This window comes from Leuresthes tenuis, unplaced genomic scaffold (assembly GCF_036924035.1).
Source record: "Leuresthes tenuis unplaced genomic scaffold, fLeuTen1.0.hap1 SCAF_19, whole genome shotgun sequence".
Lineage (NCBI taxonomy): Eukaryota > Metazoa > Chordata > Actinopteri > Atheriniformes > Atherinopsidae > Leuresthes > Leuresthes tenuis.
This window is the reverse complement of record NW_027325373.1, coordinates 897,798-1,167,861: the sequence shown is the minus strand read 5'-3', so window position 1 is coordinate 1,167,861 and position 270,064 is coordinate 897,798. Positions and strand designations below refer to the sequence as shown.

The window sequence follows — 270,064 nt, the reverse complement described above, 5'->3', positions numbered from 1 at the left end:
ACCAAAGCAGAAAAAAGCAGAAAAAAAGACAATATAAATATGCATGAAGGCTTTTTTTTCTAAGGATGTGTTTTGAGAAGGTATTTAAAAGAGTTTCAGTGCATCTAATCGTATGTTATTGGTCCTGCAGGTTTTAGATGTTTTCCTGCTCCAACACACCTGATTCAGATGAAACGGACCTCTTCAAAGATTGTTAAGTTCTGCACAAACCTGCTGATGATGCGTTGATCTGAATCAGGTGTGTTAGAGCAGGAAAACATCTAAAACCTGCAGGAAACATCTAAAACCTGCAGGAAAACATCTAAAACCTGCAGGGAAACATCTAAAACCTGCAGGAAAACATCTAAAACCTGCAGGAAAACATCTAAAACCTGCAGGAAAACATCTAAAACCTGCAGGAAAACATCTAAAACCCGCAGGAAAACATCTAAAACCTGCAGGAAAACATCTAAAACCTGCAGGAAAACATCTAAAACCTGCAGGAAAACATCTAAAACCTGCAGGAAAACATCTAAAACCTGCAGGAAAACATCTAAAACCTGCAGGAAAACATCTAAAACCTGCAGGAAAACATCTAAAACCTGCAGGAAAACATCTAAAACCTGCAGGAAAACATCTAAAACCTGCAGGGAAACGTCTAAAACCTGCAGGGAAACATCTAAAACCTGCAGGAAAACATCTAAAACCTGCAGGGAAACGTCTAAAACCTGCAGGAAAATATCTAAAACCTGCAGGAAAACATCTAAAACCTGCAGGAAAACATCTAAAACCTGCAGGAAAACATCTAAAACCTGCAGGAAAACGTCTAAAACCTGCAGCGAAACGTCTAAAACCTGCAGGGAAACATCTAAAACCTGCAGGGAAACATCTAAAACCTGCAGGAAAACATCTAAACCCTGCAGGAAAACATCTAAAACCTGCAGGAAAACATCTAAAACCTGCAGGAAAACATCTAAAACCTGCAGGGAAACGTCTAAAACCTGCAGGGAAACATCTAAAACCTGCAGGAAAACATCTAAAACCTGCAGGGAAACGTCTAAAACCTGCAGGAAAATATCTAAAACCTGCAGGAAAACATCTAAAACCTGCAGGAAAACATCTAAAACCTGCAGGGAAACGTCTAAAACCTGCAGGGAAACATCTAAAACCTGCAGGAAAACATCTAAAACCTGCAGGGAAACGTCTAAAACCTGCAGGAAAATATCTAAAACCTGCAGGGAAACATCTAAAACCTGCAGGAAAACATCTAAACCCTGCAGGAAAACATCTAAAACCTGCAGGAAAACATCTAAAACCTGCAGGAAAACATCTAAAACCTGCAGGAAAACATCTAAAACCTGCAGGAAAACGTCTAAAACCTGCAGGGAAACGTCTAAAACCTGCAGGGAAACATCTAAAACCTGCAGGGAAACATCTAAAACCTGCAGGAAAACATCTAAAACCTGCAGGAAAACATCTAAAACCTGCAGGACAGTGGCCCCCGGGGACCGACTTTGGACATCCTGCCTCAGGCTATTTAGACACCTGGAACGCTGTTCTTAACATTTAGTAATAAAATTAAAAAATTAAAAAAGGACAGGAGCAGGGAGGATCTGTTTGAAAACTATTTGCCACAAAATGCAGAGAAACTTTGTCCCTGCTTCCTCTTTAGCTGCACTGCTCTGGATTCATGATGCTTTTCTCACAAATAATCTGAAGAAATGGTAAAAATCTATGTTCCAGACTGGAAGGGAAAGAGGATCAGAGTCTCTCCACCCTCTGGATCCCTCTGGATCCCTCTGGATCCCTCTGGATCCCTCTCTCTCTTCAGGAGTTCGTTCTAACTCCAGACACCATGAATTAGGCTCCATGTAGCTTGAAAGTTATCAGATTTGCTGTTTATTCTGGTATTAACTTGGTGCTGCAGCGTATGCACGATCATTACTGTTAACTTTTGGATTTCTTTTCTTTTAATTCCGGTTTTTATAACTAAGATTAAAAGAACTAAAAGCAAATGTTGTGCATGTGATTGCACTTGAGGTACAAAAGGCACGTAGCAGTGAGCCTGAGCTGTTTCAGTCTGAGGGGTAAGTAAGAAACACTTGTGGTTCTTAGACAAACATGGCTGATTACCCACAGGAATGGGATTTCAAAGGCCTGAGCTGAGACCATTACAGAAGCAATTAAAGTGGGATGTGCTGGAGGCCTACATGGGCTTTAGATGCACTCCAGTGTTGCAGCCTAATGAGGCCTAATCTGGTGAGCTGGTCTAATTAAAAGGGAGGGAACTTTTTCCTGTGGACACCAGGCAACCAGCAGTTTGTGCTTTCCTCAGCCGACAGTCGCAGGAAAACTTAAAGGCATTGTTTTAACCACAGAACCGTTCACGGTCCAATCAAATTACAATATCTAAGTCTCTGAACTCTGGCTTTTTGGAACGATATACGCCCTGAATTCGCTCTATTTCCATTTGTACATCTGTTCTAGAAGCTGTGAGACGATCCTGGCACTGATTTTACTGATCTCTCACTTCTGTTCCACGCTGCATGTGTCATTAAACTGAATTACAGGCTGAGTGAAGGATGAGTAAAGGCACACATGAGCAGCCAGCTGCAACGCCTCAAATTAACCGGCCTGCAGAACTCAGCGGCTCCCTCTCGCAGGGTTAGTCCAATTAGCTTCACATTCGCAGTAACAATGAGGCTTTTAATGCTAGCTTTTCAAAGTTCTCTTTCATAATAGCTGAGGGCAAACGCATTCCTCTGCTTTCTCACTCGACTGTAAAACTGTTGCACAGTAGCTTTGACTCATTCCAAGTCACACTTACCTGTTGTTGTGTAGAAATACAGTTTTTCTCATTTTATAGGCAGAAGAATCCTTCCCTGCTGTGGTGGTAACTCATTGATAAACCTTTATACTGATTATTCCTGTCATTAATCGACTCATTGTTCTGTCCCAGAGATTATAAAGAGGTGGTTTTGTGCTGTGAATGATTAGTTTACCTTTTAAATAAAGGTTGTCACTTTAAATCCAACGGTTTTGGCTGTTTTCTGTGCTGTGTTCAGCTGAGGGTTAGCTGCTCTCCTTAAGGACTGTTTAAGCTAGCTAAATGCTGTTTGAAATGTTTTTGTGGGTTTTTATTGCTCAGAAATGTGTTTTTTTTCCATTACATTTAGCTTACAATGGAAGAGAAATTAGCCCTAAACTGATCTGTTAAAAGGTGAATCTGTTACAGGCCAAACAAAGTGCTTAAAAGACAATGAATTTCTCAAAAAAATTACTTTTTTTGTGCTTCGATTCAGTTTATTTTAAGTCTGAGACATTTTACAACATTTGTTTAAATCAGATCCTTCTCCTCACTAGCTTGCCTCACATTTTGCGAAGTCAACCCATGATGGAGTCTCCTTTTCCACACATCCAACAACTTACAAGCGGCAGTCTCAGCCAAATCTTTAAGCAGCTGCACAGGCTCAGCTGGCAGGATCTGCACCTTTTATGGACCTTTCACAGTACAGCGTTAAAAAATATCAGCAATACTGGCTTTTGCTGCAACATCACAGGCATGTGTGCAGAACTGAGCACCTTCAGGGGTTTTATTTGGGTGGAGCAGGCTTATTAGGGCTCCACAATCACTGCTCTCTGGTTACACAGCCTGTCAGCTTTCCCCAGACCACAGTCTTGCAGTAAGGTGACCACTTGTCTCAAATCAGGACCTGATTACCAAGAAATACGTCTCAGCAGCTGGAGAAACTCTTCATTATTCAATCATTAGCTCACAATGTTAGGTTTCATCTTTTAAAGGATAAACATTGGCTTCAGATGAGTTAATCTGCATCTCAGGGTTGACCTTGTGCACTTATACGGGGAAATGATGTGGCAGAGTGTATAAATACTGTTTAACTGACACTGGAGAGGTAGCTGAGAGACAAAAGGAGCTCTGAGAGGCAGCAGGAAAACACCGAGTCCCATTGTGCACTTATAAGACCAGGTTGGGATCAGAATAATGAAACCTCTGAGCCTCGGTCCTGCGCTGACTTCACACTCATCAGCTGTGTCAGAGAATTTAAATCGATGAATCCACCAATCTGTAAGATCCAACCCACGACCAACACTAGGACAGCCTCCAGAAATACAGCACTGAGCAGTTCCACAGCAAAGTTTCACCACATCTTTTCCAGCCAGTGTCAAACGGTTCCACAGGAGTCGCACCTCGAGTTTACTCTGCCACCCAGCCAGCTGGCACAGCCTACAGTAAAAAGAAGGAAGTACAAAGTAAAGAAGGAACGCTGATTTAATCTGCAGATTTCCTTTTTTCCGGTCCACTGCACATGAAATAACTCCAGAGAGTCATTACCACAGCATTTCTCCACATAGCTGGATGTCAGCTGTTGCTCAGGAGAATGAGCAGCTGTCTTCAAACTGAAAGATCGGTGGTTCGACTCCCGGCTTCCCTGGACCACGTGTCCTTGAGCAAGACCCCACATTGCCTCCCAATGCTCCCATCGATGTGTGAATGTGAGAGAGACGAACAGATCGTAGCCTGCGAAACGCTGTATTAAAGTGCTTTGAGGGGTTAAATCGACCAGAAAAGCTCTTTAAAAGTAGAGAAAATGGTCGTTTTGCTTTGAAAAGGATGGCACCCAACCCCCAGTATCACGGCCACTTGCTCACTCTTTTACTATCTAGAGACGTGCTGATGCATTTCAAACAGCTCTTATGTGCAGCAGCTGTCCTTTATAATTACTCAGAGTTATTTATTCCATAAACTGGTTTAATTCCCGATCAGGACACGCCTCCAGCAACAATCCCAGTGAGCGGGGATCGATGGACGCTGGACCGATGGTCCCAACATCTAAGCTGCAGAAGAAACATCTTCTGAGGTCCGGATTCAATCTGCTGTCTGAGAGAAGCTGGAGCCAGGAGGACAGGTCAAGGAAAGAGCATCAGAGGGCAGGTTTACGCCCAGGAACGACCCGATGTAGGCGGTGCAAAGAGGCCTCAAACAGGCTGTACGGTGCAGGCAGGTGGGGGGGGGGGGACCGTGCAGGAACAGTTTAAACTGGAAGTTCCACAGTCAAAGTGGGAGAAACTGTTTATGCAGAAACGAATAAACCCAAATCGTACCTTTTATCCTCTTCTTGCTTTTTTCCAGGTTGCTAATTGGTTCTTGAATTCATCAAGTTAATAAGAAAGATGCAGATGAGGTTTGATTGGTTTGAGGGTGATATGGAATTTGCACCCCCCCCCCCCCACCTTGCTTATCAAGATATGGAGATAATTGCAATTAAACTAATTTGCATGCATTAATTAATTTGTCACATGCTTTTCAACATCACAGACATGGATTAAATAACTGATCTCTTATCAGCACAGACAGGCAGAGGATTTCAAACCATTCAAGCCAACTGATAGCTGACAGTCTTCTTTGAACCTGAGCAGATGTGGCTGAATTTTACACACCTGGATTTAAACACTTACAGTTTTACGGCCAACAGTTACAGTGGAGCAGCATGAGTAAAGCACAGAGGACCAGGCTCTGCTGCAGAGGACAACATCCAGACATGCTTTGATAAACTCAGGACTCATTTACATCTTTTTCAGCCTTTGGCTATGCTGTGTAAACTAATGACAACACGCCCTCAGGGAAAGTGTGATGCTCCATCTGGACTCTCCCTGTTTTACTTTGAAACGCTTACCTCAGTTTGTTTTCTGCCCTTTTGCTTTGTCCATTATCAGTCTGATGAGTTCCACCACAGAAAACTCTGCAAGCCTGCAGCTTTTTGCCTTAAAATTTCATCTTAAGCTAACAAACACGGGGCGGATGTGTCTCTGATTGATGACACGTTTTAAACATATTCACAAATGCAAATGCGACATTTCAGACCTTTCTTACAGGCACCACTGAATGAATAGCAGGCAACACTTTTGCTTTTTGATTCAATCATCTCCTGAACTGTCCTACAAATAAAAGGGATGAATTTCATACAGAATATATTCATATATATATTATATATTTATTTATGTGTGTATTATATATATCCAAATCTCCAGCAAATTATATGAAAAAAAGATGAATAAATAAGAAAAACAAGAAAAAGAATACAGGTACATCATGAGCTCATCTATGCTGCATTTACTTTCACACAGGAATGTATCTTAAAACCTGTCCAATCCCGGCAGACTTCAGGAAGACATCCAGATAACCTGAAATGATCAGAAAAATTCCCAATCCGAGCAGAGAAAATGATGGGATCTGAAAAGGCAGAGAACAGGAGCAGGAAAAGCACAGAATGCCACATCCCACCCAACAATAAAAGCTGTTTCTTACCTCTCAGCTGCTCTTCTCCTCTGGCAGAAAAGGGTTATTAAGGACCTTCAGTCTCTTTGTTTTCTCACAGCTAATGAGGGGTTTGTGTAACAAAGAGACATAAAGGGACTATTGTGCACTCATTGTTGCTTTAGCTCGGCATTCTGCATTTATATTATTTATTTAATATCCTAAACAAAGGGACATCCTCCCATGAAATGCACCGTCACGTTTTCACGGACAGTAATAATCCAGCCATTTTCTACAGCTGATGGGGCTCCAGGTCACAGGGGCGAGAGTCTAAGTAGCAACCTCCCTTTCCCCAGCCACCTCCTCCACCTCCTCCAGCTCCTCCAGGGGGTCCGGAGTCTGCCCCAAGGCCTCCTCCTGGTGGGACACGTCCGAAACACGTCCGAAACACGTCCGAAACACGTCCCAGTGGATGGATGGCAGCTCGGAAGGCATCCTGACCACATGCCCAACCTTTAAACTGGCTCCTTTTGATGCAGCAGAGTGGACTTTGAGCCCCTGATCCTCTCCCTGAGGGTCAGCCCAGCCACCCTCAGGAAGAGTCTGCATTTGGGATCTGATTCTTTCTGTCACTGCCCACAGCTCCTGGCCGTAGGTGGGGGTTGGAACCCAGATAATGCAAAATGTGGCTCATGTAAAGCCTAAATCTGCCCTGTGCAGACGTTCTGATAACTGTTCAGAAAGTCCACAAGCCTACTTTTATCCCTAACTGTCCAACATTACGCTTCTATCAAGTGTTCCATCCAATCAAATCGGGTCACTGTGCGGCAGTAAAATGAGATGTTTACAAAGATAACATAAGAAAGAGTGTGAGGTCTGTAAATGTCTGCAGCACGAAGCTATACCCCTGATATCAGCGCATTTTTGCTCAGATTAATTGTAAAGTGGGAATTTGAATTAGACTTGTTTTGGTGGGTTATGGAGGGGGATGGGATAGTAATTCCATCCAATCAGAGTACTTTGAATAATTAAACTGATCAACTTAATTAGCTCAATTAAGTTGATTTGACCACAGAACATTGCCATATGGTGCAAGGAAACAAAAGAGGGGGGAAACTAATTAAAAGAAAAATAATGAGGATTTTAATTAACTGGTTCCCCAGACGTCAGCAAGCAGGGATGTGGAGTTGTAATTAAAAAGTCCTGTAGTGCTGGCAACATTCTCTCCAACCCTGCTTTAATAACGACAAGGGCTCCATCCATCTAATTAAACCTGTAAATGAATTTGCAACATTAAGGGTCCCTGCTTGAGCTTTACCCCACACCTCCCACAGCAAACCCTCTGGATGATTCTTATAATTCTGTCATAAAGGAAAGGAAAAGAGGGAATGTGTTCGAGTCTGGCTCAGACAGCGACCTTTAGAGGAGGCAGTAGCGATCAGAAACCTGGATACTGGCTAAGCTTCCAGCCTCGAGTCCGAGAGATCAGGAAAAAGATCACATGTGTATATATGGTCTAAGTATCTGGAATTTAGAGGGTTAGAAGCGCTGCTACTCAGATGCACTGGATTCATTCATCAGGAAGTGTTACCACCTTTATAGGTGGATGATAGTTAAAGGACCATTTCACAACAAACTACCAGGACAAACAAGCTGAATGTCAGCTAATCTTCACAGAAACTGATGTTTCAGAAACTTAACTCAAGGTCAAATTGTGCAAAATACAGGAGAATTTGAAAAAGCTTCTACATCTCACCTCTGCAGGCTGAGTTTAGATTGTTTAGTGAAGAAGTGGGTGGAGTTCAGCCTATTTATAGTCATTCCTCTGAAGTCTTTTCTCCCTCCGTCACCCCAGAAAGGCCCCTTCGTGTTTTCAGAATGTTTTGCAAATCCAACACTGATTTGTCTCATTTAAAGACATGCTGAGCCTTTGCTATGGCTGCAGTGAGCTGCCTCCTGTTAGCTTTAACTGGCTCATAAAGCTGGATTTACAGGACGTGAACAGAAGCTCTCTGGTAAACAGTGGACGCTGCAGAGGTAGAAGAGGTTAGCATGTTGTTGTTGAGCGGCCTCTGAACGAAGCATGCAACACGTCTCACTTGTTCTGCCAAAGAGAGAAGCTGAAAAAGCAAAAGCCCACAAACAGCCCTCACACATGCACATGGCAGCTGTTAGCATGGTGCACAGTTAGCAGCCGTTAGCAGCCCCCACACATGCACATGGCAGCTGTTAGCATGGTGCACAGTTAGCAGCCGTTAGCAGCCCCCACACATGCACATGGGAGCTGTTAGCATGGTGCACAGTTAGCAGCCGTTAGCAGCCCCCACACATGCACATGGCAGCTGTTAGCATGGTGCACAGTTAGCAGCCGTTAGCAGCCCCCACACATGCACATGGCAGCTGTTAGCATGGTGCACAGTTAGCTTGCAGTTAGCTGCAAGTTCGTTTCCAGCCCAAAGAAGCTGAAAGACTCAACTTGTTAGTCTGTTTCACTCACATCGTCCAGCTGAGAAAAGGTCAATAAATCAAATCAAACCTCAAAGGTCCCTCATGAAGCTAGAACTGCTTATTTTTCATCAACGATAGAAACAGAACAATCTTTTCAGCGCTGTAGCCAGACTGAGCTCTGCTGAGCCACGAGTTCCTGTCATTAACTCGTGTTTCTCTCTCTCAGCAGGTATCTCTGGCCTGGTGTTACGCTGCTTGTTGTCCCCTCTTTCCTGTCCTCTCAGCAGGTGTCTCTGGCCTGGTGTTACGCTGCTTGTTGTCCCCTCTTTCCTGTCCTCTCAGCCCCAGCTGGTCCAGGCAGATGGACCCTTCCTGGTTCTGGTTCTGATGGAGGTTTCTTCCTGTTTAAAGGGAGTTTTTTCTCTCCACAGTCGCCTCGTGCAGCTCAGGACGGGGACTGGATCAGAAAGTTTCAGGGCAATCTGTTGGTTTCCTTAGCTGGGAAATAGATTTTGAATTGGCTCAATATGAATGAATTGGACCAATTTTGAATTTGATTGATTGGATTTGATTGAATTATGATTACAGTGAATTGGACTCTAACTGGTTTGAACTGGACTGCATCATTGAAGAACCTTGAGATGACATTTGCTGTGATTTGGTGCTACATAAATAAACTGAATGGTCCTTTAAACCTTTAAAACATTTAGTGCATCATGAGATAGCCGAGATCGGTGCCGAGCCGACTCACAAGGACCCAAGACCAGACGAAGCAGAACACTGGACAGAGTTTATTTACAGGTGCTGGAAACCAGAGGGAGGATCCGGGTGGACGTGGAACTCTGAGAGGGCAGGGAGGATCCGATTAAAGGATTCATCCAGACTAAGGTAATGATCGGTTCTTCCTGGGTCCAGGTGGGAGTCCAGGAGGAGGGTGCTGGCTGTGCTGCAGTGGTTCTGAGTCTGCGGCGGGGCGAACAGGCAGGTGGGGGAAACAGGAAGGTGGGGGAAACAGGAAGGTGTCAGGAGCCCAACAGCGAAGGCTAAGTCCTTAGCACTGAGTCCAGGGTGAGGAGAACCAGCGCTGAAGAGGACGAGTTAAGTAGCTAAAGCTCAACGGACCTCAGGACTCGATTACCGCTGCTGAAGTGAGAGCATCTGCAGGCTGGCTGCTCCTGCAGCTCCTTCAGAAAGAGTCCTGATGGGGACTCTCTGAAAGCTGGCTGCTCCTGCAGCTCCTTCGGAAAGAGTCCTGATGGGGACTCTCTGAAGGCTGGCTGCTCCTGCAGCTCCTTCAGAAAGAGTCCTGATGGGGACTCTCTGAAGGCTGGCTGCTCCTGCAGCTCCTTCGGAAAGAGTCCTGATGGGGACTCTCTGAAGGCTGGCTGCTCCTGCAGCTCCTTCGGAAAGAGTCCTGATGGGGACTCTCTGCAGGCTGGCTGCTCCTGCAGCTCCTTCAGAAAGAGTCCTGATGGGGACTCTCTGCAGGCTGGCTGCTCCTGCAGCTCCTTCAGAAAGAGTCCTGATGGGGACTCTCTGAAAGCTGGCTGCTCCTGCAGCTCCTTCGGAAAGAGTCCTGATGGGGACTCTCTGAAGGCTGGCTGCTCCTGCAGCTCCTTCAGAAAGAGTCCTGATGGGGACTCTCTGAAGGCTGGCTGCTCCTGCAGCTCCTTCAGAAAGAGTCCTGATGGGGACTCTCTGAAGGCTGGCTGCTCCTGCAGCTCCTTCAGAAAGAGTCCTGATGGGGACTCTCTGAAGGCTGGCTGCTCCTGCAGCTCCTTCAGAAAGAGTCCTGATGGGGACTCTCTGCAGGCTGGTTGCTCCTGCAGCTCCTTCAGAAAGAGTCCTGATGGGGACTCTCTGAAGGCTGGCTGCTCCTGCAGCTCCTTCAGAAAGAGTCCTGATGGGGACTCTCTGAAGGCTGGCTGCTCCTGCAGCTCCTTCAGAAAGAGTCCTGATGGGGACTCTCTGCAGGCTGGCTGCTCCTGCAGCTCCTTCAGAAAGAGTCCTGATGGGGACTCTCTGAAGGCTGGCTGCTCCTGCAGCTCCTTCGGAAAGAGTCCTGATGGGGACTCTCTGCAGGCTGGCTGCTCCTGCAGCTCCTTCGGAAAGAGTCCTGATGGGGACTCTCTGCAGGCTGGCTGCTCCTGCAGCTCCTTCAGAAAGAGTCCTGATGGGGACTCTCTGAAGGCTGGCTGCTCCTGCAGCTCCTTCAGAAAGAGTCCTGATGGGGACTCTCTGAAGGCTGGCTGCTCCTGCAGCTCCTTCAGAAAGAGTCCTGATGGGGACTCTCTGCAGGCTGGCTGCTCCTGCAGCTCCTTCAGAGAGTCCTGATGGGGACTCTCTGAAGGCTGGCTGCTCCTGCAGCTCCTTCGGAAAGAGTCCTGATGGGGACTCTCTGAAGGCTGGCTGCTCCTTCAGAAAGAGTCCTGATGGGGACTCTCTGAAGGCTGGCTGCTCCTGCAGCTCCTTCAGAAAGAGTCCTGATGGGGACTCTCTGAAGGCTGGCTGCTCCTGCAGCTCCTTCAGAAAGAGTCCTGATGGGGACTCTCTGCAGGCTGGCTGCTCCTGCAGCTCCTTCAGAAAGAGTCCTGATGGGGACTCTCTGCAGGCTGGCTGCTCCTGCAGCTCCTTCAGAGAGTCCTGATGGGGACTCTCTGAAGGCTGGCTGCTCCTGCAGCTCCTTCAGAAAGAGTCCTGATGGGGACTCTCTGAAGGCTGGCTGCTCCTGCAGCTCCTTCAGAAAGAGTCCTGATGGGGACTCTCTGAAGGCTGGCTGCTCCTGCAGCTCCTTCGGAAAGAGTCCTGATGGGGACTCTCTGAAGGCTGGCTGCTCCTGCAGCTCCTTCAGAAAGAGTCCTGATGGGGACTCTCTGAAGGCTGGCTGCTCCTTCAGAAAGAGTCCTGATGGGGACTTTCTGAAGGCTGGCTGCTCCTGCAGCTCCTTCAGAAAGAGTCCTGATGGGGACTCTCTGAAGGCTGGTTGCTCCTGCAGCTCCTTCAGAAAGAGTCCTGATGGGGACTCTCTGCAGGCTGGCTGCTCCTGCTGCTCCTTCAGAAAGAGTCCTGATGGGGACTCTCTGAAGGCTGGCTGCTCCTGCAGCTCCTTCAGAAAGAGTCCTGATGGGGACTCTCTGAAGGCTGGCTGCTCCTGCAGCTCCTTCAGAAAGAGTCCTGATGGGGACTCTCTGCAGGCTGGCTGCTCCTGCAGCTCCTTCAGAGAGTCCTGATGGGGACTCTCTGAAGGCTGGCTGCTCCTGCAGCTCCTTCAGAAAGAGTCCTGATGGGGACTCTCTGAAGGCTGGCTGCTCCTGCAGCTCCTTCAGAAAGAGTCCTGATGGGGACTCTCTGAAGGCTGGCTGCTCCTGCAGCTCCTTCAGAAAGAGTCCTGATGGGGACTCTCTGAAGGCTGGCTGCTCCTGCAGCTCCTTCAGAAAGAGTCCTGATGGGGACTCTCTGAAGGCTGGCTGCTCCTGCAGCTCCTTCAGAAAGAGTCCTGATGGGGACTCTCTGAAGGCTGGCTGCTCCTGCAGCTCCTTCGGAAAGAGTCCTGATGGGGACTCTCTGAAGGCTGGCTGCTCCTGCAGCTCCTTCAGAAAGAGTCCTGATGGGGACTCTCTGAAGGCTGGCTGCTCCTTCAAAAAGAGTCCTGATGGGGACTCTCTGAAGGCTGGCTGCTCCTGCAGCTCCTTCAGAGAGTCCTGATGGGGACTCTCTGAAGGCTGGCTGCTCCTGCAGCTCCTTCAGAAAGAGTCCTGATGGGGACTCTCTGAAGGCTGGCTGCTCCTGCAGCTCCTTCAGAAAGAGTCCTGATGGGGACTCTCTGAAGGCTGGTTGCTCCTGCAGCTCCTTCAGAAAGAGTCCTGATGGGGACTCTCTGCAGGCTGGCTGCTCCTTCAGAAAGAGTCCTGATGGGGACTCTCTGAAAGCTGGTTGCTCCTGCAGCTCCTTCAGAGAGTCCTGATGGGGACTCTCTGCAGGCTGGCTGCTCCTGCTGCTCCTTCAGAAAGAGTCCTGATGGGGACTCTCTGCAGGCTGGCTGCTCCTGCTGCTCCTTCAGAAAGAGTCCTGATGGGGACTCTCTGAAGGCTGGCTGCTCCTGCAGCTCCTTCAGAAAGAGTCCTGATGGGGACTCTCTGAAGGCTGGCTGCTCCTGCAGCTCCTTCAGAAAGAGTCCTGATGGGGACTCTCTGCAGGCTGGCTGCTCCTGCAGCTCCTTCAGAAAGAGTCCTGATGGGGACTCTCTGAAGGCTGGCTGCTCCTTCAGAAAGAGTCCTGATGGGGACTCTCTGCAGGCTGGCTGCTCCTGCAGCTCCTTCAGAAAGAGTCCTGATGGGGACTCTCTGAAGGCTGGCTGCTCCTGCAGCTCCTTCAGAAAGAGTCCTGATGGGGACTCTCTGCAGGCTGGCTGCTCCTGCAGCTCCTTCAGAAAGAGTCCTGATGGGGACTCTCTGAAGGCTGGCTGCTCCTTCAGAAAGAGTCCTGATGGGGACTCTCTGCAGGCTGGCTGCTCCTGCAGCTCCTTCGGAAAGAGTCCTGATGGGGACTCTCTGAAGGCTGGCTGCTCCTTCAGAAAGAGTCCTGATGGGGACTCTCTGCAGGCTGGCTGCTCCTGCAGCTCCTTCAGAAAGAGTCCTGATGGGGACTCTCTGCAGGCTGGCTGCTCCTGCAGCTCCTTCAGAAAGAGTCCTGATGGGGACTCTCTGAAGGCTGGCTGCTCCTTCAGAAAGAGTCCTGATGGGGACTCTCTGCAGGCTGGCTGCTCCTGCAGCTCCTTCAGAAAGAGTCCTGATGGGGACTCTCTGCAGGCTGGCTGCTCCTGCAGCTCCTTCAGAAAGAGTCCTGATGGGGACTCTCTGAAGGCTGGCTGCTCCTGCAGCTCCTTCAGAAAGAGTCCTGATGGGGACTCTCTGCAGGCTGGCTGCTCCTGCAGCTCCTTCAGAAAGAGTCCTGATGGGGACTCTCTGAAGGCTGGCTGCTCCTGCAGCTCCTTCAGAGAGTCCTGATGGGGACTCTCTGCAGGCTGGCTGCTCCTTCAGAAAGAGTCCTGATGGGGACTGACGAGGAACAGCTGTGACTGACTCCGCCCCAGACTTCCTGAAAACCTGCTCAGGCTCACCTGAGGCCCAGAAACCACAACAACAGCACAGCCGAACATGCTCAGGACTCACAGAGGTCCTGGACTCTTGGTTCCCTTTGGTAACACCTGTGGCACTGGATAGTGTAGTGGTGAGATTGCATGTGGGTGACCTGAGTTCAAATCCCCTGCATGAAAGGTATTACCTCCAGTAGGGGTCCTTAGGCAAGACCCTACCTGCCTACCTGTAAGTTGCTTTGGATAAAAGTGTCTGCTAAATGCATAAACCCGTGTCCCAACTCTCTGGATTGTCCTGTTGGTATCAGGAATATTCTTCCAACAACCGACTTATAAACTTTACGCTGTTTTTCTACCGATGTTTTATTTAATTTAGTTGTTTAGTTGGAGTTTTCATCTTAGCTGTTAATTCAGGAAACAGGCTTTAATCGGACAGAAAGTAGAGAAGTTGGTCTCAAACATGGTCAACATTAGCTTCAGCTGAAAAAGGGAAACTATGACATGTTGCCCAACGTATAGCTGCACCCACATGACTCATTTAACTCTTTTCTACAGCCTGAGATGATGAAAACAAGCTGGAACACGATATATATGTCATGAGTCAGCTGCTAGCATCACCTGTGTCTCCATCAGTCTTCATTGTTTTACTCGGTTCAGGACGCTATGCGTCATGGTCTCTTCCCTCGTTGGATCGGCAGAGCGAGATGCCAAGCTGGTCCTCGGCAGGCCCACCAGGACTACAGGCTTTCATTAGCACTCTGTAATTAGGAACAGATGCAGTTTGCAGCTCGACTCTCACACTGACTCACACTGGAGAGCGTGCACACATGGAGGCTCGTTGACACAAACTGTATTTCAATCACAGACACAAATCTGTGCCCCGTTTCGTGTAAACGGCACACTTTACCCTCACCTGAAACCTTTTCCATTCGAAGTGTTTTTGGCTCCTTTACATCAGTAAAAACACTTTATTCAGACATGCATTCAGCAGAGTTTCTAATTACCCCGAAGGAAACCACGGGAGGAGCAGGCCGAACATTTTATGGAGCATTAATGCAATTTCATCACCGTGAAAAACCCAGATTAACAGTTATTTCTGGAAAGTTATTCAATTCAATTCAGTTGTATTTATAGAGCGCCAAATTATAACAAATGTCATCTCAAGGCACCTAAATAATATCGTCCAATTCAGGCCAATTCATTTCATTGTAATGAATAAAGTGATAAAAGACCGAAAAGCAAAGCCAAGACAAAATGTTTTAATTAAAGTTGGTGTTGCATCTGTCAGCCTGGAATTCATTTTTCCTGCCATAAAGCTCAGATAAAGTTTAGATAAAGCATAAAGTTTAGATATATATTTTTTTTAAAGTTATTTTACTTGTTGAAAAATGCTTTTTTTTGCTCATGTTTGTAAGTTTTGAGATGAAATTCAAAGGAAAACAGGGAAAATCTTTGTTTGAGGCTCTTTAACACAATTAAATCATGAAAAGTTTAGGATCTTTTCCAGAAATGCTTCAAAGCAACTGCCTTTATCAGATGTTTCTTAGAGCCTCGTCACTCTTTCATAACTGATTTGTTAAGTTAAAATCTGCCCTCTGACTCAGCAGATCTGAAACTTCTGCTTTTACTGATGAAAATTCACCGTTTCGGAGCAGAATGAAGGTCAGATTGGAGAAATAGCTGTTCGTAAAATGTGAGAGTGCTAAATTTATCCTGCGGCTGCTGTTCTCCTTATCTGATCCATTTCAAAGTCACGTGATACATGCCCAGGGCGTCACATGACCTCATGTCCCATTAATGAGCTGGAATGCTCCCGATCACATGTACTTCCTGTCGAAAAATGTGCAAAAAATGCATTTCGGAGTCTAGAAACCAGTCTCCTCCTCCGAGGTTTATAAGATGACTGAGGAGAAGAGAAGACATGTGAATATAAAACTCATACTTGTATTGTTCAGAGCTGCTGAGGTCCTCTGGGCAGCAACCAGGCAGCGGGGGTCATACATATGTTATTGGTGTAATTCTGGGAATCCACTGATGGGACAACACAACATGTGGGGAGAAAAGTTTCATTAAGCTCTTTGAGAGCCCTAAAATGAAGCCTAAAAACACTACGGTTACTGTTCTTTCTCTGTTATCATCTGCAGAAGCGGAATAAAAGCACGTTCCCTCTTTTGTTCATCAACAGAATTCATTCTTCTTTTTTTCCAGGGGGCCAACATACCTGCAACCCTATACTTCTGTCCTTCTGCTCACCCCTCAGCCTTCATTACGTTCCCGGTTTCCCTCAAATGTCCCGATCGTCCATATACAATATCACTTATATCTGTAATTGCCTCATTAAATTGACACACAAGTCAGGACCGAGGCTGGAGCGCGCGCCCTAATTAGACACCTAAACATGAAGCCAAGGGCGTTTTATAGCGGGGCACTTTGGGGAATGTTTTAATGAGGACATAGTGCTGAGAATAGCTTTACAGTCATTTGTTGACGCAAGAACTGCACCTGGTGGCCAGCACCCCCCAACCTCATGTGCTCTCACAGTGCAGCTCTCCTTATCAGGACTTACTTCCATTCATTGTGGATAACCCGTAAATGTGAGCGATTCCTGCTCAGCCGTAATCTTCACCCATTCACACCTTACGGTAACACAACCCTGAACCACAGAAAGGAGCTTTGGCCTCATTAAAACGAGGCTTTGGGCGATTTCTGGTCCCAACAAGCTCAGTGTTTACGCCAGAAAGGGCCCCAAAGAAGCACCAAAAAGGAGTTCACACTGCGACACGCTGGCCTAAAGAATGGTTTAGAGCATAGGTGTCAAACTCTGGCCCGCAGTGTAATTATATTTGGCCCGCGAGGCAATTTCAAATTAATATTAGAGCTGATCCGCCAGTATTATACGGCGGCAGCGCATTCACCGCTTATACTACAAATCCCATAATGCTTTGCTGTTGTTTGGCGCGTCAATTAGGACAGAGGCAGAAATTAAATTTTTATTTTAATTTAATTTAATATGCCATTGATATGTTTTTATTATGATTATTGTTATTATTATTGTTGTTGTTATTGTTATTGTTGTTGTTATTATTATTATTATTATTATTGTTATTATTATTAATTTCACACCCCTGGACTTTAAAGTTCAGTATTCATTGTTAAATCAAAACTTGTTGGGTTCCATATTAAAAAGTTCATTTGTTCAACCTTGGCCCGCGGCTTTGTTCAATTTAACATCTTGGCCCACTGTGTATTTGAGTCTGACCCCCCTGTTTTAGAGGGTGAAACGTCATGAAAACCTGCCCCATCTCCATAGAACTTCTTGCCTTGGACACCGGCTCCATTGATCTCTGATATGTCTCCCGATGCAGTCTGTGGCGGATAATAAGACAGATCTCTGCCTCTCTGAGGAGATCATTATTTCCATTCCTCTCTTTGGCACTGACCACCTTCGTCTTTATCTGCTTGGGTGTCTCTCAGAGAGAGTCTCGGCTCGGGAAACCTCAGAGACACGTTCAGAGCTGAGCACAGGGCACAAAAGGCCCATTCATGGGAGCAAAACAGGAAACAGCCATGCATCATGCTTCCTCATGGAACATGTTTTCATTCCGCTCCACAGCAGCTTTAAGACTTCAGAAATCTTGCTTCACTCATGCAGCACAGTTACTGTTGGCTGGACTTTAACATGGACACATATTTCAATCATAAAGACATAAATGCAGAATCAGACTTAGCCCTAAAGCTGATTTCTGCAGGTAACAGCTGTAAATCCTCTGAAGTTCAAGGACACCTCAGTGACACCGAGAATAATTACTTTACACACAACCTTCGAATTCTGCTCATCTAAAGCGATACAAGCTGACCGGACTCTTAATTCATAACTAAAGCCATTAGAATCAAGGAACCTGCAGAATCCACAGAGACGTGTTTCAAATTACACTCGGATAAGGCTGCCATCTGTTGAGTAAATAAACTTCTTCACTGGGTGTGAGGTAATGCAATTTAATTTGATGTAATGTGATAGTCATCTGTAGGAAATTGCTTGTGAGCATCAAAAGCCACAGAGGCATTATAAGAGAAAGCAGCTGGGTGACCAGCTGACTCTGAATCTCAGGAAGAAGGCTCAGTTTCTGCAATGTCTTTTAGGTCTTTACCCGTCAGCAGGGTGTGAAACACTGAGATCAAGCTATTCTTCTGTTGTCTGTGCTAACAGTTCAGGAAAAACAGGTTTGAAAATCAGTTGACTTTATCCTTCTTACTGTAAATGCAGTGAGATTAGATGTAAGGATGATTAATGGCCTGCGGTTTGCACTCATACAGCACCTGTTTAACCCCGTCTGGGCTCTGCAAAGTGCTCTTTGTTCTACACAAGAAGACAATAACAATTACAACTGGCCCCGAAACAACTAACCAGTTATTTAATGTTCACTTAATGAACTGCTGTAAGCTGAATTAAAAGAATTCTTTAGTTTTACGGGCTGCACAGGGAGGGATGGTAAACATGTCAGCCGGGGTTTGCTGGTCTCCTGCTGCAGTCCAGAAACATGCACCTCAGGTTTATTTAAGGTGACTTTAAGGTGGCTGCAGGAGCGAGTGAGAGTGTGAACGGCTGTTCTTCTCTGTGATAGATCAGCAGCGTGTCCAGGTGTACCGTCTCACCTGACGGCAGCTGGGAGGGGCCCAGCCCCACCAGGAGGGGCTCCAGCCCCAGCAGGAGGGGCCCAGCCCCACCAGGAGGGGCTCCAGCCCCACCAGTAGGGACCCCAGCCCCACCAGGAGGGGCCCAGCCCCACCAGTAGGGACCCCAGCCCCACCAGGAGGGGCCCAGCCCCACCAGGAGGGACCCAGCCCCACCAGGAGGGGCCCAGCCCCAACAGGAGGGGCTCCAGCCCCACCAGGAGGGGCTCCAGCCCCACCAGGAGGGACCCAGCCCCAACAGGAGGGACCCAGCCCCACCAGGAGGGGCCCAGCCCCACCAGGAGGGACCCAGCCCCACCAGGAGGGGCTCAGCCCCACCAGGAGGGGCTCAGCCCCAACAGGAGGGGCTCCAGCCCCACCAGGAGGGGCTCCAGCCCCACCAGGAGGGGCCCCAGCCCCAACAGGAGGGGCTCCAGCCCCACCAGGAGGGGCCCCAGCCCCAACAGGAGGGGCCCAGCCCCACCAGGATGGGCCCAGCCCCACCAGGAGGAGCTCCAGCCCCACCAGGAGGGGCCCCAGCCCCACCAGGAGGGGCTCCAGCCCCACCAGGAGGGAATCCAGCCCCACCAGGAGGGGCTCCAGCCCCACCAGGAGGGGCTCCAGCCCCACCAGGAGGGGCTCCAGCCCCACCAGGAGGGGCCCAGCCCCACCAGGGCCCTGAAAAGAACGAAGAGAGCATGGAAACTGGATGAAGGAAGCTCTGCTCTGAGTGTTATTCTGTGCTATTAGGATAGATGTTTCACGGCGGGTTCGCTGTGGTGTGGCTGGGCGTGAAGGCAGGACCCGTAGCTGGAAAACCAAACGCTTTAAACCGAAAAACTAACAACACAGAACATGAAGCATGACTAGAACTAAACTGTGGAAATGAACCCCGACGTGAGAACAATGCCGGTGAGGATCTGGCAAAGTGCAGCTGGGGGGGAGCACAGATGAAGTGAGGGAACTGATGATCAAGATGGGAAACATGGCAAAAAAAACTATTAAACTATTAAACTATTACTACTAATATAAACCTAAAGCATTAAAACTATAATCAGGACAGAAAAAAGTCATAAAAACACCCAAAAACGTGAGAAGATGACAACAGACAAGACAAACTATTCTCTTTACTTTCTTCCCAATCTTATTTTTGTCTAATTCTAACAAAAGATTACAGTAATAATAATAATTATTACATTATATTATCAACAATAACAGTGACTCTGAACCGACTGCAGCTCTCTTTATTCTTTTATTCATCCAAGCGCACCACATGGCATCCCATAACCACCAGCTACTCTCAGTCATGTGCAGGAGAACTGGAAATAAACCCTGGAAATAAACTTTGCTCTTTCTGAAGACAATATTGATGCAATAAGATCCCACAGCATCTATAGCTGCTGCTCTTCAGTAAAGTAGGCCTGCAGAAGCTGTTTAATCTTTGCATTTCCTCATTAAATCCGCTGATTTCAGTGTTTAAACTGTGGACATTATCTCTCAAACTTGGGTTTTGTTTCAGGTTTATTTTTACTCAATAGTTTTCTTTTTCGTCGTTCGGTTCATTCAAGTTTCGGTGCAATCTGTTGGTTTCCTTAGCTCGGATATTATTTTTGAATTGGCTCCATATGAATTAATTGGATTATGATTACAATGAATTGAATTCCAATTGGCTTGAATTGGACTATATTATATTATATTATTTAAGTTCCTTGAGATGACATTTGTTGTAATCTGGCGCTTTATAAATAAAGTTGAATTGAATTGAATTGAATTGAATTGAAGTCGTCTGTCTTTGTTTTCACGGCTGCACTTCATCCCTAAATCACTTTAGCTTCCAGGTTCCCTCAGTTCAGTGCAAACTCCTCACCTTCAGCACCACTGATGAGTCGTTCATTCAGGTTTTCCACAGCTTTGCTTTGTTTTTTTCCACAGTTTAGATTTATTGTTATCCGGCCTTTTGTTCTTTAATTTAATAAATCAAGTTTTCCTTTGAACTCTGCATCTGGGTCCCACGCACAACACAAGCAAATGTTCTGTTTATGTTTCTGTATTTAGCAGAAGCTTTTATCCAAAGCGACTTACAAATGTTCTGATTTCATGTCTCGGTTCATAGTTAGCTTCAGTTTTAGGTGCATGTGTGCATAAATGTCTTCAGATGCATCCAGATCTTTATCTAAGTTACACTTCTGCACAAATGTGATATATTGGACACCAACCAGAATTTCCACATGATTACCGGTTGAAAACATGTAGTTTTAGGCCGTATAAATATCACTTTTCAACCATTTAAAATCCAGTTTCTTCATCAATATATTCTAAAAGACAAATTGTGAGTTCTTCATCGTTTACTCGGCTATTGTTTGACATTTATAAATGTATATCTGTTCTGATAGAGCGAACACAAAGATGTAAATGCTGTAAAGGCTGTAAAGGCTGTATGGTGCCAACAAAGAAGGCTTAAGAGCATTATGTAGTAGTGGTGGTTTAACACAGCCGTATAAAGTAAGATGCTTAGTGCTGTAATGTGCTTGCAGAAGTACTCGGATCCTCAGATCTATTCAAAAGGAAGATGATTCCCCAGAATCAGATAAAGAGATGAAACATATAAAACTGTTTCCCCTTACTGCCAGAGAAGTGGTGGCTAAATCAAATTAAAAACAAACTCACCACATCTTTCCTACTGAGCACATCAGTCAGTCCCTCCACTGACTTCAGTCTGTTTCCATAAATCTTTGAGTGATTTGGCTTCGCTCCCAAGAAACAGCCGTCCAGAGATGATGATTCCAAACCCGGTAAATGATAATAAAGTGCTAACTCACACTGACATCAGCTGTCTTTCTCAGACAGAGGAGCCAGAAACAGGTCAGAGAAATGGGGGACGGCAGATCTGATGGCTGCTAAATTAGAGGTCTATCGTGCAGGAAGCTAACGGCTTCTCCACCCACTGAACCAGAAGGAAGCCCTTAAGATGAAGGATGAAGCTCTTTCCCTTACCTGTGAGTGATGGACACCCACAAAGATAAGGTGTTTACCTCTCCAACAAGCAAGTGTTGGAATGGAAACAAGAGATTTTGTTTGGGCAACAACTGGTCTTTTCCCTGATGGGGAATAATGTGCTCATTGAATGTTAAAAAGCATCTCCACATCTTGGCTAAAAGGTCTAAAGACACATTGAATAAAAGGGCAGTTGCCCTGTTGGCAGGCGCCGCTGGCTACAAAGAGGACACTCTTTACTGACTTGGCTGATAGAAATCTGCACTGACATTTCTCTTTCCTTTCTATCTAAAAGAGCCCAGGACTGACATTAGCTAAATGTTTCAAAGGCCCCAGTCAAATTGCTCTTTTTGATATGCAGTCAGGCCAGCCCTCTTGGGCCCCTTGGCATGGGGAATCATATAAAAAGAAAAGATTACAAGGAGTATCTAAGACTGGGACAATTTTCCACAAAGCAGGGAAGACCATTTAAATATAGATGGACTAACATTCCTGTCAATGCAGGAATATTCCGGCTATGATGCTTAAAACTTCCACTGAAATTAGAATATATCAACACTGCCCAGTCTCATATTAAAGGGTCCCATCAAAGAAGGCTGCTCAGTATTCTTACATTTGCTGCTCGGAAAAATATATTGCTTAGATGGATTGATAATGCTCCACCTACAATTAGGGGATGGCACAAAGTTGTATTTGATTTACTACCAATGGAATACCTAAATTCAAATGTAAGATGGATGATTTTGGTAGGATTTGGACCCCTTTCTTTAAATATGCAGGTAAAAGACTCACAACCATTGTACTAAAAGGGATGTTAGATGGCATAAGGCTGGACATTAATTTACTCATTTGTTTTTAATCTATTCATTTTATTAAAGAAAAGAAAAGAAAAAGAGAAAAAAAGTAGCCTTTTCTCTCTAAATTAAGTTATTTTCTTTATTCTTCTTCTTTCTTTGCTCATTTGTATTTGCTGCATCGCTGTCAATGGTAACTGGACTGAGCGTTTCCTTATGTATTTGTGTGATGGTGTATATATCTGTATGTATATATACTTTGTTCCCACATCCTCACAGTTTATTTATATAGGGAGATGGGTTTTTTTGGGTTTTTTTGTATTGTACTGTGTATAACACACAAGTAGTCAGATATTTGTTTTTGTGGCCATGTTGTTCTGTTGTTTGTAGTCTGTGTTCATGTCAGAAAAAGTAATAAAAATATTATATAGAAAAAAATATATATATATATATATCAACACAAAAACCTGTCTCACTGCTTCATTTCTGTGGGAGAAACTCGGCTCCATTCAAAAAGTGGAAGATTTTAGGTCTCAAAGTCGTTAAATAAATAAAAAGTTACTATTTTATGGCACAGTAACCTTTGGTAGATGAAACCAGGTACAAACGAGTCAAGGCGAGAGAAAAGAAGCACTCAACACCTACCCCATGGTTGGTTTTAATGTTGTGGCTGATGACCGGACATCAAAGGTTTATTGTGCAGATTTACTGTAAAACTTTAGTTGCAAATATTAAAAGTTCTGAGATCTGAAGAGAAAAATCCGAATCAGTTCATCCCTGATTGTGCAGGAACTGTCACTTAATGCAGACCTTAGAGCTGCTTGAGCCTTTGAGCCCAGAGGAGTGAGCCAGCTGTTTGCTGAAGGCCCATTCCAGGTCTGAGCTGCTATTTCTGACCCGACAGAACCAGTAACCTACCCCATGACTTCCACTCTCTTTTGTCAGGTTACTCCATGCTGCTATCTGCTGGTTAAAAGAATCAAACCGATTCAGCCTGCTCACCCTGAAAAGCAGCATCTGCACACTGCTTTTTATCTTAATATTAATCACTTTAACATGTTTATTTGACTTCATAAGCTGTTAAATAGCTTATTTCTCCTGCAGAGGCTGTGAAATGTTAGTGTTGTGTACCAGAGATTTGTAGTAAGTGGGCCATAAATTATGCCTGATAACAATACCACCCTTTGGAAATACATATGCTCTACAGGCCACTTTAAAAGCAGATGCTTAATCATTTATGGCACAAAATAGAAATTCTTCTCAGCAACAGGCAGGTTTTCTGGGTCTAATCTGGAAGACTGGAGGTAGAAAGCATTTTAATTGCATTTAATGTAACCTGATGGACTCGTGTCAATGCCTCATTTTTTAAGACTGCAGGCAGCAATAGCTGCAACACTCAGCCCCGTCTGAACCAGAGACCTGGTGATACAACATCCCATCCCTGTCAACTAAATCCGACCAGCGCCGCCGGGGAAAGCCATTTACGCTCCTCACAGCTGGAAGTTGTCTGTGTTCCCAGAGGACTGAGGCGTCCTGAATAACGGGGTAAGCCTGCTGAAGAGCATGAATGTCAGGGGTGGTTGCACCGCATCTGCCTGCAGAGAAGTGCCAGGAACCAGAGCTCCTCAGACCTGCTTATCTGCTGGGTGTTGACGGGATTGAGCATCAACATTTGCATTGCTTCTTCCCCATCGATGTCAAGTGACTCAGTGGATTGTTGTCCGTGGAAACAATGCATCTATGACCCAACGAGTACTCCCTGACTTTTTCAGTCACAGCCCTCCTAAGGCCTAAAAGATTGAGCATGTTCCGCTCAGGGGACCTCAAACCTCGACTGGCGTAGGCTACAGGCCTCACCTGACCTCTTTGCTCCTGAGAGAGTGCTGCACCTGAGCCCCGAGGCTTGCCTCCACCTCCAGAATGAAGGGGAAAATCTGCATATGCAAGCACGAGTGCTGCGGTAAAAGATACCCCGCTCTGCTGTCATTGGTCAAAGAGTTAGAATTAGAGTCCAATTCCCTGTAATCATGATTCAATCAAAGTCCAAATCCCCGTCCTGAGCTGCACGAGGCGACTGTGGAGAGAAAAAACTCCCTTTAACAGGAAGAAACCTCCATCAGAACCAGAACCAGGAAGGGTCCATCTGCCTGGACCAGCTGGGGCTGAGAGGACAGGAAAGAGGGGACAACAAGCAGCGTAACACCAGGCCAGAGACACCTGCTGAGAGAGAGAAACACAAGTTAATGACAGCAATGATGTCATATGGACATGGAGGGAGGAGAGGTGCATCATGGGAGCTCCCCCAGCAGGCTGGGCCTATAGCAGCAGAACTATGGGATGTTTCAGGCTCACCTGAGCCATCCCTAACTATAAGCTTCATCAGAAAGGAAAGTTTCAGCCTGATCTTAAAGGTAGAGAGGGTGTCTGCTTCCTGAAGCCAAACTGGCAGCTGGTTCCACAGAGAGGGGCCTGATAACTGAAGGCTCTGCCTCCCATTCTGCTTTTAGGGGCCTGATAACTGAAGGCTCTGCCTCCCATTCTGCTTTTAGGGGCCTGATAACTGAAGGCTCTGCCTCCCATTCTGCTTTTAGGGGCCTGATAACTGAAGGCTCTGCCTCCCATTCTGCTTTTAGGGGCCTGATAACTGAAGGCTCTGCCTCCCATTCTGCTTTTAGGGGCCTGATAACTGAAGGCTCTGCCTCCCATTCTGCTTTTAGGGGCCTGATAACTGAAGGCTCTGCCTCCCATTCTGCTTTTAGAAACTCTGGGAACCACAAGGAAACCTGCAGCCTGAGAGCAAAGTGCTCTGTTGGGGAAATATCCAACTGTGAGATCTTTAAGATGTGATGGAGCTCGGTCATTAAGAGCTTTATATGTGAGGAGAAGAATCTTAAATTCTATTCTGAATCTAACAGGGAGCCAATGAAGAGAAGCAAAAACTGGAGAAACATGATCTCTGCTGTCAGATCTCAGCAGAACTCTGGCTGCAGGGTTTTGGATCAGCTGGAGGCTTTTCAGAGAATATGTGGGACAGAACAATAATAAGGAATTACAGTAGTTCAGTCCTGAAGGAACAGATGCATGGAGCAGTTTCTCTGCTCTGAGACAGGATGGTCCTGATTTTAATGATATTACGAAGGTGAAAGAAGGCAGAAACCTGTTTTATATGATCCGGTTCTTTATCAGTTCCCAGAGTCAGAACCAGACCTGGAGAAGCTGCATTCAGCTTCTATGCTCCACATGTCTGGAACAAACTCCCAGAAAGCCTCAGATCAGCTGAAACACTCAGTATTTAAGTCCAGGTTGAAGAAACATCTATTTTCAGCTGCTTTTGAATAAGCTTGAGTTTCAAAACGGAATCATATTTTAACTCCTGATTTTATCTTTCATATATATAATTTTTTCTGATGTTATCTATTGTTCTTATTTCTTTCTTTTGTTTAAATTTTAAATCCTGCTTTTTATTTCTTCTGTTTTAATGTCTCTGTGAAGCACTTTGAATCACCTTCTCGTTGAATTGTTCTATAAAATAAACTCGCCTTCACTCAGACTAAGTCCATATTTACCCTCTCAGAGTAGATCTTAAGGACAGAACTGCTGTATTGTTAAAGGCAGACGATCATTTTTGTAACTGCAGTAGAGATTAAAGTATTGCAGACTGCTTTCACCTTCATCTGTGGTGTTTTTCATTCTTGCTTAAATTGTGAGTATGAAAGGAATCAGTCTCAGTTTGTAGAAATGAAAGCTGATAAACTGGATGTGTTGGCTGGGCTACAGGGCTGGGGTGTGAGTTTCATGGTTGTCCAGGTGCGCCACAAGCACTCCGTCCTGTGGTCTCGAACATGGAAAGAGATTCAGGCGGCTCATTAGCGCTGCAGTGTGGGGAGACACTTTCTCCCTCACAACACCAGTTCCTCGGAGCGATGCAACACACAGAGAACTCCTGACAGCCCCTGTGTGTGTGCTCTTTGATTGATGGCAAGTATTCCAAATGTTTTTTCTTCCAAATCAGTGGGAGTTTAAGCGCCTTCTGCATGTTAATACCAAACAAAACATTAGCATCAGAGAGGTCCCACCGCTAACTGATTTCATCACTCATCTCTCCATGAGCCACATGACTCCGGGACACACGGGGGAGAAGAAGGCAGCGGGAATCAAAGCAGACGCCATTAGAGACTCACATAATAAGTCTGATAGAAAATATCTGTTTAAATGTTCCTTTAAATTATACGTTTAATTTCTGAGAAAACACCTTTTGTAGATCTTTACCTCGTCATGGCAACGAGATCTAAATCATCAGAGCAAAACTGTCTCTGTCACACACAGAAAACGCTATAATTGGGGTGGCGTATTTGTGTGGGCCGGCTTCAGTGTCTGTTCTTATCTGACTGTATCTAACCCTTCTGTTGCAGAGCACTGAAACCATCTGGTTTTCCTCAGACAAAAATGCAGGAATAAATACAGAAACCAGATCCGGTCTGGATCCAGATCCAGTTCTGAAGAGCTCCTGCAGATCGAGTGCTCATCAGAAAAAGCAGTCTTACTCTTCAGTCCTGATGGTTTAGGTTGCTGGAATGAGACTTGGTGGTAAACAGGCTATGTCCAGCATCCAGTGGCACCATGCTGGGTAAATGTTGGCATCAGAGGGCGGACGCCATCTTCTCTGGTGACGGCCTCAGAACCAAGTCATTTTAAAGCAAAACACCTCTTCTTTGCTGATGAATAATGATGAATATCAACTCATTTCCTGAGCTTGTGTATTTTTCCCTTATGGTAAAGTGCAGTTGCCTCTCAGCAGGGTTCCAGGTTCGATTCCCGGCTGGTTCTGTCTGTGTGGAGCTGCATGTTCTCCCCGTGTATGTAGGGTTCTCTCTGGGTTCTCCGGCTTCCTCCACCGTCCTAAAACATGCTGTCAGGTTACCTGGAGACTCTAAACTGTCCTCAGGAGTGAGTCTGCCTGGGTCTCTGTGATGGACTGCCCACCTGTTCAGGTGCACCCCGCCTCTCGTCCAATGACCGCTGGGATAGGCTCCAGCCCTCTGCGACCTGTGTGGGATGAAGCTGATAGAGAAAATGGATGATTAAGTGCACATTTTTAAGCTCTTATAAAAGTATAGATCACCTTTAGAGGAGATGAGACGCCTGCCTCCACAGTTATGGAGTAAAACTCCGGCTTTGCCGTTTATAATTCCCCAATTTCTTCTGAATTTTATCCCCCAAAATCTAAGAATTTTATCCAAACAAAAGAAAAAGATTTGATAGAACCCCCACATAAATAATAATCTGGAACTTTGGAAGTCTTGGTGTTAAAAACTCTCATCTGACAAAGAAGAGCAGCCTCTCAGACCTTGGCGCTGCCATCAACTCCCCACAGCTCTTTTAGGAGCTACAGAAAAGCTGCCACCGAAATCCGCCTCGGGAGAGAGGCAGAGGGATGGAGTGCCACTAATGGCTTGATGTGGCCCCCTGACTGTGTTCATATCAGAACAACCCAAGCTCATCCTCTCCCTACTGGGCAGCTAATGCAATTACAACCCCGGATCTGCAGGGGGCTCTCTCAATCTCTAGCTCCACCTTGGCCCGCTGCTCTCTTTACAGCAGTGTGTGTTGCAGGGAAAGTGGGGGTGTGCACGTGAGTGTGTGTGTGAAGGAAGAGGTGGAAGCTGAGACGAGTAGGTCTCATGCACAAAATGTACGGTTAATCAATCATCGTAGCGCCTTAATGACACCCTGCTGCTTCCCTAATGTCTTCTGGCAGCGGCAGCCTGCAGCTGGCACAGAGCTCATGCAGGCATGCATATGGCCGCCTCAGCTGAGTGACAGGACCCCTTTCCTGTGTGCTGCCCTGCACGTTAGATGCCATCAGCCACACACAGCAGCCGCTGGCTGGCGCTGAAATTATGTTGTTGGGGAAAAAGAAAGAAAGAGGAAGCAGAAGAGTATCCGGAGGCCGCATCTGGAAAAGTGCAACATGGATAATTCAGGAAAGACAGGCTGGAAAAGCCTGTTTTAATGAAGCAAAGTTAACATTTAAAAGAGCTGAAAAAGCCCTCATATGTCAGAAGATAATCAAGTAAACTCAAGCAAATAAAGCTTGTTTTAACATTTTGGGTTCTGGCATTTAGTCCTGCAGCTGCAGGGGTTACCAACATTCAGTGGGAAGCAGTCTGTACTTCTTCTGATTCTCCACTTTGAGCCTTTTCAACTCAAATTAAAGTCAAACTCCTGCAGAACGAGGTCTGAAATAGAAATAATCTCTTGGTTAGAGATGTGGCCTTGATGGTGGCATCTTCTCTCTGAAATGCCTTTGTGGAGCTTTGCAGTGATGATAGCTTGGTGCACGTCACCTAACTAGTACACTAACTAGTACACTAACTAGTCCCTGCATTCATCTTTAGTCGGTTTGATTATTCTAACAGCATCTTTAAAAAGTCAGTCAGACACCTGCAGCTCATCCAGAACTCAGCTGCTGGAGTCCTACTGAGACCAAAGAAGTGGAGCACATCAGTCCAGCTGTGAGGTCTTTCCACCGGCTGCCGGTCCATCAGAGGATAGACTTTAAAGTTCTGATGCCGGTCCATCAGAGGATAGACTTTAAAGTTCTGATGCCGGTCCATCAGAGGATAGACCTTGAAGTTCTGATGCTGGTCCATCAGAGGATAGACTTTAAAGTTCTGCTGCCGGTCCATCAGAGGATAGACTTTAAAGTTCTGATGCTGGTCCATCAGAGGATAGACTTTAAAGTTCTGATGCTGCTCCATCAGAGGATAGACTTTAAAGTTCTGATGCCGGTCCATCAGAGGATAGACTTTAAAGTTCTGATGCTGCTCCATCAGAGGATAGACTTTAAAGTTCTGATGCTGCTCCATCAGAGGATAGACTTTAAAGTTCTGATGCCGGTCCACCAGAGGATAGACTTTAAAGTTCTGATGCTGGTCCATCAGAGGATAGACTTTAAGGTTCTGATGCCGGTCCATCAGAGGATAGACTTTAAAGTTCTGATGCTGCTCCATCAGAGGATAGACTTTAAAGTTCTGATGCTGGTCCATCAGAGGATAGACTTTAAAGTTCTTATGCTGGTCCATAAAGCTCTGAATGGTCCAAAATGCATCAGTGACCTCCTGACCCACTATGAACCTCCCAGACCCCTCATGTCATCTGGATCCGGTTCTTTATCAGTTCCCAGAGTCAGAACCAGACCTGGAGAAGCTGCATTCAGCTTCTATGCTCCACATGTCTGGAACAAACTCCCAGAAAGCCTCAGATCAGCTGAAACTCTCAGGATTTAAGTCCAGGTTGAAGAAACATCTATTTTCAGCTGCATTTGAAGAAGCTTCAGTTTCAAAACATATTTTAACTCCTGATTTAATCTATTGTTCTTGTTTCTTTCTTTTGTTTAAATTTTAAATCCTGCTTTTTCTTTCTTCTGTTTTAATGTCTCTGTACAGCACTTTGAATCACCTTCTTGTTGAATTGTGCCGTACAAATAAACTTGCCCTGTCTTTTCTAGAACTTTGGATTATGACCTGGGTCTTTTGAGAATTTACACCAAAATCTGGACATACATATGTTTTAATTTGACTTTTTTTCCTAGAGTTCTGTCTATAGAAGATTTCAGAAGAAGAGCTTAATTTGAAAGCAAATTGACCCTTTTCTTCACTTTAGAAAGTTGGGCTGCTTTCTTTTCATCTATTTTCAGCTGCTTTTGAATAAGCTTGAGTTTCAAAACGGAATCATATTTTATCTCCTGATTTAATCTATTGTTCTTCTTTCTTTCTTTTGTTTAAATTTTAAATCCTGCTTTTTATTTCTTCTGTTTTAATGTCTCTGTGAAGCACTTTGTCGTTGAATTGTTCTATAAATAAAGACTAATAAACTGGCCTTGATCTTTGCAGCTTTCTCCACAAACAAAGCCTGAATTCTCCACTTTTCTTTTCAGTAACACGAAAAAGACTTTTTTCTCATCTCATCTTCTCCTTCTTTCCCTTTGTTTTTATCACCTTGTTTCATTGTGTGAATGAATAAACTAAATCCAGTATGTTTGAGCTCCCGTCTGAAACTCATCTGCCCACAGAACATGTATCCATGTATCCTAACGTGCATCTTTCTGTCCACCTTAAATGAAATGTGCTCTTTGCTTCGTACATAACAGGTAAAGGAGGTGACTTTAGGAGCAGAGGATGCTGTGTTACTCACACACTACAGTGTTTAAAGCTAACATCTGACTGCACCGCAGAGCTGTTAGCCCTGAGATGGACTGGCAGTTTGAGCCGGAGTTTGAGCTTCTGCAGCCTGGAGAATGACGTTAAATCATTACAGAGTCTCACTTTTACGTTAACTTGAACAAATCATCAACTTTGAGCAGCTGCGGTTGTAATCTGACTTTTAAAAAAGTAACGTTTCTGGTGCCACATGACAGATAAAGATGCCATGTTTGTGAATCCAGCTGAAGACGCTGACAGCAGGACTGCAGGGAAGGGATTCGTCTGTTTAGTTTTAACGACCTCCACAGAGCACAATCGCACCAAATACTGAACAAGCTCTCAGGAGGATGGCCCTTTTCAGGCTGAGGTGACATTTAAACCAATCTAACGTGACATTTGCCCCACACAAAGCAGAGTGCTGCCACACCGGTCAGAAAGACGCCCCTAATAACTCTTTGTATCAGTTCGCTGTGGCCCAAAGCTGGCACCGTTTGCTGGTATTTTACCTCATTAATGCAGAGCATCAGCAGCTCTGTGGCGAAAGGCGGGGAGGCCATTTGCATGCAGGTGGCTGCAGTGTTCAGAGGCCCATCTGTGCACTGGAATGCTTTCTAATTTATGTTAGTTGTTGTTGTCATCCTTGTCAGCAGACTCTCTCCTGCTCAGCAGAAGTGACAGCGGAGGAGCTCTGGAACTAAAATAGCAATTCATCATCTGAGAAAGGCTCCAGTTTGACACACCGCAGGCTTGTGTTGGACTGAGAAGTGCTGCAGTGAAAACTAAATGCACGTAAATATGCACATGAATAAATCCCACGTGAACCGGTTGGAAAGATTTTTCCACAGATCTTTGTGAACTACAAGAACTGAGGTTAAAACTCAAATTATGTCCTTTAAAGCGGTTTTATTCTGATATAACCTGAATTTCACAGAACATAAAGTACTCAGCTGCACTGTAGGGGGATGATGTAGGTCCATAAATGTCCTAAAAACTGTCCCATAAACTGGTCATAAACAGCAGTTGTTATTTTTATTATTGTTATTTTTATTCAGTTAAAGAGAGGACAGGTTAAATGGGATGATCGGAGGTGCTTTCTAACATTTGTTAGTTCAATTATTTGAGTGTAAAGATCTGTTTTTTTACTGTGTTAAAACTGTTTTAATGTAAATCACTTTGTGTTATATTTTGTATGAAAGGCGCCTTATAAATAAATAAATTGAATTGAATTGAACTGAAATTAATTTAAATTAAATCAATTAGATTAATTTGAATTGAACTGAAATGAATTAAATTGAATTGAATTGCATTAAATTAAATTGAACTGAATTTAAATTAAATTGAATTGAAATTAATTGAAATTAATTAAATTGAATTGAATTGGATTTAAATTCAATTAACTGAATTAAATTGAATTGAATGAAATTGAACTGAATTAAATTAAATTGAATTGAATTGAATTTAAGTGGATATAATGCTGTTTGGTGACATGTGAAATATTTTACAAACAAATGTTACTGGATGCATCAAACCCAGAGCTTGAAAGAAAAGGTTGATTGTTAGATATGTTGATGGGTTTTCATATCCCAGTCTTTAAATCATCTTTTTGTGAGATTTTGCTGATAATCTAATAATCGCAGGGGGGAGATAATCTCCTGTAAATTATTATGTTACAAATGTTTGACACAAACCAGAAAAAACAGTCTCATCACATTGAAGGTTTCCCTCCAGCAGTTATTAATGTCGTTAAATTGTTTTATATTTATAGAATCTGCCATGAAAAAAGGTTCTCGTGGTCTTAAAATAGCTTGGATCTGCTCCCTCCCTCGGTGAACAGGGACCTAACTCCGCTCCCTCCCTCGGTGAACAGGGACGTAACTCCGCTCCCTCCCTCGGTGAACAGGGACGTAACTCCGCTCCCTCCCTCGGTGAACGGGGACGTAACTCCGCTCCCTCCCTCGGTGAACAGGGACGTAACTCCGCTCCCTCCCTCCCTCGGTGAACAGGGACGTAACTCTGCTCCCTCCCTCCCTCGGTGAACAGGGACGTAACTCTGCTCCCTCCCTCGGTGAACAGGGGCGTAACTCCGCTCCCTCCCTCGGTGAACAGGGGCCTAACTCTGCTCCCTCCCTCCCTCGGTGAACAGGGGCCTAACTCTGCTCCCTCCCTCGGTGAACAGGGACGTAACTCTTCTCCCTCCCTCCCTCGGTGAACAGGGGCGTAACTCTGCTCCCTCCCTCCCTCGGTGAACAGGGACGTAACTCCGCTCCCTCCCTCGGTGAACAGGGACGTAACTCCGCTCCCTCCCTCCCTCGGTGAACAGGGGCGTAACTCCGCTCCCTCCCTCGGTGAACAGGGGCCTAACTCCGCTCCCTCCCTCGGTGAACAGGGGCCTAACTTTGCTCCCTCCCTCGGTGAACAGGGACGTAACTCTGCTCCCTCCCTCCCTCGGTGAACAGGGACGTAACTCCGCTCCCTCCCTCGGTGAACAGGGACGTAACTCCGCTCCCTCCCTCGGTGAACAGGGGCCTAACTCCGCTCCCTCCCTCGGTGAACAGGGACGTAACTCCGCTCCCTCCCTCGGTGAACAGGGGCCTAACTTTGCTCCCTCCCTCGGTGAACAGGGACGTAACTCCGCTCCCTCCCTCGGTGAACAGGGACGTAACTCCGCTCCCTCCCTCGGTGAACAGGGGCCTAACTCCGCTCCCTCCCTCGGTGAACAGGGACGTAACTCTGCTCCCTCCCTCGGTGAACAGGGACGTAACTCTGCTCCCTCCCTCCCTCGGTGAACAGGGGCCTAACTCCGCTCCCTCCCTCGGTGAACAGGGACGTAACTCCGCTCCCTCCCTCGGTGAACAGGGACGTAACTCCGCTCCCTCCCTCGGTGAACAGGGACGTAACTCCGCTCCCTCCCTCGGTGAACAGGGGCCTAACTCCGCTCCCTCCCTCGGTGAACAGGGACGTAACTCTGCTCCCTCCCTCGGTGAACAGGGACGTAACTCTGCTCCCTCCCTCCCTCGGTGAACAGGGGCCTAACTCTGCTCCCTCCCTCCCTCGGTGAACAGGGGCCTAACTCTGCTCCCTCCCTCGGTGAACAGGGACGTAACTCTTCTCCCTCCCTCCCTCGGTGAACAGGGACGTAACTCCGCTCCCTCCCTCCCTCGGTGAACAGGGACGTAACTCCGCTCCCTCCCTCGGTGAACAGGGACGTAACTCTGCTCCCTCCCTCCCTCGGTGAACAGGGACGTAACTCCGCTCCCTCCCTCGGTGAACAGGGACGTAACTCTGCTCCCTCCCTCGGTGAACAGGGACGTAACTCTGCTCCCTCCCTCCCTCGGTGAACAGGGGCCTAACTCTGCTCCCTCCCTCCCTCGGTGAACAGGGGCCTAACTCCGCTCCCTCCCTCGGTGAACAGGGGCCTAACTCCGCTCCCTCCCTCGGTGAACAGGGACGTAACTCTGCTCCCTCCCTCGGTGAACAGGGACGTAACTCTGCTCCCTCCCTCGGTGAACAGGGACGTAACTCTGCTCCCTCCCTCCCTCGGTGAACAGGGGCCTAACTCTGCTCCCTCCCTCCCTCGGTGAACAGGGGCCTAACTCTGCTCCCTCCCTCGGTGAACAGGGACGTAACTCTTCTCCCTCCCTCCCTCGGTGAACAGGGACGTAACTCCGCTCCCTCCCTCGGTGAACAGGGACGTAACTCCGCTCCCTCCCTCGGTGAACAGGGGCCTAACTCCGCTCCCTCCCTCGGTGAACAGGGGCCTAACTCCGCTCCCTCCCTCCCTCGGTGAACAGGGACGTAACTCTGCTCCCTCCCTCCCTCGGTGAACAGGGGCCTAACTCTGCTCCCTCCCTCGGTGAACAGGGACGTAACTCTTCTCCCTCCCTCCCTCGGTGAACAGGGACGTAACTCCGCTCCCTCCCTCGGTGAACAGGGACGTAACTCCGCTCCCTCCCTCGGTGAACAGGGGCCTAACTCTGCTCCCTCCCTCCCTCGGTGAACAGGGACGTAACTCCGCTCCCTCCCTCCCTCGGTGAACAGGGACGTAACTCCGCTCCCTCCCTCGGTGAACAGGGACGTAACTCCGCTCCCTCCCTCGGTGAACAGGGGCCTAACTCCGCTCCCTCCCTCGGTGAACAGGGGCCTAACTCTGCTCCCTCCCTCGGTGAACAGGGACGTAACTCCGCTCCCTCCCTCGGTGAACAGGGGCCTAACTCCGCTCCCTCCCTCGGTGAACAGGGGCCTAACTTTGCTCCCTCCCTCGGTGAACAGGGACGTAACTCCGCTCCCTCCCTCGGTGAACAGGGGCCTAACTCTGCTCCCTCCCTCAGTGAACAGGGACGTAACTCCGCTCCCTCCCTCGGTGAACAGGGACGTAACTCCGCTCCCTCCCTCGGTGAACAGGGGCCTAACTCTGCTCCCTCCCTCGGTGAACAGGGACGTAACTCCGCTCCCTCCCTCCCTCGGTGAACAGGGGCCTAACTCTGCTCCCTCCCTCGGTGAACAGGGACGTAACTCCGCTCCCTCCCTCGGTGAACAGGGACGTAACTCCGCTCCCTCCCTCGGTGAACAGGGGCGTAACTCCCCTCCCTCCCTCGGTGAACAGGGACGTAACTCCGCTCCCTCCCTCGGTGAACAGGGGCGTAACTCCCCTCCCTCCCTCGGTGAACAGGGACGTAACTCCGCTCCCTCCCTCGGTGAACAGGGACGTAACTCCGCTCCCTCCCTCCCTCGGTGAACAGGGACGTAACTCTGCTCCCTCCCTCGGTGAACAGGGACGTAACTCCGCTCCCTCCCTCGGTGAACAGGGACGTAACTCCGCTCCCTCCCTCGGTGAACAGGGACGTAACTCCGCTCCCTCCCTCGGTGAACAGGGACGTAACTCCGCTCCCTCCCTCGGTGAACAGGGACGTAACTCCGCTCCCTCCCTCGGTGAACAGGGACGTAACTCCGCTCCCTCCCTCGGTGAACAGGGGCGTAACTCTGCTCCCTCCCTCGGTGAACAGGGACGTAACTCCGCTCCCTCCCTCCCTCGGTGAACAGGGACGTAACTCCGCTCCCTCCCTCGGTGAACAGGGGCGTAACTCCGCTCCCTCCCTCGGTGAACAGGGACGTAACTCCGCTCCCTCCCTCCCTCGGTGAACAGGGACGTAACTCCGCTCCCTCCCTCCCTCGGTGAACAGGGACGTAACTCCGCTCCCTCCCTCGGTGAACAGGGACGTAACTCTGCTCCCTCCCTCCCTCGGTGAACAGGGGCGTAACTCTGCTCCCTCCCTCCCTCGGTGAACAGGGACGTAACTCCGCTCCCTCCCTCCCTCGGTGAACAGGGGCCTAACTCTGCTCCCTCCCTCCCTCGGTGAACAGGGACGTAACTCCGCTCCCTCCCTCGGTGAACAGGGACGTAACTCTGCTCCCTCCCTCCCTCGGTGAACAGGGGCGTAACTCTGCTCCCTCCCTCCCTCGGTGAACAGGGGCGTAACTCCGCTCCCTCCCTCCCTCGGTGAACAGGGACGTAACTCCGCTCCCTCCCTCCCTCGGTGAACAGGGACGTAACTCCGCTCCCTCCCTCCCTCGGTGAACAGGGGCGTAACTCCGCTCCCTCCCTCCCTCGGTGAACAGGGACGTAACTCTGCTCCCTCCCTCCCTCGGTGAACAGGGACGTAACTCCGCTCCCTCCCTCCCTCGGTGAACAGGGGCCTAACTCTGCTCCCTCCCTCCCTCGGTGAACAGGGACGTAACTCCGCTCCCTCCCTCAGTGAACAGGGGCGTAACTCCGCTCCCTCCCTCCCTCGGTGAACAGGGACGTAACTCTGCTCCCTCCCTCCCTCGGTGAACAGGGACGTAACTCCGCTCCCTCCCTCAGTGAACAGGGACGTAACTCCGCTCCCTCCCTCCCTCGGTGAACAGGGACGTAACTCCGCTCCCTCCCTCGGTGAACAGGGACGTAACTCCGCTCCCTCCCTCGGTGAACAGGGACGTAACTCTTCTCCCTCCCTCCCTCGGTGAACAGGGACGTAACTCCGCTCCCTCCCTCCCTCGGTGAACAGGGACGTAACTCCGCTCCCTCCCTCGGTGAACAGGGACGTAACTCTTCTCCCTCCCTCCCTCGGTGAACAGGGACGTAACTCCGCCCCCTCCCTCGGTGAACAGGGACGTAACTCCGCTCCCTCCCTCCCTCGGTGAACAGGGACGTAACTCCGCTCCCTCCCTCCCTCGGTGAACAGGGACGTAACTCTGCTCCCTCCCTCCCTCGGTGAACAGGGACGTAACTCCGCTCCCTCCCTCCCTCGGTGAACAGGGACGTAACTCTGCTCCCTCCCTCCCTCGGTGAACAGGGACGTAACTCCGCTCCCTCCCTCCCTCGGTGAACAGGGACGTAACTCCGCTCCCTCCCTCGGTGAACAGGGACGTAACTCTTCTCCCTCCCTCCCTCGGTGAACAGGGACGTAACTCCGCTCCCTCCCTCCCTCGGTGAACAGGGACGTAACTCCGCTCCCTCCCTCGGTGAACAGGGACGTAACTCTTCTCCCTCCCTCCCTCGGTGAACAGGGACGTAACTCCGCTCCCTCCCTCCCTCGGTGAACAGGGACGTAACTCCGCTCCCTCCCTCCCTCGGTGAACAGGGACGTAACTCTGCTCCCTCCCTCGGTGAACAGGGACGTAACTCTGCTCCCTCCCTCCCTCGGTGAACAGGGACGTAACTCTTCTCCCTCCCTCCCTCGGTGAACAGGGGCGTAACTCTGCTCCCTCCCTCGGTGAACAGGGACGTAACTCCGCTCCCTCCCTCCCTCGGTGAACAGGGACATAACTCCGCTCCCTCCCTCCCTCGGTGAACAGGGACGTAACTCTGCTCCCTCCCTCCCTCGGTGAACAGGGACATAACTCCGCTCCCTCCCTCCCTCGGTGAACAGGGACGTAACTCCGCTCCCTCCCTCCCTCGGTGAACAGGGACGTAACTCCGCTCCCTCCCTCGGTGAACAGGGGCGTAACTCTTCTCCCTCCCTCCCTCGGTGAACAGGGGCGTAACTCTGCTCCCTCCCTCGGTGAACAGGGACGTAACTCCGCTCCCTCCCTCCCTCGGTGAACAGGGACGTAACTCCGCTCCCTCCCTCCCTCGGTGAACAGGGACGTAACTCTGCTCCCTCCCTCCCTCGGTGAACAGGGACATAACTCCGCTCCCTCCCTCCCTCGGTGAACAGGGACGTAACTCCGCTCCCTCCCTCCCTCGGTGAACAGGGGCGTAACTCTTCTCCCTCCCTCCCTCGGTGAACAGGGACGTAACTCCGCTCCCTCCCTCCCTCGGTGAACAGGGACGTAACTCCGCTCCCTCCCTCCCTCGGTGAACAGGGACGTAACTCTGCTCCCTCCCTCCCTCGGTGAACAGGGACGTAACTCTGCTCCCTCCCTCCCTCGGTGAACAGGGACGTAACTCCGCTCCCTCCCTCCCTCGGTGAACAGGGACGTAACTCCGCTCCCTCCCTCCCTCGGTGAACAGGGACGTAACTCTGCTCCCTCCCTCGGTGAACAGGGGCGTAACTCCGCTCCCTCCCTCCCTCGGTGAACAGGGGCGTAACTCTGCTCCCTCCCTCCCTCGGTGAACAGGGACGTAACTCTGCTCCCTCCCTCGGTGAACAGGGACGTAACTCCGCTCCCTCCCTCCCTCGGTGAACAGGGACGTAACTCCGCTCCCTCCCTCCCTCGGTGAACAGGGACGTAACTCCGCTCCCTCCCTCCCTCGGTGAACAGGGACGTAACTCCGCTCCCTCCCTCCCTCGGTGAACAGGGACGTAACTCCGCTCCCTCCCTCCCTCGGTGAACAGGGACGTAACTCCGCTCCCTCCCTCCCTCGGTGAACAGGGACGTAACTCCGCTCCCTCCCTCCCTCGGTGAACAGGGACGTAACTCTGCTCCCTCCCTCCCTCGGTGAACAGGGACGTAACTCCGCTCCCTCCCTCCCTCGGTGAACAGGGACGTAACTCCGCTCCCTCCCTCCCTCGGTGAACAGGGACGTAACTCCGCTCCCTCCCTCCCTCGGTGAACAGGGACGTAACTCCGCTCCCTCCCTCCCTCGGTGAACAGGGACGTAACTCCGCTCCCTCCCTCCCTCGGTGAACAGGGGCGTAACTCCGCTCCCTCCCTCGGTGAACAGGGACGTAACTCCGCTCCCTCCCTCGGTGAACAGGGGCGTAACTCTGCTCCCTCCCTCGGTGAACAGGGACGTAACTCCGCCCCCTCCCTCGGTGAACAGGGACGTAACTCTGCTCCCTCCCTCCCTCGGTGAACAGGGACGTAACTCTGCTCCCTCCCTCGGTGAACAGGGGCGTAACTCTGCTCCCTCCCTCCCTCGGTGAACAGGGACGTAACTCCGCTCCCTCCCTCGGTGAACAGGGGCGTAACTCTGCTCCCTCCCTCCCTCGGTGAACAGGGACGTAACTCCGCTCCCTCCCTCGGTGAACAGGGGCGTAACTCTGCTCCCTCCCTCCCTCGGTGAACAGGGGCGTAACTCTGCTCCCTCCCTCGGTGAACAGGGGCGTAACTCTGCTCCCTCCCTCGGTGAACAGGGACGTAACTCCGCTCCCTCCCTCGGTGAACAGGGGCGTAACTCTGCTCCCTCCCTCGGTGAACAGGGGCGTAACTCTGCTCCCTCCCTCGGTGAACAGGGACGTAACTCTGCTCCCTCCCTCCCTCGGTGAACAGGGACGTAACTCCGCTCCCTCCCTCGGTGAACAGGGGCGTAACTCTGCTCCCTCCCTCCCTCGGTGAACAGGGACGTAACTCCGCTCCCTCCCTCGGTGAACAGGGGCGTAACTCTGCTCCCTCCCTCCCTCGGTGAACAGGGACGTAACTCTGCTCCCTCCCTCGGTGAACAGGGACGTAACTCCGCTCCCTCCCTCCCTCGGTGAACAGGGACGTAACTCCGCTCCCTCCCTCCCTCGGTGAACAGGGACGTAACTCCGCTCCCTCCCTCCCTCGGTGAACAGGGACGTAACTCCGCTCCCTCCCTCCCTCAGTGAACAGGGACGTAACTCTGCTCCCTCCCTCCCTCGGTGAACAGGGACGTAACTCCGCTCCCTCCCTCAGTGAACAGGGACGTAACTCCGCTCCCTCCCTCCCTCGGTGAACAGGGACGTAACTCCGCTCCCTCCCTCGGTGAACAGGGACGTAACTCCGCTCCCTCCCTCGGTGAACAGGGGCGTAACTCTGCTCCCTCCCTCCCTCGGTGAACAGGGACGTAACTCCGCTCCCTCCCTCGGTGAACAGGGGCGTAACTCTGCTCCCTCCCTCCCTCGGTGAACAGGGACGTAACTCTGCTCCCTCCCTCCCTCGGTGAACAGGGACGTAACTCTGCTCCCTCCCTCGGTGAACAGGGGCGTAACTCTGCTCCCTCCCTCCCTCGGTGAACAGGGACGTAACTCCGCTCCCTCCCTCGGTGAACAGGGGCGTAACTCTGCTCCCTCCCTCCCTCGGTGAACAGGGGCGTAACTCTGCTCCCTCCCTCGGTGAACAGGGACGTAACTCCGCTCCCTCCCTCGGTGAACAGGGGCGTAACTCTGCTCCCTCCCTCCCTCGGTGAACAGGGACGTAACTCTGCTCCCTCCCTCGGTGAACAGGGACTGTCGGGATACGAGGCTTCTGCACTCACATCAGGGCACTAAGACATGAAGTTTCTACTGCTGGGTACCGATGTTTAAGGTCAGCCAGGCTGAACACCAGCAGCTTCTGCTCAGCAGCGTGGCCTGGCCTGGTCCCTGTGGCTAACAGCTAGCTACCTCAGGCTCAGCCCTCACAGCGCAAACATATCAGTTGTACAACCTCACCCCACAAAGAGTCTGGCCTGTTTCCTTCCATGTTGAATATCCCAACAGTCAGGTCTGGCCTTTCTGAGACTCAAAGTGGTGCTTTATGCAGCTGCCACAGCAAAGAAGGAGCATTTTGCTCATCATATGTTGAAACATCAAATACACCTCATGGACCATTTTATCAGGTTAGAAAAAAGGGACTTTAGAATTTATTGTCTTGTTTCCATGTTTTTCAGATGTTCCATGACTCTTAATACCTGCTGTAAGGCTCAGTTAACCACAACCAGTCTTTAGCAATAGAAATAAAGCACATTTTTCTACCAAAACTGCCAAAAAAGCAGTGCCATCATACAGGTGAGACGCTTCTCTGCTGGGATACTGTTACAGTAGTTTAAAAACTAAGATGTGGATTTCAGGTTTCAGTTGAGCTCAATAACACAAACATTAAACAGAAAGTGTTATGCAAGAACATCATTTGCTACATGAATTATCCAGGAATAGCGATAACCTGCTCAAATGTCTTTTCTAACAGCTACAGTTTACAGGTGCGCGTAGTTTCAGTTCGGTTAGGCCTAATCTGATGCTGTATACATGGATTAATCTTGCTCTCATGTACATTCCGCTGTTTTGTTGTGTTGAGCCATGTGAGGGAGGGTGCTGCCACCCAGTGGACAGATGGCAGCAGTGCAGCGTGCAGCTCACATGTCCAGTGGAGCGGCTGCGGTCCGCATCACAGGAAGCATGTTGGAGATGTGAGAGAAACTGATACAGTCACAAATAAAAGAACTGTAAACGCTTTATATATGATATATTGTGGAATATGTGCATCTGTTTCCTTATCTGTGGGAAGACCCCGTCCTGCTGCTTCTCCACTTAAAATCTGGTTTTGGTCATTGAACGAATAATGTTTGAGTTGCTGATGATCTGCGATGGAGGAGCAAGTGTCTCTTCACCATCTTGGATAAAATTAGCCTCTTTGAATGGGACTTTAATTCGTCTAATTATCTTAATAAAGCTGTGATAACGCGTCTCGTCTCTGTAGAAAGAGATAAAGTGACGACCAGCAGTCGCAGGAGAAGCCAGATGAAAGTAAAGGCTGGGCATCAATTAAACCTGCAGTTAGGGTTTAATCGTTCCTCCAGGCTGACTTACCGCCCTCATGCTGCGTTTTACCCACAGCTCTCCATCCTCCTTTCTTCTTTCACGTTTAAGGAAATCAACACCGTGTCAGATGAGCTCGGGTAAAGAACCATTTTATTGTGTGATGCTTATAGGTTTGCAAACAGAAACCTGGAGAACTTTTTAAATAAGCTGTTATAAAAAGGCAAACTACACAACCTGAATGTACAAAAACACAACAGCTACCAGCCTGAAAACGTGGCACCAGACCAGCGTTTTCCCAGTCGGACGCCGTAGAAAACGCTTCGAATAACTGAACATCAGTCATATCCAAACCGGGCCGCCGGCTTCGGTCCAAACTCAGACTGAAACTGAACCTCAGAGCCCGGCAGGGAACCTCAGAGCCCGGCAGGGAACCTCAGAGCCCGGCAGGGAACCTCAGAGCCCGGCAGGGAACCTCGGAGCCCGGCAGGGAACCTCGGAGCCCGGCAGGGAACCTCAGAGCCCGGCAGGGAACAAAGTTCTGTTGCAGCAACAGACTTCGGTCAGAACACCCGGTCAAACTCGGTCTGGCTGGTGGTGGCCGGGTTTCGGTTCTGATTGGGCGGCTGCTGGGGCATGTGGCCTCTCCGTCTGGGCGGGGCCAGATACTCAAACATGGAGGTGTTGTGGGTGGACAGCATGTTCTTCAGGTCCGACGGCATGGGGTCGGACCAGAAGAAGTCGTGGTTGAGCGCGTCGTCGCTGTCTATGCGCTGCGCCGGGTCCAGAACCAGAAGTCTGTCGATGAGGTCCAGAGCGTACGGGTCTTTCACGTAGGCCTTCAGGCGGTCCTTCACCTTCCTCTTCTGGCCTTTGGGCAGCTCCATCTTCTGGTACAGCTCGTATTTCTTGTCCACGCCGGGCCAAACCTGCCAGAAGGGGAAAGCCGGGTTAGACCGAGCCCGGGTGTTAGACCGAGCCCGGGTGTTAGACCGAGCCCGGGTGTCAGACCGAGCCCCCGGGTGTCAGACCGAGCCCCCGGGTGTTAGACTGAGCCCGGGTGTTAGACTGAGCCCGGGTGTTAGACTGAGCCCGGGTGTTAGACTGAGCCCGGGTGTTAGACTGAGCCCGGGTGTTAGACTGAGCCCGGTTTAGACTGAGCCCGGGTGTTAGACCGAGCCCGGGTGTTAGACCGAGCCCGGGGTCAGACCGAGCCCGGGGGTCAGACCGAGCCCGGGGGTCAGACCGAGCCCGGGGGTCAGACTGAGCCCGGGTGTTAGACTGAGCCCGGGTGTTAGACTGAGCCCGGGTGTCAGACTGAGCCCGGGTGTTAGACTGAGCCCGGGTGTTAGACTGAGCCCGGGTGTCAGACTGAGCCCGGGTGTTAGACTGAGCCCCCGGGGGTTAGACTGAGCCCGGGTGTCAGACTGAGCCCGGGTGTTAGACTGAGCCCGGGTGTTAGACTGAGCCCGGGTGTCAGACTGAGCCCGGGTGTTAGACTGAGCCCCCGGGGGTTAGACTGAGCTGGGTCAGGTCCATGCAGCTGGACAGTGAAGCAGAACTGACCTCCGCAGTGATGGAGCCGCACAGCTGACTGATCAGAGTGAGCTGGTGCTGCTCCGTGTTGCCCTGCATGATGGGGCTCCGGGTCCACATCTCTGCCATGATGCAGCCCGCCCCCCACAGGTCTATGGGGGGGCCATAGTCTCGCTCACCTGCAGACAACAAGAACCGGAAAGATGTTTCAGAACAAAGGGTTTTGGATGCGTCCAACAGAACCATCAGTTGGTGCCGATAAACTTCATTCTGATGGAGATGGAGCTCAGTTTAAAGTAGCATTCATTTAATGCATATTCAACAGGTTCAGGGTCAGAACCAATGACCCGTTTCAACCATTCAGTGAAAGTGGGTTTCATTTATGGAACAGTTTCATCGGACCGCTGTGAACTATTCGTCATTTTATTGGTTTGATGTTATGAAACAAAACGTTTCAGGCGGCATGAAAACAAGGAAAAACAAACATCAGCTGTTATGAGCCGCGGCGCCACAGCGGCTCACGGTCCAGAAAACACGGTTTATGTACAGGGCGGCTTTAACCCGACAGAACTTAACCACGCCTAAGACTCGAGGCGGTTACATGCAGCCACAGCTCCTCTAACAACGCTGTGGAGACGCCTCGCTTCTGGAGATCTTACGTGGAAATGCAGCCAAATTCAGAGGATTCTGTGGTTAATGCAGCCAAATTCAGAGGATTCTGTGGTTAATGCAGCCAAATTCAGAGGATTCTGTGGTTAATGCAGCTAAATTTAAAGGTAGGAATCATACAACTACTATCCAGTCCCCATCTCTACCCCTTCTCTTAACTCTCTGGTTATTCCCCCCCCTTCGTACCCACTCCTACGTTTTAAGCCCAGCTCTCACCCAGCAGCAGTTCTGGAGGTCTGTACCAGAGCGTCACCACACGGTTGGTGTAGCGGTTCCCCTGGCTGTTTTTAGCCAAGCTGAAGGCTCGAGCCAAGCCAAAGTCTGCCAGTTTCAGGACTCCGTCTCTGGTGATGAGCACGTTGGCTGCCTTCATGTCCCTGTGAAGAATCTGAGAAAACAGCGTTCTTTTTTTAAAATCACACCAAATTCAGCTGAGATTCTAACTTCAGCTGTGATAAAACCGCCCAAAGGACCGTTTCAGATGGATTAAAGAGCTGTCAGCAGCTCACCTTGTTCCTGTGGATGTAGTACAGCCCATTGAGCAGCATCTGCATGACCTTCTTGATCTCTGCCAGCGTGAACTTCACATTAGCGTTGCTCAGCAGCCCGGCCAGGTCGTGCTCACAGAAGTCGAACACCAGGTAGATGCTGCCCTTATATCTGTTGAACTGAGTAGCTTAAAGACAGATTAGATTTTTAATTAAAGTCCCGTTAAAAAGCCTGAAGAAGCAGGAAGGAACTCCACCAACCTTTGGTTCTGCAGATCTCGATCAGATTGACCACGTTCTCGTGTTTGAGCAGCTGAAGGATCTTGATCTCTCTCAGAGCTGTGATCGGGAACTGAAACAGGAAAAGAGAAATCAGGCTGAAACAGAGTTTAATTTGGTTAAAACCACGGCACTCTGGGCTTTAATCACATCTCCTCAGAGGAGGAGTTTCAGGACGAGTCAGAGCTGATCAGCACCATCATTTCCTCAGGAAAAGAGATTTCTCCAGTGGAGAAACATCCAGACGAGTGAAGCCGACAGCCGAGTCAGAACAGAAGCTAAGCGATAGATTCAATGACGTGGGAAAGTGTGGGGAAAGGGAGTTCTGATCCAACCCATGCAGCCACTCAACTCAGTCGAGGTCTTATTTCCACATCTCTGCAGCTGCAGTCTTCATATTTTCAGCATATGAGGCTATAAAATTAACTTTTCTGCTTTCTTACCCCTTCTTTCTCATTTTCCATCAGAACTTTCTTCAGTGCGACTTTCTTGCCCGTCTGCCTGTGCTTTGCCTTGAACACCTCCCTGGAAAAACAGGTAGATGAGCACATCTCCTCGTTTACAGCTTGATTTTTAACATTTACAGGAGAAAGCAAACCATGGTGGTTATTCTCAGTATCTGAGCTTAATTCCAGGCCAAACGTTTAGTTTGAATTCTCCCTGGAAAGGTGTGAGAGGAACACACAGCAGCACCCTGCGATGAGTTAAAGGAGCCAAAGACGAAGGAAACAGTTTCCTGAGTTTGCTCCATTTAACACCAACTTGGAAATAAGTTTTATAAACTTCATGCCATAATGTTGCAGCCTGATAAAATGTTAAATAAACTTCTCTCCATCAGCGCTGTAACGTGCACGCTGTGCCGGGCCTTTGGGTTTATATGACTTATATATATATATATATGACTTATACTGTGTTTGCTGACAGAGATCTTAGCTGTTAGCACTGAACTACTGAAGCAGAATCATGTGAATGCAGACAGACGGGTGGAGAATACAAAGGAGTTGAGTGAAGGAGAAAAGAGAAAATAAGGTTGCTGCATTGATTCAGGTGTTATTTTCACCCCATTCTGCCCGAGCGAATGCATCTAAACTGAAGTCACAGAGACTTTGTTTCAGCTGGCAGAGAAGCAGCTGATTTTTCAACATGTCGAGCTGCACAAAGAGCTGTGGACTGCAGTGTGGAAGCAGGTCCGTCTCTATCAGATCTCCATCTAAACCCAAGCAGGTGTCCATGCTCCAGATGTTAAAACTACATCATAAATGCCTCAGAAGCAGCTGGAAACTGTGTTTTATTCAGCTAATAAATGATCTGTATATCTGTCTGATCTGATGAAAGATTGTTGCTTCAGATCCAAACAGCATTAAAGCACTTTTTTCCTTATTCCTTCACTTTGAAAGGCTCAACATTTTGCTGCTCTTTGCTTCCACAGCTCGGGCTGGAAAGCTGAGCACTGCCCGCCTCGTGGCTTTTATTGTGGAGGAAAACTTCAGCCTGGCTCGGCACGGTTTAATAACCAGGAATGTTTCCGTGGAGGACGGTTGGTAAGAGAGACAAAGGTTCGGAGATATTCTGCTGAAGGCCGATTTACTCCTCTGCATCAAGTAGTGCCGCATGTGCGCTTTACTGCCACCAAGCGGTGTGGCGGTGCAACTACAGACGGTGCTGCCAGGTTTATGATAATTATCGTATTTGTAGGATAAATATCAGATCGTATTTTTTTATTTCCCATGTGACAAGTTTCAATCCAACCGTGCGTTTCGATGTGAGCCACGGTGACGTGCACGCGGGACATTTAGCGTGACGCAACTGTGTGTCTGCAGATGAATGCATTCAGTACTGATGCTAAGGTGTGAGCCTGTTCAACACCAGACTATAGCACCAATAGATGCTTATTTAGGTCATGACGATCATTTTATGTCTCTGATAGATAATACTCCATTTCAACACTGATCAGTACACAAAGTAGAACTACTTTAGATGCTCATGAAGCCTGGAGGGAGGGACGAAAAAGCAGAAAATGGCCTCAATGGGAAAATAAGTTGGTTTAAAAGCGAACATTTAACAATCCTTAAGAAAACTCCCCATGTCGAAGACCTTACTACAACTTTTAGCGAAACCTTCTCCTTCTATTATCCTTTTAGTTGGCTTTAAAAGCAGGTTTCTGGCCTCATGTCTCCATCTCTGACTAGCAGCTAGCACAGTTAGCTTCTCCATTCACAGTCCAGTCCAGTCACACTCAATAAAATGTTTGTGAGCTACTTACCCAAAGGTTCCCTGTCCTATCTTGGCCATTTTTTCATATTTGGAAAATTCGTCACAGAAAGGAAACTCAACCCCATCGTAGTACTTCGACATTATGGCGGCCTCCCGGTCGGGCCTGGACAAAATTATTGGACATTTTATAACATTTACAGCCAAACAGAGAGCCGCAGTGACACGTGCCGAAATAACTGAAGCTTCTACAATATACAGCAGTGAAATTATTTAGGAAGTAAGTGGCTATATTCTTACTTTTCAGCCCCCCCGGCGTTGCTTGTTTTGTCTCGTTGCATCGCTGCAGAACTCCGACTGCTTATGATGCGTTCAGGTGCAACTCAGACACCAGAGCTTCACATTGAAATCACCTCAACGTCAATACGTAAAAACTACGTCATCTAAAGATATCACACTGACGTTTTTCCACATAATTGAAAGCAAATAGCAATTTAAATATAAGCGAACACAAACGCAATAAAATTGACGTTTTTATCTGTAGTAACATACTTTTTATTTATTTATTTGTACTTTAAATAGATTTATTGTGAAGGCAACAACATGGAGTGAGTTTAGTGAGAGTGACACCTGGCGACTCGGAGGAGTAATGCAATATTTAAAATTGGAAGAATATTAGCTGTCAAACCCATACAGTCACAGAGCGTTGATACCAATTTAATAACCTTATATATAGCCTATATATATATATATATATATATATATATATATATTATATATATATAAGAACCAAGTTTAACCAAGTTTAAGAACCAAGTTTATTGCCAAGTAGGTTTGGCCTTGTTGATAAGGCTTGTAGCTTATATATATATATATATAAGGTTATATATATGTATATATACATCAGGACCTAAACCTCACGCTACAACAACAGTTTCTTCCCATCCGCTACTACCCTTATCAACAAGGTTTGTTCTCGAACAAGTAGGTTAACAACATGTTGTTTCTTCTTGTTCTAGAACAAACCGACTTGTTAGGTTTGGCCTTGTTGATAAGGCTAGTAGCGGATGGGAAGAAACTGTTGTTGTAGCGCGAGGTTTAGGTCCTGATGGACCGCAGCCTCCTGCCAGAGGGCAGACTTTGTGACTGGGCTGGGCTGGGAGGGATCAGCCACAATCTGAGGCTGGGGTGGGCTGGGAGGGATCTCCAGGACTCTGAGGCTGGGGTGGGAGGGATCTCCAGGACTCTGAGGCTGGGCTGGGAGGGATCTCCAGGACTCTGAGGCTGGGCTGGGAGGGATCTCCAGGACTCTGAGGTGTGCAGGTCCCGGACAGCTGGAAGGTTTCAGTCACTCAGCTTTTCTTCAGCCCGAATGACACGCTGCAGTCTGCCCTACCTCTAACAGAGATATATGTGTTAAATATATCGAATAACAGCACTGAAAACAATCCTAAAAGGAGCGGTAAGGGGGCGTGTCCCTACGTCATCACGCAGATGAAAAGAACGCGCCATATTTGGCAGCAGCTTCCTGTGAAACCCAGAGAGTCCTCATGATGGTGTGCTTGTTGCGCGTGCTGCTGCACGGATCCGGATTTTCCGCGTTGCTCAGAGAGCGGGACCCGGCGTGCAAGTTGGCGGGTCTGACAGCCAGATACCACAGCACCGAGACGGCCCCCCAGCTGCCCGGGATGGAGTATCAGGTACCGTGAGGCTCTCACGCGTCTTCTCACGGGCTGCTAATGAGCTAGCTGCCCAGCAGAGACCTGCGTTACTTTCACAAGTTTTTAAAGACAACTTGCGGGAAAGTGCATGCTTGGAGTATGGATAGAAAGATGGCTGACAGCAGAGCCCTAACTGTGTTGGTTTATGACTGATCGCCAGCTGTGGAAGGAGCAGTTAGCTGCTCCGGGGCTGAACTTTGGGAAGTTCCTGCATGAACGGAGCTTTCTGGGGTCTTACTGTACAGACACGTGGTGTCGCCTTCCTCTGGCACGCTGTTGTTGTAGTTTAATCTCCACAATTTGTGAGAAAATCCCACGTGCTACGAGTGTTCTTGTGATTTGATTTCATGAACCACAGACTGTGGCTTCATCGCACGCGCTGCGGCTCATGCAGGTGAAGAAAAGGCTGAGAACTGAGCCAAAGCCGGGTTTTCAGAAATGCTTTTTATTCTACAGAACTGCAGCTCCAGCAGGGGTTCATTTACTTTAAAAACTTGTTTCTTTAGGTCCAAACGCAGAGCAGAGCAGCTCAGATCAGTGGATCTTTACACAGGAACAGTTCTTTGTGTCTATGATGAGGTTTAAAGTATTTAACGGGTTCAGAACATAAGCAAAAATGCAGGAAAATGCTTTTTATTCACAGCCTCAGGAGCAGCGAGCTGCCGGGGTCTCCCGTGACTTCCCTCCGCCTTCCTCCCATAATCCAATAACTTGCACATTAGGTTAGCTCTAATTGACCCTCTGAATCAGTGTGAGCGTGCACGGTTGTTTGTTGGCTCTGGGATGGACCGGGTCAGGGGGTCCCAGGCCCGAGTCATCCGGGGTACACCTTCAGTATCCTGCAGTATGAACAGTTACACCCCCGACGGTGCACGTTACTCGCGTGGATGTGTAAATAAAAGCAGTTAAAAGTAAATCCTGCACGGGCCGAAGTGGACTCTTTGTTTATGTTATCTTTATGCATTTAGCTTTTATCCAAAGTGACTTACAGGTAGGCATGTAGGGGAAGGGGGTCTTGCCTAAGGACCCCTACTGGAGTCATGCTGGGGATTTGAACTCAGGTCTCTCTACACTGTCCAGTCCAGTCTTTGCAGCATTTTAACAGCGAGTTGGTGGGTTCATGTGCCTGATGTCCGGCTCAGATCCTGCGGCTCAGATCCTGCGGCTCAGATCCTGCGGCTCAGATCCTGCGGCTCAGATCCTGCAGCACAGATCCTGCAGCACAGATCCTGCAGCTCAGATCCTGCAGCTCAGATCCTGCAGCTCAGATCCTGCAGCTCAGATCCTGCAGCTCAGATCCTGCAGCTCAGATCCCCACAGACGTGGCTCATACAAACACATCAGAGCTGCTTCAAGGCAGCGCTGAATGGAGGAATAATGTAAGGGACTTTTGGACACACCTCCCTCCAGCAGGGATCGATGCGCCTTCTTGTACTTCTGAAGCTCAGTGACATGGCAGATTGAACTGGAGCTGGAGGCGAACCAGTGCCTGTCAGAGCAGAACGCACTGCTGCAGCTCCCATCTGTGTGAATGACCCAGCAGAAGCAGGTTAACCAGGACGTCTTCCGTGTTGCTGCCAGTAGAAACGACGCCAGCTGGAAGTAGCTCTTCTGTTCGGCTCATTTTCTAAAAGGCTCCTTTGCAGGTCGTTCCTGATGGTTCTGATTCTTCTTCTGAGGCTCCTGTTGAGCCGTGTCACACACGATGTGGTCGGGTGGAGCATGCAGGGGGCTGGGGGGTCGTGAAGCCCTGTTCCAGACAACATAAATCACAATCTGTTCTCTGCTAATGGCTGTATGAGCGTGTTTATTACTGTGTTATACCCATCTTTCTCTGCTGACTCCTCCAAACTAAAAGCCTGAACCCGTGAAGTCGTGTTTCTCGTCTGTGTTGGCGCTGATAAGCAGCTGATCCATCCCTCTGAGGGGGTCCTAATGGACCATAAAGCCTGGAAAACCACAGCCTGAACCACACTGAACCGATGAGACGCTGCCGTTTTGTTTTTCTCTTCAATGGACTCAGATTCCTGATCATTACTCTGCCAGATAAGTTCAGAACTGATCACAAAGAAATTCTGTCTCTATTCTTTTAACACGTGAGGAAAATCTGGATGAAGCATCAGAAAAACCAACTGGATGGTTGGAGTGAGGGGGGTGAAAGCTGATGATGCTGAACGTTCACAGCCCCCCCCCCCTGGGCTGGGGTCAGAGGTGTGTCTGTAATCAGAGACGCAGCGCTCTCTCATTAGGGTTTAGCTTCCTGTATCAGCTGTTTCTGGATGTTTCTGCACTTTCTTTATCTTTGATGTTGAATGGTCTCAGATTGGTGTGATTTTCTTACTGCATGTGACCCCCCCCCCCCCCCCCCCCCGATGCTGTAAATCTGCTCAGGATGACAGCTGTCTGTGGCTCACTGCTGTCTGCGGCTCACTGCTGTCTGCGGCTCACTGCTGTCTGCGGCTCACTGCTGTCTGCGGCTCACTGCTGTCTGCGGCTCACTGCTGTCTGCGGCTCACTGCTGTCTGCGGCTCACTGCTGTCTGCGGCTCACTGCTGTCTGTGGCTCACTGCTGTCTGTGGCTCACTGCTGTCTGCGGCTCACTGCTGTCTGCGGCTCACTGCTGTCTGCGGCTCACTGCTGTCTGTGGCTCACTGCTGTCTGCGGCTCACTGCTGTCTGCGGCTCACTGCTGTCTGTGGCTCACTGCTGTCTGCGGCTCACTGCTGTCTGTGGCTCACTGCTGTCTGCGGCTCACTGCTGTCTGTGGCTCACTGCTGTCTGCGGCTCACTGCTGTCTGTGGCTCACTGCTGTCTGTGGCTCACTGCTGTCTGTGGCTCACTGCTGTCTGTGGCTCACAGCTGTCTGCGGCTCACTGCTGTCTGCGGCTCACTGCTGTCTGCGGCTCACTGCTGTCTGTGGCTCACTGCTGTCTGTGGCTCACTGCTGTCTGCGGCTCACTGCTGTCTGTGGCTCACTGCTGTCTGTGGCTCACTGCTGTCTGTGGCTCACTGCTGTCTGCGGCTCACTGCTGTCTGTGGCTCACTGCTGTCTGTGGCTCACTGCTGTCTGCGGCTCACTGCTGTCTGCGGCTCACTGCTGTCTGTGGCTCACTGCTGTCTGTGGCTCACTGCTGTCTGTGGCTCACAGCTGTCTGTGGCTCACTGCTGTCTGTGGCTCACTGCTGTCTGTGGCTCACTGCTGTCTGTGGCTCACAGCTGTCTGTGGCTCACTGCTGTCTGTGGCTCACTGCTGTCTGTGGCTCACTGCTGTCTGTGGCTCGGAGTCGGAGGCCCATGCAGCCTGCTCTGGTCGCTGCTCTCACTGCTCTCTGAGGCTAACTCTACCCCTGACTCGTGTTTGAAAGGAGCAGATCTTTGTTGATCAGGGTTTTAACCCGGCTGATGTCTTCTTTTTTTCCCAGGATGCCGTTTGCACCCTTAACACGCTGCAGACCAACGCCAGCGCTCTGCTGCAGGTCCTTCAGGAGAGGAGCCAGCCTCAGCTGCAGCTGCAGGCCATGAGAGGCTTCCTGGAGCGAGCCGGCCTCACGGTGAGTTGATCGGGACAACCTGGTGTTCCAGAACAGGAGCATCTTCATTAGTTCTCTGACTCTGGGTGTGATTTGGCTTTTAAAGGTGAACGATCTGGATCACCTGAACATCATTCATGTGACTGGAACAAAGGGCAAGGTGAGCCTGCCTTCTGGTTTCTGTTCTGTTGTATTCAGCTGCTGTTATGCAACCTGAGAGCAGGAGGCCACACAAACAAGCTTCCAAGCATGTGTCCATTAACCCGGGAAACCCCAGCTGTTGTGACATCTGTTCAGAGACGTGTTTGTTTTTGGCTTTCAGGGATCAACATGTGCCTTCACCGAGCAGATTCTGAGAAGTTATGGCTTCCGAACGGGATTTTACAGGTGAAGCTACCCGTCCTAGTGTCTCTACAGAAGAATGAAGCACATCACTGCAGCGATATCCAAAAATACGACTCCTTTTCCTTCCAAAACCTACAGAATCATTTTCATTGCTGCTGTGATGCTGCTTGTTCTGTCTCCAACACACTGATAATGTGCTATTTTGAAAGAGAAAACCTCCAAATCAAAGAATATAACCAGGAGAGGCGCATCGAGGAGCTGAAGCCTCTGCACAGGGGCACTAATAACTATCATTACCGATAGTTTTTACTGCCATCTGCAGCTGTAAAGTGCTGAAAGGCAGTTTGACTTTATCAGTGCTGGCTGAAACTGCCGGTGCTTATCTTATTTCAGTCCTCTGTGGCCCAGTGCAGCTGCCTGTGGAAGAGTTTGTGCTGGTCATTCTCTCATGTCAACACTACTGATGAACCTAAAGTTAAAGAACTCAGATAACGCAGAAACACCGGAGTAAACTCTTCTGTTTCCCTCGTGGTTGCAGCTCTCCACATTTGGTACAAGTCAGGGAGAGGATCCGAGTCAACGGACAGCCCATTGGAAAAGACCTCTTCACTAAATACTTCTGGCAGATCTATGGCCGGCTCGATGAAACGAAGGTAGGTCATGTGACAAAGTGAGAAACTGTTACCCCTGCTGCTTATTCAGTTCAAAGACGTTCCATCGGGTTCAAATCTGGAAACAAGCTGCATTTAGAAGTAGAATAGTGATGAAGCCAGTGGAAAACACTGAAGGTTTCCTGCAGAATACCATTAGTGATGGAGAAAGGTTGTGATGTACACTGGAGGAGAAGTTTAAAATGACTCGCTGTGGGAAAGCAGCTGTTTTACTCATCATAGTAAAACAAAAGCACCACTTTGGCCACTTTTATTCAGGCTGGTTGAGTCCATGAAGAGCAGGCTGCGCTGTTTCCAAGCAAAGAATCCAAAATGTAAAAGCTGTTTCTTTTTTACCCGCTGCAGCGCGCGGTTCTCTAACCGAAGTACCCGGCGCAGCGCGCGGTCCTCTAACCGAAGTACCCGGCGCAGCGCGCGGTCCTCTAACCGAAGTACCCGGCGCAGCGCGCTGTTCTCTAACCGAAGTACGCGGCGCAGCGCGCTGTTCTCTAACCAAAGTAGCCCCGGCGCAGCGCGCGGTCCTCTAACCGAAGTACCCGGCGCAGCGCGCTGTTCTCTAACCAAAGTAGCCCCGGCTTGGCAGCTGCTCTCTTGTTTTAGACAGAGCATCAAAGACCAGAGTTCTGCTGTGAACCTTTTCTTCTCCAGTCTTTGGTGCATTGAAAATGATTATAAAACATTAAAATTTAAGAAAGAATTGGTTGTACTTTCCAACAAAATCACCCTGATCCTTCTGGAATGGTTCATTCTTTCCAAATAGAGCTCTTTAGATGGTGCCATCGCACACATGGCAGCATCTTTCCCTCGGTAACGTGCAGCTGTAGTACCAGCATAAAGCTGTGGGTTAACACGTGTCCTTCGATTTTACACCAACGTGATTCAGTCTTCTGTCTGAACTCCTCAGGATGCCCACGGAGGGACAATGCCAGCATACTTCCGTTTCCTCACCATCTTAGCCTTCCACATCTTTCTTCAGGAAAAGGTGGGTTAGCAGCCTGAGAGCAGCCATGTTTTCAGATGGTGCTGAAGGCGAAACTGTAGCCTTTACGCTTCTTAAAACGTTGCAGAAACTCAAACTCTTATTGTGAAAGTCATCACCTGAACGTCTCCTGTCTCTGGTCAGGTGGATTTAGCTGTAATTGAAGTTGGTATTGGTGGAGCTTACGACTGCACCAACATTATAAGGTGAGGTTCTGTCTGCCTGTTGGTTTTAGATCGATGTCAGAAAGAGTTGAATAAGATTCTACGGTATCTTTAGCTCAGAAGCAGATTGTAAAATGGCCTGATTACTTTGCAGTTGTACTAAAGTGCTGTTTTAAAGTTTAAAGTGTGGCTTCAGTGTTTGATTGACACATCTCTCTGTGAACAGGAGGCCGTGGGTGTGCGGCATCTCCTCTCTGGGCATTGACCACACTCAGATTCTGGGAGACACAATCGAAAAGATCGCCTGGCAGAAAGGAGGCATTTTCAAGGTGTGTTTGGCAGGTAACGCCAGGAAAGTGTCAGTGAGTTCAACTGCAAACGATAAGAATGTTGTTTATATATCTCTACAGAAAGAAACTTTCCTTTTCTCTCTGGCTTTGTTGCTTTGTTGGCCTGTGGAGCTGAAAGTCTTGTTGTTCTTGACCTTTTCTCCCTCTGATGGTGTGCTTTTGCAGCCTGGGGTTCCTGCCTTTACAGTCAGGCAGCCAGAAGAAGCCATGGCTGTGCTCCGGGACCGAGCCAAAGAGATCGCAGTAAGTTCCCCTTTCAGTCAGATCAGCCCGTGAAAGGGAAGTCGGCTCTTTGTGATGCAGTCTGACCTGTTGTTCCAGTGTCCTCTGTGGGTGTGTCCAGAGCTGGAGGACTATCAGCTGGACTCTGGACCTGTGCGTCTCGGCCTGGCGGGACAGCACCAGCGCTTTAATGCTTCCCTGGCCCTCCAGCTCAGCCACACTTGGCTGCAGAAAAGATGTGTGCCAGGTGAGGCTGTTTGTCAGGAAAAAGACTGGAAATCTCTTATAATTTAGCTGCCTGAACCTGTGTAAAGATGAAATCTAGCACCAAATAAACACGACATAAATCAGAACTATGTACGGCTTCAGGTTATAACACACAAAGTCCTTGTCTTTATGACACCAGCAGGAGGAGTTTGATAAATCCCACCAGATGCTAAAGCTCATGCAGTGTTGCACATTCTGTGTGTGGACAGCATTTTAAACTGTCTCACCTTTGGAAACAATCTGTCTGCCTTCAGGAGATAAAAGCGTTCCTTCCAGCAGCCTGGAGAGCAGCAGTTTACCTCAGGCAGCTGCCTTCAAGCCCAGCCCCATCATGGTGAAAGGTGAGTCCTGCAGCCAGCCTTCACCACTCATCACCAACTGTTCAGAGGAAGTTTAACCAGAAGGTACAGGACCTGCTGCTGGCTGGGGGAGGCGTGCCTGATTGGTTGTCTGTTTGGTGTCAGGGCTGGCAGCCACCGAGTGGCCCGGCAGGAATCAGACGCTGAGACACGGCGCCGTCACCTACTTCCTGGATGGAGCTCACACCATGAGGAGCATGCTGGCCTGTGTGAACTGGTTCAGGGATACTGCAGCCCAGCATGAGGGGAATGCCAGGTATGCTCTGATTAAACGTTAAGCTCATATAAGGCTTTAGTTGAGCAGTATTAAATGTCACTGACGCAAAGAAAATGCAAAGAAGGGAAAGGGAAAAAACGATTATTGTGTTCGTCCAACCAAAACTGTCTGAAATTGAGCTTCTCAAACCCTTAGTAACGGGCTCAGGTAACACAGCCGGGGATCCACCATCCGACTGTCAAACTGCTGCTCTGCTCTAATAAAATCAGGATTTTATAACCGCAGCATCAGAGAAAAGCACCGAGGCAGTAAATAAGACATGAGCGGATTCCCACAGCCAAAGTCAGACTGAATGTTATCAGGAAATCAGCTGCTTTCTCATACATGGGAACTGCTCTGATTTAACCAAGTTGAGCTGCAACCAGAGAGAAAACAAAAAGAAATATCCTCACTGGGTGCAGAAGTCAGCTGGAGTCTCTCATTTCTCTCATCTGAAAGTCTTCTTCACTTTGAACTACTTGTTTCATCATTAAAGTTCTACTTTGTTTCAATTTTATATCTATTTCACTTTGGGATGAAAGAAGTGTCATTCAGTTTAAGATGTGAAATTACTTCATCGCTCATTCCTTTTACAATTCAAACGTGTCCCTGTGTGACCTTGTTTGTCCCTGTGTGACCTTGTTTGTCCCTGTGTGACCTTGTTTGTCCCTGTGTGACCTTGTGTGATCCTTTGTGACCCTGTGTGACCCTGTTTGACCTTGTTTGTCCCTGTGTGACCTTGTGTGACCCTGTTTGACCTTGTTTGACCCTGTTTGACCTTGTTTGTCCCTGTGTGACCTTGTTTGACCCTGTGTGACCTTGTTTGTCCCTGTGTGACCTTGTTTGTCCCTGTGTGACCTTGTTTGTCCCTGTGTGACCTTGTTTGTCCCTGTGTGACCTTGTTTGTCCCTGTGTGACCTTGTTTGTCCCTGTGTGACCTTGTGTGATCCTTTGTGACTCTGTTTGACCTTGTTTGACCCTGTTTGACCTTGTTTGTCCCTGTGTGACATTGTGTGATCCTTTGTGACTCTGTTTGACCCTGTGTGACCTTGTTTGTCCCTGTGTGACCTTGTTTGACCTTGTTTGTCCCTGTGTGACCTTGTGTGATCCTTTGTGACTCTGTTTGACCTTGTTTGACCCTGTTTGACCTTGTTTGTCCCTGTGTGACCTTGTGTGATCCTGTGACCTTGTGTGACCCTGTTTGACCTTGTTTGTCCCTGTGTGACCCTGTTTGTCCCTGTGTGACCCTGTGTGACCTTGTGTGACCCTGTGTGACCTTGTGTGATCCTTTGTGACTCTGTTTGACCTTGTTTGTCCCTGTGTGACCTTGTTTGACCCTGTTTGTCCCTGTGTGACCTTGTGTGATCCTTTGTGACCTTGTTTGTCCCTGTGTGACCCTGTTTGTCCCTGTGTGACATTGTGTGATCCTTTGTGACTCTGTTTGACCTTGTTTGACCCTGTGACCTTGTGTGATCCTGTGACCTTGTGTGACCCTGTTTGACCTTGTTTGTCCCTGTGTGACATTGTGTGATCCTTTGTGACTCTGTTTGACCTTGTTTGACCCTGTGACCTTGTGTGATCCTGTGACCTTGTGTGACCCTGTGTGACCTTGTGTGATCCTTTGTGACTGTTTGACCCTGTTTGACCTTGTTTGTCCCTGTGTGACCTTGTGTGATCCTTTGTGACTGTTTGACCTTGTTTGTCCCTGTGTGACCCTGTTTGTCCCTGTGTGACCTTGTGTGATCCTGTGACCTTGTGTGATCCTGTGACCTTGTGTGACTGTTTGACCTTGTTTGACCCTGTTTGACCTTGTGTGACCCTGTTTGTCCCTGTGTGACCTTGTGTGATCCTTTGTGACTGTTTGACCCTGTTTGACCTTGTTTGACCCTGTGACCTTGTGTGATCCTGTGACCTTGTTTGACCCTGTGTGACCTTGTGTGACCCTGTTTGACCTTGTTTGTCCCTGTGTGACCTTGTGTGATCCTTTGTGACTGTTTGACCCTGTTTGACCTTGTTCTGCAGTGGTCCTGTGGCCAGAGTGCTGCTGTTTAATGCCACAGGAGAGAGGGATTCTGCTGCCATGCTCAAACTGCTGCTGGTGAGTACAGCTTCTGTGTGAAAGGAGCACATTTCTCTGCTTGTTAAGTAGCTCAAACCTTTTCTGCTCTTATTTCCAATCAGCCGTGCCATTTTGACTTTGCTGTGTTCTGCCCAAACATCACCGAAGCCATCGCCTCCTGTAACGCAGGTGAGATTTACAAACTGCTTCTGCATCCTTTCTTAGAGTTTCTGACTTCTACCCAAAAGGATAAAAAAAGCTGCTTAGATTTGAGGCCGTCTTTGACCCTTAAAGGAGTCGATCAGCAAAACACGTGGAAACTCGGGTAAAACGCAACAAAGGGAAATCTGTAGTGAAATCTCTCTAACTGTACTTTCGGCCTGCTGAACATCATATTTCTATATTTGGGCTCCAGTTGGGTCAGCAGCAGCAGCTAAAGCAGCAGCTAAAGAAGCAGCAGCAGCTAAAGCAGCAGCTAAAGAAGCAGCAGCAGCTAAAGCAGCAGCAGTTAAAGCAACAGCAGCAGCTAAAGAAGCAGCAGCAGCTAAAGCAGCAGCAGTTAAAGCAACAGCAGCAGCTAAAGAAGCAGCAGCAGCTAAAGCAGCAGCTAAAGAAGCAGCAGCAGCTAAAGCAGCAGCAGTTAAAGCAACAGCAGCAGCTAAAGCAGCAACAGCTAAAGCATCAGAAGCAGCAGCAGCAGCTAAAGCATCAGAAGCAGCTAAAGCAGCAGCAGCTAAAGCAACAGCAGCAGCTAAAGCAGCAGCAGCTAAAGCATCAGAAGCAGCAGCAGCAGCTAAAGCAACAGCTAAAGCATCAGAAGCAGCAGCAGCAGCTAAAGTAGCAGCTAAAGCATCAGAAGCAGCAGCAGCTAAAGAAGCAGCAGCAGCTAAAGCAACAGCAGCAGCTAAAGCAGCTAAAGCAGCAGCAGCTAAAGCATCAGAAGCAGCAGCAGCTAAAGCAGCAGCTAAAGCAGCAGCAGCTAAAGCATCAGAAGCAGCAGCAGCTAAAGCAACAGCTAAAGCAACAGCAGCAGCTAAAGCATCAGAAGCAGCAGCAGCTAAAGCATCAGAAGCAGCAGCAGCTAAAGCATCAGAAGCAGCAGCAGCTAAAGCATCAGAAGCAGCAGCAGCTAAAGCATCAGAAGCAGCAGCAGCTAAAGCATCAGAAGCAGCAGCAGCAGCTAAAGCATCAGAAGCAGCAGCTAAAGCAGCAACAGCTAAAGAAGCAGCAGCAGCTAAAGCAACAGCAGCAGCTAAAGCAGCTAAAGCAGCAGCTAAAGCATCAGAAGCAGCAGCAGCAGCTAAAGCAACAGCTAAAGCATCAGAAGCAGCAGCAGCAGCTAAAGTAGCAGCTAAAGCATCAGAAGCAGCAGCAGCTAAAGAAGCAGCAGCAGCTAAAGCAACAGCAGCAGCTAAAGCAGCTAAAGCAGCAGCTAAAGCAGCAGCAGCTAAAGCATCAGAAGCAGCAGCAGCTAAAGCAGCAGCTAAAGCAGCAGCAGCTAAAGCATCAGAAGCAGCAGCAGCTAAAGCAACAGCTAAAGCAACAGCAGCAGCTAAAGCATCAGAAGCAGCAGCAGCTAAAGCATCAGAAGCAGCAGCAGCTAAAGCATCAGAAGCAGCAGCAGCTAAAGCATCAGAAGCAGCAGCAGCTAAAGCATCAGAAGCAGCAGCAGCTAAAGCATCAGAAGCAGCAGCAGCTAAAGCATCAGAAGCAGCAGCAGCAGCTAAAGCATCAGAAGCAGCAGCTAAAGCAGCAACAGCTAAAGAAGCAGCAGCAGCTAAAGCAACAGCAGCAGCTAAAGCAGCTAAAGCAGCAGCTAAAGCATCAGAAGCAGCAGCAGCAGCAGCTAAAGCATCAGAAGCAGCAGCAGCAGCTAAAGCAGCAACAGCTAAAGAAGCAGCAGCAGCTAAAGCAACAGCAGCAGCTAAAGCAGCTAAAGCAGCAGCTAAAGCATCAGAAGCAGCAGCAGCAGCTAAAGAAGCAGCAGCAGCTAAAGCAGCTAAAGCAGCAGCTAAAGCATCAGAAGCAGCAGCAGCTAAAGCAGCAGCTAAAGAAGCAGCAGCAGCTAAAGCATCATCAGCAGCAGCTAAAGCAGCAGCAGCAGGTGTTGATGTGAGCTGCTTCATGGGGTTCGAGTTGCTTGAGGCAGCCGTGGATAAAGTCTTTGCTCCTGGGCTCGGCTGCATGTTACAGAAAAATTTTTGCCTTTAATCAAAATGAGCAGAAGTAGAGCCGGTGCTTCCAGTTTGAGGACGCTACCGTTGAGTTTCCCCGGCTCGGCGCCATTTAACCGTCTTGTTGTGTTTGGCAGCGAGACAGCATCAGCACGGTGTGATCCAGCCAATCAGCTTCATCTCCACTGGTTCATCCTCCAGCATTTAGCTCAGGATTTAGCAGCCTTTTCAAGTCAAACGGGGTCTTGTTGACCTGTTCCTTGCATTAAATGACCCAGTTGTTTGGGCCTTGCACCATGAAGACAGCTCCTAAAATATTCTGAACTATTTCTTCTTCCCTTGTCTCTTCTCAGACCAGCAGAACTTCAACGTGTCGGTTGAGGACATGCTGACTCGTTGCTTGGACAATGAGAAAAGCTGGCGCCTCCATAACAGTCACGGGGATAACAGAGAGCTGCTCATCGAAGAGCGCCTGCTGCCGGCCTCTGAAAAGAAGGCCGACACTTTGGTCTTCCCCTGCATCCTCAGCGCCCTTCAGTGGATCAGCCAGGGCAGAGATGCTGTGCTGGCAGACTCAGCCCAGAGAGTCCAGCCGGTCACACCCAGCATTACGGCCAAAGCTGCGTCACTCTGTCAGGCAGCTGAGATCCACGTCCTCGTCACTGGAAGCCTCCATCTGGTGGGAGGCGTTCTCAAACATCTGGATCCAGCCTCCTCCAAGTAGACCATGTGCATAGAGGGAGTTCTGGCCTTTGAATGGATCTGTGTGGATGCTTTGCGGTGGGAAAAGGTCGTTTACGGTTTGTGGCGTTCTCTTTGTGGACGGTGAGGTCCACAGAGCTCCAGCTGGATGGGATCAGCTGCTCCCACAGCTGTGGTGCTGCTGGGAGTTTCACCATTGTGTGGTTAACACTAAGAACTGGCGAGTTTGGGCCAAAGCAGCTCCGGCTTCACCAGAACCTCACAGAGGAGGAGCTCGTGTCTTTGGTCTCGCCTGAACCCAGGCGGTGCGTTCATGAACATCGCAGTGTGGGCTTAGAGGAGCCATTCCTCCCCTGGAGGAGGTCTTTCCACCTGCTTTTAACTCTTTCTGTTTCAAACGTCTGTTTTTGATTGATTGTTTTTTTTAATGGAACCCATTTTCAGACTCTGCTGTTCCTGTTGTAGACGTTTAAATATTCTAACATGATAAAAGCATCAGATGCAGTTTAAATTGGTAAAGATTAACATTGATTTAGACGTTTCTATCCAGTTTTAATTTAAAAATTAACTGCACTTATTTTAATATTCATGTGGGCCGATTGCAAAATAAAATGCACTTAAATGAAACTTGTAAGGAATAAAGATTACATTTGTTCACGTCTGTAAAGAATGAAATAACATGAATAAACCGTCTCTAATCTTCTTGTTCGTTAACATAAATTCATACCAGCGGATCACAGTTCTTTATGAGGGAAAATTGAACATATTTCTTTAGAAAAAGGAGGTTTGTGGTTCTGGAACGCAGTGAAAACACCTGATTTCATTAAATCATCCATCTGTTTCCATCACTGCAGGCAGCACAGTGACGAGTTTCACTTCCTCGCTGTTCAGACCCAGAACCAATGAGTTATTTTAACCTGGAGTCGAATCTTACGTGCAGTGATTATCAGTAACGGGAAGTTTTCTGAGCTCAGTTAACTGCAGAAGGCACATTTTCAGCTTTAAATGGAGTATTTCTGTAGCAGGTTATTAATATGCACTTCAGAAAATGATGGATTAACCTCCAGTTGTTCAGGGATTAGATTTAAGCAGCTGTTTTTAATGAAATTTATACTTTACGTCGTACTTTATGCTGGCAGATGATGCCTATGATTACTTTAATAAATAATGTAAACGAGCCATTTTCCTGCAGCTGGCATTATTTGAATTAATCTGTGTCAAATCATGTGAGAAAGCAGGTAAAACCTTAATGTTTCCCCCCATAACCTCATTCCATCCATGAAATGCCAGGTATACATGTCATAAAGCGCATTTCTTTATTCTAAAAATGACTTTCTACAGCCCTAAAGTTTAGCCCTGTTAGCTTATTTATGGCTGAAATTCTGTAAACAATAAAAAACAGAATTAATGACGTTCAAATCGAAGATTATTCCATGTATTACTTAATAAGTACCGCCTTTTATTTGTAATGAATCTGTTGGGAGGAGTTTTAACCAGAACCCAACACCTGGATCCAGAATCATTCAAGTAAACACAACCGTGTGAATTAATCCGGTTCTGACCTTTGAACTAATGTATTAATACACCTTATATTAATGTGAAGAAACCAGCTGTCTGTACAGATGAGGATTGTAACAACGCTAAAAAATAAATATAAATATAGTGAGATAAGATAATCTTCACAGGTTCATAAAGTTTAAAGTTGCCATATTGTAAGTTCAGTCAGATAAAAAGTCATGATAAACTACAGCGTGACTTCATTTTTTAATCATAATTCAATTAAAACTGAAAAATCTCATCTGAACGAACTTTAATTCGCCAAAGCAACAAGAAGAAATAAAACGTATTTATAGTTTTCGGAGTGCGCAGCTTGTCCGGCTCCTTGGTTATTTCAGCCAATAGGAACAGAGCTTGTTGAACGACTACAGCACCCTGAGCCAATGGGGCTTCCGTAGGCGGCCTCCTCGCCCGGCTAACGTAAGCGTTGCTACTCGGAAGAAGAAGCCGATTCTGGAAGCCATTACGCTGCGCACATCAATTGAGTAAATCCTACTATTTTTGCGTACTATACGCACAATTACCTCTCAGAGCAGGTTTCCGTAATTATGGCCTCAGCCGTCAAAAAGAGAAAAATGAATTTTTCGGAGAGAGAGGTGGAAATTATTGTCGAAGAAATTGAGAAACAAAAGCACACACTGGTTAACCACTTCAATGCTGGAGTCACCCACATGACAAAGAATAACGCGTGGGTGGACATTCTGAAAAAGGTGAACGCTGTCACCACCTGCCCCAGAGAGCTGCCCGAGGTGAAGAAGAAGTGGTCCGACATGAAGACGGAGGTCCGGCGGAAGGTGGCGCAGGCGCGGGCTGCCATCGAGGGGACGGCCACAGACTGCACTCCAGTTCCCGTCATCCTCACTGCCATGCAGCAGAGGATCTGCAACCTCCTGGGGGAGGCCACCATCATCAGCCTGCCTGCAGGAGACTCGGATGCTGAGATCACGTTACCCGTCACGGTCAACGCTGCCGCCACCGTCACGCTCACAGAGGGTAAGAGGGCGGAGGCGTGCGCCCGGGGCGTGCACCGGGGCGCGCATTTACAGGGCGCAAAGTCCACGTGCGGGATTTTATCCGAGTCTGTCTCTGGGAACAGCAGCACCTGTGAGAGAGCAGCTGTCCGGGGAAAGAGGGCTGCTCACCTCCAGGGTGGAGTAGGGTGGAGTAGGTGATCATCAGGGAGAGTTACACCTCCAGGGTGGAGTAGGTGATCATCAGGGAGAGTTACACCTCCAGGGTGGAGTAGGGTGGAGTAGGTGATCATCAGGGAGAGTTACACCTCCAGGGTGGAGTAGGGTGGAGTAGGTGATCATCAGGGAGAGTTACACCTCCAGGGTGGAGTAGGTGATCATCAGGGAGAGTTACACCTCCAGGGTGGAGTAGGGTGGAGTAGGTGATCATCAGGGAGAGTTACACCTCCAGGGTGGAGTAGGGTGGAGTAGGTGGTCATCAGGGAGAGTTACACCTCCAGGGTGGAGTAGATGATCATCAGGGAGAGTTACACCTCCAGGGTGGAGTAGGGTGGAGTAGGTGGTCATCAGGGAGAGTTACACCTCCAGGGTGGAGTAGGGTGGAGTAGGTGGTCATCAGGGAGAGTTACACCTCCAGGGTGGAGTAGATGATCATCAGGGAGAGTTACACCTCCAGGGTGGAGTAGGGTGGAGTAGGTGATCATCAGGGAGAGTTACACCTCCAGGGTGGAGTAGGGTGGAGTAGGAGATCATCAGGGAGAGTTACACCTCCAGGGTGGAGTAGGAGATCATCAGGGAGAGTTACACCTCCAGGGTGGAGTAGGGTGGAGTAGGTGGTCATCAGGGAGAGTTACACCTCCAGGGTGGAGTAGGGTGGAGTAGGAGATCATCAGGGAGAGTTACACCTCCAGGGTGGAGTAGGAGATCATCAGGGAGAGTTACACCTCCAGGGTGGAGTAGGAGATCATCAGGGAGAGTTACACCTCCAGGGTGGAGTAGGGTGGAGTAGGAGATCATCAGGGAGAGTTACACCTCCAGGGTGGAGTAGGAGATCATCAGGGAGAGTTACACCACCTGTCATGGCCTCTTCATATCTTGGCTGCAGATACAGTAAAATTAGGAGCTCGTAGGACTGAAAAAGGTAAAGCCTTATTCCTCAGAAGCTCTGTCTTACACAAACTGTGTTTGCTGTGCAGCTCTTCCGGCTGGTCCAGGGACAGTCTGTGACGACACAAAGCCACTGAACGGTAAGTTGTTTTAAAAGTTAATATTCACACATTAAAGGCTCAGCACACTGATCCCAGTCAGCTTCTGAGCTGCAGAGCATCCTGAAAGAGTCAGTTAAACATGTTTTTCACGCAGCTACACTAAAACCATGTTTGTGTGTCGCCTGAAAAAGGCAGAAATAAAGTTTTACACAGTTTTTAACAGCTGTTAAGCAATGAGAGGCAGGATAACCACCGTGTCTGGAAGTGGCTTTGAACAGAAGACACCAGCTGCTGCTGCTGCTGTGTTTCCACCAAACACCCGTTTTATGGCTAAAGGAAGGCATGATCTGCCCTGTGTCCCTGAAATAAGAAACAAAAGATGGCAGCAGCCGTATGTTGTGTGCACTGCTCAGCATTAATTAAACCATGAAGTGTTTTCTAGCCTCCCTCAGTCCTTCTTCTCCGATTCTTGGCCTTGAACAGGCTGTTTTTATCCTTCCATCCATTAAACCACTTTCTTTAATGGATGTTTTTAGTGTCTCTCAAACATAATAAGATATCCTGAGAGCCGGCTAAATCTGCGATGTGTCACCATCGGAGCACCTTCTCCTTTCTGTCCTGTTTCCAGCTGAAACAACATACCACACCCTCGAAGATGGAGGCGTGGTGGAGTACTGCACCACTGTGAGCGACTCCACCCCCACGATGGTGGCTGCTGTTGAGGCTCCGGTGGAGATGCTGGCCTCGTCCTCAGCTTCCTCGCCACTGCCTCCAAGTCAGGCCAAACCTCAGGAGCTGAAGAGCCGCATCGCCCTGAACTCCGCCCGCCTGCTGCAGGAGCAGAGAGTCACAAACGTCCACATCCGGCAGATCGCCCAGCACCTGGAGGGCCAGAACGAGCTGCTGCAGACGATGCGGCGTTCCCAGGAGGCTCAGGCGCTGGCCCAGGAGCGGCAGGCCCAGGCCCTGGAAGGCACTCAGGCTGCGCTGCTCGCTTTGGTTCAGATGATGAGGCCCGCCCTCAAAGACTTGAGGAAATTCTTGCAGAGCGGGACTGATGCTAACCTCAGTAGCTCAGCTGCAGGGTCGACAGCTGATGGAGCAGGAACAGAAGAGCAGAGCAGACCCAAAACACCTCCACCTCCTCCTCCACAGCGAGCTGAGGAGACTCAATAGACTGTTTAGAGTGAGAGAGAGAGAGAGTGAGAGAGAGTGAGAGAGTGTGTGAGAGAGGGAGAGTGAGAGAGAGAGTGTGTGAGACAGAGAGAGAGAGAGTGAGTGTGTGATAGAAAGTGAGAGAGTGAGAGTAAACGAGTGTGAGAGAGAGTGAGAGAGAGAGAGTGAGAGAGAGTGAGAGAGAGAGAGAGAGAGTGTGTGAGAGAGAGAGAGTGAGAGAGTGTGTGAGAGAGTGAGTGTGAGAGTGAGAGAGAGTGAGAGAGAGTGAGAGTGTGTGAGAGAGTGTGAGAGAGAGAGAGAGAGAGTGAGAGAGTGTGAGTGAGAGTGAGAGAGTGTGAGTGAGAGTGAGAGAGTGTGAGAGAGAGAGTGTGAGAGTGAGAGAGAGAGTGAGAGAGTGTGTGAGAGAGTGTGAGAGAGTGAGAGTGTGAGAGAGAGAGAGAGCGTGAGAGAGTGTGTGAGAGAGTGAGAGAGAGAGAGTGTGAGAGAGAGTGTGAGAGTGAGAGAGTGTGAGTGAGAGTGTGTGAGAGAGAGAGAGTGTGAGTGAGAGTGAGAGAGTGTGAGAGAGAGAGTGTGAGAGTGAGAGAGAGAGTGAGAGAGTGTGTGAGAGAGTGTGAGAGAGAGAGTGTGAGAGTGAGAGAGAGAGTGAGAGAGAGTGTGAGAGAGTGAGAGTGTGAGAGAGAGAGAGAGAGAGCGTGAGAGAGTGTGTGAGAGAGTGAGAGAGAGAGAGAGAGAGTGAGAGAGAGAGAGAGTGTGAGAGTGAGAGTGTGTGAGAGAGAGTGTGAGAGTGAGAGAGTGTGAGTGAGAGTGAGAGAGTGTGAGAGTGAGAGAGTGTGAGAGAGTGTGAGAGAGAGTGTGAGAGTGAGAGAGTGTGAGAGAGTGAGAGTGTGAGAGAGAGAGAGAGAGAGCGTGAGAGAGTGTGTGAGAGAGTGAGAGTGAGAGAGAGAGAGTGTGAGAGAGAGTGTGAGAGTGAGAGAGTGTGAGTGAGAGTGTGTGAGAGAGAGTGTGTGAGAGAGAGAGAGTGTGAGAGTGAGAGTGTGTGAGAGAGAGTGAGAGAGAGTGAGAGTGTGTGAGAGAGTGTGAGAGAGAGTGTGAGAGAGAGTGTGAGAGTGTGTGAGAGAGTGTGAGAGAGAGTGTGAGAGTGAGAGAGAGATTGAGAGAGTGTGTGAGAGAGTGTGAGAGTGAGAGAGGGTGAGAGAGAGTGTGAGAGGGTGAGAGAGAGGGTGAGAGGGTGAGAGAGAGTGTGAGTGTGTGATAGAAAGTGAGAGAGTGAGAGAGTGTTACAGAAGCAATGAAAACTTTAAATTTTTTATCAGCTGCCAGTGAGCTCGTCTGAAAACATTGTTTTTGATTTTTTTAGCCATCTTCAGCTCATCCTGAAGGAAAAATAATCAGACTTGCTTTTCAAATCAGTGTCACTCGAGTCTTTTGTGAAAAGTTCTGTTTTTACAGTCTGCGGTGCTGGTGTGGCCCACGGTGGTCAAAGCGTGGAAGAAAGTCTCATTCAGGGTCATTAAGTTGGCTTCTAATAAAGTTTATATTACACAGGTGTTTAAAAAGGAAGGAAGCCTCCAAAGCTTTTATTTTTCTACTGTAAGATAACAGGAACTCACCCAGAAAAACTCCAGTCACTGCGTTTCCCCTTTCATCTTATTTATAGGAATATTAATATTATTTATAGGAATATTAATATTATTTATAGGAATATTAATATTATTTATAGGAATATTAATATTATTTATAGTGTTAAAACAGCTCGTGATTTCCAGTTAACTCAATGCAAGTCAGCCAAATGTCACAAACTGAGATTTTTATTTAATTTTAATTTATTTATTCAGTGGTGACAAGAGTCGAAATAGTTGGTTAGAAATATTAAGACAAAAGACTTTTCTTTTTATTGCTTCTGTCTGTTATTAATTACATTTCCATTAACTTTATTTCAATGCCAATTCATTATTCAAATGTTCCTTCAGTGCTGCTTAAAACTTTGGGTTTTGTTAAAAATCCTGAAGAAGAACCCAGAGGATGTGCACGGTTCCAGAAGTAAGTGCACGCTGCTTCAGAGCGGCTTCACTTTGACTCGGATACGACTTCAAGCTCAAAGTCTGCAGCTCGTTACAGTTTTATAAAGTCACGTTATGTCGGATTCAGGCCAGAAATACTTTTATTTTGGTCCAACTCTGTGAAGAAGAAGGAAACAAGTTGAATAACTTTTGTGTTATTTTTGTTTTAGAAATGAGCTCCTTTCCTTTTTCTTGGTTTCATTCATTACTGATGAATAAAGACATTAAGGAGGAGACGAGGTAAGATGATACAAAATAAACCAAATAATAATAATAATAATAATAATAACTGGATGCTTTACTTTGAACATGTGACTAAAATAAAATAAAACCGTTAAAGGAAAAACAAACAAAGAAGTATGAAGCAGCTTATTAAAGCTTATTAAATCTTCTTCTCTATTAGGAAACAATCATTACTTCCTGTTTAAATTTGTCTCCTACATTTTTCTACATATATGGACCCAGTAACTCCCAAAATATTGTTCCAAATACACATGCACGTACGTGCACGTATTTACAATCCCACAGCCACTGTTGAACTCATGTCTGACTGAGTCTCACGGCTGCTTTGCCTGCTTAATATCACTGAGTCACACGATCATTTATTGATTTTATAAGGTGCTAAAACGTCCCTCCTGACTCTGAAATGTCATGAAAAAGAAACATCATCAACACAGAAGCATCAGCTGAGGAGGTAGATGCTCATAAATCACCTGAGAGGGAGTTCATTACAGCTTCTAAACGTCTTCATCAGTCAGACATTAAAGGAGCATGTGCGAGCCGAGGGGGCGGAGCTTCAGTGACCCCGCCCCAAAACGATCACGTGGTTGAAGTGAAACCGGAAGGGGCTGTTTTTCTGATGACATCACGCTTCAGTTCACCTTCCTGATAATTAGACTCGCAGCCAATTAAAAAAGAAAGCTAAAATCCAGTCAAACTTCTTTATAAAATGAGTTCCTGAAAGCTAAAATCCAGTCAAACTTCTTTATTAAACGAGTTCCTGAAAGCTAAAATCCAGTCAAACTTCTTTATAAAAAGCTAAAATCAGAACGATGCGTTTGTTTTGTTGTCAACAGGAGGCACAAAGTTAAGAGATGGTCCAGAATAAAGTAGAACATGGTCTCAGATAGATATGCTTAAAGAATAACTCGCAGTGTTAGATCAGAACAGAACAGATCTTTATTCTCACCGTGTTCTTTTAATGAATTTAAAGCTCTGTGCTTCCTCCCTGTTCAACCTTTCAGTCCAGCCTCCTTCTCATTGGTCCGTCCTGCTTCTGAGGCGTCATCCGTACCTTTGACCATAAACTTCCACCCGGGAGCAGACGTGGTCTGGTGAAGTTCTTCAGGGTGAGAGGATGTTGTGGGGGGGTTGCTGCTCAGGAACTTCAGTATCGATGCAAACAGAAAACTTCCTTTGCTTGGATTTAGTTACGGAAGCTTCAACAGCTGAGCTTAAAGCCACAAAAAGCATTCTTACATCTTTGTTTTTATCTTATTTATGCTACAAAGAGATCATTTCCCCTCTGGGGATTAATACAGTACCTTCCTCCCTGCTTTGGTTCCCGTCCCTGGAGCATCATCATCCTCAGTGGGATTCCTTCCCTGCCTCCTCAGCCCCCCCGCTGACTCAGGACCAAACACCAGTACAAAAGCAGCTACATTATTTGATCAGAAAAGTACACGAAGTGTAGGTTTAAATATGAATGTGTGGAGCTCAGTTATTCCAGCTGTTATCATCACAACATTTATTTAAAAAAACAACAGTTTTACAGAACTTCTACACATCAGATCTGTTGCTGTGAGTCCTTCACATTTTCATCTGTGCCCATAGAAAATAACACCAAGAAAGAAACATTACATCATCTTAATCCAGCTGCTAATCTTTTTTCCAGCTTCATGTCATTACCAATCACTGGATAATCACCAAACTAAATAAAAGTGAACATCTACCATGCTGAAGGCTTCTTCCTCGGTCCACACAAAGCAGCCAGTTATATCCAGTCAGTGCAGGTTAAAAAAGTCTGAATTTATCCCCCCGCAGCATCCCGTCTGTTAACAACAAGGCTGCTGAGTCTGATGCCTTCTGACCGTCTGAAGTGACGGAGAAACAGAGACGGAACATCAGTGAAAGATCTCCTGAAAGCACGAACTGGAGTTCACTGAATCAGTGCATAAGCTACAGTGCCGCTCAGATTGTTAGCCCTCCTGAAACTGAAGCACAGAATGTAGAACATGTGAAAAAGAAAGCAGGTCGGGTTCTGTTCAGAGCCTTTATGGACAGAGTTTCTGTGGGAGAGAAGGAGGCTTTCCAGCTTTGCTTTCACCTCATGGAGATGAGGCCTCAGGCAGCACCTCCAGCTCTAAGGCCATGGTCCTCAGAAAGGTACAAAAACACGGTGTTTTGCTCTTTAGTGGCAGGAGAACAGAGCAGGAGATTGACAGGTGTGACGTGGACTCGTCTTTTAGCGAAGGCAAATCTTTCATATTTCCTACATTCCAGCCGGACTTAGTGTCATACGTGGTGAGTAATGACTGAAAGAACGAGATAAGCTCCTCCAAAGGGTGTCTGTGCTAAACTTCAGGCTTCAGGTGAGTAGCTCAGGTGTCCAGGGGAGGTACCTGGGGAGGCTTTTCTTCATCATATGGATCCAGCTCGTCAGGATGTTGTCTGTCTGGCAAAGAGATTATTTACAAATGGAAATATATTTTAGGTGTAGCCGGGGGGAGGAGGCCGTCTGGTTCTGGAACCTCAGGGTTACAGCTCTGCTTTCTGCAGATGATGTGGTTCTGTTGACCTTCAGCTGCTCTGGAGCGGTTCACAGCTCATCCGGGTCGAGACGAGTCTCTGCCTCAGCTGGAGCAGTTTCAGCATCTCTGGACCTGGTTCTGAACCTCCGGGTCGGGCTGAGTCTCTGCCTCAGCTGGAGCAGTTTCAGCATCTCTGGACCTGGTTCTGAACCTCTGGGTCGGGCTGAGTCTCTGCCTCAGCTGGAGCAGTTTCAGCATCTCTGGTTCTGGTTCTGACCCTCCGGGTCGGGCTGAGTCTCTGCCTCAGCTGGAGCAGTTTCAGCATCTCTGGACCTGGTTCTGAACCTCCGGGTCGGGCTGAGTCTCTGCCTCAGCTGGAGCAGTTTCAGCATCTCTGGACCTGGTTCTGAACCTCTGGGTCGGGCTGAGTCTCTGCCTCAGCTGGAGCAGTTTCAGCATCTCTGGACCTGGTTCTGAACCTCCGGGTCGGGCTGAGTCTCTGCCTCAGCTGGAGCAGTTTCAGCATCTCTGGACCTGGTTCTGAACCTCTGGGTCGGGCTGAGTCTCTGCCTCAGCTGGAGCAGTTTCAGCATCTCTGGACCTGGTTCTGAACCTCCGGGTCGGGCTGAGTCTCTGCCTCAGCTGGAGCAGTTTCAGCATCTCTGGACCTGGTTCTGAACCTCCGGGTCGGGCTGAGTCTCTGCCTCAGCTGGAGCAGTTTCAGCATCTCTGGACCTGGTTCTGAACCTCCGGGTCGGGCTGAGTCTCTGCCTCAGCTGGAGCAGTTTCAGCATCTCTGGACCTGGTTCTGAACCTCCGGGTCGGGATGAGTCTCTGCCTCAGCTGGAGCAGTTTCAGCATCTCTGGACCTGGTTCTGAACCTCCGGGTCGGGATGAGTCTCTGCCTCAGCTGGAGCAGTTTCAGCATCTCTGGACCTGGTTCTGAACCTCTGGGTCGGGATGAGTCTCTGCCGATGAGGGCGCTGCTCCGGTCCGTTTGGTGAAGCTGAGCCGGAAGGAGAAGCTTTCAGGTTCCTGCTCCATCTTTGTTCCAACCCTCACCTGAGCTCACAGATCTGGGTTCTGACCCAAAGAAGGAGGTCCTGGATACAAGCGGCTGAAATGAGTTTCCCTCAGAGGGGGGCGGGGCTCAGCCTTAGAGATAGGGGGAGGGGCTACATCATCCAGTGGGAGGGGCTCCAACATCTGGGGGAGGAGCTCCAACATCAGGAAGGAGGAGCTCCATCATCCAGGGGAGGAGCTTCACCATCCGGAGGGAGGAGCTCCACCATCAGGGGGCGGGGCTCGGCCTCAGATATAGGGGGAGGAGCTCCACCATCCGGGGGAGGAGCTCCATCATCAAGGGGAGGAGCTTCACCATCCGGAGGGAGGAGCTCCACCATCAGGGGGCGGGGCTCGGCCTCAGATATAGGGGGAGGAGCTCCAACATCTGGGGGAGGAGCTCCACCATCCAGAGGGAGGAGCTCCATCATCAGGGGGGAGTAGAGCCGCTGCTCCTCCACATAGAAAGGACTCAGCTGAGGTGGTTCCTCTGGTTAGGATGCCTCCTGGGAGGAGGCCCCGGGTCAGAACCAGAAGTCTCTGGAGGGATTATACATCCCATCAGGCCTGGGATCCCCCTGGAGGAGCTGGAGAGGGATGTCTGGGTTCACCTGCTGGACCTGAAGGTTCTTGCTTCCCCAGAAAGCTTTATTTTGGGTTGGAAACTTTGGAAATTTTAGTTAAATACTCCTAATTTTTTCAGAATTTGTTCACTGCTTTTATTTCTCAGGATGTTCTAAATTCTGTGCTTAAAATTCATGGATGTTACAAAGTCTGACCAGGACTAAAGTACTAATTCCTCGGAGCAGTTCTCTCCTTTCAGAAACCACAGCTGGTAACCTTCTGTGGTCTGTGACTGTATTGCGTAACAAGAACACTTGGCTAATGACTGCATTAAAAAGAAAGCATGCGGTTGGATCATTCCCCGTTTATTCGTGTTGTGAGAGTGGTGTGAGCAGCTGTAAGCTGCTTTTATCACAGGTCCTGCTCGTGCATCTGCTGCTGCATCTTCTGAAGCATCTGCTGCATCCTCCTCAGCTGCAGAGGAAAGACCAGAGAGAAGGGAATGAGAGCAGGAGGGCAGCCAGCTGACAGAATAACACATTCAGGCCATCAGCACTGCATCGCCTGCTGGGATGGACTATTCAGAGTCAGCCTCTCACCTCTTCATCCTTCATTTTGATGAGCTTCTCCGTCTCCACGTCCGGTGTGGACAGCGGCAGGATGGGGACGGGACTCTCCACCCGCTTGTCTGCATTCATCTTACTGTAAGAGGAGAACCGCCATGAAGGATGAGAAGAGTCCAGCAGTGTCTCCAGATTATCCTCCAACATGCACACGCCGCATTCTTTCAGCAGTTTACACACATTTAGTTTCCCAGCATGTGAGAACACACATATTCAATAACTTTTTACATCCTGTCCTGCTTCTTCTGTGCTCTACATTTCTGCTCATTTGAACTCTTTCCATTTCCCCTCGCTGTCAGACTCTGTTTTCAGACCAGTCAGTCTTTAAAACTTCCCTCCTGCTTCCCATTTCCACCTCTTCCTGACACCAGAGGAGCCTCATCAGAGCTTTCTGCCTCCACCTACAGCTGCTCATCCACCACCTGTGTCTCCACCTGTTCTCTCCCCTTCATGCCACCGCTCCACTGAGATCAGGCATCTGAGTCTAATCCTGGGTGGATGGAAGTATATCCCAGCTGCCACCAGGTGCTGATCGCCATAAAAAATGACATTTTTTAGGCAGAAATTGACATAAATTTGCCTTTTTGTGTCCGAACTTTGACTTCGTAAATCAAACATTGAACTTACACTCAGTAGTTTATCCAAATTATGAGCAAATAAAAAGTTTAAACCATCTTCATTTAGTCAAAAGCTGACAGATGATAGACTGAAGTCACATCTTTTATCACCACTAACCTTCAGTGGCAACAACGAGGCTCACCTGGTCATGGTCTGGATGCACTGAGCCCTGTAGTTCTCGTAGTGGCAGTCGTTGGTGATGTCCTTCAGGTCGTGCATGTGGGTTCTGATCAGCATGTTCCTGAGCTTCACAAAGTCGCAGTGGGACGAGTTCTCCACTGCACACAGGAAGAGATGAAGCATGAGAGGCCTGGCACTGAGAGCTGGGCCGCTGCAGAGTCCAGGGAAGAGTCTTACCCTCCACAACGCCCCACGGGTAGAGCCGGCCTCTCACCCTCTGACCCCGAACCTCCACCACCGTGTTGCCGCCAATTACTGCAAACGGGATGCTGTCCTGTAACACCCAGAAAATACGCTCAGCACGCCCACATTTATGTTTCTGTATTTATCAGACGCTTTTCCCAAAGCGACTTACAAATGAAGATATAACAGCTTTATAAAAAGCTAACAATAAGCTAACAATAAGCTAACAATAAGCTAACAATAAGCTACATAGAAGGAACCCAGGAGTCCGACTCTGTCAGAGGGGACAGAGTAGAGATAGGGTGCAGGCATAGAAGGAAGTGCAGAAAGACTTTATTATTCACGTTTTAGCAGTTATTTGGTTAATTTAAGTGCAGATGTTGTCACAAAGGCGCATCATCAACCACATCATTGTGAAATGTTGGTTGACAAATCCATTTTTAGACAAAATGTGACCTTTTCTTGTAGAATTTTGGCTAATTTTCGGGTCCTACTTCCACCGAGGATTTTCTTTTGGGTGCCAGGATTCTCAATATTGACCTTAAAGTCAGAGTAAAACTGAAATAACTGCAGAACAATGTGTTATGAACTATTCGGTCAAGCATAGAGTTTATATTTCTGTATTCAGCAGACGCTTTTATCCAAAGCGACCTACAAATGAAGATATAACAGCTTTATAAAAAGCTAACAATAAGCTAACAATAAGCTAACAATAAGCTAACAATAAGCTCCATAGAAGGAACCCAGGAGTCCGACTCTGTCAGAGGGGACAGAGTAGAGATAGGGTGCAGGCATAGAAGGAAGTGCAGAAAGATAAAGTGCAGAGATAGAGGGGGGAGGGAAGTACAAGGTAAGTGCTGGGATAGGAGATGCTCTCTGAAGAGCTGGGTTTTCAGGAGCTTCCTGAAGATAGACAGGGACGCCCAGGGACATTTATAGAAAATACATCACATCTATTGGTTTCTTTTAAAAAACACCTCTTTAAAAAGGAGAACAAAAAGTGTAAATGTTCATTTTCACGCTGCGCCAAAACATAAAAACTGGAGTTAATGTTTCAAACCTTCAGCTCTTTATCCTGCCGCTTGAACTCCTCGTCTTCATCCGAGTCGCAGTCAGGGAACTGGTATATTTTTATCCCGTACTTATCGATCTCGTCCCTCACCTGGAGATAAAACACATGAGAAACACACCAACGCTGCATCAGTCCGCCCACAGAGAGCTGAAAGTCAACAGGAAGTTACAGCTGGTGAAAGCTTTAAAACGGACTGAGGAGGAACGTATGATTCATCCACCACCACTGAAGATGCATTCAAAGCTTCTGCATGTTCTGTTTCTCTTCTAAAGCAACCAAACTGTTCTGTACCACAGCGACAGACCGCTACTGTCTGTTAGAACCGAGGACAAATGAAGTGGGTCCAGAAAGTAAACCATGTCAGATGAATAGTGAGAGTGAAGGTCCATGCTGTGTAACGGTGGAGAAGAGGGATGCAACGAGCCGCTTTCTTCACCTCCGATACGATATCTGAGGTTTAGACTTTAGACTTTAGACTCGGCCGATACAGAAAAACGAGCAGAATCATGGTAACAAACAGTGAGTTTCATCATGTGGAAAAGACTCGGATCATCCTTTTGTGCAAGGCAACGACAGACTTGACTTAAACATTTCTTTCATACTTTTTTAAAACAAATAAAATGTACTGAATTACTCATTTATTTAATAATTGTCTCCAGTAAAACCATAAAAATATAACAGTTCAAAATCCAATGTAAAACAAAATAAATATGAAATAATAAAGGAGCTGAAATAGCTTCTCTAGCTTGGTAAAAACTAAAAAGTTTAACACGATTTTTCACCACTTGGATGAATGCCAGTCCAGTTAGAGAACATTTCATCAGGCTTAAATCTCACACATACTGACACTCAGTGACAGATTTCTCAAGCTCAGGCTTAAGCATCCCTGAGCAAAGCAAAGTGTTTGGCATCAACGGTATTCAGATGACAATTCTGCTGGAAAAGGGAAAAAATAAATCAATAAATTAAAAAAGTCAGCTGATATGGATGGGCCCATTGTCACCGATACCTGGTGCAGAATAATACTGTTCAGATTCTAAAAGATTCCCAAACTCAACAGAAACCAACATGTTTCATTACTGATGATGAAGGAAAACAACCAGCAGTCAGAAGAGCTGCTGAGCAGGAATTCTCTCTTATTCAAGTCCAAATATTCTGATCTTACCCGCTCTTTGAGCTTCTTTATCTCAAGTGGAGTGAGGCAGTCAGCTTTAGCGATGAGAGGAACCACATTAACCTTATCCTGCATGGCCTTCATGAACTCCACATCAATCGGACGAAGCCTGCAGGAGGACATGCACCTCACTGAGTAACTCAACACACCAAAGTGCAAAGATGTCACGGGTATTTAGAACGGTGTGTTACCCTTGTCCAAACGGGGAGATGAAGTAGAGACAGCAGTGCACTCTGTTGTCCTGGATGTTCTTCCTGTTCAGTCCGCTCTCGTCTCTGAAATAATGTTCAAACTGCAGGTCGATGTAGTCTGTGACCGGCCTCCAGCTGCAAAGCACAAGCACCCAAATTTCACTATAAACCAACCTCTTTAGGGACGTGTCAGCCTCAGCGAAGAGCACGACATAACTTTCTGTAAACGTGACCAAGACGATGGTTAGGTTAGAATAATCACTGGAAACTGGGGAAAACATTACCCCAGAAGTGATGTCATGTTGCTCTGAGCAGACAACCGTGTGCCTGGCAGTATTTAACGGTACACATGCATTACTACGAGTTACGCTGTGCACATCTCTGTCTGCTCCATCTGCTGCTAACTTACAGCTAACTGCTAACTTACTGCTAACTTACAGCTAACTGCTAACTTACTGCTAACTTACAGCTAACTGCTAACTTACTGCTAACTTACAGCTAACTGCTAACTTACTGCTAACTTACAGCTAACTGCTAACTCACAGCTAACTACTAACTTACAGCTAACTCACTGCTAACTTACAGCTAACTACTAACTTACAGCTAACTTACAGCTAACTGCTAACTCACAGCTAACTACTAACTTACAGCTAACTCACTGCTAACTTACAGCTAACTACTAACTTACAGCTAACTTACAGCTAACTGCTAACTCACAGCTAACTGCTAACTTACTGCTAACTTACAGCTAACTGCTAACTCACAGCTAACTACTAACTTACAGCTAACTCACTGCTAACTTACAGCTAACTACTAACTTACAGCTAACTGCTAACTTACAGCTAACTGCTAACTTACAGCTAACTGCTGACTTACCGCTAACTGCTAACTTACAGCTAACTGCTAACTCACAGCTAACTACTAACTTACAGCTAACTGCTAACTCACTGCTAACTCACTGCTAACTTACAACTAACTGCTAACTCACTGCTAACTCACTGCTAACTGCTAACTTACAGCTAACTGCTAACTCACTGCTAACTTACAGCTAACTGATAACTTACAGCTAACTGCTAACTCACAGTTAACTGCTAACTTACAGTTAACTGCTAACTTACAGCTAACTGCTAACTCACTGCCAGCTTACAGCTAACTGCTAACTCACAGCTACATGCTAACTTACAGCTAGCTGCTAACCTGTTTCCCTCTGGGATCAGTAACTATCTGTATCTACATACAGAGCTGTAGTGTTTCTGACTGCAGGAACAGCTTCATTCTGTCTGTGTTTCTGCATTAAATCACACAGCAGCTGTCCAGATGTTGATGAGGTGACGCAGGTAAACAGCACAGGTAACTCTCCACAGCAGCATGGCAGCGTGTCCTCAGCCAATGTTCTGACCAAAGCCTGTTTCGTACACCTCAATAAGACCTCAAACATATATGATAAATCACCTCTAACAGTACTTTCACCTCATAAAAATCCTCCTCTTCTGATGTCACATTAAACCTTCCGGTGTTTTCTGTAGCCTTTAACCGAACACTTTTAACGGGTTCTGACCCTAACCCCAGGGTTCTGACCCTAACCCCAGGGTTCTGACCCTAACCCCAGGGTTCTGACCCTAACCCCAGGGTTCTGACCCTAACCCCAGGGTTAAAGCTGCCCCCTCAGAGCAGATCTCACCACTCGCTGTTGTTGACAGCGTCTCCAAACCCCGGCGTGTCCACGATGGTCAGTTTCAGCTTCACGCCCTTCTCCTCGATGTCCACGGTGCGCTTTGTGATCTCCACCGTCTGCTTGATGCGTTCTGCAGGGGGAGGACGCACAGATTAGACACCTGACACAGTCTGAGCTGTGAGCAAACACCTGGAGGCCTGTGATTGGTCGGTGCCTCACCCTCAGCGTTCAGCAGCTTTCTCTCTTTGTACAGGTCGGTGAGAAAGAGGCTGTTCACCAGCGTGGATTTACCCAGGCCGGACTCACCTGCAACACCCACAGAGACACATTATTTTTGTTCCCGTGCACATCCACGACCAGCCGACCCGTCCCACATGTACAGCAGGGGCAGAAAATGGAGGGATTTCATCACGTGTTGCCGTGACAACAGGCTCCCACATGACCAACACACACAGATCAGACTCACCTGCCACCATGAGCGTGAAGTCGAAGCCCTTTTTCACAGACTTCCTGTGCAGCTGGTTGGGCAGCGTGGCAAAACCGACGTATTCTTTGTCCTGCAAACGATCCACAAACAACAGCCGCTTACTATTCTGCAGCGTTCAGGGGCAGCTCTGTTTGTAGGACATTCCCATGATGCCCTACATGCCCTGAGGCGGGAGGCGGGGGGCACAGCCTGAGGGTCTCAAAGTGTTCACCATACAGGGAGGAAGGCCTGCATGTGCACTACAGCAGGGGGGGGGGGGGGGGATAAATACTTCAGAAGAGGACGATAAAAAATGGAGGAGATAGAAGGAAGCAAACTTTTTAGGCCAAATCCAACGTGGCGTGCATTATCTGAGCCTCCAAGATGACATTTTGTTCCCGGATGCATTTGCAAGTCCCGCCCACACACAGATCCAGACTGCTGGGTGTCAGCTGCTCCGAGTCAGCCTCAAGCTTCAGATGGAAGCCAAAAAATACGAGACAGCTCGTAGGATTTTAGGATTTTAGGAAACTAAAACAGAACATAAAGAATGGGGAGCCACTGCTGTCCATCATCCATTTATCCATCCATCCATCCATCATCCATCCATCCATCTATCCATCATCCATCCATCCATCCATTAATCCATCCATCATCCATCATCCATCATCCATCCATCCATCCATCCATCCATCATCCATCCATTAATCCATCCATCCATCCATCTATCCATCCATCCATCATCCATCCATCCATCCATCCATCATCCATCCATCCATCAATCATCCATCCATCCATCATCCATCCATCAATCATCCATCCATCCATCATCCATCCATCCATCCATCATCCATCCATCATCCATCCATTAATCAATCCATCATCCATCCATCCATCATCCATCCATCATCCATCCATCCATCCATCATCCATCCATCCATCAATCATCCATCCATCCATCCATCCATCCATCCATCATCCATCCATTAATCAATCCATCATCCAGCCATCCATCATCCATCCATCATCCATCCATTAATCAATCCATCATCCATCCATCCATCATCCATCATCTGTTCATCCATCTATCCATCCATCCATCCATCCATTCATCCTAACCCATAATAGTAATAATAGAGTAATGGTGGTTTCTTCCTTATTATTTCTTCTTATTTATAATACGATAAAAATAGTTTTTTAATCGTTGTCTCAGAGGTTCTTTTTGTGGTTAAAGTGCTGAAAAAACACTGCAGTTTAGGGATAAATCCATCCGTGCATCTGTGTAAAAGAAGTTAACATTTACCATCACTGTTGTTTCGTTTTTTTTAGCTCATCCCCTGAACTACTCATGATTTAAAACACCTAAATCCTGATGATTGAAATGATAAAGTTTATGTCTTCTTCCAGGATTAATTGTGTGCTTTAAACTAAGTGCTTTGAGCTGGTTTTAAAACACTTCTGTGATGCAGATTCTGGGGCCTGAAACTGTCCGATAGCATCCGGGGGCTGAGATACCGCAGCTCACCACTTTGGTTTCCAGCCCTGTTTTACTCTTGACCTTTTTGTGGGCTTTTAATGGCGTCTTTGTGGCCTCTTCGTGTGACTGTACATGTGCAGGGTTCACCTGAGATTTGTTTTATGACAGTGGTGTTACATCCCACAACTGTAGAGGGAACCAAAGAGGAAAAATATCTGAATTTTCCAGTGTTGGTTCCATCCATACCAGTTCCTCACGGCTTTTACACGAACGTAAATGATGCGTTTACGTGCACGAATCCATAATCCATGCGTCTTTTCTGTAGATTGTCAGACTGATGGACTGATAGCTGCAGCCCTGGTACAGTCTATGCTGAATAAGCATCGCATTTAAGCCGAATGTAAGACCAATGCATCACAGTTAAATGTGAGCAGGGCTTCCACGCGCGGATATTCCACTCCTGCTGGTATAAACCGCACAGCACCCGCACAGATGTGCTGTGATCCTCATCATGTGGAGATCAGTGTTTCCACGAGCGGCGGACAGCACAAAGGCTGGGCTCGCGCAGGCGTCACGCAGCTTTTTACATCCAAGTCATGCACAGAAGCTGATGCGCGTCTTACCTCCGCATCCTCTGAGCCATCATGAATTCCAGGAGACATCAGGGGCGGAGAACGGAAACATCCGGCCGTGTCCAGGAGAACCGGAGGAAAATATCACAGCAAGAGAAAATGATGCGCGTGTGTGCACGCTCACTGACAAAAGCTTCATTTACCACCAGCTGCAGCGCGCGGGAGCTTACCTGAGCGGGGCGCGCGGCTCCGGTACCTGCTGGCGGACGTCATCTTGGACAGAGTTGCTGGAAGCAGCGTCCAGGCTGAACGGACGGGGCGGGTCTGAGGGCGATGATGTGTCCGTCACAGCAGCGCGAGGGAGAGGATGCTTCCCACGGGAGCTCTGCACGCGCACAAATGAACCAGAATCACGAGAAATCCGGCACATCTGTAAGTGTGTTGTGTTGTCCCGCGTGCAGGCTGACACCGCTGGCTGTGAACGTTTTATTATTGTGTGGAGAAACTGGGTGCAGTTCACGTGACCCTCCAGGCGGTGGCAGTGCAGCTCCGCAGTCACACAAAGATACAAAGAGCACAGAGCGGTGGGATGGCATTTAAACCAGCAATAAATGCATAAATATACACTTAAACAAGTAGGAATAGATCAAGTTTATGGATAAACACCTTTAATGAAACTGATAAAACCACATGAACCCTGTGAGACTCAACATAAAATGTCTGATGGTGCAGTGACATAAACTGGATCTGTAACCTGCAAACAAACCTGTTTCAAAAACAGTTTTCACCCTTAATATGCACTCGACCCAAAACAGCCCAAAGCAAAGGGCAGTGGAGGCGGCTGGAGCTCAGCAAGCAGCCATCCTTCAATCAGAGCCCCCCCCCCGAAGAGTCTAAATGACTGAGATACTGAAGCCCGCAAAATTAAGAACCACAAACACACACATAACAGCTAAAAAGTGTCAGAAAGACATCGTAAGTGTAAAAAATTATGACAAAGTGCCAAAAATAAACACAGATACAAACACAGTGACCATGAAGAGAGATAAAAGAAGCCCAGACTGACACTAAAAACACAAAAATACCACAAAGCTACAAGATGACCACAAATACATAGAAAATGACCAGCAAGAGACCATTAAAACAACTTAAAGTGCCATAAATGCACACAAAGAATCCACTCAAAATGACCACAAAATCCATGACATTCTGACAAAATCACACACAAAACACACAAGCTAACACAAAAGTGATCTTAGTGACACAAAACAGAGCATAAGTTCAACAAAATCACCACAAAAATCATAAAATGGCTACAAATACATGTAAAAAACACCCGAAAGGAACAAAATGACCCCAAAGACACGGGAAAAATCATAAAATGGCTACAAATACATGTAAAAAACACCCGAAAGGAACAAAATGACCCCAAAGACACGGGAAAAATCATAAAATGGCTACAAATACATGTAAAAAACACCCGAAAGGAACAAAATGACCCCAAAGACACGGGAAAAATCATAAAATGGCTACAAATACATGTAAAAAACACCCGAAAGGAACAAAATGACCCCAAAGACATGAGAAAAATCATAAAATGGCTACAAATACATGTAAAAAACACCCAAAAGGAACAAAATGACCCCAAAGACACGGGAAAAATCATAAAATGGCTACAAATACATGAAAAAAACACCCGAACGGAACAAAATGACCCCAAAGACACGGGAAAAATCATAAAATGGCTACAAATACATGTAAAAAACACCCAAAAGTAACAAAATGACCCCAAAGACATGAGAAAAATCATAAAATGGCTACAAATACATGTAAAAAACACCCAAAAGTAACAAAATGACCCCAAAGACACGGGAAAAATCATAAAATGGCCACAAATACATGTAAAAAACACCCAAAAGGAACAAAATGACCAAAAATAACATCACTAAACCCCTGAATAACCACACAGCACAGCTGAAATACAACCACAGCTGTGAGAGTTTCTGCTCAGCCAATGTTTAAGGTGTTTTTTAACTGATTTTACTCAAAGGTCACATCCTTCAATGACCTCAACTGCTTTCTGGGAGTCAGTTTTCTTGTTTAAGGCGCTTCAACGGTAGCGTTTAATAGCTCTGTGTGGAGAGGATCTTACCTGATGAGAACAAATATTTAATTGTCATCCGCCGGATGTAAAGATTAAGGCTGCTCTTGTTCATTTAAGCGTCACACAGACACACACATGTCCGAATATAAACATCCCGGCAGGAACTCCAGTGTTTTAAGACAAATATCCAACAACAATGAAGTATTGTGTGGCTGAATGTATATAAGTGGCCTGTTAGCGACCTCACATGCTGGTTTCAGACCTTTAATCACAAGATTCTGCAGAAAGACTCTAAAGCAGAGACGGTGAGCGAGAAAAACAACGGACAACGGCGCACCTGAAGGAGGCGGAGTCACAGGGAAACACAGATGGTCTGGATTCACCTCTGTCTGACCCAGAGGTTTTTATATCGTATTGTTCAAAAGTCTTAAGTCACCCCTCGTTACTTTATATCAGAACAGAAAACAGGAAATAGGTTCACTGACCTGATTAGGACTGACCTCCTTTATTCTCCAACTCAGCCTGAACCCTCTGAGACAAGCTTTCTGTCATTTCTTTAAGGAGTCTTCAGGAATAGTTCTCCAGGCTTCTTGAAGGACATCCCAAAGCTCTTCTTTGGATGTGGGCTGCCTTTTGTTCCGTTCTCTGTCAGATGATCCCACACTGCTTCAATAATGTTGAGGTCCGGGCTCTGGGGAGGATTCATCCCTCCATAAGACCTGTTGCCACTGATTTTCAGTCCACTTCTTGTGTCATTTGGCACAGCTCAGCCTTTTCTCCCTGTTTCCCTTCCTTAAGAACGGCTTCTTGACAGCCACCCTTCCATGGAGACCATTTCTGATGAGGCTTGGGCCAACAGTAGATGGATCAGCTGAAGGTCCAGATGCATCTCTCAGGTCCTGTCAGGTCACAGCTGGATTTTTTCCTCTTTCTTAAGGACATCACTTTCAGATCCTGTTCATCTGCTGGAGATAGTTTTTTAGGCCTGACACTTCTTCTTTTGTCCTCCACTTGTCCAGTTTCCTCAAATGTTTTAAGGACACACTGCACACCATGCTGAGATATGCCAAGTTTTCAGCTAATAGCTCTTTGGGAATCACCTTGTTGCTGCAGAAATCCTATTTTCTGTCTGTCAAACTGTGTTTTCTTTGCTGTTTTTCATAGATGCAGCTAAAGAAATGGGAACAAATCATGTGTCTTTGTGACAAAGTGCCTAAAGATCCAGTTTAAAATGGCTTCTTTGCTAAGTTGTCTGTTCTGTGTCGACACAACACTGGTTCATCCCTTGAGTTAGGAGCCTTTTTTCTGCCTGAATGGGTCAAAGGTCAGAGTTAAGTGGCTGAACAAAGAAAAAACACTGAAAATGTTCAGGAACAAGGACTGAAGATGAGAAAAAAAGCAAAAAATGTCCAAAAAAAATTCTGAGAGAGCTTCAGAAAGCTGCAGAACTATTGATCAGGACACTTAAAGACACTTAAAGATTACAGGAAAGTCTGGCTGCTTGGAGGGAAACAGAAAGATCAGGAGTTCTACACAATATTTGCCTTTTTAAAAGTCTCTTTTGCTCCGTGTTTAGGATTTTGAAAGGTTAGGTTGAGGCTTACAATCATTATCTGGAGATCAAGGTTCCCTCTTCTCTGCTACGTCTCAGCTCTCTTTTATTTTTATTTTATCTGCAGGTGCTTTCAGAAAAAGAACAACATTCAAGCTTCAGAGGGCGCTTCAGCCTGTTTGGCTGCTGCAGATCCAGAAGACTATCGGCAGCGTTAAGGACTGGATCTGATCCAGGCCGCCATGGAGGTCAAGGAGTGGAGGAGGGTCATGTGACCTTTATAGCTGACTGGACACCAGATGCTGTGCCATGTTCTGGAGCATCTGTGGGGGTTTCACCATGCATGCTGGGAGGTAAGCATGGTCTGTACCAGGAGTTCGTGGCAGACTGAGCCTGATTTTTCTGATGTAAACTGTAAAGATTTGGCTGGAATCACAGTTTAGCTGAAGGATATCTCAACCATCAGGCTGCAGAAGGATCTGTGAATTCAAAGGTTCAAAGCTGCAGAACAGTCCAGCTGCTGGGTAAAGAGGATAACCAGCTGGGGCCCAAAGCAGCAACAACAGCAGCAGGTGGAGGACGTCAGAGCAGAGGGGGGGGTGCACCTGGGATGCCAGGTGACACCGACGAGCCCCCCGGAGACGCTGTGGGCCTCAGTCGTTTCTGCTCAGGGACAAGCTGAGGCTGAAACTGTGGGGTCGAAGGATGGGTACAGCTGGGTTAGCAGTGATATGAGGAGATAAGATGAGGGGGCATCTGGTTAGGATGCCCCCTGGACGCCTCCCTGGGGAGGTGTTCTGGGCCCGTCCCACTGGGAGGAGACCCGGGGGAGACCCAGGACACGTTGGAGAGACTATGGCCTGGGAACGCCTCGGGGTCCCCCCGGAGGAGCTGGAGGAAGTGGCCGGGGACAGGGAGGCCTGGGTTCCTCTGCTCAAGCTGCTGCCCCCGCGACCCCCGGATAAGCGGCAGATGATGGATGGATGGATGAGGAGATAAGCAAAGAGAAGGGGTCCCAGCATCGTGCCTTGGGGTACTCCCATGGACAGGTGATGCCTTTAAAAAAGAACAAATGTGTTCTGTGCCTGAGATGCATTTGGAAAGTTCAGATTGAAGGATGAAGCAGTTCCATCCTTCAGTATTTTAAACAGTGTTTGCTGAGGATTTGTTGGGGTTTTTATAAGCGTTAACTCTGTATGTGTGTTTGTGCTGGGGAGGCATGTATGTGACCATGTGGGAACACTGGTGTATGTGACCGTTTCCTCCCCACACCGTGACCTCAGCTGGGAAGCAAGCTAACTCAGGAAGGCCGGAGCACAGCGCTGTACAATGGCCCATCACATGTGCTTTCTGTTGATTTGTCGCTTCAGTTGAACACTAAATCTAACAGAAGGAAGTGCTTATTGTTCTGAGGGAGCATTTTCTCCTTCTCAATGGCAGAGGGACAATGGACTCAGAGGATTATTTGTTCTTCGTGAAAGATGCAGGAATACCGAGCAAACAAACCGAGCTCAGAGTTACAGTTGGTGTGCCCTGCCTCCCCCCCCCCCACAGAGCAGGAAATATCTGGGTCACAATTCCAGGAGTAAACACCCAGAGATGATAACGGCTAATTTTTCATCTTAAAGATTAGAAGAGAAGTCGGGGAGCAGGAACAGACAAGGAGCAAGGACAGGGAATCAGTGTGGCGGCTGTGTTATCTCTGACTGTGCTCCACAGAGACAGGAAATGGGGCTGTTACACACAGGAAATGAGCCGATGGCCCTGATAAGGCGGGAAAATGGCTCCGGAAATCAAAACAAGTCCTCTTAGATACGGCTGTGGGGCAGCAGAGAGGAGGAGAAACGTCTCCACCGGCAGATCCACATGTTGCTGTGGCCTGAACACTCGCTGATCCTCAGATAAACACACGGAGGAGGGGGGGTTATCCTCAGATAAACACACGGAGGAGGGGGGGTTATCCTCAGATAAACACACGGAGGAGGGGGGTTATTTCTTTGTACCGGGACAAAATGGCCTCTTCAACCTCCGCCACAGAGCAGCAAAACTGCTGTGTTTTATTTGTTTTGCATGTTTGTTTTTGCTAAAGGAAGGTTCCTGTCCCTGGGATCCTTCTGTGATCCTTCTGTGATCCTGTGATCCTTCTGTGATCCTTCTGGGATCCACCTGTGATCCTTCTGTGATCCTCCTGTGATCCTCCTGTGATCCTCCTGTGATCCTCCTGTGATCCTTCTGTGATCCTTCTGTGATCCTCCTGTGATCCTTCTGTGATCCTGTGATCCTTCTGTGATCCTTCTGTGATCCTTCTGTGATCCTGTGATCCTTCTGTGATCCTTCTGTGATCCTTCTGTGATCCTTCTGTGATCCTTCTGTGATCCTCCTGTGATCCTTCTGTGATCCTTCTGTGATCACGTTGGCCTCGGAGGCTGGTTCCTGTGTCTTTGTGATCCTTCTGTGATCCTTCTGTGATCCTTTTGTGATCCTTCTGTGATCCTTCTGTGATCACGTTGGCCTCGGAGGCTGGTTCCTGTGATCCTTCTGTGATCCTCCTGTGATCCTCCTGTGATCCTTCTGTGATCACGTTGGCCTCGGAGGCCGGTTCCTGTGTCTTTGTGATCCTTCTGTGATCCTTCTGTGATCCTTTTGTGATCCTTTTGTGATCCTTCTGTGATCCTGTGATCCTTCTGTGATCACGTTGGCCTCGGAGGCTGGTTCCTGTGCCCCTGTGATCCTTCTGTGATCCTGTGATCCTTCTGTGATCCTGTGATCCTTCTGTGATCCTGTGATCCTCCTGTGATCCTTCTGTGATCCTGTGATCCTTCTGTGATCCTTCTGTGATCACATTGGCCTCGGAGGCTGGTTCCTGTGCCCCTGTGATCCTTCTGTGATCCTGTGATCCTGTGATCCTTCTGTGATCCTGTGATCCTGTGATCCTTCTGTGATCCTTCTGTGATCTTTCTGTGATCACGTTGGCCTCGGAGGCCGGTTCCTGTGTCTTTGTGATCCTTCTGTGATCCTTCTGTGATCCTTTTGTGATCCTTTTGTGATCCTTCTGTGATCCTGTGATCCTTCTGTGATCCTTCTGTGATCCTTTTGTGATCCTTTTGTGATCCTTCTGTGATCCTGTGATCCTTTTGTGATCCTTCTGTGATCCTGTGATCCTGTGATCCTTCTGTGATCCTTCTGTGATCCTTCTGTGATCCTGTGATCCTTCTGTGATCCTCCTGTGATCCTTCTGTGATCCTTCTGTGATCCTTCTGTGATCCTTCTGTGATCCTTTTGTGATCCTTTTGTGATCCTTCTGTGATCCTCCTGTGATCCTTCTGTGATCCTTCTGTGATCCTTCTGTGATCCTCCTGTGATCCTTCTGGGATCCTTCTGTGATCCTTCTGTGATCCTTCTGTGATCACGTTGGCAGGGGAACCCATCTAAAAGATAACAAACGAGACGACTTATAAAACTAAATCTACACAAATAAAGAAGACATCTTTGAAAACTTGAGCAAGAAATTCAAGACTTCTTCAAACATTCTGAGGCCTTTTTCTTGGGGATTTTTCCAGGAGTTGCTCTTGCCTTGAAAAACATGAACTTTGGATCCAGTTTGTTAGTTTTAACAAAATATGACTAAAGTCAAAAGAAATCAAAGCTGACTGTCAGAAACAGGAAGTAAGCCATCATCTCCTCTTCCTGCAGCTGCAGAGACATCAGCTGTGGTCCAGCTGCATCTACACAGTTTCATCAGAACCTAAGAACACTTTCCCTGATTTAAAAGGTCTGCTCAGAGGTCCTGAGCCTCACTCTTTATTCTGATTCCTCTCTGAGCACAAAGAGGTCTCAGATTCTGGATCTGCCTCAGAAACCATGCAGCCGTCTGTATCACGCCGAGGTCCCACTGTTCCTGGTTCTTTTAGATCTCCTTTCTTTTCTTTATTGACGTTTTCTGGATTTTTTTATTAACCGATTTGCTCTGCATTACTTGTATTTGTTCGTGGGCATTTTTTTAAGGAATTTTGTTAAATGGTGACTCTTTGTGCTAATTTTCTGTCTGTTTTGTAACTTTCTCTGGTTTTTTTTGCATATTATATTAGTGTTTCTTGTGTTTTCCGTCACATTGTGACTGCTCCCCTGTATTTGTTTAAAGCTCCTCTCCTCGGCACTTTGGACCCCCGACACATTAATCCTTCAACAGGATGAGCTCTGATCTGTTGGGACGTCCCTCACTCATGGGGGAAGACCACGTCAGCGATATTCTTTAATGTTTCCTTTCATTTGTGAATATGTTTTCTGTCACTCAGATCCAGGTTAGACTGTAACAGGATGAAAGTTCACGTCTGCAGCCTGGAAACACGACACCCTGGCTTCTCGGAGCTGGGATGGGATTTTCACAACAATCTGCTGTTCAATGGAAGTTGCTTGAAATTAAAATACAATTGGTGTTTTCTGCAGAAAGCTCTGGCCTCATAATGAAAATGAAAACAGGAGCTGAATTCACACAGGATGACGGAGCTGTGGAGGCACTCTGGGCTGAATGAATGTGTCACATCCAGCTTTTGTTAAAACAGGTGGAATTAGTCACCAGAGGAAGAGTAACCACAGTAAACACGAAGTTTAAACTCGAAACAGAAGCTCCAATCAGAGCAGGTTAATCTGAGTCTGAGTCACCGGCTCGTTAAAGCAGTCATGCTCAGTGACTAATGAATTCACTTTGCTGTATTTATGCTCTCTCTGGGGATTTGTGCGACAGCTCATTATGACTCTTTGTCATCATTAGAGTCGAGTGACCTTTTATATTCGTATTAGTTTAGTGTAGAAACAAAATACAGACTTTTCCAACCGTTTCACCTTTTAAAAGCTGCTCCTCAGCTCCAGTTGTGTCGGTTTCAGTCCTGCAGCCTTCACTGATGTGAAAAAGAAAGCACACCCTCTTCCACTTCTAAGGGATTATGATTTAAAGTCCTCACCGGCTCTTAAAAAGGGGAACAACAGGTCGTTATTTCTGACCTCACAGCTGTGGAGCCGTTTTAGTCACCAAAAATAGTCTGGCGCAACACAACAGGAGCAAATTTGAGCTAAAGTGTAAATATTTGTCCTGATGTGGAGGATTAATGGATGTGGAGCGCTGGAAATACTCCAGCCTGGATGCCTGGAGTCGCCGTTTTGCTGATAGTGTGATAGCAGGCGTACGGTGGCCCTTTCACATCGAGGACAGAGGTGGCAGGTGTCGCTCCGACCAGGACGTCAGCATGCTGACAAACAACATTCCTTCAGAGGAACACAATCAGCTCTGCGCCTGGAAAGCTCATCACTCGGCTGCACGCACACGCTCAAACGCACGCTGCACATGAAGCAGAACATGTCGTGATGTCACGTAGTAGGTGAGTGGGTCATGAGCGCCGGGTTCCTGTCGGCCCAGAAACACCAGAGAATGAGAGCTAATCAAAGCCGAGACGCTGGAGGCTGCCAGCAGACGGAGAGCGGTGATTGAAACATTATGATTGTGTGTTTTTGTGTGTGCAGCTCCTCAAAAAGCCAGATGCTTCCTCTCCTCTTTCTGAGGCTGAAGGTTCTGAATGTTTACAGCCACAGAGAAATGTTCCCTCCTGCTCGCTCGCTGCTGAGATGTGTTGAGATCAGTTTGTACTGATCTATGTTTCTGTGTTTTTTTCTTTGCACGACGGACTTTTAACTTCACTTTTAGGGGTTTTCTGAACTCTTCCTGAGCCCAAGCGGTGTCTAAAGATATTTTCCTCTTTGCGTTCACAGACTTCTCTGAATCATTTCATGATTTTATGAACAGCAGATGATTAAATACACGAATTCTGTGTGAATTTTACATTCATGGCGTCTTTTTTTCATCGTCCTGAGCTTTTTTCTGTGAAAAAACATGTTTCTGAAACATTTCTCTGTGCTGGTTTGGATGCTGAGCTGCTGGAAGGACTTCTGGTCATTTTTTTTTTACATCTAACCCCAACCTATTGATCATTATGATTCGTAACCACGGCAACAGGAAAGTTGTTAACCTGTTGGCGCAGCTAACTGAGCTTTCCAAAGTAAAAGCCCAAGTAATGCCTGCAACAAGACCTCAAATCAAGATGAGTTGAAGAGGAGACGTCTGTGATGCAGAGCAGGAACAAAATAAAGGAAAAGGAGGAAGTTTAAAGCATTTCTTCCTTTAATCATCAGGGGAAATGTGAGATCTCTGGTGGATAAAATGGACGAGCTCGGAGCCCTGATGAGGACACAGCAGGAATATCAGGCAGAGACCTGGCTGCAGGAACAACTCTAACAGCTCTCTGCTCAGCTTTAAGACTATCCGGGCAGACAGAGACTGCAGACAGAGCGCTAACAGTAAAGGAGGAGGATCACAGAGCTGGTTAACAACAGATGGTGGAATCCTGGACCTGGCTGCAGGAACAGCTCTAACAGCTCTCTGCTCAGCTTTAAGACTATCCGGGCAGACAGAGACTGCAGACAGAGCGCTAACAGTAAAGGAGGAGGATCACAGAGCTGGTTAACAACAGATGGTGGAATCCTGGACCTGGCTGCAGGAACAACTCTAACAGCTCTCTGCTCAGCTTTAAGACTATCCGGGCAGACATTTGTTATCTGCAGCAACAGCTGATCTTTAATAATAATAATTAATACTGCAGGGATATAATTTACCTTCAGAGGTTAATAAATTATTATTGAATTTAAAAATTTTGCCAACTGGCACAGTTTACAAAGCAAATCAAAGCATTTTATAAAAAACGAGGACAAAAGTCTGCAGAGCGTTGATCATCAGCACGTCAGATCTGAACACTCAGCTGGATGCTAACAGCTAGCACAACAACAACAGCACAAGATTAATTCAGTGTAGTCAAAGGTATTTACAGCAGCTATCCAATAATAATCACTCTGTGATGATAAATACCAATTGGACTGTATTTCACTGGAAAAGAACAAAGTTAAAGAAATACTTCCTGTGCTATGAAGAACCAAGAAAACTCACTTTTTCTTATTAAATGCATCAGTCAGGAGGAAGCTAACCGGATTCTAATGGAAATTGTTTAAATGTAGAATGAAAAATGAATTAAACATGTTAAAAAGTGTGCCAGAGTGACCCAACCTCACCCACAGCACTGACACTCAATCAGTTGTGAAGATTCATTTGTTCACTTTTATCCTCTGAGGTTACGGTACATGAACGCTGTGACACCAGTAAATCCTCCCTCCTCCATTCGTTAACATCCATCCTTTTACGCTGAAGGTGTTTCAGATACTGCAACAGAGGAACTTGCTCCTTGGAGTCCATTAATTCCAGTTCCAGCTCGCAGGTAAACAGGAAAAGCTAATTCTCTGACAGATGGGTTTTACAGCAGCCTGTAGGTGGAACTGTGGAGATTCAGCATTAAGGGCCGACGCTGGAGTATAAATCAGCCTGTAGACGAAGACTTTGAGGCTGAAAAATTGCATGATGTTGCCAAAGTTTCAAGGTGTAAAAATCCACCAAAGAACTGAATTGTTGTATTTGCCAAAAAGTTATTCTTCTACGTCTCTTCCCCGCCTGCCTCTGCAAACCCAGAGCAGTCTGGCTGCAGGAAGCTCTCAGGGAATCACTCACTTTCTTCATTTTAAAAGACTTTAAAAGTCACAGATGTTCAGCAGCTGCATCGAGGACCTAACTCCTCTCTGCAGGCAGACAGGTGAAAGAATTCAATTTACTCTGATGTACAACGAAACCTGACCTGCTGAGGCAAGATGCAGAAAACAGAAACCCAGAGCAGTGGAAACAGGGAAACTGACACACAGCAGAGAACAAAGGTGACAATCTGGCAAGAAACCATTGTTTCTGAGGACTGAAGCGATGCAGAAGTGTTAACTGGAAGCCGTGAGATGCAGAAAAGGCAGAACTGTTCGTGCACATTGTTTTCCCCACATCTCCAAAGTCTCGTGGTTCTCCTGTGCCAGAATCCACCAAATCCTTCTCTTCACTTGTTTCTGTGAGCTGCCTTTGGGGCCGTTTGGACTGACGTGTTCGCTGCTGAGTGGCGTTCGCCGTCTTCAGCTGTGTTTGCTGCCAGCTGACGTGGCAGCAGCGGGTCGGAGGGCCGAGATGCAGCAGCGGTAGGATGTCCTGTCTCTTATCACTTCCCTTCGCCTCCATTGTTCTCCGAGGCACCGGGAATGTCATCGTCCTCCTTTTCCACATCAACTCGTTTTATTATCCACATTGAAATGTCACCTGCTGCTGAGGCCTTGACTTTTGATATAAAACTGTGCTTTTGTTGTGCGTTTGTCCGGTACCAATATTTGGCCCGCGGGCCAGTGGTCTGGATCAGACGAGTCTTTAATGTTAGCGGCTCATCCTGAGAACATTTCGGCTCTGTACCATCCTGTGTTAACAATGGAGCAGCTGGATGGGGGGAGAGTTATGGTGGAACACGAATCAGCTTCCATGCACTGAAAGGAATCTTCTGTGGAAACCACACAAAGTATTCTGTTAATTAGGGAAATAAAACAGACATTAAGGACAGAAATTAAGTCATCTATAAATGTAAAAGAGTTACATCATCCATAAAAAGTCTAACCTTGTGTGTGAAAAACTAAGTGAACCCACTGCTTCCACAGAAACTAAGAGGGTAAGAAGCAGCCAGCAGCTGCTGATCAATGCTCTGATTAACTGATCAATGCTCTGATTAACTGATCCTCAGTCAGTGTGAGCAGCTCTATAAAAGCAGGAGTTCTGTCAGTTTAACACGATGCCAAGGAGGAAAGACATCAGCAATGATCTGAGAGAAGCAGCTGCTGCTGCCCATCAGTCTGGGAAGGGTTATAAGGCCATTTCCAGACTATCTGGAGTCCATCATTCTACAGAGAGAAAGATTATTCACAAGTGGAAAACATTCAGGACAGCTGTCAATCTTCCCAGGAGTGGACGTCCCAGCAAGTTCACCCCAAGGTGAAGAAGCCCAGAGCTACATCTCAGACTCTACAGGCCTCAGTTAGCATGTTAAAGGTTAAAGGTCACCCCAAGGTGAAGAAGCCCAGAGCTACATCTCAGACTCTACAGGCCTCAGTTAGCATGCTAAATGTTAAAGTTCACCCCAAGGTGAAGAAGCCCAGAGCTACATCTCAGACTCTACAGGCCTCAGTTAGCATGCTAAAGGTTAAAGTTCACCCCAAGGTGAAGAAGCCCAGAGCTACATCTCAGACTCTACAGGCCTCAGTTAGCATGTTAAAGGTTAAAGGTCACCCCAAGGTGAAGAAGCCCAGAGCTACATCTCAGACTCTACAGGCCTCAGTTAGCATGCTAAATGTTAAAGTTCACCCCAAGGTGAAGAAGCCCAGAGCTACATCTCAGACTCTACAGGCCTCAGTTAGCACGCTAAAGGTTAAAGGTCACCCCAAGGTGAAGAAGCCCAGAGCTACATCTCAGACTCTACAGGCCTCAGTTAGCATGTTAAAGGTTAAAGGTCACCCCAAGGTGAAGAAGCCCAGAGCTACATCTCAGACTCTACAGGCCTCAGTTAGCATGTTAAAGGTTAAAGGTCACCCCAAGGTGAAAAAGCCCAGAGCTACATCTCAGACTCTACAGGCCTCAGTTAGCATGCTAAAGGTTAAAGGTCACCCCAAGGTGAAAAAGCCCAGAGCTACATCTCAGACTCTACAGGCCTCAGTTAGCATGCTAAAGGTTAAAGGTCATGACAGCACAGTTAGAAAAAGGCTGAACAAGGATGTCTTGTTTGGAAGGGCTGCAGGAGAAAGCCTCTTCTCTCTAAAAAGAACATGGCAGCACAGCTTAGGTTTGCAAAGCTGCATCTGAACAAAGCTCAAGACTTCTGGAACAATGTCCTTTGGACAGACCAGAGCAAAGTGGAGATGTTTGGTCAAGATCAGCGCGTAGAGAGCTTTATGGAGTGGGTTTCCATGGTAACTGCATCCAAGCCATACAAAGCGTTGGATGCAGCGGCGTAAAGCTGCCGCCACTGGACTCCAGAACAGTGGAGACGTGTTCTCTGGAGTGACCAATCAGGCTTCTCCATCTGCCAACCTGATGGAGGAGTCTGGGTTTGGCGGTTGCCAGGGGAACGGTTCTTGTCTGACTGCATCGTGCCGAGTGTAAAGTTTGGTGGAGGGGGGATTATGGTGTGGGGCTGTTCTTCAGGAGCTGGGCTTGGCCCCTTAGTTCCAGTGAAAGGAACTCTGAATGCTTCAGATACCAAGAGATTTTGGACCATTTCATGCTCCCAACTCTGTGGAAACAGTTTGGGGGATGGACCCTTCCTGCTCCAACATGGCTGCACAAAGCAAAGTCCATAAAGACCTGGATGAGCCAGTTTGGTGAGGAAGAACCTGACCTCAGCCTGATGGAACACCGTTGGGATGAATTAGAGCAGAGACTGAGAGCCAGACTTGTGGAATAATGCTCAAAAACTCCCATAAACACTCCTAAAGCTCCTAAAGATGAAGCTGTTATAGCTTTAAAGGGAGGGGCGACATCATATTAAACCCTCTGGATTAAGAACGGGATGTAAAGCAGATACTTTTGGACATATAGTGCATATCTGGGTTAATAGGTGCAAAAAGCTGAATAATGTCTGAAATTATCTGAATTATCTTGGGCACCACGGCTCCTTCTCCACCCACTTTGTCTTATCTGCCATGGAGTCCAGAAGGGTGAGTCAACAACCCCTCCCCCACCTCCTCCCCCTTTGATGCCTCTGTTATGATTCAAACTGTGAGTCTAAATAAGGCAGAACCAGCAACTCGGACTAAAACACGGAGATTGTATGATTACAGTAGGTGTGGTCCAGCTCCCATCAGCACGCATCCCTGCAGTAAACACATGTGCTCACGTGGCATCGCTGACTTCCACATCCAGGAGGCTATTTTCAGACCGACTTTCCTTTAAGAAGCTGATAAAGGTCCACGTTTGGCTGCGATTTCATGTAGAAACAGAAGAAAGAACTGAATTAAACATTGAGTATTTATCAGAAAACTAACCAGCTGTTGGTTAAACTTCACTTCAAAGTTACTTTTTTATTGGCTCAGTATGAATTGGACTCATTTATATTCTAACTGATTAGTTTTTACTCGACTATATTTAGATGAATTGGACCGAAGTGGCCTGAGGTTTGATTCTGAGTGAAATTTATTCTAAAAGGAGTGAAGAACCAATCAGGAAGAGAAGGAGGAGGAGAAGAACTGGGAGAAAAATAAAGAGAATAAAAAGAAAATGATTAAAAAGGAAGGAGGAGGAGAGAAAGAATAAAAAGAGGAGAAGAAGAAAGATGTGAAGAAAAACAAAAAGATGATGGATGAGGAGAAAAAAGGGAAATTAAAGGAGAAGCAGAAAGATGTGAAGAAGAAGAAGTGAAGAAAAACAAAAAGATGATGAAGGACGAGGAGAAAAAAGGGAAATTAAAGGAGAAGCAGAAAGAGGAGAAGAAGAAGAAGAAGAAGAAGAAGTGCGACAGACGGAGAGAAGAAGATCCGATCAGAAAGAAAAGAAGGAGGAGAAGAACTGGGAGAAAAATAAAGAGAATAAAAAGAAAATGATTAAAAGGGGAAGCAGGAGGAGAGAAAGAATAAAAAGAGGAGAAGAAGAAAGATGTGAAGAAAAACAAAAAGATGATGAAGGACGAGGAGAAAAAAGGGAAATTAAAGGAGAAGCAGAAAGAGGAGAAGAAGAAGTGCGACAGACGGAGAGAGAGAAGATCCGATCAGAAAGAAAAGAAGGAGGAGAAGAACTGGGAGAAAAATAAAGAGAATAAAAAGAAAATGATTAAAAAGGGGAAGGGGGAGGAGAGAAAGAATAAAAAGAGGAGAAGAAGAAAGATGTGAAGAAAAACAAAAAGATGATGATGGATGAGGAGAAAAAAGGGAAATTAAAGGAGAAGCAGAAAGAGGAGAAGAAGAAGAAGTGCGACAGACAGAGAGAAGAAGATCCGATCAGAAAGATGAACTCTGATGACTGACTGCTGGTTTCTTTTCTCTTCTCCTTCAGGAACGAACAGTTTGTCCTCAGTCCCTCGTTCCTGAATCTTACAGCAGCTTCCCTTTCAGCCACAGCTGGATGGAGCTGAATGATCAGCTGCTCTGGACTGTGTGATGGAGGCTCTGCTGCCGATGTGGACAAAACGGCAAGAATGAAAGAGTCTGTCAGAGGAACTGAGGTCTCCCCGGCCTCAGCACATCCTGAGCTTCTGACTAAGGATAAGGAGGGAAAATAAGGAGGGGAATACAGATCCCACTAAGGTTTTTGGGCTCCAGTCGATAAAAACTGTTGCTGTGATGCTAATTCTTTCATTTAATTCAACTTCTGGGCTTTAACTTCAAGCTTTGAGTCATTAAAGAGAAAATTATGTTCATTTGTGGTCTTTAGTTCCATAAAAAGTTAGATGAAGTACATTTATCTCCAGAACATAGTGTCAGAACCCACGAATATAAACCAGGAGCAGCTGTATCCAACTGTAGGGAACCCTGACCGTGTTTTTATAAACCGAACCTCTTCAGTTCCAAAACTCGTCTGAAACCACAACCATGGGAGTGCAGAATGTGTCCTGAGCAGACTGAAGAGCCACCGTCAGACCTTCTGAGCTCCACACAAGCAGCAGGTGTCAGAAACACCGAGTAAATCTGGGTAAATGTCTGAGTGAATCTGAGTGAATCTGAGTGAATGTGGGTAAATGTGAGTAAATCTGGGTAAATGTGCTGCTGAAGTTCTGTCTGAGACAGAAAACTTTGGTCGTGTTCTGACTAAAAAACTCAAACTTCCAAGTCTGACTGAAATGCAGAAATAGAAAGAAAAAGAGTCAGAAAAAGCTAAATTGTTTGATTTTGTTCACCTTAACTGATCAACTCCAACTTTTTGCTCTTTGGACCAACATATATATATATATATACATATATATATATATATATATACATATATATCCAGTCTGGATGAGGAAGTTTACTGATCAACTTAACTCCCTATTAAATAAACTTTACTGCAGTTATTCAGGATTCAGTTCCCCAGAAGTTCTTCTTCTGCTGATGCCCACATTACCTGAGAGGGACAGGGTTAACACATGGGGGGGGGGGGGGGGGGGGGGGGGGGCAGGTGCAGCAGGTTCCTTTTCACCAGGTAAAACCCAGAAAACTCTTGAGATGAGAAACAAAAGCAGCGTTTCTGCTTCGCGGCTCTGAATGACAGGAAGCCTCCACTCATGCTGCTCTCTGCTCCAAACGGTAAACACTCTCTCACACCAGTGCGCAGCGCGTGCATGCGCCCGCGCACTGGCGCGTGCGAGGTGCTGCCGCCCCTCTTTGGCTGACACAAAGACGCACTGGCTGCTGATTGGCCCAAAGTTGGCCGGTTTGGGCTCTGATAAACGCGGAGCCCGCACGGAGCGCACCCACTCTGAGCTGAGAGCAGAAAGCAGCGCGAGGACCCCTCACCTGTCACAGAAGGAGTCAGAGCACTGAGAAGGAGCCATGCTTGCTGCGTGTCTGGAGTTCCTGGGCCTGGCGCTGTGCGTCACGGGCTCGCTGCTGGTGATGGTGGCCTGCGGGCTGCCCATGTGGAAGGTCACCGCCTTCATCGACTCCAACATCGTGGTGGCTCAGACCATGTGGGACGGCCTGTGGATGTCGTGCGTGGTGCAGAGCACCGGCCAGATGCAGTGCAAAATCCACGACTCCGTCCTGGCGCTGACGCAGGACCTGCAGACTGCCCGCGCGCTCACGATCGTCTCCGCCGTGCTGGGGGTGGTGGCGCTGACGGTGACGGTGGCCGGCGCGCAGTGCACCAACTGCCTCAAGGACGAGGCGGTGAAGGCGAAGGTGGTGCACGCCGGGGGGGTGATCTACATCATCAGCGGGCTGTTCGTGCTGGTTCCGCTCTGCTGGATGGCCAACAACATCATCGTGGACTTCCACAACCCGCAGGTGCCTTCGTCCAAGAAGCGGGAGATCGGGGCGGCGATCTACATCGGCTGGGCCGCCACCGCGCTGCTGCTGTTCGGCGGGACCCTGCTGTGCTGCTCCTTCTCCCAGGGGGCCAGAAGCTCGTACCCCATCAAATACGCACCAACCAAGACGATCACAGCCAACGGGGAGTTCGACAAGAAGCACTACGTATAAACGGAGGCTCCGGTTCCACTCGGGTACATTTGGATTTGGATTTCAGGCGCCAACATCTCCAGAGACGCTGCGCCTCTGCGCGTCGGTGCTTCCATCACAGGCACGCGCTGTCAAAAATGTGCAAGTGTCACTGAACTAAGTGTAAATTTGAGCTTTTTTAAGCTCCTAAAGGGGTTTAATCCGGTTTTACGCACCGCAGGAGCCAATTCGATTAGAAATAATCTGTTAACAGAGGCTGAGATTTGTAACAAGAGTTCTTTCATCGTGTTTTTGTTCAGGCTTCGTTGTAAATAGTGTTTTGGACTCATTCTGATGCCTGTTCCCATGCACGTGAACGTGCACTCCGGCTGTGGTCAGAGGAGGAATTTGCATTTGAATGCATGTACAGTGTTTTGTTCTTCCTGTCATTTTATACAGACTTTTTTTAATCTAATAAAGAAAGAAAAAACAACTTTAATCTGTCTGTCCTTGTTTTTTATACCATGAGAAAAGTTCATAAACCTGTTGTGACGATAATCTGACACTTTACAAAAGAAAGAATGGCCTCAGAAGCTTGTGTGGTCAGAAATATGAAGAAATAAAACTATAATTCATGAGTTTCAGGGCAGATGAACAGAGAGAAAATCTGCAAACTCATCTTAATTCCATCAAATTAAACACGTTTCCATAAATTTATGCTGAATGACTTTTCCACAGAGCAGTCTGCTGTCATTAAAAGGTTTAAGTGTCAGTTTGCTGCTGATACAAAGGTTCTTTTACTGGGTTTAAACGGTATTTACGCCTGGAACTGGTGCAGAAATCTGTCTGTCAGAGGCTTCCATTCAACACTCTGCCCCTTTCAGTTCAAAACTCATCGGCAAAGTCATTTTAACCCGTTTGTGCACAGCTCCAGTCGTATTTAAGGGAAACAACGTATACTTGTCTTGTTCAGTTACCACCTCTGGAAACTCTGTTCATGTGTCGTCCCACGATGGTGGAATGACCTACCGAGCGCTACCAGAACAGGGGCGTCCCTGTCTATCTTCAAGAAGCTCCTGAAAACCCAGCTCTTCAGAGAGCATCTCCTATCCCAGCACTTACCTTGTACTTCCCTCCCCCCTCTGTCTCTGCACTTTATCTTTCTGCACTTCCTTCTATGCCTGCACCCTATCTCTACTCTGTCCCCTCTGACAGAGTCGGACTCCTGGGTTCCTTCTATGGAGCTTATTGTTAGCTTTTTATAAAGCTGTTATATCTTCATTTGTAAGTCTGTTTGGATAAAAGCGTCTGATAAATACAGAAACATGAACGTGGTGCTTATTAAATCGTCATCAGACTGCATGTATCTGTGGTTAATTTGAGAGTTATTTGAAGGACCGGTTTAGATTAGCCCAGGCAATGAGAGTAAAGAGTAACTTAATTCTACAAAAGGCAGTAAAAGTGTGGAAGACAAGGAAAGCTGTGATTCGGGGCGGTAAAATCGACCTCACCATTTGAGTCAAGCCTTTTCTATCATTTCAGAGTTTTGGCTCATGGAAAACCTGCAGCCACTGACCAGTTGGCTTCTTTTGGGATGGTGGGAAACAACAAAAAACCTTCAGAGAGCATCTCCTGCACTTCCTTCTATGCCTGCACCCTATCTCTACTCTGTCCCCTCTGACAGAGTCGGACTCCTGGGTTCCTTCTATGGAGCTTATTGTTAGCTTTTTATAAAGCTGTTATATCTTCATTTGTAAGTCGCTTTGGATAAAAACGTCTGCTGAATACAGAAATATAAACTCTATGCTTGACCGAATAGTTCATAACACATTGTTCTGCAGTTATTTCAGTTTTACTCTGACTTTAAGGTCAATATTGAGAATCCTGGCACCTAAAAGAAAATCCTCGGTGCAAGTAGGACCCGAAAATTAGCCAAAATTCTACAAGAAAAGGTCACATTTTGTCTAAAAATGGATTTGTCAACCAACATTTCACAATGATGTGGTTGATGATGCGCCTTTGTGACAACATCTGCACTTAAATTAACCAAATAACTGCTAAAACGTGAATAATAAAGTCTTTCTGCACTTCCTTCTATGCCTGCACCCTATCTCTACTCTGTCCCCTCTGACAGAGTCGGACTCCTGGGTTCCTTCTATGTAGCTTATTGTTAGCTTATTGTTAGCTTATTGTTAGCTTATTGTTAGCTTTTTATAAAGCTGTTATATCTTCATTTGTAAGTTGCTTTGGATAAAAGCGTCTGATAAATACAGAAACAGAAACTGCAGCTGTGAGCTGGAACACCACTTAAGGCAGAGAAATCGATCAAATTTGAATCTAAATCTACGTTTTGACGTCCAACAATGAAACAGCGTTTAAATCAGCTCCTGCAACACAAAGCTGAAGGAAGGCTCCCTACTGACCACCTGCCTGCAGCAGCCAATCACAGCTGTCCTGTGTCCCTGGGGAAGTTTGGGCGCCATGAGGGCAGATCTGCAGGAGCAGAACCCAAAGAAACAGATGATCTGCAGGAGCAGAACCCAAAGAAACAGATGATCTGCAGGAGCAGAACCCAAAGAAACAGATGATCTGCAGGAGCAGAACCCAAAGAAACAGATGATCTGCAGGAGCAGAACCCAAAGAAACAGATGATCTGCAGGAGCAGAACCCAAAGAAACACATGATCTGCAGGAGCAGAACCCAAAGAAACAGATGATCTGCAGGAGCAGAACCCAAAGAAACAGATGATCTGCAGGAGCAGAACCCAAAGAAACAGATGATCTGCAGGAGCAGAACCCAAAGAATCAGATGATCTGCAGGAGCAGAACCCAAAGAATCAGACGATCTGCAGGAGCAGAACCCAAAGAAACGGACGATCTGCAGGAGCAGAACCCAAAGAAACAGACGATCTGCAGGAGCAGAACCCAAAGAAACAGATGATCTGCAGGAGCAGAACCCAAAGAAACAGACGATCTGCAGGAGCAGAACCCAAAGAAACAGACGATCTGCAGGAGCAGAACCCAAAGAAACAGACGATCTGCAGGAGCAGAACCCAAAGAAACAGACGATCTGCAGGGGCAGAACCCAAAGAAACAGATGATCTGCAGGAGCAGAACCCAAAGAATCGGATTATCCGCAGGAGCAGAACCCAAAGAAACAGATGATCTGCAGGAGCAGAACCCAAAGAAACAGATGATCTGCAGGAGCAGAACCCAGAGAAACAGATGATCTGCAGGAGCAGAACCCAAAGAAACAGATGATCTGCAGGAGCAGAACCCAAAGAAACAGATGATATGCAGGAGCAGAACCCAAAGAAACAGATGATCCGCAGGAGCAGAACCCAAAGAAACAGATGATCCGCAGGAGCAGAACCCAAAGAATCAGATGATCCGCAGGAGCAGAACCCAAAGAAACAGATGATCTGCAGGAGCAGAACCCAAAGAAACAGACGATCTGCAGGAGCAGAACCCAAAGAAACAGATGATCTGCAGGAGCAGAACCCAAAGAAACAGAGGATCTGCAGGAGCAGAACCCAAAGAAACAGATGATCCGCAGGAGCAGAACCCAAAGAAACAGATGATCCGCAGGAGCAGAACCCAAAGAAACAGACGATCCGCAGGAGCAGAACCCAAAGAAACAGACGATCCGCAGGAGCAGAACCCAAAGAAACAGACGATCCGCAGGAGCAGAACCCAAAGAAACAGACGATCCCCAGGAGCAGAACCCAAAGAAACAGACGATCTGCAGGAGCAGAACCCAAAGAATCAGATGATCTGCAGGAGCAGAACCCAAAGAAACAGATGATCTGCAGGAGCAGAACCCAAAGAATCAGATGATCTGCAGGAGCAGAACCCAAAGAAACAGATGATCTGCAGGAGCAGAACCCAAAGAATCAGATGATCTGCAGGAGCAGAACCCAAAGAAACAGATGATCTGCAGGAGCAGAACCCAAAGAAACAGATGATCTGCAGGAGCAGAACCCAAAGAAACAGACGATCCGCAGGAGCAGAACCCAAAGAAACAGATGATCTGCAGGAGCAGAACCCAAAGAAACAGACGATCTGCAGGAGCAGAACCCAAAGAAACAGATGATCTGCAGGAGCAGAACCCAAAGAAACAGATGATCTGCAGGAGCAGAACCCAAAGAAACAGATGATCTGCAGGAGCAGAACCCAAAGAAACAGATGATCTGCAGGAGCAGAACCCAAAGAAACAGATGATCTGCAGGAGCAGAACCCAAAGAAACAGATGATCTGCAGGAGCAGAACCCAAAGAAACAGATGATCTGCAGGAGCAGAACCCAAAGAAACAGATGATCTGCAGGAGCAGAACCCAAAGAAACAGATGATCCGCAGGAGCAGAACCCAAAGAAACAGATGATCTGCAGGAGCAGAACCCAAAGAAACAGATGATCTGCAGGAGCAGAACCCAAAGAAACAGATGATCCGCAGGAGCAGAACCCAAAGAAACAGATGATCCGCAGGAGCAGAACCCAAAGAAACAGATGATCTGCAGGAGCAGAACCCAAAGAAACAGATGATCCGCAGGAGCAGAACCCAAAGAAACAGATGATCTGCAGGAGCAGAACCCAAAGAAACAGATGATCTGCAGGAGCAGAACCCAAAGAAACAGATGATCTGCAGGAGCAGAACCCAAAGAAACAGATGATCTGCAGGAGCAGAACCCAAAGAAACAGATGATCTGCAGGAGCAGAACCCAAAGAATCAGATGATCCAACATCAACCAGCACCGACTGATTCCTGCAGGTTTGAATCATTTCAACACAAAGTGAAGAGAAAGCAGAGCCCTGTGGGCTCATTCTAAGTTCTGTTGCTTCTTATTTCCATTTTGCTTCTCAGAGAGGTTCTAATGTGAGGATCTGCAGGACTGTGGCAGTTTGGATGAAAGTGGAATTCAAACCTAATATCTATATAACATCAGTGAATAATCCTGTTCTAATCATGCAGCCTTAACTGAACCTTCATGTGAACCGTGCACACGCACAGCCGAACACGAGTGGTGAGCCTCAGCCCCGCTGCAGGGCAAACTCAGTCCTGGGAGGGTGCAGAACAAAAGGTTATAGGGTTCACAAACTTCTTTAGCGCCGCTTTAAGGACACTAAGGTTCACAAACTTCTTTAGCTTTAAGGACACTAAGGTTCACAAACTTCTTTAGCTTTAAGGACACTAAGGTTCACAAACTTCTTTAGCTTTAAGGACACTAAGGTTCACAAACTTCTTTAGCTTTAAGGACACTAAGGTTCACAAACTTCTTTAGCTTTAAGGACACTAAGGTTCACAAACTTCTTTAGCTTTAAGGACACTAAGGTTCACAAACTTCTTTAGCTTTAAGGACACTAAGGTTCACAAACTTCTTTAGCATCGCTTTAAGGATACTAAGGTTCACAAACTTCTTTAGCGTCGCTTTAAGGACACTAAGGTTCACAAACTTCTTTAGCTTTAAGGACACTAAGGTTCACAAACTTCTTTAGCTTTAAGGACACTAAGATTCACAAACTTCTTTAGCTTTAAGGACACTAAGATTCACAAACTTCTTTAGCTTTAAGGACACTAAGGTTCACAAACTTCTTTAGCTTTAAGGACACTAAGATTCACAAACTTCTTTAGCTTTAAGGACACTAAGGTTCACAAACTTCTTTAGCTTTAAGGACACTAAGGTTCACAAACTTCTTTAGCTTTAAGGACACTAAGGTTCACAAACTTCTTTAGCTTTAAGGACACTAAGGTTCACAAACTTCTTTGGCTTTAAGGACACTAAGGTTCACAAACTTCTTTAGCTTTAAGGACACTAAGGTTCACAAACTTCTTTAGCTTTAAGGACACTAAGGTTCACAAACTTCTTTAGCTTTAAGGACACTAAGGTTCACAAACTTCTTTAGCTTTAAGGACACTAAGGTGCACAAACTTCTTTAGCTTTAAGGACACTAAGGTTCACAAACTTCTTTAGCTTTAGGGACACTAAGGTTCACAAACTTCTTTAGCTTTAAGGACACTAAGGTTCACAAACTTCTTTAGCTTTAAGGACACTAAGGTTCACAAACTTCTTTAGCTTTAAGGACACTTTGCTGTCAGACTCCAGCCTTCTTCACCTTTCACTCACAGATTAAACCGATGAACTTCCAGGCAGTAAAGGAAAGGAGGATCTGGTTGATGATGTCATCGTGGTAGAAAAAGTCGATGATGTCACACATCTGCCGCCATCGCTCAGCTGGTCGTCTGAGCTCCAAACAAACAGGAAGTGACGTCAACACGTGACGTTTAATTCAGCAGGTTTTCGGTTTTAGGTGAAAATTAAATGAAGCTTTAGACTTTAGTTAAATCAGCAGAGAAGCAGATGAGTGTCGCTGAGTGACCTGATAAAATATAAAGTGAAACAAAGCGAATTAAAACCAGCACCGGGCGGGTTCCAGGATGCTGTTTGAAACTGATGCAGAAACCTTCAGGGACAGGTTAAGATGGATGAAACGTACTGAGACTGAAGTTTACAGTGAAACGCTTGCAGTAAAACGAAGGAAATAAATAAGCTCCATAAAGTGCGGTGAAAATAATCAGGTCCTGGTTTCACACACAGCTTCAGACAATGCAGCGACTATCTGCAGATCAGCACAATCAGCAGCTCCAGCGGCAGGAAGTTTGGCCCAGATCTGGACCGGCCGCGCAATCAGCTCTCACGCGGATTAACGGGGAGGAAGCGCGTGCACGTGAGGCGGCGAGGGCGGGCGCGCTGAAGAGGATCTCCAGCGAGAAAGAGCGGCTTTTTGTTTGGGACAAAGACTGGAAATAATTTAAGAAGTTAAGAAGTTCCCCTTCTGATTCATTCAAAGTGTTATGAAGCTAGAAATGAGCCGGATTCCACCAAAGATCCTCCCGAATCGGACACAAAGTCGTGTAATTCTGCTTTTATTATCTTTATCACAATAAATTACATTAAATATGTACAAGTTGTTGAGGCACAGGAGGAGAGGAGCAAAACGCCTCTGAGAAAGTCTCATAATTAACCAAAAGTGATCAAGCTTCCATTCCCAGCCGTGACCTAGTAAAACTGCAGCCATGAACATACTGATGAGCCCAGTGGGACCACGGTGCCGTGATCACACCGCGCGACAGACAAAAGTGGGTCAGCACGCATCAAGGCACTCTGCCGCCCCCTGGCGGCCGGAGCTGCGGACGGCCGCGCAAACGGGACGGAAAAGGGTTTCCTCCTCCAGATGCAGCAGATTGTGAGGATGTAGCGTCATTAAAGGCTTATTCCACATGAAACATGAAACAGGGAAGCTGCTCAGCTGAGTTAAGCCCAAAGAGGGGCCAGCAGGGGTCCCAGCAGGGGTCCCTACAGGCCCACCCAAGTTACAGCAGCTGATTTGTCTTTAAATCAAATTATGTTTCTTAATGTTTGACAATTTTATCTGAATATTAAAAGCTGGTCTCTTAGCTTATTTACACCTGTTTTTTTTTTTTTTAAATGGAACTTGTGGATATAAGTCAGGGTTTTTCTTTTTTAAGCCACTGAACTCTGATCCATTAAAGCATAAAAAAGGCTCCTAACTCAAAGGATATGACCTGAGAAAAGATGCCTTTATGCTAAATGTGGGTGAACTGGCCCTTTAAACTCACTGAGAACCCAAAACACTCTTAAAGTGGAACTTTTGGACGGTTACTGATGAAATCCAGAAGGAAAAGTAGCTGTTCATCCATTTCCAGCCGGCTGGACAGACTGGAGACGGACTTCTGTGTGTTCTGCTCAGAATAAACCAGAATATTTCAGATCTGAGGCATCATTAAAGGGAGGTTTACTTTGTCATGCAGTTCGTGGGCTGACTGTGAACCTTAAGTGATGGTTTAACAGCAAACCACCACCTCCATCTCTGCTCCACGCTGATATGTGATGAGCCGCAGCACAGCGGTCATCCCTCCCTCACCTGTCGGGTCCAGTGTTTTTTACATGAAGCTCGTCTCTGTTAACCTGCAAGTTGCACTTTAAGGAGGTGAAGTTCTCAGTTCTGTAGCTCAGAGTCCAGCAGATGCGACAGAAAATGCTCTGATCTGATATAAATTAGCATGAAAGCGATGGCTGAGGAGTCTGTGCCGCCTGGTTTGATGTCTGGAAGTAAATGTTCAGGCTGCGCAGTCACAGGCTACAGCTGGTACTCCTTCAGTATCTGGCCGGCGATCACCAGCCTCTGGATCTCGCTGGTGCCCTCGTAGATCTCCGTGATGCGAGCGTCGCGGTAGTGCCTCTCCGCCGGCATGTCCGTCACAAAGCCCATCCCCCCCAGGATCTGGATGGACTGATTTAAAACACAGGAGGAAATGTAAGGACTTCCCACGGTTTGGGTCCATCTAGCTCTGATTTTCTGGTTCGTTACCTGATGAGCGCAGAAAGTGGCGGCCTCAGACGCCGCCAGTTTGGCCATGGCTGCTTCCTGCGGGGACAAAAGAGCCGAGTTGGACTTCTGCTTCCTTCAGAACACGCTAAGCTTAAATCAGAGGTACCTTAGTGAAGGCTTTCTTTGAATCTCGGAGAAGGGCAGCCTTCCAGGTGAGCAGGCGAGCGCTCTCTATGGCCACCGCCATGTCGGCCAACTTGAACTGGAGCCGTGAAGAAGAGACAAGAGACTGAGAAACGATCCGATTCCAGCCTCCAGGAATGAGAGGTTTCACGCTTTTCTGCGACTTTGAGACCAAACCAAGTCGGTGTTTCTCACCTGGAACTGAACTTCCTTCAGTTTTTACCCGATTATTAGCTTTACTTAATGAGACGAGCTCATTATTTATTCCTTATATGTCAAACTAACTTTGTTTAAAAGAATTTATCAGACCTGCTGATGAAGCTGCAGAACATTCGTCTGTGAGGTGAAACTTCAACCACATTTAAAGGGGAACTCCGGTGTTTTTAAACCTTATTTCTGGCATGAAATACGTTCATCTGCTCACTGAGAACAGTTTGGTGAAAGTCGGCGTCCTTCAGAAGATATTTAGATAACTGGAGATCCATATAACGGAGTGAACGGGGCTTAGAGGATGCAGCCTCTAAATAAGGCATTATCTGTCTTTATTTCACCAATACTTTAAGAAGAATGAATGAATGAACGTGTGCTATAGCTCTGTTAGCTCATAGCTCTGTTAGCTCATAGCTGCTGTTAGCTCATAGCTCTGTTAGCTCATAGCTCTGTTAGCTCATAGCTGCTGTTATGTGGCTACTTGCAGCTATAGGAGAGCTAACGGAGGGATTTCTACACAGGCACTCTACTGGGACCACTTCATCCACACGCCCCCCTGCAGCACAGCTTATTCACTCCGGTAAGAACGTCCATCTTACTCAAAATCTGATAAATATCCTGCCATGTTGCACAAAACTATCAGCAGCAAACTCTGTGTGAAGTTAGCCGACTGTCACAGAGCACGGAGTGAATAAACTGTGCTGCAGGGGGGCGTGTGGATGAAGTGGTCCCAGTAGAGTGCCTGTGTAGAAATCCCTCCGTTAGCTCTCCTATGATTAGCTGAAAAAATGTTTCATAACTGATGTGCTTTTATGTTTGGTTTCAGAAAACCGAGGAACAGCATCATGTTTGAGCGAGCTAGCACCGTGCCGAGCTTACAGTTAGCACACCTGGTTAGCCAGTTAGCTAGCTGCTGTCTGAATACAGTTTAGATTTAAACCGAAACATGTTTCGTCCTCATAATATCAGCAAAACTTAATAAACTTTATGCAGTTTTGGGCTCAAATGTGTGGCTTCAATGCGTGTGGATGAAGTGGTCCCAGTAGAGTGCCTGTGTAGAAATCCCTCCGTTAGCTCTCCTATAGCTGCAAGTAGCCACATAACAGCAGCTATGAGCTAACAGAGCTATAGCACACGTTCATTCCTTCATTCTCCTTAAAGTATTGGTGAAATAAAGACAGATAATGCCTTATTTAGAGGCTGCATCCTCTAAGCCCCGTTCACTCCGTTATATGGATCTCCAGTTATCTAAATATCTTCAGAAGGACGCCGACTTTCACCAAACTGTTCTCAGTGAGCAGATGAACGTATTTCATGCCAGAAATAAGGTTTAAAAACACCGGAGTTCCCCTTTAAGACGTAAATCAGGTGCACGAATCAGCCTGATGGCAACATAACGGCACGAAGAAGCAGAAGAAGAAGAGCTCAGCTGGTCAGGACCACAGCCTGACTTGCAGGGTTCTCTGGTGTCTGCACAGCTGCATATTATGGGCTGCCGAGTGTCCTTACCTGGAGACAGAACTTCTGCCTGCTAAAGATCCGGCACCTGGTTTAGTTCTGGTCCGTTACCTGTATGGCCTGCAGCTTGCCGATGGGCGCTCCGAACGCCGTGCGCTTTTGTGCGTAGTCGGCGGCGCAGTCCAGGGACGCCTGAGCGATGCCGAGAGCCTGAGCCGCGATGCCGATACGTCCGCTGTCCAGCGTTTGCTGTGAGAAACGGACGATTATCAGCCTGAGTTCTGGCAGGAGATGGTTCAGATACTTTAACCTCAGCGGGTCGCGTTGTTCGGCCAATCAGAAAGTAACCGATGAGGTTTATTTAAGAAGCTAAAGCAACAAAACAGCTGGGGGGGGGGGGCTGGTTTCATCATTTCACTGATTGAATCTGTGTTCTGACCCAGTCTACCGTCTACCACCACAGAAGAAGAGCAACTTACACCTGCTTAAAAACGCCTTAAAATCACAGCAGCGGAGGAGCTGAATGCAGCACACGTGCTCGCTAAAGTGCACGTGTGCTGCAGAATGTCGCTAAAGTGCACGTGTGCTGCAGAATGTCGCTAAAGTGCACGTGTGCTGCAGAATGTCGCTAAAGTGCACGTGTGCAGCAGAATGAATGACCTTAATGACTCCTCTCAGCTCCAAGTGGGAAACGACTGAATTACAGAAGTGAAAGAATCAAAGAATCTGACCAAGAGACAATAAAATAAAAACAAAAAAGACAATAAAATAAAAATAAAATACAAGAGACAATAAAATAAAAACAAAAAAGACAATAAAATAAAACACAAGAGACAATAAAATAAAAATAAAAAAGACAAAATAAAAACAAAAAAGACAATAAAATGAAAATAAAATAAAAACAAAAAAGACAATAAAATAAAAATAAAATACAAGAGACAATAAAATAAAAACAAAAAAGACAATAAAATAAAACACAAGAGACAATAAAATAAAAATAAAAAAGACAAAATAAAAACAAAAAAGACAATAAAATGAAAATAAAATAAAAACAAAAAAGACAATAAAATAAAAACACAAGAGACAATAAAATAAAAACAAAAAAGACAAAATAAAAATAAAATAAAAACAAAAAAGACAATAAAAATAAAACACAAGAGACAATAAAACTCATTTAAACCTGTGTTGACAGACGCCTTGAAGTCATATAATATAATAATATATAAGAGCTCATATCGAGCTTTCTTTCTCCTCTTTGTGGTTTTTGTGGATCTTAAACATCTGCAGAGACATTAAGTTTAAGGTTGATACTGATTCTGTCCCAAAGAACCTTCCTGAAACGGGTTTAAAGGACAGAACCACGATCTGTGTCCCTCAGTGCCGTTAATCAGCTGATCAGCTGGGTTTATAAGGTGGGGGGGGTCGACCCAAACCGTTCCAACAGAACACGGCCGGCTCATTCTGACACATCTGATGGAAAGCATGTGGAGTGAAAGCTTTTCCGTACCATGGCGATCTTGAACCCGGCGCCGCGGGGGCCCAGCATGTTGTCCAGCGGAACCCGGCAGTCCTCCAGGATGAGGTTAGCAGTGGACGAGGCTCTGATACCCAGCTTGTCCTCCTTCTTCCCCAGGGACAGCCCAGGCTGGGGCATTGGCACCAGGAAGGCGCTGATGCCCTGCAGACATGGAGGCAAAAACAGGTGAGCCCAGTGAACCAATCCCTCACCTTCTATGGCTGAACGCCGCCGCCGCCGCCTGCCTTGTGCTTCAGCTTCTTGTCTGTGGTGGCGAACACGATGGTGGCCGAGGCGTCCCAGCTGTTGGTGATCCAAGCTTTGGTCCCATTCAGCACCCAGTGGTCCCCCTCCTGGCGAGCCACCGTGGAGGCAGCGCCGGCATCGCTGCCGTTACCTGGAATTCAAATCAAATCAGTTCAGTAAGAAGCAGAAGAAAGATTCAAATAAACGCTGCAGCTGATCCTGCAAATCAGCAAATGGTTCTGGACCAGAACAGCTGCAGTCTCTGCCTCAGCTGGAGCAGTTTCTGCATCTCTGGACCTGGTTCTGATCCTGAGTCTCTGCCTCAGCTGGAGCAGTTTCTGCATCTCTGGACCTGGTTCTGACCCTCCGGGTCGGGCTGAGTCTCTGCCTCAGCTGGAGCAGTTTCTGCATCTCTGGACCTGGACCTGAACTGAGGATGAACCCGGTTTCCTTTCAGGACAGAAGCTGATCTGGAAATAAAATCAGCTGCATCGTGTCACCACAGGGGGGCGCTGTGGGCTGCATCGTGTCACCACAGGGGGGCGCTGTGGGCTGCATCGTGTCACCACAGGGGGGCGCTGTGGGCTGCATCGTGTCACCACAGGGGGGCGCTGTGGGCTGCATCGCAGCTGCTTGTAATTCAGCAGAAGAAGCAGACGTTCAAACAGGAAAAACAACAACTTCTGTGGTGGTCCTCCCCGAGAGGAACTGCAGAGAGCTTCTCTTCAGGAATAATTTAATCTCTGAGAATCTCTGAGACATCGCAGCTCATCGGTCGCTCAGTTTATCGGTTCAAACCTGTTTCCATCCACCCAAACTGAGCGTGAAAGCCTTTCTGCACACGAGTGGAACGTTTCCTGTTTCCATTTGAATCCTTTTAACGTTTCTTCTGACTCTAAGGCTCTGAACTCGAGTTAAAAACAGCAGCCGTTGAACCGTTTCAGCTCCTCACAGCTTTTCCAATCAAAGACGAGGAGTAAAACCGAGTAAAAAAGAGCAAACAAACACAAACTAAAGCATCTTCAGTCTAAAATCTAAGATCAGAGAACAGAACGGGATCAGCTAAAATAAGCTCATTAAACCTGTGTTCAGCCTGAAAGCTCCTCCATAAACTGCTCCATAAACTGCTCCATAAACTCAGCATCAGAGACAGACGGACGGATCAGAACACAGTAAAATATGAAGGATTCAGATCAAATACCAGTTCAAAGCGGGCGGTAAAGGGGGCGGAGTCAGCTACCTGGCTCGCTGAGGGCGAAGCAGCCCACCTTCTCCCCGGTGGTGAACGGCGGGATCCACTGCTGCTTCTGCTCTTCTGTGCCGAACTTCAGGATGGGTCCGATGTAGAGAGACTGCAGCACAGAACCGGCCGTTAGCACTTAGCTGTCACCACAGCGGACTCGGGATAAATCTGTACCCACGTTGTTGACGGACACCACCACGCCGGTGCTGGCGCAGCCTCGGCTGATCTCCTCCACCGCCACGCTGTAAGCCAGGTAGTCCATCCCCGCTCCACTCAGCTCCTCCGGCACCTCCATGGCCATCACCCCCATCGCCCCCAGCTCCTGGATCTGGGCAGGATTTACAGCAAGGCTGTTTAAATCAGCCGACTTTAAGGCACCGAAGCAACACATAAATCTGTTTATCAATTAGTTTCAACCTTTATTTACAGATAAAAGGAGGAAAAATATGTTTAGTGATGAAGGTGAGGTCTGCAGACAGCAGAGCGTCAGCTTTAAAGTGAGAAAAAGCTGCAGAAAGCAAACAGGAGGAGAAGATGAGCTCGTCTTTAAGAGGAGGATTAAACCTGGATTTATTTCCACTGAACTCTGGATGAGTTAACAACAAAAAACACTTTTTATAAAACCCAAGTACAGTAAAAACTTAGTTTGAGCCTTTATTTAACTAAATAAATAAATGATTTACAGCTTCTTTGTTTTTATAAAACTGAACCAGATCCAGAACCAGAGGCAGAACCACTCAGTGAAAGCTGCTCCAGACTCATGTTTCCATCCTTCAGCTTCCTTTAATGACTCTTTTTAACGCTTTGAACTGAGTTTCTCACAGGAATCTGAGTCCATTCCTGCTGAATCCCAGATTCCAGCTGCTCAGCAGTCCCTGGTTGTCTGGTTCTCCTCTTCATGATGCTCCAACATCTGCAGCAGGAGCCAGATGTGGACTGCAGGCAGGCAGCCCAGCTCACACACTCTGTGTGTCTGAAGCTGCTGGAAGTCCTGCAGAATGAGGTCTGGCATCGTCCTGCTGAAATAACCACGGACCTCCCGGGAAAAGACGGCACCTTGATGGCAGCATCTGTCTCTCCAGAACTCCAACATCCAGCTGTGCATCAGTGGTACCTTCACCCAGATGAAGCCCTCCATGCCATGGACTCTGCTGCAGCCCCAGACCATCACAGACGCTGCTTTAAACCTTCCTCTGAGAACAGCTGGATGCTCTTTCTCAGCAGTTTTTCCCAGAAGCAGCTGAAACATGGACTCATCTGCCCACAGAACACCTGTCCACTGTCTTTCTGTCCCTCTGAGATGAGCTGGAGTCCAGAGAACTGGGCCGTGGTTCTGCTCAGAGCTGATATATGGCTTCCTCCTGGTGTGATGCAGCTTCAGCTCACATTTCTGGATGCAGCCGTGGACTGTGTTGAGTGGAAATGCTTTTCCCAGCTCCTCCTGAGCCCATGTGGCTGTATGGATCATGGTGGCCTGACGGTTTCTCCTGCAGTGCTGCCTGAGGGCTCCGAGCTCATCCAGCAGGGCTTTCTGTCCTTGGCCTTTCCACACTGAGACTTCCCCAGACTCCCTAAATCTGTTCCCAATATTCTGCTCTGTAGATGCTGAAAGACCAAAGTTCTTTCCAGTCTGACTCTGAGGAATATTTCCTGAACTTATTGATGATTCTCTGATGGAGTTTGGCCCAAAGCGGTGAGCCACGACCCATCCTTGTTGGAGAGGCTGAACCTTTGGTGGAAGCTGCTTTTATACCCAATCCTGACACCCTCACCTGTCAGCAGGTAACCTGCTGCTTGGAGAAGCTCCAGAAGCTGTTGCTGTAGATTCTATAAACTTTCTGTCTTTCTTTGGCTCCAGAACAACTTTCACTGAGTGTTGCTGCAGCAGATTTGTTGGATTTGTCTGCTTTTTTGTATTAAATAAAGGTTGAAACTCATTTGAAATCTAGTTTATATCATTTAGTTTCCAAACTACTCGATTCCACTTAGTTTGACAGTTATTTAAATTAAATTTGCTTCATTATTCGAGTGATTTTCCTCATAATGTTTAACTTTCTTTAATAAGTTTTATTTAGGCAGCATCAACATTTCCAAAAACTAACAGAAGAAAAGATAGAAACGGACACGGAGGAGTCCTCAGGTTACCTGTTTGGCCGGGTACGAATGCTCTTTGTCCAGCTTGGCGGCGACGGGGCTCAGCTCTCTGTCGGCGTAGTCTCTGCAGGTCTGCCTCAGGATCTGATGAGTCTCTGGTAGCTCCGCCAGCTGAGAGAGAGTCCGGCAGCCGCCGAGACACGCGCCCAGAGCTGGAGGGAAAAGATCGACAACCCAGGCCGAATCGGTCAGTTTTTCTCTCCACAGTCGCTCAGGGCGGGAGATCGGATCAGAGAGGAGGGCAGTCTGTTGGTTTCCTTTATCTAATTAGCTCTGAATGAACTGGACGCTTCATAAATCAGACTGAATTTAATGTCTTTCAATTAATAACGAAGCTCAGACTCATTAAACCACATCCAGCACGTCTCTTTGTGTTAAACGGATCAAAATAACCTGCAACTTGTGCTGATTGGAACACAGAAGAGATGAAAACACTCATTTCTTATGGAGCTGCGTGAAATATCACGTTCATTTCTGCTTATTGAACAAATCCAGCACTGAGACGCAGCTTTAAGAACACCAGCAGCGAGCCACAAGTGACACACGATGTTATCACAGATGGAATGATTCCCACAGCTCACAGTGAGAGCTAATCTGTCCTGATGGGGTCCTGATCCACAAACTCCTCTCACATCCGAGCCAAACTGGGCCACAGCAGCAACACATTTCAGCGTTTTGTGCAGAATAAGTGAGGGTCCGGACGGCCCCAGAGTAAAACAGGGTGAAAATGTGTCACAGGAAAACACCGTGAGGTGGCATCTTCACAGGGAGTTAACAACCATTTCATAAAAAGCTAACAAAAAAAGCATTTCTCATAATTTTTACCCGAAAAAACGACTGTTTTTCTTTTTAAAATCAATGGAAAGGTTGATAAAGCAACTGAAACAAGTTACCTGCTGTAAAAAGAGGCCACTTTGCTTCTTAAAAAGGTGTTTTTGTTCATCTGAAACTTTAAAAGATGAAGAAAACCAAAAGAATCTTATTATTTCTACAGTGATCAGTACTTGAACGCAGCACCTAGCCTTACGTTATTTAGGTAAAAGGTCATCCTCACCATCAGTCACCTTCATCCTAACATTAAATCCTCCATAAAACAGTTCCAGCTGTTCCACTCACACCTCTGCTTTATTTCTCTGTTACCAAGTCAGCAGCTGATACAGTTATTGATCATATTACGTCAGTTTTAACCTTAATTAGCCGAGAAGCTAACTGTAAACACATTCAACCAACTCCTTCTTGCGTAACTTAACCACTGAGGGAAAACTCCTTGAGTTTACCTGCTTAATTATCTATTCAGGACTCAAACATGACAATGAGATGATTTAGTTTAACCAAAGTATGCAGCTGTTATGTATTAAGCTAAGCTACCGGTAACTAATTACGAAGTTGCTTCAGCACGCAGCTAATATGACACTAACACCGTTTGCTCCTTGTAAGTAAAGTTATTAATAATGAAATGTGACCCATTTGTCTTTATTATCTTAAAGTTCTCACCTTTTCTTGCTTTAAAAAGCGCAGACATGCTTCCTTCTTCTCTGCGCTGTCCTCCTGTTAACAGTTTATGAAACGCACAGTTGCCTTTACGTGCCGCCGTAATGTTACGCAGTGAAAGCACTGCGTTTAGCGTCCTATTGAACAAAACACTGTCATTACGATTAAACTCATGACACTGAAATAATACATCATCTGGAACTTAAAATTAAAATTTCTCGTGTTATTTTGTTTCACCTGCTTTTCTGTCAGCTCTTCTGTCAGACGATTCAAAGTAGTTTAATAATTCCGAGCGCACATAAAGTGGCATTCAAGGCATCATATGTGTCACGTGTTTCAATGCTGCATTCAAGATACTTTGGAAGTTGGAATTTTTTCTTGAAACTACATCTTTCCACGACAATGACCAAATTACTTTATAGTTTCCTTTATTTTCAGAGCAAACAACATTCAGTAGTAAAATAAATCATTCGACAGTTAATACAAATCACAAAATACGCTAAACGTACTTTGTCTGATGTTTTACAAGCTAAACATGAAAAAAAGAAAGATTTAGTGCTTTTTGTGTAAGCTAGTTGCATTCACATGGAAATTAATGAAATACAAAAGTCGGGGATAAGAAACTCTCTGTAGATACTAACCTGGAAATCCGAGTCCTCACGGCGTTGTTGGTGATTTCTCCACAGCTGATGGTAGAAGTTGTGGATTCCCTTTGAGCTTGAATGCAGCATAACTGTGTCGTGTCAGACTCACTTTTACACTTATTTTGTCCCTTAACGATGTTTTTAAGCATTAATCAAATGTATTCTTTATGTTCTTGTTCATTATCAGATTGAGTTGACAACACTTTTTATTTCATTTACTTGGATTCTATCTGTGTGTAAATCTGCTCACGGTTTCATTCGCATTTGGATTTATTTTTCTCGTGTTAAATGTTTTAATGCGATAACATCAAATGTCTTGTTCGGTATGTCCACATTAATGCTACTAATCACCTCATAATATTGTTCTTTCTATTGTAGAAAAAGAAGGTGACTTTTGTTTTTATTGGAAAAGCCTTAATTTATTCATTTATTTATTAATATACTGGGATAAATGTAATTAATTCAGGACAATTGTCGCCTTTCATTGGTATCATTAATCAATTTTATACTCATGATTGCACATTTGCAAATGAATAAAGCTCTGTTTTTACTGTCTGTCATTCTCTACATTTATATTTCATTACAACTGTTATTAAGTTTTAAACAAAAGCAGAAAGTAAGTGAATCGGCTGCTCATATTACAACCTTAAGATTTTTTACCTTTTCCTTCCTCTTTTACTGACTGTAAAAGTATCAGTCATTTTTAAATCACTACATTTCTTTCCTTTCATGTAGAGACTGTTGTTTGATTTTGAGATTTGAGAAAACAAAACACTCCTTAAGATTGAAAAAAAAGGTACATTACTTTGTAATATTTAAAAAACTGCTTTAAGAAAAGCTGCTAAAAGAACATTTCAGTTAAAAAACAGCTTAAAATGGCGGCTAGAGTCCATAAATTGCTACACGAATATCATGTTACTTTTCTGCAGATGAATAAAAGGGATCCAGTCAGGAGGGTTCAGGTTTTTCAGGTTTATTTTTAGCACCATAAAAAGTCACTTAAAGTTGTCCAGTGTCGTTGCTCTCATGCTGTCTTTCCTTCGGGATGGAGCCATGATGGTGGAGATTCAGGAAAGGACTGGAGAACTGGAGAAAGGGGTGGTGTGGCGAGATTAAAAGCTGAGAGGGCTGCTTGGCTACAGCAGCACCCGGCGGCCTGCAGGTGGCGTTCACTTGCTGGCGGAGGTGAAGGTGAAGCAGCCTCTCTGGTGGAACTGCATGTCCCTGATACGGCGCATGGACTGGATCTGGGGCTGGAAGGCGCTGAAGTCGTTGTAGTGTCTGTAGTCACCGCACTCAAACAGGTACTGGTAGCCTCTGTATCCGGGGTACTGGTAACCCACCCACCTGAGGGGATGCAGAGAGTCAGCTGTCACCAGAGATATCAAACACAGGCTCACAGCTGGACCTGGAGTTTAGTTCAGTTCTGACAGCCTCACAGCTGAACCTGGGGTTTAGTTCAGGTCTGACAGTCTCACAGCTGAACCTGGGGTTTAGTTCAGGTCTGACAGCCTCACAGCTGAACCTGGGGTTTAGTTCAGGTCTGACAGCCTCACAGCTGAACCTGGGGTTTAGTTCAGGTCTGACAGCCTCACAGCTGAACCTGGGGTTTAGTTCAGGTCTGACAGCCTCACAGCTGAACCTGGAGTTTAGCTCAGTCTGTTGCAGTCCCTATAAACCTCACTGTTGTGTTTATCTGACATTCAGCAGCTCGAATGCTGTTCAGACGGGTGAATTTAGGGGGTTCTCAGACACGATAAAGGCCTTGTATGAGACTCTGGAAGTCTGGATATATTTTACAAGTCCTTCACAAGGTTCTAGTTGACTTTTAGAGGGTCTTGAAGAGATATAGAGTGTTATTTATGAGATTCTGCAGGATCAAAAGGAAGCTGTATGGAATCATGGAAGGATTCAGGTGATTGAATTCAAACTCCCAGTGTTTAGAAAAATGTATGTGAAGTCCTTTCTGGAGGACATTAGGGGCTGTGGGGCAGCTTCCTGGTGTCCCTCTGAGAATAGACTGCATCTCAGAAGGCTCCAGGAGTCATTATTAGCAGCCTTTACCAGACAGGATCTCACAGGGACTCAGGTCTGTTGTTTAAAAAGTTCTAAGCAGGGATAGAAGATGGAGTTTGTAGGCTCCACCTGCAAGGTTCTGGTGAGCCTTTGGATATGTTAGGGATCCTCTATGTGAATGAAAACCACCGACATCATCCCAGCATCAAGTGTGGGAAATATATTTAGGAAGAGTCCACTAAGGACTAAGAGTGGAAAAGTCTCAAAGAAGGAACTCATCTGCAGGTAAAATAGCTTTTTCTTAAGCTAATCTATGATATATTCCATCCAGAGCCTTCACAGAGGCATTTTTCAGCCTGAAAATACTGATCATCTGCTGAATGAAATCATTTGAAACCTCCTCAGCTGAAGTGAATAAATGTGTCCACTCACGATCCTCCGGGCACCCTCACGCTGCCCACTCTGTCACAGAAGCCATGCGCCCAGAGGGTGGGCACATCATCCTCCTGGATCTCCATCTTGTTGCCCTTGAAGTCGGAGAGCTCAAACAGGCAGATCTTGTGCTCCATGCTGTCCTAAAGGGAGCAAACAGCAAAGAAGGAGTCAGCCTCTGAGTGGAAGAAGCACACGGATGTTTGCTGCCTGCCTGCCTGGTCTGGGTCAGTTCTGTTCTGGTTCTGGTTCAGGATGCCTCCAATACTGAGGACTCCATCTTTGAAACCCTCTGCTGTATGTAGTAATGAATACTAGCTTTAAATTCTTACAATAATACAAGTGTTCAGAGTCAAAGGAACTATCCAGAAAGGATCTAAATAAGAGTAAAAGCAGAACTTTTAGTCCTGCCAATGTTTTTGCTTAATATGGTTAATAATAAGCGTACAGTTTTTAACTTTTCTGCTAATTTTGACCTCCAAAATGTGAGAATTTGCTGTTTTATTTGAATTTCAGACTATTGGTCAGTCAAAAGTAGACTAATGGAAATGGAAATTGGCCCCATTTAGATGCCATTTGGTCAGAATTTCAGCTGTTCTCAACATTTCTGTTGAACATTTCTGTTGAACATTTCTTTTTAACATTTCTCTTTAACATTTCTTTTTAACATTTCTGTTTAACATCAGTTGGACAGAGAGCTGGTACCATGCGGATGGGCCTGAGAGACATGAGGCAGTCGCTGCGGTAGGAGTTGCTCCAGGTATCCCAGCGAGGATACTCTCCCTTCTCCAGGATGAACATCTCCCCACGGAAGTTACTCTGCTCAAAGGCAACAAAGCTGGAGGAGGGGGTCCACCAGGCACAGGGGGGGCACAGAGGAGGGGAAAGCAGTGAAATATATCCGTGAATAAGGACAGTATGAAGAGTTCGTGGCTGCTTAAATCAGGTGTGTGTGTCCACTTACGGGCCGTGCTCCACAATGATACTACGCACTCTATCCATGCCACGGTCACAGATGTTCATACACTCATTCATGACCTCGATCATCCTGCCCTGGAAGTTCTCCTGGTCGAACAGCATGATCTGCAAAGAAGGTGCAGGTATTACAGCATCTCAAGAACAAGACCTTTTAGGGCCTCTCATGCTGCTTTACTGCATCACATGCATTAAAGTTAGGTCAGATTTACATGAATAACACAGAGACTGTTCTGATTTTGAGATTTGAGAAAACAAAACACTCCTTAAGATTGAAAAAAAGGTACATTACTTTGTAATATTTAAAAGACTGCTTTAAGAAAAGCTGCTAAAAGAACATTTCAGTTAAAAAAACAGCTTAAAATGGCGGTTAGAGTCCATAAATTCATGTTACTTTTCTGCAGATGAATAAAAGGGATCCAGTCAGGAGGGTTCAGGTTTTTCATCACATGCATTAAAGTTAGGTCAGATTTACCTGAATAACACATGATGAAGGTGGTGGGATTTAGTGGAAAGGTCTTTCTACCATATTTCAGATCATCACACTTCATTTGAAAGGTTAATAACTTTGCAAATGAAAGTTTTACTTATAAATCACATTATTGTCTGAAAACTAAAACACATTATGATTGACTTTTAGTACATTAAGTTATTTCACTTTTCTGTTTGTATCAGTAACATAATGACTGAAAACTTTAACATTAATGACTTTAATTGATTAAACTTAGCTTTAGCACATTAAGTTGAATATTATCTTAATTCCTTGCTGTTTATAATCCACCTCTCCTGAGTCTGATTTAAAATACTCATAAAGGACCTAAACCCTAACTTTTTAGCTTGATAACACGTGTGAGACTCTTTGTAATTTCTGTGAACCAACCTTCCAGATGGAGTAAAGTGACCAAGTGTTTCTGCTGATGTGTAACCCTGCTGCAGTGACTCACTCTGTAGGATCCCATGCCAGGGTCGCCGCTCTTGGTGGCCTTGCTGGTGGCAGCCGGGGCTGGGGCACCCTTGTCCTTGGCATCAGTGCCCTGGCTGGAGGCGGACTTGGCGGTCTGAGACATGGTGAGGGGCTTCAGAAAAGTCTGGGTGAGAGATGCAAGAAGACAAGGGGATGAACAGAAATAGAGGTGCAAATGGAAATAACATGTTAAAGAGGAGAGCTGAAGTAGAAATGGAGGCTGAGGCGAGATGTTAACATTATCAGAGGGGTTAGGGTCGGCTTTTTGGGATTTAAAAAGAACAAAAATCAAGTTTGCGGTTTATGTGGGAGGCTCATTTGGGTGCTGAACTTCTGTTTGGGCCTTTCCCAAAGCTGAGGGGGCTTTGGCGGGGTGTGCAGGGCAGGGAGTGGGCCCCGGCTCTGGATGTGCCGCTCTGATTCTCGTGCATGTCTGAGTCTGTGTGTCCTTACCTGCGTTAGTACAGCTTGCAGTACCGTGTGAGGGAGGCTGGCTTGTGCTGGTCTCTTCAGTGCTCGACCCAGGCTTTTATACTCTGGCAAAGGCCAAACGTAGAGGCTCACAGCACAATAGAAAGGCTCTCGTCATCACAGTTGGCCTGCACCAAAGCCACCGGGTCATCGCATAGCCTGGAAACGCTGCTGGCCCCTCTGGGCCTGCCTGTAAGCATTTCAGTGTCAAAGAAAAACACTGAGCCAGGCAGTTTTACCGTGTGTTGTGCAGCAAGGCCTGTAAGCTATAGTTGCATGCAGACATGCAAAGGAATGCAAAGGTTCAGAGGACACAAAGAGCTAATCCACTCTATCACCTACACAGTGACACGAAATGCAACATATCGCATAGTATAAGACCTGAGAACAAAAACAAGACATTTTAAATCTTCATTTCTTCAACTGGAAAGCCACAACCAGAGCAAAGTTACAGAAAAGGGGAAATTAATACACATGTTGAACACACACACAGTACATTTAGTGTAATCATGTCTACTCTCAACAGCAGAAATAAAGCACATCATGAGCAGCATTTAAAACTATATTTAGCACTTTGATTTGTGGACATTTAAGTTGCTTAGATCTTAAAAAACAAAAAGGTTTATGATTAACTCAGCTGACTCTGAGGAATATGAATTAAATACATGAACACTTAAGTAACAGACACTGAAAGACACCTTTACTTAATTTAATATCTGTTACATTCATCTGTTTGGCTAGTACAAAAAATTAAGTGACCATTTTTGAAGATTTCTAAGAATGTCACACACTAAAAAGACCATCGAGGTACCACTTTGACTGAAATTAATGTTCCTGATTGAATTTGAAAATGTTTTCCTGAGTCTGGTTTGAGAAGAGGCTAATGTTAGAAAATGTTACATTACATTAATTTAGCAGATTTTACTTAAAAGTAAGCACTTTGGGTTTCAGTATGTTGCCAAGTAATACTTGAACATATCTGGTGAAGAAGTTGGGGGTTGAGCCGGTAACCTTCCAACTGAGGGATGACCATTTCTTCATACTACAACTACAAAAAGTCAATGTTTCCCAACACCCTGTTTTAAAAAGCATTGGGGAACAATTCAAATGATCAACTTAAATCAAATGTAGAATTCAATAACAAATAACTTTTGTCACAACAGGCATTATATGACTGATAGCTTATGCCTGCCAAAGAGCCATTAATGTTAGCTAACATTATGTTAGCTAACGTAATGTTAGCTAACATAATGTTAACGTTAGCTATAATAATGTTAGCTCATGTTAGCTAACATAATGTTAGCTAAACTATCAAATTTGTAACTATTTGCAAACTATCAAAATCTGCTGGGGGCAGATATAAAAAGGCATTATATTTCAACATGATGTACTCCTTTGCTGAGTTCCTCTAAAGTCTTTGTCACAACTTATACTTTGATTTGCATGACCTCCAAAAAGCAGCTAATGTTTGCTAACATTAGCAGAAGATAACTTTGCATCAGTGGGTTTAAGATGATGCACTCCTGAATGGAAGAAAGAGGAGATTTTTGAGGGGCTAAACAAAAACGTAAATTTGTTGATATTCATAAAATGCATTATTAAAGTTTTTACACTGAAGGGTTTTGTCACAACGGTCAATAATTGGTCTGGTATCACTTATAAATAGTAGCTAATGATAACAATTTTTTGCTAACACTAGTAAATGACCATAGTGAATCAGTGTAAGTGACAGACTTCATAATGACTGAAATGTTATTACACTAAACGGTCATTCTGGTTCTATAAAACCAGCAAACATTGATCCTTAATTCAGTCTGAACTTAATTATTATTCGCCATATTTAACCAGTTAGTATAACCCCTGTTTGATAATGAAACAGCTACTGCTAATAGGCAATTTTATTGGTCATCTGACTGGAAGATTGATACCAGGACTCCTATCTTAGTCACTTTTCATGCAAATAAACTATTTATAACAGAATAAAAATCAAATACTATAATTACAGTTTTATAATTCCAACATCAGATGGCTACCTTAAGTAAAACTAATTTATAATCATTCATAAGAATGACTGCTAAACTGGTAAATTCTCATTGTATGATGGTGATAAATCTGGAATTATGTCAGATGGATTACATCTGGATTATGTCACCTCCACTGTGATGCAGGATTAAAATGTGTTTGATATACGCAGATTAGGTGAGAACTAATCCTGCTGTCTAATCTGTATGGCTCCCGTTGTTTTCTGTGATAAAACCCAGACGAGGTGCCAAACCTCAGCGTTGGAAGATGTCTGGCATCAAATAATAGAATGTGTAATTTTGCATTTAAATCTTAATTCAAGTTATTGTCAATTTTTTAAAGATTAATTTCTTATGCTTTAGATTAGACAACATTAACTTTACTACTTTTGGTTCCTGAGACCGTTGCTCACTGCAGGTTTAATCAGTGGGACTCAAACACAAAGAAACACATGTTGAGGGCTATTTTTGGCAGTAGATTGATCCATGTTTGGTGATAGTGAGTAACTGATGGGGCATATGGACTGAGCTGTTTATTTTAGTGAAGGCAAAACCACGGAAACAACGTGGCACAATCATGCATTTCTGTTGTTTCTGGACAACAACGAGTGATTTACGATGAAGGGATTTTCACTTTAGATGTTTTCCTTTCAGCCATGTTTACATTTCTCAACACCACAGATTATTCTGTCACCATATTAACCACATATTGATCGATCATCCTCATGGTGCACACTGAGAGGGAAGATGCTGATGTTTAATTCTCTACACTGAACCTTTACACTCTCAAAGGCAGGAATCTGTTCACTTTTGACCATCACTGGTTATCTTTACAGTTCCTCTCTCTCCTCCTCGCTGATATGACGTAACTCAATCTGGACTTTGCTGTGAACAGTATTGACATGAGGAACCTGATTGATTTTCCCTACCTACTGACCTTTGGAATAAATTGGCTGTTGAAGTGTCCCAACATTCACCAGACAGAGACGGTTTCACCTCAGACTTGATCTCTGCTCTTTTTTGGTTTCTATCATCCTCCTGATTCAACACATCCATCTTCTACAGGGGGCTGGAGCTTATCCCAGCGGTCCTGATTCAACAAATTAAGTAAAAAAGAATCACATCTATCTTCCCAAAAGGACTTTTTTTGGCTTTTTGGCTTTTATTTGAAAAGAAAGCATGCTTTAAACGTGTTTAGATAATTCAAAGTGCTGAAATGAATCTCGAAGTGGCTGAAATTCCTTTGGTCTCACGGGAAATAGAGCTGTTGTTCAGGAATTCGAGTTGCCCATAAAAGTACCTCCTGTTTACAAGTGGTTGATTATGTAAGAAGACACACAAACACACACATGCAGGACTGCCAGCTACTGGTGGAAACCACAGGCAGGACTTTTGTCTGAACCTGTTTTACGGGTTCAGGACTTTTATTCTTCCTTTAATATGAGGAAATTATGTGTGAGTAACAAAGAACTACAGCTGGAGCTCCTTTCTTGAACTATCAAATCTAAGGAATCAGGGACAGTGTTTGCTGAACATTTTCTGTCACTTTATGGCAAAACCAGAGAATTGATTGAATGATAAAATGAGGGACTCTGCAGGGAACCTGGGTGAACCGGGTGGTAAAACAAACATCTCTTCTTCTTCTTCTTGTGTCTTCGTCCTCAGTGTTTTCTCAGCTCTCGCCACATCTTGTCTCTCTTATATTCCATGTCCACTGCCTGAGGTGATAATGTGGCGTCTGCATTTCTGCCTCTCCACAGATTAACCACGCTTTTGTCGGGGGGGACAAAAAAAGGCCCCTCCCTGCTGCTGAGCCGGGGCTTTCAGCATGGCCTCTTGCCAGGGGAGGCTTTAAAAGGGTGGGGGCGCGTGGCTCCTCTCACTCTCACGGCAGGACAACCCAAGGGCATCAAAGCAAGGTGAGTCCCTGTCCCTCGCCCAGCCAGCACCAGCCAGGGCAGCGCAGCCAGGGCTCAGCAGCCCCCCGATACTCACACATCCACATTCAGCCCCCTCCCCCACACAAACACAGGAGCCGCCCGGGCTCTGGGGCCCAAAGGCCGTCGCCGCACCCAGTGGGTGAGATAAAACCTGGTGATGGCAGCAGCAGCAGAGAGGAAATGGGTAGAAAATGAGATAAAGAGACAGAAAGGGTGGGACAAAGAGCCAAAAAGGAGCCTCCATGAAGCTTCTTCAGCCCTCATGAATACATTCAGGCTGATTCCAGTATCCTGGCTATTATGCTGTAGCTTTTCAGCACTTTAACACACACTGTTGCTGTAAAACAGGCCAATCAACACGGCCTTTTCTCTGCACAGAAAGTGAGAGCCAGTCTCCTCTTTTGCTGATTTCAGGTTTCATCTGTAGATGTTTTGTCATCCAAACTTTGCTGTTTGACTGATAATCCAAAGTCCTGTTTCAGTGACCTGCTCACCTGCTCCAGACTCTAACTCCTGTTCTTTACCTCCTCCTTCCAGACAAGATGACTCACCACTGCACCAAGTTCTCCGGGCACTGGAAGGTGAGTCTGAAGCTTCCTGCACCACCTGTAAAAGATGAGATGTAGTGGTTTGGGTGGGGTTCTGCCTCCACCTGCGTGCAGCAGCTGCTTCATTGTGTCTTGCTTTCCCGGACAGATCATTGTCTACGACGAGGAGTGCTTCCAGGGCCGCCACCATGAGTTCACCTCTGAGTGCTGCAACGTGATGGAGTTTGGCTTTGAGAGCGTGCGCTCCCTCAGGGTGGAGAGCGGAGCGTGAGTACATCTGCACAATGCAGCCATGCAGGAACACACAGAGAGCCAGAGTAACACTTCTTTCCCTGCTTTACCCCAGCTGGGTGGGCTTTGAGCACGCCTCCTACCAGGGACAGCAGTTCATCCTGGAGAGGGGAGAGTACCCCCAGTGTGATGCTTTTGGAGGGAGCAACGCCTATCACATTGAGAGAATGACCTCCTTCAGACCCATTTCCTGTGCTGTGAGTTCCCCTCGCCTGTTTGCTTCAGGAAAAGCCAGTATTGTCTGTAGATCTTGACGTGAACTCGTCCAACCAGAGGAACAGCTTAAATGTATATTTTGTTCTATTGTTCACCCCCTGCAGAACCACAGAGAGTGTCGTATGACAATCTTTGAGCGTGAGAACTTCATGGGCCGTAAGGGTGAGCTCAGCGACGACTATCCCTCCCTCCAGGCCATGGGCTGGTGCAACAATGAAGTTGGCTCTCTCAGGATCCAGGCTGGAGCGTGAGTGTCCCCAGCTGATTTCCTTCCACTTTTCTATTTCCAATCCACCTCCTTTTTTCTGCTCAACAAGCCTGCTCAGACTTTCACAACAGCAGACCTCTTGCAACATTTCTTCTGCACTTCCTCCTCTCTCCACAGATTTGTCTGCTACCAGTACCCTGGTTATCGTGGCTACCAGTATATCATGGAGTGTGATCGTCACTGTGGGGAGTACAAACACTTCAGGGAGTTTGGCTCCCACTGCCAGACCCCTCAGATCCAGTCCATCCGCCGTATTCAGCAGTAACAGCTTACACCAGACCTCTCTCTCCAATATGACCCTTCACCTCTGACCCCGCTGCCACCCAGTGCTGAATAAACTGTTTTTCTTAAACCTTACTGACTTCCACCACCGTATCTGCTTATCTGAGGTACATGTTCCACATGACGCTTTTTAAAAATGACAATTTCTACTTCACAAGTCACGTGATGGTGTACAGAGGTTACCATGGCAATAAAGGCTGAGCTGAAAACATGTGACGGAGAACCGAGTCCATAGTTTATTGCACATTTCAACTTTTTCATTTGCATTATTCAGTGAAGAAACTGGTGAAGCAAATATATCAAATATGTTCTGGTTCCAGCCTCTAAAATGTGAAAATCTGCTGCTTAAAATCTGTTTTAGACTTTTGAGCCAAAGATCAAGATCTCAGAAAATAAATGACACCAATTTTTAGACCAAACGAGCAAACAAATAGAATAAAAATCTAAAAATAAATTGATTGCTAGTTGCAGCTTTATTTGAATCACCTGTGAATCCAAAAGCCTATTAAAAAACAGACATTTTGGCTTTTAATTAGTAAACTTGAACCCTGAGTCTCATCAGAGAGAAATTATCTATTGATTTATAAATCTATTGATTCTGAATGTGTTCGTTTACGGTTTACCACCATTAACTTGGTCCTGGGGCGCTTAAAGTCCACCGAAAGCAAAATAACTTTACGCATGATATTTATTTTCTACATACGATTAAATACGATGACTACGATGAAAAAAACCCATTATAGATTGAATAATGTGCAGAAAACAAGGTAAAATCCTCTAAGACCAGAGACAGTCTGAATATGTTGCATTAGCTGCAGATAATGAAATAAAATATAAATAAAATAACTCAAATTGACCTTTTATGACAGAACTTTTGTTCGTTCGAATACATTTGCTGACAAAGGACTTTTTGCAGTTATCTTTACTTATTTATGTGATGCTCCAAAGTGACTTAGAAGTGAGGATCAACAATGAATCATCAGAGCAGGAAGTAAGACAAAGTGGATTTAAACATGAAGGTTAAAGACGAGTCACTCCACATATAATCTGACCTCAGCCCCGCTGAGCATTGATGGCAGAAGCCAAAAATACTTGAGCTGCTCTTGGGAACTTCATGTTTCTTCCCACATTTCCAGGAAAACAGGAAATAGTTGCAGTTATTTATTCAAACATGAACATAAACCCAGAATCTGAGGCAGAAGCAGAGTTTTTATCAGTTCTCAGCAGCTTTAAAGTGAATCTCTGGTCTGAGCTCCTTTATTCTCCAACACAGCCTGAACCCTCTGAGACCAGCTTTCTGTCATTTCTTTAAGGAGTCTTCAGGAATAGTTCTCCAGGCTTCTTGAAGGACATCCCAAAGCTCTTCTTTGGATGTGGGCTGCCTTTTGTTCCGTTCTCTGTCAGATGATCCCACACTGCTTCAATAATGTTGAGGTCCGGGCTCTGGGGAGGATTCATCCCTCCATAAGACCTGTTGCCACTGATTTTCAGTCCACTTCTTGTGTCATTTGGCACAGCTCAGCCTTTTCTCCCTGTTTCCCTTCCTTAAGAACGGCTTCTTGACAGCCACCCTTCCATGGAGACCATTTCTGATGAGGCTTGGGCCAACAGTAGATGGATCAGCTGAAGGTCCAGATGCATCTCTCAGGTCCTGTCAGGTCACAGCTGGATTTTTTCCTCTTTCTTAAGGACATCACTTTCAGATCCTGTTCATCTGCTGGAGATAGTTTTTTAGGCCTGACACTTCTTCTTTTGTCCTCCACTTGTCCAGTTTCCTCAAATGTTTTAAGGACACACTGCACACCATGCTGAGATATGCCAAGTTTTCAGCTAATAGCTCTTTGGGAATCACCTTGTTGCTGCAGAAATCCTATTTTCTGTCTGTCAAACTGTGTTTTCTTTGCTGTTTTTCATAGATGCAGCTAAAGAAATGGGAACAAATGATGTGTCTTTGTGACAAAGTGCCTAAAGATCCAGTTTAAAATGGCTTCTTTGCTAAGTTGTCTGTTCTGTGTCGACACAACACTGGTTCATCCCTTGAGTTAGGAGCCTTTTTTCTGCCTGAAGGGTTCAAAGGTCAGAGTTAAGCAGCTGAACAAAGAAAAAACACTGAAAATGCTCAGGAACAAGGACTGAAGATGAGGTAAAAAGCAGAAAAACCGTGAAAGAGCTTCAGAAAGCTGCAGAACTGCTGATCAGGACACTTTAAAGGTTACAGGAAGTCTGGCTGCTTGAAGGGAAACGGAGAGAAATGAGGGCTGCATGAGGACTTTTGCACAGAACATTCCCACCTACAGGCCAACATAAGGCCTCTCTGTTGCAGTAATACAGGAGCATTACCAGGGCTGGCCAGAGAATGGCACTGCGTTTCCACCAGAACATATTTTTCGTTCCTTTGGGGCATCCTGGCAGAAAATGTAGTGTTGTAATATTAATTGTTGGAAGCTGCTGCAGCAGCTTCGTGACTATTCTGGTTTAATGGGAAAAACAAGGCACAGTTGGAGCAGAAGAGGGAGTAAACATGATGCATTGAGGGTGTCATCCCATCCAAATAGACTTAAATGTCTCCTTTTATTCCACAGACTGGTCGCTGCTGCTCTCACTTAATCATGTGAAAATGGTTCTAATCTGCTCTGGAAATCCCATTTTTCGTATATTTTACATATGGCTACGTTAAATACAGCGCTGTCAGGGTGTTTTTGACCATATCCATCTGAAACACAAACCATTTCCTCTCTTAAATATTAGGAAATGAGAGGCTGCGGTCCGGCTCCGGCCCAGACCGAGCCGCTCCGTGTTTTCCACGCCTCTCCCCGCCGCAGTGGGAGGAAGTCGAGCCACAGAGCAGCAAAAATACAGAAAAATACACCGAGGAGGGACTCCAACCAAACATGTGCCACATTTCTGCTGCAAAACAAACTGCTTAACCAAAAGGAGCGGACAGGATCGACTGGCATACGGCCAGAGGAGAGCAGGACACTTGCTCTGAACTGTCCGAGTTCGGGCTCCCCAGGCGCGGATAGGCTGTGAGGCAGGAGCCGCTCGGGGCTGGCGCGGAGCTCGACGACCTGCTCGGTTTCTCCCGGTTTTGCCCCGTATTTCCACCCCTGTGTGAGACCACCATCGGCCCATAGGCGTGTTTGGTGTTTTACTCCCTTTAGTGTGGTCTAAATCGCGGTCTCCCCGCAGTTGAGCGCTAACCGCAGTTTGCTGCGAGGAGGGAAAAGTTGCCGTTGAACGGGCGAGCTCGCGCTGGTCAAACGCTCGCCCTCCCTCCCCCTTCTCCTCCATAAGCGTCACCGTCAGCCCACAGTCAGGAGCTCGGTGCGGGGTCTGCGGATCAGAAGGGTCCCCCTCAAGCTCGGGATACCTCAGCGACCAGCTATGGATTATATTCGCCGCTTTTGCTGATATTTCTAACCGACTGGACTGTCGAAGACTGTTTTCTCGGAAACGCAACAAGACTTCCCCAAATTGAGACGCCAGCTTCACGCAGCCGTTAGCTCGGACCAAATCGCTGCATGGACTCGAACCAGCGTCCCTGCTAATCTGCCAGTTGGTGATCGTGTTTACGATTGGCATTAAGGGTGTTTCGGATGTATCCGTTGAGCTGAAACGAACACATCCTCGTGTGGACACTGGCTGGATTATTCGTTAGTTAGCCTACTAGCTAGCAGGTTGCATTTTGCTAGCTAGCGTGGTAGCTAACTAGCGGGCGAACCCGAATATCGATACAACCAGCGGGCTGCAGCGAGTTAGCTCTCAGGCGCGTGGATTTGGCTTCTGATTAGTTAATCGCACCGTGTTGCATGGACTGGATTTGGTGCTAAACCTCTCGTGGTGTTTATCTACGTCTTTTCCGGTGGCGTTTTTAGTGTGATTGATGCGCCGACACGGAACGCTTGAGCCTGAACAGGAAGCCAGCCAGAAAGGACAAAACAAACAGCGGCGGTGTGTGGATTTTACGGAATTCATGTCATGAGTCCGGCCTCATCTTTAACCTGAACTTGCAACGGTTTTTATCTGTGCCAATACCCGCTCGAGAGATTTGCATATTTTTGGTGCACCAGCCCCGAGAGTAAGGGCGGAGAATCGGATGAAATAAGCCCAGCTCGTCCAGGAGTGTGTTCTGCTAATGATCCATTTTCCACTTGTTGTTTAAGGCGAGGACAACGAGCTACACGTGCCTAAAGCTGCTGCTGCTGAGGCCACAAGAAGCCAGTCGCATCTCTTTTCTGCCTCCATTTGACTAAAATTAGAACATTTTTTCGGCTCCTCGGTGTTTACATTTGAAGGAAAATCCCCCTGGAGCTCATGCCGAAGCCCAACTGGAGACAAACTCATCGTTTGGACACATTTCCAGCAGGGAAGTCCCCGGGGACCTGTAGGATTTGACAGCTTTCCTGCATTTTGTCCATTTGAGACAAATCACAGCACTGTAAAGCGAGCAAGAACTGGCCTGAAAACGAGATCTCGTCGTTATTTTTTGGCTTTATTTCCCACCTTTCTCCCCACATCCATCACACCCGCCGGAAGCCTGCAGTTAGGCTCTAAATGGGATTACAGGGACTCTGATCTGTCGGGTTCACAGTATTTTGCTCGAGCAGCCTGTTACCCAATGCTGTCCCTCATGAATTTCCCTTTTTATGTCTCAGTGATGGTGGTTTGAGGCGAGGTGAGCAGCCGCAGACAACGACACGATCCCGGTCAGCTGCGACGCACCTCGGCCTTGATGTTGGTCTCATCTGCCGGAGGACACCGTTTTTAAACCCCCTTCAAATAAAAGCCACCCCCCAGCTCGATTATTTTATTGATTTGGTCGTCCCAGGGTCGGAAGATGGCGGACCTCGAAGCAGTACTCGCCGATGTCAGTTATCTGATGGCGATGGAGAAGAGCAAATCTACTCCAGCGGCCCGGGCGAGTAAGAAAATCATCCTTCCGGAGCCCAGGTAAGCGTGAGTGTGGGGCACGGCTCTGCTGTTTGTTTCTGTCACATGCACGGCTCTGGTGTGCATGCAGCGCGGCCATATAGGGAGATGGAGGCTGCTTCCTCTCAAAGCTTTGCTACACAAATGACTGGAGGTGCACGCGCGTACGCACGCACGCAGCAACTCCTGCACTGAACGAAAAGCGGATTTTCATGCGTGTTGCACCTGTTCTGGAGGTGAGGCTGCAGCAGGGCCTGTTAGGAGGATGCAACGCAACCATTTAATGTCACACAGCTCGTTTTCTGCGTCCTGTGCTGCAGTTACAGGCTGCTGATGCAGCTGCCCCCCCCCCAGCATTAGTAGGCCACCAAACGGACCGGAGTGAAATGATACTTGTGCCCCCCCCTCCAGTGATCTGCACAGCTTTTGTCCCTGCTGCTGAGGCTCCAGGCTGCCTCTGTTCAGGCCCGGTTTAGACGTGTCGTGCAGCTCCATTGAACAGGATGTGGTCGCAGTTTGGTTGTTTAGACGGTTGCTTCTCATGATGTCTGACGGCGCCAGTAAGGAGTGAACAGCAGCCGTGGTCCTCAGCAGAAACTGCTGCTGGCTCAGGTCAGATCTGTCCGATCTGACGGCTCATCACACAGTTTTTCCAACAGAAATGAGCCCATTGAAGGTTATCGTGTTGGAACTAATTGAATATGCTGCCCAGATAAAATCTGACTGGGTTTTAAAGTCATTGCTGTGCCTGGACCTTGTTTATCTCCTCAAACGGAGGCTTCTCTGGGTTTTAATGAGGTCCAGCAGCTCAGCAGCTGAGGGCAGCTCATTATTTCCTCATCTGTCAGTATTTCCTGATATCGCTTCAAGTGCCTTTTTATTGTTTTATTACTGATCCATATTTGACGTTTAATGCACTTTAATTCATTGCCAACAGTTGCTGATGCTTTGTGAGCTCATAAATGTGCCCCCCCACCCCACCCCCCCAGACGGCTCTTGGTTTCGGTTCATGTCAGTTTGGTATTAAAATGAAGGAAACCAAAATAATAAAATGAGAGTTGAAGCTTTCAGCAGCAAAGTCATGACGCTGAAATCAAACCGAACACATTTGCAGTTGCAGGGTCAGGGTCAGGGTTAGGCCCCCCCCACCCTGACCCTGACCCTGACCCTGACCCGCCCTCATGCAGCTTCATCATTTGGAAAGTTTGACCAACCTTTTCCCACGTTGTAACGCCTCCTTCTGCCAACACTTAAAGCCGTTCTGACTCTCAGGAAACCAGGTGATGCAGAGTTCCAGCTGTTATGTTGTCTGACCCAGAATACTGATGGGTCTGACCACAGCGCACGTTTCCACCGTGTGACGGTCCATCCCAGACGCCTCCGAGCCCAGAGAAGTGGACGAGGTTAACATCAGGCTTCTTTCCTGCACAGTAAAGCTTGTGAATGGAACTCTGTATTGTGGTGCTGGACAAAGGTTTCCACAGTAATCCCTTGTCCATGTGCTGCTATCAGCTGCTGATGAAGGACGGTTCTTGATGCAGCGTCTGAGGGGTCAGAGGTCACGGTGTCCAGCTTAGGCTCGCTCCCTCGTCCTTTACACTGAAACTCCTCCAGATTCCCTGAATGCTTTAATGATATTCTGCTCTGTAGAGGCAGAAATATGCAGATCCCTTCCAGTCTTTCTCTGAGGAACATGGTTTTAACACAAACTGGAGCTCCTCTGAACATCTTTGCTGCTCAGACTGTCATGGAGGCTGAAATGATATGGCTAATTTAGCTTTTTAGCTTGTTACGAGACCTAATGTTCCTTGGCCCAACTTTTTTTGGGTTGTGTTGCAGCCTGAAATAAAAAATATGGATATATATATTAAAGTAAATGAATTGGATGAGAGAAAACATGAAATCTGTTGTGTTCTGCAGTGGAATGGAGGTCGAAACAAATGTAAGAATCACTTAGCTTTTCTTCGGTTTGGACAAACATGGGAGGTGGAGTTTACAGTTTAACGGGTAAACTCCACCAATGAAAGAGCAGAAACATGGAAACTTTTTAAGCAAACCTGAGGGGCAACATGAAGCTTCTGGTTCGTCTCTGATTTTCAGAAGGTCCCGTTCACTGATGTCGGCGTAAATGCTGAAGTGTGACGAGTCTGAGGGCTCGAAGCTTCAACATGTCTCAGGGGAAAGTGGGAATGTGCAGCTCAGAGGACTCAGTTTGCTGAGTGGATCCGGAGGCCATCTTTCCCCCGACCGTCGGTCCTCAGGGAGGTTGCTGAGTTTCACCCCTGATTGGTGTAAAATGTTCTTCTTCAGCTGATGTAGTTCAGTTCACTCCAACCGGCTCGGTGGGCTCGTTAGCCCATTGTCCAGCAGAGAGCCGGTAACCAGGGAGATCACCTGCTGCCGTGTGAGGGGAAAGTGGAGGCCACACGCAGAAAAGAAATGAGCAAGCTTTTGTGGTGCTGGAAATGAGCTCCATTATTTTTCACACCGTGGTGAAGCTGCACAGATGAAAGCATCAGCTAATGGATTTCTAACAGCAGCTGTTGAGAACATCAGAGCAAGACGCACATTAAAAGGAAAACATGTCACTCAGGTCATTATTCCAATAATGTGGCCGTTATAACGGTTGCTGTTTTATTGTTTCTCCGGCGCGGCGTCGCCTCTCAGCGCTTCAGAGGAATCGCTCTGACTGTAAAGGATCTGAGAGGACGACCACACGAGGAGCGAGGCGGTGCGTGGACCCTAAAACACGGCTGTGGAGAGCTGCACGCTTCAGCGGGAGCTGTGTGGCGTGCATGGCTGACTCGTGGCGTTTTGGACATAGCGTGGCGCTGCCACATTCTCGGCGGGCCGAGGCCAAAGTCCTCTGGCAGCGAGGTGAGACTTTGACAGCAACACTGGAGGCAGTTAGGATGGGAGGCGTGGGGGAGGGTGAGAGGACCAGAGGGATGCTTCACAGCGTGGACCCGAGGCTTCAGAGAACCGGCCGGCTGTGTCCGGTTCTGTTGAGATGAAACGAACGGTTCTGTTGAGATGAAACGAACGGTTCTGTTGAAATGAAACGAACGGTTCTGTTGAGATTAAACGAAGCCGGTTCTGTTGAAATGAAACGAAGCCGGTTCTGTTGAGATGAAACGAACGGTTCTGTTGAGATGAAACGAAGCCGGTTCTGTTGAAATGAAACGAACGGTTCTGTTGAAATGAAACGAACGGTTCTGTTGAGATGAAACGAACGGTTCTGTTGAGATGAAACGAACGGTTCTGTTGAGATGAAACGAAGCCGGTTCTGTTGAGATGAAACGAACGGTTCTGTTGAGATGAAACGAAGCCGGTTCTGTTGAAATGAAACGAACGGTTCTGTTGAGATGAAACGAACGGTTCTGTTGAGATGAAACGAACGGTTCTGTTGAGATGAAACGAACGGTTCTGTTGAAATGAAGCGAACGGTTCTGTTGAAATGAAGCGAACGGTTCTGTTGAGATGAAACGAACGGTTCTGTTGAGATGAAACGAACGGTTCTGTTGAAATGAAGCGAACGGTTCTGTTGAGATGAAACGAACGGTTCTGTTGAGATGAAACGAACGGTTCTGTTGAGATGAAACGAACGGTTCTGTTGAAATGAAACGAACGGTTCTGTTGAGATGAAACGAAGCCGGTTCTGTTGAAATGAAACGAACGGTTCTGTTGAGATGAAACGAAGCCGGTTCTGTTGAAATGAAACGAACGGTTCTGTTGAAATGAAACGAAGCCGGTTCTGTTGAAATGAAACGAACGGTTCTGTTGAAATGAAACGAACGGTTCTGTTGAGATGAAACGAAGCCGGTTTAATCCAACGTGGACCGAGGAAAGAATTAAAATAAAGCAAATGTTTCATGTTTTTCTCATTCAAACCATCAGAAAGCTGAAATATGCAAGAAGTAAGAATAGAAAGGGAAGCAGCAGCCGGGCAGGAAGTGCAAACCAGCTGATCCCATCCGGTTCGGACCGGATGGGATCATCTGGACGGGCCTTTTTGGGCCGACACAGATTTCAGGGTCGTGGCTAAACATTAGTTTATTGGTGGCTGAGAATGTGAACGCTGATGGATCAGTGGGGATTTAGTTTGTCCCCATCAGAACCAGACTTTGGGTTTGTGACGGCTGCACAGCTAAATAGTCGGCGCCATATGAGAGCTGGGGGGGGGGGGGGGCAAAAGTCAGCACAAGCTGCAGGCAAAGCTACATGCACAGGAAGTGCAATGAGCTTGTACCAAGGCAGCTTCATCAGGGGGGGGGGGGGCACAGTGTAGTTTACATCCTTTAGATGTTAAGATGTATTCCTGTAGATTTACAAGTAATTTAGTTATTTTGCTAATTCTTTGTTTGAGTGATTATTAAATGAACTGTTAGGTTCTGTTTCTTTATTTGTTAGTATGTGTTTCCCCCCCTTTTGTGTTCAAACTTGGTCTGATCAGCCAGTATTTAAGTTCTCCTTTGTTTCCTGTTTGGGAGCTCAGTTTGGTTTCTGTGTTAAGTTACTTGTCATTTGAACAGTTGGTTTGAAGTTATGACTTTACTTTGTTTTGTTCATTTGACCTCTTTTAAGGGCCCTGATGTTCTGTTCTGTGGGTAAATAAAACCCGTTTCCTTTTGAATTTATCTGCTTCCTCGTGCTTGACCAGCTCGGTCCCTCGCAGGGTTTTCAGTGAACATCTTTGTCCCGGTGGGTTCACTGCGCTGATCGGTGGCAGGAGGTCCAACACTTGAAGGTGTTTCACCAGACTTCGCCCTGATTTAAACTAGGACGAGACAGGAAATGTGTTCTTTCACTGCAGGGGTTTCTGAGACATCTGTCCAGGTCGTGTCGGGGCTCGGCCTTGTTCTTATGCTCCTTTTCTGGGTTTCCCGCCTCAGTTTCCTCTCACATCGCCTCTGCTGCTCTGACTGACCTAAGATCTGATCTGAACCTGGTGATTTGAGATGAGTTCAGTGTAAATCCTGTAAGATGGGTCAGTAACGCCGGTATCTGACCGGCTCTACAGGCAGCGGAGTCTTTGTTTTTAGCTTTAGCTCAGACCTTTGTTTCCTCTTCCTTGCACAAAGATTAAATTCAGTCTTATTGATACAGCAGAAGTCATCTTGGGCCACTTTCCAGAGAAAGCAGACCCGTCCAGTCCAGTAGAACTAATACTACGCTGCCAGGCCACAGTCTAATACTCTGTTGGACCACCTTTAGCTTTGATTACAGCCCCCCGAGATGCAGAGTCTGCCCCAGAGCTGCTGCTGGGGTTAACATCTGGACTCTGATCGATGTGACGTTAGGAGAACATCTTCAGACGGCAGAACCTGGTCATTCAGCGTGTTCAGGTGGACCTCAGAACGTTGTGATCGTAGAGTCTTAGTGAAGTGGAAGCTGGAACATCATGAGCTGCCACACCGAAGGCATTTTTCTGTGGCATAAGAATCCAGATGAATAAATCCTCTGGTGTTCATGAGCTCTTCTCTGGTGAAAGAGCTCCGGGAACCATCCAAAAAAACAGAGTTAAAACAGAACAGCGTGCACCAACACACCGAGGCAGCCACCATCTTGGATTAAATCCCCGGGTAAGATGTACCCATGACCACCAAAGCCAAGTAAACTGGTCTGATAAAGGTTCAGCTCGTTTAAAGGGGAACTCCGGTGTTTTTAAACCTTATTTCTGGCATGAAATACGTTCATCTGCTCACTGAGAACAGTTTGGTGAAAGTCGGCGTCCTTCAGAAGATATTTAGATAACTGGAGATCCATATAACGGAGTGAACGGGGCTTAGAGGATGCAGCCTCTAAATAAGGCATTATCTGTCTTTATTTCACCAATACTTTAAGAAGAATGAATGAATGAACGTGTGCTATAGCTCTGTTAGCTCATAGCTGCTGTTAGCTCATAGCTCTGTTAGCTCATAGCTCTGTTAGCTCATAGCTCTGTTAGCTCATAGCTGCTGTTAGCTCATAGCTGCTGTTAGCTCATAGCTGCTGTTAGCTCAAAGCTGCTGTTAGCTCATAGCTGCTGTTAGCTCATAGCTCTGTTAGCTCATAGCTCTGTTAGCTCATAGCTGCTGTTATGTGGCTACTTGCAGCTATAGGAGAGCTAACGGAGGGATTTCTACACAGGCACTCTACTGGGACCACTTCATCCACACGCCCCCCTGCAGCACAGCTCATTCACTCCAGTAAGAACGTCCATCTTACTCAAAATCTGATAAATATCCTGCCATGTTGCACAAAACTATCAGCAGCAAACTCTGTGTGAAGTTAGCCGACTGTCACAGAGCACGGAGTGAATAAGCTGTGCTGCAGGGGGGCGTGTGGATGAAGTGGTCCCAGTAGAGTGCCTGTGTAGAAATCCCTCCGTTAGCTCTACTATAGCTGCAAGTAGCCACATAACAGCAGCTATGAGCTAACAGAGCTATGAGCTAACAGAGCTATGAGCTAACAGCAGCTATGAGCTAACAGAGCTATGAGCTAACAGAGCTATAGCACACGTTCATTCATTCATTCTTCTTAAAGTATTGGTGAAATAAAGACAGATAATGCCTTATTTAGAGACTGCATCCTCTAAGCCCCGTTCTCTCCGTTATATGGATCTCCAGTTATCTAAATATCTTCCTGTTCTCAGTGAGCAGATGAACGTATTTCATGCCAGAAATAAGGTTTAAAAACACCGGAGTTCCCCTTTAAATGTTCAGCTTCTTTACAACAAAACAAAGTGCTGTTGGACGCACCCATTACATCAGTGTGTCAGACCCGACCTGTTTTCCCAGCATGCTCTGCTCTTATGAAGGCATGACACACTGGTAAAGCACTCAGAGTATTGTTGTGCTCTCTCTGAACATTAACACACACTTTCCCAGGCAGCATGCCTTTGTTGTGCTTCCCGGCGCCCTCCTCTAACACCTGCTTACCGCTCAAACCCGTCTGTTCATACCTTTGTGGCTGTTTCCTGCTGCTTTTCTGAGTGAGTTGCTGCTAGTTTGGGTGTGATGAGGATTTGGAAATGGCTTCATGAAACCACCATGTCGCTGGAAGCCTCTGAGCTGCCTTTAATGATATTTGCCTCCTCATTGTGACCTGGACTGGTCAGACATTCCCGTGCAGTGTCTAATTTTTCAGTAAATTAGGATTATTTCCAATGGTGCTGCTGGTGTGTGATTGGCACGGGGCTGGAATCACTCTGGGAGTAAGACGGCATTGTTTTCCTGTAGAGCCTCAGCTTCTGGCACATTCAGAGCTTGAACAATTACAAACTGACACTAAAACTAATTGAAAATCATTTCCGCCCCTCAGTGAATTAATATGAAATGACTGCTGGCCTGAAAATGGCTCCATTGGTTATTCATTTGGTTTCGGTCTCTGGCTCTGATCACACCCACTGGATGCGGTCAGACTCCAACCACGAGCCAGGAAACGGGATTAAAATGGTTTTTAATGCTAGGAAACGGTCATTAGAAGCTTTAACTGTTGTTTAGCGCTGCTTGGGTCGTGCTTTCGGTGTCGGTTCCCCTACCTGAGGTCGGGTGGCGTAGCCAACAGGTTCAGGAGGGAAACCCAGACTCCAGCTCCTCCTGGGGACCCCGGGGCGCTCCCAGGCTGGAGGGGGGGGCACAGTGAGTTCTGGCTCTGGCCCGGGGCTCCTACAGTTGGTCGTAGATGTTGTAAATCTGTGATAAAGCTATGAAAGAGTCTGAATTAGGCAGGAGGCGGGCCTGAAGTGTGGTGTTGCATCAGCAGAGTTCCACAGTCCTGTTAAATATTTACTCTGCGTAAAGAATGCCAAGAATAAAAAGCTCTACTGCTGCAGCTCCTCACGTCAGACGGGTCTAAGAGCCTGTCACACCTGGAGATAGCATCGGTGCTGCTGTACGTCAGCGTGAAATGGATCCAACTGTTCAGGTGTGCATGCTAACAGGTAGCAGGGCGAGGGGGGGGTCTGCCACCGTCAGGGTGCTGCTCGGTCACCGCAGAGGTCACCGCAGAGGTCACCGCTGAGGTCACCGCTGAGGTCACCGCTGAGGTCACCGCCGAGGTCTACGTGTTTAATGCTGCAGCAGGTGACACGGCAGCAGAAAGCTGCCATAAAGCGCACGTGAGCACGAGTTTTTACCATAAAACAAGGCTTCATCATGTCTTTGTTTCCTGGAAGATCTTTGGACCGCTGCCACAGATGTCTTTAACAGCCTCTGCCAACATGTGCACGTTCTCGTGCACGAGGACGTGCACGTTCTCGTGCACAAAGCACTGTAACAAACACGCAGGGCAACAGCCTTAAAGTGGGGGGGGGGGGGTGGTTTTCATCATCACCAGGTTTCAGGGCCTGATATTTGAATCCCAGCAGCAGCAGCGCTGTGGTTCCGGTCCAAACCCAGCAGCAGCAGCGCTGTGGTTCCGGTCCAAACCCAGCAGAAGCAGCGCTGCGGTTACGGTCCAATCCCAGCAGCAGCAGCGCTGCGGTTCCGGTCCAATCCCAGCAGCAGCAGAGCTGTGGTTCCGGTCCAAACCCAGCAGAAGCAGCGCTGTGGTTCCGGTCCAAACCTGCCGCTGCCCCCTGCCTCGGTGCCGCCTCCCTCCTCCGGATCCGTCCTCCAACAACAGCAGAACATCTGTCAGTTCTGCTCCTTCAGGGTCAAAGCTGCAGAGTTCATGTTCAAAGGCTCCACATCTGCAGCTGAGCAGCGAACATCTGGACCGTCTCTGTATTTCTGTCCATTTTCCCTGAAATCTGAGGAAACTGTAGAAATCCTGATTATTGTAACACAGAACCTGATGTGGAGCTTTTAAATGAACAGAAATGTTTTATTTACAACTAAAAATGGATCCAAAAAGCCCAAAACGACCCTCACACACACGCCTGTGAGAAAGGTTTCCCCGCCTTAAGTTGAGCGTTTGAACCTGACCCCCCCACCGATATCCTCTGATATATTATATTATTCATATTTCATCCTACAGTTGGTTAAACTGAGCATGTAAACGGCCAAAGAGGCTGAAGGAGAATTTAAAGCTGTTCTTTAAGCCCTCCGGGTGGGAAACATTCAGCCTGGCTGCCATTATTATTATTATTATTATTATTATTGTTAGTATTAGTATTATTATTATTATTATTATTATTATTATTATTATTAACAACAACTTAAAGGCTGCTGCTCTCAACGTTGGAAAAATCCCCAAAAAAAAAGCCTCTGATTGAGCTTTAGATAAAATTATTGATCCGTTTTTATGAAGGAATCTCTGATATTTCAGTGGTGAGACGCACTCTTTGCTACTTTAACGCTCTTTTCCCCATTTTCCACGCTCTTTTCCCAGTTTCCACGCTCTTTTCCCCATTTTCCACGCTCTTTTCCCCAGTTTCCACGCTGTGGCGGCGTCTCTTCTCACCTCCCGTTGGGGCGTCTGTGTTGACCTCGGGTGTCAGACGGCGGGTGCGGCCGCTGTCACGCCACTCTGCACTTCCTGTCCTGAAGCATCACCTTCACGGTGGCTCTCAGAGAGCGGGGGCGGCTCTTAACGCAGTGAATAAATCCCGGCTCTGCTCTTCTGGTCCCAGCCCACCCCTCGTCACTCATCGCAGGCCCCCGTAGATGCCTTATTTCTGGCTGAGCGCCGGCAGCCTCTGTGCCACTCAAACTGCAGCGTCGCAGCAGGAGCCTCCTTGTTTTCCTCTCCGCTGCGGTCGTCTGCTCCCGTAAGCTACAGTTAAAGCGTAGAGCGGGTTACAACCGAGGTTTGCTCTGGTGGAGAACTATCAAACGTCCCATTGAGGCCCGCCTGTGTTCTTAAGGTGGTGTTGGAGGGAAAATGAGGTTTTCTTTGTCTGAAAGGCACATAAAATTCCCCTTTTTGCTGGCAGTGTTCTGCCATGACTACGTCTTTGTAATGCATCTGGGCCGCGACCCGCGACCTTCTGAGCGCCGGCGCCGACCCTCTGGACCCGGCTGTGGTGCAGAGCGTTGAGGTATCATGCAGATAATCAGCTGCCAGTGATCCAGTGCCTACTTCCCTGGTTCTTGTTTCTGAAGTGATGCATTTCACTGCACTGGACCCAGCGCCGGCTTCCTGTCGAAGTTGGACTCTGGCTCCCCGTGAGAGTCAGGCGGAGCAGCCTCAGCCCCAGCTGGATTGGATCAGCTCTGCTGTCGGGTCCAATCTGTCTCTGCTGCTTTGCTCTGCCTGGCTCAGACAGAACCATCCCGAGGGTCGTTACTCGCCGGTTTACTTGGGGACAGGAGTCCTGGGATGTGGGCTGGTGTCGGGTCGGAGGTGGCAGCAGAACCACCTCCTGAATATTTCTTTCCACTGATAACTGTGTGTTTGCAGCAGGCAGGACATCGCTGCTCATTGATCTGAGCTCCATGCACAGCCAGGACATTTCAGCTGAGTTTAAGGTCAGAACACCACAGATGGTTCTGTCTGAAACAGCTTCAGCTCCTCGGGTCGTCTGCTCCAGGACCAAAGCTCCTGTTATTGTACTCTAATATAAAGCCTCCTGATTGGTGCCCAGAACCTTGGTCTTTTTCTTCTTTGGGCTCTTCGGTGGAGGGGAAATGTTGTCCGAAGCTGAGCTGTGAAAGAAAGAAAACCCGCAGAGGTGAAAGCTACTGATGGCGTGTTGATAGGCCTCCGGGGGGGTGGCAGCTAATTGATTCATTCTCCCTGCTCTGGCTCTCATTAACACCTGTTCCCAGGGTGGCGTGTATCCCTCCAGGCAGCCTCTCCACGGGGGACAGGTGGCAGGGAGAGTCCCAAAGCTGGGGCAGGATCTCGGGTGGAAGCTGGAGGAGGACGGCCCGGCTGTGATGATGCATGCTAATCCTCTTCTTCTTCTCCCCTCTGTTGCAGCATTCGCAGTGTGATGCAGAAGTACCTGGAGGAGAGAGATGAGCTGACGTTTGACAAAATATTCAACCAGAAAATTGGTGAGTGTCAGCGTTTTTCTTCCACTCGCTCAGAGGAAGCGGAGGCAACATTTTAGATGCTTTTAGAGAAGAGTTCACAGGAGAACTGACTCCTCAGAGCTGCTGAGGGTCTTTGTAACAAAAATACCATAGAAGAAGAAGCTTTCTGGGCTTCAGCCACATTTCAGTCTGTTTTTATCCACTGCTGATGTTGCTTTAATGTAGGTTCCATTTCTCAGAAGTCATGTGATCTCTCTGTTTTCTGCTGAGCTGTTGCCTTTACAGGTGGATAAAATCAAGCTTTTCTTCCTCCTCCAGGTCATTAAATCTAGTTTTGCTTTGGCTGGGCTTCCCATCACAATCAAAGAATGTCAAAAGTTCTGTTTGCTCCCAGCCAGAGGACAAAGAATCACAATTCAGTGAAGTTAAAGTTAAGCTGCCGGTCAGCAGCGGCAGAATGGCCTTTAAGTGTGGGAACATAAATGCACGAGTGTAAGATGCAAATGAGGCCAGTTTAACAGCAGCAACACAGTGTTTTAATGCTGAGGAGATTCTAGATGGATCACAATCTTTTAATTCTAAGCTTTAACAGGTTCAAAAAGATCAATAAAAACATCAGCTGTCAGACGGAAAGCAGTCGGTGGTGTGAGGAGGACGAGGAGGGCTGCGATACACTAATCGTACGATATGATGCACGGCATTCAGCCAACGATTCCATACGATTTTATACGTTTTAATGCTCATTATTTTCTGAAAGATTCTAAAGGGACAGAGTGATTTGACAGGAATCGTTGCTGATTGGACGGTGGTCCGACCTTTGAACCGGAAGGACAACAGCGGCAGAAAAAAATCGATGCTCGTGGCTGAAAAAGCGATACTTTATCGGGAAACAAATTATCGATATATATATCGCGGTATCAATAAAATCGCTCAGCCCTAATTGTTTCCACAGGAGAATTGTTTTCCATCACCTATGGAACCTGATGACCCAGTATCAGTATCAGTGGTTATTTGTCTCACTGTTAAGCTAACTGAGCAAAGCTTAACAATTAGTGCAAAGTTCCCGTCTCAAGCGAGAGTGAACCGGCTGCGCTGCAGCAGCCGCCGTTAGCATGAAGGCTGCGCAGAGTGAACCGGCTGAGCTGCAGCTGCAGCCGTTAGCATGAAGGCTGCGCAGAGTGAACCGGCTGCGCTGCAGCAGCCGCCGTTAGCATGAAGGCTGCGCAGAGTGAACCGGCTGAGCTGCAGCTGCAGCCGTTAGCATGAAGGCTGCTCAGAGTGAACCGGCTGAGCTGCAGCTGCCGCCGTTAGCATGAAGGCTGCGCAGAGTGAACCGGTTGAGCTGCAGCTGCCGCCGTTAGCATGAAGGCTGCTCAGAGTGAACCGGCTGAGCTGCAGCTGCCGCCGTTAGCATGAAGGCTGCGCAGAGTGAACCGGCTGAGCTGCAGCTGCCGCCGTTAGCATGAAGGCTGCTCAGAGTGAACCGGCTGAGCTGCCGCTGTTAGCATGAAGGCTGCGCAGAGTGAACCGGTTGAGCTGCAGCTGCCGCCGTTAGCATGAAGGCTGCTCAGAGTGAACCGGCTGAGCTGCAGCTGCCGCCGTTAGCATGAAGGCTGCGCAGAGTGAACCGGCTGCTTAAAGCTGATTAGTTGTGTTTGTTACAGAAGCATCGGGCATTTTGAATCATTCACAGGGATTAAGATCCCGAATAGAACGCTTCCTGCTACGAGTTTCTCTGTTTTTAACTTCTGTCTCAGCAGATTTGTTCATTATTTGTAAAACTTTATCTTTTCTTTATCCATGAGAGAAACGGCTCAGTGATCAGATCAGAGTGATGACATCATCTGACCGATAATCTAAGTATTCTCTGCTTGTTTGACTCTACTTTGTACCACTTTTCGCTGCTCTCTCTGTGCACGTCAGCCTCAGCACATGCTCAGTGTGTCTTTGTCCAGGAGTTAGACCGAGCCCGCCGGCTTGGTGAGAGGCAGCTCTAAGTCGAGTGTTTGCTGCAGCGGCTCAGTGCACAGCCTCATGTTTCCTGCTTCCTCCACCTCTGCGGGTGGAGGCAGCTCCTCCGAGTGTTCCCATTCTGAGCTGACAGCGCTGTGGCGTACCAGGGGAGCATGCCGCCCTGCAGGCTTCTGCTCGCTTTACTTACTCTTCTCTGGTCTCAGCCTCCCCCGTGTGAATAGACAGCGTTAATTGTTGCTGCCTCCTCTTTGTCTTCAGCTCTCCTCTGAATCGCTGCTCTCTTTATTTCTCTGTTTTGTTCACTTCTGCCTGCTCCTACTTCCCTGTGTGCAGATGCTTGGTAAACGCCTTTCAGGACCCTTTGAGAACAATTGGCAATAGGTCCCGGGCGCCCCTGGGGTCCCGTGGCGCCCTGGAGGTCCTGTGGCGCCCCAGGGGTCCCGGACACTTACAGAAGTTCTGGTTTTGAGCTTCAACAGGACAGAGATACCTGCATGAATTCGGCAGGTGGTTTTAATGTTGTGGCTCAGCCTTTGACATCAAAGAGATCCAAATCTAAGTGACCCGCGTAGTTCTGGTTCAGACGTAATAAGCATTGACAGATTTTTCTTTAGATTGAGTCACAGGAAGTGGCTGCTGCAATAAATCTGACTCGACTGTCTGCACACATTTTAAAAAGGGTTGAGTTTTCCTCTTTTGGACCAGCTTGAACCAGGTTCTGGTGCTGCTGATGGTGCCGTTGGGTCTGAGGTGAAACCTTTTGGTTGTCCGTGTAAAGCTTGGAGTCCCATCACATGTCAGAAGGTAAGAAGCCTCTGAAGGTTTGTTCTCGGCTGTTTTTCGGCGCCGTCGGACCGTCTTCCTGTTGATCTCTTCAAAGCTTCAGGTGCACCACGGGTCAGCGCACCTGCCTCGAGTCGCACGCTTTGCATCTCATTTCTCTGCCTGTGATGAGTGACAGGAAAACCACGAGTCATGTGAGCCTCGGTCTGGTTCAGTCTGGTTGAGTCGGGGAGATGCAGCGGAGCCTCCACCTCGCTGCTCCGTCATTAACGGCTCAGTCAGAGCCCAAGCTTTGGCAGCTATTTGGAGCCTTCGGCTGCAGACATTTGAATGGCAAATGTGCGGCTTTGCTGGAGTCTGTGATGAAAGATAGCTGTTCATACGCATTCAAACGGGGCCTGAGTGCGGCGGTGTGCACGTGGTGGCGGTGTGCACGTGGCTCCGCTGCAGACTTTCACTTCAGCCTCTGAAGTGTCACAAATCATCAGAGACTTCCTGTAACCATAGAGACGCCCCCTCAGACACACGGCGTGTTTGCATGCCTGGCATCTCCACAGCGGGATACTGCAGGACAAAAAGCATACACCCCGACTCACTAAATCCTAACATTTCACTGACCGACACGCCCTCCAACTCCTCGGGAACGCCGCCTGTTGGGCCACGTTCAGCCTTATCCTGGCACACGGCGGTTTGACTCGTGCTGCCGAGGCTCGGCTTCATCAGCGGCTGGGAGCTGCTTTTAATGGACATCTGTGGCTGAACTGTGAGTTTGATTTCTATCACTTGTATCAGGACTCGTCCTTGAGCTGGAAGATTCTCGCAGACTGCCATGGCAACCGCGGTCAGGAGGAAGACGGCGGCGCTGCTGGAACGTTTGTCCTCGACTCAGTCGGAGCACGTTTGTGCATCAAAGGACTCAAACTGTTTTTAAAAGGTCACATCGTGCTTTTGGGTTTTCCCCCGTGCTCATTGTGTTTTTTGAGTTAAAAGTTCACACCAGAGGAAGTTAGCAGCTTCCAAAGCAAACATCCAGTGGCAGGTTTCTTTTTGTGTGCACGTCATTCATCATGCAGCCGTGCGTTCCTTCAGCTGTGAGCTCTCCTTTCAGTGCTCCCAGCATCCATAGCTGTGATATTAGCTTGTTTATGGCTCTCATCTTTTGGGGAATGTGGGTGATGCTCCCAAACCCTCTGGAGCCAGAGGTTAGCTGAGTCCGAACCTTCTGGAGCCAGAGGTTAGCTGAGTCCAAACCCTCTGGAGCCAGAGGTTAGCTGAGTCCGAACCCTCTGGAGCCAGAGGTTAGCTGAGTCCAAACCCTCTGGAGCCAGAGGTTAGCTGAGTCCAAACCCTCTGGAGCCAGAGGTTAGCTGAGTCCAAACCCTCTGGAGCCAGAGGTTAGCTGAGTCCAAACCTTCTAGAGCCAGAGGTTAGCTGAGTCCAAGCCTTCTGGAGCCAGAGGTTAGCTGAGTCCAACCCCTCTGAGTCCAAACCTTCTGGAGCCAGAGGTTAGCTGAGTCCAAACCCTCTGGAGCCAGAGGTTAGCTGAGTCCAAACCCTCTGGAGCCAGAGGTTAGCTGAGTCCAAACCTTCTAGAGCCAGAGGTTAGCTGAGTCCAAGCCTTCTGGAGCCAGAGGTTAGCTGAGTCCAAACCCTCTGGAGCCAGAGGTTAGCTGAGTCCAACCCCTCTGAGTCCAAACCTTCTGGAGCCAGAGGTTAGCTGAGTCCAACCCCTCTGGAGCCAGAGGTTAGCTGAGTCCAACCCCTCTGGAGCCAGAGGTTAGCTGAGTCCAACCCCTCTGGAGCCAGAGGTTAGCTGAGTCCAACCCCTCTGGAGCCAGAGGTTAGCTGAGTCCAACCCCTCTAGAGCCAGAGGTTAGCTGAGTCCAAGCCTTCTGGAGCCAGAGGTTAGCTGAGTCCAAACCTTCTGGAGCCAGAGGTTAGCTGAGTCCAAACCTTCTGGAGCCAGAGGTTAGCTGAGTCCAAACCCTCTGGAGCCAGAGGTTAGCTGAGTCCAACCCCTCTGAGTCCAAACCTTCTGGAGCCAGAGGTTAGCTGAGTCCAACCCCTCTGGAGCCAGAGGTTAGCTGAGTCCAACCCCTCTGGAGCCAGAGGTTAGCTGAGTCCAACCCCTCTGGAGCCAGAGGTTAGCTGAGTCCAACCCCTCTGGAGCCAGAGGTTAGCTGAGTCCAACCCCTCTGGAGCCAGAGGTTAGCTGAGTCCAACCCCTCTGGAGCCAGAGGTTAGCTGAGTCCAACCCCTCTGGAGCCAGAGGTTAGCTGAGTCCAACCCCTCTGGAGCCAGAGGTTAGCTGAGTCCGAACCTTCTGGAGCCAGAGGTTAGCTGAGTCCAACCCCTCTGGAGCCAGAGGTTAGCTGAGTCCGAACCTTCTGGAGCCAGAGGTTAGCTGAGTCCGAACCTTCTGGAGCCAGAGGTTAGCTGAGTCCGAACCTTCTGGAGCCAGAGGTTAGCTGAGTCCGAACCTTCTGGAGCCAGAGGTTAGCTGAGTCCAAACCCTCTGGAGCCAGAGGTTAGCTGAGTCCAACCCCTCTGAGTCCAAACCTTCTGGAGCCAGAGGTTAGCTGAGTCCAACCCCTCTGGAGCCAGAGGTTAGCTGAGTCCAACCCCTCTGGAGCCAGAGGTTAGCTGAGTCCAACCCCTCTGGAGCCAGAGGTTAGCTGAGTCCAACCCCTCTGGAGCCAGAGGTTAGCTGAGTCCAACCCCTCTGGAGCCAGAGGTTAGCTGAGTCCGAACCTTCTGGAGCCAGAGGTTAGCTGAGTCCAACCCCTCTGGAGCCAGAGGAGGAGAGGGCCGGGAGGAGAGGGCCGGGAGGAGAGGGCCGGGAGGAGAGGAGAGGGCCGGGAGGGAGGAGAGGGCCGGGAGGAGAGGAGAGGGCCGGGAGGAGAGGGCCGGGAGGAGAGGAGAGGGCCGGGAGGAGACCACCCGCTGCCATCCTAAAGTGAATCGGGGCTAAAGTGAAACCACAAACTCAGGCCCAGGCAGGATGATCATTACGTAAGGGACAGTCTGCCTGGCTAAATATAGCAGCCGCACTGACCACTGCTTCATCTTCAATGTGCTCATGGGTTCATAAATTTGGTTTTGTGCAGAATCGATTCCTGGCAGAGCTTCATCAGTGAGCTGTGTTCCAGCTTCACAGCTGTTATCCACCTCTGATGCTGTGGCTCTGCTGAGCCCGAGCAGCGCAACCTTCCAGCTCCTTTTGCTTTCACCGCTTCCCTCGTCTCGGAGCCTTCATCGGCCCAGTTCCAGGCCTTCATCGGCCCAGTTCCAGGCCTTCATCGGCCCAGTTCCAGGCCTTCATCGGCCCAGTTCCAGGCCTTCATCGGCCCAGTTCCAGGCGTGTCAGGCCCTCATCGGCCCAGTTGGAGGCGTGTCAGGCCCTCATCGGCCCAGTTGGAGGCGTGTCAGGCGTTCATCGGCCCAGTTCCAGGCCTTCATCGGCCCAGTTGGAGGCGTGTCAGGCCTTCATCGGCCCAGTTCCAGGCCTTCATCGGCCCAGTTCCAGGCCTTCATCGGCCCAGTTGGAGGCGTTTCAGCCGTTCATCGGCCCAGTTGGAGGCGTGTCAGGCCTTCATCGGCCCAGTTGGAGGCGTGTCAGGCCTTCATCGGCCCAGTTGGAGGCGTGTCAGGCCTTCATCGGCCCAGTTGGAGGCGTGTCAGGCCTTCATCGGCCCAGTTGGAGGCGTGTCGGCGGCCTTGTGGCGTCTCAGATCTGCAGAGACGTGAGCTTCCGTGTCAGCTGACTTTTGAGCACCAAAGAGCCAACATGCCTCCTTTAACTGGCTGTGAAATCCAGGCTCAGACAGAGAGAATAACTGAAATGAGCTGTCTGAAGGCTCCTCGGAGGCGGTCGAACTGAAATGTGCTGTAGAATAATAATCTGTTGTATGTCGCTGTCAGACAGCAGCAGGATTATTTCTGATATTAACGCAGAAATAAAACCGAGTTCTTCATTGATTGCATCATCTTTCCATTCTTCACTCGCTCCTTCTTCTCCTTTTCTCTCACTCCTGCCTCGGTGTTCTCCCTCTCCATCTGTCAGACTCCTGGAATGGATGATGGAGAGTTGAGCGTTGCCTAGCAACTGTTCCGGTTGCCCCGGCAACCGCGGCAGAACTGCCGCATTTTGCTTGTCAGGGGGGAGAAGCGAAATTGATTAAAGGAGGAATAAAGGGGATGATGAAGATCGGAGAGGTGGCGGCGAGGTTTAAAGGAGAACAATGAGAGTCCCAGAAGGCAGCGCTCTGTTCGATGGAGCGTGGCGCCGGCGCCAAACGCCACACTTTCCATCCGTCATCATTCACACGACAGTTGTTATCGCAGGATCTGATGGCAGCCTGTCGGAGCCGCTGAGCGAGCAGCGCGACACGATGTCCAGTCAACAAGAACATAAACGGCCGACATTTACCTTTAACGGCAGAGTCGGCCGGTACCCTTTAAAGCTGAAGGGACTCTAATGTTCAGGCTGGTTTCTGCTCCAGCTTGGAGGCGAGCAGACACACAAAAGGGCAGCAAACGCGTTTATTTCCCTCTCAGCTGGAGCTGAGGGGCGTTTGCTTTAATAAGATGACCCAAAAACAGCCGAGTCCCGGGTCGGGGTCACTTCAGTGAGCATCAGTCACCCAGAACGAGCGTAAAGTCTCCCATCAGAGAAGCAGGGCTCATTAAAAGCTGGCCCCAGGTTCCCATCCTGTTCCACTGAAACCACACGTTTTGAATGAAAGAGGCTCTGTTTCCGGCTGCTCTGCCTCCAAAACACACCGAGGCTGCCTTTTCATTCCTGTAACCTCAGAGGAAGGTGTCGGCTGGGGGTCTGTGGGCGCTCGGTCTGGGCTTCAGTCGCTGAATGATGCTGCCCCAACATGCAGCTGCTTCTGCCCCAACATGCAGCTGCTTCTGCCCCAACATGCAGCTGATGCTGCCCCAACATGCAGCTGATTCTGCCCCAACATGCAGCTGCTTCTGCCCCAACATGCAGCTGCTTCTGCCCCAACATGCAGCTGATGCTGCCCCAACATGCAGCTGCTTCTGCCCCAACATGCAGCTGATTCTGCCCCAACATGCAGCTGCTTCTGCCCCAACATGCAGCTGATTCTGCCCCAACATGCAGCTGATTCTGCCCCAACATGCAGCTGCTTCTGCCCCAACATGCAGCTGATTCTGCCCCAACATGCAGCTGATTCTGCCCCAACATGCAGCTGCTTCTGCCCCAACATGCAGCTGATTCTGCCCCAACATGCAGCTGCTTCTGCCCCAACATGCAGCTGCTTCTGCCCCAACATGCAGCTGCTTCTGCCCCAACATGCAGCTGATTCTGCCCCAACATGCAGCTGATTCTGCCCCAACATGCAGCTGATTCTGCCCCAACATGCAGCTGATTCTGCCCCAACATGCAGCTGATTCTGCCCCAACATGCAGCTGATTCTGCCCCAACATGCAGCTGATGCTGCCCCAACATGCAGCTGCTTCTGCCCCAACATGCAGCTGCTTCTGCCCCAACATGCAGCTGATTCTGCCCCAACATGCAGCTGATGCTGCCCCAACATGCAGCTGCTTCTGCCCCAACATGCAGCTGATTCTGCCCCAACATGCAGCTGCTGCTGCCCCAACATGCAGCTGCTGCTGCCCCAACATGCAGCTGATTCTGCCCCAACATGCAGCTGATTCTGCCCCAACATGCAGCTGATTCTGCCCCAACATGCAGCTGATTCTGCCCCAACATGCAGCTGATTCTGCCCCAACATGCAGCTGCTTCTGCCCCAACATGCAGCTGATTCTGCCCCAACATGCAGCTGCTTCTGCCCCAACATGCAGCTGCTTCTGCCCCAACATGCAGCTGCTTCTGCCCCAACATGCAGCTGATGCTGCCCCAACATGCAGCTGATTCTGCCCCAACATGCAGCTGATGCTGCCCCAACATGCAGCTGATGCTGCCCCAACATGCAGCTGCTTCTGCCCCAACATGCAGCTGATTCTGCCCCAACATGCAGCTGATTCTGCCCCAACATGCAGCTGCTGCTGCCCCAACATGCAGCTGCTGCTGCCCCAACATGCAGCTGCTGCTGCCCCAACATGCAGCTGCTGCTGCCCCAACATGCAGCTGCTTCTGCCCCAACATGCAGCTGCTTCTGCCCCAACATGCAGCTGCTTCTGCCCCAACATGCAGCTGATTCTGCCCCAACATGCAGCTGATTCTGCCCCAACATGCAGCTGATTCTGCCCCAACATGCAGCTGCTTCTGCCCCAACATGCAGCTGATTCTGCCCCAACATGCAGCTGATTCTGCCCCAACATGCAGCTGATGCTGCCCCAACATTCAGCTGATTCCGCCCCAACATGCAGCTGATTCCGCCCCAACATGCAGCTGCTTCTGCCCCAACATGCAGCTGCTTCTGCCCCAACATGCAGCTGATTCTGCCCCAACATGCAGCTGATTCTGCCCCAACATGCAGCTGATTCTGCCCCAACATGCAGCTGATTCTGCCCCAACATGCAGCTGATTCTGCCCCAACATGCAGCTGATTCTGCCCCAACATGCAGCTGCTTCTGCCCCAACATGCAGCTGATTCTGCTCCAACATGCAGCTGCTTCTGCCCCAACATGCAGCTGCTTCTGCCCCAACATGCAGCTGCTTCTGCCCCAACATGCAGCTGATTCTGCCCCAACATGCAGCTGATTCTGCCCCAACATGCAGCTGCTGCTGCCCCAACATGCAGCTGCTGCTGCCCCAACATGCAGCTGCTTCTGCCCCAACATGCAGCTGATTCTGCCCCAACATGCAGCTGCTTCTGCCCCAACATGCAGCTGATTCTGCCCCAACATGCAGCTGATTCTGCCCCAACATGCAGCTGCTTCTGCCCCAACATGCAGCTGCTGCTGCCCCAACATGCAGCTGATGCTGCCCCAACATGCAGCTGATTCTGCCCCAACATGCAGCTGCTTCTGCCCCAACATGCAGCTGATTCTGCCCCAACATGCAGCTGATTCTGCCCCAACATGCAGCTGATTCTGCCCCAACATGCAGCTGATTCTGCCCCAACATGCAGCTGCTGCTGCCCCAACATGCAGCTGCTGCTGCCCCAACATGCAGCTGCTTCTGCCCCAACATGCAGCTGATTCTGCCCCAACATGCAGCTGATTCTGCCCCAACATGCAGCTGATTCTGCCCCAACATGCAGCTGATTCTGCCCCAACATGCAGCTGCTGCTGCCCCAACATGCAGCTGCTGCTGCCCCAACATGCAGCTGCTGCTGCCCCAACATGCAGCTGATTCTGCCCCAACATGCAGCTGATTCCGCCCCAACATGCAGCTGCTTCTGCCCCAACATGCAGCTGCTGCTGCCCCAACATGCAGCTGATTCTGCCCCAACATGCAGCTGATTCTGCCCCAACATGCAGCTGCTGCTGCCCCAACATGCAGCTGATTCTGCCCCAACATGCAGCTGCTTCTGCCCCAACATGCAGCTGATTCTGCCCCAACATGCAGCTGATTCTGCCCCAACATGCAGCTGATTCTGCCCCAACATGCAGCTGCTTCTGCCCCAACATGCAGCTGATTCTGCCCCAACATGCAGCTGCTGCTGCCCCAACATGCAGCTGATTCTGCCCCAACATGCAGCTGATTCTGCCCCAACGTGCAGCTGATTCTGCCCCAACATGCAGCTGATTCTGCCCCAACATGCAGCTGCTTCTGCCCCAACATGCAGCTGATTCTGCCCCAACATGCAGCTGCTTCTGCCCCAACATGCAGCTGATTCTGCCCCAACATGCAGCTGATTCTGCCCCAACATGCAGCTGATTCTGCCCCAACATGCAGCTGATTCTGCCCCAACATGCAGCTGATTCTGCCCCAACATGCAGCTGATTCTGCCCCAACATGCAGCTGATTCTGCCCCAACATGCAGCTGATTCTGCCCCAACATGCAGCTGATTCTGCCCCAACATGCAGCTGCTTCTGCCCCAACATGCAGCTGATTCTGCCCCAACATGCAGCTGATTCTGCCCCAACATGCAGCTGCTTCTGCCCCAACATGCAGCTGATTCTGCCCCAACATGCAGCTGATTCTGCCCCAACATGCAGCTGATTCTGCCCCAACATGCAGCTGATTCTGCCCCAACATGCAGCTGCTTCTGCCCCAACATGCAGCTGATTCTGCCCCAACATGCAGCTGATTCTGCCCCAACATGCAGCTGCTTCTGCCCCAACATGCAGCTGCTTCTGCCCCAACATGCAGCTGCTTCTGCCCCAACATGCAGCTGATTCTGCCCCAACATGCAGCTGATTCTGCCCCAACATGCAGCTGCTTCTGCCCCAACATGCAGCTGCTTCTGCCCCAACATGCAGCTGATTCTGCCCCAACATGCAGCTGCTTCTGCCCCAACATGCAGCTGATTCTGCCCCAACATGCAGCTGCTTCTGCCCCAACATGCAGCTGCTTCTGCCCCAACATGCAGCTGCTTCTGCCCCAACATGCAGCTGCTTCTGCCCCAACATGCAGCTGCTTCTGCCCCAACATGCAGCTGCTTCTGCCCCAACATGCAGCTGCTTCTGCCCCAACATGCAGCTGCTTCTGCCCCAACATGCAGCTGCTTCTGCCCCAACATGCAGCTGATTCTGCCCCAACATGCAGCTGATTCTGCCCCAACATGCAGCTGCTTCTGCCCCAACATGCAGCTGCTTCTGCCCCAACATGCAGCTGCTTCTGCCCCAACATGCAGCTGATTCTGCCCCAACATGCAGCTGATTCTGCCCCAACATGCAGCTGCTTCTGCCCCAACATGCAGCTGCTTCTGCCCCAACATGCAGCTGCTTCTGCCCCAACATGCAGCTGCTTCTGCCCCAACATGCAGCTGATTCTGCCCCAACATGCAGCTGATTCTGCCCCAACATGCAGCTGATTCTGCCCCAACATGCAGCTGATTCTGCCCCAACATGCAGCTGATTCTGCCCCAACATGCAGCTGATTCTGCCCCAACATGCAGCTGCTTCTGCCCCAACATGCAGCTGATTCTGCTCCAACATGCAGCTGCTTCTGCCCCAACATGCAGCTGCTTCTGCCCCAACATGCAGCTGCTTCTGCCCCAACATGCAGCTGATTCTGCCCCAACATGCAGCTGATTCTGCCCCAACATGCAGCTGCTGCTGCCCCAACATGCAGCTGCTGCTGCCCCAACATGCAGCTGCTTCTGCCCCAACATGCAGCTGATTCTGCCCCAACATGCAGCTGCTTCTGCCCCAACATGCAGCTGATTCTGCCCCAACATGCAGCTGATTCTGCCCCAACATGCAGCTGCTTCTGCCCCAACATGCAGCTGCTGCTGCCCCAACATGCAGCTGATGCTGCCCCAACATGCAGCTGATTCTGCCCCAACATGCAGCTGCTTCTGCCCCAACATGCAGCTGATTCTGCCCCAACATGCAGCTGATTCTGCCCCAACATGCAGCTGATTCTGCCCCAACATGCAGCTGATTCTGCCCCAACATGCAGCTGCTGCTGCCCCAACATGCAGCTGCTGCTGCCCCAACATGCAGCTGCTTCTGCCCCAACATGCAGCTGATTCTGCCCCAACATGCAGCTGATTCTGCCCCAACATGCAGCTGATTCTGCCCCAACATGCAGCTGATTCTGCCCCAACATGCAGCTGCTGCTGCCCCAACATGCAGCTGCTGCTGCCCCAACATGCAGCTGCTGCTGCCCCAACATGCAGCTGATTCTGCCCCAACATGCAGCTGATTCCGCCCCAACATGCAGCTGCTTCTGCCCCAACATGCAGCTGCTGCTGCCCCAACATGCAGCTGATTCTGCCCCAACATGCAGCTGATTCTGCCCCAACATGCAGCTGCTGCTGCCCCAACATGCAGCTGATTCTGCCCCAACATGCAGCTGCTTCTGCCCCAACATGCAGCTGATTCTGCCCCAACATGCAGCTGATTCTGCCCCAACATGCAGCTGATTCTGCCCCAACATGCAGCTGCTTCTGCCCCAACATGCAGCTGATTCTGCCCCAACATGCAGCTGCTGCTGCCCCAACATGCAGCTGATTCTGCCCCAACATGCAGCTGATTCTGCCCCAACGTGCAGCTGATTCTGCCCCAACATGCAGCTGATTCTGCCCCAACATGCAGCTGCTTCTGCCCCAACATGCAGCTGATTCTGCCCCAACATGCAGCTGCTTCTGCCCCAACATGCAGCTGATTCTGCCCCAACATGCAGCTGATTCTGCCCCAACATGCAGCTGATTCTGCCCCAACATGCAGCTGATTCTGCCCCAACATGCAGCTGATTCTGCCCCAACATGCAGCTGATTCTGCCCCAACATGCAGCTGATTCTGCCCCAACATGCAGCTGATTCTGCCCCAACATGCAGCTGATTCTGCCCCAACATGCAGCTGCTTCTGCCCCAACATGCAGCTGATTCTGCCCCAACATGCAGCTGATTCTGCCCCAACATGCAGCTGCTTCTGCCCCAACATGCAGCTGCTTCTGCCCCAACATGCAGCTGATTCTGCCCCAACATGCAGCTGATTCTGCCCCAACATGCAGCTGCTTCTGCCCCAACATGCAGCTGCTTCTGCCCCAACATGCAGCTGCTTCTGCCCCAACATGCAGCTGATTCTGCCCCAACATGCAGCTGATTCTGCCCCAACATGCAGCTGCTTCTGCCCCAACATGCAGCTGCTTCTGCCCCAACATGCAGCTGATTCTGCCCCAACATGCAGCTGCTTCTGCCCCAACATGCAGCTGCTTCTGCCCCAACATGCAGCTGATTCTGCCCCAACACTCGTGTCCTGTCCCATCCCTGCTCTTCTTCTTGGCTGCTGCCAGCTTTTTCCTTCCACTGCCACAGATTTCAGGGAAATAAGCTGGACTCTAAGTGAGTAAAGGGGTTTCATCCTGAACTCTCTGCATCTGTCCGTGTGACAGACTTCTCATAAACTGTGACATCATGTCTGATGGAAGCAGTTTTTATCCTTTCTGGTGCATCTCGGTCTGATTTGGCTCTACTTTGTAAGATTTCTGCAGCCAGATTTGCTTCTTTCTTTGAATTCCACAAAGTTTGCAGTTGTTTGGCTTCGGGTTTGTTTCAGTGCTCCTGAAGTTCCCACGGCTCTGATTCTGCTGCTGTCCGCTGAGGCGCCTCAGTGTTCCCCGGTGTTGGAACGCACTGCTGCCCCCGGTTCCCCCTCTGGTTCCTCCCCCCTCTGGTTCTTCCTCTGGTTCTTCCTCTGGTTCTTCCTCTGTTTCCCCCCCTGGTTCCTCCCCCCTCTGGTTCCTCCCCCCTCTGGTTCCTCCTCTGGTTCCTCTCTGGTTCCTCCTCTGGTTCCTCTCTGGTTCCTCCTCTGGTTCCTCTCTGGTTCCTCCCCCCTCTGGTTCCTCTCTGGTTCCCCCCCGTGTGTCTTTGTGTTTCTAACCTGTGTGTTTGAACTGTTTCACGGTGCTTTTTGCTTCATTATCTGAAATCTGAGCACTTGTGGCAGGTTAAATGTTGCAGCATCTGTTTGGGGCCACCTCTGTTTGGGGCCACCTCTGTTTGGGGCCACCTCTGTTTGGGGCCACCTCTGTTTGGGGCCACCTCTGTTTGGGGCCACCTCTGTTTGGGGCCCAGAAGATGTGATGGAGCTGTTTTAACATGCTGATGTGGCCCAGAGACGCCGTCCATACGCTCTGATTCTTTATGGCCCCTCCCCTGTATCCAGTTAGCCAATTAGGTCGTAAAGCTGGTGTATGAATCCTGCAGTCTGCTGAGTGAGCAGGGCCCCGTGTCCCCTTCAGGGAGTCGCTGTAAATTAAAGCGTCGGAGCTCTTCCCAGTTGATCTAGGCTGCCTGAATCTGAGCAAACAGCCCCAGCCGCTCCAGGACGACACATCCGCTTCTTCATTTGTTTAAGTGTCTCTCTCTGTGTGTGTGTGTGTGTGTGTGTGTGTGTGTGTGTGTGTGTGTGTGTGTGTGTGTGTGTGTGTGTGTGTGTGTGTGTGTGTGTGTGTGTGTGTGTGTGTGTGTGTGTGTGTGTGTGTGTGTGTGTGTGTGTGTGTGTGTGTGTGTGTGTGTGTGTGTGTGCGTGCGTGCGTGCGTGCGTGCGCGCGCGTGCGCGCGTGTGCGTGTACATAAAGCTCAATGTGCTGCTTACTGTCTCAGATGGATTTATAGCTAAAGAATTAGCATTAGCTGGTGTGTTCAAGCTTTAGCTTTAGCTTCTGTGGTGAAAGTAACCAGTCAGTGATGCTCAGACCTTTGTCTAAATGTAAAGGAAATGAAACCTCGGACTGGCTGTGAAGAAGAGCCGACGTATCAGAGGCTTTTCTGTGGAGTTATCCGTCTCCTGGTGATTGATGATGGTATTTATCCAGATGCATCAGCTGGCTTTAATCTGCCCAGCCTGTAATCTATGGAGCTGTGGACACAGCATGCAGGAGATAAATGGAGGACGGTTGATTTCAGCGCTTTATCTTTCATCTCAACACTTGTTGGCCGTGTTTTTTCTCTGGAGGCACAAACAGCTGATGGACCGTTTGAGAAGCAGCTTTGGTTTGTCAGAATGACCTCAGACAAGCTGTTTCTGGCTGTTTGGGGCCGTTTCTGGCTGTTTTTGACAGTTTCTGGCTGTTTTTGACAGTTTGTGACAGTTTCAAGCTGTTTCTGACTTTTTCTGACAGTTTCTGGCTGTTTTTTTTTTTACTGTTTCTGGCTGTTTGTGACCGTTTGTGGGTGTTTTTTGACTGTTTCTGACAGTTTCTGGCTGTTTCTGGTTGTTTTTTGACAGTTTCTGGCTGTTTGTGACTGTTTCTGGCTGTTTTTTTGACAGTTTTTGACAGTTTCTGGCTGTTTTTTTGACAGTTTTTGACTGTTTCTGGCTGTTTGTGACTGTTTCTGGCTGTTTTTTGGACAGTTTTTGACAGTTTCTGGCTGTTTTTTTGACAGTTTCTGGCTGTTTGACAGTTTCTGGCTGTTTTTTGACAGTTTTTCACTGTTTCTGGCTGTTTTTTGGACAGTTTTTGACAGTTTCTGGCTGTTTCTGACAGTTTCTGGCTGTTTTTTGACAGTTTTTCACTGTTTCTGGCTGTTTTTTGGACAGTTTTTGACTGTTTCTGGCTGTTTGTGACTGTTTCTGGCTGTTTGTTTGACAGTTTTTGACTGTTTCTGACATTTTTTGACTGTTTCTGACAGTTTGTGACAGTTTCTGGCTGTTTGTGACTGTTTCTGGCTGTTTTTTGGACAGTTTTTGACTGTTTCTGACAGTTTGTGACAGTTTCTGGCTGTTTGTGACTGTTTCTGGCTGTTTTTTGGACAGTTTTTGACTGTTTCTGGCTGTGATTGGTTGGTTGCAGATGACGGTTGCAGCAGCAGTGAACGGCTGATTCTACTCCACACATTAAGTGTTGAAGCTGCAGTTTGAACCACTGCACCACAGGAAGTGTTCAAACTGCGTAGTTTAGCATCAGTTTTATTTTTAAACCGTCTTCGATGTCTGACGTGCACCAAAGCGCTCGCACACAGTCATGTGACCCCTGACCCCAACTCAGCTGAGCAGCAGGTCCTTCTCCCTGTTTCTCACTCCAAATCTTTTGCTTCCAACGGTCTTTGAACCCCTCACGGGCTCGGATGCCGGCGCCGCTCTGTGACGTTGATGGTTTGGTTCAGACCAACATGATCTGTGAAATCTGTCGCTGTGCATGAGACGGTTATTCAAAGATCCCATATGGAAGAGTTTGCTTGTTTTTAGGCGTGTTTCGCTGTCTCAGGGAAGCTTGTTCAGGGCCAGAAGTGCGTAAATAACAGCAGTGAACCTCCACCAGCCATCTTAAGGTGGTTTCCTCATCAAAGTGTCAGCCGTGTCTTTATGGAACCATAAAACATTCCTCCAGCCGAGACTGGCTCACACATCCTAATCAGTGAGCCGGCAGGCTGGAGAATACTTAACATTGTTTGCTAATCCTGCAGCTGAATGAATGCGTGTTGTATCCTGCAGCTCAGCCGGAGAGGTGCTGGCTCTGCTGCCCGGAAAGGTCAGCGCATGTATAATGCAGCACAGGCAAGTCATCCCCTGACTCACATGAGCCTTCAATAAGAAACCTGCTTTTTCTGTCCCATAAATTGAGTTGAAGCTAAATAAAGCTGTTGTGCCACCTCAGAATGAGCAGCAGCCAACTTTCAGTGAGCTGTTTGAAGCGTGTCGCTCCTGAAGGTGGGCCGGTTTGTTCTGTGGGGGGCGCTGCTCCTTCAGCTCACTGTGAGCCCTGATGGCGTGAATAAGGCGCCGGTGGAAACCTTCACTTCCTGAAGGTAACGCTGCCGTGGGGGGGCATGAGAAAGCAGCAGGTAATGAGTCTGAAGGGGAGTTAAGGAGCTTTAAATGCTGCGCTGTGGTTCTGTCAGAGGGGGGGATGATAGATGGGAGTTATTTCCTTCACCGGGTTCACATGGTTGTGCTGCTCAGCAGATGAATGCCACACGTTCTCTGGAGGAAATTACACGTCTTCCCAAACTTACGGCACTAAACTGGCAGCCTGAACCCTCTGAGACCAGCTTTCTGTCATTTCTTTAAGGAGTCTTCAGGAATAGTTCTCCAGGCTTCTTGAAGGACATCCCAAAGCTCTTCTTTGGATGTGGGCTGCCTTTTGTTCCGTTCTCTGTCAGATGATCCCACACTGCTTCAATAATGTTGAGCTCCGGGCTCTGGGGAGGATTCATCCCTCCATAAGACCTGTTGCCACTGATTTTCAGTCCACTTCTTGTGTCATTTGGCACAGCTCAGCCTTTTCTCCCTGTTTCCCTTCCTTAAGAACGGCTTCTTGACAGCCACCCTTCCATGGAGACCATTTCTGATGAGGCTTGGGCCAACAGTAGATGGATCAGCTGAAGGTCCAGATGCATCTCTCAGGTCCTGTCAGGTCACAGCTGGATTTTTTCCTCTTTCTTAAGGACATCACTTTCAGATCCTGTTCATCTGCTGGAGATAGTTTTTTAGGCCTGACACTTCTTCTTTTGTCCTCCACTTGTCCAGTTTCCTCAAATGTTTTAAGGACACACTGCACACCATGCTGAGATATGCCAAGTTTTCAGCTAATAGCTCTTTGGGAATCACCTTGTTGCTGCAGAAATCCTATTTTCTGTCTGTCAAACTGTGTTTTCTTTGCTGTTTTTCATAGATGCAGCTAAAGAAATGGGAACAAATGATGTGTCTTTGTGACAGGCTGCTGGTAACAAAGAGCCTAAAGATCCAGTTTAAAATGGCTTCTTTGCTAAGTTGTCTGTTCTGTGTCGACACAACACTGGTTCATCCCTTGAGTTAGGAGCCTTTTTTCTGCCTGAAGGGTTCAAAGGTCAGAGTTCAGTGGCTGAACAAAGAAAAAACACTGAAAAAGCTCAGGAACAAGGACTGAAGATGAGGGAAAAAGCAGAAAAACTGTGAAAGAGCTTCAGAAAGCTGCAGAACTGCTGATCAGGACACTTTAAAGGTTACAGGAAGAAATGAGGCTGATCAATACTTCTGCACAGGACTGAATAACCTCACACTTAACCTTCACTTCCTTCACTGAGCCGTGTGCCGTGTCCTCCTGTGATGAGTCATGTTGGATCCTCTGAAGGTGTCCCTGGGTCACACCAGGAGGAGGCCAATGATGGTTTGTCTTCTAGCCTCCTTTTAGCTTTCCTGTGCTGTGTGAGGGGAGCTGCTCTTAGTTCCTGTTGCTCAGTGAAATACCGTCGAAGCTGCCTTCTTGTGACGAGACGTCTCTCAGTAACACATCACCTGTGTTTTAGGGAAAAGAAGTCGGCAGGTAGCTGCTCCTTCTGCTCATGTTTGGGACCGGAGGCCCGAGCTTTCTCCACCCCTGACCTCTCTTATCTGAGCTGAAGTTTGGGGTAATCTGGTGGGGCGAGGTCCCCTCTGCAGCTCTTTGGATGATTAAGAGATGGATCAAACTTCCTGCTCCTCAGCAGCTGTACGGCCATCTTTCTGGAGCCCCACTTCTCATGTAAATTTAAGCCGTGGTGGCCTTTTTTGGAGCCATATTTGGACAAAATGGTGGCGCTAAATGGTCCCGCTGATGAGAGCCTGGGGACGGTGGGATGGACCGATCAGGCGTCCGCCGAACGGACCGATCAGGTGTCCGCCGGACGGACCGATCAGGCGTCCGCCGGTTGGACCGATCAGGCGTCCGCCGGTTGGACCGATCAGGCGTCCGCCGGTTGGACCGATCAGGCGTCCGCCGGTTGGACCGATCAGGCGTCCGCCGGTCGGACCGATCAGGCGTCCGCCGGACGGACCGATCAGGCGTCCGCCGGTTGGACCGATCAGGCGTCCGCCGGTTGGACCGATCAGGCGTCCGCCGGTTGGACCGATCAGGCGTCCGCCGGTTGGACCGATCAGGCGTCCGCAGGATGGACCGATCAGGCGTCCGCAGGATGGACCGATCAGGCGTCCGCAGGATGGACCGATCAGGTGTCCGCCGGTTGGACAGATCAGGCGTCCGCCGGTTGGACCGATCAGACGTCCGCCGGTTGGACCGATCAGGCGTCCGCAGGATGGACCGATCAGGCGTCCGCCGGTTGGACCGATCAGGCGTCCGCAGGATGGACCGATCAGGTGTCCGCCGGTTGGACAGATCAGGCGTCCGCCGGTTGGACCGATCAGGCGTCCGCCGGTTGGACCGATCAGGCGTCCGCCGGTTGGACCGATCAGGCGTCCGTTAAACAGTCCTCTGTGTTCCTGCCGGCTGAAGCCAGGTTTCTCAGGTGTGTGTTGGAGGTGTTTCTCATGGATTGCAGGCTAATACAATCTAGAAATCCTTATCGGAGTTATAGATCTCTGAATTTGAAGGTTACTCAAATGGCAGACGCTATAAAAGCATTTATTACCGGACGCAGGATGTTCAGCTGGTGTCACATGACAGTCGGCTGTTCCAGTGGGCGTGTTTGAGTAAAACCTGCGTGTTTGTCTGAGTTTCAGCCCATCTGCTCCCACAGATGAGCTTTTTCTTGGTGCTGTGATCATTTCTTTCTGACATATTAAGGTCACAGCTGAGGATAAACAGGCAGAACTGCTTCTGCAGCCGGTCTCTGACTGATCGTCCTTCTCTGAGGGAGCTGCTCACATGTTGTCTCCTTTCTGTGAGGTTTGAACTCTCTGAATGTGACCCGTGGAGTTTGCGAATCTGCAGCAGCTGCTGGCAGACGAGCTGCACGAGTTTAGTTTAGTTTAGTTTAGTTTAGTTTAGTTTAGTTTAGTTTAGTTTAGTTTAAATGTCGGCCGCTCGGGGAGAACCTGAAAGACACGGCAGCGTTGGTTTCCTGTAGACCTTCGGTTCTGTGCCAACTATTTAACTTTATTTAATGCTATTTAACTCTATTTAACTTTATTTAACACTATTTAACTGTCTAACTGTAACACTATTTAACTCCTTTTAACTCTTTTTTTTTAAACTCTTTTTAATTTTATTTAACTCTATTGAACTCTATTGAACTCATTTAAGACCATTCAACACCATTTAACTTTATTTAACTCATTTAAGACCATTCAACACCATTTAACTCCATTTAACTCCATTTAAGACCATTCAACACCATTTAACTTATTTTATTTTATTTAACTCTTTTTAACACCATTTAACTTTAACACTAACTTTATTTAACACTATTTAACTTTATTTAACACTATTTAACTTTATATAACACTGTTTAACTTTATTTAACTCCATTTAAGACCATTTAACTTTATTTAACTCCATTTAACTTTATTTAACTCCATTTAACTTTATTTAACTCCATTTAACTCCATTTAACTTTATTTAACTCCATTTAAGACCATTTAACTCCATTTAAGACCATTTAACTCCATTTAACTTTATTTAACTCCATTTAAGACCATTTAACTCCATTTAACTTTATTTAACTCCATTTAACTTTATTTAACTCCATTTAACTTTATTTAACTCCATTTAACTTTATTTAACTCCATTTAAGACCATTTAACTCCATTTAAGACCATTTAACTATTTTTTTACTTTATTTAACCCTTTTTAACACATTTAACTTGATTAAACTCTATTTAACTCTATTTAACTTGATTTAACTTGATTTAACTCCATTTAAGACCATTTAACTATTTTTTTACTTTATTTAACCCTTTTTAACACATTTAACTTTATTTAACACTGTTTAACTTGATTAAACTTTATTGAACTCTATTTAACGTGTGTTTTAAGCCTTTTGTAATCACAGTTACAGATTGGTGAACTTGAAGGCTCCTGAAATGACAAACTGAGTAAAAGCATTTATTAGAGCAGGATGTTTGTGTGGCAGCCCTTTTATCCCCTGTCTGAGACAACAAAAGCTGCATCTGAGTAAAACCTGTGGGTGTTTGTTCAGTGGCGGTCCCGTTAAAAGGACTTCCACGCTCCTCTGACACATTAAGAGCGCGACTCGTGGTCGCTGCCCTCCAGCAGAGCTGCTGCAGCTGATGACAGGAGGACACCAGTGGAACAGAGCAGTGCTCATCAGTCAACTCTGTGGAGCAGAACCACCGAAAACCTGCTGCTTCTGGTCCCTCAGAAGGGACAGCTTCGTGATGAATAACTGTGAACACGGAGCAGATCTCTGGTATTTTTAGGTGGTTCAGGTGATCTCGCTAATGAGCCAAAGCTCTGAGGAACTCGTGTCTGATGTGAGCTAAAGATCCGTGTGTGTGAGTGAATTCTGGGGAAGAGGCCATTTGTTGAATTAGCCGGGCAGTGTTGAAGTGTTCAGAGATTAAGGTTAATCCTTGATTCTCGGTTATGTAAGCACCGCCGCTTTTCCCCTCTCTAATGCCCGTCTCGCACGTTTCGTCCTTGCCTTTGAAAACCTGTTTGCTGGGAGAAGGAGGAGGAAGATGAAGAGTTTGAGGAGGGGGGTGGGGTGTCAGCAGCACCCTTTCTGCAAACAAGGATGGCCTGTTTATTTGGCCGAGCCTCGGTGGCAGCGCCGCAGCAGAGGGGAAATGATGCATCACGCCTGGAACAGAGATAAAACGCAGGGGAAGAAGTGAAAATGGATGATAGCAGGCGTGAAACCCAAAGCAAATGCCTTCTGGTCCCAGCATGTCTCCCACTGAATCAGTGAGGGTTAGAAATTAGAACAAAAACACCTTTTCCTTCGTGTTGATGCTCATTTTCAGGCCTCAGATATGCACATGAGAACCGGGCCTTTATTCCAAGGCTTTCTTTCTTTACTTCTCACTGTTTTCTGCTTTAAAGGCTCCGAACATCCGAGCCTGAGGCCTCAGACTGTCACCATGCTTTCACTCAATAATGATCTACACGAGGGTCCTGACTGAGTCGGGGTCAAAGGTCACACTGAGACCCAACAAACCAGCACAGAACTGTTCTGTGGACACTTTCCGGGTTTTTTCCTCCTCCTGTCTTAGTTTTACTCCCAAAGTCGCAGCTCGAGGCTAAAAGAGCTCAAAGATGAGCTAAAATTCAACCAAATAAGAGATTAATTTTTACATTTACTTTCACTTTTATGTGATTCCAGACAGAATGAAGCCAAAACATCCCATAAAGTCAGTGAACCTTTTCCCACTTTGTTTCCTTCTGCCAACACTTAAAGCCGTTCTGACTCTGAGGAAACCAGGTGATGCAGAGTTCCAGCTGTTATTTTGTCCCATTCCTCCTTAAACAGGTCTTAAGGTGTGCAGCAGTGCGGGGGGGTGGTTGTTTGTGTTGATTTTCAGCCTTTACTCATTCTGTCAACCCCATAAACAGACTAAACTGATCAGTTTTACATGTTATAACATTCCCAAAAGGCTTAAAATAACTTTTACAGCCACAAATTGGAAAAACTTGGGATAGTTTTCTACAAAAGCAGATGAAGAAAACAGTTATTTTGATGTTTTCTCTTACTTTTACTTCCTGTCAGACAGTCTGAACTCAACATATTTCCTGTTCAGCTTCATTTAATCTGTGAACAAACATCATTTCTACACCTCAGACCTGCAGCATCCCATAAAGTCAGTGAACCTTTTCCCACTTTGTTTCCTTCTGCCAACACTTAAAGCCGTTCTGACTCTGAGGAAACCAGGTGATGCAGAGTTCCAGCTGTTATTTTGTCCCATTCCTCCTTAAACAGGTCTTAAGGTGTGCAGCAGTGCGGGGGGGTGGTTGTATGTGTTGATTTTCAGCCTTTACTCATTCTGTCAACCCCATAAACAGACTAAACTGATCAGTTTTACATGTTATAACATTCCTAAAAGGCTTAAAATAACTTTTACAGCCACAAATTGGAAAAACTTGGGATAGTTTTCTACAAAAGCAGATGAAGAAAACAGTTATTTTGATGTTTTCTCTTACTTTTACTTCCTGTCAGACAGTCTGAACTCAACAGATTTCCTGTTCAGCTTCATTTAATCTGGTAACAAACATCATTTTTACACCTCAGACCTGCAGCATCCCATAAAGTCAGTGAACCTTTTCCCACTTTGTGTCCTTCTGCCAACACTTAAAGCCGTTCTGACTCTGAGGAAACCAGGTGATGCAGAGTTCCAGCTGTTATTTTGTCCCATTCCTCCTTAAACAGGTCTTAAGGTGTGCAGCAGTGCGGGGGGGTGGTTGTATGTGTTGATTTTCAGCCTTTACTCATTCTGTCAACCCCATAAACAGACTAAACTGACCAGTTTTACATGTTATAACATTCCTAAAAGGCTTAAAATAACTTTTACAGCCACAAATTGGAAAAACTTGGGATAGTTTTCTACAAAAGCAGATGAAGAAAACAGTTATTTTGATGTTTTCTCTTACTTTTACTTCCTGTCAGACAGTCTGAACTCAACAGATTTCCTGTTCAGCTTCATTTAATCTGGTAACAAACATCATTTTTACACCTCAGACCTGCAGCATCCCATAAAGTCAGTGAACCTTTTCCCACTTTGTGTCCTTCTGCCAACACTTAAAGCCGTTCTGACTCTGAGGAAACCAGGTGATGCAGAGTTCCAGCTGTTATTTTGTCCCATTCTTCCTTAAACAGGTCTTCAGGTGTGCAGCAGTGCGGGGGGGTGGTTGTTTCTCTGCTGGGGACAGGTCAGGACTGCAGGCAGCCAGTCCAGCACCCGTACCTCTTCTTCCTCAGCCAGGCCTTTGGAATGTGGCAGAATGTGGTTTTCCATGGTCTGCTTGAACAATGCTGGGACGTCCCAGGAAAAGATGTGGCCTTGAAGGCAGCATATGTTGCTGTAAAATCTCAGGGAGCTTTTCTGCATTAATGCTGCCGTCACAGAAGTGGAAATGAGCTTTGCCCCCTGATCCAACCCCATACCATCACAGAGCCTGGCTGCAGGGACTGGCTGCTGACAGCAGGCTGGATGCTGCTTTTGCTCTTTGCTCCATTTCTTCCAGCAAAGATGTGGAATACTGATGGGTCTGACCACAGCACACGTTTCCACCGTGTGACGGTCCATCCCAGACGCCTCCGAGCCCAGAGAAGTGGACGAGGTTAACATCAGGCTTCTTTCCTGCACAGTAAAGCTTGTGAATGGAACTCTGTATTGTGGTGCTTGACAAAGGTTTCCACAGTAATCCCTTGTCCATGTGCTTCTATCAGCTGCTGATGAATGACGGTTCTTGATGCAGCGTCTGAGGGGTCAGAGGTCACGGGGTCCAGCTTAGGCTTGCTCCCTCGTCCTTTACACTGAAACTCCTCCAGATTCCCTGAATGCTTTAATGATATTCTGCTCTGTAGAGGCAGAAATATGCAGATCCCTCCCAGTCTTTCTCTGAGGGACATTGTTTTAAACAAACTGGAGCTCCTCTGAACATCTCTGCTGCTTCAGGAGCAGATCATGATGTTGACGTCATCCCTCCAAAGTAATGTGATCTATTTTTTATTTTTGTCTCGTTATTAGCGCAGATCCAGAGCAACTAAACGAGTTGCTTCACGAGCCAACAACTGAGCTGTTTGTTTCCTTCCTGTTGCACACAAAGTGAAACTGTCTTTCAGGACTTTGGGAAGATTAGAGAGACTTCCAGACTCATGCAGTCAATCCTGTTAGCCTTCTAATTTTACTAATACCTGACTGTAATCTGGTGACAGCATGAGTCCAACAAGCCTTGGTCTCCGCAGCCTCTCAGCTGCACCTCTTCCCTCCTCGATGTGCATCTTTTTGATCGTTCAGGGCGAGCCTTGAAGCCGCTGACATGATGATGATGAAGTGGTGTTCTAGCAGGCAGGGGACGGCCATGATCCCCGGCCAGGCCTCCCGGGGAGCACCACAGTCGGCCCAACATCTCATCTGCCTTTCCTCACCATTGTTCACACATAGCCCGTAGCCACGGAGGCGATTGCCATGGCAACAGTGGGTCTCGTCTCTGTCGGCAACGTGGATTCGTTTTTGTTTCCCCTCCTCCTCACTGTGGATGTGACGGCCCCCGGTGACATAGCCATCTATTGTCGGTGTGTTTGAGAGTCATTTTCAGCCAAATCGGCCCCGTTTTCTGTCACTTTGACCTTTGTGTTTGTGTGAGAAGAATTAGCAGCTCCAATAAGGATAAAACGGCCTCCCTTCGAGGCTCAGGCAGGAGCTGGAGCTCTGTTGTCTCTGGGTGTGTGTTGGAGGCAGCAGGCCGTAATCGAATCATCCGTCTCACACAGCTTCTTCTATTAAAACCCTTTTCATACTCTGAGGAGTACAGCCGAGGTGCTGTTTCGGGTCTGAACTTCCTCTGAAGTCCAGCTTTGAGATGTTTGACTTGACAGCAGGCTGATGGTTGGTCAGGTTCATGTTGTGCTGCCGGATACTTTCTGGAGTTTTCTTTGTTTTCTGGTCCTTCACGATGAGTTTTGCTGCTACAGGCTGAATTACAGTGTAATAAACTCATGTTGCAGGTAGTTTAACCGTTTAACCTTTCCTAATCAATGGGAATTGAATATTTTTCAGATCATTGTACTTAAAAGCACTTTATTGAACATGGAATATTGAATATCTGCAGCCTTAACCAAACGATCAGCTCGTCTTGACTCTTGTGGCTGGTTTCCTTCTGACTTCTCTTCCTCAGCAGGAAGCAGGAGCTAAACAAAGCCGGCGGTCCTTCCGTGGTTGGTCTGAACACTTCTGATTGGTTCCAGCGTGGCGGTCGAGCTGCAGGATGACAGTTTTAGTGTGACGTTGTTCCTCCGGTCTGTCCATGCCACTTAGTTTAGCCACGCCCCCTCTTTCCCTGGTCAATTTCTCCTCGTTGTTGACAATTTGTCGACTTAAAACCACCAGAATCTCGTTTAGCAGCGTGTGGACAAACCGTGACGGCTTCCCTTTCCAGAAGAAGCTGATCAGTGTTCGCACGAGTGGCTGTAAACTAACGAGCTGCAGGTGAAAAATAAAGGGCTTCGTGATGCGTTTAAGGGCTCTTACACACCAAAGCATTGCCAAGAACCAGCTGCAGGTGAAAAATAAAGGGCTTCGTGATGCGTTTAAGGGCTCTTACACACCAAAGCATTGCCAAGAACCAGCTGCAGGTGAAAAATAAAGGGCTTCGTGATGCGTTTAAGGGCTCTTACACACCAAAGCATTGCCAAGAACCAGCTGCAGGTGAAAAATAAAGGGCTTCGTGATGCGTTTAAGGGCTCTTACACGCCAAAGCATCACCAAGAACCAGCTGCAGGAGAAAAATAAAGGGCTTTGTGATGCGTTTAAGGGCTCTTACACATCAAAGTATCACCAAGAACCAGCTGCAGGTGAAAAATAAAGGGCTCTGTGATGCGTTTAAGGGCTCTTACACACCAAAGTATCACCAAGAACCAGCTGCAAGTGAAAAATAAAGGGCTTCGTGATGCGTTTAAGGGCTCTTACACGCCAAAGCATTGCCAAGAACCAGCTGCAGGTGAAAAATAAAGGGCTTCGTGATGCGTTTAAGGGCTCTTAGACACCAAAGTATCACCAAGAACCAGCTGCAAGTGAAAAATAAAGGGCTTCGTGATGCGTTTAAGGGCTCTTACACGCCAAAGTATCACCAAGAACCAGCTGCAAGTGAAAAATAAAGGGCTTCGTGATGCGTTTAAGGGCTCTTACACGCCAAAGCATTGCCAAGAACCAGCTGCAGGTGAAAAATAAAGGGCTTCGTGATGCGTTTAAGGGCTCTTAGACACCAAAGTATCACCAAGAACCAGCTGCAGGTGAAAAATAAAGGGCTTCGTGATGCGTTTAAGGGCTCTTAGACACCAAAGCATCACCAAGAACCAGCAGCTGGAAAAGGTTTGGATCCATATGCTCGGACGCTACTTAAAAATGACGAGTCGGCGGGAAAATGTGGACTATCAGGGTTTAAAGTTGCAATAACTGTCAGTACGCATCACTGTGATGATGGTTGAGTGACAGCTGCGCACCTCAACGCGTCGCAGTGCAGATTAAGCCTCTGACGCAGATTATCTGACGCTATCAGATCAAAACTGTGGCCGATAGCTGTTGAATTGTTTTCCTAACCAACAACAAACAGCTGAGGGCGTTTGGACGTCTGAGGCTCTGGGTTTTCAGGATCAAATCAGATTAAAGTGTGGACGGTGCTCCTGGATTTGAGATAATCTTCACAGGAACACGAATGCCTGAACTGGCGGGTCTGGTTTGGTGGGGAAGCTTTTTCTGTTTGGATCAGGGTGACCCAGAGCTGGAAGAAAAGTCTTCCCTGAACTGTTGTTTCAGTGTTACACCAACAGACCGGCTGCTGCTGCCATGACGACAAAACAACAGTTTGATCAGCGGCGTCAGTAAAAATCAGCCGTCTGCTTTGGTTTTCCTCACAGTTGGTGTTCTTTGTTTTTTTACAGGCTTCCTGCTGTTCAAGGACTTCTGTTTGAATGAGATCGACGAGGCCGTGCCGCAGCTCAAGTTCTACGAGGAAGTAAGTGTGCGTGTGGGATTAGATCATGTAATAGGCGAGAGATTAGTCCCGTAATCCCGCTCCTTCAGATTTAGCTCGCCCAGAGAGTGCTTTGTGTTGCTTCAGCTCAGCTTCTGTTTCAGATTAAAGACTACGAGAAGCTGGACTCTGAGGAGGAGAGGTTGAGCCGCAGCCGGCAGATTTACGACGTCTACATCATGAAGGAGCTGCTGTCCTGTTCACATGTGAGACCTCAGATCCATCCTCACATGCACAACACACACCTGCTGCTTCCAAAGCTTCACTCTGAGGATGACTTCCAGTCGCTGCTGTCTGTTTAGATGCAGATTTCTTCTATTTGAGGGCTTTTCTTGTGTTTTTCCAGCACTCTGTTACTTCCTCCTCCCCTTTACGTCAGTATAACTCAGTGTTTGTGAACTCAGCGGGTGGAACACAGTGATCCAGGCCAGGTTTCCAGGGTTGCTGCTTTCGATTCACCTTCAGACGAATGGAAACGGGAACATTTTAAAATAACCCCCCCCCTCATGAGGTAGAAGAAGATTTGGTGCACATCAGGGCGAATGGAAACAACGTTTCTGTTCCTTCCCTGATGGGATAAAATATCCCAGATTTTCCCAGAGATGGAAGCTGATTTCTTTGTTTTCCTCTCATGGTCGTCCACCACAGCTGTTGTTTTCCCCCCTTTAAGGTTAGCTTCCTGTTCAGAGTCCAGAGAACAGTTTGGTGAAAGTCGGCGTCCTTCAGAAGATATTTAGATAACTGGAGATCCATATAACGGAGTGAACGGGGCTTAGAGGATGCAGCCTCTAAATAAGGCATTATCTGTCTTTATTTCACCAATACTTTAAGAAGAATGAATGAATGAACGTGTGCTATAGCTCTGTTAGCTCATAGCTGCTGTTAGCTCATAGCTGCTGTTAGCTCATAGCTCTGTTAGCTCATAGCTGCTGTTAGCTCATAGCTCTGTTAGCTCATAGCTGCTGTTATGTGGCTACTTGCAGCTATAGGAGAGCTAACGGAGGGATTTCTACACAGGCACTCTACTGGGACCACTTCATCCACACGCCCCCCTGCAGCACAGTTTATTCACTCTGTGCTCTGTGACAGTCGGCTAACTTCACACGGAGTTTGCTGCTGATAGTTTTGTGCAACATGGCAGGATATTTATCAGATTTTGAGTAAGATGGACGTTCTTACTGGAGTGAATAAACTGTGCTGCAGGGGGGCGTGTGGATGAAGTGGGCCCAGTAGAGTGCCTGTGTAGAAATCCCTCCGTTAGCTCTCCTATAGCTGCAAGTAGCCACATAACAGCAGCTATGAGCTAACAGAGCTATAGCACACGTTCATTCATTCATTCTTCTTAAAGTATTGGTGAAATAAAGACAGATAATGCCTTATTTAGAGGCTGCATCCTCTAAGCCCCGTTCTCTCCGTTATATGGATCTCCAGTTATCTAAATATCTTCTGAAGGACGCCGACTTTCACCAAACTGTTCTCGGTGAGCAGATGAACGTATTTCATGCCAGAAACAAGGTGTAAAAACACCGGAGTTCCCCTTTAAGTTCATTGACTTTGAGGCCGCCCGTGCACCCAGAGACGAGGTTAAAGTCCGGAGGTGTGGGCTGAGACCAGGAGTCACGGGACGATGACCTCACGCCCAGCCGTCCTGTAACCAGGAGTTTGTTTGTCCGGTGGATGGCGAGGCCCACTGGGGTGGTTTGACTGTGGGGAGGCGTGCCGTTCTGCAGCTGCCCCCAACAAATTACCCCAGAGATGTTGGCCTCTTTGTGGGCCTGGAGCCCCAGGGTGGCGTGCAGGTGGCTGGAGTCAGGAGCCCAGAGACCGTTCACCGCCGCCGCACCTTTATTACTTTTCTTAAGCAGACGCTTTAATCCAAAACGACATCGAGTCTCACCCAAAGCTCCACCTCCTGAGCTCCAGCTGCCTCTTTCAGTACAGGCACATTGGACACAAGCAGCTGTGCAGCCGGACACCTCACTGTTTCTAGGATGGAGCAGCTACGATGTTCTCTAAAGAATCCTTCCATCCTGGCTGTGTGTTGGACCACCACCTCTGCTCCAGTCAGCTGTTCCATCCCAAACTATCTGGAACCAGGATCTCCACCTGTTGTTTCTGCTGTAAAGTTGCTGCCGTCTAAAGGGAGGAAGTTATTAGAGCAGCCGCCCACACACTCACAGATATTAGCTCAGTTCTCAGCAGCATCCCCGCACAGAAAAAGCAGAAGTGAGCAACAAACTGGTTGAGCTGCAGCTTTAATGACCTTTCATTTTATTTCCTCCTCTTTCTCGCAGCCATTTTCCAAGAAGGCAGTGGACCACGTGCAGAGCCACCTGGCAAAGAAGCAGGTTCCCCCAACTCTGTTCCAGGTAAAAGCCCCCAGGAGAGTTTGTGTTGAACAGCAGAGAAATTCACTCACATCATTTCTATACTGTGGCGGGTTTTTCCTTTTAAAAATAGAAATATACCCCAAATCTAAAGAATGATGCAGTTGAACGAGTTCAGACACGAAAGTGGACAACCCGCCTCGATGATGACTGATGTCACATGTTTCAGGGTGTTAACTCCACGCAGAATGCATGAAACACAAAGCCTGACTTTTACCTGCCTGCCATGAAGCACCTTTCAAGGCCCGGATGGGATCTGCTGCACAGCAGCTTGTTTGCATTGAAAGTCTGAGCTGTTAAACAGCAACTTTGGAGTCTGAGGATGTCCAAACGTCCTCACAGATAAGATGGCTGCACAAAATGTTTTCATAGCTGGTTACAAACGAGATGAGGCTGCGTTTACGTGATATTCACTCCAGCAAATACCTGAACCCCAACAACATGGATTTGAGTGTTCAGCTTATCTAATGAAGGAGTAGGTTTGCTTATGGTGCACGTGTTGGACGTCGAAGCTCATGGGTACGGCTTCATCTCGGGATAAGTCTAATTGCTGGGCAGAGCACCCTTTTATGAATAACTTTTAGGTACTTTGCATTAAACATAAAGATGGGAATAACACCTGGAAGCTAGAAATGACAGAATAAAACACTCGGAAACCTAGAAATGACAGAATAAAACACCTGGAAACCTAGAAATGACAGAATAAAACACCCGGAAACCTAGAAATGACAGAATAAAACACCCGGAAACCTAGAAATGACAGAATAAAACACCCGGAAGCTAGAAATGACAGAATAAAACACCCGGAAGCTAGAAATGACAGAATAAAACACCTGGAAGCTAGAAATGACAGAATAAAACACCTGGAAGCTAGAAATGACAGAATAAAACACCCGGAAACCTAGAAATGACAGAATAAAACACCTGGAAGCTAGAAATGACAGAATAAAACACCTGGAAGCTAGGAATGACAGAATAAAACACCCGGAAACCTAGAAATGACAGAATAAAACACCTGGAAGCTAGAAATGACAGAATAAAACACCTGGAAGCTAGGAATGACAGAATAAAACACCCGGAAACCTAGAAATGACAGAATAAAACACCCGGAAGCTAGAAATGACAGAATAAAACACCCGGAAGCTAGAAATGACAGAATACAACACCCGGAAACCTAGAAATGACAGAATAAAACACCCGGAAATCTAGAAATGACAGAATACAACACCCGGAAGCTAGAAATGACAGAATAAAACACCCGGAAGCTAGAAATGACAGAATAAAACACCTGGAATCTAGAAATGACAGAATAAAACACCTGGAAGCTAGAAATGACAGAATAAAACACCTGGAAGCTAGAAATGACAGAATAAAACACCTGGAAGCTAGAAATGACAGAATAAAACACCTGGAAGCTAGAAATGACAGAATAAAACACCTGGAAGCTAGAAATGACAGAATAAAACACCCGGAAACCTAGAAATGACAGAATAAAACACCCGGAAACCTAGAAATGACAGAATAAAACACCCGGAAACCTAGAAATGACAGAATAAAACACTCAGAAACCTAGAAATGACAGAATAAAACACCTGGAAGCTAGAAATGACAGAATAAAACACTCGGAAACCTAGAAATGACAGAATAAAACACCCGGAAACCTAGAAATGACAGAATAAAACACTCGGAAACCTAGAAATGACAGAATAAAACACCCGGAAGCTAGAAATGACAGAATAAAACACCCGGAAGCTAGAAATGACAGAAGAAAACACCCGGAAGCTAGAAATGATAGAATAAAACACCCGGAAGCTAGAAACGGCAGAATAAATCACCCGGAAGCTAGAAATGACAGAATAAAACACCTGGAAGCTAGAAATGACAGAAGAAAACACTCGGAAACCTAGAAATGGCAGAATAAAACACCCGGAAGCTAGAAATGAAAGAATAAAACACCCGGAAGCTAGAAATGAAAGAATAAAACACCCGGAAGCTAGAAATGAAAGAATAAAACACCCGGAAGCTAGAAATGACAGAATAAAACACCCGGAAGCTAGAAATGAAAGAATAAAACACCCGGAAGCTAGAAATGACAGAATAAAACACCCGGAATGAAGAAATGACAGAATAAAACACCCGGAAGCTAGAAATGAAACAATAAAACACCCGGAAGCTAGATTTGACAGAATAAAACACCCGGAAGCTAGAAATGAAAGAATAAAACACCCAGAAGCTAGAAATGGCAGAATAAAACACCCGGAAGCTAGAAACGGCAGAATAAAACACCCGGAAGCTAGATTTGACAGAATAAAACACCCGGAAGCTAGAAACGGCAGAATAAAACACCCGGAAGCTAGAAATGACAGAATAAAACACCCGGAAGCTAGATTTGACAGAATAAAACACCCGGAAGCCAGAAATGACAGAATAAAACACCCGGAGGCTAGATTTGACAGAATAAAACACCCGGAAGCTAGAAACGGCAGAATAAAACACCCGGAAGCTAGAAACGACAGAATAAAACACCCGGAAGCTAGATTTGACAGAATAAAACACCCGGAAGCCAGAAATGACAGAATAAAACACCCGGAGGCTAGATTTGACAGAATAAAACACCCGGAAGCTAGAAATGATAGAATAAAACACCCGGAAGCTATAAATGGCAGAATAAAACACCCGGAGGCTAGAAATGGCAGAATAAAACACCCGGAGGCTAGAAATGGCAGAATAAAACACCCGGAGGCTAGAAATGACAAAATAAAACACCCGGAAGCTAGAAATGGCAGAATAAAACACCCGGAGGCTAGAAATGACAAAATAAAACACCCGGAAGCTAGAAATGAAACAATAAAACACCCGGAAGCTAGAAATGACAGAATAAAACACCCGGAAGCTAGAAATGACAGAATAAAACACCCGGAAGCTAGAAATGGAAAAGTGTGAGACTCTATGAACCCTTCAGGCAGAAAAAAGGCTCCTAACTCAAGGGATGAACCAGTGTTGTGTCGACACAGAACAGACAACTTAGCAAAGAAGCCATTTTAAACTGGATCTTTAGGCACTTTGTTACCAGCAGCCTGTCACAAAGACACATCATTTGTTCCCATTTCTTTAGCTGCATCTATGAAAAACAGCAAAGAAAACACAGTTTGACAGACAGAAAATAGGATTTCTGCAGCAACAAGGTGATTCCCAAAGAGCTATTAGCTGAAAACTTGGCATATCTCAGCATGGTGTGCAGTGTGTCCTTAAAACATTTGAGGAAACTGGACAAGTGGAGGACAAAAGAAGAAGTGTCAGGCCTAAAAAACTATCTCCAGCAGATGAACAGGATCTGAAAGTGATGTCCTTAGGAAAGAGGAGGCAGATTCGAGCTGGCAGATTCTCCTCAGAGGGAGTCTCTTCTGTCGCTCTGACCTCTGAGACCAAAACAATCACATGTGTTTTCATCCAGCTGCTTCATTCCTGAAACGCTGTCATGTGATTAGTTGAAAATAGCTTTCTGATGTGTTTAGCTGTCATTGAAACGTCTCTGATCACCAGAATGTCTCATTTCCGTGTGTTCCAGAGTTTATTAAACGGTAAAAGAATGACTTTTAGTGGTGAATTCTTTTCAAACTGACGGTTATCGAACATCAGCGGTCAGAAGGCCACCCAGAAGAACAAAATGCAGAGCGACGGGGACAAAAGCTCTCTTCAGCTCACTAAATCTAATCAACAGTTTCCTTTTTTGGACGACAGCACGGCTCCTGTTCTGGTTATAAAATGATCCCGAGTGAACCTGCCAGAGTCTGGCTTTGAAAGGCACTTTCAGGGTGTTTCGGGGGCTCCGTGAACCCTGGAGTCGCAGTGGGTCTTCAGTTCATGCACATTGATAAACCTTGTTCCTGCTGTTTGTGCCTCTGCAGCCGTACATCGTGGAGATCTGCGACAGCCTGAGAGGGAAGATCTTCCAGAAGTTCATCGAGAGGTGAGGCGGTACAGATGGAAGCAGAGTTCCGGCGTCTGGTGGCTTCATGAACTCACATTTTACCCTCTTTCTCTTTCACTCAGTGACAAATTTACCCGTTTTTGCCAGTGGAAGAACGTGGAACTAAACATCCACGTGAGTACAAGCTTCTGAGGTTGATGTCGCACCTTTGACCCGCGGCGGGTGTTTAAAGCACTGCAGGTGCTGGGATGGAGAGCTATCGTTCCTTTAGTGTTTCAGGGGTTTAAGCAGGAGTAGAGGCTGCATTTCTTGGCATTTTAATCACCTAAAACGCACCAAATCATCACTGTCTTTTTCATTCATTTACATCTTTGTTACTGACGTTAAACGAGGCTTTTCACGGGTAAATAACCCGCCACCGCAGGTGTGTTCAAACTGCTACCTGATATTAGAAAGAAGGCGGGTTTAATGTGGAATGGTCCTTTTCAGCGGGTCATCGTTGGATTTCTGCTTTAAAAACTCAAAGACTCGCACCAAAGTGTGTGTTCAGGTTTCAGAGGCTTGTTTTGCAGCTAATGGGGGGAAATATCTGCTTCTGTTTGTGCAGCTGATGGTGTTTTAAGAATAAAAAAGGCTGAATCTCTCATCACAGTAACTTTTTCAGATAAAAGCGCCTGCGGTCGGGGAAAATATGGAGTTTATTTCCGGCTCTTGATAAGTCGGAGCCGGTGGGAAATATTCTTGTTCCTGCCTGTTGGCTTTAAGGAATTTCTATTCATGGAAGTGTTTTTCATGGTGTTGATCGGCGCAGTCAAAGTGTGTTTAATCAGTCCTGCAGTCGTCAGGGTCTTTGTTGGCTCCCGCTGAGGATGCCGTGGTCGGGCACAGCTCAGATTTTATTCACAGAAAAACACTGTTACTGACCATGAAGTGGGATAATTATCTGACTTATGTTTAGATTAGACCAGTGAGGAGGTGGGAGATGACCACAGCCTGAGCTTTCTGGAGCAAAGCGACCCTTAAAGGTCAGATGGAGGGCTGTGAAGTCTTATTGGTCGATACTTTCTGGGTCGATTTATTTATTTCCCTGTTAATTTCCTACAGTCTGTGGTTAACTTCATCAGGAGGTGTTTAATGGGGGTGTTTTCAGAGCTCCTGTTCCACAGGTAACAGCCTGAACACCCCCCTTTTTTCACTGTTTTGGTTTAGCCCGACCCGCTGGGGACAGGTGGCTATTCAGCATCTGGGGGTTTCTGAACATTTATTTTTATTTTGAGCGTTTCATTTACAGCGAGTAAATTCTTCTGTGTCAAAGACTTCAGCAGAATTTTACCAGAATAGATGGCGGGAATTTGCATTTGCAAACAGTTTGCATATCACAGCTCCACTAAAACATGGCGAATCATCTAAAAACGGTAACATTTCAATATTATAGGCTTTTAATATCAATGAACATATTTCAATATTTTTGTCTAATAGTCGTTGATTCGGGTCGGGTAAATAATTATAACTGCAGGCACAACCGCAACAACACCAGCAACCTTTATTCGATGCTCGGCTTTATTTCGTCTGCACTTGATCTGGAATGTTTGATAAAGATCATTTTCCCTGAATTTAGTGTTTAATCGCCTTCTTGTCAGTATATTTTCGGTAATCATGGGCTGCAGAACGCTGTCAGAGCCGCCAGTCGCCCCCCCCCCCCAAAATTAGTGAATTTTTAGTCTAAATTTCAGGGTTTCAGTCGACCAAGAATTTCTTTGCTTGGTCACAGCCAAAGTTAGTTGGTCATCAATCATGACACCGAAGTTTCCAGCAGCCTTTGATGGAGCAAGAGATGGGGATCCAGTTTGGATAGAATAGGCTTTATTGTCATTGTACGGGGGGGTACAACGAAATTTGAGGGTTACTGTGCACAACAAACAAAGCCCGAAACATTATTTAGTAAAAACAATAAAGAATAGAGACCGTGTGACGGGTTAGATGCTGTTGTGTCTGGTTGGTTTGGCTGGGAAGACCAGCAGTTCAGTTTTTGGGAGGTTTAGTTGGAGGTGATGGGCTTTCATCCATGTTGATATGTCAGAGAGACAGTCTGAGATTCATGCTGAGACCGTGTGGTCGTCAGGTGGGAATGACAGATGGAGCTGGGTATCATCAGCATAGCAGTGGTCTGAGAAGCCATGTGATGGGATGATCTGGCCCAGTGAGGTGGTGTATATGGCAAAGAGAAGAGGTCCCAGTACTGAGCCTTGGGGGACTCCTGTGGTGAGGTGGTGCGCTGCAGAAGTCTCAGGAATTAGAGAAGAAACAATGAACTAGAAAACTTTTAACTACAAAAAACAACTGGAAGTTAATTCGATGACCAGCAGCAGGCCGAGCCGTGCACACGTCTCCACTCCAGACTGGAAGCCCCTCCTACAAAACAAACCATTTATACGCAAAACATTCACATCGATCTGAAATCCCCATGTAGCCTAACTGGTACACCCCCTCCTTCATGCAGGTGAGGCGAGAAAACAATACATGTGGTGACCACCGGTTAGTCACGCTAATGCTAACGCTAATGCTAACGCTAAAGCTAATGCTAACCACGGCACCTGAAACAGCACAGCAGAAGCTGTTCAATAAGCCAGAAGGAAAAGTCCAATAGAACTGTATCCCCAGAGCTGAGGGGAACACGATGGCATCGTTACAGGATTGTTCACCTGGAAGGTGGGTCGGACCAGTTCTGACCAGCCGTAGCTCGTTTTACAGCAGCTCGTTTTAGCTGAAATATCCAAAAAATGTGTTTAGTAAACCTTACTTTTGGATTAAAAATGACAACAGGAAGCAAAGGGAAGCGCACACAGCTGATTCCTGCTTTTATGAGACGCACATGCTCTGTAACCTGCTGTAAATCTGCTGTAAATCTGCTGTAAATCTGCTGTAAATGTGCTGTAAATGTGCTGTAAATGTGCTGTAAATGTGCTGTAAATGTGCACAGCTGCAGCTCAGTTAGCTTCGTGCTCGAATGAACAGAAACAGAAACCTGAATGAGAGCAAAGCTGCCGCACATGTTTGAAATGTTCAGGCTCAGCGCTTTAATATTCTGCTGAAGTAAATATCTGTTTGCATAATTCATGTTTCAGTTGTCTGAAAGTTTGAGTTTGGAAGAAGAAAACCTGTTAATTCCTGACATCTGCAGCGTGGCGTTACAGAGGAAGCGTTTAACTGTCTCTGTCCTCCCTCAGCTGACCATGAACGACTTCAGCGTGCATCGGATCATCGGCAGAGGCGGCTTTGGCGAGGTGTACGGCTGCAGGAAGGCCGACACGGGGAAGATGTAAGGACCCGAGAACCTGCTGAGGCGCAGTCCTGCCTGCTGTAACCTGTGTAACCTGTTTGTTTGCATGTCAGGTACGCCATGAAGTGTTTGGACAAGAAGAGGATCAAGATGAAGCAGGGGGAGACCCTGGCGCTCAACGAGAGAATCATGCTGTCGTTAGTCAGCACCGGGGTGAGCTCCTCGGGGGGTTTAGTGCAGATTTCCTCCTTTTGGCTGCCAGAGGAATTCACTCCCTCTCTGTTTGCCTCTCCGTTCTTTCTCAGGACTGCCCGTTCATCGTGTGCATGACCTACGCCTTCCACACCCCCGACAAGCTGTGCTTCATCCTGGACCTCATGAACGGTAGGCTGACCCTCCCACAGCGGCTTTACCTCACTGAGGAAGCCTCTCGCCTCAGTTTCCTGACTGTTTGAACCCTCCTAACATCCCTGCTGCTGCTGTGTGATCCTGAGTCACTTTCAGAGTCACGAGTTTCCGTGACCAGGCTTCTCTGTGTTGGGCTCAGCTGTCCATGCATGTCAGGACCCACAGACAGCGACTGAGCTGCTTTCTCTGTGTTCAGGGGGCGACCTGCACTACCACCTGTCTCAGCACGGCGTCTTCAGCGAGAAGGAGATGCGTTTCTATGCGGCTGAAATCATCCTGGGCCTGGAGCACATGCACAACCGCTTCGTCGTCTACAGAGACCTGAAGGTAGAGCCGAGCCTGTGTTCCTTTAGATGAACACCTGGCGCTGCGTCACAGACCAGGTGTTCATCTAAACGCCTGTTTTAGAGAGGTGGGAGGTTTGTAGCAAAGTCACTTTTTACTCTGCTGCAGCAACACTCAGTGAAAGTTGTTCAGGAGCCAAATAAAGACAGAAAGTTTATAGAATCTACAGCAACAACTTCTGGAGCTTCTCCAAGCAGCAGGTTACCTGCTGACAGGTGAGGGTGTCAGGATTGGGTATAAAAGCAGCTTCCACCAAAGGTTCAGCCTCTCCAACAAGGATGGGTCGTGGCTCACAGCTTTGAGCCAAACTCCATCAGAGAATCATCAATAAGTTCAGGAAATATTCCTCAGAGTCAGACTGGAAAGAACTTTGGTCTTTCAGCATCTACAGAGCAGAATATTGGGAACAGATTCAGGGAGTCTGGGGAAGTCTCAGTGTGGAAAGGCCAAGGACAGAAAGCCCTGTTGGATGAGCTCGGAGCCCTCAGGCAGCACTGCAGGAGAAACCGTCAGGCCACCATGATCCATACAGCCACATGGGCTCAGGAGGAGCTGGGAAAAGCATTTCCACTCAACACAGTCCACGGCTGCATCCAGAAATGTGAGCTGAAGCTGCATCACACCAGGAGGAAGCCATATATCAGCTCTGAGCAGAACCACGGCCCAGTTCTCTGGACTCCAGCTCATCTCAGAGGGACAGAAAGACAGTGGACACGTGTTCTGTGGGCAGATGAGTCCACGTTTCAGCTGCTTCTGGGAAGAACTGCTGAGAAAGAGCATCCAGCTGTTCTCAGAGGAAGGTTTAAAGCAGCGTCTGTGATGGTCTGGGGCTGCAGCAGAGTCCAGGGCATGGAGGGCTTCATCTGGGTGAAGGTACCACTGAGGCACAGCTGGATGTTGGAGTTCTGGAGAGACAGATGCTGCCATCAAGGTGCCGTCTTTTCCCGGGAGGTCCGTGGTTCTTTCAGCAGGACGATGCCAGACCTCATTCTGCAGGACTTCCAGCAGCTTCAGACACACAGAGTGTGTGAGCTCGGCTGCTGCCTGCAGTCCACATCTGTCTCCTGCTGCAGATGTTGGAGCATCATGAAGAGGAGAACCAGACAACCAGGGACTGCTGAGCAGCTGGAATCTGGGATTCAGCAGGAATGGACTCAGATTCCTGTGAAAAACTCAGTTCAAAGCATTAAAAAGAGTCATTAAAGGAAGCTGAAGGATGGAAACATGAGTCTGGAGCAGCTTTCACTGAGTGCTGCTGCTGCAGATTCTGGATCTGGTTCAGTTTTATAAAAACAAAGAAGCTGTAAATCATTTATTTATTTAGTTAAATAAAGGCTCAAACTAAGTTTTTACTGTATTTAGGTTTTATAAAAAGTGTTTTTTGTTGTTCACTCATCCAGAGTTCAGTGGAAATAAATCCAGGATTAATCCTCTTAAAGACGAGCTCATCTTCTCCTCCTGTTTGCTTTCTGCAGCTTTTTCTCACTTTAAAGCTGACGCTCTGCTGTCTGCAGACCTCACCTTCATCAGGAACCATAGTTCTGCTCATTGTGGGAATTCCACCTTAAATCTGTTCATCTTTCAGCTGATAAATGAAACTCATTCATTGCAGTTCGAGTCTGAAACAGCTCCAGCTTCCCCTGAAGTCCTGCCTGAGCTGTGGATTCCTGTCTGCCACCTTCCCCCCCGTCCTGTTTTTCCTCCAATCCTCCTGTTTGGACTGGTTGCCATAATAATAGATATATTACTTTTAAAGCCTCAATAAACAGTCAGATGTGATGCGAGCGACACTTAAAGGCTGAGTGAGAGAGAAACTGAGTCAGAGGAAAAGCAGGGCAGCAGGTTGTTCTGTTAAAGTGGGGAAGTATCCACTGCTTTCACTCCATTATCACCTCCTCTCTATCTCCTCCATCAGCCAGCTAATATCCTGCTGGACGAGCACGGCCATGTTCGGATCTCGGACCTCGGCCTGGCCTGCGACTTCTCCAAGAAGAAGCCCCACGCCAGCGTGTAAGTGTTGAACTGCATTTCATTTGCCACGGTGTGAGATCCAATCGGACGCCTCCCTTCAGTGGAGGGTCCTCGGGTTGAAGACCTCACCTGATCAAGCATATGAGCCGTTTCATTGGTTAGCTTCAGTTAAAAGTTAGATTCTGTGGCTTTTAGTTTGACTCGCTGTGGTTTTTAGGGTCACGATGGAACAACTTACAGGCTGTTGGAACTGATGGAAACCTTGTTAAAGGTGTTAAAGGGGAACTTTTATATTCTAAACCTGGAACTTATTTCTGGCATGAAATGCGTTCATCTGCTCACAGAGAACAGTTTGGTGAAAGTCGGCGTCCTTCTGAAGATATTTAGATAACTGGAGATCCATATAACGGAGTGAACGGGGCTTAGAGGATGCAGCCTCTAAATAAGGCATTATCTGTCTTTATTTCACCAATACTTTAAGAAGAATGAATGAATGAACGTGTGCTATAGCTCTGTTAGCTCATAGCTGCTGTTAGCTCATAGCTCTGTTAGCTCATAGCTGCTGTTAGCTCATAGCTCTGTTAGCTCATAGCTGCTGTTAGCTCATAGCTGCTGTTAGCTCATAGCTGCTGTTAGCTCATAGCTCTGTTAGCTCATAGCTGCTGTTAGCTCATAGCTGCTGTTAGCTCATAGCTCTGTTACCTCATAGCTGCTGTTAGCTCATAGCTCTGTTAGCTCATAGCTGCTGTTAGCTCATAGCTCTGTTAGCTCATAGCTGCTGTTAGCTCATAGCTGCTGTTAGCTCATAGCTGCTGTTAGCTCATAGCTCTGTTAGCTCATAGCTGCTGTTAGCTCATAGCTGCTGTTAGCTCATAGCTCTGTTACCTCATAGCTGCTGTTAGCTCATAGCTCTGTTAGCTCATAGCTCTGTTAGCTCATAGCTCTGTTAGCTCATAGCTGCTGTTAGCTCATAGCTCTGTTAGCTCATAGCTCTGTTAGCTCATAGCTCTGTTAGCTCATAGCTGCTGTTATGTGGCTACTTGCAGCTATAGGAGAGCTAACGGAGGGATTTCTACACAGGCACTCTACTGGGACCACTTCATCCACACGCCCCCCTGCAGCACAGTTTATTCACTCCGTGCTCTGTGACAGTCGGCTAACTTCACACAGAGTTTGCTGCTGATAGTTTTGTGCAACATGGCAGGATATTTATCAGATTTTGACGACGTGAACGACGACTTTGAGTAAGATGGACGTTCTTACCGGAGTGAATAAACTGTGCTGCAGGGGGGCGTGTGGATGAAGTGGTCCCAGTAGAGTGCCTGTGTAGAAATCCCTCCGTTAGCTCTCCTATAGCTGCAAGTAGCCACATAACAGAGCTATGAGCTAACAGCAGCTATGAGCTAACAGAGCTCTGAGCTAACAGAGCTATGAGCTAACAGCAGCTATGAGCTAACAGAGCTCTGAGCTAACAGCAGCTATGAGCTAACAGAGCTATGAGCTAACAGCAGCTATGAGCTAACAGAGCTATAGCACACGTTCATTCATTCATTCTTCTTAAAGTATTGGTGAAATAAAGACAGATAATGCCTTATTTAGAGGCTGCATCCTCTAAGCCCCGTTCTCTCCGTTATATGGATCTCCAGTTATCTAAATATCTTCTGAAGGACGCCGACTTTCACCAAACTGTTCTCGGTGAGCAGATGAACGTATTTCATGCCAGAAATAAGGTTTAAAAACACCAGAGTTCCCCTTTAAAGCAAATGTTGATCGATTAAAAAGTTTTGGTGTGAAACTGAAAGGTTTCTGTCAGGTTCAGCATCTTTGCTGCAAAACTAAACCCAAAATCATCTTAAGGTACCAAAAAAAGAGGAGAAACGGCTAAAATCATGTTTATTTAAAATGTACTTTCTGCAAAAAGTACCAATGTGACATAATGCCAGTAAATATACATATAAATACAGTAATGTATTGACAGAAAAGCAGCTGTAAGTCTGTGTATCTTTGGGTTTGTAACAAATCCCACACAAACAGGCTGGATTTGGATAAACTTCACCAGATCACTGTCCTCTCAGCTGATGCCACTTATCAGACGGGAGATTCTTCCTCGGTGGTTTCACTCAGCAGCCTCCCGGACAGCGGTGGAGGCTGATGATGTTTCAGGGTTTATCTGAACTTCAGCTGGCTGCCAGAGATGGTTTGTGAGGCTAAGATGCGTCACTCTGACTTAACTTGGCTGCGGCAGCCAGTGAGGCGTCACATCAGACTTAATTCAGAAGCTCTGCTGCTGTCTCTGAACTTTGAATTTCACTAATATTCACCACCTCTAATTGTGGCTATTTTACATTCTGCAGTTTTTCTCATTTTCAGGTTGTTACCATGTAAAATGTTGAGCAGAAGCTGTTAAAAACAAACCCGATGGCAGGTTTAAACTGAAGTTCAACCTGAGAAACTTCACTGCTTGAGTTCTGCTGAATAAGTTGTAATTTTACATTAAAGCTGAGCTCACATGAGATGATTTAAACACCATTTTGGGTAGTTTTGGACTTTAAAAGCAGCCTGTCGGCTTAAAACTGACGTCCTGTAATCATATAGGCTTTTTTAAACCGTGCTTTTTATTTCACCTCCTCTGTTTTAACGTCCTGTCATCAGTTGGGCATCGTTTAACGGCTTTTCATCTGTTTTAACGTGGCTGTCCTGTCTCTGTCGCAGCGGCACTCACGGCTACATGGCTCCAGAGGTCCTCCAGAAGGGGACGGCGTACGACAGCAGCGCCGACTGGTTCTCTTTAGGCTGCATGCTCTTCAAGCTCCTCCGAGGGTAACGACTCCAGCTTTATCCTCAGCCTCTTCCCGACTTCCTCCCTGCTTTCAAACCTCTTCTGCCCCTCTGAATCCCTTCCCCGCCTCTCTCGGCGTCTCGCCGCTCGCCTTCTGTTCGGTGTGTTTGATCTGGCCTGTGTGCGAGACGGTTTGTGCGCATGTTTGATCTGGAGTGTGTAAATGCCACAGGTCTGCACCCAGTGGGTCAGCAAACCGCTGAAAGGTGTGTGTCCGGTGCTCAGGGAAGAGTGTGTGTGACGTGTCATTTCCATTGATGTTTGGATGTGTGCGTTTGAAGAGTGAGAGGCTCGCTGCACGTTCATCACGTTTCTTCATCACCTTTTTATTTAGTGACACTGAAACCCCACATCTCACATTTTAACAGCTTTTACAGGTGTTTCTGGAACTACTGCTACACAGTTACTGTCAGCACCTGTGGGCCTAGCTTAGCTTAGCTTAGCTTAGTTTAGCTTAGCTTATTTTAGCTTATTTTAGTTTAGCTTAGCTTATCTTAGCACAATTACTGTCACCACCTGTGGGCTTAGCTTAGTTTAACTTAGCTTAGCTTATTTTATCTTAGCTTATTTTTGCTTAGCTTAGCTTATTTTAGTTTAGCTTAGCTTATCTTAGCACAATTACTGTCACCACCTGTGGGCTTAGCTTAGCTTAGCTTAGTTTAGCTTATTTTAGCTTATTTTAGTTTAGCTTAGCTCATCTTAGCACAATTACTGTCACCACCTGTGGGCTTAGCTTAGTTTAACTTAGCTTAGCTTATTTTAGCTTATTTTAGTTTAGCTTAGCTTATCTTAGCACAATTACTGTCACCACCTGTGGGCTTAGCTTAGCTTAGTTTAACTTAGCTTAACTTATTTTAGCTTAGCTTATTTTAGCTTATCTTAGCTTATTGTAGTTTAGCTTAGCTTATCTTAGCACAATTACTGTCACCACCTGTGGGATTAGCTTAGCTTAGTTTACCTTAGCTTAGCTTATTTTAGCTTATTTTAGCTTATCTTAGCTTATTTTTGCTTAGCTTAGCTTAGCTTACCTTAGCTTATTTTAGCTTATTTTAGCTGGAAGCAGGTGGAAACAGCCTGAATCTGTGTAATTTAACTAAGCTCGAACACTTTAATCAGTGCAGACGGGCATCTTTTAGATTTTAAGGTTTCTAAAGGGACAAACTTCATCGGTTCACTGATGCTTTATCTGTCTTCTTCCTTGTTTCAGGGTAGATAAATATGATGTAAGACTAAATAATTTTTCCCTACAGAAAAGGCTTGATTATCCCGTATTTGTATTGGTATCAGAGATCAGATAAAATTAGTCCAGAACCTTTGCAAACAGTTGGATTTTTTTCCATCTACAGTCCAAGAAATGATTAAAATGCAGAGAAAACACAGAAACTAGTCCCTGTTCTCAGCTGAAAAACCTCCAGCGTGTGGAGGCTGCAGGGATGCTTCATGTCCAGGTCTTCCAGCTGCAGCTCCGGATGCCGTCTGCTTCACTGAAAGTTGCTTATTTCAGCAACACAAACCCAGCGTTTGAGCTCCTGAGCGGTCGAGCTTCCTAACTGCAGCATTTGGCTGTGAAAAGAAGATTAAACCTGCTGTTTGAAACTCTTTTTAAACCTGCTGCAGGCGATTTAGCGCCTCGTGTTGGAATTATTTGCAGATCATTACTTCCTGTGTTTGTTCACTACTTTCGGGTTTTTATTGAGGTGACATCAGGGTTTTTGGAGCCTTCACACTGAGCTTTTTAAGCTTGCTTCCCTCTCTTCATCAGGGAGGCTGCAGGTGGTTAATTAGACTGAGGAGGATGTAGGTCATTTCTGCTGTAATATTCATGAGTTTTTTAGCATTTCTGCTGTAATATTCATGAGCTTTTTAGCATTTCTGCTGTAATATTCATGAGTTTTTTAGCATTTCTGCTGTAATATTCATGAGCTTCTTCCCGAGCATGACTCCTGAAAGGTGTGTTTGCACGTCTCTTCCTGCTTCCTCTCGGCTCCACTCACCCTCAGTGTTGGTCTCTCCTCTCTGTCCAGGCACAGCCCCTTCAGACAGCACAAGACCAAAGACAAGCACGAGATCGACCGCATGACGCTCACCATGGTAAGACGCTCCGCCGCAGCACGGCGCCACACACCTTACCGGCTTCTCTGTGGTGGGATGAATCTTTGAACACGTGGGTCTGGCCTGTTAACCCAAATGCATGCATGTTTAAGTCTGAGCATCAGCTGCAGTCACCGGGTCCCACAGACTCGCTGCGTCAGATCTTGGGTCGACTCCTGCTCCAGCAGCCTGTTTAAAGCTGCCGTAAACTGAGCCGTTTGGCCCAAGTCTGTCTCCAGGTGAGCCGCCCAACCCTGAGGGAGCACCTGGATCTGAGAGCCGCTCCACTTTGGTCCTGTCAGGTGATCCGAAGGCTCTCTGGTGTTGAACTGTGTCCTGAGCGACTCCCCAGCAGAAAGCAGAGGAGAGCGACTGGTTTGTGGCGTCGCAGCAGAGAAACTGCAGCCTGATCAGTCTGAAAATCTGCAGTAAACACGTCTGAGTTAAAGTTTTAAAGCTTTCAGGAACATTTCAGCACAAACTAAATCAGGTCTGATTCAGCGCCGGCACACATTCTGCCAGCTGATGGATGTGCCGCTGAGCCTTCTGATGTCACGGGTCACGCTCGCCATGAATGGCGTCCATTGAGCCGACACAGCGGCATATCAGCGCCGTGTTGCTCTCTGCTCGCCAGCAGCAGCGTGGAACACATCTGTGTGTTTATGTGTCGGGGGGGTAGAGATCTTTCATATCACAATAAATCCAGATCAGGATTTTAATCCAGCTACTTCATCTGCTTTATTCTGTAAATCCTGATCTGTGTGTGAGGGGAGGATCCCCTGGTCTCTGAAACAAGCAGCTGCAGGCCGGGACAGGCGCTCAGACGGCCGGGACAGGTGCTCAGAAGGCCGGACAGGTGCTCAGACAGCCGGACAGGTGCTCAGACAGCCGGACAGGTGCTCAGACGGCCGGGACAGGCGCTCAGACGGCCGGACAGGCGCTCAGACAGGTGCTCAGACGGCCGGGACAGGTGCTCAGACAGGTGCTCAGACGGCCGGGACAGGTGCTCAGACGGCCGGACAGGCGCTCAGACAGGTGCTCAGACGGCCGGGACAGGTGCTCAGACGGCCGGGACAGGTGCTCAGACGGCCGGGACAGGTGCTCAGACGGCCGGGACAGGCGCTCAGACGGCAGGGACAGGCGCTCGGACGGCAGGGACAGGCGCTCGGACGGCAGGGACAGGTGCTCAGAAGGCAGGGACAGGTGCTCAGACGGCCGGGACAGGTGCTCAGACGGCCGGGACAGGTGCTCAGACGGCCGGACAGGTGCTCAGACGGCCGGGACAGGCGCTCAGACGGCAGGGACAGGCGCTCGGACGGCAGGGACAGGCGCTCGGACGGCAGGGACAGGTGCTCAGAAGGCAGGGACAGGTGCTCAGACGGCCGGGACAGGCGCTCAGACGGCCGGGACAGGTGCTCAGACAGGTGCTCAGAAGGCAGGGATAGGTGCTCAGACGGCCGGGACAGGCGCTCAGACGGCCGGGACAGGTGCTCAGACAGGTGCTCAGAAGGCAGGGATAGGTGCTCAGACAGCAGGGACAGGTGCTCAGACAGCAGGGACAGGTGCTCGGACAGGTGCTCAGACAGGTGCTCAGACGGCCGGACAGGTGCTCAGACGGCCGGGACAGGCGCTCAGACAGCAGGGACAGGTGCTCGGACAGGTGCTCAGACGGCCGGGACAGGCGCTCAGACGGCCGGGACAGGTGCTCAGACAGGTGCTCAGAAGGCAGGGATAGGTGCTCAGACAGCAGGGACAGGTGCTCAGACAGCAGGGACAGGTGCTCGGACAGGTGCTCAGACAGGTGCTCAGACGGCCGGACAGGTGCTCAGACGGCCGGGACAGGCGCTCAGACAGCAGGGACAGGTGCTCGGACAGGTGCTCAGACGGCCGGGACAGGCGCTCAGACGGCCGGGACAGGCGCTCAGACAGCAGGGACAGGTGCTCAGACAGCAGGGACAGGTGCTCGGACAGGTGCTCAGACAGGTGCTCAGACGGCCGGACAGGTGCTCAGACGGCCGGGACAGGCGCTCAGACAGCAGGGACAGGTGCTCGGACAGGTGCTCAGACGGCCGGGACAGGCGCTCAGACGGCCGGGACAGGTGCTCAGACAGGTGCTCAGAAGGCAGGGATAGGTGCTCAGACAGCAGGGACAGGTGCTCAGACAGCAGGGACAGGTGCTCGGACAGGTGCTCAGACAGGTGCTCAGACGGCCGGACAGGTGCTCAGACGGCCGGGACAGGCGCTCAGACAGCAGGGACAGGTGCTCGGACAGGTGCTCAGACGGCCGGGACAGGCGCTCAGACGGCCGGGACAGGCGCTCAGACAGCAGGGACAGGTGCTCAGACAGCAGGGACAGGTGCTCAGACAGGTGCTCAGACAGGTGCTCGGACGGCTCGGACGCAGCAGCCCGGGGTTCTCAGCTGACCGGCTGTGAGCTGATGTTGTTTTGGTCTCACGTTAGTCTGCAGGAAGCCTCCACGCTGACCTTTTAGGGTCACTTCCTGTACGACGAGCCTCTAAAATCCTGTCTGAGCCCCTTTTTGTGCCACATGATGAACCAAGAAGCTCTAAAGCCGCTGCCTCGGCCTGAATGAAGCGAGCACATCAGTGAATGCATTTAGACACTTTTCTGCTCATGAACCTCAGTGAATGAGGTGTTTTGGTTCTGCGGGGAACACGTCTCACATTCTTCTGGGTATTTCTAAGTTCTAAGCTCTCAAAGTGCAGCTCAGAGCCGGCGTCTCAGCGGCGTCGGTCTGTAATCCGGTCCGGTGAAACGAGAGGCAGCGCTGTTTTCATGTGAAGTCGTAAAATATGCTGACTCCTCCCCCTTTCCTTGGCCCCGCCCCCTGTCCCTGCAGAACGTGGAGCTGCCGGACTCGTTCACCGCCGAGCTCAAAGATCTCCTGGAGGGGCTGCTGCAGAGAGACGTGTCCAAGAGGCTCGGCTGCCAGGGCCGAGGGTACGAGCACACGCACACGTGCACACGCCCACACACGTGCACACGCCCACACACGTGCACGCACGCAGCGATCCGATGGTGTTCGATTAGGCTGAGATCAGTGAGCTCAGCAGAAGCTGAGCTCATAACTCAGGTTATAACTCAGGTTATAACTCAGTTCTCAGAGGATGTGTGGTTAACGCTGCCCCCTTGTGTTCAAATGTGTCACCTGCAGGGCTGCAGAGGTGAAGGAGCATCAGTTCTTCAAAGGCATCGACTGGCAGCAGGTGTACCTGCAGAAGGTGAGTCTGCTCCTGCTGGTTCCTTCATCAGCCCATACATGACTGAAGATTATCAGATTTATGGCTGTTGGTGTGATATTAACTGAGTAAATACGTATTTAACCGCTGAATTTGCAGTAATTTGACCTGAATATGCTCATTTTTCTCCAAATAATGCACTCTGAGCCATATTTAAACAGCAGGTTGAGCTTTATTTCTTCCCCTTCATGTGAGATTAATGTTTCCATCCAAACTAAGTCTTTGTTCCTAATGTTCTGGGCTTGGGCTGCTGGTGTCTTCAGGACCGATAGAAAAGCCACAGAAATACCTCCACCTGTCACCTGGAGCTTTGCTCCTTTCTGCTTTAATGATGCAAACAGCAGTTGTTCCCTGAAAGGCTTCAGATTCAGACCCACACTGACTTATGAATCTTTTTCCTTTCGGGGGATTGGACACATTACTTCTTTCAGGCAAAGTTCTGGAGAAGATTGTTCTATTCCAGCTCCAAACTGTCTCGGTTAAAAATGTCTGTTAAACGCCGTTTCCTGCTGGAACATTAGCCTCAGATATAGTTTATCCACTGGGTTCCTATATCCTCTGAGGCTGCTGCACATACTGGACCAAGTTCAGGCTCTGAGAGCTGGAACTGATCCTCTTTGTGGCTCAGTTCCTTCAGTCCAGCGTTGAACTGGACCAAGTTGTTAAAACAGTGGGATGAAAAGTGGCTGCTGCACATTCACAGTCTTTAGCTAACTCTGCTGGAACATTAGCCTCAGATATAGTTTATCAACTGGGCTCTTATATCCTCTGACGCTGCTGCTGGATGGAAGATGCATGCTCCTCAGTGCAGCTGACAGCAGAACATTTCCACCAGAAGCTGGCTTCATCCGCCCAGCAGGGTGGATGTGAGGGGGCGGGGCTTAGTAGAGGGGGCGGGGCTTAGCAGAGGAGGTGGAGCCGTCACAGTCTTTAGCTAACTCTGCTGGAACATTAGCCTCAGATATAGTTTATCCACTGGGCTCTTATATCCTCTGAGGCTGCTGCTGGATGGAAGATGCATGCTCCTCAGTGCAGCTGACAGCAGAACATTTCCACCAGAAGCTGGCTTCATCCGTCCAGCAGGGTGGAGGTGAGTGGGCGGGGCTTAGCAGAGGAGGCGGGGCTTAGCAGAGGAGGCGGAGCCAACTTAAGGAGCGAGTACTTTGGAAATGAAAATCAGAACGGCTCGTTAAATGAGGAACTTTCACAGAAAGGGAACTAAATAAATCCCAGGGTTGTGTTTTCAGACGCCCTGATATCTGCTCCCAGGAGCAGGAAGAAGGTTTTTACACAATATGTCACCTTTAAAGGTCTGAAAGACTCCCTTCTTGTGCTGTGCAGATGGCACAGATTGATCTAAATACTCTTAATGTTCTCAGAAAGCCAGACTGAGATCTTTGTAGCTGGACAGTCTGACTGTGGGCGGCTGTCTCAGGCTTTTGGCTTCTTATAATCAGGAATAAAACCTTTCTTTAGTAGCTCTTCTATCCGAGCTAAAGCCTTCGCTCTCAGACATTTTAAAGAGCCTCAGACTTGATGAAGAAGAGCAACAATAACGATGATCCATGAAAGTCCCACAGTCTGCGTAAAATGATGAGCTGCAGCTGAGTGAGACGCAGAACTGAAAACCTTAAGAAAGTTTGTGTGATTTGATTTGACTGAGGTGGGAACACATGAGTTTTTAAAGCAGATACATTTGCATTTGGGGACCTGGAACCGTCTGGCAGATGGTGGAAGTTCTCACTCAGAGCGAAGGACGCGAGGCGGGCCTGACTCAGAACCGTCTGCTCACTGAAAGCTTCTGAGTCACAAAGTAAAACCTCTTTATGTGGAGTTAAAGGAAGATGTTGAACCATCTGCTGTTGTTGAGCCTCAGCTCAGGTCCAGTCATGGCGACGTTAGTCATTACTTCGCTGCTGTTGCTACGGTTACCGCCTCGCTCCAGGACTCAGTTTCTTCTTCTCCCCCGCAGTACTCGCCTCCTCTGATCCCTCCCAGAGGAGAGGTGAACGCTGCAGATGCCTTCGACATCGGCTCCTTTGATGAGGAGGACACCAAGGGCATCAAGGTAAAGCGACCTCCGGCTCGCCTGTTCTTATCACCCCCCAGGTGCAGGCTGAGAGTCCCCCAGGTGCAGGCTGAGAGTCCCCCAGGTGCAGGTTTGTGTTCACCTGAAGCTGCTGTGACATCAGCTGCTGAAAACACCGAGCTTCAGCGGAAACCGCAGCCGCGGTGCTGACTTGACAGTAAAAAAGCCTGAGTTTATGAGCTGTAACTCCTGTTTTAAAGCTAAAGCTGAAAGAATAATGAGAGAAGTTAAAAACCAGGTCTGTTTGGCTTTAACTCCTTCAGTGAAAAGCCTTGGAAGCACAATATTCTCACTCAGAACGCTGTTTGTTGCACAGCTGCTGGACAGCGACCAGGAGCTGTACAAGAACTTCCCGCTGGTCATATCGGAGCGCTGGCAGCAGGAAGTGGCGGAGACGGTCTATGAGGCGGTCAACTCGGACACGGACAAGATCGAGGCTCGCAAGAGGGCCAAGAACAAGCAGCTGGGCCACGAGGAGGGTAAGGAAGGGCCGGTTAGAGCCAGGCAGCGGCCAGTTAGAGCCAGGGAGCGGCCGGTTAGAGGCAGGGAGCGGCCGGTTAGAGCCGGGGAGCGGCCGGTTAGAGGCGGGGAGCGGCCGGTTAGAGCCAGGGAGCGGCCGGTTAGAGCCAGGGAGCGTCCGGTTAGAGCCGGGCAGCGGCCGGTTAGAGGCGGGGAGCGGCCGGTTAGAGGCGGGGAGCGTCCGGTTAGAGGCGGGGAGCGTCCGGTTAGAGGCGGGGAGCGTCCGGTTAGAGCCGGGGAGCGTCCGGTTAGAGCCGGGCAGCGGCCGGTTAGAGGCGGGGAGCGTCCGGTTAGAGCCGGGCAGCGGCCGGTTAGAGGCGGGGAGCGGCCGGTTAGAGGCGGGGAGCGTCCGGTTAGAGGCGGGGAGCGTCCGGTTAGAGCCGGGGAGCGGCCGGTTAGAGGCGGGGAGCGTCCGGTTAGAGGCGGGGAGCGTCCGGTTAGAGCCGGGCAGCGGCCGGTTAGAGGCGGGGAGCGGCCGGTTAGAGGCGGGGAGCGGCCGGTTAGAGGCGGGGAGCGGCCGGTTAGAGGCGGGGAGCGGCCGGTTAGAGGCGGGGAGCGGCCGGTTAGAGGCGGGGAGCGGCCGGTTAGAGGCGGGGAGCGGCCGGTTAGAGGCGGGGAGCGGCCGGTTAGAGCCGGGGAGCGGCCGGTTAGAGCCGGGGAGCGGCCGGTTAGAGGCGGGGAGCGGCCGGTTAGAGGCGGGGAGCGGCCGGTTAGAGGCGGGGAGCGGCCGGTTAGAGGCGGGGAGCTGCCGGTTAGAGGCGGGGAGCGGCCGGTTAGAGGCGGGGAGCTGCCGGTTACAGGCGGGGAGCGGCCGGTTAGAGCCGGGGAGCGGCCGGTTAGAGGCGGTGAGCGGCCGGTTAGAGCCGGGGAGCGGCCGGTTAGAGCCGGGGAGCGGCCGGTTAGAGCCGGGGAGCGGCCGATTAGAGCCGGGGAGCGGCCGGTTACAGGCGGGGAGCGGCCGGTTACAGGCGGGGAGCGGCCGGTTAGAGCCGGGGAGCGGCCGATTAGAGCCGGGCAGCGGCCGGTTAGAGGCGGGGAGCGGCCGATTAGAGCCGGGCAGCGGCCGGTTACAGGCGGGGAGCGGCCGGTTAGAGCCGGGGAGCGGCCGGTTAGAGGCAGTGAGCGGCCGGTTAGAGGCGGGGAGCGGCCGGTTAGAGGCGGGCAGCGGCCGGTTAGAGCCGGGGAGCGGCCGGTTAGAGCCGGGGAGCGGCCGGTTAGAGCCGGGGAGCGGCCGGTTAGAGCCGGGGAGCGGCCGGTTAGAGCCAGGGAGCGGCCGGTTAGAGGCGGGGAGCGGCCGGTTAGAGCCGGGGAGCGGCAGGTTAGAGGCAGTGAGCGGCCGGTTAGAGGCGGGGAGCGGCCGGTTAGAGCCGGGGAGCGGCAGGTTAGAGGCAGTGAGCGGCCGGTTAGAGCCGGGCAGCGGCCGGTTAGAGCCGGGCAGCGGCCGGTTAGAGCCGGGGAGCGGCCGGTTAGAGGCGGGGAGCGGCCGGTTAGAGGCGGGGAGCGGCCGGTTAGAGGCGGGGAGCGGCCGGTTAGAGGCGGGGAGCGGCCGGTTAGAGCCGGGCAGCGGCTGTGGGCCTGTTCTGACTGTTTCTGTCTGCAGACTACGCCCTGGGGAAGGACTGCATCATGCACGGCTACATGCTGAAGCTGGGAAACCCCTTCCTCACGCAGTGGCAGCGCCGCTACTTCTACCTGTTCCCCAACCGTGTGGAGTGGCGAGGGGAGGGCGAGTCCCGGGTGAGTCCCACGCAGGTTAAATGTGTGTCTGTGTCCGTCCCAGCGGCGCTTTGTTCTGTTTGAACTCTCTGTCTGTCTCTGTCCCCGCTGAAGGAGAAGTGGAAAAAGCACTTTAGAAAGCTGAAAGACGGGGTGAGTGTCCGTCAGCACACGGTTAAAGCTGTAGCTCCTCCCTGATTCCCTCGCTGTAGTTTGTCCTGACGCCTCCTCTCGCTGCTGCTGGGCCGCGAGGCTCAGCCCGCCTCAGATTGGTCCTGCTCCTCCTGTGATGTCATCAGGCCGTGCTCCTCCTGTGATGTCATCAGGCCCTGCTCCTCCTGTGATGTCATCAGGCCGTGCTCCTCCTGTGATGTCATCAGGCCGCGCTCCTCCTGTGATGTCACCAGGCCCTGCTCCTCCTGTGATGTCATCGGGCCCTGCTCCTCCTGTGATGTCATCGGGCCCTGCTCCTCCTGTGATGTCATCGGGCCCTGCTCCTCCTGTGATGTCACCAGGCCCTGCTCCTCCTGTGATGTCACCAGGCCCTGCTCCTCCTGTGATGTCACCAGGCCCTGCTCCTCCTGTGATGTCACCAGGCCCTGCTCCTCCTGTGATGTCACCAGGCCCTGCTCCTCCTGTGATGTCATCAGGCCGTGCTCCTCCTGTGATGTCATCAGGCCGGAGCGAGCAGGGCTCCAGCTGTGGTTTGGTCTGCAGAGCCTGAGCAGAAGCCCACAGATGATTGGTTCAGGGTTCCTGAGCTTTGTGCCGCAGAGAGGCGTCGATGATCAGCTGATTGATCAGCTGATTGATCAGCTGATTGATCAGCTGATCGATCAGCTGTTTCTGTTGGGAAGCGTAAACACATGATGGATTAATCACAGAATCATGCTGATCAGATCCAGTGGTTCTGTTTGCGGTTAGAGACAGCGACTCTGCTCCTCACAGCAGCGTGAAGCGTAACCACGGCGCCGTGCGCTGACCACGTCACACACGGGTTATTCAGTCCAAACGGGCCAATAGAAACGAGCCGGAGGGCGTTTTCATCTCCACCGACGGAGGCTGGACCAGAACCTGCTGAATCACACAGAACACTTCCTGGTTGCTTTTCACGGATCAGCTTGAACCGGGTCCAGGTCCGGGCTGCCAGTCCAGGCTTCATGGCTGTAAACCTCGGTTCTGACTGGTTCTGATCTGGTTCTGATCTGGTTCTGACTGGTTCGAAGCTGCTGCAGGTGGAATCTGAAGGTCTGCAGGGCCACGGCTTGCTTTCTCCACAGATCAGTCTCAGGCTGCTGTAGCCCCGCCCCCAAACCTCTGCGTAGACCAGACCGGTGCTGCTCTGGAGCCGGTGCGATCCGGTTCTGAGGCACGTTCAGAACCTGTTGAGGCACTGACTCCAGACCAGGACCCATTAGCCGTAGCGTTGAGGTTGCCTCTGTGTCTGCTTGACGTTTTCTCGTCTGTTCGCAGCAAAACCTGCTGACGATGGAGCAGATCGTGACGGTGGAGGAGACGCAGATCAAAGACAAGAAGTGCATCCTGCTGCGCATCAAAGGAGGGAAGCAGTTCGTGCTGCAGTGCGAGGTACGACCCGCCGCTGGTTCTGACCCGGGCCAGCGGCTCTGGGTCAGAACCAGCAGCTCCTGGTTCTGACCCGGGCCAGCAGCTCCTGGTTCTGACCCAGCAGCTCCTGGTTCTGACCCAGCGGCTCCTGGTTCTGACCCAGCGGCTCCTGGTTCTGACCCAGCTGGTTCTGACCCAGCTGATTCTGACCCAGCTGGTTCTGACCCAGCTGGTTCTGACCCAGCTGGTTCTGACCCGGCTGGTTCTGACCCGTGTTGCTTTTCTCCGCAGAGCGACCCGGAGTTCGTGCAGTGGAAGAAGGAGCTGACGGAGGCGTTCCAGGAGGCCCAGAAGCTGCTGCGCCGCGCCCCCAAAGTGATCGGGAAGGGGCGGGCCGGCGTGGTGGAGCTGTCCAAGCCGCCGCTCACACACCGCAACAGCAACGGCCTGTGATCCCCCCCCCGACACACGCCTCACCACCCCATCCCACGCCCGCAGTGTGTGCACGGACCCCGCGTGCACGGACCCCGCGTGCACGGACCCCGCGTGCACGGACCCCGCGTGCACGGACCCCGCAGCACACACTCACCACCAATCAGCCAATCATCCTCCCTGCTTTCCACCCCTGCCCTGAGAGGGAAACAGCATGTGGGCCTCTGCATGTGGCGCCTTCCCCGCCGCCGCCGCCGCCTCTGAACCGCTGTGACTCTGTGGAGCGCCTCCTGAGGGACCCTCTGAGCCCCACAGAGACCCGAGGCCCGGCTGCAGCCCCCCCGCTCCCTCCCCAGTTACTGAAGTGCATAAAGTGCCAACTCAGCGTTTCACTGCAGCCGACCATCAGGAAACAGGAAGGACTCTCTCAGCCAGTTACCATGGAGACGGACATTTCACTGGCTGTCAAACAGCAGGACCTGGGTATCGGTAACCATGGGCAACAGTGGAACTATTGTGTATGAAGGTTGGGGGGGTGGGGGGGCTCTTTGACTGTATATAAGCGACCGTTTCTATGTGCATCTCCAGTGTTTTAGTCCAGTGTGTTCTGTCCGTGAATCTGTCTGGGCTTAGGGGGGGGGGGCTGAGGAGGGCGGGGGGGCCGAGGAGGGGCTTTAGGGCGGGGGGGTGGGGGGGTTCGGACAGACAGGAGTCGGACGGCTGATACTCCCCGTGCTGCGGCGGCTCGGCTGTCAGACATTCAGCATCATCACCCCGAAGGTTTACAGAGGCGGCGGCGGGGGGGGCTTTTAGGGCGAGGGGGTGGGGGGGGTTACAGGAAGAGGCCCGGAGGGGGGGGGGGTTACAGGAAAACACGCCCCTCAGGTTCTCCGAACAGGTCGCTGTCGTGGATAAAGTTTTACACACAAACATCTAGAAAAAGCTGCTGCTTCTACTTCTTCTTCTTTTGGTTTGAGCATCACTGTATTGGACCGCCGGGTTCTGGAAATCTGACCGTTATTAATCCGTCTGGGTCCGAAGTGTCAACAAGCATGCTGCTGCCAACCTGATGGCCAATCGGGCGGTCCGAACCGCCGGGGTTCGGGCGGTCCGATACGCCGGGTTCGGGCGGTCCGAGCTGCCTGGTTCTGGCGGTCCGAGCCGCCGGGTGAGGGGGCGGTCCGAGCCGCCGGGTTCGGGCGGTCCGATACGCCGGGTTCTGGCGGTCCGAGCCGCCGGGTTCTGGCGGTCCGATCCGCCGGGTTCTGGCGGTCCGAGCCGCAGCGTTCTGGCGGTCCGAGCCGCAGCGTTCGGGCGGGCCGAGCCGCCGGGTTCTGGCGGTCCGTCTGTGGTTAAACGCCACGTTGGGTCACTGCTTCTCGGTGTATTTTGTCGGCGAAGCTGCAGCCGAAGATTTAATCAGTTTTCCTGCAGCAGCAGCTTCCTCTGAATCATCAACACATAAAAACGATTTTATATTTCCAGCTGATTATGTTTCTGCTGTCGTGAAGAACTCAGATCCGGTCCCACGGTTCTGGGTTTGTTCAGGAGGGCTGCAGCCCGTAAACCTGATGGAGCCGAACGCTCCGCCGCACAGACGCCCTGAGCGGCGCCGGCGGTCTGTGCGGCGGCCCGGAGGAGGTTTCATCGAACCCCGTTGGCGGAGCTGACTCGCGGGACGCCGCTCGGTCGCAGTGTTTCGGCGGGCGGGGGGCGGGGTCTTAGCGTTCGCCATGCAGTGCGCTGTCTGTGGCGTCCTCGCCGTTCCGGAGCCGGGACGCCAGGCCTCCGGTGGGAGAAGGCGGTCGGGGGGGGTCTCAGAGAAATGTGTCACCTCTGAAGGTGTCTCTTATTTTTATAAACCAAAGTGGTTTTTTATTGTTTGCATTGAAACTTCTGTTCTCGCACCTTTTCGCCCAAATGTGTTACTTAGTAGTTGTTAAATGTGCCAAATAACTGTTTCTGAGCAGCAGAACCACCAGAACCGCCTCTCGCCGCCGGGTTCTGCTGCAGGACGGGTTCCAAACTGTGACCAAACGTGCGCGGCTCGTCGCCACGGCGCCCCAGCTCCATGTCGTCGCCCCGTGTGTCATGCGAGCGCACGTGAGCCGCATCACCGCCTCGTGCGCTCTCCAGTGGACTTTTTTATCTCCTCTCTCCGCTCAGCACCGTGTAAAGGATGGCAGATAGGAAAACTAAGTATAAATATGTGTGTATATGAAATGAAACGCTGTAGTTTATTTAAAGATTTAATGTAGAAAAGGGGCGGGGCTGTGATGTCAGTATAACTGTTTGTGGTGAAGACTCCAATCTTGCACATAAAGACTTATTAGAGATATTGTCCCTGCGAGTTCCAGATGATTATTTTTGTTGGAAAACCGGACTCTTTCATATTTATTGCGTGCGTGGGGAGCTCCGCCTCCTCGCTGTAGAAATCCTCCGGTTTCCAGCCGTCAGAAACTCTTTGTCTTCGTACGCCACAGACAAACACAGATACTACTGCTTTGGGTTATTGAGATTAAGGTCATGATAATACTGATATATGATTGGTGATATTATTCAGTGATTATTCTATTTTATTTCCAGGAGTTCTTTGCTTCTGAGGAAGGTAGGAAGTTGCGTGTTGGACTGCTTGTAAAAACAGTTCATGAATAAAAATCCTTTTTCCGTGTTGCTTCCTGTCGTGTCTCATTTCTTCTGATTTTGGTCACGTGACGGCGTCTCTGAAGCATGGATCCGGAAAAGACTGAAATGACCTCTGCAGCGAAGGGCCTCGCTGTGGCAGCGGTCCTGGACAATGGGCTTCAAACAGGCTTTAATCAGGTTTTAAATGGGTTTTAATCAGGCTTTAATCAGGCTTTAATCGGGCTTTAAACGGGTTTTAATCAGGCTTTAATCAGGCTTTAATCGGGCTTTAATCAGGCTTTAAACGGGCTTTAATCAGGTTTTAATCAGGCTTTAATCGGGCTTTAATCAGGCTTTAATCAGGCTTTAAACGGGCTTTAAACGGGCTTTAATCAGGTTTTAATCAGGTTTTAATCGGGTTTTAATCAGGCTTTAATCAGGCTTTAAACAGGCTTTAATCGGGCTTTAATCAGGCTTTAAACGGGTTTTAATCAGGTTTTAATCGGGTTTTAATCAGGCTTTAATCAGGCTTTAAACAGGCTTTAAATGAGGCTTTAATCAGGCTTTAAACGGGCTTCAAACGGGCTTTAATCGGGCTTTAATCAGGCTTTAATCGGGCTTTAAACGGGCTTTAATCGGGCTTTTAACGGGCTTTAATCAGGCTTTAAACGGGCTTTAATCAAGCCCTCAGTTAGCATGCTAAAGGTCAAAGTTCACCCCAAGGTGAAAAAGCCCAGAGCTACATCTCAGACTCTACAGGCCTCAGTTAGCATGTTAAAGGTTAAAGGTCATACATCTCAGACTCTACAGGCCTCAGTTAGCATGTTAAAGGTTAAAGGTCATGAACGGGCTTTAATCGGGCTTCAAACGGGTTTTAAACAGGCTTTAATCAGGCTTCAAACGGGCTTTAATCAGGCTTTAATCGGGCTTCAAACGGGCTTTAATCAGGCTTTAATCAGGCTTTAAACGGGCTTTAATCAGGCTTTAAACGGGCTTTAATCAGGCTTTAATCAGGCTTTAAACGGGCTTTAATCAGGCTTTAATCAGGCTTTAAACGGGCTTTAATCAGGCTTTAAACGGGCTTTAATCAGGCTTTAAACGGGCTTTAATCAGGCTTTAATCAAGCCCTCAGTTAGCATGTTAAAGGTCAAAGTTCACCCCAAGGTGAAAAAACCCTCATTTTTAATGTGCCCTGATGAAAGAAGGGAACTCTCTCTGTCACATGACTGTTTTCTCGTGGTCCACTTCCTGATAGAACACAGGCTCCGCCCCCCGCCCCCTCCCTCCCAGCTGGAGCTGTCAGTCAAAGGACAGCTGACACATTTCAGATCTGCACATGTGCTGCTGTGTCCTGTTGGGAACAGCCGGCAGCCATTATCACCCCTCTGCACTCACAGTTTCCCACCCAGGAGCCTTTCCTCTTCTGTTGTTGGCCTCAAACTCAGGGGGAACCTTTAGAAAAGAGTTCCTCGGGCCTGAGCCGGGTCGGGCTGGGGCTCCTCGCCGTGGTGCTTGAATGCCCCCGAACCCCGGCCTGCTCCTCTGAGCTTCGCCCAGTTCCAAACAGGGTCGTGTCCCCTTCCTCCACCTCCGCCCGCAGATATTTTTAGAGCAGTCGCGCTGCTTATCTGAGTGTGTGTTGCTCTATTTCTGATTCTCCTGCCCCCCTCAGTCAGTGTCTCTGGTGCTGACCATCGGACTCATTGGGCCCAGCAGGATTTACCGTCTTTACCGGATCTCTGGAAGGTTTCCGTCCTGCTCGGCGTACACGGACGGTTGGAGGTAAAGATGTTTGATGTAAAGACGGTTAAAGCCGGGCTTCGGGGCGTGATGTGGCACCGGCCTCGGGCAGAATCCAACACCAGCCGGGCGGTTCTTTCATGGTTAGCTCGTTTGTTTCTGGTGGCTCATGAAGAAGACTTTAGTTTTTAATCCTTTGGGTCATATTTGCCTTTTCAAGCATGAGATCGATAGTTTAAAATCTCATTTTAATGTTAAACCCGTTGGATTCAGTGTCAGAACTCTCCCTGAAGAAGGGAAGTGGAATGATTTAACCCGAATGTTCCTGTCCTGGTTCTGACCTGATTCTGCCCTGATTCTGTCCTGGTTCTGGCCTGGTTCTGCCCTGGTTCTGTCCTGATTCTGTCCTGATTCTATCTGGTTCTGTCCTGATTCTGTCCTGGTTTTGCCCTGGTTCTGTCCTGGTTCTGTCCTGATTCTGTCCTGGTTCTGTCCTGATTCTGTCCTGGTTTTGCCCTGGTTCTGTCCTGGTTCTTCCCTGGTTCTGCCCTGATTCTGTCCTGGTTCTGGCCTGGTTCTGTCCTGATTCTGTCCTGGTTCTGTCCTGATTCTGTCCTGGTTTTGCCCTGATTCTGTCCTGGTTCTGCCCTGGTTCTGTCCTGGTTCTGCCCTGGTTCTGTCCTGGTTCTGTCCTGATTCTGTCCTGGTTCTGTCCTGGTTTTTCCCTGGTTCTGTCCTGATTCTATCTGGTTCTGTCCTGATTCTGGCCTGGTTCTGTCCTGGTTCTGTCCTGGTTCTGTCCTGGTTCTGTCTGGTTCTGTCCTGGTTCTGTCCTGGTTTTTCCCTGGTTCTGTCCTGGTTCTTCCCTGGTTCTGCCCTGGTTCTGTCCTGGTTCTGTCCTGGTTTTTCCCTTGTTCTGGCCTGGTTCTGTCCTGGTTTTTCCCTTGTTCTGGCCTGGTTCTGTCCTGATTCTATCTGGTTCTGTCCTGGTTCTGTCCTGATTCTGTCCTGATTCTGTCCTGGTTCTGTCCTGGTTCTGCCCTGGTTCTGTCCTGGTTCTGTCCTGGTTTTTCCCTTGTTCTGGCCTGGTTCTGTCCTGGTTTTTCCCTTGTTCTGGCCTGGTTCTGTCCTGATTCTATCTGGTTCTGTCCTGGTTCTGTCCTGGTTCTGTCCTGGTTCTGCCCTGGTTCTGCCCTGGTTCTGTCCTGGTTCTGCCCTGGTTCTGTCCTGGTTCTGTCTGGTTCTCCTTCTGTAGGAGAACCAGGAAGTGATTGGAATCTTTATTCATCTCTTTGTTTCCTGATTTATTTGAAAAGCTTTTGATGGATGATGTCACAAAGTACCTTAAAACAGTATTTTCTCCTCTCGTGTTCCACCAGTTTGGTTCTTTATCACCTAAAATGTAGGTTTTCATGCATGTTTGCAGCCTTTTAATCTGAAGTCTCATCATTACTTTGTGCAATCTGTCACATGATGTCAGGATATTTATACGCTGTTTGAAAAAGGAGAGGAGCTCTGCAGAACGTCTCAGAGCATCACTGAATCTGTAAAACAGTACGAATGTGGCACCAAAACAAGCTAAGAAAGGACAAGAAGGGAAGTGGACAGGCCAAAGGTCGCCATGAAGAAGCTGCAGAGACTGAAATGTCTCTTCATTGCATCCCTTTAAGCCGTAAATGAAAGTATTCTCCATGGAAAAGTGGCCACAAAGAACATAAAAAGGTATGTTGGGAGTTCACTAAAAGGCAGTCGGGACTCCTCCAACATCACTGCAGTGAAGCACGGAGGTGGCAGTATCATGTAACTGCAAAATGAGGCAGAACAGGACTTCTGTGTGTCGTATACAAGCAAACATCTCAGGATATAACTGGGACTGAAGCTCACTTCTGTGTCTGTGCCCAGTCTAAAGGTTGCAGAACAAAAACTGATCCAATTCATTCTGAATGGGCACAAAGGCCAGAGACCGGAGGTGTCAAACTTAAAGAGACGAACCCGAAGACACGTACCGCAGCAGAAGAAGGCTGGAAAAGTGTTGGCTTAGTGGGGTGAATATGCATAAGCACCACTTTAAGGCTTTATGTTTAACATGTTGTGCTTTGAATGTCACCTTATCGGTTTGGACTAGTTTTCATGTGAATCCGTTACAGAAAATCCTTTAAAATGTCTTCTGAGTCACAGGAAAATCAGCCCTGGAGGTTAATACAGACACAGTGAACTGCAGTGTCCTTAAACTATAAGAAAATCCTTTAAAATGTCTTCTGAGTTACAGGAAAATCAGCTCTGGAGGTTAATACAGACACAGTGAACTGCAGTGACCTTAAACAATAAGAAAATCCTTTAAAATACCTTCTGAGTCACAGGAAAATCAGCCCTGGAGGTTAATACAGACACAGTGAACTGCAGTGTCCTTAAACAATAAGAAAATCCTTTAAAATACCTTCTGAGTCACAGGAAAATCAGCCCTGGAGGTTAATACAGACACAGTGAACTGCAGTGTCCTTAAACAATAAGAAAATCCTTTAAAATGTCTTCTGAGTTACAGGAAAATCAGCTCTGGAGGTTAATACAGACACAGTGAACTGCAGTGACCTTAAACAATAAGAAAATCCTTTAAAATACCTTCTGAGTCACAGGAAAATCAGCCCTGGAGGTTAATACTGACACAGTGAACTGCAGTGTCCTTAAACTATAAGAAAATCCTTTAAAATGTCTTCTGAGTTACAGGAAAATCAGCCCTGGAGGTTAATACAGACACAGTGAACTGCAGTGACCTTAAACAATAAGAAAATCCTTTAAAATACCTTCTGAGTCACAGGAAAATCAGCCCTGGAGGTTAATACAGACACAGTGAACTGCAGTGTCCTTAAACTATAAGAAAATCCTTTAAAATGTCTTCTGAGTTACAGGAAAATCAGCCCTGGAGGTTAATACAGACACAGTGAACTGCAGTGTCCTTAAACACTAAGAAAATCCTTTAAAATACCTTCTGAGTTACAGGAAAATCAGCCCTGGAGGTTAATACTGACACAGTGAACTGCAGTGTCCTTAAACACTAAGAAAATCCTTTAAAATACCTTCTGAGTTACAGGAAAATCAGCACTGGAGGTTAATACAGACACAGTGAACTGCAGTGTCCTTAAACAATAAGAAAATCCTTTAAAATACCTTCTGAGTTACAGGAAAATCAGCACTGGAGGTTAATACAGACACAGTGAACTGCAGTGTCCTTAAACACTAAGAAAATCCTTTAAAATACCTTCTGAGTTACAGGAAAATCAGCCCTGGAGGTTAATACAGACACAGTGAACTGCAGTGTCCTTAAACAATAAGAAAATCCTTTAAAATACCTTCTGAGTTACAGGAAAATCAGCACTGGAGGTTAATACAGACACAGTGAACTGCAGTGTCCTTAAACAATAAGAAAATCCTTTAAAAATGTCTTCTGAGTTACAGGAAAATCAGCACTGGAGGTTAATACAGACACAGTGAACTGCAGTGTCCTTAAACAATAAGAAAATCCTTTAAAAATGTCTTCTGAGTTACAGGAAAATCAGCACTGGAGGTTAATACAGACACAGTGAACTGCAGTGTCCTTAAACAATAAGAAAATCCTTTAAAAATGTCTTCTGAGTTACAGGAAAATCAGCACTGGAGGTTAATACAGACACAGTGAACTGCAGTGACCTTAAACACTAAGAAAATCCTTTAAAATACCTTCTGAGTTACAGGAAAATCAGCCCTGGAGGTTAATACTGACACAGTGAACTGCAGTGTCCTTAAACACTAAGAAAATCCTTTAAAATGTCTTCTGAGTTACAGGAAAATCAGCACTGGAGGTTAATACTGACACAGTGAACTGCAGTGACCTTAAACAATAAGAAAATCCTTTAAAAATGTCTTCTGAGTTACAGGAAAATCAGCACTGGAGGTTAATACTGACACAGTGAACTGCAGTGACCTTAAACTATAAGAAAATCCTCCAAAAATACCTTCTGAGTTACAGGAAAATCAGCACTGGAGGTTAATACAGACACAGTGAACTGCAGTGTCCTTAAACAATAAGAAAATCCTTTAAAATACCTTCTGAGTCACAGGAAAATCAGCTCTGGAGGTTAATACTGACACAGTGAACTGCAGTGTCCTTAAACACTAAGAAAATCCTTTAAAATACCTTCTGAGTTACAGGAAAATCAGCACTGGAGGTTAATACAGACACAGTGAACTGCAGTGACCTTAAACACTAAGAAAATCCTCCAAAAATGTCTTCTGAGTTACAGGAAAATCAGCACTGGAGGTTAATACTGACACAGTGAACTGCAGTGACCTTAAACACAAAATAACTCTTACAAAGCCACAGTTAATGTTTTACACTCAGGTTTGGTCCATTAATTACTCTCTTTAACCAAAGTATTGCTGTATTTGAGCTTTATTTCCTTCAAGATAAAGACTCTGTTTAGCTTCTAACTGCTGGTGAGTGATCTTTATCTTTTACTCAGATGAAGCCATTTTGAGCTTCATTCAGTTGTTTTGTTCTTTTTTTTTTAACTTTTCTTGCCCCTGTGTTTTTCTCAGACCGCTGATTTCTTTATAATTCTTCCAAAAAGTGTGAAAGAGGTTTCCTAATTGAACAGAAAGGTGTAGATGGCTCCTGCTGATGAACACAAAGTGTCTGTGAAACATCTCAGTCATGCAGAAACTCAGATGTCTGTTCATCCCTTAACCTGACAGCTTTAATCTGAGGCCTTCTTTGAACTGCTTTCTCCATTGTTAGGTCTGTGCTCACACTCTGCCACCGGCTGACATCTGTGTAACCCCCCCACGACCACCACCACGCACCCCGAGTCCTCCCCCCACCCACCGTGCAACCATGGCTCTGTCTTCACGCTTAAAACTGTGGGAGCAGAAGGGAGGTGCAGAGCTGCTGCATGCTGCGTTCATTCAACCTCTAACATATCATCTGGACTGTGCTGTTTGTGCTGTTTGTGTGCTGTTTGTGTGTGTTTTTGTGCTGTTTTTGTGCTGTTTGTGTGTGTTTTTGTGCTGTTTTTGTGCTGTTTGTGTGTGTTTTTGTGCTGTTTTTGTGCTGTTTGTGTGTGTTTTTGTGCTGTTTGTGTGTGTTTTTGTGCTGTTTTTGTGCTGTTTGTGTGTGTTTTTGTGCTGTTTGTGTGTGTTTTTGTGCTGTTTTTGTGCTGTTTGTGTGTGTTTTTGTGCTGTTTTTGTGCTGTTTGTGTGTGTTTTTGTGCTGTTTTTGTGCTGTTTGTGTGTGTTTTTGTGCTGTTTTTGTGCTGTTTGTGTGTGTTTTTGTGCTGTTTGTGCTGTTTGTGTGCTCTTTTGTGCGTGTTTGTGTGTGTTTGTGTGCTGTTTTGTGAGTGTTTGTGTGTGTTTGTGTGCTGTTTGTGTGCTGTTTGTGTGCTGTTTTGTGCGTGTTTGTGTGCTGTTTTGTGCGTGTTTGTGTGCTGTTTTGTGCGTGTTTGTGTGCTGTTTTGTGCGTGTTTGTGTGCTGTTTTGTGCGTGTTTGTGTGCTGTTTTGTGTGTGTTTGTGTGCTGTTTTTGTGCTGTTTTGTGAGTGTTTGTGTGCTGTTTTGTGAGTGTTTGTGTGCTGTTTTGTGTGTGTTTGTGTGCTGTTTTGTGCGTGTTTGTGTGCTGTTTTGTGAGTGTTTGTGTGCTGTTTTGTGCGTGTTTGTGTGCTGTTTTGTGCGTGTTTGTGTGCTGTTTTGTGCGTGTTTGTGTGCTGTTTTGTGCGTGTTTGTGTGCTGTTTTGTGCGTGTTTGTGTGCTGTTTTGTGCGTGTTTGTGTGCTGTTTTGTGAGTGTTTCTGTGCTGTTTTGTGTGCTGTTTGTGTGCTGTTTCGTGAGTGTTTGTGTGCTGTTTTGTGCGTGTTTGTGTGCTGTTTTGTGCGTGTTTTGTGCGTGTTTGTGTGCTGTTTTGTGCATGTTTCTGTGCTGTTTTGTGCTGTTTTTGTGCTGTTTGTGTGCTGTTTTGTGTGCTGTTTGTGTTGTTTTTGTGCTGTTTTTGTGCTGTTTGTGTGTGTTTTTGTGCTGTTTTTGTGCTGTTTGTGTGTGTTTTTGTGCTGTTTTTGTGCTGTTTGTGTGTGTTTTTGTGCTGTTTGTGTGTGTTTTTGTGCTGTTTTTGTGCTGTTTGTGTGTGTTTTTGTGCTGTTTGTGTGTGTTTTTGTGCTGTTTTTGTGCTGTTTGTGTGTGTTTTTGTGCTGTTTTTGTGCTGTTTGTGTGTGTTTTTGTGCTGTTTTTGTGCTGTTTGTGTGTGTTTTTGTGCTGTTTGTGTGTGTTTTTGTGCTGTTTGTGTGTGTTTTTGTGCTGTTTGTGTGTGTTTTTGTGCTGTTTTTGTGCTGTTTGTGTGTGTTTTTGTGCTGTTTTTGTGCTGTTTGTGTGTGTTTTTGTGCTGTTTGTGCTGTTTGTGTGCTGTTTTGTGCGTGTTTGTGTGCTGTTTTGTGCGTGTTTGTGTGCTGTTTTGTGCGTGTTTGTGTGCTGTTTTGTGCGTGTTTGTGTGCTGTTTTGTGCGTGTTTGTGTGCTGTTTTGTGCGTGTTTGTGTGTGTTTGTGTGCTGTTTTGTGAGTGTTTGTGTGTGTTTGTGTGCTGTTTGTGTGCTGTTTGTGTGCTGTTTTGTGCGTGTTTGTGTGCTGTTTTGTGCGTGTTTGTGTGCTGTTTTGTGCGTGTTTGTGTGCTGTTTTGTGCGTGTTTGTGTGCTGTTTTGTGCGTGTTTGTGTGCTGTTTTGTGCGTGTTTGTGTGCTGTTTTGTGTGTGTTTGTGTGCTGTTTTTGTGCTGTTTTGTGAGTGTTTGTGTGCTGTTTTGTGAGTGTTTGTGTGCTGTTTTGTGTGTGTTTGTGTGCTGTTTTGTGCGTGTTTGTGTGCTGTTTTGTGAGTGTTTGTGTGCTGTTTTGTGCGTGTTTGTGTGCTGTTTTGTGCGTGTTTGTGTGCTGTTTTGTGCGTGTTTGTGTGCTGTTTTGTGCGTGTTTGTGTGCTGTTTTGTGCGTGTTTGTGTGCTGTTTTGTGCGTGTTTGTGTGCTGTTTTGTGCGTGTTTGTGTGCTGTTTTGTGCGTGTTTGTGTGCTGTTTTGTGAGTGTTTCTGTGCTGTTTTGTGTGCTGTTTGTGTGCTGTTTCGTGAGTGTTTGTGTGCTGTTTTGTGCGTGTTTGTGTGCTGTTTTGTGCTGTTTTGTGCGTGTTTGTGTGCTGTTTTGTGCATGTTTCTGTGCTGTTTTGTGCTGTTTTTGTGCTGTTTGTGTGCTGTTTTGTGTGCTGTTTGTGTTGTTTTTGTGCTGTTTGTGTGCTGTTTTTGTGCTGTTTTGTGAGTGTTTCTGTGCTGTTTTGTGTGCTGTTTTGTGCTGTTTTGTGCGTGTTTGTGTGCTGTTTTGTGCATGTTTCTGTGCTGTTTTGTGCGTGTTTCTGTGCTGTTTGTGTGCGTGTTTGTGTGCTGTTTTTGTGCTGTTTGTGTGCTGTTTGTGTGCATGTTTGTGCGTGTTTGTGTGCTGTTTTTGTGCTGTTTGTGTGCTGTTTGTGTGCTGTTTGTGTGCTGTTTGTGTGCTGTTTTGTGCGTGTTTCTGTGCTGTTTTGTGTGCTGTTTGTGTGCTGTTTCGTGAGTGTTTGTGTGCTGTTTTGTGCGTGTTTGTGTGCTGTTTTGTGCTGTTTTGTGCGTGTTTGTGTGCTGTTTTGTGCGTGTTTGTGCGTGTTTGTGTGCGTGTTTTGTGCATGTTTCTGTGCTGTTTTGTGCGTGTTTCTGTGCTGTTTTGTGCGTGTTTGTGTGCTGTTTTTGTGCTGTTTGTATGCTGTTTGTGTGCATGTTTGTGTGCTGTTTGTGTGCTGTTTCGTGAGTGTTTGTGTGCTGTTTTGTGCGTGTTTGTGTGCTGTTTTGTGTTGTTTTGTGCGTGTTTGTGTGCGTGTTTTGTGCATGTTTCTGTGCTGTTTCTGTGCTGTTTTGTGCGTGTTTCTGTGCTGTTTTGTGTGCTGTTTGCGTGCTGTTTTTGTGCTGTTTGTATGCTGTTTGTATGCATGTTTGTGTGCTGTTTGTGTGCATGTTTGTGTGCTGTTTTGTGTGCTGTTTGTGTGCTGTTTTGTGCGTGTTTGTGTGCTGTTTTGTGCTGTTTTTGTGCTGTTTGTGTGCTGTTTGTGTGCATGTTTGTGTGCTGTTTTGTGTGCTGTTTGTGTGCTGTTTTGTGCGTGTTTGTGTGCTGTTTTGTGCTGTTTTTGTGCTGTTTGTGTGCTGTTTGTGTGCATGTTTGTGTGCTGTTTTGTGTGCTGTTTTGTGATGTTTTTGTGCTGTTTTGTGTGCTGTTTTGTGCTGTTTTGTGCTGTTTGTGCGTGTTTTTGTGCTGTTTGTGTGCGTGTTTGTGTGCTGTTTGTGTGCTGTTTTGTGAGTGTTTGTGTGCTGTTTTGTGCGTGTTTTTGTGCTGTTTTGTGCTGTTTTGTGCTGTTTTGTGCTGTTTTGTGCTGTTTTTGTGCTGTTTTTGTGCTGTTTTGTGCGTCGGATGCAGCATTGATTCCACGCTGAGTCATGGTGGCATCACTGTGAGGTCTTCATGCTGTTAGTCATCACGCATGTTGAAGCTTTTTAAAGCCTGTCACCAGACGCCTGCAGCAGCTGATATTTTGAACAATCGATCTGCTTCAAGCTGGCAGCACCCTGCAAACAAACTGTTCCACTGGACAAAGAGAAGTTTTCAGTGTTTCCAGCTGGTGTGTGACTCAGTCAGCAGCAACGGTCAGACGGAAGTTAACCAAAGTTAACCAAACTGCCACAAGTTGGTTTTTTATTCAAGAAGACACAGAGCACAGATTCTCAGGGCACTTTCATGTCAGCCGATGGCTTTTTCCTCTGAACTGGGGCCATTCAGATCAAATTAAACTGATTAAACTTAGTTTGAACCAAATATTTACCTCCTTTCCAGTTAAACTTCTTCCAGCTTTGTCCTCGCTAAAAGTTTTCTGCTTTTCAGCTGGATATTACCAACATCTTTTAATCATTTCTTTACTCACAACCGATCCAAGGAATCACTGAGCTACAGACTTCGACTTCCACTCAACTTTATTGATCCTTTTGGGATGATTCAGTCTACAGCAGCTAATACAACAATAATATATAAAAAATATATATAAAAACACAAGATTGGATAACAAACTTAGATATCAGAATATAGAAGTAATCGGTGGATAAATGACTAAGTTATTTAGTGAAATTAAATTGAATTATTACAGGTTATTGCCCATAAGACGGACATTTTATAGATAAATAAAGTATTGCTGTTGAATAAAAGGAAAAGCAGCAACGGTTTACTGTGATGAGGTGGTTAGTGGCTACCTGTTACGTATGAATATAGGGAATTATTTTCAAACCGTGCAGCAAGAACAATCACTACAATGTCAAAATACTGACAAATATAGAAGGAAATGTACTTTACACGCAATAAAATGTTAATAATTATAACTCTAACCAACCAAAACTGACTGAATAATCAATATACTTGAAGTGGAGCGGGTTTAAGCAGATTTGTAGTCAAACTAAGCAGTATTACCAATAAATAAAGCAATAAAATAAATATGCTTCTGTGTAGATTGCTGCTGCACAGCTGGCACATTGTTCTGGTTCCCAGCATTCAGTCTGATAAAAATACTCTAAATTTGTGTCGCAGTATTGGAGATGAGCACAGAACACAAACTGAAGTTAATCTGCTGGCTCCGTCCTCCACAGTTTCCCATGATTTCACTTTTAAGGACCATGATTAACAGCCGGCCTCGGGACCTTTATGATATTCCCTAATGTGTCAGCAGGTGAAAGCTAATAGTTAAATGTCAGCTCTTGGTCACTTTCTGTTTGCCTCTTGGCCCCTCGTGCACTCATCAGAGCTCCTGACTCACATTTCCTCGTAAAGCCTAGAATACATTGGAACGTTGTCAAATTATTATCGATGCAGCTGATGAGTCTCAGTCTGCAGATAATCCTAGAGTTTCTATTTTGTCCTTTTTCCATTCCACTCGCTTTCTTAAATGAATTTTGTAGTTGCTCCTGCCTTTATCGGCATAATGAATAATGAAAGGCATTAAAATGGCTCCACAGTTACTTTTCTTTTGGTCAATAAAATATTCTGCAACAGCCTAGTTTAGTCTTGATTAAGTATCATTCAAACAGAAAGCTGCAGTTACCAACTTTATGGCATATTAAACACATACGTCTGCATTAAATATGTTGCTGTTTTTTTATTTCTTGTTCTTTTTAAAACAAACTCATACAGTACTTTGATTTATAACCAACTACTAGCAAAGCTGAGCCTTTCAGCTGTTTGCATGTTGTATGAAAACTAACATTTAACTAACATAGCATTAGCTGTTGTTACTGTGTGCCTGTTAGCTTAATATGGATGCAATAACTGAAAAAAATACAATTTAGTGTCTTTGTGTGACCATTTTGTATCTTTATGTGGATTTAAAAACAACTAAACCAGTAGAATACTTTTATTGATGACCAATTACAGGCAAAACTGACGTTAGCATGCTCTCCGCATGGTTAGCATAATCTTAGCATATTAGCATGCTAACGTGAACGTGGTAAACCTGCTAATTAGCTAGTTAGCTTAAATTTTATGGCAGATAGCTAAGACAACAGAACATCTAGACAAATAATACCAAGATATACTAAATGTGACATTCTTGTTTTATGTTTATGTAAATGTATGCAGAGGTATCTCATTTCAAAACTCCAAGCTGAAAATGCTGTGTGAACCTTTATACATATGTGGTATAATCTACACCCCTCAGTGCCCCTGTTACTGTCTAAATCTGATTTAATCCATCCGGAAAATACAGATAAAGGAGGAGAACAAGCCGGTGGCTGCGACCGTCCCTCCGCCGCCACTGTCAGTTCTGCCAGGCGGCTTCCTCAAACAGCTGGTCAGAGAGACAGAGAAAGAGATCAAACCGAAAGAGCCAGAGGTCAAGGAGGAGAGACCAGTGAGTCCTTCATTTCCTGTCTGAGCCCAAAAATAGCCTCAAAACACTTGGGGAAAAGGGGCAGATGGCATCTTTTCTTTAAGGCCAGTGTTAGTTCAGCACATTACATGCAGCACCCTGTTTATATTAAAGCCAACGTGCTTATTTCATGTATTTCTGTGAAATCATGAGGAGAAAAGGGTCAACTCTGGATCAATCCATCAATATCTATGCTCTATACATGCTTTTAAATGTGTGCACAGTGTCTACATGCTTTATTTTCCACCATGCCATATTTCTCACAAACCCAAACCAGGTATTTTATTTCTAAAGGAGCAGCAACAGAGCTTTAAAAAGTGATATTAAGACAGATCAAGAGAGGAGTTTTTTCTGGATTCTACCACCAAATACCTCCCAATAAGGCCTGTTTGTTGGTTGATGATACTGTTACTCAGGTGTGACTCCAGAGTTGCTCAAAAAGTTAGAAAATGAATAAAATGATTGTTACATCAGGCATAAAACAGTCTGCATGTGTTCAAACTTAGAATACCTTACTACAGAATGTAGACACTGTATTTCTGGGTTCAGTCTAAAACTATGATATCTATATGAAATGGACCCGCTTACACACCACTGTGGTCACCCATATGGGTCGAAGGTGGGCGCCATGTTCTTATCCACCTTATTTATTGTGTCTGAATGGAGTTCTGCATCAGTCCAGTTTCAGCTGACATCTTCAGAGAGATGAATACAGCAAGATGCACATCATGCAAACCAACGCAGAGTTCTTACTTGTTTGGTCGTGCAGGTGTTTTACAGATGATTAGGATGATTAGGACAGGTGTTGTTTGAGTGAAGAGAAGGGAAAACCCAAACTAATGAGGAGACAGACTAAAGATGTCGCCTGTAGCTTGAAGTTTACTGTTTTGAAAGTGGAAATCATCCAAAACACTTCCAGCTCTTACTTTTCCCCACTCCAGCCAAACAAACTGAGCGACAACCTCGTGCAGCAGTTCCTCAACCCAGACCAGACTCCTCCGATCCTGGAGGCAGAGATGTCCCTGCGGGCCGAACAGCTCAACAACCACAGCGAGCAGAAAAGATGCAACGCCCAGTCGGACGGCAGGTCCTCGTCTCAGCGCCACATAATGACCCCCGACTCCGACAGTAAACCAGAAACCAGGAAGGACGTTACACCAGAGCCAGGGAAGTCAAAGCAGCAAGAGAAGCAGCAGCAAGAAAAGCAGCAGCAAGAGAAGCAGCAGCAAGAAAAGCAGCAGCAGCAGCAGCAAGAAAAGCAGCAGCAAGAGAGGCAGCAGCAAGAAAAGCAGCAGCAGCAGCAGCAAGAAAAGCAGCAGCTGAAGCAGCAGCAGCAAGAAAAGCAGCAGCAGCAGCAGCTAAAGCAGCAAGAGAAGCAGCAGCAGCAGCAGCAAGAAAAGCAGCAGCTGAAGCAGCAGCAGCAAGAAAAGCAGCAGCAGCAGCAGCTAAAGCAGCAAGAGAAGCAGCAGCAGCAAGAAAAGCAGCAGCAAGAAAAGAAGCAGCAAGAAAAGCAGCAGCAGCTAAAGCAGAAACAGCAGCAGCAAGAGAAGCAGCAGCAAGAAAAGCAGCAGCAAGAGAAGCAGCAGCAAGAGAAGCAGCAGCAGCTAAAGCAGCAGCAAGAAAAGCTGCAGAAGCAGCAGGAGGAAAAGGTAGAGATAAAAAGTAAGAAGACGCCGCAGGCCGAGCAAAAGAAGGAGAAGAAGGAGGGGATGGAGCAGAGGCAGGAACCAGAGGGAAAGCAGGAAGACACGACCATAGAGCATGACAGGAGGGAGGTATGTATGTTACTGTCATTAATTATGACTGAGAGTCTGAGGCCTGAGGAGCTGTTTTTCCTGATTTAAACAGCAGTGGCTTCATGTCATCGTGCTATATTTATGAACCAATGATGAGAATCACTACAGTCTGCTGCCTCCAGCTCCCTCAGACTGTTTCTCTGCACCAGAGGCCAGAGGCAGGAACTCAGTGGGGTGCAGGCAGTGAGGTGTTGTGGCGTCCCAGTGAACCGAATGGTTACAACAAGATGGTGTACAATAACAGCATCATTTTAGCCACATAAATGGCTTATAAACCGAGATATGGCACAGAAATGTATTTAAATAAATGTACAAATAACACAAAATCATATTCAGTAAATTCCAAATAAGACATAATACACATAACAAATATTTATATTTTTATTCTCATACTTAGTGCAACAACAGCATGATTTATGAGTAAACTGTAAATGTTAATATTTCCTGTCATATCTGTCGCACTTTTCCCAGTTTTTAGAAGACCTGATTGGTCAGCTGTTGTTGTGATGTCATCTGACAGAGAACCAAAGGGGATTTATTATGGTGGTGGACGAAATGCATCATCCACTGCTGTACCATCACTGCACAAATGATTTCCTCAGGTGTCTCTTGTTTCCTTTCCTCTCAGGTGAGGGATGTGTGGTATGAAGCTGGGACAGTGTGGTACGTCCACAAGGATGGTTTCAGCCGCGGTGAGCCGTGAAAACAACAACACACACGCACTGCAGAATAAAACTTCAGCTTTAATAACGATGATCATAAAGTTTATCAGGCTTGATAGATCAGGTGAGTTTCCCATGTTTACCTGCTCCAGCACACCTGATTCAGATGATCCTCATCAGCCTTCTGAGAGCCTAAAGAGCTAAAAGCCTGACCGGTTTATGTAAATCAGGTGTGAGTAAGCAGGGAAACATGCAGGCTGTGCGCCTGCAGGACCGGAAACACTGAGCTAAAGTCAGTTTAATGTTCATAAAAACACACAAATAAAGTTTTAAGGAGGGATTTGAAGGTAGTTGCAGACTTGGTGTGTCTGATCTCAGTGAGCAAAGATGGAGGAAGGTCTGATCTCAGTGATATCTGGGCCTGGTTAACAGGTCAGTATCTACGGCTCTCTATGGGAACATACCAGGTCAGTCGGTCGGGGGGGGGGTTTGGGGCCATTTAAGGCTGAGTGTCTGAAAGTTTTCGGATATAAACGACATGTATTTTCAGTCTGTTTACGTTATCTAACGGATATTCTTTAAAAAATACAAGAAAACCGGTTAAATGTGACTGAAACACTCATTAATATCACAGATTAGCATCTCTTACAGTCTCCACTGGTCACCTTAACAGGAGCCGTCTCTGTACCATGAGCCGGGCTTGGAGCTATTAAAGGAACTGTTATCATTCAGAATGATATCAGCGGTGCAGGGATGACTTTCTCCAGAGCCTGAGTCAGACGGACAGTTTGGCCCGTGCTCACCCAAACATAAAGTGTCCAAATTCGGTTTCTTCAGCAGCAGATGAACAGCGGCGAGTTTAAAAGTATCAGGAAGAGGCCAGAGACACGATACCGGCTGACTGAAGCAGCCCAGTGGGGATAAAATCTAGAATCTGGAAGGAAAATCAGCTGAAAGCTCAGAGAAAAGGCATCAGATGGACTCAATGATATTTTACACTTTGTAATTTCTAATTAATAGAGTTCAGACAAACTGATAAATGAGCCTGACTGAGATATTTCAGCTAAAGTCCATCTCTCTGCCAACAAGAAACTCAAAGAAGAATTTATAGGTTGAACATTTCTTTAACTCCAGAACTCTTCATTTACATTTGTACAAATCAAAGCAATGTTAAACGTTCCTGCTGATAATCAAACAGCTCCAGCTTGGCTCTTTGAACATGGAAACTCTCTTAATGTGCATTAGCTCAGGCATCCGCTAATCCAGCACGATCTCCAGTAATCATCCAGCCCGGTTCATTGCCTCCATATCGTGTTACACATTAGCTCCAGCTGCTCATTTTACCCAGCCACATCAGACCTGAGAGTCCCACATCAGACCTGAGAGTCCCACATCAGACCTGAGAGTCCCACATCAGACCTGAGAGTCCCACATTAGACCTGAGAGTCCCACATTAGAGCTGAGAGTCGTCCCACATCAGACCTGAGAGTCCCACATTAGACCTGAGAGTCCCACATCAGAGCTGAGAGTCCCACATCAGACCTGAGAGTCCCACATCAGACCTGAGAGTCCCACATCAGACCTGAGAGTCCCACATCAGACCTGAGAGTCCCACATCAGACCTGAGAGTCCCACATCAGACCTGAGAGTCCCACATTAGACCTGAGAGTCCCACATTAGAGCTGAGAGTCGTCCCACATTAGACCTGAGAGTCCCACATTAGAGCTGAGAGTCCCACATTAGACCCGAGAGTCCCACATCAGACCTGAGAGTCCCACATCAGACCTGAGAGTCCCACATCAGACCTGAGAGTCCCACATTAGACCTGAGAGTCCCACATTAGACCTGAGAGTCCCACATCAGACCTGAGAGTCCCACATTAGACCTGAGAGTCCCACATCAGACCTGAGAGTCCCACATCAGACCTGAGAGTCCCACATTAGACCTGAGAGTCCCACATTAGACCTGAGAGTCCCACATCAGACCTGAGAGTCCCACATTAGACCTGAGAGTCCCACATCAGACCCGAGAGTCCCACATCAGACCTGAGAGTCCCACATCAGACCTGAGAGTCCCACATCAGACCTGAGAGTCCCACATTAGACCTGAGAGTCCCACATTAGACCTGAGAGTCCCACATCAGACCTGAGAGTCCCACATTAGAGCTGAGAGTCCCACATCAGACCCGAGAGTCCCACATCAGACCTGAGAGTCCCACATTAGACCTGAGAGTCCCACATTAGACCTGAGACCTGAGAGTCCCACATCAGACCTGAGAGTCCCACATCAGACCTGAGAGTCCCACATTAGACCTGAGAGTCCCACACCGGACCTGAGACCTGAGAGTCCCACATTAGAGCTGAGAGTCCCACATCAGACCTGAGAGTCCCACACCGGACCTGAGAGTCCCACATTAGACCTGAGACCTGAGAGTCCCACATCAGACCTGAGAGTCCCACATTAGAGCTGAGAGTCACACACCGGACCTGAGAGTCCCACATCAGACCTGAGAGTCACACACCGGACCTGAGACCTGAGAGTCCCACATTAGACCTGAGAGTCCCACATTAGAGCTGAGAGTCCCACATTAGACCTGAGAGTCCCACATTAGACCTGAGAGTCCCACATTAGAGCTGAGAGTCCCACATTAGACCTGAGAGTCCCACATTAAACCTGAGAGTCCCACATTAGAGCTGAGAGTCCCACATTAGACCTGAGAGTCCCACATCAGACCTGAGAGTCCCACATCAGACCTGAGAGTCCCACATTAGACCTGAGAGTCCCACATTAGACCTGAGAGTCCCACATCAGACCTGAGAGTCCCACATTAGAGCTGAGACCTGAGAGTCCCACATCAGACCTGAGAGTCCCACATCAGACCTGAGAGTCCCACATCAGACCTGAGAGTCCCACATCAGACCTGAGAGTCCCACATTAGACCTGAGAGTCCCACATTAGACCTGAGACCTGAGAGTCCCACATTAGAGCTGAGACCTGAGAGTCCCACACCGGACCTGAGACCTGAGAGTCCCACATTAGAGCTGAGAGTCCCACATCAGACCTGAGAGTCCCACATCAGACCTGAGAGTCCCACATCAGACCTGAGAGTCCCACATCAGACCTGAGAGTCCCACATCAGACCTGAGAGTCCCACATCAGACCTGAGAGTCCCACATCAGACCTGAGAGTCCCACATCAGACCTGAGAGTCCCACATTAGACCTGAGAGTCCCACATCAGTGCTGAGAGTCCCACATCAGACCTGAGAGTCCCACATCAGACCTGAGAGTCCCACATCAGACCTGAGAGTCCCACATCAGACCTGAGAGTCCCACATTAGACCTGAGAGTCCCACATCAGACCTGAGAGTCCCACATTAGACCTGAGAGTCCCACATCAGACCTGAGAGTCCCACATTAGACCTGAGAGTCCCACATCAGACCTGAGAGTCCCACATTAGAGCTGAGACCTGAGAGTCCCACATCAGACCTGAGAGTCCCACACAGCCTGTGACCCGGCTCTCTGGATCAGACTCAGAAAGCTGGCTCAGTTCAGGATGTGTGGCTGTACTGATGCACCTTCTCCGTTTTCCTTCTCAGCCACTCAGCTGAAGCCGGACGAAGGCACTCCTGAACTCCCAGAAGGCCGAGTGAGGGTCCGGCTGGAGGCAGACGGGTCGCTGCACGATGTCACCGAGTACGAAGTGGAGAAGGTAGATCCTTTTGGATGTGATGCTCCCCTGAGCTGTGGAGCAGTTCTGAAGAGGAAGAGCAGCTTGTTTCACACAGAAGTTTCCTTTAAAGCTTTTCTTTACTCAGATATCATCACGATAACTTCCCAGGCTGAGTCCACAGGTTTGGCTGCTGCTGGGGTTCATGAGTCCCTCTGCCTCCACAGGTCAACCCATCAGAACTGGACCTGTGTGAGGATCTGAGCGACCTCCAGAGTGTCAATGAGTGCGGCGTCCTGCACGCTCTGACCAGTCGGGCCAAAGCCAACCTGCCGCTGACCCGGGCCGGACCAAACCTGGTCAACCTCTGGCCCCCGTCACAGTCCCACAGCAAGGTGAAGCAAGCAGCTGTCCGTTCAGCCTCGGCGCCACGCCTGCGTCTGTTTCACGCCTTCTTCTCGCTCTCCTTCAGACCCCGAAGTCCCGGCGGGGCGAGTCCGTGTGGGACGCCCCCCCCCGCCCTGGCTGCTCTGGTCAAACGGGTCTACGTGTCCATGGTCGGCACCAGGCGAGACCACAGCGTGTGCCCGCTGGGGCGCAGCGGGACGGGCAAGACCACGGCGTGCCAAGCCTTCACGCACGCCCTCCTGAAGCAAGCCGGGACAGCGGGCCAGAACATCAGCGGTGAGTTCTGGCTGTGAAGGTACCGGCTGGGGGGGGGGGGGGGGGGTGAAAAGGTGAAAGAAAAGCGTCACGCAACGCCTGAATGATTTTTAAAGATAACTTTACATGGAGTGTTCTGAATATTAATCCTGTTTCAGCCTTTATTATTAAACTGCTCTGCTTTGTATTAGTATAAGTATATAGTATATAGTATATAGTATATAGTATATAGTATATAGTATATAGTATATAGTATATAGTATATAGTATAAGTATATAGTATATAGTATATAGTATTTAGTATATAGTATAAGTATATAGTATATAGTGTATAGTATAAGTATATAGTATATAGTATATAGTATAAGTATATAGTATATAGTATATAGTATATAGTATATAGTATAAGTATATAGTATATAGTATATAGTATTTAGTATATAGTATAAGTATATAGTATATAGTGTATAGTATAAGTATATAGTATATAGTATATAGTATATAGTATATAGTATTTAGTATATAGTATAAGTATATAGTATATAGTGTATAGTATAAGTATATAGTATATAGTATATAGTATAAGTATATAGTATATAGTATATAGTATATAGTATATAGTATATAGTGCAGCATCTGTAAACATCTGGAACTGAGGAGACCAGCTGCTGGACCTCTGGGAGAGGAATGTTGTCCCCTTCCTGTCTGATATGTTTATGCATTTAGCAGAATAACACTTTTATCCAAAGGGATTTACAGGTAGACCTGAAGGACCTGAAGGACCTGAAGGACTTGAAGGACTTGAAGGACTTGAAGGACCTGAAGGACCTGAAGGACCTGAAGGACCTGAAGGACTTGAAGGACCTGAAGGACCTGAAGGACCTGAAGGACCTGAAGGACCTGAAGGACCTGAAGGACCTGAAGGACTTGAAGGACTTGAAGGACCTGAAGGACCTGAAGGGCCTGAAGGACATGAAGGACATGAAGGGCCTGAAGGACCTGAAGGACCTGAAGGACCTGAAGGACCTGAAGGACCTGAAGGACCTGAAGGACTTGAAGGACTTGAAGGACCTGAAGGACCTGAAGGACCTGAAGGCCCTGAAGGGTCTGAAGGTCGCAGACCTCCAGTATTACACACTGCAGATGGTGGAATATTTGAACGTACTTCTGAAATATCAGCCCAGTTTGTTAGACTTCTGTCCATCTTTACTTCTGAGAGACTCTCCTCTCTAAAGTGCTCTTTATAGCCAGCCATGTCCCTGATTCACCCGATGAGCTGCAGCCGCCTCAGGGCTGCCGTCAGGTTGAAGATGAGCTCGTAATGCAGCTGTTTTGTGGAGGCTGAGCAGCTGGACTGACTCTCCTGAACTGCTTCCTTCCTCCAGCGGAGCGCCTTCAGGCCATGTTCTCCATCCTGAGGTCCTTCGGCTGCGTCAGCTCGCCGCACAGTGACGCCTCGTCTCGGTTTGCCATGGTCTTCTCCCTGGACTTCAACCACGCTGGGCAGGTTGCTGCTGGACACCTGCAGGTGCACACATGCACACGCACATGCACACGCACACATGCACACTCATTAAACAGGTGATTTTACTGCCCTCCATGTGCTCTCCTTCTCCTCCAATCAGACCATGATGTTGGACAAATGGAAAGTGTGTCATCAGTCTCCAGGAGAGAGCAACTTCCTGGTCTTCTCTCAGATGCTGGCAGGAATCAGCACAGAGATGAGGTAACCTGCACATCTGGAGCAGATCTGAGCGTCTTCCACTTTACTTTGTGCTTCTGTTTCTGTTTAATCATCATTTAACCAATAAAATGGTTCCTCTGAACCATCACTGAGCCGTTTTGCTGTCGCCTCACTGGTGGAAATGGACTCTCGCTGCTTCTCAGCAACCAGAGTTTGGGACGGCCACTCGGCTCCGATCCATCAGCTGTGATTCATCTCTGCAGCCCAACATCAGCTTTTCATCGGCATGTTTTAGCTTCATGTTAATAAAACCATCTGGAACAAAGATTTCATCTGATGTATAACTGAGATCAGCTTCCATCTGATGGTTCCACAGCAGCTCCTGTAGCATTAAGGATCCAGATCAGTGGCTTCAGAGCGTTTCTTTGCTCCAGTTTAACAGGATTTCTGTGATTCTTCAACAGGACGGAGCTGCAGCTGCACCAACTCCCAGAATCCAACTCTTTTGGTATTGTTCATCCCACAAAGGTACAGTAAGTGCAGCAGGAGTTTGTGATGCTTTCATGGATGTTTCTTCCTTTAGGCGGCTGGTTTTTCTCATTATTATCACGTAAAAGTGTCGTGTTATTGAGATAATTAAATATCTAAATAGTGCTGATCCATTAAACCTCAAACAGAGGTTCTGAGGTGTTTCTGCTCATGTCAGGAAGCACATAAAATAGAAAATGAACCCACACTAGCTTTGAAGCGGTCCATCTGAGGTACTCGGGCTGTGGTGTGAATAAGATGTGACTCAGCCGTCCTTCCACCTTATTAAGTGTCTGACTTTCAGGAACAGCATTGATAGCCCCCCCCCCCCGCTCTGTCTGCTCTCAGGTTGAGGAGAAACAGCGGGCGTCCGTAGCCTTCACCAAGCTGCTGACTGCCATGGAAACGCTGGGATTCTCAGCCGGCGAGCAGAAGGCGATCTGGCATGTTCTGGCTTGTATTTACCACCTGGGAGCTGCCGGGGCCTGCAAAGGTAACACCGGCTCATCAGCAAAGTGCCCACAAACCTTTGCTTATCTGTCGTCATGAAGCGTTTTAAAGGCCCTGAAGAAGAAAGCGTGCCGCTGTCATGGCTTCATATCACAGCTGTTTAATGCCTGATGTGTGGTGAAAGGGAGCAGGAATGAAAGTGAAAGGGAGCAGGAATGAAAGGGAGCAGGAATGAAAGTGAAAGGGAGCAGGAATGAAAGGGAGCAGGAATGAAAGTGAAAGGGAGCAGGAATGAAAGTGAAAGGGAGCAGGAATGAAAGTGAAAGGGAGCAGGAATGAAAGGGAGCAGGAATGAAAGTGAAAGGGAGCAGGAATGAAAGTGAAAGGGAGCAGGAATGAAAGTAAAAGGGAGCAGGAATGAAAGTGAAAGGGAGCAGGAATGAAAGTGAAAGGGAGCAGGAATGAAAGTGAAAGTGAGCAGGAATGAAAGTGAAAGGGAGCAGGAATGAAAGTGAAAGTGAGCAGGAATGAAAGTGAAAGGGAGCAGGAATGAAAGTGAAAGTGAGCAGGAATGAAAGTGAAAGGGAGCAGGAATGAAAGTGAGCAGGAATGAGAGTGAAAGTGAGCAGGAATGAAAGTGAAAGTGAGCAGGAATGAAAGTGAAAGGGAGCAGGAATGAAAGTGAGCAGGAATGAAAGTGAAAGGGAGCAGGAATGAAAGTGAGCAGGAATGAAAGTGAAAGGGAGCAGGAATGAAAGTGAAAGTGAGCAGGAATGAAAGTGAAAGGGAGCAGGAATGAAAGTGAAAGGGAGCAGGAATGAAAGTGAAAGGGAGCAGGAATGAAAGTGAGCAGGAATGAAAGTGAAAGGGAGCAGGAATGAAAGTGAAAGGGAGCAGGAATGAAAGTGAGCAGGAATGAAAGTGAAAGGGAGCAGGAATGAAAGTGAGCAGGAATGAAAGTGAAAGGGAGCAGGAATGAAAGTGAAAGGGAGCAGGAATGAAAGTGAGCAGGAATGAAAGTGAAAGGGAGCAGGAATGAAAGTGAAAGTGAGCAGGAATGAAAGTGAAAGGGAGCAGGAATGAAAGTGAGCAGGAATGAGAGTGAAAGTGAGCAGGAATGAAAGTGAAAGTGAGCAGGAATGAAAGTGAAAGTGAGCAGGAATGAAAGTGAGCAGGAATGAAAGTGAAAGTGAGCAGGAATGAAAGTGAGCAGGAATGAAAGTGAAAGGGAGCAGGAATGAAAGTGAAAGGGAGCAGGAATGAAAGTGAAAGGGAGCAGGAATGAAAGTGAAAGGGAGCAGGAATGAAAGTGAGCAGGAATGAAAGTGAAAGGGAGCAGGAATGAAAGTGAAAGGGAGCAGGAATGAAAGTGAAAGGGAGCAGGAATGAAAGGGAGCAGGAATGAAAGTGAAAGGGAGCAGGAATGAAAGTGAGCAGGAATGAAAGTGAAAGGGAGCAGGAATGAAAGTGAAAGTGAGCAGGAATGAAAGTGAAAGGGAGCAGGAATGAAAGTGAAAGGGAGCAGGAATGAAAGTGAGCAGGAATGAGAGTGAAAGTGAGCAGGAATGAAAGTGAAAGTGAGCAGGAATGAAAGTGAAAGTGAGCAGGAATGAAAGTGAAAGTGAGCAGGAATGAAAGTGAAAGTGAGCAGCTGTGAGGTTTTCTTCAGTCCTGATCGCAGCTCGTCTGTTTCTCTGCTCAGTGGCCAGGAGGCAGTTCGTGAACTTCGACAGCGCTCAGGTGGCCAGCAGCGTGCTCGGATGTGAGGGGGAGGAGCTTCACACCGCCGTCTTCAAGCATCACCTGCGGCAGCTGCTGCAGAAAGCCACGGGAGGCGGCAGAGAGCGAGCCAACGACACGGAGGAGGGTGAGATTTAGGCTGTAGATCTGGTTTTAAAGACTCCGCCGCCCTGGTGCCCAGACAGCAGCGATCATTCCATCTTCCTGTCGTGGTTAGAAATGTTTTATGTGGTTTCAGTCCAGTGTTCACGTGTGGCGTCCCTCAGGGCTCTGTGTTTGGCTCATGCTGCCCCTCATCAGTTTTTAAGAAACGTAACATTTCCTACCTTTGTTTTGCAGATTATGTATAAATCTTTTCCCTTAAACTGTAAAAACAAGCTTTCACTACTGGTTTCTCATCCATGAGCTTTAATGTCTTCAAGCTAAATGAAAACCAGACTGAGGTTAAAGTATTTTTCCTCCTAAACTGCTGGAGACAGGCTGGATATTTTGAGCCCCATTTTTCAGATTAACGGGCAGATCTGCTCTGGTGTCAGGTCCAGTTTCTCCCAGTTAAAGTAAAGGTGAAGGTCTGTCTTCCCCTAAAGATGAGGAGAGGCTGATCCATGCCTTCATGGCTCTTTGTCACCGTTCAGCACCGGCAGGACTCTGGACCGGCTCCCTGCTCAGTACAGGATTGACTCACTGAGCTGATCTCTTGCATGCTGTGGTCCACCAGCTTCTTCTGGGTGCTGAACCCTGACCCAGAACTGTGGGATCTCTTCTCTATTTTCTCTGAATCTGCAGCTGATGCTGAACAGTTCAGATCATTCACCATTATGATGCACTAACCTCGGCTAGAGAAGTTAGTGAACCTAAACACCGTCTGCTTGAGCTCATTTTGAAGTACACAGACTTTTGTCATGCAGGTCTGGAGCTGAGATTCAGACACTGTGGTTTCCTGCCCTGCTCCACATTGTTCTGCTTTACATTTAATTGACTTTTTATTGGTTTTCTTTGTTGCCTCTTTAACAGCAAATTCATGTGTAAGTTTAGTGCTTCCCAGACATCATCCCAGTAAAACTGAAACTTTCCCGCCTGGTGAAGCTTTCTGCCAGCTGTTATCTGCCTTTGGGGTTAATCCCGTCTTTATTTGCTCCTCTGCGATGTGCAGGTCCTCGTTTAACAGCCACTCAGTGTGTCGATGGAATGGCTGCTGGACTCTACGAGGAGCTCTTCACCGTCATAGTCTCACTCATCAACAGGTATCGATGCATCTGCATGTGCACCCGCTGGTTTATGGCCCAGAAAACTTCTCTGCTGTGTTCACATTTTAAACTGAGAAGTCAGAATATCCAAGTTCAGCCTCATAAAGTCAGAAGAACATCAACAACCTGGATATTAAGTCCAACATGGCTGCCTAAAGAAAAGCCTGAATTAAAACAAAATGCAGGTATTTATAGTTTCTATTTTCACTTATTTTACATCTTAGCTTTTCAGTTTTATATTTTTTATGTCTAAAAACGGACAGAATGGTTCAAGATTTACCTGTAAACATGTTGTTGTGGTGTGTGTCATCCCGAAATACTGTAAAATACTGTAAAATACTGTAAAATGCTGTAAAATACAGTAAAATACAGTAAAATACAGTAAAATGCTGTAAAATGCTGTAAAATACAGTAAAATAGAGTTAAAATACTGTAAAATGCTGTAATATGCTGTAAAATACTGTAAAACACAGTAAAATACTGTAAAATACTGTAAAATACTGTAAAATACAGTAAAATGCAGTAAAATACTGTAAAATACTGTAAAATGTGAGCTAACAGTTAGCCTGGTCAGTGAGGTAAACCTCCGATTTACTCGCTGCAACCTCCATTCTCTGGAGTCATTCCCACAAAAGGCAGCTCACACAGTAAATTTGAAGTATTTAGCTCAATCCTCATGAAATGATCACAACAATGTGAAAAAAATCTGTATTTTGTTTATTTAGGTCAACTTTTGACCAACTTCATCGTATTTAGAACCAAAAGTAGATTCTGCTGCAGCAGCACTCAGTGAAAGTTGTTCTGGAGCCAAATAAAGACAGAAAGTTTATAGAATCTACAGCAACAGCTTCTGGAGCTTCTCCAAGCAGCAGGTTACCTGCTGACAGGTGAGGGTGTCAGGATTGGGTATAAAAGCAGCTTCCACCAAAGGTTCAGCCTCTCCAACAAGGATGGGTCGTGGCTCACCGCTTTGGGCCAAACTCCATCAGAGAATCATCAATAAGTTCAGGAAATATTCCTCAGAGTCAGACTGGAAAGAACTTTGGTCTTTCAGCATCTACAGAGCAGGATATTGGGAACAGATTCAGGGAGTCTGGGGAAGTCTCAGTGTGGAAAGGCCAAGGACAGAAAGCCCTGCTGGATGAGCTCGGAGCCCTCAGGCAGCACTGCAGGAGAAACCGTCAGGCCACCATGATCCATACAGCCACATGGGCTCAGGAGGAGCTGGGAAAAGCATTTCCACTCAACACAGTCCACGGCTGCATCCAGAAATGTGAGCTGAAGCTGCATCACACCAGGAGGAAGCCATATATCAGCTCTGAGCAGAACCACGGCCCAGTTCTCTGGACTCCAGCTCATCTCAGAGGGACAGAAAGACAGTGGACACGGGTTCTGTGGGCAGATGAGTCCACGTTTCAGCTGCTTTCATCCAGAAATGTGAGCTGAAGCTGTATCACAGCAGCAGGAAGCCATAAATCAGCTCTGAGCAGAAACAAAGCTGCAACAGTCGGTTCCCAAAGGAACACGAAGGAACTGTACTTCTGTTAAATAAAGGTTCTAATTAATGAAGAAATTACAGCTTTAGGCTCCAAACCTTTTCAGAACTGGGGTTTCCTGTATGATAAGCGCACGTTTGGTTGCTTTTATGTGTGCAGGGCTCTGAGCGATGAGCAGCTGGCGCTGGCCTCCGTGATGGTGGTGGACACGCCGGGCCTGAGGAACCCGAGGCACGCTGCAGAGGAGCGAGGAGCCAGCTGGTCCGAGCTCTGCCACAACTACCTGCAGGAGCGCCTGCTGGAGCATTACCACGTGCACACCTTCGTGCACACGCTGGACAGATACGCACAGGTGACACGGCAGCTGATTGGTGTTTTCTTCTTCTTCTGTCGGCCTCGCCCGTTATCAGGCTGCCACAGCGAGCCGGATGCCCCTCACCGTTCAGCCGGGCTCTGACTTTACCAACATCTCACCAGACCAAACTCTAAAGGGCCAAACTGAGCCTTCAGGTTATTTAGTTTTGTGTTTGAGCCTTTTTCACTCCAGCTTAATTCTGCAGGTATAATCAGACCAAAGCACAGAAAGCTGGAAGCTGGCTGACTTAAGGCCACATTTCACCCCCCCACACAGTGCAAAGCTTTAATTACTGTCTCTCCATCCGTCGTCCTTTTGCTGCAGCCTTCCTGTGCGGCACTGAAGCTACATGATAGAAACCAGCACCCAGGGGGTGTATTCACACATGTTCTGAGTGCACAGAGTTGCTCCTGGTGATGAGATTATCACACAGTTATTAGAATGATGGGTTTTCCCTCTGAAAATAAAGAGTGGATCCAAGATATCCGTGAAGCATCTGGACCCTTAAAAGAGCTCCCAGGCTCAAACACACTGTTTTTAGGAGGAGACGTGTGCCCCAGAACATGCTTGACTTCAACTATTTCAAATAAAGTAATTAAAGCAACACAAGCAGGGAATTACATCTGAAAAATGTACATTTATAAAAGCAGTGAAATAGTTTAAAGAATCAGCAAAAAAGCAGTGAAATAGTTTAAAGAATCAGCGAAAAAGGCTCATAAAAAAGCAGTGAAATAGTTTAAAGAATCAGCAAAAAAGGCTCATAAAAAAGCAGTGAAATAGTTTAAAGAATCAGCGAAAAAGGCTCATAAAAAAGCAGTGAAATAGTTTAAAGAATCAGCGAAAAAGGCTCATAAAAAAGCAGTGAAATAGTTTAAAGAATCAGCGAAAAAGGCTCATAAAAAAGCAGTGAAATAGTTTAAAGAATCAGCGAAAAAGGCTCATAAAAAAGCAGTGAAATAGTTTAAAGAATCAGCGAAAAAGGCTCATAAAAGCAGTGAAATAGTTTAAAGAATCAGCGAAAAAGGCTCATAAAAAAGCAGTGAAATAGTTTAAAGAATCAGCGAAAAAGGCTCATAAAAAAGCAGTGAAATAGTTTAAAGAATCAGCGAAAAAGGCTCATAAAAGCAGTGAAATAGTTTAAAGAATCAGCGAAAAAGGCTCATAAAAAAGCAGTGAAATAGTTTAAAGAATCAGTGAAAAAGGCTCATAAAAAAGCAGTGAAATAGTTTAAAGAATCAGCGAAAAAGGCTCATAAAAAAGCAGTGAAATAGTTTAAAGAATCAGTGAAAAAGGCTCATAAAAAAGCAGTGAAATAGTTTAAAGAATCAGCAAAAAAGGCTCATAAAAAAGCAGTGAAATAGTTTAAAGAATCAGCGAAAAAGGCTCATAAAAAAGCAGTGAAATAGTTTAAAGAATCAGCGAAAAAGGCTCATAAAAAAGCAGTGAAATAGTTTAAAGAATCAGTGAAAAAGGCTCATAAAAAAGCAGTGAAATAGTTTAAAGAATCAGCAAAAAAGGCTCATAAAAAAGCAGTGAAATAGTTTAAAGAATCAGCGAAAAAGGCTCATAAAAAAGCAGTGAAATAGTTTAAAGAATCAGCGAAAAAGGCTCATAAAAAAGCAGTGAAATAGTTTAAAGAATCAGCGAAAAAGGCTCATAAAAGCAGTGAAATAGTTTAAAGAATCAGCGAAAAAGGCTCATAAAAAAGCAGTGAAATAGTTTAAAGAATCAGCGAAAAAGGCTCATAAAAAAGCAGTGAAATAGTTTAAAGAATCAGCGAAAAAGGCTCATAAAAAAGCAGTGAAATAGTTTAAAGAATCAGCGAAAAAGGCTCATAAAAAAGCAGTGAAATAGTTTAAAGAATCAGTGAAAAAGGCTCATAAAAAAGCAGTGAAATAGTTTAAAGAATCAGCAAAAAAGGCTCATAAAAAAGCAGTGAAATAGTTTAAAGAATCAGCGAAAAAGGCTCATAAAAAAGCAGTGAAATAGTTTAAAGAATCAGCGAAAAAGGCTCATAAAAAAGCAGTGAAATAGTTTAAAGAATCAGCAAAAAAGGCTCATAAAAGCAGTGAAATAGTTTAAAGAATCAGCGAAAAAGGCTCATAAAAGCAGTGAAATAGTTTAAAGAATCAGCGAAAAAGGCTCATAAAAAAGCAGTGAAATAGTTTAAAGAATCAGCGAAAAAGGCTCATAAAAGCAGTGAAATAGTTTAAAGAATCAGCGAAAAAGGCTCATAAAAAAGCAGTGAAATAGTTTAAAGAATCAGCAAAAAAGGCTCATAAAAAAGCAGTGAAATAGTTTAAAGAGTCAGCAAAAAAGGCTCATAAAAGCAGTGAAATAGTTTAAAGAATCAGCGAAAAAGACTCATAAAAAAGCAGTGAAATAGTTTAAAGAATCAGCGAAAAAGGCTCATAAAAGCAGTGAAATAGTTTAAAGAGTCAGCGAAAAAGGCTCATAAAAAAGCAGTGAAATAGTTTAAAGAATCAGCAAAAAAGGCTCATAAAAGCAGTGAAATAGTTTAAAGAATCAGCGAAAAAGACTCATAAAAAAGCAGTGAAATAGTTTAAAGAATCAGCGAAAAAGGCTCATAAAAGCAGTGAAATAGTTTAAAGAATCAGCAAAAAAGGCTCATAAAAGCAGTGAAATAGTTTAAAGAATCAGCGAAAAAGGCTCATAAAAAAGCAGTGAAATAGTTTAAAGAATCAGCGAAAAAGGCTCATAAAAAAGCAGTGAAATAGTTTAAAGAATCAGCAAAAAAGGCTCATAAAAGCAGTGAAATAGTTTAAAGAATCAGCAAAAAAGGCTCATAAAAGCAGTGAAATAGTTTAAAGAATCAGCGAAAAAGGCTCATAAAAAAGCAGTGAAATAGTTTAAAGAGTCAGCGAAAAAGGCTCATAAAAAAGCAGTGAAATAGTTTAAAGAATCAGCAAAAAAGGCTCATAAAAGCAGTGAAATAGTTTAAAGAATCAGCGAAAAAGACTCATAAAAAAGCAGTGAAATAGTTTAAAGAATCAGCGAAAAAGGCTCATAAAAGCAGTGAAATAGTTTAAAGAATCAGCAAAAAAGGCTCATAAAAAAGCAGTGAAATAGTTTAAAGAATCAGCGAAAAAGGTTCATAAAAGAAGTGAAATAGTTTAAAGAATCAGCAAAAAGGTTCATAAAAGAAGTGAAATAGTTTAAAGAATCAGCGAAAAAGACTCATAAAAAAGCAGTGAAATAGTTTAAAGAATCAGCGAAAAAGGCTCATATAAGCAGTGAAATAGTTTAAAGAATCAGCAAAAAAGGCTCATAAAAGCAGTGAAATAGTTTAAAGAATCAGCGAAAAAGGCTCATAAAAAAGCAGTGAAATAGTTTAAAGAGTCAGCGAAAAAGGCTCATAAAAAAGCAGTGAAATAGTTTAAAGAATCAGCAAAAAAGGCTCATAAAAGCAGTGAAATAGTTTAAAGAATCAGCGAAAAAGACTCATAAAAAAGCAGTGAAATAGTTTAAAGAATCAGCGAAAAAGGCTCATAAAAGCAGTGAAATAGTTTAAAGAATCAGCAAAAAAGGCTCATAAAAAAGCAGTGAAATAGTTTAAAGAATCAGCGAAAAAGGTTCATAAAAGAAGTGAAATAGTTTAAAGAATCAGCAAAAAGGTTCATAAAAGAAGTGAAATAGTTTAAAGAATCAGCGAAAAAGACTCATAAAAAAGCAGTGAAATAGTTTAAAGAATCAGCGAAAAAGACTCATAAAAAAGCAGTGAAATAGTTTAAAGAATCAGCGAAAAAGGCTCATAAAAGCAGTGAAATAGTTTAAAGAATCAGCAAAAAAGGCTCATAAAAGCAGTGAAATAGTTTAAAGAATCAGCGAAAAAGGCTCATAAAAAAGCAGTGAAATAGTTTAAAGAGTCAGCGAAAAAGGCTCATAAAAAAGCAGTGAAATAGTTTAAAGAATCAGCAAAAAAGGCTCATAAAAGCAGTGAAATAGTTTAAAGAATCAGCGAAAAAGACTCATAAAAAAGCAGTGAAATAGTTTAAAGAATCAGCGAAAAAGGCTCATAAAAGCAGTGAAATAGTTTAAAGAATCAGCAAAAAAGGCTCATAAAAAAGCAGTGAAATAGTTTAAAGAATCAGCGAAAAAGGCTCATAAAAAAGCAGTGAAATAGTTTAAAGAATCAGCAAAAAGGTTCATAAAAGAAGTGAAATAGTTTAAAGAATCAGCAAAAAGGTTCATAAAAGAAGTGAAATAGTTTAAAGAATCAGCGAAAAAGGCTCATAAAAGCATGATATTAGTGAATAAAAGAAGAAGTTCAAACAGTTTTTAACTGAATTTATTAAAGATGTTATTCCATGTGTGGAAAAGCCCAAAATGTCATAAAACAGGTGAAAATAGGCCGATATGATATGTTTTAGAGCGTCTTCGGACAGCCAATCACAGTGCAGCAACAGATCAGCTCCGCCCACTAAAAGGCGACACGTCTTTGCTCTTTGAGCTGAGTTTGTAGCTCTGAGAGGACGACACAGCAGCAAACATCTGGAACTGAAGCTATAAAAGGGGAAGAAGACAAATAAAAACCCAACTCTGAGGTCAAAGTTGAGTTATTTCTCAGAACTTCACCGTTAAAGTCCCAGTGAAGCACAGATGAATCTGTCACAGAAAGATAAGATGATTCCACTTTAGAGTCTTCCAGAGGTTCCAGAGGTTCCAGAGGTTCTCCCACCACCAGGCATCTTTTATTCCAGCTGAAAGCAGCTAAATCTGTTTTCTGTTGCAGGAGAAGGTCAAAGTGGAGTTCGAGTGTCCAGAGAGCAGCCCGGCCGAGGTGGTGTCTGCCATCGACCAGCCGCCGCCGCAGGTGGGGGGGGGCATCTGACATTTACAACATTTACATGTAACATGAAGCTCAGTTTGGACTTTATGGACTGAATGTTTCAGGTTCTTCTTGCACCAATTATGGGATTTTAGGCAGGATTTCAGGTTTTAGTCTCATCTGTTTTGAGGGATTTTAGTGTAACCTGGAAATCTACAGAAACCCAGAAGAGTTTCAGAGGAGTTTATGAAATGTTGAATTATTTGGAGCTTCTCCAGCAGCAGAGTGAGAAAGGAGAGTTTTTCTCCAGGGTTTAGCCTGTTTTAAAGAGTTTTTCTCCAGGGTTTAGCCTGTTTTAAAGAGTTTTTCTCCAGGGTTTAGCTTGTTTTAAAGAGTTTTTCTCCAGGGTTTAGCTTGTTTTAAAGAGTTTTCTCCAGGGTTTAGCCTGTTTTAAAGAGTTTTTCTCCAGGGTTTAGCCTGTTTTAAAGAGTTTTTCTCCAGGGTTTAGCCTGTTTTAAAGAGTTTTTCTCCAGGGTTTAGCTTGTTCTAAAGAGTTTTTCTCCAGGGTTTAGCTTGTTTTAAATAGTTTTTCTCCAGGGTTTAGCCTGTTTTAAAGAGTTTTTCTCCAGGGTTTAGCCTGTTTTAAGGAGTTTTTCTCCAGGTTTTAGCTTGTTTTTTTTCTCCAGGGTTTAGCCTATTTTTTTCTCCAGGGTTTATCTTGTTTTAAAGAGTTTTTCTCCAGGGTTTAGCTTGTTTTAAAGAGTTTTTCTCCAGGGTTTAGCTTGTTTTAAAGAGTTTTCTCCAGGTTTTAGCCTTTTTTAAAGAGTTTTACTCCAGGGTTTAGCTTGTTTTAAAGAGTTTTTCTCCAGGGTTTAGCTTGTTTTAAAGAGTTTTCTCCAGGGTTTAGCCTGTTTTAAAGAGTTTTTCTCCAGGGTTAAGCTTGTTTTTCTCTCTCCAGGGTTTAGCTGGTTTTAAAGAGTTTTTCTCCAGGGTTTAGCCTGTTTTAGGGAGTTTTTCTCCAGGGTTTAGCTTGTTTTAAAGAGTTTTCTCCAGGGTTTAGCCTGTTTTAAAGAGTTTTTCTCCAGGGTTTATCTTGTTTTAAAGAGTTTTTCTCCAGGGTTTAGCTTGTTTTAAAGAGTTTTTCTCCAGGGTTTAGCCTGTTTTAAAGAGTTTTTCTCCAGGGTTTAGCCTGTTTTAAGGAGTTTTTCTCCAGGTTTTATCTTGTTTTAAAGAGTTTTTCTCCAGGGTTTAGCTTGTTTTAAAGAGTTTTTCTCCAGGGTTTAGCCTGTTTTAAAGAGTTTTTCTCCAGGGTTTATCTTGTTTTAAAGAGTTTTTCTCCAGGGTTTAGCCTGTTTTAAAGAGTTTTTCTCCAGGGTTTAGCCTGTTTTAAAGAGTTTTTCTCCAGGGTTTAGCCTGTTTTAAAGAGTTTTTCTCCAGGGTTTAGCCTGTTTTAAAGAGTTTTTCTCCAGGGTTTAGCCTGTTTTAAAGAGTTTTTCTCCAGGGTTTAGCCTGTTTTAAAGAGTTTTTCTCCAGGGTTAAGCTTGTTTTTCTCTCTCCAGGGTTTAGCTGGTTTTAAAGAGTTTTTCTCCAGGGTTTAGCCTGTTTTAAGGAGTTTTTCTCCAGGGTTTAGCTTGTTTTAGAGTTTTTCTCCAGGGTTTAGCCTGTTTTAAAGAGTTTTTCTCCAGGGTTTAGCCTGTTTTAAAGAGTTTTTCTCCAGGGTTAAGCTTGTTTTTCTCTCTCCAGGGTTTAGCTGGTTTTAAAGAGTTTTTCTCCAGGGTTTAGCCTGTTTTAAAGAGTTTTTCTCCAGGGTTTAGCTGGTTTTAAAGAGTTTTTCTCCAGGGTTTAGCCTGTTTTAAAGAGTTTTTCTCCAGGGTTTAGCTTGTTTTAGAGTTTATCTCCAGGGTTTAGCCTGTTTTAAAGAGTTTTTCTCCAGGGTTTAGCTGGTTTTAAAGAGTTTTTCTCCAGGGTTTAGCCTGTTTTAAGCAGTTTTTCTCCAGGGTTTAGCTTGTTTTAGAGTTTTTCTCCAGGGTTTAGCCTTTTTTAAAGAGTTTTTCTCCAGGGTTTAGCCTGTTTTAAAGAGTTTTTCTCCAGGGTTTAGCCTGTTTTAAAGAGTTTTTCTCCAGGGTTTAGCTTGTTTTTTTTTTTTCTCCAGGGTTTAGCTGGTTTTAAAGAGTTTTTCTCCAGGGTTTAGCCTGTTTTAAGGAGTTTTTCTCCAGGTTTTAGCCTGTTTTAAATGGTGCGTTTCAGATCCGGGCAGCAGATGGAGACCCCAGAGGCCTGCTGTGGGTTCTGGATGAGGAGATGGTGACACCGGCCTCCTCTGAGAGCGGCGCCCTGGAGAGAGTCTGCCAGTATTACAGCAACACCGGTAAACATGAGTAAATGGAGCCGGACCCTGGTGGTGCGAGCTTTGCCCGACCCGGTGGTCAGTGCTGGGCTTTGTTTCCCTGCAGTGCGTCAGTGCGAGCAGCCGCTGCAGTGTGAGGTGAACCACCTGATGGGCCGCGACCCGGTCCGCTACGACCTCACAGGCTGGTTCGGCCTGATCCAGAACAACCAGTCTGCTCTGAACGCCATCTGCCTGCTCCAGAACTCCACCATGTGAGTCTGTTTGAAGGCCCAGGAGGCCACATCATGTCCAAATGAGCATTTTGTCGGAGATTCGTTTGAATATTTGAATCAGAAATGGACAGAAGTGACAGTTGGGACTTTGTGAGGCTGTTTTATCCCGGTGTTGTCATGGCTACTGGGCAGCTCTGAGGTTATAGTTGCTATAAATTGTCCAACAGTCTGGTGCACGTTGTTGGATTAGATGTTCTGTAGATCATGATGTTCCTTTGGCCCAAACACTTCCTTCAGTTTTTCCTCTTTTTGTGCTTTAAGAACTGGTTTGAACTGGTTTTATCCTGCAGTGCCAGCTTTCCTTCTCCCGGTGTCTTAAAGCTCAGCTTCAGCTGACTGTTGACAGTCTGCAGATAGAATTAAAAACTTTAATGGCTGCATTTTAACCCTCTGGGGTCCGTGATGACGTCATGTGATCATTGACCTCAGAGGGTCACGGTTAGAGTCGCCGGCTCAACTCTTAGACTGAGAAGACAGCTGGTAAAGTGGCTTCAGAACAACTGAAAGCCGTCTTTTCCTGCAGCAGGAGCTCATAAACATGGAGAATAAAGGAAACAGCAGCTAAAGGCCGGTTATTAGCCATGATGCACAGATTTATCTGCAGGCCGGATCACATCAACCGCTGATATTTGTCTGCTGTGTCCCGGTCTAAACAACATGGGTTCAAACAAATGAGTCTATGGTTGGACTCTTTCTGATGAAGGGCTTAACTAGCATAGAACTGTTCACTTCTGTTTCCTGAAGCACGTTGTTTTAAAGGCAGAATAAAACCACCACCATGGTGTTGGAATCCAGTTGTTTCATCATTTATTTCTCATTTTGGGGCTGAATTCAACATAAATGCTGTTTCCCACCTGTTTCCCACCTGTTTCCCACCTGTTTCCCACCTGTTTCCCACCTTTTTCCCACCTGTTTCCCACCTGTTTCCCACCTGTTTCCCACCTGTTTCCCACTTGTTTTCCACCTGTTTTCCACCTGTTTTCCACCTGTTTCCCACCTGTTTCCCACCTGTTTCCCACCTTTTTCCCACCCGTTTCCCACCTTTTTCCCACCCGTTTCCCACCCGTTTCCCACTTGTTTTCCACCTGTTTCCCACCTGTTTCCCACCTGTTTCCCACCTGTTTCCCACTTGTTTCCCACCTGTTTCCCACTTGTTTCCCACCTGTTTCCCACCTTTTTCCCACCTGTTTCCCACCTTTTTCCCACCTGTTTCCCACCTGCTTCCCACCTTTTTCCCACCTGTTTCCCACCTGCTTCCCACCTTTTCCCCACTTGTTTTCCACCTGTTTTCCACCTTTTTCCCACCCGTTTCCCACCTTTTTCCCACCCGTTTCCCACCCGTTTCCCACTTGTTTTCCACCTGTTTCCCACTTGTTTCCCACTTGTTTCCCACTTGTTTCCCACTTGTTTCCCACTTGTTTTCCACCTGTTTCCCACCTGTTTCCCACCTGTTTCCCATCTGTTTTCCACCTGTTTCCCACCTGTTTCCCACCCGTTTCCCACCCGTTTCCCACCTGTTTCCCATCTGTTTTCCACCTGTTTCCCACTTGTTTCCCACTTGTTTCCCACCTGTTTCCCACCTGTTTTCCACCTGCTTCCCACTTGTTTCCCACTTGTTTCCCACCTGTTTCCCACCTTTTTCCCACCTGTTTCCCACCTATTTTCCACCTGCTTCCCATCTGTTTTCCACCTGTTTCCCACCCGTTTCCCACCCGTTTCCCACCTGTTTCCCATCTGTTTCCCACCTGTTTCCCACCTGTTTTCCACCTGCTTCCCACTTGTTTCCCACCTGTTTCCCACCTTTTTCCCACCTGTTTCCCACCTATTTTCCACCTGCTTCCCATCTGTTTTCCACCTGTTTCCCACCCGTTTCCCACCCGTTTCCCACCCGTTTCCCACCTGTTTCCCATCTGTTTCCCACCTGTTTCCCACCTCTTTCCCACCTTTTTCCCACCTTTTTCCCACCTGTTTCCCACCTGTTTCCCACCTATTTTCCACCTGCTTCCCATCTGTTTTCCACCTGTTTCCCACCCGTTTCCCACCCGTTTCCCACCTGTTTCCCATCTGTTTCCCACCTGTTTCCCACCTCTTTCCCACCTTTTTCCCACCTGTTTCCCACCTGTTTCCCACCTGTTTCCCACCTGTTTCCCATCTGTTTTCCACCTGTTTCCCACCCGTTTCCCACCCGTTTCCCACCTGTTTCCCATCTGTTTCCCACCTGTTTCCCATCTGTTTCCCACCTCTTTCCCACCTTTTTCCCACCTTTTTCCCACCTTTTTCCCACCTGTTTCCCACCTGCTGCTCTCCTCAGAGGGGCGGTGAAGGCCTTGTTCACCCCCAGGATCTCCCTGCCGCCCCTGTGCCGGGGCCTGGGGGGGCTGGAGGGCGGCAGCCAGCGCGCCCTGCAGAGGAACGGCACCATCAGGAAGACGTTCAGCGGCGGCATGGCGGCCGTGCGCAGACACTCGCAGTGCATCGCCGTGAAGCTGCAGGCGGTGAGTCCGGACGGCGGCTGGTCTGCGGACCGGCGGCAGGTTTCACGGCTTTGCTCTGTCTCTGCAGGACGCTCTGGTGAACCTGATCCGCCGCGCCCGGCCGGTCTTCCTGCAGTGCGTGAGCGCCAAGACAGACGGTGGGAGCTTCGACGTCTCGGCCCTCAGGGTGCAGGTGCACGCCACCCAGATCCTGTCGGCCCTGCAGCTCTACCGCACAGGTCCACACACTCACCGCCACGACACGATCACCTGCCGGCAGGTACAGCCCGCTCTGTCCCGCCCTGCAGACCACTCCCAGCCAGGAGAGGATGCTGCCGCAGAGCTTTCTTTAAAGCACCTCTCAGAGGTTTCAGAGGAGATAAACGGAGGGGAATCATTGGTATTTTACCTTCAGGCTCCTGTTCTTTTCAGTTCATGAAAGGAAGTCATAGCATGATTCCCTGATCTTTCTCTTCTTCTTCCCTCCCAGCAGAGATATGAGTTAAATCTGGTGCAGCTGCAGCATCGAACTGCTGCTCTGTCGCAGTCTACCGCGTATTAAACGCTTCCTGTCAGGAGATCTGATTACTTTTAGTTTGTACGGTGTGGGACTGAGATGTCCGGCCTCCTTTAGCTCTTATAGAAGCTGAATTAACTTCCTTAAAGGACTCGCTGGTTTATGGCTCCACCAGCAGCGCTGAGTTGAGATTTCACTCGAAATGTTTGGTTGGAAACGATTTCTGGGTCAAAGGCAGGAAGTCAGAGAAAAGAGAGGAGACAGCGAGTGTGTGTTTGAAGTTCTGCTTGTTTTTGTGCTTCTTTTTCGTCTGTTTTTGTGCTTCTTTTCGTCTGTTTTTGTGCTTCTTTTCATCTGTTTTCGTGCTTCTTTTTCTTCTGTTTTTGTGCTTCTTTTCGTCTGTTTTTGTGCTTCTTTTTCTTCTGTTTTTGTGCTTCTTTTCGTCTGTTTTCGTGCTTCTTTTCGTCTGTTTTTGTGCTTCTTTTTCTTCTGTTTTCGTGCTTCTTTTCGTCTGTTTTTGTGCTTCTTTTTCTTCTGTTTTGTGCTTCTTTTCGTCTGTTTTCGTGCTTCTTTTCGTCTGTTTTCGTGCTTCTTTTCGTCTGTTTTTGTGCTTCTTTTTCTTCTGTTTTTGTGCTTCTTTTCGTCTGTTTTTGTGCTTCTTTTTCGTCTGTTTTTGTGCTTCTTTTTCTTCTGTTTTTGTGCTTCTTTTCGTCTGTTTTCGTGCTTCTTTTTCTTCTGTTTTTGTGCTTCTAGTAAAATAAAACTACTTAAATAAAACAAGGCAGCAGTCATAGAGACAAACAGTCATTTAGTTGATTAAAAACGATAATAATAGGATGGTGAAACAGAACAGACTCACTCTCTTTACTGTTATTGCTCCTTTAGTTTCATCTGTGAGGACTTTAGATATAATATGTAATAATAAAACATGAATAACTGCTCAGTGAAATATTCTGGCTGCAGGTTTCATTATTGTTTGTAATAAAAACATTACTCAGGTTTAACTTTGCTTCATCAAGTCTTCATTTTGTAAGAAACATTTAGATTTAACAGAGAAAATTGATGCCAAATCTAAAATAAAAGTAATAACCTGAGAGGAGCAGCTCGGGATTAGATTCTCCTGCTTCTGAACACTTTTATCCTCTGAGGTTCACTTTTATTTCTGACTCAGAACAAACAACACACCAAGTTTAAGGCATTATTGGATTAAAATGTTGCTCCTCAGGATGAGTTGCTGTGCAGCTGCATGAAAGATGTAATTCATGTTTCTGTTTCTGTCCTCAGGTTATCCAGAGCACATGGCTCTGAGTGACTTCAGGTGTCACTTTCAGGCCTTGTCTCCTCCAATAATGAAGCGCTACGCTTCCATGTTTGTCAGCCACGATGAGAGAAAGGTGGGAAGGCGTGCTGCAGCGGCCCAGCCTCAGCTCTGCGGCGCAGAATGAACTCACGGCTGTGCTCTGTGTTCTCAGGCCGTGGAGGAGCTGCTGGTGGAGCTGGACGTGGACAGAAAGAGCGTCGCTGTGGGAGCCAGCAGGGTGAGGACAGGTTTGATCTCATGTGGTGAAAGCAGGCGGTAACGGCTCGTTGATCCCGCTGCGGCTGTCTCTCAGGTGTTCATGAAGCGAGGTGTGCTGCGCTACCTGGAGCAGCAGAGGGAGCAGCAGGTCACCGGCTGGCTGGTTCACCTGCAGGGCGCCTGCATGGGACACCTGGCACGGCAGAAGTACCGCAAACTCAAGGTCAGTGAGCGCTTCCTCCGATGCTCTGTGTGGTTTCGGGCTGCAGGGCGCTGTGGTCGCCACAGCAACAGGGTTCCCAGTTCAGTCCCGGCTGGGTCCCTCCTGTCCTGGGGCCTCGTTTTTCTTCTCTTCGTGGCTGTTTTTCTGCACCTTGTGTGTATTTTTCAGCCTTCTCTGAGCTCGGTAACAGACACAGATGACATTATGAGGTCATTCTGGTGGTAAAATGATGACTTCTGTGTGTGTCCAGGTGCAGCAGATGGCGGTCAGGTGTCTGCAGAGCAACCTGCGCGCTCTGAGGGCCGTGACCACGTGGAGCTGGTGGAAACTCTTCTGCAGAGTGCGTCCTCTGCTCGACGTCAACATGGACAACGAGAGGCTCAGGGCCAAAGAGGTGCTCACATGCAGTTAGGCTTAGATCGTGGGATTAATAAAGAGCAGAAAACACTAAGAGGCGTAAAACAGGAACAGGACAGAGGTCTTTTCCATGGTAACTCTGGTCCAGGCCTGCAGTTGAAAGAAGACAAATGTTTCACATGCAATTATTTTAGGAATGCTGTTTAAGCACCAGGAGCTACTTCACAGGTAGTTACTCTGGTGAGTAGTGAGTAGGTCTTTTGGGATTCAAAGAGGGTTTTATTGTTGAACACAGAGCAAAATAAGAGGCTGTGGAAACCTGAGCGCTCTCCTCAGTAACTCCGGCGGAGGACGAGTGCAGAAAGTTATAAAACATAAAAACTGTCCACACTGGGAGGAAAACAGAGAAGCTATGAACAGTTTTACAAAATAAAGACACACTCTCCTAATGAGGAGGATTTAAAGGATGCACTCTTAAACAGAGGCTCTATGAAACTTTAACTGTAAACTTAAAGATCTCCTTTAACGGCGGCACCAAAAGGTCTTAAAGAACAAACACAAACCTCCACTAACAACCGAAAATCTCTCAGAACAGGAGGAACAAACAAAGGAAAACTTACCGGATTAATAAATAAACTGTGACTAGGAATAGGAATAAATTACAAAACAAGATCCTCTGCAGGAGGTTCGCTCGCTGCAGACTCGTGGAACTGTGGGTTAAAGTAAAGGTAAAGTACTGAAGCTCATGGAGACACAAACTGGCACAAGATGAGGGAAACAGACTATCTGAACACATGAGGGACCAAAGGGAACAGGTGGAAACTCTTTGGGAATCAGGGAAGACAATCAGACCTGAAACGAAAGGGAAATAAAGTGATTTTTCAAAATAAAACAGGAAGTGACGAAACAAGACATGAAACCGAACATAAACCGTGACAATAATAAGTGCTAAACTGTGATATTATGCCTTAAAAGCAGCAGAATCACATAAATGTTTACTGACACAGCAGCTGATTTCAGAACCTTGCTGTAATATTTCTGCAGTTTATAAAGGGCCTGAAAGCTGCTTCAGTGAGATTTAACAGTCCTGAGATTACTTTAATTGTACAATTAGCTGATTGGAGCGGATTCATCTCCTGACGAGCATCACCAGGCAGCAGGTTCACGATGGGATTATAAATCTGTTGCTCCTCAACCCTTTTACAGCACGTTTAATGTGAGGCAGCACTGCTAAAACATCAGGGAAGACAACACCACAGAAGAAGAGCTGCTGGGGGTCGTTTAGGGAGCAAAACCATTTGTTTTATGGAGCAGCGATGCTTGAAAACAGAGCTCAGGTGAAGGATTGAGCCTTCGTGGCCGTGTGGACGTCACATTGTGGACACTTCAGGTCACCTTCTGGGACTGAAGGTGGAACCTTCAGAGGAACCTCTCTGGAGGAAGTATTTACCAACAGAAGTCCTTAAACAGACGTTCCCAGATCATCCTTGAGCCTTTTCAGAGAGTTTCAGCCTGAAATGAGCCTGTAGTAAACAGGAAGATTCCCCAGCCTTCAGGGAACAATCAGCTGCAGATACTGAGCACAAAGGTTCCCGTTTTCACACCGACTCACCTGGAAGACGGCCGTGGGGTTGCCTGGTTACAGCCTCCCCCCCCGGTTCTTCACAGTACATTTAGCACAACATACCTCGTAGAAAAAAGCAGTAAAAGACAAGAATTCCTCCAGCAAATGTTTTCCGACACGTTTTAAAAGACTTTCGGGGTCTCTGAGACGCTGCTCTTTTTCACTTTGTCAGGATGAGATTTCGGCTCTGAGGCGCCGCCTGGAGAAATCAGAGAAGGAGAGAAACGAGCTGCGGCAGGCCGCCGACAGCCTGGAGACCAAGGTTTGGGCTGTGCACACACACCGTGCACACACACCGTGCACGTGCACACACACCGTGCACGTGCACACACACAGTGCACGTGCACACACACACAGTGCACGTGCACACACAGTGCTAACATCTGTCCATGTGCAGGTTACAGCTGTGACTTCTGAGCTCAGCGATGAGCGTTTCCGTGGAGACGCAGTGGGTCAAGCGCTGGATGTGGAGAGAGCAGAAAGACTTCGACTCAGCAGGGAGAACAAGGACCTGCAGGTAGTAATCTATTACTCACCAGAGTAACTACCTGAGAAAGTAATCTATTACTCACCAGAGTAACTACCTGAGAAAGTAATCTATTACTCAGTACTCACCAGAGTAACTACCTGAGAAAGTAATCTATTACTCACCAGAGTAACTACCTGAGGAAGTAATCTATTACTCACCAGAGTAACTACCTGAGAAAGTAATCTATTACTCACCAGAGTAACTACCTGAGAAAGTAATCTATTACTCACTACTCACCAGAGTAACTACCTGAGAAAGTAATCTATTACTCACTACTCATAAGAGTAACTACCTGAGAAAGTAATCTATTACTCACCAGAGTAACTACCTCAGAAAGTAATCTATTACCTACCAGAGTAACTACCCGATAAAGTAATCTATTACTCACTACTCACCAGAGTAACTACCCGAGAAAGTAATCTATTACTCACTACTCATCGGAATAACTACCTGAGAAAGTAATCTATTACTCACCAGAGTAACTACATGAGAAAGTAATCTATTACTCACTACTCAGAGTAACTACCTGAGAAATTAATCTATTACTCACTACTCACCAGAGTAACTACCTGATAAAGTAATCTATTACTCCTAAAATAATTGCATCCTCTTGCATGTGAAACATTTGTCTTCTTCCAACTGCAGGCTCGCCTGGACCAGTGCAGAGTTACCATGGAAACACTGGAGAAGCAGCTGGAGGAGGAGAAGCTGAAAGCTCAAGTTGCTGAGAGTCAGAGAGGAGCTGCAACAGGTAAAGTGCTTCTTCACGGACAAAGATTACCTGCTGGGAAACAGATTATTGCTGTTGTTTTAATCCAGATTTCAAACAGGATTAAAGCCTGATTTGGTTTGATTGAATCTTCCAGCAAACGGAATAGTTTGACCTTTCCAGCTGAATCAGAGGTCGTGCCGTAACTCCGTCTCCATCTTCGGTGCGAGTCACAGGCAGAAGCACCAAAAAGCCATAAACAGTGAAGCACTGAATCATGCTGGAGTAGAATTTAGAAATAAGTTGATTCACGGCGTCCTGAACTCCGACCCGCTGACTGCAGACAGTTTTAACCGCTGACCCCTGACCCCTGACCCCTCGTCCCTCACCACAGACAGTGAGCTGGCCATGCAGCTGGAGTGCAGCCAAACTGAGGTGGAGTTCGTCCGCAGACGGCTGAAGCAGACGGAGGAGAAACTGGAGACCGAGAGACAGACCAGACAGCAGCTCGATAGCAAGGTGAGGCAGGGTGCCCACGTGCACGCCCACGTGCACGCCCACGTGCACTGATGGCAGGCTAAATGTCTGAGGGAGTAACACTCTGTGTGTGTGCAGGTGGCAGCGCTGCAGGCCCAGCTGGAGCAGTCCCGCAGGAGCGCGACGGAGCTGAAACGCCACTGTCGCCGTGTGACCTCTGACCTTCAGGACGCTCGCGTGCTCACCGACAGTCTGCAGAACCGCGTGCACGAGCTGGAGCGCAAACAGAGGAGGTGGAGCTCCTCCTTCAGCTGGTTTTCAGACAAAACATCATCTTAAATCCTGCTGGTGTGGAGGAATGACGGTGTGTCGGTTTGAATCCTCGTAACGCTGGGGTTCAAAGGTCGATTACACCCTCATTAACCCACCTGGATTACGTCCAAATGGTTTCAAGTTATGCATCTTCCTGCTGTTTCTGTGCTAAAACAGGTTTGATAATGAGCTGAGTCAAGCTCTGGAGGACGCCGACAGTGGGAGGGAGCAGAAGGAAAAAGCCCTGCTGGAGAACGCAGCTCTGGGGACCGAAGTGTTCAACCTGCGCCGCAGCCTGCAGGTCAGAGTTCACCGCCTCAGATTATAAACCAGAGCCACCGCCACAGATTATAAACCAGAGCCACCGCCACAGATTATAAACCAGAGCCACCGCCACAGATTATAAACCAGAGTCACCGCCACAGATTATAAACCAGAGTCACCGCCACAGATTATAAACCAGAGTCACCGCCACAGATTATAAACCAGAGCCACCGCCACAGATTATAAACCAGAGCCACCGCCACAGATTATAAACCAGAGCCACCGCCACAGATTATAAACCAGAGCCACCGCCACAGATTATAAACCAGAGTCACCGCCACAGATTATAAACCAGAGTCACCGCCACAGATTATAAACCAGAGCCACCGCCACAGATTATAAACCAGAGTCACCGCCACAGATTATAAACCAGAGCCACCGCCACAGATTATAAACCAGAGCCACCGCCACAGATTATAAACCAGAGCCACCGCCACAGATTATAAACCAGAGCCACCGCCACAGATTATAAACCAGAGTCACCGCCACAGATTATAAACCAGAGTCACCGCCACAGATTATAAACCAGAGTCACCGCCACAGATTATAAACCAGAGTCACCGCCACAGATTATAAACCAGAGTCACTGCCACCGCCACAGATTATAAACCAGAGCCACCGCCACAGATTATAAACCAGAGCCACCGCCACAGATTATAAACCAGAGCCGCAGATTATAAACCAGAGCCACCGCCACAGATTATAAACCAGAGCCACCGCCACAGATTATAAACCAGAGCCACCGCCACAGATTATAAACCAGAGTCACCGCCACAGATTATAAACCAGAGTCACCGCCACAGATTATAAACCAGAGTCACCGCCACAGATTATAAACCAGAGTCACCGCCACAGATTATAAACCAGAGCCACCGCCACAGATTATAAACCAGAGCCACCGCCACAGATTATAAACCAGAGTCACCGCCACAGATTATAAACCAGAGTCACCGCCACAGATTATAAACCAGAGTCACCGCCACAGATTATAAACCAGAGTCACCGCCACAGATTATAAACCAGAGCCACAGCCACAGATTATAAACCAGAGCCACAGATTATAAACCAGAGTCACCGCCACAGATTATAAACCAGAGTCACCGCCACAGATTATAAACCAGAGTCACCGCCACAGATTATAAACCAGAGTCACCGCCACAGATTATAAACCAGAGCCACCGCCACAGATTATAAACCAGAGCCGCAGATTATAAACCAGAGCCACCGCCACAGATTATAAACCAGAGCCACCGCCACAGATTATAAACCAGAGCCACCGCCACAGATTATAAACCAGAGTCACCGCCACAGATTATAAACCAGAGCCACCGCCACAGATTATAAACCAGAGTCACCAGAGCCACCGCCACAGATTATAAACCAGAGCCACCGCCACAGATTATAAACCAGAGCCACCGCCACAGATTATAAACCAGAGCCACCGCCACAGATTATAAACCAGAGTCACAGCCACAGATTATAAACCAGAGTCACCGCCACAGATTATAAACCAGAGTCATCGCCACAGATTATAAACCAGAGTCACCGCCACAGATTATAAACCAGAGCCACCGCCACAGATTATAAACCAGAGTCACAGCCACAGATTATAAACCAGAGTCACAGCCACAGATTATAAACCAGAGTCACCGCCACAGATTATAAACCAGAGCCACCGCCACAGATTATAAACCAGAGTCACCGCCACAGATTATAAACCAGAGTCACCGCCACAGATTATAAACCAGAGTCACCGCCACAGATTATAAACCAGAGTCACCAGAGCCACCGCCACAGATTATAAACCAGAGCCACCGCCACAGATTATAAACCAGAGCCACCGCCACAGATTATAAACCAGAGCCACCGCCACAGATTATAAACCAGAGTCACCGCCACAGATTATAAACCAGAGCCACCGCCACAGATTATAAACCAGAGCCACAGATTATAAACCAGAGCCACCGCCACAGATTATAAACCAGAGTCACCGCCACAGATTATAAACCAGAGCCACCGCCACAGATTATAAACCAGAGCCACAGATTATAAACCAGAGCCACCGCCACAGATTATAAACCAGAGCCACCGCCACAGATTATAAACCAGAGCCACCGCCACAGATTATAAACCAGAGCCACCGCCACAGATTATAAACCAGAGCCACCGCCACAGATTATAAACCAGAGTCACCGCCACAGATTATAAACCAGAGCTCAAGCCACAGATTATAAACCAGAGCCACCGCCACAGATTATAAACCAGAGTCACCGCCACAGATTATAAACCAGAGCCACCGCCACAGATTATAAACCAGAGCCACCGCCACAGATTATAAACCAGAGCCACCGCCACAGATTATAAACCAGAGCCACCGCCACAGATTATAAACCAGAGCCACCGCCACAGATTATAAACCAGAGTCACCGCCACAGATTATAAACCAGAGCCACCGCCACAGATTATAAACCAGAGCCACCGCCACAGATTATAAACCAGAGTCACCGCTACAGATTATAAACCAGAGCCACTGCCACAGATTATAAACCAGAGCCACCGCCACAGATTATAAACCAGAGTCACCGCCACAGATTATAAACCAGAGCCACCGCCACAGATTATAAACCAGAGCCACTGCCACAGATTATAAACCAGAGTCACCGCCACAGATTATAAACCAGAGCCACCGCCACAGATTATAAACCAGAGCCACCGCCACAGATTATAAACCAGAGTCACCGCCACAGATTATAAACCAGAGCCACCGCCACAGATTATAAACCAGGAGGCAGAGCTGTCTGTGTCTCTCAGTCACACACAAACTCTGACTGATGATGTGTGCTTTAAGGCAGCTAATCTGCGGTCATCATTCTCCCAGTGAAGCAGGGAACGAGCAGGATTGTCACATCAGATTAATGAAGTCCTGTTACTCCTGTCAAAGGCACAAATTACGCTGCGGAATGATGAATTAGGAACAAGTGGAAACTGTGTGGAATCAGCAGGCCGTTTGACTCCCGGTTTAACGTGTTTAATGTGTCTTTGTGCAGGAGAGCCAGGCCGAGGTCAGTCGTCTGCACATGCAGAAAGAGGAGCTGTGTGCTCAGATCCGAGACCTCAGCCTTCCTGTTGTCCTCGCCTCCGATTCGCTGCCTGACCTGAAGAAACAGCTTCGCTTCCTGGAGAGCCAAGCCAGCGAGAGAGCCGAGGAATTCACCAAACTCACCTCCAGAATCCAGCAGCAGCAGCAGGTGCTCACAGCGCACAGCAGCACCATGAGAGGACCTCCTCCCTGCCTCGGCCTCACCTTTCCTCCTGTTCCCCAACAGGTGCACATGCGGTTTGAGATGGAGATGGAGAGGATGAAGCAGATGCATCAGAAGGAGCTGGAGGACAAAGACGAGGAGCTGGAGGACGTCCACAAGTCCTCTCAGAGACGGGTGGGTTTAACATTCCATTGATTTATAATGAAACTCGGCTGCAGTTAAACATGTTTCTGCTGCTTGGAATCTGCCAATGTGGGCGGAAACTGATATGAGTGAACACAAAGAAACGCATCAGATTCATGCTGTCAGGACCTGCTGAAACTGTGTGGAACGCCACGTGGAGCAGACTGTTGGATCCTGGTGTTCAGACGGTCATTCTTATTCTGCTTTTACCGTTTTATCCTGACGTATCAGGCAGCAGCGCTGAACTTTTACCGTTTTATCCTGACGTATCAGGCAGCAACGCTCAACTTTTACCGTGTTTTTACCGTTTTTTCCTGACGTATCAGGCAGCAACGCTCAACTTTAACCGTTTTTTTACCGTTTTATCCTGACGTATCAGGCAGCAGCGCTGAACTTTTACCGTTTTATCCTGACGTATCAGGCAGCAGCGCTGAACTTTTACGTTTTTTCACCGTTTTATCCTGACGTATCAGGCAGCAGCGCTGAACTTTTACCGTTTTTTTACTGTTTTATCCTGACGTATCAGGCAGCAGCGCTGAACTTTTAAGTTTTTTCACCGTTTTATCCTGACGTATCAGGCAGCAGCGCTGAACTTTTACCGTTTTTTTACCGTTTTATCCTGACGTATCAGGCAGCAGCGCTGAACTTTTACCGTTTTTTCCTGACGTATCAGGCAGCAGCGCTGAACTTTTAACGTTTTATCCTGACGTATCAGGCAGCAACGCTGAACTTTTACCGTTTTTTTAACGTTTTATCCTGACGTATCAGGCAGCAGCGCCCTGTTTTTCTGATGCACATTTCTCCTCTCATCATCATCAAGGAATTCGCCTCCGTGGTGCTCGCTTTAGATTTATTTAAAGAGCATATGACCCCCCCTCTTCCTGCAGGACACCCCCAGTCTTACACTGAGGCTTTGGGAGTTATGATAAGAGCTTTCTCTGGGGTCACTTAAACTGCAGAGTACAGAGTGGAAGAGGCTCTGCTCCATCAGCAGATAATGAAATGCAATTCTGGTTTTAGTTCTGTTTCTGTTTTAGTTTTATTTGAAAAACACACTGAGTTTAATTCATCTAACTTCCTTCACACAGCCGCCCCGGGGTGGACGGCAGGTTCCACTGAGCTGTTTGTTTGGATGCTTCTCCACAGAGGATGGAAATAATGTCAGAATATGTGCTGCTGCAGCGGGCAAACTGTCCTTTTTAGGCCCAATAAGTTCATTCAGGCTGCTCGTTCATGTGTTTGTGTGCAGCTCAGGCAGCTGGAGATGCAGTTGGAGCAGGAGTACGAGGAGAAGCAGATGGTGATTCATGAGAAGCACGACTTGGAGGGACTCATAGCAACACTGTGTGACCAGGTAAATCACACACTTGTTTGGAAGGGCTGCAGGAGAAAGCCTCTTCTCTCTAAAAAGAACATGGCAGCACAGCTTAGGTTTGCAAAGCTGCATCTGAACAAAGCTCAAGACTTCTGGAACAATGTCCTTTGGACAGACCAGAGCAAAGTGGAGATGTTTGGTCCTAATGCACAGCAGCACGTTTGGAGGAAACCAAACACAGCATATCAGCACAAACACCTCATACCAGCTGTCAAGCACGGTGGTGGAGGGCTGATGATCTGGGCTGGTTCTGCAGCCACAGGACCTGGGCACCTTGCAGTCATTGAGTCCACCATGAACTCCTCTGGATACCAAAGTATTCTAGAGTAGAAGCTGCTGCTGAAGCTGCTGGATCAGGGGTTCACTTAGTTTTACTTACTGGGAGCGTTCCCGAGGCTCCGCTGCCATGAGCCTGGCGTCACCGGCTCAGCAGCAGCCCGCCATCCTTCTGCTCTGGAGACACCCTCACAGTTTGGTTCCGGTCCAAATCTTCCAGATGCTGGTGATAAATGACACATAAGATCCCTGACTTCTGTAACTGAGAGGAAAGGGAATGGTTTTCCATGACGTTTTCCAGTCTTTAATCTGTCTTTGGGAGGGTTTTTCAGCCTGATGGTTTGTTCTCTCCAAGCTCACACATGAAGGTTCTTCTTCACAGCCTCACAGTTTCCCTCCACTGTCCGGCTGAGCTATAACTGCTGCTGATGTTGCAGGTGGGACACAGAGACTTCGATGTGGAGAAGAAGCTGAGGGGAGATCTGAGGAGAACTCGCGCTCTGCTGGCCGACGCCCAGCTGCTCCTCACGACCATGGACAGCTCGAGCCAGAGCCTTCCCAACGGCAGCAAGGATCAGATAGAGCGGCTGCACTTCCAGGTAGGCGCTCCTCTGCCCCGCCTTTATCTCCTCTGCGCTTCGCTTCAAGCTTTGTGAGCTCTCCGTGTCTCTGGTTAGGTTGAGGAGAGCGAGGCGAGGCGTCTGGAGGCCGAGGGCGTTCAGAAAACTCTCTCCCAGGAGCTGGAGAACGCTCAGCTGGAGCTGGAGAACATCTGCAAGCAGAAGAGTGCGGTGAGTGGAAAACTGTCCGTCTGCAGAGCCACAGAAACGAAAGGAAACCAGAGAAGGATGAACGATCTCTCATAAGAGGGGACGAAGCTTCTCTGGGCGTCATTTAGTCGTGTTGGGAGATGATTCTCACACCACACTGGCTGCTCCAGCGTGAACCGACCGGCCAGCGGGAGTTTTCTGGGTGGGAAACAGCACAAAAGGGCTGGTTCCAAACAGTTAACTGTGGGTCTGTCAGACCTGGATGAGAGGAGCACAGACAGATGAAAACCAGCTCTGAGCAGCTGATAAACTCACCTTTAAACCAGCTCTGAGCAGCTGATAAACTCACCTTTAAACCAGCTCTGAACAGCTGATAAACTCACCTTTAAACCGGCTCTGAGCAGCTGATAAACTCACCTTTAAACCAGCTCTGAGCAGCTGATAAACTCACCTTTAAACCAGCTCTGAGCAGCTGATAAACTCACCTTTAAACCAGCTCTGAGCAGCTGATAAACTCACCTTTAAACCAGCTCTGAGCAGCTGATAAACTGAGCTTTAAACCAGCTCTGAGCAGCTGATAAACTCACCTTTAAACCAGCTCTGAGCAGCTGATAAACTCACCTTTAAACCAGCTCTGAGCAGCTGATAAACTCACCTTTAAACCAGCTCTGAGCAGCTGATAAACTCACCTTTAAACCAGCTCTGAGCAGCTGATAAACTCACCTTTAAACCAGCTCTGAGCAGCTGATAAACTGAGCTTTAAACCAGCTCTGAGCAGCTGATAAACTCACCTTTAAACCAGCTCTGAGCAGCTGATAAACTCACCTTTAAACCAGCTCTGAGCAGCTGATAAACTGAGCTTTAAACCAGCTCTGAGCAGCTGATAAACTCACCTTTAAACCAGCTCTGAGCAGCTGATAAACTCACCTTTAAACCAGCTCTGAGCAGCTGATAAACTCACCTTTAAACCAGCTCTGAGCAGCTGATAAACTCACCTTTAAACCAGCTCTGAGCAGCTGATAAACTCACCTTTAAACCAGCTCTGAGCAGCTGATAAACTCACCTTTAAACCAGCTCTGAGCAGCTGATAAACTCACCTTTAAACCAGCTCTGAGCAGCTGATAAACTCACCTTTAAACCAGCTCTGAGCAGCTGATAAACTCACCTTTAAACCAGCTCTGAGCAGCTGATAAACTCACCTTTAAACCAGCTCTGAGCAGCTGATAAACTGAGCTTTAAACCAGCTCTGAGCAGCTGATAAACTCACCTTTAAACCAGCTCTGAGCAGCTGATAAACTCACCTTTAAACCAGCTCTGAGCAGCTGATAAACTCACCTTTAAACCAGCTCTGAGCAGCTGATAAACTCACCTTTAAACCAGCTCTGAGCAGCTGATAAACTCACCTTTAAACCAGCTCTGAGCAGCTGATAAACTGAGCTTTAAACCAGCTCTGAGCAGCTGATAAACTCACCTTTAAACCAGCTCTGAGCAGCTGATAAACTCACCTTTAAACCAGCTCTGAGCAGCTGATAAACTGAGCTTTAAACCAGCTCTGAGCAGCTGATAAACTCACCTTTAAACCAGCTCTGAGCAGCTGATAAACTCACCTTTAAACCAGCTCTGAGCAGCTGATAAACTCACCTTTAAACCAGCTCTGAGCAGCTGATAAACTCACCTTTAAACCAGCTCTGAGCAGCTGATAAACTCACCTTTAAACCAGCTCTGAGCAGCTGATAAACTCACCTTTAAACCAGCTCTGAGCAGCTGATAAACTCACCTTTAAACCAGCTCTGAGCAGCTGATAAACTCACCTTTAAACCAGCTCTGAGCAGCTGATAAACTCACCTTTAAACCAGCTCTGAGCAGCTGATAAACTCACCTTTAAACCAGCTCTGAGCAGCTGATAAACTGAGCTTTAAACCAGCTCTGAGCAGCTGATAAACTCACCTTTAAACCAGCTCTGAGCAGCTGATAAACTCACCTTTAAACCAGCTCTGAGCAGCTGATAAACTGAGCTTTAAACCAGCTCTGAGCAGCTGATAAACTCACCTTTAAACCAGCTCTGAGCAGCTGATAAACTCACCTTTAAACCAGCTCTGAGCAGCTGATAAACTCACCTTTAAACCAGCTCTGAGCAGCTGATAAACTCACCTTTAAACCAGCTCTGAGCAGCTGATAAACTCACCTTTAAACCAGCTCTGAGCAGCTGATAAACTCACCTTTAAACCAGCTCTGAGCAGCTGATAAACTCACCTTTAAACCAGCTCTGAGCAGCTGATAAACTCACCTTTAAACCAGCTCTGAGCAGCTGATAAACTCACCTTTGCCTGCTGTGGCTGCAGTGGATCTGCAGTGAGGTTCTGGAAAACTGTCGTTAAACCCATCAGAACAGGAACCAGGCCTGGGTTTGCATCCTGTGCTGCTCTGCTAACTGAAGCTGTTAATAGATGCTTCTGTACGAGCTCCATGTAGAACCTCCACCACATTGTTCCAGATGTTTAGAAATGAGTAAAATCACAGCTGTAAGCTCCCTGCCTGCAGCCTCCGGGTTTAAGCTCGTTTCTCTGTTCTCGGGTCATAGTTTTCTGATGTTCTGCCCTTCCATGAATGATCAAAGATGGGCCATTTGTTAGCCTTAGAAACACAAAGCTGTGTCCATCTGGGCGGCTTCTCTGAGAGCTTCAGCCTCCCTGCAGAGGAGAGGCTGCTGCTGCAGAGGTGGTGCAGGGCGGGTTGATAACCAGGTGTGGGGCGACAGATGGAAGGAGCAGCAGCAGGTGGAGGAGACCTGTGTTTCCGTCTGATTTCAAAGCAGAGACCTGGAAACTGCTGCTGATGGAAGCATCTCCATCAGCAGCAGTTTCTCTCTTTTTGCTCCACCCTGAACTTATAATTGTTCCTCACCGTGTTGGACATGAACTTCCCTCCGAGCCCAAGCTGAGAAACAGCAGCTGGACTAAACTGCATGTTTTCATTACACAGCTGGTGTTGGTCTCCATCTGCACCCTAAAATGTTCTGATTCATTTGATCTATTCCTGGACCAGGAAAAGAGCGTTTGACCGTGTGTGAAACAGCTTCTATCTTCCAGTGTATCATCATTTTAAATGGGTCTAAATGAAGTTAATCTCACCATAAATGTTGAAGCTTTTCTCTCCTCTTCCCTCATTCTGACAACAAATTACTATAAAACATGATAATTTAACGACTGTTTTTGTCATTTGTTTTCCTTTTAGTCCAAAAAACAATAAAATGTGCATAAAAAGTGTCTAAATTAAATTCCACCAGAGTTTTATTGATGTTTGCTCCTTTACTCTGAAACTCCTTGAATGCTTTAATGATATTCTGCTCTGCAGAGGCAGAAATATGCAGATCCCTTCCAGTCTTTCTCTGAGGAACATTGTTTTAAATCTTTGCTGCTCAGCCTGTGATGGAGGCTGCTTTAGGACCAGATCAGGATACAATCAGCTGTTAGAATAACATCATTTTTATCTGTTACCCCAACTTTATTTGGAATGTGTCTGAAATAAAAAAAAGAATGTATTTTAACAAATTAAATTGAGTTAATTGCACATCATGTTGGGTTCATACTGAATGTTTTAGCTTTTTATTTTTGAGCTTTTTCCTTATTCAGGGCTGTGAATCATTTTAAAGTCAGGAAATGAGCTGCTGCCACACTTGCTTTAGTTTGATAATGAGCCTGTGAAAGTAAATCTCCTGAAAACTCTCCTGTGAATGAACAGCTGGACGAACAGCTGACCCTGCTGCAGCATGAGAAGCTGGACCTGCTGAAGAGGCTCGAGGAGGACCAGGAAGACCTCAACGAGCTCATGAAGAAACACAAAGCACTGATTGCACAGGTGCTGCCCTCATTACTGGCATTAATATTCAGTTAAACATCCCAAAAGCTAACAAACACCCTCCCACTTTGTCCTCTTCAGTCCTCCAGCGATATCTCTCAGATCAGAGACCTGCAGGCTGAACTGGAGGAGGTGAAGAAACAGAGACGCTCTCTTCAGGAGGAGGTAACCTGCGTGTGAAAAGCAGCAAATAAACGCAGAGTTAAGCTTGATGGAGCTGAATGTGATGTTGCAGCTGGCCAACATGAGATTTCTGGACCATTTAAGCTCCTCGTTGCACATCTTAATAAACCTGCAAGCTTCAGGCGGAGCACCTTCACCCTCACTGATATATCTGTGCATAATTGAAGTGCTGCTGGCTCTCTCTGCTCCTCACAATGCAGCTCCAGCAGAGCGTGTCCAGGGTGCAGTTCCTGGAGGCGTCCACTGTGGGGCGCAGCATCGTCAGTAAACAGGAGGCACGAGTATGTGACCTGGAAAATAAACTGGAGTTTCAGAGAGGCCAAGTCAAGAGGTTTGAGGTACGATCAGATAAAGCTTTTCCAATTTCAGCAGCTAATTATCAGCACGTGTGATATTGTAATCCCTGCCTGGCTTTATCTCCGTTTTGCCCTGATTCTGTGCAATGTGCAGGTGCTGGTGCTGCGTTTAAGGGACAGTGTGGTTCGTCTGGGAGAGGAGCTGGAGCAGAGCGCCCAGGCTGAAGCTCGGGAGAAGGACAACGCTCGCTATTACCAGCAGCGCCTGCAGGAGATGAGGGTGGAGATGGAGGATCTGAGCCAGAGGGAGCAGCAGAGCGGCCGCAGACGCATGGAGCTGGTAACAAAACACCTGTGAATGTAGTGTCTGCACACAGTCCTGCAGCCCTGAGCTGAAAACACAGAGTTTACACTTTGAAATCCCTATTTCAGCAAAGTTTTACACTCATAAAACTGTCAGGATGCTCAAAGGAGGTGGAGCTGTGGAGAAACTCCAGGTTTGGGCCGGCTGTAGAGACCTTCCTGTACCGAGCACAAACATCACCTTTCCTCACCTCTTTGGTGTGCAGGAAACCGAGAGAACCAAAAAGCACCTGCAGCCTTTCTGGGATCCTTCTATAGACACAGGAAGTTAGAGACACAGGAGGTTAGAGACAGGAAGTTAGAGACAGGAAGTTAGAGACAGGAAGTTAGAGACACAGGAAGTTAGAGACAGGAAGTTAGAGACAGGAAGTTAGAGACAGGAAGTTAGAGACAGGAAGTTAGAGACACAGGAAGTTAGAGACAGGAAGTTAGAGACAGGATGTTAGAGACAGGAAGTTAGAGACACAGGAAGTTAGAGACAGGAAGTTAGAGACGCAGGAAGTTAGAGACACAGGAAGTTAGAGACACAGGAAGTTAGAGACAGGAAGTTAGAGACACAGGAAGTTAGAGACAGGAAGTTAGAGACAGGAAGTTAGAGACACAGGAAGTTAGAGACACAGGAAGTTAGAGACAGGAAGTTAGAGACAGGAAGTTAGAGACACAGGAAGTTAGAGACACAGGAAGTTAGAGACACAGGAAGTTAGAGACAGGAAGTTAGAGACAGGAAGTTAGAGACACAGGAAGTTAGAGACAGGAAGTTAGAGACAGGAAGTTAGAGACAGGAAGTTAGACACAGGAAGTTAGACACAGGAAGTTAGAGACACAGGAAGTTAGAGACACAGGAAGTTAGAGACAGGAAGTTAGAGACAGGAAGTTAGAGACAAACCGAAGCCCATGAAGAAAAGCAGCACCTGCCGACAGTAAGCTGGTTCCGTCGTGCTGTGACTGCTTCGCTGTCTCTGGTGGAACTGAATGTGTTTCAGTACCCAGATAAATAGGTTTGAGGTGGAGGCCTTGGCTCTTTCTGCAGGGCAGCGTGGAAAGGAACAGCTCTGGGTCGGTTCTGACCTGAATTCTTTTGTATTCTTTTGTCCCAGCCCTCACACAGCATTGTGGGCTCATGCTGAGCAGGTTTTTCTCACCTCGCTGCTGTGATGTGCTGAAGGCTGCTGGCAGCTTTCCTGCCTCTGAGGGCGAGCGTCAGATGCATCTAATGACAGTCAGAAGTGATGCAAACATGTGACCTGCAGCAGGCCTGAGGGCAGGAACAGTCCAATGAGATCCACTCAGAGCCACAGCTGTTTAAACTGCTTTCAGAGATCAGCCGCGGGTTGGCTCCTATCAGCATTTACTGGAACTGATCTAATCTGGAGGAAGGGAGCGAGAAGATGGACCCGAACAGGAGAACAGGCTGCTGAGTTCAGGATCCGTTCATTAGCAAAGCAGCGCTGTAGGCTGACCTCCTGTGAGGTTTGGCTCAGTTATTCCAGTAAAACGGTTTGGATACGAGGAGCGGAAATGAATTTTAAAGGCCGACTCTTGTCTTCATGAAGTGAGAAAGCTGGGTGTCTTTATACAAACCCACATTATATGAGCTTCACATGCTCTTTAGAGACGCTGGAGAACGCGTTTGCACTTCTTTGCATCTGCTTTCTTGTCTTTTTGACCCTTGATATTCAGGCTGTGTTCATTCATGCTTCTTCTCTCACTCTGTGTTGAGTAACAGATGACAGCTAACCCTGCACACACATCAGCACCACTCTGCAGGCCCGGGCAGCGCCTGAGCTGCTAAATATAAACTCCACCAGGCGATACTCACAGCCAGGCTGCGAGACAAAGGGCTGGTGGGAAACCCTCCCTGCAGCCCTGATTAAAAGTCCTCCACACTTCCAAAACAGCTGCTTCTCTGCTGCTGGAGCATCTGTAGAATAATTCACGCTGAAGCCTGGTTGCAGCATCACTGATGCAACAGATAAGATTTGTAGAGGATGAACTTGCAGGCAGACGCATGGATTCATCCATCTGTGCGGTACTGTATATCTGCTGGATCCCTCTGACGGAGGCTTGGCCGGATATCTGCTGAGTTTAAAACACTTTAGACCGTGTCTGAGACTCTGAATCTGCCACAAAACACAGAGTTGCTGTTTGTCCACATCTTCATGTGCAGTTAAACTGAGTTTTTAATGAATTAGAAGAGCTTTTAAATGTTTGGCCCCGTTTCAACCGTCACTAAATCAAACCATTAATAACATTATTTATTCTTATTATAGCGTGAAACTTCTGCTGATCTGAGCTGCTGCATGAACACACTTTTAAAACAGCATCTCAGTAATATTTGATCAATTCAAGAAAGGAATGAATTCATTCTTTCTTGAAAGGGAGTCCTTAAAGAAAAGAAAAGTAGTGAAAAGATGTCTGATCCTTTAGGATCTTTGGATTTGTTCATATCTGCAGTTATTCTTATTCTTTAATTTAATAGTTCGACACACATCAAGCTGCTGCTGCATGATGCAAACTTCTGTTTTTCTTGTTAATTTTACTCAGACATTGCCTAAAACTCTGAGGCACTGCCAAAAAAACTGTATTTCCTGTGGTTTATTCATGCACCGAAGCCACAGACTTGGTCTGAGACGCTGGTCTTTGAGCGCAGATGAAGCTCAAATCAGTGATAAACTGACAGACATGACCAGGGCCCGGTGACGCTCTGTATTTGAGCCGTTTGACACGTTCTTTTGCTTCAGTGGATCCTGAAACACCAAAGCAGAGTTGGTAAATCTGGCCCCATTTCTGCAGCAGCAGATCAACCTTTACGGTCAATAAAAATGTTCTGCTGGAGTAACTGAGGATGTCTTCTGGAGAAACTCTCTGTGACCTCTGAGCTCAGGAAAAGAAGAGCTTCAATAATTATTCAGCTATTAGCACAAAGCAGCGCACACACATGCACGGATGCCCTTTAACAGCTCACCAACTGTCTCTGCAAACACACACAGGCTTCATGAATACTCATATTCATCCTCCTCCCAGCACCCTTCTTAACGCCATCTCTGCCTCATCCTGCTTTCTCTCTCCGACTGTGATTAATCCTCATTGTCTCTTCAAGGTTACAGCCGCGCACACATTCATGCACACGCCCCAACATGCTCATGTGTCTCTATGACAACTGCTGCACCCACAGCCGTCTCTTCAAAGCCAACCAGGCCAATAACTTTGAAAGCTTCGGAGCTCTGTGAGCATGCAGCATGTGTGACAGGCTGCCGCCGACAGACAGATGAATTAATAAATCATTCTGTGCAACTATTTCCCTCTGAATAACCTGGGCAGAGTGCTGCAGACCCCCAGCAGCACAGCTCGGCTCACAGAGTGTGAGGACATGCCGGGGTTTGACTGATGAGGTAATATGGGCTGGAATGAGGGTAATTGCTGAGGCGGATTGGGCTCCGGGGTATTTACAGGTAGCTGCTGATGAAAACACACAGCTGGCCTGTTGAAGGTGAGCTTCATATTCACCCCGGTGTCTGCCAACGTGCTCTAATCTGATTTGTGGACAGGAAATGCAGGTGGAGGAGCTCACTGCTGTCAGACTGACGCTGCAGGCCGACCTGGAGACGTCCATCCGCCGCATCGCTGATCTGCAGGCCGCCCTGGAGGAGGTGGAGTCGAGCGATGAAAGCGACACTGAAAGGTAGTTTGACCTCAGCCAGGTTACTGTCTTATTAAATCACCTTAAGTGTGTTCTTAATCTCAACCTGTCACTGCTCTGCTCTTAAATCCAGCGTTCAAACTGCCGTGGAGTCCTTTACGCGGAAGAAGGACCTGTAAGAACCCCGGAGTGTGTGCTGTGTGGCTGCGCCCCGACATCGGGCCGTAAAGCGCCATCTTTTAAATGAAAGAGAACTTAAAGGATAATTCTGGTGTGTTACGACTAGTTTGGGCCATAAAAACAGTTCTTTTTAACCCTGGACTCATGAAAGTCCTCAGGGTGAACCGAGCCCTGGAAAAGGAAGCGCTTTACCAGGATGTTCTTTCACGTTTTATTCACCAGGCAGTGTTTTAGTTACTTTTAGTACTTAGTTTCAGCTCCTTTGTCTTTTCTGACAGCTTGAATTCACTGATGGAAAACATCCTCCTTCATCTGTGGGGCTCCAGCTTCCCTGATGTTCTTTCACGTTTTATTCACCAGGCAGTGTTTTAGTTCTGAAAGACAAAGCTCAGAAAATGAATGGAAAATTCATTTCCAGATCAAGCAGAAGAAGAAATGATGGAATCACCAACCAAAATGTTACTTTCAGCTCCTTTGTCTTTTCTGACAGCTTGAAACTAATGAAAACTAATGAAAAACATCCTCCTTCATCTGTGGGGCTCCAGCTTCCCTGATGTTCTTTCACGTTTTATTCACCAGGCAGTGTTTTAGTTACTTTTAGTACTTAGTTTCAGCTCCTTTGTCTTTTCTGACAGCTTGAATTCACTGATGGAAAACCTCCTCCTTCATCTGTGGGGCTCCAGCTTCCCTGTGCAGCAGGTCAGCTTCGGAGGATGGAGCCTCGGCTTTGAGCATTCTTTAAATCTTCCACCAAACGTTCCATCCATCCAACATCTTCTGCCTCTGAGCTGTTCCCTTCTTGGAGGAGTTTAGACTCCTTTTCATTGGTTTTTTTTGGCCACTTCTCAGGTCCTCAGCTCCTTAAGCTCCTTAGAAATAAAAATTCAAAGTTGATTTCATAGTTTTTTAATATTTTTTATTCGATTTAAGGGGAAAAGCTACAGTTCTAACAGTATTATTCATTCTTTTTAAGGCGTGTTTTCCAGGAGCCAGGATGTTAATCTAAGAAATAAAATAGTTTTTCAGATTTAAACTTTAATCTTTGGTGAATACAGAATTATTTCTGATACAAGTGATGATCAAACCCAGAATTCTCCTTTAAGGTAGTCAGTCGGTTCAGGAAGCTGTGTGCACGGCCACTAACAGTCCGGGGGCCTCTGTGGCCCCCCAGCTGTAAATAAGCTGCTGTTTTACTCCCCAGGAAGCTGCTGATCTAACAGCCTGCCGGAGAACGCTTCCCTGTTGTAGCATCTCAGTTGTTCTGTCCACCTCTGGTTCCCCAGACTGTGTCAGTCCCAAGCTTCCTCTGTTCATTTTGAGATGTTTCCTCCTAAATTAGCAGTAGGAAGCAGAGAGTGGAGCCAGGTGAAGCCAGGTTGCAGCAGTGGAATGGTTCCTCTTCCTGAGCTGCCTTCATGTTGCATCCTCCCTGCAGCTAACAGAGCTCCAGGGCAGAGGCAGGATGTTGAGGTGTGATTTGTGTCCTGCAGTGACTCTGTGTCCAGCGTCGGTTCTGTTGGGACCGAGGATGTCGGCGAGGGGCTTCGGAACTGCTCCGGAGCTTCCAGAGCAGGATCCCGCGGCGGGGGCTCCACCTTCAGCAGCCAAGATGGCCGTCAGTCTGTCACCGACACCATGAGCACCTACAGCTTCCGGTGAGTTTGCTGCAGCAGGTTCACTCGGGTTCGAAGCTCAAGCTGCAGAAGGAGAACATTTCTTCACTTTAAATCAAGCTGTTGTTAGGCGGAACGTCGAATAAATCAGAGCATCGAGAACACTTTTACTCTGTGGTTGAAGTAATGAAGCCCTTCTCAGGATGACCTCCCCCCTCTATCTCTGCCCTTTATCTTTCTGCTCTTCCTTCTATGCCTGCACCCTATCTCTACTCTGTCCCCTCTGACAGAGTCGGACTCCTGGGTTCCTTCTATGGAGCTTATTGTTAGCTTTTTATAAAGCTGTTATATCTTCATTTGTAAGTCTCTTTGGATAAAAGCGTCTGATAAATACAGAAACATGTTTGGAGCTCTGATTATCAGAGTTCGCCGCCTCCTGTTTCCTTTACTCTGTGGTTGAAATGATGAAGCCCCTCTCAGGATGTTTGGAGCTCTGATTATCAGAGTTCCTGCTGTTCCTCCTGTTCCTGCTGTTCCTGCTGTTCCTCCTGTTCCTGCTGTTCCTCCTGTTCCTGCTGTTCCTCCTGTTCCTCCTGTTCCTCCTGTTCCTCCTGTTCCTGCTGTTCCTGCTGTTCCTCCTGTTCCTCCTGTTCCTGCTGTTCCTGCTGTTCCTCCTGTTCCTCCTGTTCCTCCTGTTCCTGCTGTTCCTGCTGTTCCTCCTGTTCCTGCTGTTCCTGCTGTTCCTCCTGTTCCTCCTGTTCCTGCTGTTCCTGCTGTTCCTCCTGTTCCTCCTGTTCCTCCTGTTCCTGCTGTTCCTGCTGTTCCTGCTGTTCCTCCTGTTCCTGCTGTTCCTCCTGTTCCTGCTGTTCCTCCTGTTCCTGCTGTTCCTGCTGTTCCTGCTGTTCCTCCTGTTCCTGCTGTTCCTGCTGTTCCTGCTGTTCCTCCTGTTCCTCCTGTTCCTGCTGTTCCTGCTGTTCCTGCTGTTCCTCCTGTTCCTGCTGTTCCTCCTGTTCCTGCTGTTCCTCCTGTTCCTGCTGTTCCTCCTGTTCCTGCTGTTCCTCCTGTTCCTGCTGTTCCTGCTGTTCCTGCTGTTCCTGCTGTTCCTGCTGTTCCTCCTGTTCCTCCTGTTCCTCCTGTTCCTGCTGTTCCTGCTGTTCCTCCTGTTCCTCCTGTTCCTGCTGTTCCTGCTGTTCCTGCTGTTCCTGCTGTTCCTGCTGTTCCTCCTGTTCCTCCTGTTCCTCCTGTTCCTCCTGTTCCTGCTGTTCCTCCTGTTCCTGCTGTTCCTCCTGTTCCTCCTGTTCCTCCTGTTCCTCCTGTTCCTGCTGTTCCTGCTGTTCCTCCTGTTCCTCCTGTTCCTGCTGTTCCTGCTGTTCCTGCTGTTCCTGCTGTTCCTGCTGTTCCTCCTGTTCCTCCTGTTCCTCCTGTTCCTCCTGTTCCTCCTGTTCCTGCTGTTCCTCCTGTTCCTGCTGTTCCTCCTGTTCCTCCTGTTCCTCCTGTTCCTGCTGTTCCTCCTGTTCCTCCTGTTCCTGCTGTTCCTGCTGTTCCTCCTGTTCCTGCTGTTCCTCCTGTTCCTGCTGTTCCTCCTGTTCCTGCTGTTCCTGCTGTTCCTGCTGTTCCTCCTGTTCCTGCTGTTCCTCCTGTTCCTGCTGTTCCTGCTGTTCCTCCTGTTCCTGCTGTTCCTCCTGTTCCTGCTGTTCCTCCTGTTCCTCCTGTTCCTGCTGTTCCTGCTGTTCCTCCTGTTCCTGCTGTTCCTCCTGTTCCTCCTGTTCCTCCTGTTCCTGCTGTTCCTGCTGTTCCTGCTGTTCCTCCTGTTCCTGCTGTTCCTCCTGTTCCTGCTGTTCCTCCTGTTCCTGCTGTTCCTGCTGTTCCTGCTGTTCCTCCTGTTCCTGCTGTTCCTGCTGTTCCTCCTGTTCCTCCTGTTCCTGCTGTTCCTCCTGTTCCTCCTGTTCCTGCTGTTCCTCCTGTTCCTGCTGTTCCTGCTGTTCCTCCTGTTCCTCCTGTTCCTCCTGTTCCTGCTGTTCCTGCTGTTCCTGCTGTTCCTCCTGTTCCTCCTGTTCCTCCTGTTCCTCCTGTTCCTGCTGTTCCTGCTGTTCCTGCTGTTCCTCCTGTTCCTCCTGTTCCTGCTGTTCCTCCTGTTCCTGCTGTTCCTGCTGTCCCTCCTGTTCCTGCTGTTCCTCCTGTTCCTGCTGTTCCTCCTGTTCCTGCTGTTCCTCCTGTTCCTGCTGTTCCTCCTGTTCCTGCTGTTCCTCCTGTTCCTGCTGTTCCTCCTGTTCCTGCTGTTCCTGCTGTTCCTCCTGTTCCTGCTGTTCCTCCTGTTCCTGCTGTTCCTCCTGTTCCTGCTGTTCCTGCTGTTCCTCCTGTTCCTCCTGTTCCTGCTGTTCCTCCTGTTCCTGCTGTTCCTGCTGTTCCTGCTGTTCCTCCTGTTCCTGCTGTTCCTCCTGTTCCTGCTGTTCCTCCTGTTCCTGCTGTTCCTCCTGTTCCTGCTGTTCCTGCTGTTCCTGCTGTTCCTCCTGTTCCTGCTGTTCCTGCTGTTCCTCCTGTTCCTGCTGTTCCTGCTGTTCCTGCTGTTCCTGCTGTTCCTCCTGTTCCTCCTGTTCCTCCTGTTCCTCCTGTTCCTGCTGTTCCTCCTGTTCCTGCTGTTCCTCCTGTTCCTCCTGTTCCTCCTGTTCCTGCTGTTCCTCCTGTTCCTGCTGTTCCTCCTGTTCCTCCTGTTCCTCCTGTTCCTGCTGTTCCTCCTGTTCCTCCTGTTCCTCCTGTTCCTGCTGTTCCTCCTGTTCCTCCTGTTCCTGCTGTTCCTGCTGTTCCTCCTGTTCCTCCTGTTCCTCCTGTTCCTCCTGTTCCTGCTGTTCCTCCTGTTCCTGCTGTTCCTGCTGTTCCTGCTGTTCCTCCTGTTCCTGCTGTTCCTGCTGTTCCTGCTGTTCCTCCTGTTCCTGCTGTTCCTGCTGTTCCTGCTGTTCCTCCTGTTCCTGCTGTTCCTGCTGTTCCTGCTGTTCCTCCTGTTCCTCCTGTTCCTGCTGTTCCTGCTGTTCCTCCTGTTCCTCCTGTTCCTCCTGTTCCTCCTGTTCCTGCTGTTCCTCCTGTTCCTGCTGTTCCTGCTGTTCCTGCTGTTCCTCCTGTTCCTGCTGTTCCTCCTGTTCCTGCTGTTCCTCCTGTTCCTCCTGTTCCTGCTGTTCCTGCTGTTCCTCCTGTTCCTCCTGTTCCTCCTGTTCCTCCTGTTCCTGCTGTTCCTCCTGTTCCTGCTGTTCCTGCTGTTCCTGCTGTTCCTCCTGTTCCTGCTGTTCCTCCTGTTCCTGCTGTTCCTCCTGTTCCTGCTGTTCCTGCTGTTCCTGCTGTTCCTGCTGTTCCTGCTGTTCCTCCTGTTCCTGCTGTTCCTGCTGTTCCTCCTGTTCCTGCTGTTCCTCCTGTTCCTGCTGTTCCTCCTGTTCCTCCTGTTCCTCCTGTTCCTGCTGTTCCTCCTGTTCCTCCTGTTCCTCCTGTTCCTCCTGTTCCTGCTGTTCCTCCTGTTCCTCCTGTTCCTGCTGTTCCTCCTGTTCCTCCTGTTCCTCCTGTTCCTCCTGTTCCTGCTGTTCCTCCTGTTCCTGCTGTTCCTGCTGTTCCTGCTGTTCCTCCTGTTCCTGCTGTTCCTCCTGTTCCTGCTGTTCCTGCTGTTCCTGCTGTTCCTCCTGTTCCTGCTGTTCCTCCTGTTCCTGCTGTTCCTCCTGTTCCTCCTGTTCCTCCTGTTCCTGCTGTTCCTCCTGTTCCTCCTGTTCCTCCTGTTCCTCCTGTTCCTGCTGTTCCTCCTGTTCCTCCTGTTCCTGCTGTTCCTCCTGTTCCTCCTGTTCCTGCTGTTCCTGCTGTTCCTCCTGTTCCTGCTGTTCCTCCTGTTCCTGCTGTTCCTCCTGTTCCTCCTGTTCCTGCTGTTCCTCCTGTTCCTCCTGTTCCTGCTGTTCCTCCTGTTCCTCCTGTTCCTCCTGTTCCTGCTGTTCCTCCTGTTCCTCCTGTTCCTGCTGTTCCTCCTGTTCCTCCTGTTCCTCCTGTTCCTCCTGTTCCTGCTGTTCCTCCTGTTCCTCCTGTTCCTCCTGTTCCTGCTGTTCCTCCTGTTCCTCCTGTTCCTCCTGTTCCTGCTGTTCCTCCTGTTCCTCCTGTTCCTCCTGTTCCTGCTGTTCCTCCTGTTCCTGCTGTTCCTCCTGTTCCTCCTGTTTCCGTCGTTGTGATGCAGCTGAAGTCAAAGTGTCTCTGCTGCTCTCCTGCAGATCTTGTTTGGACCCTGATGACGAAGCCTCTGAGGCTGGAGGCGTCAGGCGTCTCAGTCGGGCCCCGTCCTCCTCGGCGCTGTCTGAGCTGCTGGACGGGCTCCGGAGACGCAGAGCTGGCGCTGATGCAGGAGACGCAGCAGGCAGCACCGTGTCTCTCCCCATTTACCAGACAACCGGCGCCTCAACTCTGAGACGGAGGTCGTCTGCGCTCTCTGTGGGTCCAGAGGACCAGGAGCTCAGGCCCGGCCCCAGCATCCTCAAACCGTCCTCGCCGCTGCTGCCCCGCGCTGGCAGCTCTCGCTCCATCACCGAGTCTGCAGACAAAGCCTCCCGCGACTCCTCGCTCCCATCGCTGCCGCGCCTCTCCTCGCTGTCGGCCACCCCTGCTGCCCGCCATCACCCCCCCTCCCTGTCCATCCCCGAGGAGGACCCTGACGACCCGCTGCGCCCTGCAGCCGCCGCCATCCAGCGCTCCCCTCAGGGCCCGCGCCGCTGCATGCTGGGGAGTCTCCTTACCGCAGACGGGGGCGAGTGCTCTCTGGGCTCAGAGCCAATGGTCTTCAAAAACCGGCGCCTGGCTGGCGATCGCGACGACGCAGCGTCTGACATCCTGCCGGCCGTCCGGAGGGCGCAGTCCACCAGCAGCCTGGCCGGCTCAGTCAGAGGAGGCAGGAGGGCGCTGAGCGTCCACTTCGGCGAGCTGCCGCCTTCGAGCCGCAGCAGGAAGAGCTCCGAGACAGAGTCGTCCAGCTCAGGCGGGTCGGCAGGAAGCTCCCAGGGCGGCGGGCCAAGGCGCCGGTTTGAGAGGCCGCAGGGGAAAAGACTGGAGGCGGAGGGGAGCGAGGGCGAAGACGTGGCTGCTGTCATGAAGAAATACCTGAAGAAAGAGATCGACTGAAGCACACGAGGTGAGATCTTTTACTTCTTTTACTTCTTTTACTTCTTTTATTTCTTTTATTTCTTTTATTTCTTTTATTTCTTTTACTTCTTTTACTTCTTTTACTTCTTTTATTTCTTTTACTTCTTTTACTTCTTTTACTTCTTTTATTTCTTTTACTTCTTTTACTTCTTTTACTTCTTTTATTTCTTTTATTTCTTTTACTTCTTTTACTTCTTTTACTTCTTTTACTTCTTTTATTTCATTTACTTCTTTTACTTCTTTTACTTCTTTTACTTCTTTTACTTCTTTTACTTCTTTGATGGGTTCTGAGCTGCTGGATGGGTCCAGGCTCAGTCCAACATGTTCTGATGGGTCCAGGCTCAGTCCAACATGTTCTGATGGGTCCAGGCTCAGTCCAACATGTTCTGATGGGTCCAGGCTCAGTCCAACATGTTCTGATGGGTCCAGGCTCTGACCAACATGTTCTTTTTTGGCTTTTTATCTCCCTTCAGGCTCTTTCCACATCCAGCTGAGAGCTTCAGACAGATCCAGGCTGCAGGAGACTGGAAGAAATCCTTCAACACGGATGTTTTCTGACGTTAAAGAAACACTTGCTGTATTTTTAGATAAATACTGTTTGTATGTGATTAAAACATTTAAATAAACGCTTCGCTGAGTTATTCGTCTGTTATATGATCTGTTATATATGATCTTATATATGATCTGTTATATATGATCTGATATATATGATCTGTTATATATGATCTGATATATATGATCTGTTATATATGATCTGTTATATATGATCTGTTATATATGATCTGATATATATGATCTGTTATATATGATCTGTTATATATGATCTGATATATATGATCTGATATATGATCTGATATATATGATCTGTTATATATGATCTTATATATGATCTGTTATATATGATCTGTTATATGATCTTATATATGATCTGATATATATGATCTGATATATGATCTGATATATATGATCTGTTATATATGATCTTATATATGATCTGTTATATGATCTGCTATATGATCTGTTATATATGATCTGTTATATATGATCTGTTATATATGATCTGATATATATGATCTTATATATGATCTGATATATATGATCTGTTATATATGATCTTATATATGATCTGTTATATATGATCTGTTATATATAATCTGATATATATGATCTGTTATATATGATCTGTTATATATGATCTGATATATATGATCTTATATATGATCTGTTATATATGATCTGATATATATGATCTGATATATATGATCTTATATATGATCTGATATATATGATCTGTTATATATGATCTGATATATATGATCTGTTATATATGATCTGTTATATATGATCTGATATATATGATCTGTTATATATGATCTGATATATATGATCTTATATATGATCTGATATATATGATCTGATATATATGATCTGTTATATATGATCTGATATATATGATCTGTTATATATGATCTGATATATATGATCTGTTATATATGATCTGTTATATATGATCTGATATATATGATCTGTTATATATGATCTTATATATGATCTGTTATATATGATCTTATATATGATCTTATATATGATCTGTTATATATGATCTTATATATGATCTGTTATATATGATCTGTTATATATGATCTGATATATATGATCTGTTATATATATGATCTGTTATATATATGATCTGATATATATGATCTGATATATATGATCTGTTATATATGATCTTATATATGATCTGTTATATATGATCTGTTATATATGATCTGTTATATATGATCTGTTATATATATGATCTGTTATATATATGATCTGATATATATGATCTGATATATATGATCTGTTATATATGATCTTATATATGATCTGTTATATATGATCTGTTATATATGATCTGTTATATATGATCTTATATATGATCTCTTATATATGATCTTATATATGATCTGTTATATATGATTTGTTATATATGATCTGATATATATCATCTGTTATATATGATCTGTTATATATGATCTGTTATATATGATCTTATATATGATCTGATATATATGATCTGTTATATGATCTGTTATATATGATCTGTTATATGATCTGAGAAACAACAGATCCTTTTCTTACCTGCATCACATGAGGCTGAGCTGAGGTCCATCAGAAGTTATTCCAGCTTTTTACTCTTAAACTGGAGCATTTCCTGCCTGATAATCAGTCATTTTAATCTTCCACCTGAGACGCCTTCTTGTTGTTGACAGTCAGTTTCTGCAGCCTCACAGGTGGGAGGTGGTTAAATGGGTTAAATGGAGACTCGCTGGGATTCTGCACATGTAAACGGACCTGTTGCTGCTGTCCTTACAGGAACCGTACAGGAACCACTGATAGAATGTCCTGTTTTTCTCTGAGCTTTTCTCAGACTTTGCCTTTGTGATTTGACAGTTCCCTCTCAGCCATCCCCCTCTTTTCCACATCCGCCTGATCCAGTTCAGGGTCGCAGGAGGACTGCCGCCTGCCCAGCTGTCATTGGATCAGAGGCAGGAAGTAAAAGGCAGACTCAGAGATTCCAGGGATGAGCTGACAGCATCAGTGAGACTGCAGCTGGCCACATCTGGAATAAGCAAAGAGTCTTATTACGGTGGTTCTAAAGTGCTAAAAAGCCTCCAAACAGGAGCTAAGGTGGTGGGTTTGGAGCAGACTCGGAGTCCCCTAAACGCAGCTCTGAAACACTGCATGCTGAAAGGAGGACTCTTCACTCACTTTTGCTTTGTGTCTGGAGATTAGTTGAGATGCATTTTTAATTCCCTGCTCTGCAGAGTCAGGGTTCAGCTGGAGGTAACAGCGACTGTGAGTTCAAACAGCAGGCAGAACGCCTCCCAAACTGAAGATTATCCCAAACATGCACACCACAATCTCAGGTATCCATCCATCCATCCATCATCCATCATCCATCCATCCATCCATCATCCATCATCCATCCATCCATCATCCATCATCCATCCATCATCCATCATCCATCCATCCATCATCCATCCATCATCCATCCATCCATCATTCATCCATCCATCCATCCATCATCCATCCATCCATCCATCATCCATCATCCATCATCCATCCATCCATCATCCATCCATCATCCATCCATCCATCATTCATCCATCCATCCATCCATCATCCATCCATCCATCCATCATCCATCCATCCATCATCCATCCATCATCCATCATCCATCCATCCATCCATCATCCATCCATCATCCATCATCCATCCATCCATCCATCCATCCATCATCCATCCATCCATCCATCCATCCATCCATCATCCATCATCCATCCATCCATCAATCCATCATCAATCCATCCATCATCCATCATCCATCCATCATCCATCCATCCATCCATCCATCCATCCACCCATCATCCATCCATCCATCCATCCATCCATCCATCCATCATCCATCCATCCATCCATCATCCATCATCCATCATCCATCCATCCATCATCCATCCATCATCCATCATCCATCCATCCATCCATCATCCATCCATCATCCATCATCCATCAATCATCCATCCATCCATCACCCATCCATCATCCATCCATCCATCCATCATCCATCATCCATCCATCCATCCATCCATCATCCATCCATCCATCATCCATCATCCATCATCCATCCATCCATCCATCATCCATCCATCCATCATCCATTCATCCATCATCCATCCATCCATCCATCATCCATCCATCCATCCATCCATCCATCCATCATCCATCCATCATCCATCCATCATCCATCCATCCATCCATCCATCCATCCATCATCCATCCATCATCCATCCATCCATCCATCATCCATCCATCCATCCATCCATCCATCCATCATCCATCCATCATCCATCCATCCATCATCCATCATCCATCCATCATCCATCATCCATCCATCCATCATCCATCCATCCATCCATCCATCCATCCATCCATCCATCCATCCATCATCCATCCATCATCCATCCATCCATCATCCATCATCCATCCATCCATCATCCATCCATCCATCCATCCATCACCATCCATCCATCATCCATCCATCATCCATCCATCATCCATCCATCATCCATCCATCCATCATCCATCATCCATCCATCATCCATCCATCATCCATCATCCATCCATCCATCCATCCATCACACATCCATCCATCCATCCATCCATCCATCCATCACCATACATCATCCATCATCCATCCATCATCCATCATCCATCATCCATCCATCCATCATCCATCCATCCATCCATCCATCATCCATCCATCCATCATCCATCCATCATCCATCGTTCATCATCCATCCATCATCCATCCATCATCCATCATCCATCCATCCATCCATCATCCATCCATCATCCATCACCATCCATCCATCCATCCATCCATCATCCATCCATCATCCATCATCCATCCACCATCCATCCATCCATCAACCATCCATCCATCCACCATCCATCACCACCATCACCATCCATCCATCCATCACCCATCCATCCATCCATCCACATCCATTCACCATCCACCATCCACATCCATCCACCATCCACACATCCATCCATCCACCATCCATCACCATCCATCATCCATCCATCCATCCACACCATCCACCATCCATCCATCCATCCATCCATCACCATCCACACCATCCATCCACATCCATCACCATCCATCATCCATCACCATCCATCCAACATCCATCCACCATCCATCCATCCATCATCCATCCACATCCATCCACCATCACCATCCATCCATCCATCCATCATCCACCATCCATCCATCATCCATCCACACCATCCATCCATCCATCATCCATCCACCATCATCCACCATCCATCCATCCATCATCCATCCACACCACCATCCATCTCCATCACCATCCATCACCATCACCATCCACCACATCATCCATCCATCCATCCATCACATCCATCCATCCATCCACATCCATCCATCCATCATCCATCCATCATCCATCCATCCATCCCATCATCCATCCATCCATCATCCATCATCCATCCATCATCCATCATCCATCCATCCATCCATCCATCCATCCATCCATCCATCCATCATCCATCATCCATCCATCCATCCATCATCCATCCACATCCATCATCCATCCATCATCCATCATCCATCCATCCATCATCCATCCATCCATCCATCCATCATCCATCCATCCATCCATCATCCATCCATCCATCCATCATCCACCATCCATCCATCCATCATCCATCACCATCATCCATCCATCCATCCATCATCCATCCATCATCCATCCATCCATCCATCCATCATCCCATCACCATCATCCATCCACACCATCCATCCATCCATCCATCCACATCCATCCATCATCCACCATCATCCATCCATCCATCATCCATCATCCATCACCATCCATCATCCATCATCCATCCATCCATCCATCATCCATCCATCATCCATCATCCATCCATCAACCATCATCCATCCATCCATCCATCATCCATCATCCATCCACATCCATCCATCCACCATCCCATCCATCCATCCACCATCCATCCATCCATCACCATCCATCCATCCATCACCATCCATCCACCATCCACCATCCATCATCCACATCCACCATCCATCCACACCACCATCATCCATCATCCACATCCATCCACATCCAACCATCCATCCATCCATCACCATCCATCATCCATCCACATCCACCATCCATCATCCATCATCCATCATCCATCCACATCCATCATCCACCATCCACCATCATCCATCCATCACCATCATCCATCATCCATCCATCATCCACATCCATCCATCCAACCATCATCCATCACCATCCATCATCCATCCATCCATCCATCCATCATCCATCCATCATCCATCCTCCATCCATCATCCATCCATCCACCATCATCCACTCCATCACCATCCATCATCCATCCATCACCATCCCATCATCCATCACCATCCATCCATCAACCATCCACCATCCATCCATCATCCACCATCCATCCATCCATCCACCATCCATCCATCCATCATCCATCCATCCATCCATCCATCATCCATCCATCCATCCATCAACCATCCATCACCATCCATCATCCATCCATCCATCCATCCATCCATCCATCATCCATCCATCATCCATCATCCATCCATCCATCATCCATCATCCATCCATCCATCCATCCATCCATCATCCATCATCCATCCATCCATCCATCATCCATCCATCCATCCATCATCCATCATCCATCCATCATCCATCCATCATCCATCCATCATCCATCCATCATCCATCATCCATCCATCCATCATCCATCATCCATCCATCCATCCATCATCCATCATCCATCCATCCATCCATCATCCATCCATCCATCCATCCATCCATCATCCATCCATCATCCATCCATCATCCATCCATCATCCATCATCCATCATCCATCCATCATCCATCATCCATCCATCATCCATCATCCATCCATCCATCCATCATCCATCATCCATCCATCATCCATCCATCCATCCATCCATCATCCATCCATCATCCATCATCCATCCATCATCCATCCATCCATCCATCATCCATCCATCCATCCATCCATCCATCCATCCATCCATCATCCATCATCCATCCATCATCCATCCATCATCCATCCATCATCCATCCATCCATCCATCCATCCATCATCCATCCATCATCCATCCATCATCCATCCATCATCCATCCATCATCCATCATCCATCCATCCATCATCCATCATCCATCCATCCATCCATCATCCATCATCCATCCATCATCCATCCATCCATCCATCCATCATCCATCCATCCATCCATCCATCATCCATCCATCCATCCATCATCCATCC

The 270,064-nt window shown here is 47.4% G+C and overlaps 10 protein-coding genes across 12 annotated transcripts; 6 read left to right on the top strand and 4 right to left on the bottom strand.

Annotated features, from left to right (window-relative positions):
- Positions 1–41,502: 41,502 nt before the first annotated feature.
- cdk9 (cyclin-dependent kinase 9 (CDC2-related kinase)) lies at positions 41,503–46,889 on the bottom strand. The gene is made up of 8 exons (XM_072371518.1): positions 46,844–46,889; positions 46,596–46,709; positions 44,776–44,857; positions 44,315–44,405; positions 44,075–44,241; positions 43,782–43,953; positions 42,927–43,075; positions 41,503–42,289 (listed from the first exon to the last, which is right to left on the bottom strand). Exons 1-8 carry the CDS (start codon positions 46,882–46,884, stop codon positions 41,924–41,926), a joined length of 1,182 nt encoding a protein of 393 aa, XP_072227619.1. The 5' UTR covers positions 46,885–46,889; the 3' UTR covers positions 41,503–41,923.
- A 962-nt stretch (positions 46,890–47,851) lies between these two features.
- fpgs (folylpolyglutamate synthase) lies at positions 47,852–61,427 on the top strand. 2 transcript variants are annotated; one of them, XM_072371507.1, is made up of 15 exons: positions 47,852–48,243; positions 51,686–51,814; positions 51,900–51,953; positions 52,116–52,180; positions 52,677–52,791; positions 53,714–53,791; positions 53,933–53,994; positions 54,179–54,281; positions 54,468–54,545; positions 54,624–54,771; positions 55,046–55,132; positions 55,256–55,406; positions 57,429–57,504; positions 57,588–57,654; positions 59,993–61,427. In XM_072371507.1, the coding sequence occupies exons 1-15, from the start codon at positions 48,094–48,096 to the stop codon at positions 60,361–60,363; spliced, it is 1,734 nt and encodes a 577-aa protein (XP_072227608.1). In that variant the 5' UTR covers positions 47,852–48,093; the 3' UTR covers positions 60,364–61,427. The 2 variants fall into 2 exon arrangements, with proteins under 2 accessions (XP_072227608.1, XP_072227609.1); XM_072371508.1 differs by having other exon boundaries at positions 55,049–55,132; positions 59,993–61,426.
- An 862-nt stretch (positions 61,428–62,289) lies between these two features.
- On the top strand, positions 62,290–65,470 carry naif1 (nuclear apoptosis inducing factor 1). Its single transcript, XM_072371520.1, has 3 exons — positions 62,290–62,891; positions 64,066–64,116; positions 64,706–65,470. The coding sequence occupies exons 1-3, from the start codon at positions 62,447–62,449 to the stop codon at positions 65,251–65,253; spliced, it is 1,044 nt and encodes a 347-aa protein (XP_072227621.1). The 5' UTR covers positions 62,290–62,446; the 3' UTR covers positions 65,254–65,470.
- Positions 65,471–70,976: 5,506 nt separating this feature from the next.
- Positions 70,977–80,463, bottom strand: septin5b (septin 5b). Its single transcript, XM_072371519.1, has 12 exons — positions 80,151–80,463; positions 79,972–79,982; positions 77,872–77,962; positions 77,625–77,711; positions 77,412–77,535; positions 75,731–75,865; positions 75,531–75,648; positions 74,354–74,455; positions 73,288–73,384; positions 73,073–73,208; positions 72,289–72,391; positions 70,977–72,163 (listed from the first exon to the last, which is right to left on the bottom strand). The coding sequence occupies exons 1-12, from the start codon at positions 80,191–80,193 to the stop codon at positions 72,101–72,103; spliced, it is 1,110 nt and encodes a 369-aa protein (XP_072227620.1). The 5' UTR covers positions 80,194–80,463; the 3' UTR covers positions 70,977–72,100.
- Positions 80,464–96,931: 16,468 nt separating this feature from the next.
- On the top strand, positions 96,932–98,136 carry cldn5b (claudin 5b). Its single transcript, XM_072371521.1, has one exon. It carries the CDS (start codon positions 97,038–97,040, stop codon positions 97,683–97,685), a length of 648 nt encoding a protein of 215 aa, XP_072227622.1. The 5' UTR covers positions 96,932–97,037; the 3' UTR covers positions 97,686–98,136.
- Positions 98,137–104,547: 6,411 nt separating this feature from the next.
- acads (acyl-CoA dehydrogenase short chain) lies at positions 104,548–114,747 on the bottom strand. Its single transcript, XM_072371515.1, has 11 exons — positions 114,729–114,747; positions 114,495–114,548; positions 112,992–113,152; positions 111,025–111,174; positions 110,844–110,955; positions 109,603–109,754; positions 109,349–109,519; positions 107,953–108,090; positions 106,157–106,252; positions 106,030–106,086; positions 104,548–105,951 (listed from the first exon to the last, which is right to left on the bottom strand). Exons 2-11 carry the CDS (start codon positions 114,520–114,522, stop codon positions 105,799–105,801), a joined length of 1,218 nt encoding a protein of 405 aa, XP_072227616.1. The 5' UTR covers positions 114,523–114,548; positions 114,729–114,747; the 3' UTR covers positions 104,548–105,798.
- Positions 114,748–116,109: 1,362 nt separating this feature from the next.
- Positions 116,110–119,649, bottom strand: crybb1 (crystallin, beta B1). Its single transcript, XM_072371533.1, has 5 exons — positions 119,503–119,649; positions 118,548–118,666; positions 118,289–118,421; positions 117,584–117,726; positions 116,110–116,482 (listed from the first exon to the last, which is right to left on the bottom strand). Exons 1-5 carry the CDS (start codon positions 119,623–119,625, stop codon positions 116,305–116,307), a joined length of 696 nt encoding a protein of 231 aa, XP_072227634.1. The 5' UTR covers positions 119,626–119,649; the 3' UTR covers positions 116,110–116,304.
- Positions 119,495–125,772, top strand: cryba4 (crystallin, beta A4). 2 transcript variants are annotated; one of them, XM_072371528.1, is made up of 7 exons: positions 119,495–119,626; positions 123,775–123,933; positions 124,492–124,535; positions 124,651–124,769; positions 124,849–124,990; positions 125,114–125,256; positions 125,395–125,772. In XM_072371528.1, exons 3-7 carry the CDS (start codon positions 124,497–124,499, stop codon positions 125,540–125,542), a joined length of 591 nt encoding a protein of 196 aa, XP_072227629.1. In that variant the 5' UTR covers positions 119,495–119,626; positions 123,775–123,933; positions 124,492–124,496; the 3' UTR covers positions 125,543–125,772. The 2 variants fall into 2 exon arrangements, with proteins under 2 accessions (XP_072227629.1, XP_072227630.1); XM_072371529.1 differs by lacking the exon at positions 119,495–119,626 and having other exon boundaries at positions 123,708–123,933.
- Positions 125,773–128,374: 2,602 nt separating this feature from the next.
- grk3 (G protein-coupled receptor kinase 3) lies at positions 128,375–195,995 on the top strand. Its single transcript, XM_072371505.1, has 21 exons — positions 128,375–130,509; positions 141,337–141,413; positions 168,960–169,033; positions 169,156–169,257; positions 171,346–171,420; positions 175,347–175,408; positions 175,492–175,543; positions 178,597–178,688; positions 178,763–178,862; positions 178,955–179,033; positions 179,254–179,384; positions 181,318–181,412; positions 184,086–184,193; positions 186,237–186,303; positions 189,165–189,265; positions 189,480–189,546; positions 191,537–191,632; positions 191,970–192,132; positions 193,773–193,909; positions 195,362–195,475; positions 195,746–195,995. The coding sequence occupies exons 1-21, from the start codon at positions 130,397–130,399 to the stop codon at positions 195,905–195,907; spliced, it is 2,067 nt and encodes a 688-aa protein (XP_072227606.1). The 5' UTR covers positions 128,375–130,396; the 3' UTR covers positions 195,908–195,995.
- Positions 195,996–197,619: 1,624 nt separating this feature from the next.
- LOC140277472 (unconventional myosin-XVIIIb-like) lies at positions 197,620–263,690 on the top strand. Its single transcript, XM_072372506.1, is given in 49 exon segments — positions 197,620–197,690; positions 197,857–198,009; positions 198,616–198,709; positions 199,876–200,079; positions 200,184–200,293; positions 208,736–208,769; positions 211,062–211,205; positions 212,165–212,448; positions 212,887–212,998; positions 213,648–213,711; positions 217,280–217,392; positions 217,578–217,745; positions 217,823–217,861; positions 217,863–218,034; positions 219,399–219,541; positions 219,639–219,739; positions 220,162–220,225; positions 220,574–220,718; positions 222,378–222,542; positions 223,569–223,659; positions 225,318–225,510; positions 230,267–230,347; positions 232,550–232,670; positions 232,756–232,903; positions 235,236–235,419; positions 235,487–235,637; positions 237,200–237,309; positions 237,388–237,453; positions 237,529–237,657; positions 237,908–238,051; positions 239,811–239,900; positions 240,036–240,155; positions 240,813–240,918; positions 241,271–241,395; positions 241,492–241,646; positions 241,843–241,966; positions 245,037–245,237; positions 245,316–245,426; positions 246,685–246,789; positions 247,524–247,685; positions 247,764–247,877; positions 251,598–251,714; positions 251,796–251,879; positions 252,098–252,235; positions 252,348–252,533; positions 256,105–256,238; positions 257,867–258,031; positions 262,222–263,132; positions 263,617–263,690. Coding segments are annotated over 48 exon segments (6,936 nt in total). The 3' UTR covers positions 263,123–263,132; positions 263,617–263,690.
- Positions 263,691–270,064: the final 6,374 nt, after the last annotated feature.

Bases quoted from the DNA above. Each gene is read 5' to 3' on its own strand.
- septin5b (XM_072371519.1), bottom strand. From the start codon at position 80,193: ATGACGTCCGCCAGCAGGTACCGGAGCCGCGCGCCCCGCTCAG. The intron at 77,712-77,871 runs GTGAGTCTGATC...TGGGTGTTGCAG, and splicing joins CTTCACGCTCATGGTGGCAG to GTGAGTCCGGCCTGGGTAAA. The intron at 75,866-77,411 runs GTGAGATCTGCT...TGTGCTTTGCAG, and splicing joins GCTGTCAACAACAGCGAGTG to CTGGAGGCCGGTCACAGACT.
- cdk9 (XM_072371518.1), bottom strand. From the start codon at position 46,884: ATGCAACGAGACAAAACAAGCAACGCCGGGGGGGCTGAAAA. The intron at 46,710-46,843 runs GTAAGAATATAG...AATTTTGTCCAG, and splicing joins AACGCCGGGGGGGCTGAAAA to GCCCGACCGGGAGGCCGCCA. The intron at 43,954-44,074 runs GTGAGCTGCTGA...CTGTTTTCTCAG, and splicing joins ACTACATCCACAGGAACAAG to ATTCTTCACAGGGACATGAA.
- acads (XM_072371515.1), bottom strand. From the start codon at position 114,522: ATGTCTGCGCTTTTTAAAGCAAGAAAAG. The intron at 113,153-114,494 runs GTGAGAACTTTA...TTTTCCCTCCAG, and splicing joins GCTTTTTAAAGCAAGAAAAG to CTCTGGGCGCGTGTCTCGGC. The intron at 109,520-109,602 runs GCAGGCGGCGGC...CCATGTCTGCAG, and splicing joins ACAAGAAGCTGAAGCACAAG to GGCATCAGCGCCTTCCTGGT.
- cryba4 (XM_072371528.1), top strand. From the start codon at position 124,497: ATGACTCACCACTGCACCAAGTTCTCCGGGCACTGGAAG. The intron at 124,536-124,650 runs GTGAGTCTGAAG...TTTCCCGGACAG, and splicing joins AGTTCTCCGGGCACTGGAAG to ATCATTGTCTACGACGAGGA. The intron at 125,257-125,394 runs GTGAGTGTCCCC...CTCTCTCCACAG, and splicing joins CTCAGGATCCAGGCTGGAGC to ATTTGTCTGCTACCAGTACC.
- cldn5b (XM_072371521.1), top strand. From the start codon at position 97,038: ATGCTTGCTGCGTGTCTGGAGTTCCTGGGCCTGGCGCTGTGCGTCACG.
- crybb1 (XM_072371533.1), bottom strand. From the start codon at position 119,625: ATGTCTCAGACCGCCAAGTCCGCCTCCAGCCAGGGCACTGATGCCAAG. The intron at 118,667-119,502 runs GTGAGTCACTGC...CCTTCTTTGCAG, and splicing joins CTGGCATGGGATCCTACAGA to ATCATGCTGTTCGACCAGGA. The intron at 117,727-118,288 runs GTACCAGCTCTC...TGCTCCCTTTAG, and splicing joins CTCTCAGGCCCATCCGCATG to GACAGCATGGAGCACAAGAT.
- naif1 (XM_072371520.1), top strand. From the start codon at position 62,447: ATGGCCTCAGCCGTCAAAAAGAGAAAAATGAATTTTTCGGAGAGAGAG. The intron at 62,892-64,065 runs GTAAGAGGGCGG...TTTGCTGTGCAG, and splicing joins CACCGTCACGCTCACAGAGG to CTCTTCCGGCTGGTCCAGGG. The intron at 64,117-64,705 runs GTAAGTTGTTTT...TCCTGTTTCCAG, and splicing joins CGACACAAAGCCACTGAACG to CTGAAACAACATACCACACC.
- grk3 (XM_072371505.1), top strand. From the start codon at position 130,397: ATGGCGGACCTCGAAGCAGTACTCGCCGATGTCAGTTATCTGATGGCG. The intron at 179,034-179,253 runs GTAGGCTGACCC...CTCTGTGTTCAG, and splicing joins CATCCTGGACCTCATGAACG to GGGGCGACCTGCACTACCAC. The intron at 191,633-191,969 runs GTAAAGCGACCT...TTTGTTGCACAG, and splicing joins AGGACACCAAGGGCATCAAG to CTGCTGGACAGCGACCAGGA.
- fpgs (XM_072371507.1), top strand. From the start codon at position 48,094: ATGATGGTGTGCTTGTTGCGCGTGCTGCTGCACGGATCCGGATTTTCC. The intron at 51,815-51,899 runs GTGAGTTGATCG...TGGCTTTTAAAG, and splicing joins TGGAGCGAGCCGGCCTCACG to GTGAACGATCTGGATCACCT. The intron at 51,954-52,115 runs GTGAGCCTGCCT...TTTGGCTTTCAG, and splicing joins TGACTGGAACAAAGGGCAAG to GGATCAACATGTGCCTTCAC.